This window comes from Anas acuta, chromosome 25 (genome assembly GCF_963932015.1).
Source record: "Anas acuta chromosome 25, bAnaAcu1.1, whole genome shotgun sequence".
Taxonomy (NCBI): Eukaryota; Metazoa; Chordata; class Aves; order Anseriformes; family Anatidae; genus Anas; species Anas acuta.
In genome coordinates this window covers 35436-312845 of record NC_089003.1, presented here as the reverse complement: position 1 = coordinate 312845, position 277410 = coordinate 35436, and the positions used below count along the sequence as shown (strand labels likewise).

The following is a 277410-nucleotide window of genomic DNA, read 5'->3' as shown; positions in this document are numbered from 1 at the left end:
GTTTGGTTTTTGAAGTCGATAAGGATAAGCTAGAGAGGATAAAAGCTGAGCGTGAACTTCATGGCTATAGAGAGTCTGGAGACCAGATTCAGAGGTTACCCAGCTTTCAAAGGGATGAGCGTTTATTTTAGGCCATAAAAATATTCAGTAATAATAATATTAATAATAACAACAACAACAACCTTTTAGAGCCAGGAAACAGAAATAAAAACTCTACATAAAGCAAATAATTTATGTATGATACTTTTACATGGGTCTAAGAGAAAGAAAGGTTAGTCACATACCCTTACAAACTCACGAGAGTGCAACAAGAAAATCTCTCTTGAACAGTAGAGCCTATAGCCTCAGGAAAAAATAAATAAATAAATAAATAAATAAATAAATAAGTGAAATAAGTTTCCGTAGCCTAAAAGCAGAAAGATCTACCTTTGCCATTTCCTGTGCTGGCTCTCAGTTTGAATGCTGCCGTCTGTTAAAAATCCGTAAAGGGAGCGTGTGTGTGTGTTGGGGGAGCGTCGAGAGGGGGGACGGAATTCCTTGTCTGAAGAGAAGCAAAAACAAGTTACACATGTTGGAAATTTTCCAAGACCCAAAAGTACACTCTGGCTAAAACACCATTTCAAATGAGGTTTGTAATCTCAGCAGTTAATAAAGCATTTAGATCCCCTGTAAAGTAAAAGCGTATGTGCTTTTGAAACGGGAAGGTGGAGGAAAGTTAAAATAAAGTTTGATTGTTGTTCGGGAACACACTTTCTGGCTACTAGAGTAACTCCCCCCCCCCTCCCCCCCCCCGCCTCCCTCATTGAAATAATATTCAACCCCCATAAAATAGCTGGACGCCTGCCTCGCTCCTGCTGCCGCACGTTTTACACCCCGGGAGCTGCTGGTGCAACTGCTGCTCATTCCCCTTCCCTGAGACCGGGATCTACTTTGGGGTCACCACAATATAACTGGAGCCCCCCGAAAAATCTTCCAAACTGCATTCATCTGGAAGGAAGGGAAATAACAGCCCATCGGGGTGAGATATCTGCCACTCCTACCTCAGGCGGGGGAGGAGGGTGTGAAAGTAGAAGTACAGGTACAAGAACTAAGTACTGATGGAAGAGTTCCAGTAAAATCCGTACCTTGAGCCTCAGGAAAATAAAAGGTGGAGTTTCTTATAGGTAGGCTCTTTTCACTACACTTTTGCCCATAATTAAAACTCATCCTGAGTCGGGTAATATCAGCCATACTGGACCTTGTCAGGAGAGCAATTTGGGGGAAATTTGTTACATTAAAGACAGTTACTCGTTGTCTCTCAGAGCAGAAATGTGTACCATGTCTCAAAAGAGACAATTAATACGCTGAGGATTTTTTTAGCTATCCCCACACATCTCATTCTCCAAGTAAGGTCGTTCTTATCTTTCTAATTCGGAAAAGAGAAACAAACCGCTCCAGAGGTAGCCTGTAGGACAAGCGGGACCAGCCTACCGCACCCTCCTCTCCCCAGTTCTTTCCCAAAGCCTGGGGAAATGAGTCCCAGTTCCCGATTTCAGGCAGTAATGCAGACCCCCCTGGGCCTGATTCTGATCTGTCCCAGCTCTGTGTCCCCATTCTCCTCCCTGGTCCTTGCTTCCTGTATTTACGTGGGTAGGAGGGAGATCAAAATCAGAAGCCCAGACATTTACAAGGCAGGTTAGTGGTTGCCTGTGGGGACATTATTACCGAATAGTTTATGATTAACTTTCCCAGATTGTCCTTTTCCGTTTAAGGGCTTTGAGTCAGGGCACAAGTAGCACGTTGTTTCCAAGGAAGTAGTCACAGGGCTGCTGAATTAGGTAAAAAACTCCGAGCTATTTTACGCTGTTTGATTTTCCCTCTCCTCCCCTTGGAGTGGCTGTTTGTTTAATAGGAGAGATAGGCAATATGCGCACTGCAATCACCAGCTTCGGGAATAAGCACACACCGGACTACAACCTATAGATTTTTTGTTTGTTTGTTTTCGTTGTGTCTTAACACTCAGAATGGGGAAAAAAAAAAAAAAAAAGGAGAGAGAGAGAGAGAAAAATTAAATTCCCAAGTAATCCATCGGCCATGGAATGTAGCAGCAGATGGTGGTTTAGACCATGGATATCGTTTCAAAGTTTAATTCTTCAAACCTCGAAGGGACATGCAATCGCAAGCTTATTTAGCCGTGGCCTGGACCATGTTAAACTTGTTTTTATGGATATTTTAAACACCAGTGCAAGGAAAATTGCTTCCACGAGCCGAGTGGTAACACACACACACGACTCTACGAGCTTCCAGTCTGTAGAAAGTAGATGGGTCCATAAGGAATGGTTAGACTTCATCCAACCACACAAGTTGACACGCAAAGCTCTCTGCACTCCCTTTTTCTCACATTCACACTGATTTTTTCTTTTGTTTGTTTGTTTGAAATAAAATACAATAAAATAAGCTTATTCCTACATGCAGCACTTTGAAATATGGAAGAAGGATGTGGAAAAAGTGTCGGTGGACATTTCTGATACCATCTGAGCCCTTTCATTAAGTGAATTTCACAGGCGTGCTTCTAGCTTAAGTTTGTCTAAAGATGGTGCGTTTGGGGCGCAGAGATGAGCTTTCAGAGCGCTTAGCGCTCAGCAGTGAGCAGTTGACACGCGCCTGTGCGCGGGTGCGCGCCTACAGACTGTGGCTTTATACACTTCGTCTCTGAAGACGTAGACATGTTTCCTGCGAGATGCAGGAGATCCTCAGGGACCAAATATGACATTGAATTCACTATCCAACAAGTACGGATAAGTCGTGTGTTTTTACCTCAATAGGAGAAGCCATAGAGACCTGCTCGCTGTCCTGATACCTATAGCATTGCAAGCGAAATGACAAAAGTGAAGCTCTACGGAGATGTGCAGCAGGGCCTTTAATAAACTTACTTTATCAATGGGGACAATTAAACTCATCAACTGGTCACAGTTCTTTGGCATTCCCTAAACCCACATTTTACCTTTTACACAGTGGTGTAAATCACAGCTACTAAAATAAGAAGCACTTAAATTACTTTACAACTGTGTGCATATTTTGCATATTTTATATGTATATGTTTTACATATACACACGTCATTGCACAGAGAGGTTTGATAACACAGGACTGCCTGCTTCTGGGGAGAGGGATTTGGGCCTAAGAGCGGTATCGTAGCCCAGTTAGACCCTTAGTAAGCTCTTTATTATTTGGGCCGTGGCTGCCCTGTCTCGCAAAAGGTCCCCGAAACGGGGATTCAAACAAAGAAACTAGCACCCCTGCCCGGTGGTGCCCGGTGCTGGGGCCCGGCAGCGGCGTGGTCTGCGCCAGGGACGGGGGGCGGAGGCTCCGCGCCCGGTGCCGCTGCGGTCCGGTCCGGGGCGGGGGGATAAAGCCGGCCCCCTCCCCGCACAGCTGCCCTCAGCCAACACACCGAGGAGGATAACTGGAGTAAATCAGGTAGTTTGATGTTCTTGTGTTTAAAACTAAAAGCCCAACAACATGAAACTACCTAATTCACAGAGCAGTTCTAGTTCATTCTTGGGTCAAAGGCTAAAATTACCAAGAAAGGCGCCTGGGCGGCCATTTTGTTTGACATCATCTGCAATCTGAACTTTTATAATAGAAAACAGTTGCTAGGAAACAAAAGCAACAAAAGGATCTTTTCAAAGACGAACCCCTACGATTTCACGAAATAACTATTCAAATGATTTTCTATGTACAGTGTCTACTGCAGATCCCTCCTGCAGGACTTTACAAATAGTTTACAAATAGACCAGAGGAAACAGTAAAATGCTATTGACTTTGAGAAACAAGCGATTATCGAGGCTATAAAAAAAGACTAAAAATTCCCAAAGTTCTTGCCCCACCTCCTCTGGAAATCTACTTTAGACGATCCTTTTCAATTTCAAGCTGATTCATCAAACCTTCACATTAAAACACTATGATGATAATATTATTATTTAATATAAAAGCATTAACGTTTGGAAAACTTTCCACGGGGAAGAAAATGAAGTCAAAGCCGTGAGTTTAATAATAATAATAATAATAATAATAATAATAATAATAATAATAATAATAATAATAATAATAATAATAATAATAATAATTCAGCTATTAATTCATATTCTCATCCCTTGAATGCATGTATAAGGTGATTCATTTAAAGAAAAAAGAAGCCAAGGACATATAAATCAAGTAAAATGAGAAAAAGCATAATTGTGACTATTTTATAGGTGCAAATAACAACTCCGAGAAACTTAACTTGTCCTTTCCTCCCTCCGACGTGCACCATGTGCTGGAAGAACATGTTATACAGTAATGACTTGGTGGTGATAGGAAAAAGAATTAAAGCCAAGGAGAGAAGATAGAAGGTGTGCAGGCCCCGAGGGCCTTGCTGAGCTCCAAGCAACCTCTGCGGTGGAATTTTGGCAGAAAGAACAGAAGTTCCCGTTTGGCAAAAATGGAACAAACATCCCCAGATTATCAGGTTAGGTCCCTTCGTGTCACAAATAAACACACACACAGATAAATATATAAAATCAAGTCAAAGTCTTACCTTGTAAAATCGGGTTTTGTCCTCAAGTGGATTAAATAACTAAACAGAAGGCAATAAGTCAGCCGTCCCGAAAGTGCATGTTTAGTGAAGCTTAAAAGTTCATTGAAGAAGCAAATTCACCGAGTTCAAGAGATGCACGCAGGAGCCAGAAACTTGTCTAAAACTTAACTCCATTTCATTTGAAAAGCCTTTAAAAGACTGGATAAGACGGTATATAAATCTATTGTACCGGAAATACAATAAAACTTAGCCGTGTTTTTGAACTTCAAACAGTTAACACCACATCGGGCGGGGAACAGAAAGACAGGGCAGAATAAGAAAACAAACAAACAAGCCCACAAAGAACAACTCTTCCCTCCCCCGCCCCCCCCCCCCCCCCCCCCCCGGCAAAACAAACAAACAAACAAACAAACAAACATTTAAAAGATAATAGAAAGGGGAAAAAATCTACTGGGCGAGAATGTTGTGCAGCTTGGGTTTTTACTTCTATATTGTTAGGTTAGAGGTCTCTAAATGCCCGAGGGGAGAAAAGATCGTCTGATTCCGTGTCTTGGTAAGGGGTACAGCTTAAAATGAATATAGATTTTTATATTACTTCACAAATCATCGTTTTTCTCTTTCTCACCATTCTGGTACACAAATATATGCAGGTTCAAGTTTAAATCAAATTCGTGGAGGGAATGCATTTTAAGTTTACTATTAAACTTCAGTTATATTTACATATTAAATTAGGAACCTATAGTACCACGTTCCTGTGGTCTGTAGATATGATGTGTTTGCAGGGATGTATATGTACAATCTAGTATACTTACATATATCGCATCTACAATATATTTACAATTTGTTAAATATTTTCTATTTCCTGCAAAGATGATTTAAAAACCTCACTAGGACACACTACTGTACTTTTTATACCAGTACTATCTGTAAACCAAAAGTCGTAGTCAGACTTGAACTCATACTAATAAAAGCTCTACTAAAAGCTCTTTCTTTCAGACAAATCAAACAGAAGGAATATATATATATAACAGAGCTTTCACTGTTGCAACTTGAAAAGGAAATGAAGCCCTCCCCCAGCTGCAAATGGAAATCATAAATAAGGAAAACCACTCAAGTTAAACATGAAAAACAAAACTGCATGTACCATTTAATTTCACGATCAGGTTTAAAATAAATAACAATTGATTTAAAAAAATGGAAGAAAAAAAAGGGGAAAAAAAACAAAGTAGGTGATGTATTAGCTTTAATTCTTTGGCTGGAATAATATTTTAAGGCAATGAGATCTTTTTTTCCCCCTTCTGGACGTTGCTAAAGTTTTAAAGACATTTTAAATTTAGACGTCAAAGGCAAGTTAGAGCTCTTAGACAGTAAATGGATGTCTTAGCTATAAGATAACTTCTGCTTGTCAGGGGAATAAGTGCTAAAATAATTAATAGGCTGGAATGGGAGGGATTTCAAGTGTTTGCGTGAGCATATATCAGTATATATATGTGTATATATCCATTACACACGCATACACCATTACATTATAGAAAAATCTATTAAAGATTATCTAAGTGAAATGGCATTGAATCTCAAGATATCATTACGGGATTCTTTGTGACTTACTTAGGTGCTCACAAAGCAATACTTTTATTAAAATGTGTTTATAGCAGCTGTTTTTCACAGTTTCTATTCATCAGCGTTAGCCTTTGGGAGTATTTGGTGTTTGCTCCTTAGGAATCATGCAGATATTCCCAAGAACACGTTACAAACGGGAAGCGCTTGTCGCAGTTGTAGGAAAAAGATTAAAAATTTGGCCTTAATCCCTCCTTCTGTCCTCCCTCTCCACCTCACTGGACTGCATGTGAATGGGAAACAGCTCGGTGTGGGCTCTTTCTCTCTTTTTTTCTTGCTATCCATCAGACCAAAAGATACAAAACAATTCGAGGAAAACTGCACTGTGATATTTCTTAACCACCCCTTGGGAAAAAAAAAAAAAAAAAAAAAAAAAGCTTGAATCATTATATTTCCGGTAAAAAAGCATAAACCATAAGCAATAAATAATAATCATTAAAAAGTTATCTCCCGTTCGCTGACTGAGGCTGTATTTAACCACTTGTCCACGGCAGAAACTAGCCGGGACTGCCTGCCGGCCACCCCCCGTTGGGCGTTTTGCCGCTCCGGGCGGCAGCGGAGCCGGCGGCTCGGTGGCCTCGGGGCGGCGCTCGCTGGCCGGGATCAGCCCGGGAGCCGCGCTGCCCCCGGCCCGGCCACCCTCCGCGCCAGCCAGCTGCCTAGAGGTGCAGCCTTTGTTTCCTCTGACAAATAGAACACAAACATTTTCACTTTATTTCTTCTTTCTTTCTTTACTTCCTTCCCTCCCTCTCTCCTTCTCTCTGCGAAAGAAAGGAAAAGCAAAGAGGTAAAGAGAGAAAATATTTTTGGGGGATAAAAATTAGTCATTCTGCCTTAAGGAAGGCTGCATTAAAGTCATTTTTCAGAAGCCCACTCCCCACGGCATGTTCCATGTTGGGGCAGAAGCCCGGTAGGGCTCTTGGGAGCCAGGTTTACACCGGTAATTCTGGGGCGGGGTGGGAGTGCGCGGGGCATCCAGGGTGCCACAGCCTCTAGCCAAGGTGACCGGGAGGGAGCCGACGGAGAGGAGCTGGTACGAGGAGGGCAGCGATCCCCCCCCCCGCCACCCTGCGGCGGCCCCGTGGTGTTGAGGGGACAGAAGTCCTGGGTCCTGCTCCAAAGTGAAGTGAGAGACTGAGCCGTGGGCCGCCTAAAACACGGCCAAAAACTGCAAAAACTCCGGTTTGTGCGGTTCTCCTCGCCGGGGTACGCGAGCTCAGCGATCTGCTCCGATGGGGAGAAGTCAAGTCCCGAGGGCAGCACCGCCCCGGATGCTTGCTGCAGAAAACTTTCCCTCCGGGCAAGGGAGACACGAGGTGGGGTAAAATAGGAGCCCCTCGGCCCGACCGCCGGCCCTCCCCGTCGGGACTGGGCTGGAGGTTTTGCTTTTTCGTTCTGTTTTGTCCCCTCCGGATATCAGTGTGAGTGGCCGTCCAGGCTCTTCTTGAGATCAAGGAGAGACGGAGACCGTCATTTTATAGACTAAACCCGCAATCAGACGGAGTCATTAGTCCAGGAAAACAACAACAACAAAAAAAAGGACTGGCACACGCGTGCCCCTGCAGCGCACCGGGAGCGTCTTTTCCTCTGTCTCTTGGCACCCACTTCCTGCGGAATTAAGGAAAGCAAACTATGCAAAGTCCCTGGAATAAAAACAGAATCCGGGCAACATAATGTCCCCTTCACTGCTGGAAGTTTTCAATTAATAGGAACAAAAAGATGGAGTGAGCTCGGTCACACCTTTCTCAATAACTATTTCTTTTCAGGGCGAACTGGAATTGTAGACTGTGTAGAGAAGCAAAACGAAAACACCTCTCCTCAGCGAGCAAAGACGTAAGCATTTTCTCCAAATTCTCGAACTTAATTTAGGGTGTCTGGAGATGCCGAAGCTGCCTTTGCAGGTTCACGGTTGAACTCAGCCCCATTCCAGGTGTTCTGCCCCTGCCGCGGATTCACAGCCCGGCCCGGCTGCAGGGTCCCGGACCCAAAACGGCATCGTTACCCTGGGACGGGGAACGGCAGGGGTGCTTCACTTTAAAAAAATAATAATTTTATTAGTGTCCACACATGCAGCAAACCTTCTAAGTTAATCAAATGAGACCTTAATTCACAATAGAAGCTTTGGGCAGAGTGGTTAAGGGCAGAACCCTAATAAGTAATCTAGCAGCAGGTACAAAAGAGTCAGAAACTTTATGTTGGCTGTCAACACAAAATATTTTGAACAAGCCTAGATTCAGATACAAAACCTATCGGTAAAGCGAATTTAATTTTCTGACATTGAACCTCTCGCTTTACCAAGTGGTCCAAAAATTCATGTGATAATTTATTTTTAAAAATATTCTCTTTTTTAATTGATATATGTCGGGGTATTTAGAATTATGCTTAACTCTTTGCAAAACTTACCCGTTGGAAAAAATTAAAGGGCAATCTTGATAAAAAGCTCTAGAAAGGAACAACAGAAATGTATCTAGCACTGGGTACTCTCTTCAACAATATACTGCATTTCTTCCTATTCTACCCATTTGTTATGAAACGTAATTAAGCCCGGTTACCTTCAATTACGTACGTAAGCCCTCTATCCCGGAGACTTAAAGAGATTTCTTTTCTGGTTTCCAACATTGTTATTAAAAATCCATAAAACATGGGAGGGACAGGAAATTAAATTTAAAGGTACCTCATTACGGCACAACTGCTTTCCTATCTCTGCATCTCTGCGGATGGACGCAAGTTTATGCACACGGAGAGAAACACATGGCAGCATAAAAAGCTGAGTCCTCCTCAGCAAGTGGCCTTGGCAATCTTGTCGAAACAGACTTCTAATTTCAAGTCTAGCAAGTAACCTTCCTTCTCATCCAAACGCTAGGCTCTAGGAATCATAAGAAAAAAAAAAAGCGGAAGGAGAAAGGACAACAGTGAAAATGGAAGAGTCATGCGAACAGGAAGCTGTGGGTTGCATTACTATTATTATATTTTAACTAGGTAGGCACTAGGCGAGGCAACCACTAATTTGGGGGGATTTATTCCAGAAGATTTTCCCAGCCTTGCGCCAAGTGCGATTTCTCTGCGGTGTGCTTGGAACTGCGACGCGGCTGCCTTTCATCTACAATCCATTCCCCGAGTCGATGGCGCAGGTTAGTGGTTTTAGCCAAATACATAACCAAATAAATGGTGCTAATGGTGAAGAGTTGAAACCGTGAGAAATAATAGTCAAAACTCCCAACAGAGATACAGACGCGTGGAGAAGGGGGAATACAAACAAAGCAGTTTTGCGTCTGATCTTTGTTTTAAAGGAGAGCCTGAACTTTTAGAAGACGGAGCATTAATTTATCATGAAAAACAAAGAAGAAGGAAAATAAGCAAGGCTGCTCGCCCGTCCCGAGAGCCGTGTAACAGTTTTCTATCCGGACTTCTGTAGTTGATGAGGAGGATAAACTATTCTGGGAATTTACGTGTGGGAAAGTATAAAAAGACCAACACGTTACGAAAAACATATCCCTCCCCAATCGCCCGGAGAAGTCGAATCCAGCCAAGACTTACCTGTTCAATTCTCTTAGTCTGCGTCTTCTCTTTTTACTTTTTTTTTTCTTTTTAAGTGCCCCCCCCCCCCCCCCACCCGAAAAACAAAACAGAAAACAACAACAAAAAACACACATATACGGGGAATGAATAAATAAAGGCAGCCTCTCTCCTTCGCAGAGGCATCCTTCCATCCTTCCACCACTTGTTACAACCTAGCAAACCTTCCCCAGCGTCTGCTTTTTTTTTTTTTTTTTTTTTTTTTTTTTTTTCCAGTTCTTTCCTAGAGACTCCTTCTGGTTGAACGTTAGTCTGGCTTGTGAGCGAGGGTGCTGTAAATTAATTTTTAACTAAAGGGCCATTGTGTTAACGAAGGAAAAAAAAAAAGCACTCTCCCTCCCCCTGTTTAGCAGTCTAGACGAAACCATTCTATTTTGACGGCAAACTGCAGGCTTTCCCTGTTCGTCGTTAATTCCTGATTGTTTGCCTTCATCCGCTATAAAACCTAGGGAGGGGAGTTTAATTTTTATGTATTTGTTCTACCCACCTTAGATTTCTTGTGATGTTTTAGCATCTTTAGACCTGTCTAAAGATGGAGCTTCCTGCCGCAAAAGGACATCTTCTTTTTTACTTTCCCCCGGTCCACAATCAGGGTCCAGCACAACGGGCACCTCAAAATCCCCACTTGCAGCGTGCGACCCAGCGGGTGCGAAGCCACCTTCCCAGAGACAGCCGCCTGCAGCTGGGGAACGTGCTCAAGCGGCTCCTGGGAACCTGCGGGCTCGGTGGGGAAAGCAGGGTGCGGGGAATCAGTCCCGGCTGATTTGCACCCCAAGGAAGGTGCAAGGGGAGGAACACACGCGCACACACACACCTCTTTGCAATGAGGAACCTTGAGCGGAGAGTAGAAGGCAGAGGAGGAAGAGGCAGCTGCCAGCACGGCTAGGGGAGAGGGCTCGGGCTTTGCAAAAAGGTATTTTGAGATAAGGTGGAGGGAAGAAGGGGGCAAGTCTCTGGCGACTTATCTGTTAAAAAATGCGTGTGCAAGAGGCTTCCGGAGGGCTCACCAATCCGAGGCGGACGAGACTGCTAAGACCATCCCCTGGTGTCAACTTTAATGGGAAACTTCACTGGTTTGCAGGGGGTGGATATGTATTTTTTAATTTGAGGACATGCGGCCGCAGCTAACGCCGACTCTCCTTTCGCTCCTCCCCACTCACTTGATTCCGACGCAGCTTGCTGACACCTCTATTTCCAGCTTCCCCATTTTTGGGGTGGTCGCTGTTCTCAGAAAGCTCTTGTGGAGATGAAGCGGAAGCCTGTGGTTGTGCCAAAGCACAAAAACCTATCCTGAAAAACAGAGAGGAGAAAATGTCCTTTTGCGAAAGTTGACCCCCAGCTGAGTGCATGTAACTCGGCGTTTGCAAGCCGGTCTCGAAGCTTTTGCCGTAGAGGAGCGCACAGCTCGGTCCTCACAGGCTCAAAGGACAAATCCTCACCTCCCTGCAGTGCACTTTCCTCACAGGCTGCACACATCTACGTGCGGTGGAGGAGGGAGACGGGAATATTGAATATTAGGTATTAAATGCAAAAAGACCGTAGCACTCTCAGGGAAGGAAAGATCACCTGGCCTCCGAGCTGGGGCTTCTCCCTCCCTTCTTGTGGCATGGAGCACCCGAAAGCCGGGAGATCCCAGGAAGAGACCCCCGCCCCACCTCACCCTTCCCAAACCGCGCCGCTCCTGGAAAAATCGCGGCCCGCGGCTCTGCACGGACACAGGGTGGGGAGGTGGGGGCAACAGCCCTTGCCCCTGCTCTCCTGCCCGTGCCCTACTTCCTTCGACTTAGCCCCCCCCCCCCTTTTATTTTTTTATTTTTATTTTCCCGCCCCTTCCGGCAGGAATTCAAGGTCTTGGTGAGCGTCTGGATGAGGACTCTAAGCCTTCCTAGCCGGGGCTGGGGGGACTCCATCCAATTTTGGGGTTTGCTTTAGGGCTTATCCAACAGACGGGGGAAACCCAGATTGCCTGGGAGGGCCGTGCCCAATCTGCTCCCTCTCTCTTCAATAAGGATTTATACACGGGATTAAATGCCTGGCCACGCAGGGCAATTTAACTATCACAGTGAATTAATTTTGACCCTGTCTTTAAGAAAAATGATGCTTTGTGGCACAATCCTCTGCAGAGCTGTAATTGCAAAGAAAAAAATCACTAACCACAACACCAGGTTTCCGATGGCTGAAGGCACTGTTTCCAAAACAACACGGACTGGGAGAATGAAGAAAAGGTAAAAAATGGTTCCTCATTAGAATCTATTTATCCAATTCCTTCACTTGCAACACACCTTCCCTTCTGGAAGTAAGCCTGCAGGGACAGGGTGTTGGTGGAAACATTAAAGCTCATTCTGGGAGGAGATAATTTACAGTCACATTTAGTTCTGAATTAACAACATGATCTCAAAAATAAAACTGTGCTGATTTTAGTGGATAGTAATGGACAAATCTTTTAAAGAGTTATGGAAGGGGAAGGATTTTACAGATTTTGGAAATTATAAACCAAAACCTCATGTAGAAAATAAAAAAAAAAGCCCTGAAAACCAAAACCAACCTCTGCTTTAAAACAACCATGGGAGAAAGAGAATGGCATTTTGGAAACACTTTGAGCCCTAGAGGGTTATTTGACCCTTTTTTGGTGGTCTCCAACACCAGTGCTCCTCTCCAGCAGTCAGGACTGACATGGAGCAGTGTGCAGGACCCAGCCCCCCACAGTTATCTGAGCTGCAGCTGTGAGCTATGAAGTTGGGGTGGTTTTCCCCATTTCAGCAGCTTTCTGCCTCCCATCTCCTCTTCCAAACAGTTTTGCATTTGTTCTCTCAATGGACCTTTGCACTGCACAGGGAATGTAGCCAAAAGTCCTTCACTAAAATGAAAAAAAAAAAAAAATCAGAGCTCCCCCAGGTTCTGATTCTGCACGGTGGTCCCTTGGGGGGGGGGGGGGGGGGGGCTTTTCCATTCACACTCTACCCTGTCCTTTCCCCGGGGACCAAAGTCCAGAGATGCTTTGCACACTGACTGCATGGTCCAAAGTGTCAGCCAGTGGTGCTTTCAGCCATCTGGGGACAAAAACAGAGTGGCCAAGGGAACTGACCGTTACAATCCCCACCTTACTGCCAGACTCTCTGCAGCCTTGGCCCTACTCCCCACACTTGCTCACTTGTCCTCAATGTTCCTCCATAACTAGGAGTCATTTGGGAGGGAACAAAAAACAAAACAAACCAAACAAACAAACAAACAAACAAAAAGGAGAAATGGGCACAGAACCTTTAAAGGAAAAGTCAGTGGTTGAGGTTTCAAGGTGTCTCAGATAGAAGAAATGAAGATTTTCCTTTTTTTTTTTTTTTAATATACATATATATATACAAATGGTGTTTTTTCAGAAATGAGTGACAGAAAAGGATCCTATAGGCTGCAGGGAACACCACCACCATACCTTCTCCTTGCTGATGGCTTTCCAGACCTTAGGATTTAGGAAACGTATTTTGCTGTAGTTTTTTTTTTTGCTTAAATCCTGCAGTAAAGAGTGTGTAGGGTTTTGGGGCACCTGCTGCCAAGGGCAGAGGAAACAAAGGGAATTTTGCCACATCATGTAAACAACCCCAAACTGCTACTTCTCGATGTTTGCTACCAGCAGGTACTAATGTTCTTTGCCACTGGCACTAGAGGTGACCAACTCTGGGATGAGCACCTCTGGTACTGTCCAGCCCGGCTCCAAAAAGTGTGGGGCTCCTCTGCATCCCTCGCCACAGCCCTTTTGCCCCCAGTTCAAAAAATAAACCTTCCTTGTAAAAGTCTCTTTACATGTACAGTGCCTGAGCCTGAACACTACCAGGTAACAACTTTTTACAACCTGACTCCCAGGACACAGTTTCATTTCATTCCTTAACTTAACCTGCATTTCCCCTCTCTCCAGGTTACATTTCCCAGGAAGAGATCCCTCCAGATTTAGCATGAATTTAAGCAGTCAAACCTTGCAATGAGAGCTGTTTCACGACTTGACCTTAAAACACAGGATTTTCAAACTGTTTGGAGCTGAATTCTGATTCCAGTCAGAGGCATTGTTGGCTTCTAAAACATCCATGGGATGCCCATGGTGGGGAGAACCTTTCCACATTTGACAGCTCCAGTCTCTGCTGGAAGGTGATGGGGTTTCTTTGTCCTGATCATTCCCATCCATGGGACATGGCAAGGGCTGCTCAGCTCCCCTGTAGGCCATCATCCACACAGAAAAATCCCAGCCCAACACCAGCCTGAAGTAAATGTAGAAACTCCACAGATATATCATTTTGTTGTTCCTGCTGCTTTTCTTCCTAATTAATCACATATTTTGGAATTCAAAGAGGGAGCTTGGTGGAGAAAGGAGGTGAAATAATGGGAAATAACTGGAAATCTAGGAAAGGAAAAAACACAAGAACAAATCCATGAGTTAGCTTCCTTTGGGAGGGAATAGAAGCACTCCTCTCCCTCTTGCTCACCTGGCCTCACAGGTTTACGGTTCTCCTTTGTGCAGTGTCAGTGTCTCACAGCTTTGAAAAAACAGCCTCCTCTTCTCCAGTCTTTCTGAAGATTTGGAACCCAAATAGGGCCAAAAAAATTACTTCTCCATCTCCATGGTTGTCCTGGTGCTTGGGCTGGGGGGTGGTCTTGCCCCTTAATCTGCCAGTTTTCTTTAGAAGATTTTTTTTTATTTTTTTTTCTTAAAAAGGCCCCAAAATCACATGGTAAGTCACAAGAACAAAGTGAGACCATGGATCCCAGCAAAAGAGCCCAGTGTATTTTCCCTCTGACAGAGCAAAGGCAAGTTGTAGCACCATCCTGAAACTATTTAGCTCACATCCATGGGTGATGTGGACCTTTTAAGGTCTCTTCTCCCTACCCCACCCCCAGAGTCACTACCCCTCATAAACTTGGAGAGAGAGAAATCCTCCTGTTGACTAGAGAGTTGTTATTCTTGGGATTAGAGATGTCTGACCTTAAAGGTCACACAGATCACGGTTCTTGAATAAGGAGCAGGAGTGCAAGGTTGGGATTGAAACTTGAGGTGCGTCTGCTGGAGATCACAGGGAAAAGTCTTCCAAACAAAGAAGAATGCCTCAGTCAGGGTGAGAAAGGACAAACTCCCAAAGAATTATGAACAACTGGATGGTTGCATACCTGCAGACTGCCCAAAGGATGCACAATGGCTGAAGCAGGGGATAAAGGAGAGGAGAAAGGAGGGGAAAGATTGCTGGAACCTGAAGACCCACATTATTTATTATTATTTATATTCTGGGCAGTCCCAGAGGCCCTGATGCTGGTAGTTTTATGGAGATAGATGCTGTGGGAAGCCAGAGAAGGAACATCCCCTCATCATGGCAGCCTGGAGGTGGAAGGAGCAAGAAGTCTGTACATCTTCGCAGGAAGGGAAGAAAGGAAGAGGTCCCCCCAAGGTCAAGGAAGTAACAGAGGGGCACTGGAGGAGATGACATCTCTAATCTGTGCCTAACACAATTATGAAAGCTTCCCTCTGTGAGATCCTGCAGAGCTCTGGGGAGTTGATCACAGCTGCATGCCTCATTTTCCCCACAGAAATACCAATAAGAGAAGCAAAGAGCACTTCAAGACTTATTTCAGGGTAGCAATTGATTACAGAAACCTAATTTCTCTAGTGGAATTCCTATCTAAATGAAGAAGTGAACATATTCTCTAGTTCAGAGCAATCTGGCTCGTGCCCATGGATGCTGCAGACAGGAGCCTGTGCTTGTGAGCTCCTGGGTACCTGTGCACAGGCAGTGCCTCTGCATTCTTCAGGGGATGAGGGTATGTGGGTGGTGTGAGCAGCATCATGGCACAGTCTTGATGTCCCCTGCTGAATGTCTCTACATCCCACCAAAACCAGCCTCCACCATAAACAGGTCCCTTTGGCTGTTAAACATGGTGTTCATGTCCACATACAAATACATAGCGGTGAAATCCACTGACACTGAGAGGAAGTAAGAATGCAGGAAAGTGTTTGAAGGTCCAGGACCTTCAAAACCACCACAGCCCACTGCACTGAAGCCCCAGATTTGAACAGACTCAGCTCCAGATCCTTCTCTGGTGTCACTATAGTCTAAAAGACCTCACAGTCTAAATGGTCTAGCTGTATTCCATCATTTTTTTTAAAGAGAACATTGAAGACCTCTCTGTGTCATTCATGCAAACCACACACGGAAAGCTCTTCAGTAAAACGACACAGGCCAGGTCCTGCTGTGCTGCTTAAGCTCATAGAGCCTTTTCCCTTTCCAGCCCAATGGTAGGGAAGAGAGGGAGGGAGGGCGGGGGTCGGGGCCGGGAGCAGAGCCCTCGCCCCCGGGAATGGCCCCGAGCGACGCTAGAGGGAGCCATGGGCTCAATTAATTAACGGGCGCGAATTAGCTGGGGAGGATAAAAACACTGGACCTAGGAGAGGAAGTGAGAATTGGGTTACTTGTGTTTTTAGGGAAGGAGGGGTTCAATCTGCATTTATGCCAAGTTACATCAAAAAGTGTAGCAGCAAGGCACCGCTAGGGCGAAATGCAGCATGGTGCTCTGTGCATTTGTGATTTGAGGCAATTTGGGCTCTAACTGATTTAAACGGCTGTCAGAGTACTGTTCTGTCTTCAGTCTAGATATGTATTCTTCACTTTTTAGCAGTTGAGGCAAAACAGAAGGGATCAATCTGTCTCAAAAAAGCTTTTTTTTTTTTTTTTTTTTTTTTTTTTTTTTTTTTTTAATGCGGGTATTGATTATTCAAGTGCCTCTGTAGGAAGGGGAAATTTAAGGGATAAATGTGAAAGAGTGAAACATCTCCTGTCTTTGCGAGCCACAAGCTTATGCACAGGGAGGCCAGAACAGAGCTGCTCCAGGGAGGTTCCCAGACCTGGTCCAGTCCCCAGGCCCCAGTCAGGCCACCATGGCATGGTGAATGGGAACTGTGTGTAGGATGAGATCTGGCTGGAGTTTTAGCAAAATTGAACCAAAAGGGAGTTCAGCAGAAACCAGGTCATAAAAACTGCTGTTGGGATTGTTTATTATTATTTAAATATTATTAGCATCCCATTCAGTGGCTTTTTGGAGAATAAAACAATGATGTTATGTATTTATCCTGACAGAAGCCAACCAACCTTAATAAAAATGAAGCACACAGTTGTCGTGGTTCCGCTCGAGTGGGCAGCTGAGCTCCACCACAGCTGCTCTCTCACTCCCCCTCCTCAAAGAGGAATGGGGAGAAAATATGTGAAAAGAGCTCAAAGGTTGAGATAAGGATGAGAAAATCATACAGTAATTATTGTAACAAAACAGACTCGGCATAAGGAGATAGTAAGATTTATTGCTTATTACTAACAAGCTAGAGAAATGAGAAACAAAGGAAAGAAACCAAAAGCACCTTCCCCCCCCATCCACCTTCTTCCACCTCCTCCCCCCGAGCGGCGCAGGGGAATGGGGGAATGGGGGTTATGGTCAGTCTACAGCGCTTCTTCTCTGCCGCTGCTTCTCGGTCACTCTCGTCCCCTGTGCTGTGGGGTCCCACCCACGGGATGCAGTCCTTGACGAACTGATCCGGCGTGGGCTTCCCACAGGCAGCAGCTCTTCCAGAACTGCTCCAGATATGTGTCCGTACCACGGGGTCCATCCCTCAGGAGAAAACTGCTCCCACCTGGCTCCCCTACGGGCAGCAGCTCCTGCCAGGTCACCTGCTCCTGCGTGGGCTCCTCTTCACGGGCTGCAGGTCGGGCCTGGAATCTGCTCCGGCAGGGGTCTTCCACAGGCGGCAGCCTCCATTGGTGCAGGGCCACCTGCTCCACCGTGGTCTCCTCCACGGGCTGCAGCGTGGAACCCTGCTCCACCATGGTACTCCATGGGCTGCAGGGGGACATCCTGCTTCACCATGGTCCTCACCACAGGCCGCAGGGGACTTCTGCTCCAGTGCCTGGAGCACCTCTCCCCCTCCTTCCTCACTGACCTTGGTGCCTGCAAGGCTGTTCCTCATTCCTCTCACTCTCCCAGCTGCTGTGTGTCGCAGCATTTTTTTTCCCTGTCTTAAATATGCTCTCACAGAGGCACAAAACAACATCGCTTATTGGCTTGGCTCTGGTCAGCAGTGGGGCCCTTACCAAACAGGGGGCAGCTTCTAGATCCTTCTCACAGAAACCACCCCTATGGCCCCCTGCTACCAAAACCTTGCCGTGTAAACCCATTACAACAGTAAAGAAAAAAAAAGGGGGGGGGGGGGGGGGGGGGAGAGTGGGCGATCAAGCCTTCTGAAGTTTTATATTGACTTTTTAATTAACTACTCTAATATTGTTGGAAGGGAGGGGGATGATTAGGAAGTAGCAGAGATTCTGTAAAAGGTTTCCTTTATCTGATGTCCTGAGTATAAACAATATTCCTGTTAATTTAAAACCAAGTCTGCCTATCTTTATGACTTCACTGCACTCACATTAGCTCTATCTTTATACAGTGTCATGGTTGCAAATCAATTGGGTTGAAAACTTCCCCTAGAGCCACTTTAAAGTGACTTCTAATCTTTCCCTTTAATGGTGTTCATTCAACTTCATAAGTGTTATTCTTCTGCCATTAGGCAGAGAAATGAGCTTTCTCTCCTGCTTATCTAAATAGCAACATTACAAAAAACAAACAAACAATCCCCCCCCTCCCCCAATCCCCATTTCATATTAGGCCAACTCTGGGACTCCAGAGGGCAGATGAAATAGGTGTAGGCTTCTTTTTTATGAGTCTTAAATACACAAAGGATGTATGCTTTGCATTTCTGTCTCACCGCCTGGTGAAAGTCTCCAAGCACCTTGGAAACTTCCTGGCTCACGTGATGCAAGAGGAGTGGCAGTAGATGCTGAAAATGGGGACAGAGAAAGACCTGGGAACACAACCACAGAGACAAAAGCATCTACACAAACTAAACTGACAGCCAGGGCATGGTGGCATGCCACTGGGATGGATTTTCACAGTGCTATATATTCCAGTTAGAAAAACGCTGAGGACAAGTGGACAACAAAGTGCTGGGAAGCACCATGTGCTTTGTGGTAGGCCATGGCCATGTCCATATGTCTGTCTGTCATCCCACAGGTGGGTGAAGGGGATGAGCCAAGGTCACAATATTACCTGTCATTAGTGGGAAAGCGGCTGGCCATTACCTAGAAACAGGTCTTACAAACCCTGTGCAACCCAGCAGCATTGATGCTGCTAGGTAGAACAAGATTTGTCACGTGTTGGCTGAGAGAGTTGTTGAGCCTCACATCCTGCTTCCAGCAGAGCTTGGGAGTAGATAAGTAGGGAAAAAGAAGTATGCATGGAGTGCAGCTTTTCAGCTTTGTCCCAGCCTCTGACAATCAACAGGGTAAGAAGCTTTCTGACCTGGTGTCTCTGCCTGTACTGTTGTGGTTGAAAGCCAAAGGTAGATGTGTCCCCCTTTTTGACTCTTGTTTACACATTTGGCTTCTGCAGCCTCCTGTAGCAATGAGTTCCACAGTTGAATCACACATTATGTGAGAAACAACCTGTCCATCCCCAGAAACAGTGTAAAAATATTCCCCGAACTCTTCCTTTTGCCTTCCAGGCTGGGACAGATCTCTATCATCCTCCGTCCTGGCTATCCTTCTATCTTTGGCAGCTTAGTCCCCAGTGGATGGTGTGGTTACCCACAGTTTTGGTGGCATTAATCTTACTTTACAGGACAGCTTGCCCTGGAAGAAGCTAATTGTCCCTTAGGTCTGGCGGGTGTATGGGTTACAGCCTAAAGGGAAGGATTCCAAGGTTGTGGGATTCGACTTCCTCCTGTCATCCAGGAGGGGGCAATCCCTGGCTAGAACTGAAATGAAAAACACCAGTTAAAATGAGATACTTCAGAGGATTTTTCCTCTTTCACTTCTCCTTTCAAGGAAAAGGTCAAATTACTGTGATGGAGGAAGGCTGTAAAATGGAAACACAGATGGGGGATCTTACAGGGACTGTGGGTTTCGGTAGCCCATGTTTCTTTACACAGTGGTATTCAATATTACAAACTGGGTCTAATTAAAAGGAAAAAAGCAGAGTTAACAATAAAGCGTGTTTTCTTTTAAGTCAGTCAAAACTTTATGCTGAATGATCCAATCATGAGCATAATTCACTGTTTATTTTCATTAGGCTTCTGTTTAATTAATCTTCTTTGATTTTCTGTCTTCTTAAAGACTCAGACAGAAGATGCAGATGTATCTTTGGTGAAACAAGCAGATTTTTATAGACTTTCTCTCAACCTCCACCGAATATTTGATTTCACAGACACAATTTTATTTATGCAATACACCCTCACACTAGCAAATACATTCTTGTTCTGCCCTGTGGAGACAGGCTTGTGAGTAACACACTGGCAATGTTTATTCCAAGGTATATTCTATAACATTGTGTGAAATAGATCAAGTAACTCCGTCTCTTCTCTGCTTGTTTCCTCATCTGCAAAATAAGGATCACAAAATTGGAAAATTATGCAGAATCTATGAATTAAAAAAAAAAAAAAGTTCATATCTCCTCTTCCCTAAGACAACGGTGAAGATCCAAGCTGATATTTGAAAAGTGCTTTATTATGAGTGCCACAGGTGTTACATATGTTTCAGTGAAACTGGTTTTGAGAATGATTATAATTTTGCACTTGAATGTGTCTAGGACCTGGCAGAAGGGGAAGATGAGAAGGGGAAAGGATTTCAAGATGCTTCTGAGTAAAAAAAGCACTCATTTGAGGAGAGCTGCTAAACACTTCAGTGACTTTCCAACTGCTTCCTGGGGGAAGGTGTGGAAAACCTAATGTATGAGCATTGGAACACACGTGGGCATCCCACTGGGCCACTTCATCCTGGTGAGGGTGTGTGGTCATGAAAAGAATGGGTGCTCAGATAAAGAATATCTGAAACATCTGGAAAAAAAAATGAAAAAAGCCTGTTTAAAAAGTCCTTTGTCCATCTTGTCTCTTGCTAACTGTTGACTACATAAAGAAATAAGAGATGAGGGGAAAAAAATCAACACAAGCCACTCAAGTCTGGGAGAACTGGAATGTGGAGCTTTTTGGCACAAGCTGAGCAGGAGAAGTTTCCAGAAGAAACAATATGAGTGAGAGTATTATTGCAAAAGGCCACAGTGTCAAGTCTGTGCTGTGAGTTAAAAGGAGCCCATAAAATCTACTCATGAGAAGTGGAGCCAGAACAAGGTCTGGAGTTAACTCCTTAAAGTCTTCAAAACAGTTGATAACCATCAGGAGTGACTTCCTTTCTGTGAGGTGCAGAGTCTGGGCAAAGTCCCCTCTTAGCCATCACCCAGAAAGCTATAAGAAGAAAAAGGCAGATCAAGCAAGCTGATGAGTGTTTTATGCAATGCAATAAATCCTTTTTCCAGATCAGCTTTTTAATTTAAACTTCAATTTCATATATATTTTTAATGTTTCTTTCAAAAATAAAGAATCATAACAATATAATCCACTTATATTGTAACAATACAATCCACACACATCTCATTCTACCATCATTGTTAACAAAAATTATTGCACTCCAGTAGCTGCATGAAGCCAAACCCTACCATGGACTTTCAAACTGATAACAAAGTAGGAAAAAATAAATTCCAATAGCTTTATAACTTTTTTTTTTCCATTCAAACACTTTGCAAACACTGAGCAGTGAATGCCTATGTTACACATCAATTTCTCCTCCTCTCTATAAATTTAATGAGTCCTTAAAGATATTTGAAGACTTACTAGTCTAAAGAAGTAAAGTAGAAAGAGAAATTTCAGACCATTGTCTAAATAATATATGAAAGTGGCTGCAAGACTAGTGTGTGTCATGTTTGTCACTTTCATGGCGGACAGGACATGTGATAATGGTTTAGATCACAACTAAGAAGATTTATATTACATGTTTTCAAAGACTTTTTATTTACAAGGAACAGAAAGCATGGATTTGGAGTCTAAAGGCAATGTGAGATCTCTGGCAGTAGGAGGATACATGTCATGGTGATAACAAGGTAAAATTGTCTGAGACCATGTAGAAAGCTGAGACGGGAACTAAGATCTTAGGCAGATTCTCATTCTCACAGTTCTCACCTTCTGCTTACCTTCCAGAGTGCCTTTTCTTTGCAGAGTGCCTCTGATCATGCAGACCAGGAGCAGCTGATGAGCAGGCTACAGACCAGCCCTGGCCTGTCCACACTTCCCCTTCTGTTTCTGTGTTTTGGACATCCCTGTTTGGATCACTGGTGTTGATAGATATTTGGGGAACAAGAAGAAAGAATATGGCAAAATTTGGAAAAGATTTTGGGTGCTTCCCCCAAATGGCAGGTGCTCAGCATCTTTTGAAAATCAATTTACTTAATGCTGACACCTAAACCAGAAAGTAATAGTAAATGAAATTAATCTTACTGTTACTTTTGCCTCATAACAACAGAAATAGCTGGTATTTAACACACACAAGAATAAATATCATATCTCCATCTCATAGGGGCAGAGCTTAAAGGGGCAATCAAACTGAAATGCATTGGAAAGGCAGAAAGAAGTGTAACACAGAAGCAAAGGCAAACTAATGAAAGTCAGAATGAATTTATGAGGCACCTTAGTGAAACAAGTGGTTATGCTGAAGATGAACCAATGGCATTTACTCTTTTAAGTCTGCATGTAGTACGGAACTCACATGATTCGAAAGGTAATAAATTTCATGGCAAATGGTCATGATTATATTTGCACAGAGAAAGCCTTTGCCCAAAGCAAGTGGGTGTGGTTAGTGAAAGATTCAATTAGGCTATTTAATGCTAGTTGCACAACTGTTTTGTTCAAAGACTCGTACTATGTTCTGTCAAAGGTTACACCCCTGAAATGGTGACAAAAATGAATTGAATTTGAGCAGCTTTTCTCTGCCCAACAGATGGATCTTGTTCTTTTAAAGAGTGATATCATACAGAAAATTATAAGCAAATGAAGTCCAATTCCATATGCATTGTGACAGAATATATATAATAAATGTACTTTTTACTTTATCACCCAGAAAATGCTCAGACAATACAGTCTCAAAACTTGACATGGAACCACTGAGCAGCGATCAGAAGTTATTAGCATTTATTAGTGGTCCTGCAGGAACACCTGTGCCTAGATGCAGCTCAGAAACCCCACCTCACTGTTAGGCAAACACGAAGCAATACTCCACCCCGGTGTCAACAGGAATTTACAGTCTTGGCATACCAAGCAGCCTTTGCAACAAAGCTGCGCAGCTCAGCCGCTGTCCAGGGCAGTGCTTGAACCCAGGGCCTGCAGCACCGTGGAGAGCTCCACACCCTACAGAGCAGCCCTGCCTCTGCCGGCCCGGAGGATCACTCATCCTGGTGGGAGATGACTGCGAGTTAGGTAGATGTCTGAAAGCCTCGTTCTGTCTGGGCATGACCAGCCACAGATTTTCTGTGACAGCACAGGCAGGTCGGACATGGCCATGCTGACTCTCAGCACAGCTCCACCTACACCATCAAGGTTCTTTTCCAACCCAATGCTCTTAGCAAAGGAAGAAGGGGAGTCCACAGTGACAGTCTGACCTCCCTTTCCTTGGAAGGCGATTAACAGTAATGATGGATATGATCAGATGTATTGGCTGTGAGTCCTCATCAGTCCACAACTGAGAAGGGTCCTCCATGCTCTGTGTGCACCCAGCATTGCTATTCACTTTCCTGAAGCAACACGGGTATTAAATACCTCCAGTTATTTGGGTTGGTGCTTTGCTTTTATTTCCTGCATTTATTAATTAGTAGTAGTGCATGAGGTCACTATGCAACAAGACAGGAGCATCACCAAATACATTAAGAAAGTAAAATAACACAAACAGCTTGAGTTACAGAAGTAAACTGTAAAAAATAAAGCAACAATACAAATTGAACTAGCTTACCTTAAGCGATGTTTTGATGTACTGAAAGAATGACTTCTAATTCTTCTTGAAGGGTTGGAAAAGTCTAGAAAATAAGTGGTAAAAAAAAAAAAAAAAAAAAAAAAAAGGTAACACAATGCTGCTGCAATTGTGCTTTCTAGAAGCTATTCAGATTCATCTGCAAATAGACAGAATGAGGGAGCTGTTGCTTGGAGAGATGCTGTGTTAGGGGCACAAGCAGCTTTGATTCCTTGTGTTGTGCATAGAATATAGTTTCTTGCAGCCAAGATATGAATGATTGCACGTGTCTTTGCGAGCCAAATACATGCACAAGGAAAATTACAAAATAAACTTTGGTTTTACATGGGGAAGAAATGACCTTCTTCGTTTTATTTTGTTTTCCACAGATACAATGCCAACTTTCTCCAAAATGAGAATTGAGGATGAAGCAAAGTGGCAACATGAGATATTACAGCATAATTTCAGATCTGCTTCACATTTCACTTACCATCCTTGTTTTTCCTTGTGAAACTTGGGGCTGCAGGACCTTCCCTACCATGAGTTATACCTTCCTATTGTTTTTTAACTGCATGTACCCCTTTACCTTTACTCTTCTTCAGTCAGACGGCAGGCAAAGGAAAGCCTTCCACACATGGAATCAGTATGGATAATTTAATTCACACTATAGGAAGTGTAACTGCAAATAGAGACAAGTAATTATCTGTAGCCTAAAAACTCTGTATCTAAGAAGAGGTTGATTACTGGTTCTGGAAGGAAAACATTGATGATTATGTGGGAATTAGTGCCACATTTTCTACAGAGTGAGTACGATTATTTTTATGGAAATATTTTCAAGGCTGAAATATAGGAGCGTTTTGTGAAATCATTACTACTGTGAGAAGGACACGTCTCCGAGCTTCCTTTGAAATGCCTCCTTATTATTTGTTATGTGTGCATGTTAAAAACAAACAAACAAACAAAAACAGAAATTGAGTTTTTTTTTTATTATTATTATTATTATTAGAGGATTTGCAACCGTGCACAAGAAGCAACCAACAATGTGCCGAAGCCACACTGCTGCTTTCCACTTCAGCCTACAGACAATTTTGGGATACAGATTTGAAGGGTATGTGAACAAAATGGCAGGATGGCAGGTGGGGCTTTAAATTGTGTTTTTCTGGGGCGGGGGTTACGCATTACACAGTTGCTATTTTCAGAAATTAAATTTAAACTGGCTCAATTTGCGAGTTTCTCTTTTATAATGAATCAGGGATTTTGCTGAAACTTGTTTGTTTTTGTTTGCCTTTATTCCTGTATTTCATTGGAAAAGAAAATGAAATCGTGTGATTTCTTTGCTTCTAAACGTTCACCAGGCTGTTTCGGAGGTGGGAGAAGACACACGTCTCCCGTGTGCTGAGTGACCTCCACCCAGCGCGCCGACAGATCCAAGGCAAACGCTTGTATTTACGGCGATGACTTTTATCGTCTCCGGAGAGGAAAACTACCGGGAGAAAAACGACGGGCTGGGGAAGACCTCGAGCTCCGTGTCGTTTATCGCCGTCTGCCGTCCGTGCTGCTGGAGGAAAAGCCAGAAAGAAAACCAGGCGGCCCAGTCCGGAGAACCCCAGCCCACCACCCGGCAGAGATTACACACTGCGCCTGCACCCAAACCTTTCCCGTTCATTCCTGGCCGGCTGCTGCCCTCAACCGCTTCTCCGAGGCTTTTTCAGGTCGTTTTGCCGGGGCCGCCGCTGCCCCCCGCCCGCCAGCCCTGGCTCGGTCGTCGGACGAAGCACGGGCCGGGGACTGCACCCATGGGGCTCGGACACGAGCATTATTTCCTTTATTAATCGGTCATATGCGGCACCTCCGCACACTTCCCCTCCTCCGGCTCCTTCCACGGCCAAAGCTCCCCCGGCTTTGCCTTTCCTCTTCTCCGAACGCGGCCGCGGACAGCAGAGCGGAGGGGGGTGGCGGCGGGGGAGCCGCTTGCCATCCTTTGGAAACCGAAATACCGGGCAGATTTACTGCAAAACGCTGCGGCGGCCTCTCCGGAAGGGACTTGAATCTGAGAATGTCGCTTAGCCAGAGGTTTTAGCCAAAAAATGGTGCTCTTGTTCAGGCAGCGATAAATTTCCCCTCTGGCACGCAGCAAATTGAACCGCGGCGGGGGGGAAAAGGGGGTCCGATTCGTGATGGGAAGGGCTCGCTTCTGAGGCCGGTTGTTTCTCGGCAGTTTTGTCCTTGCGGGTGGGACCCCGGCTCCCCCTGGAGCACACACACACACACCCCGGCAAAAGGGTTGCCCCGGTGCTGTCAACCCCCCCACTTCTGTCAATCCCTGCACACGCGGGCTCTCTGACGGGGAAAGGATCCTGATTTATACCCAAAGCATTATTGGATTGAATTACGCTTCCTGAGAGCACCACCGGCCTGGGAGGAAGCACGAGCCTTTGGAGCGGGTTTGGGAGAACTTGGCCCAGATCCACCCCTCCCTTTGGGGCTCTTATGGTATACCTGAGGCCCTTTTGCTCTCAATGGGTGATGAAGGGCTTGATGGTGAAGTGAGCAGCCAGTGTGAGAAGTGTCCCAGAGTGGTAGAGACTTACAGAAGTATGAAGGGAGAGAACAGAGAACTGGTGTCCACAAATTTCTTGAGAGAATTTTGACATCCGCTTATTCTCCCACCTGCATCTGACATTGCAGCAAAGGGAAGGAAAAAAAAAAAAAAAAGAGAGAGAGAGAAATAAGGAGGAAAAGGGGTAACTCCCTTTGGTTATTCTGTGTTTCTCTATTTTTCAACACCAAATAGGGAGATAAAAGGCAAAACAAAACGAAACAAATGAACAAAGAGTTCTGGCTAAGCAGAGATCTCTAATTAGATTCTCCCTCTTTTCATGCAAAGCTGCTCTTGGAGGTGGACAGATGCTTCAGTGGAGAACTGGAGCCCTGAAGAATGTGACAGACCTGTACTTGCCACCTCTGTACTGCTCAGCACCAGCAATGCAGCTCTGCTCAGAGCAAGGGCTGAAGGCAGCAAAGCAAGAAATGCTCCTGCCCAAATTTGTGTGGTAGAAGTATGAATAAACTGCTCTTTTCATAGAAACTTTCTAGAAATTCCACTTACTGAATCGGTCTTGTTCTTCTCTGGGATTTTGCTGAAGTCTGGGTTTGTTGTTCAGGTATCACTGACCTTGCCAGGCATGGCTGGCATATCCCCACTTTGACCTGGAGGAAAAAGAAGAGCCCTGTGTAATTGGCCTTTTCTTCTTGAAATCTGAGAGAGGAAGATTTGAGAAAAATGGATTTTGGGATTGCTTAAAGGTAACAATTAATGTTAATTAATTAATTAATTAGTTAATAAAGATTTATATTTTGGGAGTGTGCAGCCCTCTAAGGTGGATGACATTCAAGGCTCTTAGTGTCCTGGTTTGTTGTGCAGCCATTCTCCATGCTCCAGCCAGCATAACTGAAATGCTGCCTGTTCACACAGCATCTTTTCAGACTTTTTTATGAACTCTGCTGTCAGACAAACTGGAGGACCCTACAGGTTTGCCAAAGTTCATTGTGATTCTGGCCTGCTGCTGGCAGTCAAGATAGACACTGGGCAGATCTCGGAGGTCCTCTTTGCAACTTAGACTATAATAGATATTGACCCTTATATAGCTGAGTTCCATGGAGATCTCTGAGTATTTTACAATGGCTGTAAGAACTGGGAATAAATTTAGAGATCATGGTAAAGCCCAAAGTACAACTCAAATCTCTCAAGTAGCCAGGATAGTACCCCAACCACTGGCTTCTTGGGTCTTCAGAAATACATTAATTCCTTTCAAGCAAAAGCTGTAAACCAAATGCAAACCAAATCTTGGGATACATCTTTTAAGAGCACTCAGCCTTAGAGTTTGAATTCACGCTGAGAACAAAGACAGACTACATTTATTTTTGTCTTTGAGGAATCTCAGACCCTTTTCTTCTAAAACTTGGGTGGGGAAGGAGAAAGAACAAGCTTGATTTTGGGAAATATTTTGAAAAGAAAAAACAAAAACAAAACCAAAAACAGTTCAAGTACAAAAACCCCAACTACTACATTAAGATTTCTTAGCTCACCTACTTTACCTCTCTGTGATGTTTAAAGATACGTAACATAGAGGAAGGTGCTGGCATTGGTGGGTTCAAATACAAACAAAACAAAACAAACAAAACAAAACAAAACACAGTGTGTTTCCATTTCTGCTCTGTACATTTCACATTGTTTCATGCTTTTGTGTAACCTTAGGTTTAGTGGAATGTGTCTGAATGATGGTTGAGCACAGATGTAGGAAAAGACTGCCAAAAGCACTCCAAGAAAGGACATGGGATTGGCAATGAATAGAGCTGCATTAGCAGGAATGGAGCCTATGAGCCCTGGAATCTCACTCCAGATTTCACATCCTTTATGGAATGATGATGATGGGGAGCTTGGGAGAGAGACAGGAAATTAGGTGGCTGGTGTCCCAACATCAGCATCTCAGACATAAGCTCAGCATTAGATTTGTCAAGAAAAGCAGAGCAAGTGAGAAAACAGGAGTGAAAAATCTGAGGATAACTCAATGGTTTGAGTTAAAAAATACCATCTCCACAGATATACAATGATGGGGGCTTTGCTCAGTGCATGGACAACACCGTGCAGATGGGCTAGGACTACTGTGTTCCCCGGATGCCAGTTGTTCAAAATGTAGCCAAATTCAGACCGAAGGGGTAAAGCAGAATAAACACAGGTGTAAGGTAAAGTGCTCTGTGCATCCCTGTAGGAACAATCTTCGTCCTTTTTTCATTTGTACTGAACTGAGTCATTGCAGAGGATAAGCTTATTTGGTAACGAGAACAAAATTGTAAGACTGAGATCAGAATCTTTTTGATTGCCATCAAAAACAAGTACTAATTTCCTTGAGGTTCCTCTGAAAGTCCCCACAATTATTTCCACCCTGGGGGACTCATCAGTGCACTCCTCACCTGCTAATGGGGCAGAGGGCAGCAGTGTTCTTGGTCCAGCCATGCCCAGTCCATCTGGACAGACAAGTGTCTGGGTCTGTGCTCAGGTGCCATGGCCAGGCTTATGCTTCCCCCTAGAAGTGCAATAGGCTGTTCGTGAGAGCAGGATGCACATCAGTGACCCTAGCTTTGGATCACCTGGACAGCCTGTAGACAGAGCCATAAAGTATCATAAAGATTAAGGTGTGTGATTTTTATGTAAACATTTATTTAGATGCCAGTTCTGTGGTCTGTACAAGAGACTCTGTACCTGTGGCATGTTTGCTGCCGTGTACAAACTTTCATGTTTCTTTGAAAACCCTTGTAGGTTATGAGTTATTCAGGATTAAGGAGAAAGAGGTTTCATGAAAACTGGAAGAGAAAAACAGGAGGCCTTATCAGAGGTGGTAACATACTTTAACCAAGGATTGCCATAAAATCACTACTGACCTTCCTTTGCTTGCAAAAACCTTATGTCTGAGGAGCTGCAACACCACAGTGTTTGTTTCCCTGTTTACACTAACGCACTTTCTCTTTTAACTGTCATTCCTCCTCTCATGGAGGTGAAGGGACCAGGGCTGGGCAAACATGCTGCTGTGAAATGCTGGAGACTGGAAGTTTACTTCCTTGGGTTTTGGAAAAATATGCTGAAGCTATGTCAGTGCTAAATTCTGATGCTTGACTTCTTGGAGTGAGAACTTAGAACACAACAATTATTCAGAGTTTTATAAATAAGAATCAGATCTTTTTCAGGAAAATATTTTGAAAATTGGGATAAGCTGACAAAGAAAAGAAAAATGTCAGTAGTTGAAATATTTAAGAAATACGGAGATGTTAAGTACTGTTTTAAAATTGACTATTATAAAATCTATGCATAGATGGATGGATGTTGCAAGCAGGGTGATCCTTCAAATGACAGGAAACTCACCCTAACCTGCCATGTAATTCAAGAGAAGAATTTTAACAAGAAGCACCTGCCTGTCTCTTCTAACTCAGCACTAGCCTTTATGGCTTTACACACATTGTTAAATTTAATCAAGCACATCAGTTTACATATTGTTTCTAATGATTAAATTCCCTGTCGCTGCCTTTTTTTTTTTTTTTTTTTACATATAGGTGAAGGTACTGGTGGTGCATTAAATTCCAAAAAAATATCCATAAGCCAAAAACATTCAGGCTGTTTACATGCTGTGTTCTCAATCAGTAACTTGTATACTCTCAGCACAAGCATCCAAGATTTCACACAGACGCTTTAGGAATACTGTAGACCTGAAAACATGGGCCAGTAAATGCGTTTCACCCAACAGCTGATCTGCACTTTGTGTTTGTTTGACACCAGTAGAAGCAATAGCCCAGCAAATGGTCCTGGCGGCTAGCCCTGCTCAACTGCTTGTGCCACTGGATCCAGTAGACTGTGGATTGCAATCTGTTTGCTGTGAAGCCCTTCAAGTTCAGGTGGGGGAAGTTAGTGTTGGAGAGAGGAGGGGCAGGAAGGACAGTTACTGCTTGGAAACCCCCAGCACAAAAAGATCTTGTACCACACAGTATGTCTGAGGGTGCTGAACTGCTGCTTGTGTACTGTACAGACTGGCTCACAGGCAGTAGGCTCCTGCATGTTTTAAATACATCAGACTCCTTGACCTTCATGGAGTTCATCCTGTCTTATGTTCCTTTGTTCCATGTTTCTGAACATCCCAAAACCATGATCAAATTCCTCATTTTATACTAAGACAAATTTTCTTGGTGAATAAAAATACGAAGTCATGAATTTCCACCTCTTTCTCAACTGTCTGGCTCAGTCTCATCTTCACAGACCTTTGGGGATTGTTTCTGGGTGCACATATGGAAAAACACATGGGCATATGCTACTTTGGCTACTGCAGGTCACTAATCTCTTGTCCATCTGAAAGACATTGCCTTAACAGGCCACTGCTTGCACAGGACAGATGGAGAGAATAGAGACAGAAATTAATTGTAGGAGAAAATCTCTGTTGCATGAAAGAAGCACTTCTGTTTGCACTGAAAGAAGCACCAACTCCATCCTCAGTGGAGCTGCAGCATTATTAGGTCAGTGTTTCAGCAATGTAAACCAAGAGATATTGTGGACTGACAAATAGGAGAAGCTATCATAACTTTCATGCTGCGGAAAGGCTCTACTTCTTTGCTTGCAAATGTGCATGAAATCATGTTCCCAGTCTCCTCTGCACTAAACCTGGAGAGGTTGCTTTGAACTTAAACCGATGCAGGAGACTGCAGATTTTTTCATGTGAACTTCAGGATAATAGCTGGTTTTTTTCACATCAGCATAAGCCTGAAGCTTAAAGAGAGAGCTGGAGGGACATGCTGCACCAAGGCTACATGACAGAAAGAAAGGCTCACCCTTGACCTCATCAAGGCCAAATGAGCTTTACCTTTCACAACTCCTGGCTTTTTAGTGCATATTTAGACCTTCTAACTTGGACAAAGGATGGGCTGCTCCGAAATTTCATCCCAAACTGAGGTGCAATCTAGACTGATTGGAAATGGTAGGTGGGTAATAGTGACTCAGTCACTCAGTGTCTGCAGATCTCTGTCATGCCCTGTTCTGGTTGCATGTGTTGCTCTCAAAATATACCCCATTTTAAAGAACTTCTACTGCTGAAAGCTGTTGCTTCCAGAGTTCATCACTGAATGAGCCCCAGTGGTTTCAAACATTTCTCAGTACAGGAAAAATTATATTTAACATAATTTAATGACATTCTACTTCTCATCTTCCCTGTTTCATGTAAAAAAAAATGATGAAAAAAAAGTATTGTTTTTTGTTTTGTCTTTGGCATTCTTACTCTTTCTCTATTTTTTCTTAGGAAAATATGAAATGTTTTTGTTTCTGATAAACTTCATAAAAAATGGGTTCTGGGCTTAGTGTGCAGATGTGAATGTTTATGCAGGTACCTGACCTGACTGCTAAAGTCAAAGGAAATCTAAAGCACTTCACTAATTTGTTAGGGGTGGGGAAGGATGAAGGCATATAGCTATTTTTGTGGATTAAAGACAAGTTTTTTCAGTAGCAGATTTCTTCCAGGTAGACTTTTCCTACTGGAATTTTCCAAGCCAGAAATGCTATTCTCCTCTCTTTTGTCTGCCAACAGCACTTCAGGTGAGCAATGACTGTCTTAGCAGCCTTGGTTATTTACAGCCACGTTTACCATGACAATTGCAGCTGCATGGGTGCTGAAGGACAATGCTAGAAGCCCCATATCCCACAAGGTGTTTGAAAGCTGCCTGGTCTTATGCATGATTAATCTCCTGCATTTAATTTACCTGATAATAATGCAACAGATCCTTTCATTTGGTTGGTTTTTGCTTTGTGAAATTGAAGATAAGCACAGCCGGGATTTTCTTTTCCTTCTCCGTGCAAAACAACAACAACAAAAACTGCAGTCTCATACTAACCGATGCACTGATTTCTACATATTTTTCTTCATTAGTTATTACCCTTCTTGTGGCTGTGAAGAAAGGTTTTATTTCTTGCTAATAAAAATAAAAGCAAATGGGCATGTTCTCATATTAATTAATCAATAATAATAATAATCACAATAATCAAATCTCAGATAGCCTTGGAAGTTAAAGATTAAAATCAACCAAACGAAAACCTACAGATAATGGACAAAGTTGTTGAGCTGCAAATTGTTCAAAGGGACGGGAGACACGTGCAAGGTGAGCGCAGACACAGCTAGGGCTCTACTCTTTCTGTGTAAAATTCTGCTTCAAAAGTGATTTTTTCCAGCCTCGGGGCCGCTGCCGCTCCCGGCGATCTGGGATCCCACGTTCCCGTTAGATCGGAGAACACGTCTGCGGTACGAAAAGAATAAATCGGGCTTCTCGCCCTCGGCTCTCCGCCGGGCTCGGGTTTCTCCTCCCGCCCCGCAGGACGGCCGAGAGCAGCAGGAATCGCCTCTTTCTTGCGCTGCGGTCCCGCCTGCACCCAAACCGGGGGCGATTCGGTGAAGGCAGTGGTGCAGCCTGAGCGCGGAGCGGCCGCAGGCGCGGAGCCGCTTTCCCGAGCATGGTGCTTTACCTCGCGCTCTTCTGCGGACATGCGGCGAAATGCAAATAGGCAGTGGAGACAAGGTTTCCTGCTTGTACATCTCTCGCCCTTTACAGCAAAAAATGTGTTTAGCCATTATGCTGCAGAGCAGACGGAAATAAAGAAAAGGTTGTGCTTCAAAGGAATTGAAAAGAGCCCCCTTTTCTCCTCTTTTTTTATTGCAACAGAAAATCGTACATGGATCTATAATGCATATATTTCACAGTTCTAAAGTGTACATTAACATTCAGCACACGGCTCTCTTCGGTGGGAATGAAATGGTTTTGAGTACTATTTAACAAAAACCAATTCCAAAACCATGACTACATTGAATTTCAGCTTCGAAAATCGAAATATTTCTCACTTGGAAGCTGGCTTCTCTATATTAGAGCAAGAACTCTAACGAGAAGAGAGGTTTAGTAGCTGTTTAGGAAATATTTTATTGCAGTGGCTCTTCCACAGTGGCGTGAGACTCATCATTGTTGAGTTTGCTTGCAGACAATAAACCTGTTTCATCTTATTTTCTTTTATGTAAGGCAATTAAACCATCTAACAGAGAAGGATAAAGGCGATTCCAGTATAAACTTAATAATATTTTGCTTTTGTACAGAGTGTAACGGTATAATTTATCGAAATGGCATTTCCTGACACTGCTTTGTAATAACGAATTTTATCTTATTTTTATTGGGTGCAAGTACAATGAAAATTTTCCTGTTTTGTGTACAGATGTGAAAATGCATGATGGTGTACAGCGGCACACTCACTAGGAAGTCACATCGTCTTCGTGTTTGAAAAACAGTACAAAATAGGAAAGAGAGACAGAGAGATGGAGGAAAAAAGAGAGACTCAGAAATCCCGGAGATTCCTTTTACATTGTATTTTATTTTTAGACTCGGATTAGGAAAGAAAAGGAGTCAGGATGTAAAAATCGCACCTTTGATTCTGTCGTGAGGTTTAGATAGGATTCTCTTATGAGCTGCATAAAGGAAAATCAGGGAAATGCACAGAGCAGTCTGAGGTCCTTGTTAATGACATCTCATCAAGATGCTTGTAAGACCCAAGAATGTTTACAACGTGGGCTCAAGTTCAATGACAAAATCCTTTGAAGGGGAAAAAAAAAAAAAAAAAAAAAAAAAAAAGTCCAGACACTTTGTGCAATGGGAATGAACTTGAACAAAAGAGAGGAGTCAAAGGCTGGGGGAAAGAGGAGGAGGCACGAAGGAAGGACTTGGAAGACGCTTCCCCACTATTTCTATCTTTTGCTTGTTCATGGGTGTATCTGTGTTACATTTTAATGTGACTAAAAAAAAAAAAAAGAAAGAAAGAAAAAAAAAAAAAAAAAAAAGGAAGGGGAAGGGAAAGGGAAAAGGAAAGGGAAAGGGGAAACAGAAGGATGCCATACTCGCAGACCCTGCGGAACCGGGCTCGGCACAGCTCACCTGCTGAGAAGCACCTTGGAGCGGGCCGGTGGATGAGGGTGCTTCTCCAACAACCGTGTTTTAAAAACAGTGCTCCTACTAAAACCATACCTGTGGCCCCCGCCCACCCTGGACCTCCTAGGGCTGCTCTACCCCGATTTTGGGGTTGCTCTGCCCCAGGTTTTCTGATTTTCAAGTTCAATGGCAAAGGGAGGGGGCCGGGAGCCTTCACCTGGCCCCGGCAGCGGCTCCTTCCCGGAGTTTTACGAGAATGTCAAGACTTTCTTGCCTTTTGCTGAGGCCGCCGCGTAAAGGTTTTACAGCTCTCCCTGAGACTTCCCTCCTCCCCTTCCCATCTGCATTTTCCGCCTCGGATTCGGGGCCGGAGCGGAGGACAGGGATCGGGGAGGAGGGGATGGTATGTCTCCTGCTCTCAGCGCACTTCCCCAGGAGGAGGGGGAGGCAGCAATCCTAACAGGGCTGGAGGTGTCTGGGGTCCACCCACCACGTTCCAGTGCACGTTTTGGGACATCAGTGAAAGATTCCAGCTGTAAAAAAGAATGGGAAAAAGATACATGTCTGTAAAAGGATTAACCCTTAACTTGCAATAGAGGGGCGCTTTGAGAGGATAATCCATTTCCAAACCCTTGAGTAGACCTGGTTTCTTTTGAAGTCACTCGCAGGTACAGGCCGTTGGAGATCACAGATGGATTTCTTTTTTGTTTTATTGTATTACTTGTTTTTCTTTGGGGAACATCCGAGGGACTCCTTATCGGCTAAAGCCGCTTCTGCTCTACGGCCTCTACAGAGGCATGGAAATCAGGGCTAGAGATTCATTGCCGGTAATACAGGCTTAAAGAAAAATATACTTTTGAGATTCTCATCAACCATCATGTTCAGGAAAGCAGAACAAACCCTTCGAGACGCTTTCCAGAGTGTCGGGAACGGAGGGTGCAGCCGTGAGTCGGTGAACCTCCGACCCTCTTTCACAGCCAGAAACTGGAAAACAAAACTAAAAAATAAAAAATAAATTAAAAAAAAAAAAAAAACACACACACAACTGGTTCAAAACAGAGCAATTCGGAGCAGAATCTGGATGGGGAAGAACAAAGCGTAGTCGGTCTCCGCACGACAGCGCCTGCGCCCCTGTGCGAAGCCCGAGGAGCGTTACAGCCGAGTGCAGAAGACTTCGTGCATCCGCGGCGTTCCCTGAGCGTTTCTGCGCCCCCCCGTGCGTCTCACCCGTTTTGCTCCTTTTTCACCTTTATTTTGCGGTGCCAGAGCCGGGGCCGGGGCCGGGCTGCCCCGCGCGCCATTGGCTCCCCCTCCTCGCTCCCCGTGACGTCACGGCAGAGGGGCGCCCGTCCGTGTTCGCCTCCCCCCACCCCCCACTTTCCGGCGGGGCTCGGGGCGAAAACACCGGGGGGGAACGCGCAAAAACGGGGAGAGCGCGGCCGGCCCCGGCCTGCTCCCCGCCAGGGACCTGGTGGGAGCCAGCGCCTGCCTGCAGTATTTAATACACGTGTTATTGGAAACGGGCGAAATCGCTGCCTAAAATAGACATTAATTAAGGCACACGTAACGCTCCGAATCTGTGAAAGAAAAGGAAGGAAAATTTTAAAAAATAAAAATAAACGCGGGTTGTGGTAACGGTGTTTTGAAGTTTATTCGTCCTTTCAGAGGCTGTTTTGGGGTTTACAAGCAGACTTAAACAAGATGCTGCTGCGGGGACTCTCCAAGGCAGCACTCCGTTACCTTTAAACACCGAGATATTGAACAGATTCTGTACGTGGTTTGCAATCGTGCACCGAGCCCTTCCCCGAAGCCGTAAAATACAAGGGCAGAGAAGAGAGCATGTTTGAGTACTTCCACCCTATTTATGCTGTTGTAAACGATCACAGAGTTTCTTTATATTAAACGATATTATTTAGTAATATACGAAGGTTATCTCAGACATGCTATGAAACGTATCGCTATAATTCTGCATTATTAAGAGAAGGAAAATGTGGATACAAATATATGTATATATGCACAAACGAAATCATGTATGAAATTATACGAATTGCATTTACCTGTATCAAAATATATTCACGAACATACATGTAACTGTATGTATATATGTGCGTATACAAACACGTGTGTATATATATATATATATATATATCCACATAGCTGGTTACTATATTGCATGTATATACGTGCATACGTTTGGGTATCTGGGTATATATAAACACACGAACACCAATATCATATACGATAAAAGGTAAAATAAAGCATAATCCTAAATATGTGCATACCTATATGTATATTTTATATATAACAGCACAAAACGTATTACGTGCCTTCATAAATGTATGTATGTATGTGTACATGTTGTACACATGTACTGTGCATTCACGCAAAACCGCACGTTTATACCAATAAAAAAAAATCACGTGTGTTTCTATGTAACACACCTGGAGTATACACACACACCTGGAGTATACACACACATTTTGATACTTCTGCCTGTAGTTAAGGAAATTTTATTTTTATGCTCTAAGTACAGCTTTTCTTCTCTAAAGACCAAATTCCTTGTGAAATCCCCCACCCCTTCGCCCCCGGACAGCCCGCTCCTGCACGGAGGCGAGAGTTTGCGTGTTTGGGGTTAATTAAAGCAATTAATTTTTATTTTGTTTTGTTTTTTTTTTGAACGCCCAGACGATGCAGTTCAAACAAAAGCGGTGGGACATGGAGAGCACGGTATCTATAGCGACGTTGTAAGGCGAATGGGCCCTCTGCATGCAGACCGGGCAGGAACGTTGTATCTTCTTAAGTTGCCCTCATTGGAGGCTGGGTTTAACTCCTCGGGAACAGAGCCGAGCGGTGCCCAACGCCCCGAGCTGCACCGGGCGGCGGGGATGGTGCGGCCCGCCCCGGGCGCCGCTCGCTCTCGCCGCTGAAGGAGCCGGAGTCCCCTTGCAGACGGGGACTCTTCGGGGCTGCTGTGCGGGGTGGCTGTGTCCTCACGGAGTGCTGCTGCTTTTGATTTTGGCGACGACTTTCTTCTCTTTCACCCGCCTGTTCTGGAACCAGATGGTAATCTGTCTCTCCGTGAGGTTGGTGGCGGCGGCGATCTTCCTCCTTTTGTCACGAGTGATGAATTTGCTGCTGGCGTACTCCTTCTCCAGCTCCTTCAGCTGCCCCTTGCTGTACGGGACCCTCTTCTTGCGTCCCCGGCGGAAGGAGCAGCCGTCGGAGGGCAGCTGCGTAGTGGCGTCTGGGCGCAGGGAGAGACGGGTCTGAGCGATGCCAGGACCGGGGGTTGGGTGGGCGGGCATCCCCACCCCTTCGCCCCTGGCACCCTTCTCCCACCGGCTTTTCCTCACAGCAGCTGCACCTTTTCCCTGCCTCCCCATTTCTTCCCTCGAGCCTCCCTATCTCCTGACAATTTATTTCCTAATGGAAGTCAGCTTTTTTCTTCGCTAAATGTATTCATATCTGACTATTTTTTGGGGGGAGGGGGAAGGGGACACGACTTCATGTAACAGCAACCGACGTGAGAGAGCTGATGTGACGTGCACTGATTCAACGCGTGCTCGCTCCGCGGGTTCAGCGCGTAACGCGGGGCCGGTGAACGGCCGAGCAGGACCGGGGCAAGTTCACTCCCACCGCCGTGGCATGGGCAGCGGATGGGGGACATGGGCATGGCCCTCCTATTCTCAGAACCGCGTACACCCAGCCTTTAAACCAGCTCCGTTCCGTTGCTTGCGGACTGTGGCTGGCCCCCAGCTACCCGGATCGTTCCTGAACCCAGACGGTATCACCGATTGCCTCTGTTCTCAGAGGGCGATGAGTTGCAAAGAGCAGCAATCTAAATTGCTGGTTTTGAAGCCTACCTACCGACTAGAGTGGAATCGCTCACGAACAAGCTTTACTGGAGCTGCAGCAGCAGCTCCCCAGGAGGTTATCTGAAGCTGTGATCCTAGCTACCCGCACGCACGGCGAGCACCCCACACCTCCCCGCTCCCAGCCCTTCCGCAGCTCCAGCCCAGGGACTTTACCTGCAAAGGCAGATTTCAGGAGGTACCCGGCCTGGCCCTGCTCTTTGGGGCAGCACATCTGGCCGCTCCAGCTGCCGCCCAGAGCCCAAGGCTGGTGGTAACCGTCCACGGGCAGCAGCGTCTCATGCCGTGCCTCCCCGGGGCCGCCCAGCCCTGGCACCACCGACACGTCCAGGTACCCGGCCACAGGCTGGTAGGGGGCCCCGTAGCTGGGGTAGAAGGCGAACTCCGCGGGACGGCTCTGGAAGTCCTCGCTGCCCGCGGGGGGGTCCAGGTACTTCTCGGGGGGGAAGGGGCCCTGGGCCGGGCCAGTTTTGAGGGCGCTGCGGGCGACGCGGCAGGAATAGTAGCCGCTGCCGAAGTATCCGTAGGGCAAAGGGGCGGAGGCGGCGGGGCCCGGCGGGGCTGTGGGGCCCGGCGGGGCGGCCAGGCACGGCTTGGCCGGCTCCTCCGCCGGGTAGCTGGGGTTCATCCCGGGGGGAGGCGAAGGGCCGCCGAGAGCCGGGGCGGGGGGCAGGCCCCTGCCTTGGCCGCCTGCGAAGCCCCCGGCTGCCAGGAGCCCCTCGAGGCCCGAGGGGGCGCGGGGCTCCGGAGGCTGCATGCGGGGCGGCGCGGGGGCCGGGGCATGGGGAGAAGCTGCTCGACAGCACCCGGGCGCTGTCCGAGGGGGGTCCCCGGATCTTTTTAAAAGGCTGTGAGCTGCCGAGAGCTGCCCTTCCCCGCCGGGCTGTCCTGACGCAATGGCCAGGGCCTGCCTCATTGGCTGCTGCTCGGGGGGAAAAGGACGGAGAAGGAAGGAAAAAAAAACAAAACACCTCCCCCCCCCAATCCCTCCAGTCCTAATAAACCCTGGCTGCAGAAATAGCGAAAATACTTTTATTGCAATAGAAGGAGGCGGGAGGAACCCCCAAACACGTGACAGGTGGGTACACAGGAGGTGCCTCTTGCATCGTGCCCCCCCCTCCCCCCCAAAAAAAGTAGAGGGAGGAATTAAGGGGGGGGGGGGAGTGGGAGGATCAAAACCAGTGAGGGGGAGTAGTCCTGGTAAAAAAATACAGGCTTAGATTAAAGCCATCTATCAGCGAGGTGTACCCTTCTTCCCACACAGGTCCGAGAGTTTCTGCCCTTGCAAAAACTCCAGCCTGACTTGGAGATACCTGAGGACCCCTTTGGGCCCTCAGCTTTGCTCTTCGTGAGGCTGTGGAGAACCAGCACTGTCGTGGAACAAGGCTTCCCTTCTGCCCCTGCCTTGCTCTCCACTCATGCTCAGGGATTGTGTCCCATTGTCACACATATGCACCCCAATCTTTCCCATGCAGACAGAAAAAAAAAAAAAAAAACAGAAGAAGAAATAAAAATAACTGCAAAGAGTGAAAAGAAAAGAAAACAAAACAAAACTCTTTACACACAGCTATTGCCTCTTCGCACAGTGCTGGCGTGGAACTGGGCCTAGTCTGCAGGTCAGTGTGGATCCCAGCTAAGTAGCTCAAAGGGAAAGAGTTTTGAAAAGAGGGTGGAAAAATAATATAGAGACCCCTTTGGGCCCCAGAGTAACAGGCAGGTGGAGAGACAGGAAGAAGGGGTAAAGACAGATGGATGTAGAGGTGAGGGATTACATCAGCATGGAAAAGTTTGGAGTAAATACGATGAGGCCGGTGCATAAGTGCCTATTAATAAATCTTTGGGTACATGCATTTTTCATCACCTGTATTCACAGTACAAACACACACAGCCTCATTTCTCCCTCCTGTTTCTGTTTTTCTCCACAGTTACTCAAATAACAGTTGAGTTCATGCAGTGTTTCCGGATTATTTCCTTCTTGCAAAGAGATCAACTCAAGAAATCGGTATTTTCTCCTTGCTTATTAACAAATAATAGAAAATCTGCTCCTTCTGCCATGTCTTTAGGCCACCAAATCATGATCCTTCTTCCCGGAGGAGCTGCATCAGCCTTACACACGCAGAGACAGAAAAAAAGTGAGGAAATAGGGATTGTGATGCTGGGCCAGGCATATAGGAGCATTACTGGGCCCAAAATGCCTTCCCGGGGGGACCTCCCCAGGCTTGTGGGAAGTAAATCTTGCGCCGTGTCTGTTCCGGAGCTACTTGGTGGTGCCCAAATGGACACGATGGAAAAACACCGGCTTGACAAGCCCCTGGCTTCCTACCTGTGTATGTGTCTGGGGGCGCTGGGTGAGGGGCCCTCAGCCTGCCGGGGCCGGGCTGCGGCCCCGGGGGCAGCTCTCGCCGAGCCGAGGGGTAGGACTGGCTCGATCACTTCCAACCCGACGCGGAAAAGCCCCGTTCGCTGCGGCAGGCTGCCTCCCTCCTCCCATACCTCTCCTTTCAGCTCTGGAGATCTGCGAGAGGGGTTGTCCCGGTCTGTTTCTTCGAGATCCGCTCCCGCACCGCGTCCTTGCCCGCCGCGTTTCGCAGGAAAACAGCTGAACCACAGCGCAAAGCTGCGCCCCCAGCCTCGGCTCCTCGCTCGGCTCTTCTTGCTCTCTGTTAAAAATCTCGGAGTCTTGCTGAATCCGATGATTTTCTTTTCCAGAAGAAAAAAAAAAAAAAGAAAAAAAAAAACAGAGGAAAGAAAATAAAAAAAAAAAAACTCCTGTCTTTTTAGCCTTCACCTTTCCGATTTCAAAGCTCCTTTTTTCCCTTTCTGTAGTTTAACGACTGTACTCCTTCTTTGACGCTCTTTTTATGCTCTGCCCCTGCCCTCTCACCGTTTGCTTTGAACCAGCGCTCACAGCTCGGGCGCTGGGACAAGGCGGCCGCGACGGTCGGCTAAGTATTTGTCGACGGAGCCGCAGCTCCCCCGCGTCTCGCGGTGCTCCTTCACAGAAAGGTCGGGTTTAATCCGGAGGTCAAGGCCAAGTTGAAAGTTAAGGGCCTGTTTACTTCGGGGGCTTCTCTGCGGCGGGAGCTGCGGCCGCCGTCGGGGCTGCTTCGTGGGTCCCGGCGGCTGCGAGGAACGGACCCGCGCCGGCTTTGCGGGAGGAACCTCCGAGGTGGCCCGGACTGAAGGGGATCCGCGGACAAAGCGACTGGCTGCAGCTTTTCCTGCTAGTTTGCGTCATTTTATTTCTTTTTATTTATTGATTATTCAAAGCGCGGAAAGAAAGGAGTAGGATCCACCAGCAGAAGCACCCAGGCAGCCCGACGCGCACAGACACACTCATTAACAGAGGGAAAGGAAACGCTAATTTTCGGAAATGTGATTTCACTCCGTTTCACAGAAACCCTCGAGCGGGCCGGTGCGTGGCAGTTGGCAGCTGGCGGACCCTGCCGCGCTGCTCCAGCAGAAGCAGCCTCGCCTCTGCCTTCCGCGGGTGCGGCGGCCGCAGGAGCAGCGTCGGACTTTGACTTTCCACCTGGTTCCCCGAGAATTTGCATTTGAGCTAATTTATTTAGCGGCATTACCGATTTTCGAATTTATGTCATACCGCGTGCTTCTGAGATCTCAATTCCCGCCAGCTATTCTTCTTTATAACATGCTGCGAAAATTTTGAGCCCACTTTGCCGTGGAAATAGTTGAGTGTGGCTTCCAAACTGATACTAACATTTCCGTTCTTCGACGATTTTACGCAGAAAATTCAGTGTAATATTTTAAGTCACAATAAAGCAAAAGGAACGTTATTATTTTAAAAGAAAAGAGTGATTTATGTTACCAGTTCCTCTCTGCTCTCGACAATCGTGCTTAAAATTATTAAAAACTCTTATTAGTTTGCAACTATTCTGCTATTTTTTTCTCGATAGGATCCATTTAATATTTATGTCATCTGGAATCCGAAAAAGCTTTGAAATAACTCTTTACTGTCTGTGAATTTTTTAAGCAATTGAATTTGAAGTCGTTGTTACAAAATACGAGGGAAAAAAATCAAAACCAACCCAAACCCCCAAGCAGTTTGAAAGGGAAAAATTGGAACTACTTAAAGACTTAACGTTTGGAAATAATCAATTGTTGGAAAATTGAATTCTGGGTCTGGAAGGGAGCCCAGCTCTTTGGTTTTTGATTTTGGCAATATTTCTGGGAAGAAAAATTAAATAAAGGCAAACATTTTGATCTTTTTTTTTTTTTTTTTTTTTTTTTTTTCCTCCCTTCACTGCCGGCCCCTCCTTTCCCACCCCACAGGCATCCCCGGAAGCCCAGGGGTGGTAGGTGCGAATATTTCTCTCCCCGGTGACTGGAGGGCCAGAATCTGCACTTTATAGCACATTTATCTTGGATCCTTTGAACAAATCAGCTGGCATGGGAACAGAGAGCATGGCCTGACTCCTCTTTGCTTCTTTTATCCCTGTATATTGCTGCCACTCCACGCTGAAGCCCTGGCCGAGCCCCCGGCACCACAATCACTGCAGCACATTTTTGCACACATCCCCTTTTTTGGGGTGAAATATGAGGTGACTTTAAACTCGTGGCGTTTTGTTTAATCCGGTTCTCTCCATCCCTGAACTCTCCAGGTCTCTTCTCCCCTCCCCAGCCTTGACTGGAGGCTTCTTCCATGCCTTTTATTTTCCCTTTGAGAAACCTGGAAGGCTGAGTGCTGCTGTGCACCACTTGTGTCTTGCTCTTGGACTGTCAAACCTGAAATCTCCAGTTTGGGTCTATACCTCCCTTTTGCCAAAATATGAAAATGAAATCCTGGGTGGTTCCCTGAAAACTGCAGCTGTCAGTGCCCCAAACCCTGACGTTCCCTCAGAAAATTTCCCTTCCAACTTCCCCCTGCCCATCTCCTGCATCCTGTCCTGCAGCCCTGGCCTCTCCCACACCAAGCTCCTCAGGCAGGGAGGCTGAAACCTCAGAGGGGACCAACTCTGAACTCCTCCTCCCACTATGAGAGGAAGAAGCATAGATGGAGTCCACGATGACTTTTCCTGCAGGGCAGAAGCCCGAGGAAAGTGGAGGGGATGTGTCCTGGGCACAGCTTATGAGGCAAATGCTCCTGCCCTGGAGCAGAGATACAAAATATGAATGTGCATCTGCTGCTGCAAATAGAGATGTCTGAATATCCTCGACCTGGAAACAGCCTCATAAACATTCCCGCGTGTCCCTGCTTGTGTCAGCTCTATATACAATCCAGCTCTTCAAGTGCACTTCCTTTAAATATGGCAAAATGTGCATCTCTGCAAACCCCTTCACATACCCCTATGTGTGTGTACATGTACATGTACGTGCAGCATGCACTGTGGCTGTGCATCCTGTTGAGTGTCCCACCCAGATGGAGCAACTCTTTAGCCTGAGCATGTGTCCCTGCTTGGCACCGAGCCCAGCAATGTGCACCCACCACTGCACGCACCACAGCCCTGCTCATGTGGGGCCTCGCCCCAGGGACTAACTTGGTGTTCCTCAAGTCTCTGCTCAGCTAAAGCAATTTATTTCAGCTGTGGGATAAAAGGAGAATTATTTTGTGCATGGTGTTTAAGCCCTGCTTCTGATGTTCAATTCATTGCGAACTGTCATATTCCTTTGCACTTCCCTGCTGCTCTCTACTGCTGATGGGAGCCTGCAGCAGGGTGTGGGTTCTGCAGGCAGCCTGCAAAGGGGCACATATATGGAAGGGCTCACAATAAGGCAAATTTTGGGTGGAATCAGGAGTAGTTTGAGACTTGTTCTAAAAAATGTGCCCAAGACTGGGATCCCTCTGAGGAAGGTGAACCTAGGTGGTTATCCAGACACGTCAGGAGCAGCTCTCCGACACCAGGCATGCTGCTACCAGGGCAGCCTGGAGGCGGGAACCAGAGTAATCCCCTTCCCTATAGGCAAGTTTGTTGATGAGGAGGGCTGTGGGGCTGCAGTAGAGCTCTGACTGCAGAGATCTGCCCAAATTTACTGCAGCTGTTGAAGCTCTTTATGCCTTTGATTCCCAGGTGGGACCGTGTCTCCTCTCTATCCAGGCTCCATTGCAATTGATCACTTTCAATTCTAGCTTCTCTGATAATTCAGAGATTTCTTTCTAGGGCAGAAAGCTAAACATGGGACCTTTGTTTTTTGGATCAAGCCACCAACATGGTGATCTCCACCAATGGCCAGGCTCTAACTCATGTGCCAGGTATGATTCACGTCCTATATTCAGGAAAGTCTTACTGAGTTCAGTAGGATGGATCATAAATCAAGCAAGATAGGTGATGGCTGCTTCAGCCTCAGGCTGGACACAGAGGTGGTGATGGAAGCAGGATGGTGACTGAGGTCCTCAGACCCTGTAGTGCCCATAGCAATGGGAATTACACTTCCTGCTATTCATGGCAAAACTATCCAGGCCTTTGGGGCTATGGACTTCAGAGCAGAAAAAATATCGGGGGTATGAACCAGTGTACAGGTTGTGGCACTTCATAGTCAGTGGAAATCTGGGACTATATATATATATATATATATATATATATATTTTGGCTGAACTGTGTATGCTTTTTACCTGCACTGCTAGGAGAGATTTGTATATATCCAAAAAGTGGCCAGGTGATTGACTCAGGCTTACTCTGCCTTCCTGAGTTAGGTGGTGGATCGATAGTGCCTAAGGAGAGTTACCTATAAGCACAGGGGTGAACTCAGTGTCCCCTGGCTAGAGCAAAAACCACAACAAGTTTTTTGGGAGACATTTGTCTTAGTATATATCTACTTTCATTAGTAGATATTACTGCAGTCACAGGGAAGCAGGTTCTTGCACTGCCTTCACTGCTGTCATTGCCACTGCCAGGCCAGATCTGGGGAGGTCTCTCCTACCTTCCCTACCCACCCTGCGAAGTCTAGGTTGGAGAGTCAGACACATGCATTGTGGCATAAGGTGATTCCCAATGAGAATAGATGACTGTAGCATGAAAAGACCCCAGTCATCATGACTGGACTGGCTCCACTGCATCCCGGGCTGCAGCCTTGCGGGCAACACGGAGCGACATCCCCAGTGCCAGTGGGTTTCAGTGTATTTTTACTTATTCAGCAGATTAAGGATTGAGAGCAGGGTCTCCTCCCCTGTCTCCACCTCAGCTCTTGCGTATAGTTTGAGATCAGGTGTGAAGTGGGAATAGCGATAGGGAAGGACCAAGACTACAACGTGAGACGCGCATCGCTGTATACACTTTGAGGCCGGGCTGGGTCTGCAGAGCTCCCCTTCCCCGATGTTGCTCTGATTTCCCTCGCCTCTCTCGCCCCCCTTGCTGGGGGAGGAGGAGAGCCCCGCGGTTAAACCGGACGGGGCGGGCAGCGAAGCCTCCCCGCCCGATCAACCCCGGCGGCGGCCGCGCTTCACCCCGGGCTCCTCCTCCCACCGCTTCGCCCGCTCGTCCCTCGCGTCTCTCTCCTCTCCGCGGGCCCCGGGCCTGCCCCTGCCCCGGCTCTGCCCGCGGGACGCCCGGGTGCCGGAGGGAGCGGGGAGGTTTCAAAGGTCGCCCTCTCCCCCCGCTCCGCCCCCGTCCTTACCGGCCGGGCGGCCCAGCCCGGCCGCTGCCTTCAGCGGGGAGCAGGCGGGAGGAGGCAGCGGGGGAAGGACCAAAGCCGCCTCCTGCCCCGGGCTGCAGCCGGGCTCCGGGGGCGCTGAGGGTCCGGGACCTAAACAGCTTTAACCCTAAATGAAAGCCGAAATCCAAATCCACCTCCTGGCATTTTCAGCGACAAGTTCACTCGGACAAGGCTTCAGATGCTGCCGCTTAAACGCTGTGACACGTCCCGGCTGCTAGGACTATTCAGCTGATGTCCAACCAGTTTGGAGAATCAATGCGCTGCTATGAGTCAATTAAGCACCCAAATGATACTTACCAGAATGGTGGAAAATACGACGCCAAGTATCAGCCGATGGGTTAGTGATTTGTTTCTTTACAACTAGTGCCAGGCTACGTTAAGTTCCATGCTTGAATACAATGGAGGGATTATTGGTTTACAAGCCGCATAGGGTCGGATACTTTATATTACGCTTTGCAGAAACGCAATTCTATCCTTTTCCAAAGGGTAAAACGCAAGGAGATATCATTACCTGATACCGATGTTTGAAATCGCTTTTCTCCCCATCTTTTCTGTCTTGGGAGAGATGACGGGAGCTCCTGTCCCTAGTCCTGCTAGCTGTTGGCACCAGCGGAGATTTCTCAGGCAACTCTGGCCGTCTGAACTCAGTTCAAAGCCCCACAGGTTTCAGCGCACAACGAGGGAAGCTGGATCAGAAGCTCAGGTCAGAACGGCAGAGGAAGCAGTTCCTGTTGATTAAGGTGGTAGTTGCTTTAGGATTGAAGACATCACTCTGGAAAGTTTACCGCAGTGGCAGTTAATTAAAAATAAATAAATAATAACATTAGTTGACTCTTCCTATCTACGCATCTTACTCAGCTAAAGAAATCCGGTCACTGAATTAGTCAGTGGTGGTACAGGAACACACATCTCCATTGTCGCAGAGCAGGCTAAAGGTTTTAATAATCACTGCTCTTAACGTCCTTCTTCAATGCCGGAGACTTTTTAACTCGTTTTTCCAAAAGGCAAGGAAATTCCTTGCATTTTTCTTTCGCTGTTTCCCTGCAGAATCACATCTATGCGAGTTCTGTGGCAAACTGGCCGGAACAAGTGTTGCCACGGCCAACTCTCCACATATTTTATTTTTCCAGCCCAAGAGTTGACTGAATGATAGGACACTGGACTGTCTCACGCCGTCCCGGAGACCCCGTGAGCCCGTTCCCCACCCGGATTTCTCCTCCTGAACTTGCTGCTTTATCCCCTTGGTTGAGACACAGAGCACTGAGTGTCCCACGAGGGTAGAAACCACTGCATTCCTCTCTGACCAATGGAGATATAACAATTAAGACTCTCCAGTTAAAGACCCAATATCCCCTAACGAGCTTTCCTGAGAGGTTCGTGCAACTTAAACATTGTCATCAAGTATTAAATTAGTATGAAGTGTTAATATTGATACAATAATGGTAGTATTGAAAAATACTAAAATATTAATTATTAATGCATTTTATGTATTATTATTATAATTGCTAACAATTATAATTGCTAACATTTATTTAATACCTGTAACTCAGATGTGTACACCCGAAGTGTGTGCAAAGCTGCCGCGAGGGCAGCACAGCACTGCGTGGACCCAAAGTGCTGTGTGTGGCCGGGTGCGAGGCTGCGGCGAGGTGCCTTTGCCGACTTCGGAAAGAAAGCAAATTACCAGATTCACAAATAAGTATCTTCTCTATCAGTTAACAGAGCGGATAGGAAAGGTTTCTTTCTGTCTCTTCCCTTAGTTTATTCCTGCTTGCCAAACCGGAAAGAAAACCACCACCAGCAGCAACAAAAAAAACCAAAACAAACAAACACCAAAACAACAACACCCAAAACGAACAAAACAAAACAAAATCAAATCAAATCAAAACAAAAAATAATAAAGTACCGAGATATCACTGCAAAGCAGAGAAATCATTCTAAAATCGGTTAAGAAATGTTTTTACTTTTTTTTTTTTTTCCCACTTGCTTCCTGTGTTGCCCGAATTACACTAATTCCCCCCGAACGGGAGAGAAGGCTTTCCTCTCCTTCCTCTATCTTTTCAATATTTTAGCGCTACCTTTTTATTTATTTATTTATTTATTTATTTATTTATTTATTTTCTCAATCGTCTGGGGAAAAATGTTTTTTCTTCGCTCATTTTGGAGCCACCAACCTTGAGGCTCCCCTGAGCACCTGGCAGCCCCCGCTGGACTTCGAAGGGGGTACCTCCCCACCCCTAAATCCTCTCTCGAAGGGGGAAGGATCCTCAGAGGCAGGGAAGGCAGCACACACTTAACTGCCACTAATAACTAACTCCTCTCTCGTGGGCTGTTAAAGGGATCGAGTTCCCTTCTGCAAAGGTAAATGATTTGTTTTGTGTTAATTATTTGGATTATTAAAAATAAGCAGAAATTGAAGATGCTCCTTTATTCTGAGCGGAGCCAGAGAGAGCTACTATCGGACAGGGAAATTGCCTTCTCGCTATTTTCTCGTTGCCCGAGGAAGCCAAAGAAACAGATTTGTCACCGGCAGGTAACAACCCTTTTCCAGCCAGAAAAGTCAAGTCGTGGCTTTCTACCACACAGAGATCACCGATCGAGCAGGACCTGGGTCCTGGGAAAAAGGAGGATTTGGGTGATTTTGGGGTGTATTTGGAATCTGGCCGTCTCCAGGACGACATCACAGTCCTGGCGAGGAGCAGGGCAGGGTGCCCAAACCCAGCCCTCGCCTCCGACTTGGGAGGGAGCCCAGAAGAGCTCCGGTCTTTCCCCGTGCAGCCCCTTCCCCTGCTCTCCCCGGGGACTCTGGGGTTCGGGAAGTTCCCACAAGGTGCCAATGTAGCCATTCACTTAAGCAGAGGATGGCTTGTGAACTACTCAGATGGGAGCACCTCCACATCTAACTTGTGTTTTTTTTTTTGTTGTTGTTGTTTGTTTGTTTGTTTGTTTGTTTTTGGTGTTTTTTTTTTTTTTTTTCCTTTTTCTTCTTCCCAGTAATTTTATCATGGAGAAAACTATGGGGGTCTGGGTCCTTGAGATTCCAGGAGGTGAAGAAAGTGGAGATACCCTTTGGCCTGGTAGGAAGAACTCAAAACTTTCCCCATTGAATCATTCATGTCCTCAGGAAACCTTAATGGAAATGGAATAATGCATTTTTCAGCAACCTTTCCCAACACGATTTATATCCTTTCACATTCTATTTTGAGGTAGTCTCTACAGCTTCTTGTCCTTCAGCAAGGAAAATCAATCTTATTTCCTAATTATCAAACAATCAAGATATAAAAACTGAAGCAGGTTAAAGCACAATAAACAATAAAAAGTTAAAATATATGCATGCGCAGTATTAAAAAAAGTTATACACAAACTGGACATTTCTTCTACTGTTTATATCTGTCTGAACCAGTTACTTTTCCTTGTTTCTACTGACCAGTACATTTCTCTTACCCAGAAGCATTTCTCAGTGTCTTTGTGCTAGATGCTTATGTGCTGTCTGGAGTTGTCTACACAGTGTGATTCTTGCTCAAAAATTCCTCATTTTCAGAAATCTGTTTTTTTAGCTTGCATGATATTCTTAAAAGTCTGGACATTGAAAAACCCAGAGCACAGATTTTCAAAGCTGTAGTTTTAATATGCCCAGCTCTGGACATGCACACCCAAGCTGCCATCCACCTCCCTTCAGTGATATCCCACAGCCTTCCTGGGGAACATGTCTTGGACCATTTTAGTGGTCTCCAGCTATGTTCTTCCTTCTCATGTTAGTCCAGTCCTTGCTGCTGATAAATGCAATCAGGGAGTAACTCTGATTTATGAAGCATAGCATAGGGTGAAAAAAAAAGAAAAAAAGAAAAGAAAAAAAAAAAAGATTCACAAAGCCAGAGTTATTCACAATAGAAAGTTCTTTAAAAAAATGTTTAATTCATTCCCTTTGTCAAATCTCCTTCCAGCGTTGCCCAGAATAGTTTCTTTACAGCAGAAGAAGTAGACAATGAACATACAGTTGAGAACACGCAGTAGGAGACCGTACCTGGCTAGTCATTTTCTTCCCATTTCCAAGATAGCATAGACTTTTCAATACCTGAGACTAAATCATTTTATATTCACCAGATGGAGAGGCAGATCTGAGTTTTCTCCTTGTGTAGTATGTACACCACATCAGAGTACTCTTCTGACAGCTGGCTTGCAATTAATGTTGCCTTCCCACTGTCATTATGTACAACTTCTCCTGCTGACTAGTCACGTACTACAAAACATCAGGCAGAGCTGGATCATTTTATGAATGTCAGGACCAATAAATGCTGCTTTTTGGTACTCAGTGGTTGTTAGCAATGTTACCACCCATATGACTTAATGCAATAATAAATATCTGTATTCAGGCCCCAACTGTTAAAAACAGGGTGTTGTGATATTGCCACCAGTGGCTTCACAGTTTACATTCACTATTAAACTTGTCAGAAACACTACAGATTGTTATATAAGAAAATAGATTAAGAAGTAAATACTGTTTCCTCATGACTGGCTTACTGTAATAACCTCTTCTCTTGAGTTCACATATTTAACTACAAGTAGTAAAAAATATAAAATACTGAAATATAAAAAAATATAATTTACTTAAAATTATATAAGTATACTTAAAATATATAAAATACTTCTTCCTCATATCATAATATTGGTACCCAGATAAAGGGTTTTCATCTGTATTACCTCACCTTGGCCCCTACACTTTTCAGGTATAATATCCCAAGTATTTTAGACCGCGGCTGACACAATGCCTTTTCTGGCTATGCTGCAGGGAAGGAAATCTAGAATGGTTTCATCAGAAAAGAGTCAGAGCACTCCACAAGCTACATCCCTCCCTGTCTCTGCTAGAATATAAATCTTCAGTTATATGTTGTAATGAAACAAGCCGTCCCATATGCGCTGGAACTAATTAAACCTGAATCACATGTTCCCAACACAGGAGATGTGCCTTGGGAACAGCACAGCTCATTCATGCACACAAGCGGAGACCAGCACCTTCTTATACAGGCTACTATCTGGAATTACATGCCCCTGAAAAATGCTGAGCAAATGTTTTGGCTCCTGGCCTCTCTTATTCTGCTCTTATTCCTAATTATACTTGTTCTAAAGCTGGTGTGGGTTTGTCTTCTGGTGGTACACATACTTCCTTTTGTTAGGTGATCATGTCCCACCCTAAACCTGCAGTAGGTTGTCCATACTGCTTGTGCTGGACTGCAGCAACTTACAGTTTGGTATCTGGCACCAGGCAGGGTCACCCATGTTGATAGGATTGCATGAAAATTGTATTAACTGATTAGCTCCTAGTAGGATGGAGGAAGACTGACCTGCAGCAGCTTAGCCTTGGCAGAACAGCTGACTAAGGAGATGTCTGAACTCAACCTGAAAGGACCAAAATACCTTTAATGCACCAGTTCTTTCCGGGAAGCAGGAAAAATGGATGCTGAGGCTTGTTATGCCACTAGCTTTTGAATTGAGGCCACCAGAGGACAAATATTATCCACACTAGCTGAAAAGCAATATGAATAGAAACTGATGCAATTTTCACATGCAGATAATCACTTTAATCTCATTTTGCATGATTGTATTATTGTAAAGGGATTATACAGTATTGAAACTACAGCTATCCTCTAGCCTACCTCATTTCTCAGAAGCCTTTAGTTGACAGATTTGCTGTATATAATAATTACAGCTTATGATCATTTTACTTTGCCCATATGTTATTGATTTAACTCATCAGCCAGATGATGTTCTAAAAGCATACTGATAAACTGAAAACTGCATGCATACAAAATGTGACAGAGTGAAAAATAATAAACCTGTTACAGTGAATGATCATAACAAAGCGATAGTTACATACAGTGAGACATTAAAGCCTTCAAGAAAGAGAAATTTACTGGAATTGTTTCCAAAATGTACAACTGAAAGTGGGCAGAGCAACAGAAGCTTAGTTTATCTCAGCAAGAAGTCAATAAATACCAGAGAAATCAAGGAGATGCTATTTGATATTTTTACACAATAGGATATCCTAGCTATACAACTCACTTACATCTTAGTTCCTGGGGACAAATGGCACTAAAGGAGGGGTGAGAACCTCTCTGTGCTTTATAATCAATGAAGCTGCCTGCTTATTCTTGTGAGAATATTCCTTCAGCAATACCCTTTTCCCCATCTTTCCTGCAACTCCTCTTTGCTATCTCCCATTTCACAGGAATTAAAATAAAAAATGATATCAGCCTCCTTTTTCTGCAGATTTGATGTTTAAGTGGGAAGCACTCAAAGGACAGCACCCCTCCTCCTTGTCCCCCGTGAGTAGCAGCAAAGTTGCTCATGTACAAGTGCAGATATGGTAAAATACTACTTCACAGCCAAAGGCAACTGAACCTGTACTTGCCCTTAGCTGAAGGGCAGTGTCAAAACTTCATTTTCTTTTTGATTAACCCTCAGATTAAGTAATTTAAAGGGAATGAAAGAGATTCTGCTGAGTGACACTAATTTCAGTCTGATTCATTTTACAGTGTTGTAAAAACAATTATGTGCCTGGCACCCTCCAGAACATTGAACACTGTTCAATAACCATCAGATCTACTGAGATGAAACTGATACAGCTTGCTAGAGCATAAACTTATTGAAAATGTGCTTTGCAGCCAGATCAAGTGGACAGTGGCTTATTTTTGTAATATGAGCTTGGCTGGTTTTCTGCCAAGTGAAAAGGTGCAGTTGCTATAGTCTCTTTTGATCAGATATTTAAAGGATTATAATTCTCATTTGGACATTTTTATTTAACTGAAGCAATCTGACTTTTCAGAAATATTCACAACCTGGAGGACTATTTCTAAGGGGCTTTCAAAGGATTAAGCTTTTGCAACAGCTTGGACAGATTTTTAAGCATTTAGCAGTTATGTAGAAATGACCATTTCCCATTTAAACTCTTGTATAGCAAGTACATTGCCAATGCACCTGCTCTCAAGGATACGCCATCCTGTCCTAACTCAGTGGTCCATGTCCTGTATGGCACACTGAAGGTGTTTCAAAAATCCAGTTCTTCTGATAGTAACTGCTTTGATTTGCTGTTTCCTGACTATATTTACAAATCTGGCCATTATAATACCTAAGTGATACCACTGTTGAAGCAAAAAGGAAAGAAGTAGTTCTGTATCCCTTTGCTTTTTTCACAGTGGCACAAGACAATGAAGAACCATACAGCTTGTAAACAGACTTTTGTAGACACAGAACGTCTTATATTTGAAACAGATGACTCAGAAAAATAACTGTGTGGAACTCATTCTTCCAGAATTAAAAGGCAAGAGCTGACTTAGGGACTGAATGTATCCTACAACACTGTGGAGGTTCATTATCAACTCTGAATTGGTCAGAACAAGGCTGCAGAAATGAATGTTATGGGATTTCTCATTGCCTAAGAGTCAGTAAGAGCTAAAACCACTAAGGGGTATCTTTGCTATCTGATCCAAGCCTGTGCTGTTAAAAGCTGAAGCAGGAACCAAAAACAGGTTATTATCTACTCCATATTGGAGAGCATAAGAGACTTGGTTCTGTTCCTCACTTGGTGGATCACAGAGAAAGTTAGAGAGAGGTCCAACAACGTAGATAAGCACCTCTGCCAACTTGCATCAAACTCAGTGTCTCAGTTTTCCTACCCACAATACTGTCATAGCCATATTCTCCCAACCTATTGGTGATACTTTGTATAGTCAGTGTTTCTAATATGCCTTACTTTATTTCTGCATGGATATTTGGTTCCAGAACTGAAGGATACGAGGAAGACATACTAGCCTTGATCACTGCCCCTCAAGCCTGTTTTACACAGTTGTTGTTCAGAATGCCTTTAGTTATTATGTTGAATTAGTGCTTCTCCCTTCTCCTTTACACTTAAACGTTCTTCCAGTCTTTAGAAGGCTTCTGGAAAAAGCAGAATTTATCCTTCCACCTTTTCTGTAGGCAGATCTCATTTCAACTGAAAAATCCCTCTATCTTCCACTGCATGGGCACAGGACAGCGGATCATTGCACCAAGAATCTAGCTACTACAAAAAACACAGGGAGGCAACTCATGATTACTTTCCAGGCTCATACAACCACTTCTCTTCTCACAGTGAACTGATTAAATATGTACAAAGTATGTGGTAGTTTCCAATACATTGTACTGTATTTCTTTATTGGAAGTAGACCAGTTTTGGGATGGGTATCCTAATTTCTAGTAAAACTTCTATTAAAATATATTAAAAGATTAATATTTTAAAGACATCTTGCATTAGAATGGTCCTCCTTGAAACACAGACTCATCTGTCTCACAAAGCCAAATAACTTGCATAGGCTAAATTCTGTCTTGATAAAATGGAGAACATCCACTCAGTCTATGTTACAAACTTAGCTACTGTTAAAAAATTAAAAAAGTGAGGATGAGACACTGATTAGCTTTTAATTTTGTTTCATGTTAGAATTCTGCAGGGTAGAGCTAATGCTGAGGTTCTCCTTCCTTCCTCAGTCAGCTGCTTGCTCCCCACATTCCCTGAATGACTACCCACTGCGAATAAAAACAATTGAACAGTGAACAACTTAACATTGTCTGTAGTTACATCTAAAGGAGATCTGCAAAGTGCTATTGTTAAAAATCACAACCGAAAAAATAAAAAGCCCAGGTTATTTTTTCAGCATTTTTATAACATCATTACACAGATTAATTTTGTGGCATGAGTACTGAACACCAAACTGATACAATTAACAGAGCAGTAAACTCTGGACACAAGGATTAAGATCAGGTAGAATGAGACACTGGGTTATATTTGTTCAGTTGCTAGTAGAAGAAACATGAAGCCATAGCCTTAAGGCTTTCTCTTATTAGGGCAGATCTTGTAAGTACTTTGGACAAGGACAGTGCTTCCTCATCTGCTGAAAAGTGTGCATAAAATAAAATAAAAAATGATAAAACCAATTTGCTTGTTCTTGACCAATCACAAATATTTGAAACTTACAAGTGAGACAGAGTGACAGATCTATGCACAACCACAACAGACCTGTGTGTTATCTAATAAGCATTACTTACATTTCCTATATTTGAGCCCCAGCAGCAGCCATTCCATTACTCATCCACTCACCTTACCGCCATTTTCTGGATAACCAGAGGATCTGTAGTGAGTATTAATATGAATAATCAACATTTTTGTTAATACATAGTAAATGAAAGTATATTTACTGAAATTGAGCTTGAAAAAGAAATCACCCTATCAAATGAAGAGATATATGAGGTCTTTTTGCCTCTCATCAGATGAAAACTAGGCCAAGGAAGGGCTTATTTACAAGTAGTTGACTGCTCTCTTAACAGAGTTAAGTGCAAAATGAACAACCCCCAATGGAACAATATAAATAAGCCCTTTCATACCCCCATACTTACAGGATCACAGTTGTTCTTCATTTTGGCCTCTATCCTTTACTCTTTGTGAGCCTGAGAAGTGAAACCCTAATATACCACATTATTGTATTTGGTTTTATATTCTTTACAGTCTTATGAAGAATAATAGATGTATGTATTCTTTTTGTACATATCTTCCCTTGTAAATAGATTTTATTTTTTTCATATCTACACCGCAGACTGAAGCTTTAAACAACCTAACTCAGATTTAGGAAACAGTAAAGCCAGGACCAGCCATGCACATGCATGATCATTTGTCAGTGAAATAAATTAAAGATAGCTCAGCTATCACCACACGATGGGGTTCCTAAATTAGGTTGCTCCTCCATGCTATAAACCTCCATGCAAAGAAGTACTTCTTTATAATTTTAGTGGTACTTGCTTATCATCTTAAATTGCCTAGGTACTATATGTGCTCATAAAGACATTGCAGTTTGAGAATGACTACTCCATTTTACCCCTGTAAGACTGCGGAACAGATACATGCTTTGGAAGTGGACTAAAATCATTTGATGAAAGTCAAAAAACCCATTCCTGCTGGCTTGTGACACTTCTCCCGTGGATTCTATTAAACCTGTGCTTTGAGCTACTGAATAACTTGCATATGAACACAATCCATTCCTGATTCCAATTTACTGTAATACATAAAGCTGAATTTTAGACAGACATAATTTGCTTGATGATCTATTCAGTTGCCGATGATTTAAGGACAGCAAACTCTCGGGGAAGAGCATGGAAGACTGCTGGATTCAATACATTTCATCCATCCTGTTTTAACTTCCCTAGTTTGCTTAAGTTCAGATGCTACAGTATATTTGTCCTATACTGTCTCCAGTGACATGATGGTCAAAAAAAAAACAACATCAGAAGTTAGCACCTTCCTTGTCAAGGTTTTCCCTTCTAACTACAGCTTCTACCACATCAATGCATCATTTCTGAGACAGTTATCATATGCTGAATATTGCTGATTAATCATCTCATGCACAAATCAAAGCAGTTCCCCCTTAGCAGTGTTCAATCTTTCATTCCTAAACAATTTTTACATTAAAATTAGGAATTGTTTGCTCTTTTGACAGTTTGCCTTAGCATATGTAAATAGGCTACTAAGGATACAATATTGAACCAGAGGAAGAAAAATCACCTGCTAACTCACATTGTTCCTACAGTCTGAAGTCAAACCTAACAAGAGAACAGGACCACTGAAATGTGCTAGTCTTCAATGAATGCATTTCACTCCTGGATGGCTAGTGCCTATTATTTGCAGAATACTTATGGAAGGTGATAGTTCTTGGCTTCTTGGCCAGATGGATATTACCACATAGTTTCTCCTTCTCCTCTTTGTGGCTTCCACGGCTTGTAACTTAGTGCACACAATAACATTTTTTGCATCAAATAACTGGTATGCTGCTGTCACAAGTCATTTGGCATTTTCATAAGGAGATTAATGTTTTAGAGGACCAGGAAAAACAAAACAAAACACAACAAAACACTGTGAATATAGTTCTCTGAGTGTTTTTCACTTGCTAATCTGACTTCCTCATGTGCCTGTCTCAAACGGTATATAAATTAAATTCACATTTAATTAATTAAATTCATCTAGAACACAGTAGGTATGTTGTATTAGAAAGTTAGATGTTTTATAGGTGATAGAGTTGCATGGAGCCACGTTGGGAGATGTACTATGCTCGTCTGTCCCTGTATCTACAGGTCTGAGGTAACAGGAAAACTGTAGTTTTTCTGTTGGTTTCACCAAGGACTTTCAAACAAGTCACTTGAGCTGAAAAAGATGCCTTCTTATCCAGCATGTTCTTGACATTCCTCAAATCAACAACAACAAAAAGCAGTGAAACCATCTGTTTTTGTTTGCTTGTTTGTTTTATATATGGAAAAAAGGGAACTAAAGAGTGACACACACAGTTTGAAATTAAGGCCTGAGACTGAATGTAGAGTTCACAGAATCACAGAATCATCTAGGTTGGAAGAGACCTTCAAGATCACCTAGTCCAACCTCTGACCTAACACTAACCAGTCCTCCACTAAACCATATCACTAAGCTCTACACCTAAATGCCTTTTAAAGACCTCCAGGGATGGTGACTCAACCACTTACCTGGGCAGCCCATTCCAATGCCTAACAACCCTTTCCGTAAATAAGTTTTTCCTAATATCCAACCTAAATTGATGCCAATCTAGTATTTGCTAGGTGTAGAAGAGGATGAACTGTTATTATCTTACTGTCCTCTGAGAACCACAGGCTACACTCTCCATTAGCAGGTAAACTCCACACTGGGTAATGGCTAACTCTGAAATACTTCTGTATGCAAAGAACTTGAATGAAGCTGTCCACAACTGTGAGGACTCCTGCAGGCAAGAAATGTTCTATGCATGTGTCCTGGAGCACAATTCAAGCCGTTTTCACACTGATTCAGTGTAGTCTATCCCCCTCTGCCGGTCACCCAAGAGCCATTCTTCTCTGGTAACTGCAGGAGGTCCTAGAGGATAACCAAAACAATTCAAAACTGGTGTTAAAAGAGAGACTGATCACAGCAACCAACATGCTGAAAAAGAGACCAGTTAATACATGAACATATTTAGGTCAAGTAGACATTTTATCAGGGTTCTTACCTCAAGAAATTAGGGCTTGAATTTTTGAATCAAGATAACATAAAACCCCTGTATTTCAAATACAGGGGTTTTACACTACCCCAATGTAATTAGGGAGGCAGATGTGATAGTTGTATTTCATAATAGAATGTGCTGATCTCAATGTTTTAACAACAGTATCTGCTAATATCTGGCCATATCTGGTAGGTATCACAGCCACATTTCTGTACAGAGTTATTAAAAGTGGACAGTTTCCTAGAAATGGTGAAACACTGGAAACTTTGCTAACACAAATACAACTGAACTGGTGTATTTCTACCCTAACATTGCAATCAATCTGTATACAGTTTCTTTATACCACTAAAGCTGCATTCATGCCTTGAAACTTCCATTGCATGAACTATTACAGAGTGATAGCAATCTTGTTTCCTAGTGCAGAAAAGACTTTTGGGAAGCATTGAGTTGGACTCAATGATCTTTGTGGGTCCCTTCCAACTTGGGATATTCTAAGACTATAATTCTAAGGCAAATGGAAAGAAGAAACCTATACTCCTGGATTGTCTTACAACTGTTAAGCCTCACAAAATCACAGCACTGCAGCTGAGAAACTAGTACTGTTAAGAGTTTTGCTGCTATGAACAGATAACATTTAAATTTTGTTAGCAAAGGATGAGATGTTAAGCAGAACTAGACAAATGCAAGGGATTTCAGTATTTAGAAGGAAGGAAACAGAAGTAACATTTCAAGAGAAATGTGTACAACAGGAAAAATATTATGTCTAGGTAAACTAATGTAAAACTACCTATCACAGCGGACAATGATAACAAATACACTGAAGATGTGAAGATGTAGAGCTGTTGCAGCACAATGATCTAGGATTACAAGCAAAGTTTGGAAGGAATAGCAATATCTCATGATATAAATCCATAGCTAGGTAAGCATTTAGTCTTAAGAGAAAAACTGAAACAAATCCAGTGTTGCTGTCAAGTTTGAGTCCTAACTCCCCTTTGCAAGTTTTCCTCCCTGCTTTTGGTGTCCAATTCTGTAACTTATCTGAATTTCTTCACTTGATGAATTCAACAGCAAAAAATATGCTGCATTGGAGAAACATAAAGAAATACTTTGAAGACCTAAATCAAGCATATGAAGATGTACCAGAAAAAGTAAATACTACCCTCTCTGAGAGTAGCTTAGAAATGTTTTCTCCTTTTTACTTCTTACCACCAGCGTCTTCTTCTTTAGCAGAATTAACACTGTTCTTGTTAATGGAATAATTTGTCAGATGCAAGCAAACATTATCTATAAATGAATGAACAAGATACAGGGTTAGAAAGGTATTAGCCACCTCCCTTCTTTTCTACATGATCCTGGTCACACTAGGTAATATACAAAGCATCTTAATTAAGCACAAAAGATTTAATGGCACTGAGTATGATCAGCTCTATACTGATCCCATTACTCTAAAGAACACAATAAATGAGGCTCAACAGCTTCAATTTCACTACACTGCAATCTCATCAGCATTCCAATTCTATCACTTCTAAGAAATCAGCAGTTTCAATTGAAGATAACCCTCTTCCTCAGTCAGGTCCCATTCTAAAATTACTTATTAGTAGAGCTAATTCTGTGTTAGAATGATCCAGAACTACGTATCAGAACCTTTTCCAGACATCAACAAAACTATGATTTCATTTTATAACGAAAATATCGTTATAAAATATCATTTTATAACGAAAAAGAAAAAGAAAATATCATGTAGGCATTTTTTTTTTCCTTCCAGAGTTTAATGTCTTATTACTACCTTTTTTCCCCCACAATATTTCATAAAAAAGTACCAAAATTATGCAAAAAGTCAATTAGATATGTATTTATAGAAGTATTAACAGGCCTAAAACTTGTATTCAGCATGGATCTGGATAATATAACACATGCTGTATTCTACTAGAGAATCTGCTCAAATATTTCATGCATAATTTTATTTATGGTACTCCGATGCTACAAAGACAAGTCATGAGCATTTATAAAGTGCTTGGACATTCTCAAGAGAATGATATTTTGGAGTCAAACCATTATGGTTTCTCTATATTTCTGGTTGCAATGTATTGAACTGTCATTAACTTCTGCTAATAGGCTTGTTTACTTATGAAGCTATTATGCAAAGGGTCAGAGAATGCTGAAACAGCAAAATGTGTAAGTTCCTCATTAAAGGCAAACATCCTCAGAGTTTCACAGGACATCACCAGCATGTAAATCTTCAGATCAAACTTATATCTACCAATCATAAAAGTCTGGGAAGGAGAACATGAAACCAATTTGCTTCTAAAATTGCTTGAAACACATGAACAACACAGGTAACTAATTAACCACTGGAACAGAGGTTACAAAGCCTAGTTAAATGTCTCCCCTGAACTCTTTCCTATTCCGGATATGCTTCCAGCATGGTCTAGCCCAGCTAATACAGAGCTAGGAAAGATATTGTAAATGTCCATTACTGGGGCTTATGTCCCTAACGCTGACCAGACCAGAACTTGGGTCTGCACCATTGGAAGTGTTCTCACTTGATTTAAAGCCTTAGCTATTCTTCATTCAACTCACTATGTGTTTGAAATTCACTTCAAGCATGAATGTTTGAAGGAATGAAACACTAACAACATAAAAGGAGCCTATGGGTCAGTGTAGCCTATCTCCTGCTCAAGAGGATCTGATTTCCTACTTTCTCTTTCAACAAGCCAGAGACTCCATTTGCCCTCCCCTTTATTGCTGTTTTTCAGATTTCCATGGAGTTTCATTATTTTCTTGATACATTCCCTAAAAAACAATAAAGTCAATGCAAAGTCAAGCAAATTTAGCCCTTAAAATAAAGTGTGTCTAAATGTGAACAATAAACCAGAGTAAATTAAGGTTCTTCCTCTAAAATTATTAGAAGTTCAAACAACTTGAGGCTTCCTGAGGTTTGTATATTAGACTTCATTAGGAACATGACTTAAATATCAATTAAAAACACTTCGGTGAGAGAATGCTAGGAACTGCACAATAGGGCTTAACCAGACTCATGAAAAAGGAGTATTGCTTAAGTGCTCATTCACTCATGAGGGATAAACTTTTCCCTGCCCAATTTGTCTATCCTGAATAGCCTGAATTCTTGTCAAGGCGATTCCATCTCAAAATATTAGAAGCCATTCCTGAACAAGAGTTTACGCAGTAACATGTAAAGTAGACATTTTTGTTTTGACAGTGATGAATTCTTTTGACAGTGATGAATCTGAAGAAAATGACCAGTGAATACTATTGATGGCTGACTGACCACATCAAAGCAAGGCTAAACTGGATATTAAAACAGTAGCTCAGTGACAGAACAGCAATCTTGAAACATGGAATGGAGTGGTTACCCTTGAGATGTAGACCTGGCAGATCCTATCCTGCCCAGGTTTTGTCCGCAGTTTTGGTGACAAGTTGCTTCTCCACTGACAGCCAAAGTCTAGTTTGCAGATATGTCTGTATTTCCTTGCTATGCTATTGGGCTGCAAATTGTCGTAACTATGAGGAGGAAAACAGAATAGAGAGACTCTTTAAAAGTTATGAAATAATTGCATTAAAGCTGCTTTCTAAGGTAGATTTTCTAGACCTAGTTTTTCAATCTTTTGCAACTTACTGTAACAGCAAAATAGGATTGTAAGGCACTTATAATGGTGAAAAATCAGGACAACCTTCCCTCCACTCTCCACACTTAGAAAAGTTTTAAGTGACAATTGGGTATTTTTCCATATTTATTTTCCAGCACTAGTTTAACAGAAACAGAACGATGTGCTCTCCTCCAGCACAGAATATTAATCTTTGTCTAGTTCAGGAAAGGTTTCTACTGTTATGTTGGAAGTTCACAGAATCATAGAATAGCTTGGGTGGGAAGGGACCTTAAAGACCATCTAGTTCCAATCCTCCTGCCATGGACAGGGATGCAACGCACTAGATCAGGTTGCCCAGGGCCCCATCCAGCCTGGCCTTGAACAATTCCAGGGATTGGGCATCCACAACTTCACTGATCCAGTGCCTCACCACCCTCTGCGTGATGAATTCCCTCCTAACATCTAATCTAAATCACCCGTCTTTTAGTTTAAAACCATTCCCCCTTGTCCTATCATTGTCTGCCTTATCAAAAAGTTGCTCTCCATCTTTTTATAAGCTTCTTTTAAGTATTGAAAAAGCTGCAATGAGGTCACTGCGGAGGCTTCTCCAGGATGAACATCCCCAGCTCTCTCACCCTTTCTTCATAGGACTCCTACGAAGTTTCTTCATAGGAGTTCTAAGAAGTTTATTAAGTTAGCACTTAATAATATGCAAATAAGAAATTAAATCAGACAGGAAAAAATAATTGTGCCAAGAAAGTCAAGCTTTAGAAAGTATTTACTCTGCAGAAAGACACCTGCTTTACCACCCTGCTCTTGTTACTAGCCTGGAACTCTTTTCTACAGATCTCACTGCTTCTGTGAAAGCAGCTAATTTTCTGAGTAAAGAAACAAGGAAAAAAACAAACCAAACCAACAAACTAACCAAACAAACAAAAATAAAACAACAAACAACAATAAAAACAAATAAACAAAGAAAAACCACCTGAATCTTGATCTTTTTTTTTTTTTTTCCCAATCAAAAAGTGACCATCATACGTATAAAACACTGCTGGATACACACTATCCAGCTCACTCTCATAAAGACTTGATTATTTTTCATTTCCATTAACCAATCTGTTGAGATGGTATAGCCTGTTCAGTATGCTGTCCATTCCTCATTCTCTCTTGCTCCCTGAAAACCTTACCATCTAGCAGCTCCATGCACTACATCATAAAGCAGAAGCAGTTTCAAGAGAATGAATATTTGCAGTTTCAGACTTTGTCCTCTGAGGGAGATGTATCATCACCTTTCAGTTAGACCTTGGCAATAAATCAAGGTGGATTGCTTCTGTTTGCTGTGGATGTATTATTTACTAACTGCCTGTTTTAGATGTCAATCTGAGCAATTAGCCATAAATGACTACCAAGACAAACAATTTCTTGCAGTTTCAGAAGCCTCATAGTAGCCAGCAACAACTGCTAGGACAAACAGCTCCATTGATATTCCTGGTGAGTGGTAGAAAACAAAGATTCCTAGAATATGAGCCTGAATAACGCTTTATTTGAATTGGGAACAGAGCCATCTGTAGTGCTTCTTCGTGTTCTGCACTCAAGGCACGAGTCCGGACAGTGCTGGCACGAACTCACAGGCGTATTAAGTTTTGACTTCTTGCCTAGCTTCAGTCATTATGGGAGAAATATGTGTAACACTCACAAGCAAGTCCTTTAAAAGCATTAAGCGTTAGAGAGAGCGCACGCTTGCAAAGAGCAAGTGTCAGAACAACAGAGGACGCTCTGGGGGCAGTGAACATTTGGCTACCGAGCGGCTGCGTGCGGCGGCAGCGAGCTGCAGGAGGGGAGCTCTGAAGCGCTGCCGGACCCCGCCAGGCCACACGCAGGCTTTTGGCGAGCCGCGCGCCCCGCGGCCTTTGAACGCCGCTGCGCTGCTCCTCCAGGAACCGCCCGCAGCGCGACACAGGGGCCCCAGCGGCGCCTCCTCGGCACCGGCGCCCAGCCCGGCAGCCCCGCGGGGCCCTGCCCGGGGTACGGCCCGGCGGCAGCGGGCTGCCAGGAGCGCCTTCACGAGGGCCGCCGCTCCCCGAAGCCCCCCCAGCAGGCTCGGGGGCACCGGGAGGCGCTGGCACCCGGCAAACCCCGCAGGCGGCCGGGCCGGGCCGGGCCGCGCCGTGCCCGCGGGGCCTGCGGCAGCCCCCGCCCCTCCCCCCCGGCCCCGCCTCACGCGGCGGGGCGGAGCCGGAACCCACCCTGTTCCCCCCCCCGACGCCTTCTGATTGGGCAAATCGAGGGGCGTACCCTCCGCCCCGCCCCTTTATTAACATATTGCCGCTCCATTGGGCCGAGCGACCGGGAATGTCTGTGATTGGGCATACGTAGCAATGGGGAAGGCAACGAGACGACGTACTGGTATCACTGGCGTGCGCTAGGGGCTGCCCATGCGCATTCCGGCGCCCCCAAGTCCCGCCCCCGAACGAAGGGCTCGCTAACCGCCCCCCTGCCTTTGAACGGCCGCAGCCAATCACAGCCTCGAAGCCCGGGATTATTTGCATATTCATGAGGCGCCGGGGCTGCGAAGGGCGTCTGGGAGGGGCGGGCAGCGGCGCTGCTGCTTCACGGCCTCTGAGGCGGCCCCGCTGCGGCTGGGGCGGGGGGGAGGGGAGGGGAGGGGAAAACCGCGCCTCTGGCCCGCCTGGGGACCGCTGGGGGGAGGCCGGACGAGAGGCGTGAGGGGAAGCGAGTGCCCCGCGAGGCCCGGGCCGGCTTCGTGGAACGTGCGGGTGGCGGAGCCCCCGGCGGAGCCACAGCGCTGCTGGTCCCCTGCCCGTGAGGCCACGGCGCCGGGCCGGGCCTTCGGGACGCGGGTGTGAACAGAAGCTCGCGGGCTCGCCTCAAACATTGAAACGGGTACAAAAGCCACCCGAAAGAAGCGATATCGAACCCAAACGGCCAGCTTGGGGAAACGGCAATGAGGTGCTGAAATCCGCTGGAGCCGCTGACACAGCGGGCAGCGCCGCCCACGTCCAGAGTTTGCGGCTGTGTTAATTCTGTTGCCGTGGAAACGGACGGAGAGTGCTAAAAATGGAGCAGGTTGGTCTAAGCTAATTGTTAGACACACAAAAAAAACTTGGATTCCCCCCACCTTTTTTTTTTTTTTTTTTTTTTTCAAGATACCGATTCCTTTAAACTAACCTTCTCCATTTCCATGGCAGCCAGCAGCAGATTTACTAGAATTCATTTTAAATTTTACAATCCTGGTATGTGTCATGAGGTTAAGAGTTTTCCGACAGTTTCTGCAGAGTTAAAGATCCAGTGAGCTCCTTAGATTTATTTCAGCAATCTGTAGCATACCCAGTAAGATACATCCAAGTGATATATTGGTATAGAACTCCTACGTTAAAGCAGTGTGTTTTTCTCTTCTGCTGCTTATAAACACAAATGTTAGAGCCTTTATTGGGACTAGAGAAATTTTCATTCAGGATCTCACAGTGATGCATCAGATCTATATTCTGTCTCCTACTGGGCCACATGTTTTAGGATAAAATGCAAGAATCTCGTGTTTAGGCGTTGTCTTAGACAAGTGCTCTGAGAAATATAATTTAATACATCTTTCAAAGTTAATGTATTTTCCAAAATATATGCTAGCACTACAACTCTGAGTATTCTTATTAAAATTATTCTTTTAAGAACAGAGGGGTGTTCTAGTAGGTAGCTTGCAAGGAAGTTTGAGTGTCACCATTTTGACTGGTTCATTAAAAAACAAAAACAAGCACCCACAATACAGGTAATTAAAATTATTTTGTAATAACAGAGAAGAAACTTCTTGAAGGTGTAGAAAACACTGAGCTGCCTCAAAGAAGACGCTGATATTCTCTGGATGATTTAGTGAAGAGCCCTTCATCCAAATCTTTCCAACATTTTGTATCAGATCGATCCTCACAATCACACTCTTTAAGGAAGGATTGTCAAATTTAATGAATTCATTAAGACAAACATGGATTCATATACACTGCTACAACCATGCAATAACTTTCAGGATTAAAAATCCATCTGGCTCTCTCAGCTGTACTGTCTAACATGCAGTACCTGCTCTCAAAAATACGCTAATAACTGTTAATAAAAATAGAATTAACTATAATGCTTACAAAAATGCAGCTTACTATTATAGAAGCAGTTTTAGTGTAAAAATAATGTTCAGAATCTTCAGACACCATCTTTTTGTCTTTTTCTTTGTCATTATTTGTTTCTGGTTGCATTTAGATGCCATAATCATGACCAAGGCCCCACAGGGATACACACTATAAAAGCACATGCAATATTCTAGTCTCATCCTGTTACCGGGGAAGGGATGCAGGCAGAGTATGAGACATACAGATATAGGTGCCCCAGGGCTTGAGTTATCAACCCTCTCTCAAAGCAGCTGCTCCCACTGGCAAATCTCTTATGGCTCAGAGGAGAACTACAGGCTGATGAACCCCACCAGGTTTTTCAGACTGGGAAAACCATTGGGAAGGGTTAAAAACTCCCTGGGGTTTGAGGGACATCAATCCCTTTTGACAGGCATCCATTTTTTTCTCCATCCTGGCTCACTTCTTGTGCTGTGCAGCCTTTCTCAAAATGAATGTTAAATCTAGTGAGGGAGAGGGGGATTATGCCACAAATTTTCTGTGAGATTGGCTGAATTCCTTCATGTCTACATAGCTGTTTCCCTATCTATTACACAGAGTCAATATTTAATTGTGTTTATATATATATATGTATATAAATATATAAATGACCTACTTCTTCAGTGCTTGGGAGGTTCATAGAGTCATGGAACCATAGTAATGTGGAAGGAGCTATATTTTAGAGTAATTAATTTAGCATCTGTGTTGTTGATGGCTTTACAGTATTTTAGGCTCTCAGTACCAGATTAGTAATTATATAAAACTGTAAGCCTTGGGTACTCTGAAGCTAGTGGAAGCTTTGTCATCCATGTCATTTTTTTATTTCTGTTACATGGTAAGCCAAGGTGGAAACCTACATTTAAGCCTAAAGTGATCTTGCGTACAAATTTTAGTAAGTTCTGGAGCTTGAGAGGAGAGAGAGTCCATGTGATCTCTTAAACAGGGGACCATGCAGTGCCATCTACTTTGCAAGTGGGATGGGCACCAAGTATTCTTGATCCAAGCCAATCATATTATATCCCATAATGTCATACAGTCAACAGAGAATGGATGAGTGAGCTCAAGCTCCTTCCTAGAAAACTTTAGTGTTATATGCAGCAGGGTGCTATGATCTCTGCACACAGCTAAGCTGTATTTCAGGGTGGATGAAATTTGGGTCAAGGGACATCGTATTAACCCAGTTTCTGGCCAGGTTCAGAATCATAGAAGCATTGCTATTTGGATCAGGATGCAGTGTTAAATTTTCACTGAAGGCAGTTTGGTCTGGCTAGGAAGGTTAAAAATTTCATCTTGAAAAGAGTTCTCTCTTACTAACAGCAAGAGATTGTCTACGCAGTATCACTGCAGTAGCTCTACTGCTTAAATTGTGATGAAAAAATACCAAAACCCTGTATTTGCTGAGATTTACTACTTCACACACTAACAGAGCAAAATGTAAACTGCAACACAACCATCTTTATTCCACGAGCATCTCTGGTTCTGTTATTCCCCTTCTCAAGTCCCCCTGGGTGAATAGCCCTTCCCCCTCACCACACTGAATAGGCCAGGTGACTCCAAAACCAGCCACCCAGCAGATGCTTCCGCAGTACCAACTGTTCTGAATCCCCCAGCCCATCTCCAGCTTTTTTTTTTTTTTCCCTCCTTCCCCTGTGTCCTACCAATCTAGGCTGCCTGGCACATGCTGCAAGCTGCAGTCCCACTGGAGTGATATTGTGATGGAAATGAGGGAGGGGATCCAGGCAGAACTGCACAGATTTACAGCACTCTAAGGGTTTCCATTAAAAACCTTGACAACTTGTTATTTATGAGTAGACGAACAGCTCTTCTAATACCCAGGGCCTAGATCCCATTCACTTCAATAATGCTGGTTTGGAATAAATGAGCCAGAGGATGGAAACCAGTTCTGTTAGTATAATGGAGATGGCTAATAGCTGTTTAGAGAAAACAACTGATGTAATTCTGGGACCCAGCCCTTTCACCAACAAAACTATAAAGGTTTGGTTCTTCAGTGCATTTCACGTAGTGATTTAATTCAGTACAAAGAGAGTCATAAAGAGTAGTGTTCTGATTTCATGCCATTATATACCCACTTTGCACTGTCTATTTGTGCTAGTGCACTGGAGAAAAAGGGACTCATTGTACAAGCAAGAATGTCTCAGTTTGGATCTCTACAGCAAAACAAAGATAAATAATTTTCTCCTTACAAAAGAATATAAGCAAAAAAAGAGCTCTGCGTAAGTATAATATCTTCATTTTTGATCCTCACAGGGACATGGGAGCATTTCCTTTGCCAGATTTTTCTGAGTTGCCCCATCTAACCCAGCATGGCAGTCTACCGGTGTCATTTTAAAACCATTTTTTTTAAACCACGATTACATCCTCTATTCTCTTCCCTTTTCCATCATTGACTTGACAAATACAGAAGCAGTGCCACGTACTAAGCAGTACAGGCCCAATCCCTGAAATAAGGACTTTGATGATCAAAACACTTTAAATCCTAGGACGTGCATTGTGCTGCTGTAAAGAATTACCCATCTCTTCTGCAGAGTCTTAAAATCAGACACATTGATTAACAAGTGTAACCACTCAATTGCTGGCTTGGACACTGCTTTCCTTTTTCTCTATTGTTCACCTGTGTCTTGTCTATTTACATTCATTTTGTTGGGAATCTTTTTATTTCCTTTCTGTTTTCTGTGCTTTACATTAGAGCCTCAATAAGGTGAAGTGAAGAGAAGCAGCAGCAGTGCTGCCAGACTGTGTTCTTGCAGCACTGCCAGAATGGACTGGGCTCCATGCTTCCTGTGTTCTCCTGCACCCAGGATCTCAGCACTGTGATTTCAGGGGAGAAGGACAATGCTGAAGGGGCAACTTGTTCTGCAGGAAGAGGGGGGGAAGACATGGACAAATGAAGAGAAAACAGGAGGAGAAAGGGCGGAGGAAAGAGGTTGCTAAAGAGAGAAGGTGGCTGTAAGATTGTGAATATCACTTTGTGAAAGGAACAGAGACAGCAGCAAGTTATCTTAGCAGCCTTTCAGATACTCTGTCAAGGCTGAAAGAGTGTGAGACTCTGGAACCTGTAACTGTCTCTCCTGTGGCCAGTCTCTTTTTTTCTGCAGTGAAAATAACTTCTCAGGCAAACAATGGCCTTTCCTATGGAAAGAACTGACATCAGTTAGTATGTGATAACCTCTGTGGCCATAGTTGGTATCCACAGCATGCCTTTGCAGCTCGAAGATTTTATCATCTGGTTTGTATTTTACACACAAAAATACCTATCAAGTTAAAAATGATTTTACATGGAGAGAGATACTCAAAATGTACTCTATATGAGTGGGAGAGAGAAGCTCCAAAGGAAGAACCAACTTCTTGTAAAACATGGCCAAAAGAGCTGACAAAAAGTGAGGGAGAACCAAGCAAAGCAAGATGAATGTCTGAGTGGGTTTGCCTAGTTGGGGGAACAGAACACACCATGCTGTGCTGGGACAGTGGCTGCTCACAGAAACCAAACCTAAGCTGGACCAAACTGATAAGCCCTGTAAAGGTGTAAGGAGGTAGTAGAATTTATATCCTCAGGCATTTGGCCCACAAAGTATAGCTCCTTCCTTTTAGATACATTTATAATAAAAGACCATTCAGATTCTATGTGAGTTTGGGCATAAATTATGCCAAACCCCTACTGTCCCTTTTGAAAATTTATTTCAATGTCCTTATGCGCGATTTATGTCAATGTAAATTCGACCTCATCCAGAGTATAACTATACCTAATTATCAGCCATTTGAGCTACTTCTGTATTAAACTATTAAATTGAAGTAGGATTGAAGCCTCTTATGATTCCAAATGCTAAATACAGCATTAGCATAAATAAAACTGTAAAATACAAGCAAAATGAAGATTTACTTAGAAAATATATAATGTAATTTGTGCTTATGGGTAAATTGGTTCCTGGCTGCCCAGGATAGGGACGGTATGACCTGCATCAGGCTGAAGTATATGTCTTCGGAGTCTGAATCTGCATTATTACTACAGAAAACAAATGACATACCTTTAAACGTTTAAATTCAGCATCCTTATGAGATTTATTGCAGTCTGACCCCCTCTGCTGGCGACGTGTTTGCTGTCAGTGTACCAGAACCTGCACTCCAAAACAGGCTCTGTGATAGAGGTGATGGGTGCTGGCAAGCAGAAAATGATAGGTACCAGCATAGAAGGGATGGAGAGTTGGCAGTGCAGGGGCACTGACAGTTCAAGGACACAGACAACATCGTGGCATAACTCTAACCCCAAATTATTGGGTTTGGCTTTAGGATTTGAGCCACTAAAGCCAGTTCTAGCAGAAGCGTAGAAAGGCAATAGGTCTGGTAACTGGTATTAGGGTGAACTATCGGGGTTTTAATAAAGATTGCTTTTGTGACTCTCCACATTTGTTTTGCTTCTGTCAAGATGTAAAGCAGTAAAAGGCAAATGTAATTTGAAATAAGGACATACAGAAAAAAGTTGAAGAGGGGATTTTCTTGAAAAACAATGGGGCATTTCCTGAGGAAACAGGTGCTCAGTTAAAAATTGGCCTCATTATGATAGAATATTTGTCAAAATTGGGAAGAAGTCATGTCAGGAACGTTGATATATGCTACAGTAACCAATAATGTCAAAACATGCACAATACCAAGTATACGCACAATATAAAAAAAATATTTTAGTGTCTAGAGTGAGCATTTTTTCAACTTTTTCTTTTAGTCTATGGAAAAAATAAATGTTGATACACTGGATGTCCCTATGACATAGCAGAAATTCAGCCAGCTCTAGGCTTTTAGATCAGCAGTACTTGGAACTGATATGAACAAACAGATCCCATACAACTCATTCTACTTTCTGGATCTGTTCGTGCTACCTCATACTTCTTTGGCTTTCTTGATATATTCCCATGCTGTGAAGAACCAGTGAGGATCAGCCAGTTAAATACGTCTTGTTAAACAGAAGCAGTCCCACTAACCACAGAGATGCTATGTTACATGCTAAAAAATATTCAGAGATGTGATTGAGTGCTTTGTTCAAGAGAAGCTTCACAAAGTAATTAAAGACCCCATCAATTTCCCCAATTTATTTCAGAAAAATAGACAGTCATCTTTTTCAAGGATTTTCTCAGTACAGTTTTCATTTTTAACAACAACTATTTTCTGTTACATTTTCTTTTTAAAATAATGCTTTCCAGTATAGTACATCTTAAAGACAGAAATACTCTATTTAAACATAGGTTGATAAAAAATATGTATAAACAAAACAGTAAAACATTTTGAAGTCTTTCTTACTCTTAATAGTCTTAAAACTCTACGTAAACTATGTAAACATAGGATTTTCTATTGCTTCAGATATTCAGCAGGAAATCCAGTCTAATACAGCTGGATAATAAAATTTCACCCATTTATGTTTGCACAGACTAAATAACTGTTAATCATAACTTGAAAATCCCAAAGCAGAAATAAGAATAGTAACTGGATAATCTGTTTACAAAGTATTGTAATATTCCAAGGCACTTAGCAGTTTTGAATCAATGTTTTGGTTTCGGAATAAGCTCTTCTTTTTAAATCAATTAGGTTTAGAAACATTGAAGAGAAATAATCCAGATTCATCACTTCCTTTAAATGAGGATGCCCAGTTTCAAGACAAAGAGGCCATTTATCCTCACCACTGTTAAGAAAACTCAGTTACTGCTTTCCTATTGGCTCCATGCCATGCTGACCTTTCCTGTTTCAGAAGTTTCAGGGTTCCTTCATTATGAGATGGGTGCATGACAGTGTCAGATTGCACAAGCACAGTTTAAGTGTATCACCACTTTAAGTCTGGTCATATAGAGAAAAGGGAAAACAGTGAATGCACCTTGTTGTACAAGCTATATTGCCTACTTTGCTGTAAGAAGAGCCCTAGACCTTTAGATCTAGAAACAGGTATTTAGTCTCTTTATAAATATATTTCACTTGTTCTGTGATTGATGACAAAAGAAAGTAAAATGTATTTTCATTTAGAATTTATATTTATTAGCAATTAAATCAGTATTCCAGAAGCTGAGCTGGACTGAAGGTGTGATCCTAAAAGACTACGCAATGTTTCTTGTCTTTGGTTAGCAATCACAGTGCTATATTGAAGAATAAAATCGTTATAATAAAGATTTATCAGCCAAGTACAGAAAACTGTTGCATTACATCTATTATTTGGCCCTACCTAGATAAACAGCTACATAGACAATCCTGTTATGAAGAACTGGTACCACATTCAACTACATTACTAATGATAGGATTTGTGACTCATTTAAAAAGCACATACATTTGATCCAAGATGGAGGACTTAAGTTGATGACAATTCAATTTCAGGATATGGATATTTGACCCAATTATACACATACTGCATGGAACAGAAAGCTCAGAATCACAGCACTAGTAGCATATGCAGTTTTGTCAGGTTGCTCTTATTAGTATGAATCAAGTCTATAGAATACTTTTTCTCTATTCTATCCTGTGGCCTCTGCCACCTATTCTACAGAACAGATAGGAATTCAGAATTATTCCAGGTCATGGCAAAAAATATGGTCATCAAACACCTGCTGATTGGACTTTTCAAAGGTCTCATTGCAGAGTGGGCACTCCAGAAGATGGCTGTGCACATGGGCCTCATAGTCACTTGCTTCAATATCTTCAGGAAATATGTCATCACACATGGGGCATTTCCTTATAGAATCCTGAAGTACAAAGGAAGTGCAAATAAAGACAGTTTAAGATTTGTATTCACATTCAAAGAGAAGAAAAAGTTCATTAGTCAGACATTATCTGCTTTGGACAAGTCTTTCTTACTTGCAATACTCTCAAGTTTTCAAACGTTTTCAGGCTTCTGTAAATAGTACTTACAAGTCAAACTTCTAAGAGGTATTCTAACTTTCCATCCTAAATAACACATGTCCATGTCTGCAATATGAAATAAGGCATTTAGCAGCTGCATGCTTCTCATTCTGACACTAGATGCTGCCAAAAATTGTTCCTTAAAGATTAAGGTGAACAGAGCTTCCTTTCTCTTCCCTAACACCACCAACCGTTATTACAACAACTTAATCCTACAGGTTAAGCATCCATGATTCCATTTTGTTGTCCACTTTATTACCAGGACTAAAATGGTATGTAGACAACAGGCTACAGAGCTGAACATGTAGCTCCTCATTTCAAATTGTTAATTTCTGTCTGTAAACCACTAATTCATGTCCATTCACATCCACTTTACTTACTGTTCTGGCAGCTTTTGACTCCAGGTTTGCTTCTGCAGCTGGAAAAGAAAAGTTCATTTAGCCACTACAAATGATTAACAATGTAATGTGCTGATAAATAGTAATTCTTGAAACATGAGTATGTGGCCCTGGTCTAGACCTCTATACTTAGGACTATGAAAACTGGACATAAACCACAGAACCAGCTGTCTCACAGATTAATAAACTATCTAACAGTTGTTTCTCTTCATAGAAGATGAACAGACAACTGATAATTTAAATCAACTCTTAACACCTGGCAGCATTTTGCCAAGTCACCTGCACACATGCAAAACTATGCAGAGGTACTGCTAAGAATTTATTTTCCACAGCATCCAATTCAAGAGGGAGGACAACTTGTTGAGACTTTTACTACCATGGATTTGTGATTTCAGACAGACTGCCAAGTACTCTTACCGTAATATGGATTACCAAACACAAGGCATCCTGCTTCAGGAGCTGAAACTGGGGCCTGAGCTTGTGAAGCAGCAGAGAAAGAAGAAACATCTCTAGTCTGAGAGAGATGCCTCAGAAGGGTATCATTCTCTTCCCTCAGTTTCTGCAAAGGGACAGGAGGACAGAATCAATTTCCAGAAGCTCGGAAGACCATTTCAGAGAGAAGTTATACTTTGCACTAACATAGATCCTCTTAGACCAGAATCAAGATTGCTCTTCCTTTAGATAGTTCAGTCTTAGTCCTGCTTGACAGAATGGGAAAGTGAGGTAAGGAAGTGCAAGGATCTATTCTGTGACCTGCTCAGGAAGGCAGACAGGATGACTACAATACAGTAATACACTTTAAAAGACGGAAGACTATTCTGAAGTCATGCAGGTAATGGCAGAGTAAGGAACAACACCATAGAGTCACTTTCTAGACTGGATGAAAAAGCTACATTCATTTAAATGAGAAAGTCCATTCATTTCAGTGAAATAACAGGAGTTTTTGAAAATCCCCACACTATTATGGGTGAACTGGTCTCATCTGTGGTGGGGGAAAAGGGTGGAACTTTTCCTTCCTCTTAGGCTGTACAGAGGTAGCAGCAACAACAGACTGAGAGTGAGCACATGGTCATGCGGACTGTGTGAGCACTATGTGCATGCGGACAGCATGGCAGCCTTGTTTTAGGTGATAGTCCACGTACAGACACAGTTAGTGATCAGCGTGTAGAAGGTTTAATGGAACTGGATATTAGACTATGATATTTGTGTCAAACTCAATGCAGAAGAAAGGTGAGGGAGCTGTGCCAAGTTCTCACCTGGTTTTCCTCATCAGATTCATTCTTTTTTGCTTGCAACATCTGAAACAAATGCCTCTGCTCTTCAAGTTCTTTCATTAAGTCCCTGTTTTGTTGCTATAAAGGAAGAGGATTATTTGGTAAATTGTGGAAAACTAGCAAACAAAGATCTATGACAGCTCCAGTCATTTTTCACATATACAGGCCGCCTCTACCTGCATTTATTACCAACAAATAAACCTTTGCTTGCACCACAAGTCTTACCATTTCATAGTTTGTGACCTTGGATATCTCCGCATTACCAGCCACTTAATGTCTGCATTTTCAGTACAACATGAGAGATGACATGCGACCTCCAAAGAGGACATATGACAGGTCAAACAAACTGGGAGGTTAAAGAAAGGGAACTATGGCTGGTGAAAAATCTACACTGGCACATAAGAACTCTCCAAGTCTGCCAAATTCTCTGGTACTGTTGACACTTGCATTGACTGTGGATAGCTAGTACCTCCTTAGGAATTGGTGTTGTACCTAAATCTTGATTTAAATGAGTAAATCAGATAGGCTAGAGTACTTAGGGATTCAGCAGTCATTCTCAAAGTATCACTCTAAAAATCCTGAACATTTGGCATCACAATGGAGGTAATCACATAATGTATTTTAGGCATCTAACTTTCAATGTCAGAAATAGAGTAGAGCTTCCAAAAGTGTCCTGAGCAGCACACACAGAGAGAGGAGCACCTTTAGAAGGTCACTCAGGGCAACAGGCTTAAGAAGATGATGGGACAGCCTCAGACATCACCAGCGATAGTTCAGTAGAAAGAAAATGTCACTGCATGTTTCCCTTTTCTAACGTTCACAGTTCTTCATGTAGTGATTTTCAGTGCTGAGGTTTGTGGATTACTTGTCAAAGATCTGCAGAAGTTACCTAAGAAAAGCAAGCCTTTTGACCATAAATTTAAATTTGTTACACATATAGGCATCTCTAACATCTCAGGGAAATTCTGATTGTTCTGCAAATTGAAAATGGGTGGACAACGTTGCTTTAAGTAAATGTCAGCTTCCCTACACAAATACCAGCAGATTCTATACAATACAGCAGAGCTCTGTGCTCAGCTCTTTTGGAACCATCTCCCCAACTTCACCCCCAAAAATGCTGGGCACCTGCTCATTCTGCAGACGAAGTGACAAGTTGGCCTCTGTCCCTTTCAAGTTCTCCAAGCGATGTTCGAGCTCCTTCTTTTGCTCTTTCTGCACAGAAATCCCAGATTTTCAAAGGCAATGTCAAAGAAAAGAGGTGTCAGGTAAGGATGTGGGGCAGAGCATCAAACTATAGAATAGAAACTTTGTACTGTTTACAGCTTTTTGGGGGGCATTCTGACCATATTTCATCTTTTTATTTTATTGATTATTCAATGCTAAATCTATGATTGTAAAGATAATAAAGGGGCAAAAACATAATCAGACAGTAGACCACCATGGTTGCTGCCTCCCACCAGTTACTAGTAGCTTCCTGTTGGATGCAAAATTAATGGCATATAGTCTAAGCAGATTTAGGATAACTTGTCTTGTTTACACATAAGTCCCAGTCCTGAAACAGTTTTGCATATTTGCAACAATTTCCACTCAGCCAAATATCAGTTCTGAGTTCCCAATTACCTACTTCATCCCTTGAGCTGGCTCAAAAGAGATGAAGACAGAGACTGAATTTTCTCTCTAGAGAATCAGCATTACAAAATTTAGTTATACAGAGATGTTTCTTCAAAAACCACAACATATGTGTGTACCATAAGAATTTGTCAGATGGTTTGTTTGCAGAACCACCTATGTGGATTCCCATGCCACCATGGAGACTGTTTGTCAAGGAATCTCCCAGACTTTTCATAAGATTGAGCAATATTTGTGCCTGGTTACTGCCAAGAACACCTCTCAGCCTCTATTCCCTGGCTTCCCCAAGCACCTTGATATTCAGGGAAGGTTTTACCTGTTGAGTTACAGTCATGCATAACTGACGATTCTCTTCCTTTAATCTTTCAAGCTGCTCAGTCTTGTCATGGTCCATACGAACCAGGTTATCCATGTCTTTCTCATAATTCAACACCTGAGACTAGGGAGAAAGAAGAATGGGCAGAAAGTGAAAATTTAATAGCTATGAGTGAGACACACAGGCCCCTTTTGCTGCACAAAGAAAATCACCAGAACCCATGGCTACTTATTTTTTTTTCCATTAAAAAAACTTTGTAGAAAATGAGAATAGTTACATGGGGATATATCAGAGTTGATAAATGCACTAAAACTTGGTATTCACTCATATGTTAGTTGAGGAGCTTTCTACATTTTAAAATGTCACTTCTAGTCTTGGAATTCAGAGAGTAAAGAGAAAAATAGTGGCTGTTTAGCCAGATGGTTAGCCTATTATTCTGAGTTTCCCATATCCTACATATAACAAACAAGCTATTTTCAGTTTACCTTCTACCTTCACATACCTCCCAGATTTTGTCTTTTCACCCAATATTGAACATAATTTTAGAAAATTTTTCAAAACAGAAGTGTTTTCTGCCTGGATCCTTACCTAGCAGGAGGTGAACAATGGTATGATTTTGGTCAACTTAATAAGCATGCAAAGGGAACGTGTTTAGGGACTAAAATCCGTGTAATTTCTTTTAGCACATCCCACACTACCCTTCCTTCCATAATAGAGCTTTCTTGCGGTTTCCTGGACATAAACCGTATCAGAGGCTGACATTTTCCGAAAAAAAAATCCATATAACCAGAGAAGAAACTTATATATCACATATTTGCTCAAGATTGCACAGCTCTCTGTCAAACTGAGACCATCAGACCCAGTTCACAAAAGCAAAGGAGGGCAGCTATATGTTTTCTACCTGCAGCTGGTCCATGTGATCCAGGGTTGTTTTCAATCTGGTTTCCAAGTTTACCTTTTCAGAAGTCACATTCTGAATTTGCTCTTTGAATCTACTCAGAACAAATCAAAACACACCATACTTTCATAAATGGAAATTTAATCCACAAAGGTAAGGTGCTTAATGAAATACTGTTTTAAGAGATGCTGTAAATACACTTACTGGTGCAGTTCTGCCTCTCTGCACTCATCTAGCTCTTTTAGATGTTTATTTTCCTTTTTCAGGGAATTCAACTCCAGCTCCAGTTTTTCTGTGCTGCTCCTAAGAGACTCTAAACCATTCTGCAGCTTCTGAAAATCAAAGACAGGTCAACAGGAGGCAAAATGGGACCCAAGCAATAGTCCTGCTCTGAAGTGGAACTGCAAAATCCCTCTGATGCAATACTTGCAGGCTGCCCAGCTTAAGGAGAAAAATCTCTCCTTTGCATCTTTCAGACCCTGTTTTATTTATATTAAGTCCTGAGCTAAACTGAAGGAGGAAACAATAATGATGAAGAAACATTAGGAACACGGATGGCCTTTCAATTTTGGGACAGCCTACAGAAGAGTTCTGAAAACTCCCCTTCCCATATGTTCATAATCCATTTTTCTTGTGATGCCTCTTGTTCAGCATTATCATTCTTATTGTAGTAGAGGTATTGTAATATTTGGTAAATGATCAAATAAATAATACAGGGAGAAACTTCCTTAATTTTCTCCTGGAAGCATACAGTGGAGCAAGACCTGACTCAGTCTCTCTTCATCTTTCAGACTTAAAGCTTCTGACTTAACTTTTGTTGTACCTGTGTCTTCTTGAGCTCTTCTTGCAGTTCTGTGTTTTGTTTCTGGAGACTTGCGCAGGTTGCTTGCAGCTCCTCATTTTCTTTAAGCAAATTTTTGTTTTGTAGTTCAATCTCTTCCACTTCTCCCTGGCAAACAACAAATTTGTTTAGTCATCATGGAAACATCAAAAAGCTATCTTCAGAAGAGCACAATATGATGAGCTAAAAAAGACGAATTCTGCAAAAGGGAACATAATGTACCTCCTCATGTTTTCATTATTAGTTCAGACCAGACTGCTACTTCACTATCCATAGTCTGTCCAAACCTGACCATCAACACAGTCCTTGAATACCAAGCACACACTACCTCTGATCTTTTAAGATGCTCAATCTTAAAGCAGAGGCAGAAGTCTGCAATTTTTTTTGTAGTTTGTAAGATTAGGACCGTCAATTATTGTCCATGTGTATGTTCTTACTCCCATCTAATGGAAGGCTGTTTCTATGAACGTTACATTTCCACTAAAAATATTCAAAATACCCTGAACCACCACGTATTTAGTCACTCCCCATTGAGAAGAGCTCACAATCTAAGTAAACTAGTTTGATAAATGTCAATTAGAGAAAGGCTGCCCAAATCTGGGTGACAGATGAGTAGCAAAGCCAGGAATAGAATCCAGATCTGCTGAGTTCCAGATCAGCATCCGATTTACTGGATCCGTCCAACTTAGCAATGAGCAGATGCCAATAAAAGCAAAGGCAGGAAAAAGCAGGGGAAGAGACACACATACCTGTGTGGTTACCACCAGGATATCATCCTCAGTCTCTGCTCTGAACTGGAAAGGAACACTGGCTCCACGGACCATACCATCCTGGTCGATGTAGCAGAACTGGTAGTATTCATCATCCTTTGGTAGGTAGTAAGCTTCAGACAAACACAACAACCCTGTCATATGCTTGTAATTACTCAGGTCTCTTAACTACATAGCACAGAAAGTCAGCACCTAAGAAAACAGACATCTTACTTCAATATTGTTCCTCCACCACTAGTAAGTCTTTGTGCCAGTGATAAGAACACAGACAGTATCACTCAGTTAGGATGGCAGAATCCAGTAGATTTGATTTTTTGGCTGTAGTTATGGGACTTGAAGTTTACTATAGCATGTTACTACAGATTTTCTGTAATTCTGAATGTAATACTTACTAGTGGCAGTAGCGTGGGATTTTGTGTATGTGCTTGTGTGTACACATACACATATATTCCCTGAGTGACCCAACCTCCCAACCCACCTTTGAACTGGATTTGTTGCTGCACAGCGGTATCACCATGGACATCACTGGGCAGAGGAGCCCACATGAATGTGTAATATTCCCGGGTTGTTTTCCATCCCACCTGCAATAACAAAATTCTTAAAAGGGACCACATAGTTCACACTTATCCTATGGCAACTGGACTATATTTCCACATAGATCAGTTAATGGGAAGACTTTTGCATTGATATTCTGACTTCACAGAGTTGTGGTCTATGCATAAATCAAAGCTACTCGCTAGCATCTGCCTTATTCTGAGGTCTATATTAGGGGGGCGAGGGGAGCACTGAAGTAGGAAATGTGTTGCAAGGGATGGTGCCAACATGATCTTTAATGCAATTATTCTTTACTGATTCTGTGAATCACAGTCTGTTTAATTAGTCTTGAAGCTGGTCAAGTAAGAACGTGCCTGGCATTTTGTCTCAAGGCACAAGAAAAATGCTGTATTACACAAAGTTATTATTGAAAAAAAATCTCTTACCCTGTTCTACCAAAGCCCTAAGGCCTTTCTTAGAGATGAAGTATGAATTAAATGTCAAATTGTTTGTGACAGCTGCTGCCTTCTCATACTTGGCATATCTGGTTACACAGTATTCACTTACCCGGAAGATGCCCACCCAGTCCTTCCCACGAGGAACTATGTTGTGTGTGAGAGTATAATAACAGATTACATCTCCTCCAGGAACATAAAACTTCTCCACATTGTTAAAGACGACCTGGGAGAAGTGGCAGTTGTCTAAGAGGACAGCAGAAGTGGGAGGTTCGTCCGAAGTCTCATCCATCATGGAAGCCTACGAGAGAAAAGCTTAATGTCATTATCTCATCGTGGATGTTGCCAACATAGTTGTGTCCATGAAGGATATGAAGAGGTAACAGCTGATGAATGACATAGCTGTAAGGTCCTAACCCCCTGCAGACACACCAATTTTTCTCAGCAAGGCACCTGCACTCACTACTGCTGCGACGAGACTGCTCCTTACATCCATGGCAGGTTGCAGAGTCTCTTCAGCAGAGCGTAAGGCTGACCCCTGCTTCCTAGCCACAGTGCCTGGAGCAATAAGGCTGCCAGTGTGACACAGCAGCCTCTCTCCTGCATGGGACCCCATGAACCAGACTCTGTTGACCATCCTACAGATCTGCTACTCGAGAGAGGCAGTGGTACCTCGTAGCAGCAAGAGCACGCATGCCTACTGGTGTGATTCCCTGCTTGACAACCCAGCTGGAACACAAGCTGTCCCTATACCAGCCTTATACCATGTTTTTAATGTGATTTGACACTCCACACACATCTCCACTATATGTGGTTAACGTGGGGGTGCATCACCTCTTCTGAAATCTGGAAACTAGCATATTGATTGAGAAAAACAGAGGTTTTGCTGCATCAGTGAAGCGCTCCTGCAGATAGCAGTAATAGACAAAAATAGCAGCGTATGATCCAAGCTAGGAGCTCCAAGGTTGGTACAGTCCAAGCCCTGACACGCTTCACCTTCACTGTCTGACCACAGTGAGACACACGAGACACACTCATGCTGGTGATATGCAAACTCAACGGCCTGGCTGTTTTCTGCATTCAAATCCAACATGATTATTAGACCTCCAAATACAGCATCTTTCATCGTCAGCTTTTTTGCTCCAAGAAAAAGAGGCACCTTGCTAAGATCAACTCCCATGGAAAAGCACAGAGGAGGTCCAGGTTAGGCAGGTTGTTGTAGTTCTGTCTCACAAGCCCGTGTTATGAGGCCATAATAGCCTTGGTACTTGTGACTGTTACAGTGAAACTGCAAGATGATTCTCAGTATCAAAATGATTACCTTGCATGGCAGCAGGGTCAACAAATAGCATTGAAGCTCATGCATTAGTAATCTACACAGAAAGCTTTTCAGTGCATTGTGACACTACAAACGTGTTATGCACAACAACATAAACACGCAGCGTGTGCATCTACTGGATCTGAACTGCCAGATGTCCAGGCATGACTAGAAATGACACTCAATTACCCTCTTTGCCACTGTATCTTGCAGGCAACCAGACTTGAGCCCTGGCAATCTGTCAAGAGACAGATCACTGCTGAAAAAAACCTGCCTCCAATCCCTGACAATTCAGTTCCAGGAATTCAAAGCAGAACCCTCCCAGCCAATTTTAGTGACAGTAGTAGCAAATAGATATTGACCTCAGAAATGACAGGAAGTTCATCTTGAAAAACTATCCTGCTGGATGATTTAAGGTCATCTCCAATGCATGAAACCTTTCATTTTTTGTCATGACTGAGGACATCATCTGTATTGTGCCAAAAAACAGCCTGAAAATCAGGCAGAAGCGTAAATGGGCATTGTGGGGTTGTGTTCAAAACGGAAATGGTACCCGTGCACCAGGAAAGAGCACTAATTACAGCACTGATATATGCTGCTTTAGGAGCATGGCTAATTAATTCTTCCTGCCAGAAGCTGAAGGCATAGAAATGGGTGTGGCTCAAACCTCCAGGGAATCCAGGAGTGCAGTTTACATTTTAGTTAGTAAAGCATAGCAAATTATACGTGCCTTATCTCAGCCTCGGTCTTTATTTGGCTGACGTCAACCTCTCCTACCTTGACGTGACTTATGATGCACTCCCCTAATGCCCTGTGACCTCCTGACAGCCAGCAGACCAAAAAGAAAAAAAATAATAACTTAAGAATAGCTCCTTAATAGCTTCAGGATATGAGCTCTTGCTGCCATAAGACTTCAATGTAACTTGCAAAGAAAATGAAGCGTCAAAGCCTGGATGCAGCAAAACAATGCATTCTGCTGAAAACAAAGATGAAGAGTGTTGTTTTTTGTACAAATAATTGTGAACTTGAAGACAAGAAAACCCATTGGTCGTGCAGACTGTGTTGACAGCACACTATGCACTTCACTTCAAGGAAAAGACAGGAAGTAGGAAGATTTTATTAACATTCACATTTTTGTTCTATGAACAGTTTGTAGGTCATCAGTGCAGGAAGGAGAGGCCCTGTGAGGCTGCTGCTGCCCAAGGAGATGGGGAAAGCCACAGCTTCAGGGATGGAGGCGCAGCAGGCAGCCCCAGCCAGATAACGCGGTGTGACAGCACGCACGGAGCAGGGCACGACACGCACCTCTTCCTGTGATACTCACGGCCCAGCTTCTCTCTGCTTTTTGTTTGTTTGTTTTTTAGTGCTGCTGTTTTGTTTTCATTTGGCTGTTGCCGTTTTCTTCCTTTCGCGGACGGCAGCGTCCTGAGAACGCCGAGAGCCGCGGATTGCCCCTTCCCGAGCGAGAGCAACTCCCAGCTGGGCACCGGGACACCGCGGCCCCCGGCAGCACCCCCGTGCGCGGGGTCCCAGCGGAGGCCGGGCAGCGGCACGGGGCGCTCCCCGCGGCCGCACAACCTCAGCTCCGCCGCCAGGAACCGAAAGCGAAAGCGCCGCCGCCTCGCAGCGAGCGAGCCCCGAGCCCCGAACCTCGCCCCCCCCACACACCCACCCCAAGCCCCCAGCCCGGCCCCGGGGGCAGCGCGCGGCGAGGCCTCCGCGTCCCCACCCCGGCTCACTCACCGAGAGGCTCAGCCGCAAACCCCGGGGGCGGCGAGGCGTAGGACGAGGACGAGGCGGAGCCCCCCCGCGCCGCCCCGCCCCGCGCCCCGCCCAGGCGGCCCCGGCCGCGCTGCGGGACGCGCGGAGTCCCGGAGCCCAAAGTCCCAGGCACGGCCCGCGACGGCCCCGCCCCTCTCCGGCCGCTCCCCCCGGCGCCACCGCCCCACGGCGAGCCGGCCCCGGGACAGCTGCAGGGGGGCCAGGGGGGCCAGGGGGGCCAGGGGGGCCAGGGGGGCCAGGGGGGCCAGGGGGGCCAGGGGGGCCAGGGGGGCCAGGGGGGCCAGGGGGGCCAGGGGGGCCAGGGGGGCCAGGGGGGCCAGGGGGGCCAGGGGGGCCAGGGGGGCCAGGGGGGCCAGGGGGGCCAGGGGGGCCAGGGGGGCCAGGGGGGCCGCTACCGAACGCGGCGCGGGCACTGTCCGGAGCAGCCGCAGCCACACCGCGCCCGCCCTCACCCCCGCCGCGTCCGCGGCCGCTCTGCGGTTGAAGCAGCGGCCCCGCGCCTTATGAGCTTCTGGGAGAGAGTCCTCCACGCCGCCAGCCAATCAGAAAGCGCGCAGCGAGAACAGCTGACCAATGGAGACCCGCGTAGCCACACCGCTCTCCCGCCCTGTCCCGCTATCCCGGATGCTGGTGGGAGGGGACTTGCTCGGCCGCAACCAATGGGGATCACAAATAGAGTCCCAGAATGCCGCGCGCGGCGCGCGGCGACAGCCAATGGGCGTGGAGGACGCGCTGGGACACCGCAAGGTGAGCGGGGCGGGGGCGCGCGCTCCTCTCACAGCCGCCGCCAGCGGGAGCCGCGCAGGTGGGGCCGGGGCCGGGGCCGGGGCCGGGGCCGGGGCCGGGGGACGCGGGGCGCGGGGCGGGCGGCGGGGCCGCGTTCTGCTCCCGGGTTCACTCGCGGCGCTGTTTTGTCCCGTAGGGAAGCCACCATGCAGACCCCCGTGGCGCTCCTCGGCTCTCCGGCTCTGGTACGTGGCGTTCGCTCGGAGCGGGATAACGGCGCTTGGCGGGGATGTGCAGCCGCGGAGGCGCTCCCCGCGGTGCCGGGCTCAGGACGCTGCTTTGGGCAGCCTGAGCTGGGGCGGCGTCGCCTGGACTCGTTCCGCTGTGCGATGAACGGGGAGGGGAAACAAGGTGACCTCTGGTGACCAGAGCGTTACCTACGGCTTGAGGAGACGCGCGTCAGCCTGCGGGCCTGAGGTGTGCTTGAATTACAGGAGAACTGATTATCGCAGAGATACGCGGTCATCTTCTTGTCTCAAAGCGCCAACTAAGAATAAAACAAATGGAGTCGCAACGACTGCACCGTGCAGTAGCAGCAGTGATGCTCGCTGTACTGCAGTGCATGGTCTGTGGCAGTATTGCTCGTGGATTTCATCCAACTGGCTAAGCTAGAAATGCTCTGAATTAGTACATACAGTCATACAATCGTTAACGCATACAGCACATACAATCGTTAACACGATTGTTATCAGTCTTGTTTCATTCTTGAGATGTATTTAAAAAAAATAAAGCAAAACAAGATTGTTCTTCATAAAATATCTGTTTTGAGAATTAGCGTGGACGTGTCCAGCTATAAGCGTTAATTATCTGTGTTCTGCTTCAGTTCCGGTGCTGTTCCAGGGCTCTGGCCAGGCCTGTTCCAGTGTCTGTTTTCAGCAGGCCTGAGGTTCAGACTGTACAGGTAAGACTCTTATGTGGTACGTTGACTCCTTTATCTCTGTGCTTGTGGTCTGGGGTTCTTGATGGTTTCTCCTGAGGTGGAAGAATAAGTTTGTATATCAAGAGGATAGCTAGTAAGAAGACTTACCACTGATCTGGGCTAGAAGCTGGCTTAGCAAGTTTGGCTGTTTCCTACTCTCTTGAGTAGCTGATAAATAGTGATTAAGAATTTTATCAAAGGAAGTTTTTTATTTATGATTAAGTGTCATTATTAATATGTATCTTCTGTATCCTGCAGCCAGCCGGTGTTTCCTATCCACAGCTGTCCCGCCGTGAGTTCCAAACTAGTGTTGTCTCCAGGGATATTGACACTGCTGCTAAGTTCATTGGGGCAGGTGCTGCCACAGTTGGGGTGGCTGGTTCAGGAGCAGGTATTGGGACAGTGTTTGGCAGCTTGATCATTGGCTATGCCAGGTAAGTAAGGTGCTAGGCTGGCTTGAATTTATTCCTTTCTTATATCACTAAACTTGTTAGATGGATAGAGCTTTTCCTAGAATATATGTTCAACTCCACATGTGTAGTGTGTATAAGCAGATACTGTGTTTAAGTGAAGCGGTCCTTTCTCATTCCAGCCATTGGCTGCCTGCCATAAATCTGGTTTGTGCTCCAAAATTTTTTGACTGTATGGCATAATCCTGGCTTTTGGTGATATGAGGTCTGTTTGTTTTGTTTTCCACTCAGCGTGGATATATTTTTTCTTCACTTTTTTTTTTTTTCCCCCTTGTGTCCCATGCAGGAATCCATCTCTCAAGCAACAGCTTTTCTCCTACGCCATCCTGGGTTTTGCCCTGTCTGAAGCCATGGGTCTTTTCTGTTTGATGGTGGCATTCCTTATCCTCTTTGCTATGTGACAACTTCTGGCCCTGGCTGTGGCTTTCATCACTTTGTCCTCTGCAGTTCGAGTCTGCTTCCATCAGAGTGTTCGAGGCTGATAATTAAAGAAAAGATTTCTCTAAATAAACTGGTGGCTTTATTTTTTTCTCATGCTCTGGTCCATCAGTGCAGAAGCTCCTGGGGGTCATTTTCGTATAAGTTGAACAATGTCATATCCTAAGTATAGGGGTACCCACAGACAAAGCAGCAGGGAGAGTGAAATGGTGGTGAGAAGAAAGGATGATAATAAATACAAAGGCAGCCAGATAAGAGAGAATGTCCTTGAACAGCTCAAACAATGCATCAGATTTTCAGAAATCCCAAGAAGTTTTGCCCTAGTAAAGCAAATACTTATATGAACTGATAAAGCATTGTTTTCTCCACACGCTATTAATGAAAATGCTATATCCACTTTATTTTGTGAAGGAAATATTGAAAAGGTGATGGGTACAGATGAGTGTACTTAGAATTGTAGTGTATTAAGGGCAGTTGGAAAATTAAATAAACAGTAAATACACAAGGATTTACCATATCATCTGAATTTTCTTTCACAAAGAAGAGCTGGTTTCAAGGTCACACTATTCATAGGCTTCTTCAAAGCATCGGTTTAAGCAAAGGACCACAGCTGTGGTCTTCCCCAACAGTTTTATGCCTCAGTTGTTGTTGAGATTGGAGTACACTAGGCAGGAGAAGTTTTAAAATCTAACCTGAATCTTGGACCTTGCGGTAAGTCAGCTGTGCCTTTAAGGAAGGTAGGAAGGTGACTATTTGGGAAGCTTGTCTGGTTATCTGCTTTAGGTAATTGAATTAATGCAGCTGCTGTGTATACTAAAGCCTCTGAAGCATGGTTGTGACCTCCTTGGGGACGGGAGCGGGGTACAGTAACTGTCCTCCTTTGCAGGAGCTGCTTATGCCCTGTGAGGGTAAGGGGGTGAGACAAGGATTTTGACTTGTGCTTAAGAACAAACAGACAAAAACCGTCCTTGAGACTATTTGGAGAAGAGTGGCTCTGAAACCAAAAAGAGCCCAGAGGAGACTCCCTGGCTGAAGAAGGGGAGAGATTCTACGCAGTCAGATGGTCTGGCTGCTAGGGACAAACGCGTAATTGTGCAGCGGAGCAGTCTGTCCTCTCTGCCCTTTTGTCTACTCTGAGGCTCAGCTTTTGTCTTAACGCTGCCAAGCAGCATCCCGGGCTGCAGCAGCAGAAACCCCTCCTGGCACAGGGGGTGATCCACGAGCAGGGCGGCCCCGTCCCGGGGGAGTGCGGGAGCGGCCCGGGGCCGTGCCGGGCGTTCGCCCTGCCGGGGGCTCGGCCTGGCCCCGCGGCCTGAGGCGGGCGGGACGCGAGGCCGCCGCCCTTGGGAGCTCGCGGCCGCCGGGGGCGGTGCGGGGAGGCCGCCGCCGCCGCCCGCTAGGGGGCGCTGTGCCCTGCGAGGGGGAGGGGGGGAGGAGGCGTCTCCGCGGAAGGGCGGCTCTGGCGCCGGGGGGAGGCTCCGCGGTCGCTCGGGGGAGCTCGCGCCGGTAGCGGGAGGGGGCCCGGGGGAGGCGGCGCTCTGGCCGGCGAGCGGCGGAGGCGCGAGGGGGCGGCCCCTCCGGCCGGACGACTCGGTGGTGCCGAGGCCCGGAAGCGGCGTTCCCCGAGGCCGGGCGCGGAATGGCGGAGAGTCCGGCCGCCGAGGAGGCGGCCCCGGCCCCGGCTGCGGTGCTGGCGGCGGGCGGCGGCGGCGGTGCCTCGGCCGGCCCCGGCGGCAGCGCGGGGAGCCCCGGCGTCTTCATCCCCGCCGAGCTGTGGGCGGCCGCGGGCTTCGGCGCCGCTCCGGCCAGCGCCGGCGTCGCCCCGGGGAGCGGCGGAGCCCCCATCGCCGCCGCGGCCGCAGCCGCGGGCGCCGCGCTCCTCACGCACTCCGCCTTCTGGGACCCCACGGTCAGCGGCGACTGGGACAGCGAGCGGCCCAGCCCGGCCTGCCTCCTGCGGATCAAACGGTGAGAGCCGCCCCCGCCGCCCGGCGGCCGAGCCCCGGAACGCGGCGGAACCGTCGGGCTCGCGGCCGCTGCCCCGGGGCGCCGGTCACCGTGCCCCGGGCCTCGCCGCCCCCTCCCCGCTGGGCCCGGGGACGAGGCCCGGGGCTCGTCCTCCCGGGGCGCGGGGCGGCCCCTAGGCACCGCCGCGCCCCGGGGCTTTCCTGAGCGCGGGCCCCGGGCCTGGTCTCGCCCAGGCGTTCGGGTGAGGGCGGCTCCCGTGCCGCAGCCGCCCAGGAGCCGCAGAGCTCCGCGCCGCCACCCCGGGCAGCTTCCTTGGGCTGCTCTCGCAGGTGCCCGTGGCCGCTGAGCGCTGCCCAGATCCTGTCCCCGGGCTCGCCGCCTGCTGCTTCCAGACGCTGTTAAACGGGGAGGGGAGCGGGCTTCTCACCCGGCCCCCACCAGCAGCCTGGTGGAGGTTTGCAAGGCGTTTATCCTAAACTTGCCAGTAGTGAGCCTCTTTCCTGGTGGTGCCCACCTAGTTGTCTGCTCCCACTATGTAAATAACCATCTAGTTAAATCTGGTGTGTTGATAGCCTTTGATGTTATGAGCAACGTGGTCTTTTATTGTTAGAAATACTGGCAATGTTTCAACAAGCTCTTCCTCTTCCTTCAGAGCAAGTATTGCTGCCTGCTGGGCTCTTGCCCATCCTTGTCCTGTTGCCTATTCTAGAGCTTGTATAATGTCTTCCAAAGATGGCACCAGGTGTTTTGTCAGTTTCCAAACCAAATGCCAAAAACGCTAACTTCGTATTGTTAGGTGGGAAGGCAAAACTCTCCTGTTGCTCTCCCGCTTGTTTTTGTTCTTGCCCTAAACCTTTCTGAGCTGTGGTTGCTTCCTGAACGGGAAGGTCTAGTGATAGCTTGTCCTGGAGCTCTGTGCAGCCCTGATTATGGGGGGAACCTTTTGGCAGTAAAAGGTGGTGGGTATCAATCAGTCTATCTGTGAACTACACAGACCTGTATGGGATTTGTTATTTTTCAGTTAGTCCAGGAAACAAGGGCATTGTGATGAAGTTGCATGTATATACACATCCTCATAATGCTTGAACCTACTGTTCAATTAAAACCAAATCTGGCAGAGCAGTTATATTCTCAAAGACAGTTGAGTCACTGTATGTTTGGGGAAAACAAGTGACTGGGTATACAAAAGGGATCCTGTAGATAGTCTGAGTGGGGAGAGGGAAAACATGGGGGGGGGAAAGTTGACTGTTAAGCAACAAAATTCACCTGAGAGAAGTTTTATGTGCTTACCTTAGGAGAAGTTTATGGTTGGAGTTTTATATGCTGGAGTTGATCTGTGGTAAAACACGAGGCAGCAGGTAGTCAGGGTGCGCTTGGGCTGATGTCTTGCTTATCGACCAAGTGAATGCTCCGTGTACTCTTGAACAGCCTCAACTATTGTTTAGGATAAGTTAAGAGAGCTCAGCCAGAAAACAGACTAAAGAAAAAGAACATCTTTTACTCTGAGTTACAGGTTTCCATCTTTAAAATCTGTGCCTTTGCATCTGTACACAGATTTGTCATCTAGAACATTCCATGCATCAAGGGCTGATGAACGTCAAGGGAGATCCTGACTAATTTCTGTTTCCTTTGTTCAGGGATATCATGTCCATTTACAAGGAACCACCCCCAGGAATGTTTGTTGTGCCTGATCCCCATGACATGACCAAGGTAAGAGAAGATTGGGTACTGCTTCAGCTTCATGCTCTTCTGCATGTTGCTGTTGACAGCTGCTCTAAAGATTCTCCTGAGTATTTCCATAACATTTCGAGAGAAGTCAGGGGGAATCTTGTAAGAGCACAATGCACCTCTGGTTTTCTTGGTGATACTGAGATGGGCTGCATTTTAAATGGGAGGATGCTATCAAGGAAACTGGCTTTGTGGAGAGAGAACATCACAGCAATCTGAGGAGTTTCCACAGATAAAGCCAGCACTGTTTTGTGGCTGAATAAACTCTAGTGGAGTGCTGTCCCAGACTGTTTTATTCTACTGATGTTTGAAAACAGTCAATAGAGCAGCTCAAAGAAGATATCTGCTCTGTGGAAAGCTGTCAGCCATGGGGGATTTCTCGAGGAGTTGGAAATGAGAAGCACCTACCAGTTGTAGACAGTGCTGGAGTATCTGTAACCCACCTGTGCAAGGTGGAGGTGTTTAACTGTTGTGAACTGGTAGTGGGATTTGTCTCTGGGCCCAGATCCCGTCCTGCTGTGGAGCTGCCGGCCTGGTTCTCACCGGTACCAGGATCTTGTGCAAGTCCGATCTGCACAGCCACTTCCACCACAGTGTCTCTAGTGCACCTGTCCCTAGGGGCCGGCATGTCTATGGCCTCTCCTGCCCCAGTTCTTCCCCTCCTGGCTTCCTGGCTCTAGGGGGTTTCCAAAACTGGGAATTTCCAGTTATGTCTGAGGGAGTGCAGTGATCTGGGAGGGTGAGGATGCTCAGTGTTTGTGATCCAGTGCATTCCTTGTCTGGTGCTGCCCTTTTTCCAGCCAGTGTCACCTCATCTGGCTGTGCTGGTTTCTGAGAAAGTTGTGTGTGCGTGCGTGTGTGTGGGGTTGCTTTTGGTTTCTCTGTTGTGCACTTCTCCCACCCCCCTGACAAACTTGGCACGCCCAGTAGAAGCACCTCCAGGCTCAGGGCTCGTGGCCTGTTGGAGCTAGCACAGAGGAAGGGGCTTTGCACAGACAACTGCTGCCTGGGGCGTTTGGCTCAGTTCTGGCTTCCCTTGGCTTGGAAGCTGCAGGTGCCAAAATGCCCTTCAATTGAAATGCAGGTTTGTAGAACACCAGCCTTAGGGCTTTTAACTAAAATCCTAGGCTAAGTAAGAGGATCATTTAAGGAAGATTGCTTGGATCACTTTGGGAGGATGGAAAAGGAGAAAGTTTCCGTAAGAGCCCAGTGGGAGAAGATTTCCTGGTATACTATTGAGATTTTTGAGGGTAATTAGCATGGGGAGGATAGGGTCTTAACTTCACATCCTGGCAAAGAATTTGACTCGTTCAATACGACCAAATCAGCACAAGACCATAAAATTGAGGATTGTTCCAGTATTGGCAGAAATTCTGACATTTTCTTTCTAAAACTAGCTATATATTTTTTTTCATATGTGAAATCTTTTTTTTTTTTTTTTTTTTTTTTTTAAGCAGAGCTTACCAGCTGAACTATGATCTGCTCCATTTGGGCTGTATAGAGATGTATGGGAGGGGAGGCAGCTGTTGTGGACTCTGGCCAAACTTCACGTTGGAAGCACATTGAGTGTGGCAGAGGGGAGAGAAGTGCACAGCAGTGGCTCCCTCTAATGAGGGAAGGAGGGAGGGTTAAGTATGGCCCGTGAATGGTGTCTGCTTGTGGAAGATGCTGCATCCATACTGCTCCCTGGGTGGAGGTTTCTTGCCTTCTGTGGGCTTTGTTGAGGATTTGAGGGTGCTGCACAGTTTTGAAGTGGTGCGCAAGATGGGCTTTTGTTTTCCAGATTCATGCATTGATCACAGGCCCATTTGACACGCCTTATGAAGGGGGTTTCTTCTTGTTCCTGTTTCGCTGTCCTCCAGATTATCCTATCCACCCACCAAGGGTCAAACTGATGACAACAGGAAATAACACAGTGAGGTTTAACCCCAACTTCTACCGCAATGGGAAAGTCTGCCTGAGTATTCTAGGGTAAGAAGAGACTTTGGCTGTTTTGGTGGGAAACCAGGAGGTAGCTGCAGGTAGTGTTCTGCCTCATGCGTCTTTCTCAATGCACTGTGCCCTGATCTTGCGAACATGTCAGACATGTTCGATGCACGTTTATGCTTCTGTAAAATCATGTGCTAGACCAGAGTCATAAAGCAGCACAAGTTCGTCTGAAATAAGAATCTAATTTGTCTTTAAAAGAGCCTGAGAATGGAGCAAGGGAAGCACGGAGCTCAGCGGACACTGCTATTTTTCTTCTTCCCCTTGCAAAGTCTTGGCCTGAGCACTGTGTTTCTTCTGCTCTTGCACTTTGCAACCCGATCCTTAATGCTGTCTGTATGTAGGTTTTTGCGGTTTTAATTTCCTTTCTCCATGTGGCTTTAAAAATAAATAAATAAGATTAAAAGCCACTAAGAACTTCCTTGAGAGCCATTCAACTGCTCTGGGCTTCCACCTACATGTACGTGGGGCAGAGCGGTGGGTGTAATGACTTGCAAGCACTGCTCCCATGCTGCCTGTTCAAGCAGGCTCCACTGCTGCAGATGCTTGTTACTCACCTACTTGATTTTTAAACACGTGAACGTTCTGTTTGATCCAGTGGCTCTTAGGGTTCCACCAGAGGAACTGTGGCCATAGTGTGATATTCCTAATGCCAGCTGTGACAGTTTAATCTGCCAATAAAGAAAGATTTTTGCTGAGACTCTGGACTGGTGCAGCTGGGGTGTCAGTGTCACTTTCCCTTGGCTGCAGACAGATACAGGCAGGCAGGTGGCCAAGGTAGCTTGAATTGCTGTAGGAATTTTATCAAACAAAATCTGAGCGTTGATGCAGTTTATAACGTTGCCTTTGCTGGGATTGTTTCTGGAGTTCTCTGCATGTGCCCCTTAAACGAAAGCTGGTCCAAGTAGCTGCTACTTGTCAGCTGATAGTTAATGGTCCATGGCTGGGTGGGAGAGACAGTGTGCTGGGAAACGTCTCACTCTGTGAGGTTTGTGATCCAGTAAGCTGGATGCCAATGCCTGTGAAGCACTAAGGTGTGTTGGGCACATCCATACCTCGGGGGTCTGAAGGCCCAGCAACTTCCATGCAAGCTGCATTGTTGCTCATGCAGTGTAGCCCTGTCTTGAAGAGTGAATAAAGAGTCTCAGCCTTGGCAGAAATGGGAAGCTGTGAGTGAAGGGATTTAGGAAGAGGATATATGGGTCAGTACATCCTTGTTCAGCTCACTGGGAGACAAGTCTGTATCTGGAACTAGGATATTAAGGGCAAGCAGCAGAATGGCTTTTCCTGATCATGTTTGTCTATTCAGAGTTTTTTGCTACCTTGTATGTATTAAACGGGTACCTCGTTCTTACAGCAGAGCATCGATTAGTGTTTTTGGTGGCAGACTTTGTGCTGAATGTCTGCATTACAAACTGCAACAGTGATGGTCTTGTTCAAGTCTTCAGAGTTAGATTTCAGTTCTTAAGAGTTGCAGGCTTTGATTTATTGTAGTGCTGGTAGGATGTGTTGCTTCAGGGTGCTGTGTGAGATGATATCCATAGTTTTAAGGTGCCCTGTAAAGTGTTTGGAAATGTTACTTTTGCTCAGCTCATGTGTGGTGCCCTGTGTATGTTGGCAGCAAAGTTCACCAGCCTGCTGCATGGCTGAAGCTAGCATACTCATCTGGCTGAGAGAATAAACTGCCTTCAACCTGAAAACTTTCTTAGTGTCCAGTGCTTTGTATATCTGTAGCAGCTGTTGCTTTTTCTGTCATATTTCTGTAAGCTACGGAGATAGTTTCACAAGCTTTTTGATCTTTGGTAGTTGGAGGGATGGTGGTCACTTGGCTGGTCCTGTGTTGTTAATTGATGCTCTTCTGTTTTGATGCCTCAGCACTTGGACCGGGCCCGCATGGAGCCCAGCACAGAGTATCTCTTCGGTCCTCATCTCCATCCAATCTCTGATGACTGAGAACCCCTATCACAATGAACCCGGCTTTGAGCAGGTAAGACCTGAAGGTGGATCATCTCTGGTTCTGCAGCTATTTGTCTGTTCACTCTAAACCTTGCTCCTAGTGGCAAATTCTGCTCTGGAAATGGGGGAGAAAACCGGGCTATGTCATGTGGCTCCTTTACAGCTTGCTTTGCCTCTAGTCAGATCTTGAGGAGGAGTTGCAACCCAGCTCTGTACTGGAGGCTGCTTAGCTCTTGTATGTGTTAAGTAACAGAAGAACAAGAGGCATTCATGAAGTTGCTGAGGAGATGGGATGGTTTTTCATTTCTCTGCTATGTGACTCCTAATATGGCTTCCTTGAGATATAACGTCGTGCGGGAAACAAACTGCTCAGGTTTTTGTGTCTCCAGCATCCAAGAGAGGCAGGTTGCTGTGCTGACTTTATCAGCTGTCTGTCTCCACAGCTGTGTGAATCCAAGGCTCTTTAGACTTGGGAAATCTTGCCAGCTTTTCATTTGCAGTGTAAGTTAGCTCAGTGTACACAAAACAGACAATGCTGTAGTGGGTTCTTGCGTTAGTGAAATTCATCGGGCCCATGAGAGAGAGACAAAGAATGATTCCAGTCACATGGACTTACTGGCCCAAATTCTGTTTCCAGGAGAGGCACCCCGGGGACAGCAAGAACTATAATGAGTGTATTCGGCATGAGACCATCCGAGTAGCAGTGTGTGACATGCTGGAAGGAAAGTGTCCCTGTCCTGAGCCACTACGGTATGGAAAGGAGGCAGGGAGGGAACATAAGAAAGTGGGTGTGGGGAAGCAGGTTAAAGTTCTCTGGTTGCCCTTCCTGAGAACTGCTACAGGAAAGAGCAAGTCTTTAACTCATCCTGGTGCAGTGAAGAGTGGTTTTGTTTCTTTTGAAATGGGTGGCTGCATCTGTGTGGTGCCCAGGAGCTGTACATTGACAAAGGCTGTGATACTGTGCACACTGGCTGCATCCTGTGACTTTTTTGAGGATAAATGTGCCTTCTTTTAGAGGAAAAAAAATAAAAATCTGAGGGAGAGAAAAGCAAAGCTGTTGTGAAACCACATGCAGAATCTGTTCGGCTACAGTAGCAGTGCTGTACTTTGTTTTGTTCTGTGTCCTGCCTCGCTGTATCCAGCCAGTTGTCTGGGATGCCCTGTGTGGGTTGAGCTGTGCTGATTACATGGACTGCTGCTCAGTGGGGTGGTGCAGCCCTGAATGGTGTGACCATTGTAACACTGTCATTCTCTGACTGTTTGCTCTGATTGTGTTCAGGGGTGTAATGGAGAAATCCTTCATGGAATACTACGACTTCTATGAAGGGGTGTGCAAAGAGAGACTTTATCTCCAAGGTCAGACAATGCAGGTGGGTGGCAGACAACTTTCTTGTTGATTCAGAATTTTGATTCAAAATACCTGAAGTCACTTGTAGTTAGTGATAGACAATTGCAATAGGTGATGTGCAACAACTAAATGTATGTGGGGTGGATTTGGACCTTTTTCTATCAACTGTACGTTCCTGTGAATAAAAAGCTACCTCTCCCAAGTCCAGCATAGGCACACAGTGTTTTCAAGGCTGTTAGAGTTCTTTCAGTGCTGAACCTGGGTCACTCTCAAGGCAAGCAGGTGGTGCTTTGGGCAGTGGAATCAGTACAGTTTGTTTTCATGGGGATTTGGGGTTAAGCAGGGGAGGCACATGTAGGTTATCCAGTCCTGGTGACAAACTGAACTCTATTGCAGCGTCTTCCTGTTGAGACACCAGTGGGATTTCTTTTTCTGAGGTGTCATTGCTCATACAGTAGAGAGGAACTTTTCTCTGGCACTCCTTGTTCTCTCAGATGAGGTTGAAAGTGGCTGGCTGGCTGAGACTAAAAGTTCCTGGAGGAGGAAGGAGTGGGGGGAACAGTGACAATATGGCAGACACATATAGACAGGTTGAACAAAGGAGCTTATTTCTGCCGGGAAGTACAGTTTAAAGAATAGGTTGCCAAGCCATTTGCATATGAACATGTCTTCCTCCCTCATCAGGCACCTCTTATTTGACTCATTGAGAAATTACACTGTTAAGAAAAGATGGAGGTGATTGGTTTAACGATCTAGTGTCTCTAAAGATCCTTCTTTCCTGTGTACCATCATTGACTGTTTAATTCATAAAATGAAAGCACTCCTAAAACAGGAGAGTTCATGTTTGAAGTGAGAAATTCGCATAATCATGATCTGCGACAGACGTACCTACAGAGTGCTGAACAGAGAGGCTGCAGTTTGTTGAGGGTAGAGGATTGTAAGGTGTGGCCAACTCTTCTTTATTCTTCAAGGATACAGGGCTCAGTTGCTTTTTCCATGGGTTTATGAAGAACACTGTGACCTGGTACTGTGTTGTGCTCAGTTCCCAGAGATAGTGACTGCCTTGGTCTGTTTTCTGCTTGCTTGTAAATAGTAGTACAGGAAGTATGAACACAACATGCTGGAGAGATGCCATTGTTGTCTTTGTTACCCTATATTTAAAATGAAGTCACTCCATGTTCAGTATCAGTTTAGTGCTTGCCAAATGTGCTGCCTGGTTAACTCTGAGGCTGCGTGTTGGCTTGCACCAAAGAACTGCGTCTGATGGGACAGGGTAAATTCCACCACCACCACCTTGTATAGCTCTGGCAACGTGTCTTTAAGCAGGAGTAGGGTTAAAAGCAAAAAGTATTAAAGCAGCTGGGTGCCTTGATGAAATGACAATAGCAAGGCTTTAATTTGGAAAGGGTCTGTAGCACTAATATAAAGTGTGATCAAGTCTTTGGCCTCTGGATTTTAGAGGCTTTCATTTGTAATATTTTCCTGTCTCTTGGAAGTGAGCATGAGACCCGATCTTTGAAGTAGGTATGGTTTCAGAAAGGGTGAATTTTGCCTGACTGATCTGATGTCCTACAGTGAAATCACTGCATTGGTGGGTAAGGAAGAGTTAATGAGGTAATGTACTGTGACTTCTGTAAGGCCTTTGACATGGTCCCACACATCCTTGTCTCTCAGTTGGAGAGATGGATTTGGTGGATGGTCTATTCACTGGATAAAGAGTTGGCTGGATGGCTGCATACAAAGAGTTACAGTCAGCGGCTCAATGTCCGGATGGAAACCAGTGGTACGTGGTGGCTCTCAGGGCTCCATATTGGTACGGGTACTGTTAAATATCTTTATCAATGGCAGTGTGACTGAGCGCACCCTCAGCGAGTTTGCAGGTAACATAAGGGAGGCTGAGTGGTGCGGTTCATATGCTGGAGGAGAGGGATACCATCTAGAGGGACTTTGACAGGCTTGAGAGGTGGACCCATGTGAATCTCATAAGTTCAAGGCCATGTGCAAGGGTTGAGGCAATCACTAGTATCAGTACAGACTGGGTGGTGATAAATGGATTGAGCGGCCCAGTGGAGAAGGACAGGGATATTGGTGGATGAAAAATTGTACGTGAGCTGGCAATGTGTGCTTGCAGGCCAGAAGGCCAATTGTATCCTGAGCTACATAAAAAGAAGTGTGGCCAACAAGTTAAGGGAAGTGATTCTTGTCCTCTACTCTGCTCTCATGAGACCCCACCTGGAGTACTACATTCAGCTCTGGGGCCCCCAGCAGAAGAAAAATGTAGACTTGTTAGAGCAGATCCAGAGGAGAGCCACAAAAATGATCAGAGGGCTGGAACACTTCTCCCATGAAGAAAGGCTGAGTTGGGGTTGTTTAGCCTTGAAAAGTCTCAGGGGAGACCACTTTGTGACCTTTTAATACTTGAGGGGTTAGAAGAAAGATGTAGAGAGACTTTTTACCAGGGCTTGTAGTGGTAGCACAAGGGGTAATGGTTTTAAAATAAAAGAGGGTAGATTTAAATCAGGCATAAGGAAGAAATTCTTTACAATGAGGGTGGTGAGACACTGGAACGCATTGTCCGGAGCAATTGTGGGTGTTCCATCCTTGGAAGTGTTCAAGGCCAGGTTGGATGGTCTAATGAAAGATGTTGCTGCCCATGGCAGGGGGGTTGGAACTAGGTGATCTTTAAAAGTTACTTCCCATACAAACCATTTTATGATTCTATTAAATAGTTTGCTTCTTCAAGCCTGCTAGGAGAAATCCACTTCATATCTGCTTGGCCTTTTAGGTGCCTTTGAAGTTTGCTTGGGTGTGTAAGGTTTCCCAAAAGACTCCAAACAGAAAATACCTGCAGTCCTCGACCTCTACCATGACACTGTTTAGAGGCCTCTTGGTCACATGACAGGATTTAACCTTTAACTATTTGTTTGTTGCCCAGTTACTGTACAGCTTTCTTACTTTTACTTCTTGCCAGAATGATAAAGGTCTATATTAATATATTTATCTATGGCTTCCTTCCAGGATCCTTTTGGTGAAAAACGAGGCCACTTTGACTATCAATCCCTATTAGTCCGTTTGCAAGGAATTCGGCAGAAGGTGCAAGAGAAACATCAGCAGGCAAATACAGAAATAGACTCTGAGAGCAGCTCCTCTGAGACAGAGACAGACGCTCAAAGTTGCTCCAAAGCCTAGAGCTGCGTTACCAGTGGAGAGGCCAAGCTGTGGGAATGTTGTCTTCATGCTAGAGTACCCCTGACAGACTCAATAACCAAACCAATGCCAGAGTGGAGAAAACTACAGGATGTCTTCTTCTGTCTCCTTTTACTGCTCTGGTGGATAACGCTGAATGAGAAGACTTCATGCTAGACAAAGCCAAGCTTGTGACAGGCTACTCTTAAAAGGTACTTACTCTGATAGAAAGCCGGAGCATGTGGCATCAGGTTATTTTTTGAAAATATCTACACTGGTTATTTTTTTGTCTCCATTTGATTAAAGAATGAGATCTAGACTGCGACTCCTCTTTACAGCTTTTCTGTTCCTAGACAGTGAGCCCTTCCCTGGGGCCATGCTGAATACAGAGCTGTAGCGGTGGGAGCGCTCTGATGAGTCTGGGGTGTGACAGGGCCCAGGCACTATGTGCCTGGATGAAACCTTTTTCCGCAGGTTGGGAGAGATGGAGCCTCTGCTCTGTTGAGCCCATCTACCTAATGTCTTTCTTCTAGATGCTGTTCTAGACAGACCAAAGATAAAGAGCAGTGGTGGAATCTGGGCTCCTATCTGAAGGCTTTACACAAGCCCTGGGTGACTTTGTCCACTGAGACTTTAGGCACAAAGGGTAGGATGAAAAGTGGAAACTGCAAGAATCCATTAATTGAATGCAGATGTGTTCATCCTGGTGTTTTGAGAAAGGGAGAGTGAGAAAAACATTGGTTCAGAGATGGGGGGGGGCACTAAAAATAAATCTGCTTTGTCTAAATCTTTAAGGTTTTGATTTGAATTTAGTATTCTAGAAATACTTTATTCTGGCTGCTCTGTTTGGAGCTGTTCCTTAACTGAAGTAATTCTCACTTTCCACCTCTCTAGTCAATGTAATATTTTATTTTCCTCTCCCTTTCTTTACTACCACCTCATTCCCCACTGCTACCTTGATCCATCAGATTGAAATGCTAGAATAAGGGGCAAAATCTAGCTAAGGAAGCCACTGTTTCTGGGTGGAGCTTTTCAGAGGTGTACACCTAGTTACTGACTGAAATTCCTTTGCCAAACTTGGCTGAGTACAAGCTAGACAAGTGTTGTAAAGTTAACACTTCGGTGCTTTGAATGTTTTAGACAGCAGCTTTTTACTGCCAGGGGCAAGTGTGTCAGAGAAGTATCTGCTAGCTGCGAGTACAGTTACAGCAGAGATGTATTCAGTGCAAGTTGGTTGGAGAATAAATACAAACTTTCTTCAGGTAAAAGATCCTGGTGATGATTGATTGCAGTAGTAAAATGTTTCATTAATAAATAGCTTAATCTACTTTTTTTCATAGGAGCTTTGATAGAAAGCACAAAGTTGCACATTATCCTAGGCCCTCTCCTTAAACACCTTCCACCAGTGTGGCTCTATTTCAGGCTCCCAGTGGTGGTGGGAGAATGTCCAATGGTCATCCTTGTGTTTTGTTTTTTAAGAAAACACAACCATAGAAGGAAAGGTCAGAAAACCCCTGCCATGCAATGTACAAAAAGGCAATGTCCCATACATCACTGAATTATTTAATTATTTTCAGTCTCTGATTTATATCAACTCGTGTAGAAGTCTGAAGCCTGCACACTGCTCCTTAAGCAGCTCTGATAAGCTAAAAGGTGGAAACATTTCTGAACTGTAAGTGTGCCATTTAACAACTTGGGAACCTTTCCCTTTTAGCAAGCAACACCCCCAGGGTCTGTCATTGGTATGAGTCTGACTTAAACCCTGTCTTCCCTCAAGGGAAAGCTAAACTTACATAGGACTCACTCAACACATACACCAGGTGAGAGTTAATAAAGCTGTGTTCACCTTGAAATAAGGTCTCAGGAGGCAGCAGGATCTCCTGGGAAGTCATGAGCTGTATGCTACTCTTCCGCCTCTGTAATTCCATTGTAAATGTCACGTTGTTTGTCACCATTCAGTAGCATTGTGGATAGAGCTGTGACTCTGCTGCCTTCTAAAGGCAGAGCTGGTTCTGAAATCTGTTTGTGATGCATGTGGCGTTACCATCCACTGATACAACAAAACAAGAAAATGCCTTATTGTGGACACTATTCACATAACTAGCATGTGGCTGTAAAAGAGAAGTATTAGTTTTATAGCTCTAATGTTGTCTGTCCTACCATTTCTGAATGTTTCCATTTCAAAGTGACAATCCTCAAATGACTGCTCTAGGCAGAGATGTTTTAGCAACAGATTTTTAGACCTAATTGAGTTGAAATATATGCACAAGAGTCACTCTAAGATACCTTGTTTATATACTATTGTACATAAGATTTTTTTTTTGTGCAATAAAGTTTGTTTTGGCAGAATCTAGACTGTGGTACTCCTTAGTGAAACAAAGGCTCATTCACAGAGCAGAGGACTACCGAACAGTTTCTAAGATGCTTTGGAGATGTCACTGCTGGCTCTAAGATTCATTACACAGTCACATACACATCATCTGAGACTTCAGTTGCAATATCAGCTTATATATTTTTTCTCTTGCTGTGACAAGGTAATTAGTGTTTGTAACAGTAAGTGGTATTTCAATTCACAACAGAAGAGAAAATCTGAAGGTAAGCAAGTATGAATTAGTCCTATTAAACTTCTCAATCTAGACTTTTTAAAAAAAAATTTATTTCAAGTCCATTGTACCCGTGTTTTAGGTGATATGCAAGTAACCTCACAAGAAGAATTATATACATGCATGGAATACTTAAAAGTCAAGGTATTGCCTCCTTAGCTTCCTCTGGAGTGATCTCCTGAGAGTACAGTTCTGTAAAGAGTGCAGGCAGCCAGTACTGAGGTTCTCCAGCTGCCTGCGTATCCAGCCAGGCCATTCCTTCCTTCAGCAAGTGTTCCTGTTGAAACAGAGCAGAAACTGAGTAAAACTGAACTAAATGGCTGAGAAGCCATCAACAGGCCTCATCCCACTTTTATTGTAGGGTAATGGAGTGTGTAGAACTCAGTATTTTTACTTATCTTGAGCAGGGAAAGATACAGTTTGGATATCCAATCAAATCTACCCTGCTGTTTATGCAGGACCTGAGCTAACAAAATTCAAGTTTTAACCAAGACTAGTGAAGCCACAGGAATATCTACAACTCCTGAGACTCTACTGTCTTTAACCTATGTTTAAGTAGTATGTACCCTGCAGGTCTATCACCTGTGCATGCTATGGTAACACAACCTCACCGTAGTGTATGCAGCTGTGCTGCAGGAACAGCCACTCTACCCCCATCACTGAACTCCACTGTGCACAAGAGACCTTCATACGTACCAGTATTTGCTTTGCACGTTCCATCTCCCATTTCAGACTGGACCTGATCTCACTGACTGTTACATAGCCCTTTTTCTGAAATGAGAGAGAAAAATACTGTGTGCTTATAATCAAGTCCATAGCTGCACATGGACAATTTTGCCCACAGGTCTGATCTAATCATAGCACAAGTTCTAGATTCGTATCTGTGCTGGAATTTGCGCTTTCTACACCATGCTTTCCCTGTCATGGAAGTAATAAGATTCCTTCAGAGTGGTCGTACTTTAAAATAGCTTGGATCAGTACCTCTGCCAGCTGCAAGACGACTGTGTGATCCATGTTCAGTTCAGCTGGTACAGACTGGACCAGATATGTTCCACCAACAGGGATAATCCCAAAGCCATTTCCCAAGACCTTCAGTTTCTTGATTGCACGAAGGAGATCATCCCTGAAAAGCAAGGGTTAATGCAAGGCTTTAAACCAAGAGAGCCTCTCTCAAACTGCTTCTTTAATTCTGCAGCTGAGAAGAAGCTATAAGCTATAGCAAGTGGCTACTTGCTGCAATTTCAGGTAATCAACAGCCAAAAATTTCTTTTAGTGTTTATATCTTTGCCCATCTACAGAAGTGCAGAGTTTCATTAAAGACATTTGTAGCATCTAAGCTGCAAGTGCTAAATCTAAGATTCAGCCCAACTTACTAATTATGGTGAGTTGGGTCCTAACATTGATTTCTGTAAGGGCATGTATTGGTCCCTTCCTTACAGCTCAGACCACAACAGCTTCAGCAGACTGTCACAGTAAGAGAGCTGGATTTGCAAGGAATTCATCCTCTCCAGCTCAAGAGGACAGTTCTTCATGCTTTAGTGCTCACTCCTGCTTTTTGAAATATTTAAGTCATTAACTACAAAGCATGTGTAAGTGGCTCAATTGCTAGAATTTGGAGTCAAATTAACAACAGCAACTTCAAGCCTAGTTGAGATCAGTCACCCTCTTCTTCCACAAATTCTACTCGATTCCACCCTCTTGTAATATCCAGGCACTCACTGGCTTACTTCCTGAGCAAACTTCCCTCTTCCCTTCAGCACTTGTTGATGAAGTTCTTCTAGTGTTATCAGACCTAGAAGTCAACAAAAGGGGACAGGAAAACCTTACTGCACAGAAAGAGAACTACTCCAGCACAAGTAGTAAAGGCTCCTTTTTGTGTTTACCACTGAATCACCCCTGCCTTACATTATACAAGTGGGTTCTTCATTGTTCCCCATTTCAAGCCTTGGATGAGATAAGCATTTAGTCACTTCTGTTCCTACAATTAACATGCAGCACCCAGGTGCTGCCTTCTTCCACAAACTTGTCAGAGTTTCAACTGGACTTTGCTGTAGCCCACTCTTGGTCTCCGATTGCCCTTTTGGAGCGAACACCTAGTACATTTTCATTAGGCACTTACCACTAGTAATCAATGAATCATTAAGGTTGGAAAAGACCTCCAAGATCACCTGGTCCCCTACCACCAATGTCACCCACTAAACCATGTCCCTAAGTGTCACGTCCAACCTTTCCTTGAACACTCCCAGGGATGCTTACTCCACCACCACCCTGGAAAACCCATCCCACTGCCTGACCGCTCTTTCAGAGAAGAAATGTCCCTGAGTTTCCAACCTCAACCTCCCCTGATGTAACTTGAGGCCATTCCCTCTAGTCCTATCACTGGTTATCTGTGAGAAGAGGCTGACCTCCAGCTCCCCACACCGTCCTTTCAGGCAGTTGCAGCGAGCAATGAGGTCTCCCTGAGCCTCCTCTTCTGCAGGCTAAGCAATCCCAGTTCCCTCAGCCACTCCTCATAAGACTTGTATCCAGGCCCTTCACCAGCTTTGTAGCGCTTCTCTGGACATGCTCCAGGGCCTCGATGTCCTTCTGGTAGTGAGGGGCCCAAAGCTGAACACAGTACTCAGGTGCAGCCTCATCAGAATCAAGTACAGGGGGCCAATCACCTCCCTGGTCCTGATGGCTACACTACTCCTGATAGAAGCCAGGATGCCGTTGACCTGCTTGGCCACCTGTGCACACTGCTGGCTCATGTTCAGGCAAGCATCAACCAGCACCCCCAGGTCCTTTTTCTCTGCACAGCTTTCGAGCCACTCTGCCCCAGGCCTGTAGCGCTGCATGGGGTTGTTGGGGCCAAAGTGCAGGACCCAGCACTAAGCCATGTTACAACTCATCCCATCCTGTCCACGTTCCTCTGCAGGGCCTCCCTACCCTCCCACAGATCGACACTAACTCTTCTAGTTATTGCTGCAATCCTTTAGAGACAATCTTACTACCAGTCTCAAAGCAATAACTTAATGGTTTTGTACTCCTTCCAGACTGTCATTTATCACTGTTTCCCTTCCCACCGTACCAGGAGTTAGTTTTGTTATCTAGGAAGGGCAGAGTTGGTTGATTTCTGTAAAAATCAGTGAAGCTAGGTGATTACCAGTGGTACAGTGATAAAATGTTGTAGAAACAAAACAAGCGTTTTGGGGGGTGCAATGGAGACAGAACTGTCAGCTCCACATTCTGGGAAATCTAGTAAAGAATGCTATGCTGAGCGATGAGACTCATTTTTACGTGGACAAGGTATACTCCCATTCTCCTAGAAAACAGACACAGAGCTATTCTCACCTCCATTCCTGTGTTTCAGAGCCAGGCAAACTTCAATAATCTGCACGCCCAATTCATAGTAAAAGTCTCCAACTCCCAGCATTTCTGACCAGAATCCTTTACCAGCTGTGAAGCGAGAAAGGGGAAAGCGATTGGACCACTGCCAAAAACATCTTCCTTGACAGTTACTGGTACCAAGCAGCCTGCTCACAAACCTCACTGTGAGGACTCAGATGCCTCAGTGAAGAGTCTCCAATTTGGTCATCTCCACCTCTTTTGCTACCCGTTTAAGTAAATAGGGCCTACAGGCATATTATACCAATTCACAAACCCCAAGAATCAAAACGCCGTTAGCTTTCCTCAAGGACAACTTCCACCAGCTCCACTAAAAACTGTTTACAACAGGACAGTAAAGCAAATCTTTAGTCGTTGACCCCTGGTGCCTGCTCCTCACATGCCAGAGGATCCACTCCAATTGTTGCGCACATATCCTGGAACTGGACCCGGAATGCTGGGCTTTTACGGATCTCTTGCTTGTGTTTGCTGGCAAACTCCTCCAAGTTGGTTTTAAACATGTCCAGCTGCTTAGACATCTGGAAGAGAATTACAGAAAACTATTTCTGTCTTAACGCTTTTTTAACACATTTTTGGTGATCACAGCCCCCGTAACGCGCTAAGTGGACGCCGTCCTAAAGCAGCAGTCAAGATTCACCCTGTACAAATGGCACCGGTGGACTCAAAAAGCAGGAAGCAAGAAAGAAGCGCTCGGTAACAATTCACACACACGTGCTTTAACGCCGAACATAAACCAATACCGAACAGGGGCGAAGACAAGGCTATTGCGAACCCGCGGCTGGGCTCAGGACGGCACCGCGCTCTCTGCGCCCCGCAGGCCGGGGAGGCCGCGGAGCTGCCCGGCCGGGAGGCGGGACCCGAAGCGGGACGCGAAACGAAGCCGAGGGCGGCGGCCGGGCCCACCGCCACGGGGCACGGCGCGGCGGGGTCCTCCCACCTGGGCCAGCTGGTCTTCGGCCAGGACCGTCCCTCGCTCCTTGTACTTGGCCTGCGGGAAGAGAGGAGGCCGCTGGGGAGGGCGCCGGGCGGGCAAACCCCGCAGCGGAGGAGGTGCCGCTCCTCACGGACCCGCGGCCCCAGGCGAGCGAGGAAGCCACCGGGGGGCTCCCTGCGCGGCCCGGCCCGGCCGCAGGCCCCGCCGCCCCCTCACCTCCGCCAGCTTCTTCTTGGCGACGGCGCCCGCGCCCACGCCCCGCCGGTGCATCCCGGCCCCTCCGCCAGCCGCGCGCCTGCCGACGTCATCGCCTCGCGACGCGCGGCGCCGGCGCGGGGCGGGACCTGCGCGGCCCCGCCTCGCGGAGGGGCCGGGCCGGGCCGGGGGCGGGGGGGCTGCGGGGGCAGAGCCTCTGCGCCTGGGGCCGGGGCTGCGCTGCGGGAGGAGCCCGGGGGTGGTCGGGGTCGGGCCCCCGGCGGAGCCCCTGTGAGGGGGGTGCCCGCCCCGCGCGGGGCTCCGGCAGCCTCGGGCCGAGCTCAGCGACCCCCAGAACGCGGGGCGACCCTGAGGAGCCTTGCTCGGAACGACGCCTTTTGTAAAAAAAAAGTCCTTTGGTAACGTGTTCTAGCCCGTCCCCAAATGAAGCCTGAACTAAATCTCATTGCGGCTTCAGGATAACGTCTTTATTTCTCACATTGGCAAAGCGGACAATATGCACAGAGCAGAATGAACGCCGGGGGGCTTCCTCCGGGGGGAGTCCATCGACAGAGTGAAGGGAGAGCTCCGTGAGGGTCCTGGAGTTACACGGTCCTAACGAAGCAGAAGCGGGAGAGAAAAGCATAAATCCCTGTGGGGCCACACTTAATCCATTTTATTTTGGTTTCTACAGGAAACAAAGCATACGTTACTGGCTTCTTTACCCACCAGCCCCCTCTGATACCTTGGAAATCCGTTTTGATAGCAGGACAGACGTCTCAAAGTTAGTAAGTATCTAACAGCAAGTATCTACAGCTTTTGAGAGAAATCAGCAACTGGTTAGAGGAGAGAAATGCATTTTTTTTTTTTTTTTTTATTTTCCCCCTCCTCTGCGGGAAAGGCTGCAGGATGAGCTCAAGAGTTAATTGTTTTCTCTGGCTTGCTTGCTTGCTGGCCACTTAGTACACATTGTCTGACCAAGGGGCATGGAACTGGCTGTAGCACAGAGCTGCCTTTTATTTCCAGCCTATCTGTGGCCAGTTCACCCTTTTTCATTCTTGTCTAACTTTTGCCATTAGCATAAATAGCTGTTCTCTCTGTTTGTTTGTTTTAATAGATGGTGACTTTGTTTCTCTCAGTCTTCATTTTACTAGAGCCCCTAAGATGGGCTCTCCATTTCCTTGAGCCTTCTCAGGACCTTCCCCTGGACATTTTGCATCCCAATTTCTTGTTGTATTTCTTTCTGAATGTCTTTCATACTTAGGTATGTTGAGTAGAAAAATAAAACTATTTTCTGTAAGTGGTTAGATGAACATCTAATTTTCTCATAAAAATAGGGAAAAGAATTTACTAACCTGCCTTCTCTAGACAGTCATAACTTGAAATTTGTCCATCCCCCAGTTTATCATATCAATGATTTGAAGATCCTCTTGCAGAGCCAAACTCTGGCCAAAGCTCTTAACTCTCCAATGAAATTCATCTGAGCTACACCATGTGAGCACTCAACAGCTATGAAAAAATGAGCACTGCATCAAGGACCTTTGGGGCAAAACCTTTGTACAATGCTGGAATGGGATCTGAAGGGATGTTTTTAACAACAGGAACAGGTAGAACAACCACTCACGTTGGTCTGCAGAGGTCAATCGACATTAGCCATGTCAGAAACTCCTGGTTCAAAACATCCTTCAAATCTTCTGAACCTTCCAGAGAAGTAAAACTGCAAGAAATGTGCCATGCCATAAAGACAGAGGAAAGGAAACCATCCAAATGTGTATATAACAATCTTATCTCCATTGCATCAAGTTCACAGGTATATTTTATTTTCCTTGTCTTCTAATACCTTTGACTTAGTGCATTGCTTGCCACCTTGTCAATCCTACCAACGTTTCCGTTTTTCTTTCCCTGCTCTTGGGAAATGAGACTGTTCTGTACCATTAGCAGTGTCAGTGGGGAGGAACTGGGGGATGAGCTGACTCAAAGAAAGAAAGCCAGGAGGATTTCTTTCTCTCTTCCTGGGTTGAGCATGATTCAAACCTCAAGCTCTTGTCTCAGTTCATCTTTCTTCTTTGTTCACCACTTCCTATCTCCACAGCCAAGAGGATGCATTTTCTTCTTATTTTTCAGTACTGTGCAATTCTTAACTAAATTTATTTGTATATATAAAAAACTTTTAAAATCTTAAAAGGGAGCCTTTCCTCCCTCTATAAGCTGAAACAGCCACATACAAATCTCTGCCTAGATCAAGGATTAGTTAACTAAAAAGATCTGAATCCATATGACATTTTCTTCATCATCTTTTCCTCCAGGCACCAGTTAGATTTTTGACAAGGTTAGTCATTTGCTTCTTAAGAGAAGTCCCTCTGCTGCCTCCTGGGCAGTGCAGTAGAGCCATGGACTAGGAGAGACAGTTTGAAGGAAAGGACACTATGCTCTCAGTAACTGTTTTTCTGTTCTGTAAAATAGAAGTGCCAGTGAAGAAGAGTGAATAAAGGTACAATCTTCGTGGCTGGAGGTGTTCCCCTAAGTGTAGCAAAACAACAACACAACAGCAAAAACCAACAGAACCTATTTTTGACATGATGAGATCCTGCTACAGAACACTGCTTTGATCTTGGTCAGTCTGGGATATCTAGCACTGAATATGTCTGTCAGGCTTAGGAGAAGAGAAGGAACAGTCCTGTAACACCCTCCGCCCTCCCCCCCCCCATCCTCTCTTAAACCCAGCAGGCATCAAACCAAAGGCAGAATGAAGCAGCATCTATGCCCCAAGCTCACAAAGGGAAGCCTTTGTTTCTGAGAAGGACTTTTTCACCCCACATATTGTGGGTTTTTTTGTTTTTGTTTTTGTTTTTGTTTTATTATTATTTGCAATTAAGGAGATTAGGGGAAACACTGCATTTTTTTTAATATTATTATTAAATGACGCTAATCAAGCAGATTAATCTTTAGCACCAAAAGTGTGTGTCATTCCCCCTCCCTTTCCCTCCCCTCCACTCCTATGTGAGAACAGGTTAGAAAAATATCTGTCAGGAGTAGTTTAGAGCAAGCTGATCCTGTCTTCTAGGAGAGGTCAGACTAAATGACCTTTCGAGATACAACAAAGCCCTTGTTTCTTTGGTTCTGCATTTTCACTATGACTAGCAATTCTCAATGTCTGATTTTCTGGGTGCTTGGCCTTAACACCTCTGTGAAGCATAACAGTGCTCGTTTCCCCCAAGCCTGGGTCATCCCCCGCACCCTTGTTTCTAAAGCAGTTTTCATTCAAAGGCTGTAAAAGACAACAAATGCCCTGAGATTCTTGTTCTGAGTGACTGTCCCATGACTCCCTGTAAGTTAGAGGTTTCATTCTTTTATCAAAAGACGCTAGAATTGTGCCTGAAGGATGTGAGCTATGTGCAGTAAGTGCCTGTTTTCCTTCCTGACACAGTTTTGGTACTAAGCAGCAGCAACCTGTTAGGCTTTGTAAAATCCCCTTCATGTTAAAGAAAGGAAATGTTTCCATCATTTGTTGGCTTTAAAAAAAATAAATAAATAAAAATAGAAATTGCTTGAGAACAGATTTTTGTTTGAACTCAATTGTCTAATCTTTTTGAACATTTGCAACATGAGGTAAGATTGGGGGGCAGTGAAACACGCTATTGACAGGCTGTGGATATGCTGACACAGCACAAAGCTGTGCAGCACAGAGAAGGCACTCTCAGCCAGATGGCTTGGGAAATGAAGGCACTAGCTGGAACAAGAGAGAGCACCATATGGACTAAGTTACCTTCCTGAGAGGTACCTTTTAAGAATTAGATTGCATCTCCATCATTCCTGTAACCAGTGTAGATACATCCAAATAAAACTGCAATTGTCTCCAGTGACATAGATCGAAAACAAACTGGGGAATTCCTTGAGTCACTCGGGTATCTCTACTGCATAATTTCACATTTAGATCTCATGCTTTTCATAGTAAGAGTGTGTAGCAGTGATACAATGGCAGAACTCTTTTGTTTATTTTTGCCTTGTGGGACGATTTGATCAAAAATGTTTTGCAGGAATGTATCAGTTTCATCCCAGTTTTCACTGGAAAGTTTTCTTTTGATAGGGTTTTGAGTAGAATAGAATGGAATGGTTTTATTAGGTCAAAGCATTTCAATTTAACTTCTCCATTACTGTAGTGTTAGTATGTTGCAGGAATGGATGTGCTTCAGCCCTGTCAAAAGACAGCACTGACTTTTTTAAAGTGCTGGGTTTTGATGAGGCTGTTCTCATACTTCCAAAGGGGAAAAAAAAACAAAACAAAAAAAAAGCACTTTATATTTTTGAAGTGTGTGTTTTGTGAGAAATTGTAAAGTTTTAGAAGCTTTTTTGTCTTGGTTATTTTTGTCACTCATGAGACAATGGCAAAATATGGAATTCCCTTTTGAAACAAAAGTCTTTTTGTTTTCCTATGCTGACAGTGTTATCACCAATTCCTGCCCTAAAACATCCCTTCAAAAATTGAACATTTGGGACCTCATCCCTCCCTCGGGGATCAGACTTTGTATTTATTTCCTATTCTGCCAATCTCACCTCTGATTTTTCTTGTTTTTTAGAAGCCAAGCAAAGAAGTCTTTGGCTTCATGGTTGTGCAGGTCCAAGCTTTGGCCATTCACAGCTGATACTTGTGGCTCAACTTCTCTCTTGTATGTCTCAATGACGTTGCTGAAAAGGCAAAAATGGGAAGAAAGACATCAGCCTGAGATGCCACAAGAGGGTGCTGAAATGCTGCTTTTCCACAAAACCCAACTCCTTCCCACTCCATCTACCAAGCAGAGAAGAAGGCAATGTTGGATAGAGAGAAGGATAGTTGTTCTGTGTGCCGACAGACAAGAAACGCTTCAAGGAGTTAAGAAAAAAAGAAGAAAGTCCCCAGAGAATCACTGCTGCAGTCCAAGGAAAATATCCTCAGCTCTACGTTATTTTGTAGCCATCAGTTGCCTGACAACAGCTGCCAGTTCAAATCATGGGAGCGTTGAAACTCTGTGTACTTACTCGCTTTTCTTCTCTCGCCTGGCTAGCAACCATTCCACAAAGTTCTTCTTCAGCATGTTATCCATTGTGCGGCTGTAATCACTTGCCAGGGTGGCCTCAGAGTAGCGTTTTTGCACAGGTCTGGCACTGGGAGTCCTTATACTTATGCTACAGTAAGAGTACAGATAGAGTGAGTCCTGCTCAGACAAAGACCAAGCACTATGCAGTTTTGCTTGGGTTGCATGGGATTGCCCATGCATCCCCTAAGGTCAGCAAAGTTTTGTGATCACTTCTAATTCTTTTTTGGTACAGGTGATTGTTCCTGCACTGTGAAGTGAAGAGTTAACTGAGAAGCAGCTAGTGATCTCATCCATTTATCTGGCTGCTAACACATTTGCTGCTCACATTTGACATCTCAGGAGGAGATGAACTTGGGATATTTGCTGATGTCTGGAGTCAGAGTAGCTTTTCTGCCATAGCCTGATGGATATAGACTTTGACTAAGTGAGAAGACACTGAGTATACTCAGATTCCCTTCTCTAGTGAGCTGCACACACAGGGCCGAGGGAATCTTCCTGTGTCCTCAAGAGCCTGAGGGGTGGACAGCAGGAGACAAGGTCCAGAACTTGAAGCCAGTGCTGGTCTGACAGTGTAGACGTACTTGGTGGCTAGCTAAGTTAGCAAAAGATATCAAGACTGACCTTTTTTTTAGTGTTATTATCTGGAATTGCAGCAACTCTTGCTGCTCTAATAGGGTTTCTTTTAGATCTTCTCATGTGGTAGTTGGAAGAATCAGAGAAAGAGATGGAAAGTCTTTATGTACCTGCTTCACGTAACTGGCCACATTTTCAGAAGCTTTGAAATATCAGATGCCCCCTAGCCTTATTCATGGGAGACAATTACATTTTGTTTCTATTTCCCAGCCAACCTTCACTTCCTGGTTGACTTCCAGCTTGTTACTCCCAACCTGGAGCAATGTAGTTTTTAGGGAAAACTTGGGAGTTCTTGGCTCTGGCTCACAGGCTTTAATTTGAGACCTCTCTTATCATTTGCTCATCTCTGTATGCTTTGCTGTCTTTCTATTATCCAAGAGCTACCTCAGGACTTATGTTCTCATCTATTTACCAGGATGCCAAGGGAAATAGTCTACTTGCCTCCAGTAGGAAGCTGGAAAAGGCTCAAAATACATTGTGGGCTTTCCAAAACACTTACCCTGAGACGTTCTCTTCCATCAAAACAAAGCTCAAAGAAGCAAAAAGCAGAGAAAGAACTTTCAAAGACATCATTTTCTTGGCTGATTTCTCTGTTCAGAAGCAGAGGGCAATCCAGATGCCTGGCCCCTGGGATACATAAGTGAATGACAGTGAACCCAGAGAGCTGGGCAATGGTTAGGCATGTGCCTGTGCTTGTAAACATGTTTCTTTCCTTGTCCTTGTGCTCAGAACAGCCTTCTCCAACCTACAAAGCTCTCCTTTGCTATTCACAGTTAAGTTACTTTTTCAATAACAATGCTCTTTCACCACAGTGGTGTTTTTTAACGTCTGTGATTTGCACACTCGTGGAGGCGAGGACATTGTATTGTTCCACATTTACAAGCTGACCCTGTGGGTACCTCATTGTGCTTTAAGGGTCAATTCAGTCTTAAGTATGCGAACAAGAACACACATTGGATCAGGCAATTCAAGAGCAAACAGGAGTTACATCGCATCCTGCTTATCCCATACTGCAGTTCTGCAGGATTTAGCAGCCTGATCTAATTCCTGGGAAACTTTCTGTAGGGATGGATAATGCCTTATGTCAGGACTGATGCCAGAGTCAGTGAATATCTGTTATGAAAAAATATCTCAGGATAGTGACGAGATCAAATTCCAAGATTTATTAGTTTCAAGCTGTTCCTAGTCCTCATGTCCACAGTTCAGCTCGGTAGACCTTGGACATTTGAGGACAAATTGGACAAATAACTATTCCAGCTCTGCAAACTCTGTACAAAAATGGTTTTGATCAAGGCTCTCACCTCACTCTTTGTTATTAATATTTAGGGAATGTGCATTGCACTGGAGAACTACTGTTAACAGGCATAATATAGTAAAGAAGTCTAGATCAGGACTTAGATATCCTTCAAAAATTCATTCATACATTAGTGAAACTTTACTCATAAGTAGCAATTTGCATTCTTACAACTGCCCAATTATTATTCTGGAGAAAAGAATTTGTAAGTTTGGATGTTGTTCGTAACTGAGACTTTTCTGTTTGTTTGTTTCTGGGAAGACTGACTTTTTTTTTTTTTTTTACAAACATTTTGGCCTGATATAGGCTAAATACTAAATGTGTTACATTATCTCAGAGATATCAAATCGAGAGAAATACTTTTAAAATCAAAGGTGTTATATATTGAACAATGGCAAAACCCATGAAGTATTTACAGCTAAAGCAGTAAGAGGCAAATAGTTATAGAGTGTATTAATAGGAAAAGTAGGTTTCATTATACAAAAAGCCAAGGAGTATTTTAAATTAAAGTTGAGAAAAGTGTCATGATTAAATAAGAAGTTTTCCCTCTTATTTGCTATTCATTACATATATTACTATAGTTATGATGGTGAATCTGAAAATAGCTAAGTCATTCAAGAATATTGTTCTGCTTAAGATAATTATTTATGAAAATAGGAGAGGACATATACTGTAGCCTTAATTTTAAGAAAGGGTAGCACTTATTCTCTGCAGAATTTATCTAAGCAGCAAGGAAAAACAGTCTGCATTTCTGGAGATTGTAGAGAAACCATTCCTGAATTAATACAAGACCCCTTTGCCTGTATGATACTCAAATCAAGCTTAGTTAGTCCCACCTGGTGTGTCATTACTGCTAACTGTAGCTGTCGTTACACTGTTTTGATTTTCCAATTTGACTCCTTCACAAAAGGAAGAGTAATATCTACCTGTGGGATCTTTACTAGGGGAAGGTCTTCAAATCCCGTGTGCAATACTATCTGCTTTGAAAGAAGAGTTATCCCTGTTTTATTCATAGCTGGAAGGATACAAAAAGCAGCTAACAACCAATTTCTCATCATTTCCCTGTGTAGGATATGTTTAAAGGGGCAGATCCCAGCCTGAGGCTTGCCATGTACTGAATCCTCCTCTGAAATAACGGTCTTTCCCTTTACAACATGATGTGTACTGCTGTAGTTCTTTTCCACCAAACCTATCAAGGAAATTGCTAGTCGTACACCACTTTAGGAAAAACTCAGCCAAAGGTACAGCTTGTTCCTACTCTGCTATAGATACTGTCTGACACTGTCAAGCACTGCTCACTCTCATCTTAGGAAAAAGAATTAAAGAAAAAGAAAAAAGACTGATATAGAGCTTCTTACCTTTCTACTCCACTGAAGCTGCTCAGAAGATTTCAACCAGTTCTAGTGCTTAGAGGAGACCCTTCAGAGCCTTTATAAACATTAGCAGTGTGGGACCAAACCCACTTCCATGAGGAAAACAGGAAATCAAGCACCTAATCAAAGTAGCTCAAGCCCACTTAGATCTGCTTCATTAGGTCCATTGACCTGCAGAGCAGGAAAATAACCTTTAAAAATATATTTACATTAATGGCAATTACACATTAGTATATCACAAAATCAAGAATGAATGAATGTGTATTGTGGACATAATGCATATGGTATTGATCTAAACCTTAATTCCACATAACACCTCCTTCCGCAGCAAAAGTTTTATTAATATCCATCTCTTCTTTTGAGAAGCACGAGTATCATCTTAGAGAGATCCAGTTTGCTTCTTCTCTCTCTTAAAGTTCAAATAACTGTGCTAAAACCAAGAGCTTCGATTGTTATTTTTGTCATCATCAGCATTGAGTCTGGGCAACCTGACTGTGGTCTGCAATTGCCTTATGCAAACCTAGATACTGAAAGCAGTATCTACCCCCCAAAATCTGTAATCTAAGAGGACAAAATTTGGGATGGATAGCAGCAGGCAGGAAGCTATCAGGAAATAGTGAGGCAGCATTGGTTAACGAGATGGAGGGTGGTGGCACAGCAACAGCCTATATGGGATCAAGGATGGCAGCAAAGTTAACCTGAAGCACAGCAACTATTTTGACTCCTGTCCTGAAGAAGTGCTTTATTATGGTTCTGTAGCTGCTAGGGGTATGTGTCAGTAAGGTAACTGCTTCATCTTGCCCTTGTACAGCTGGATTTAGGAGAGCAGATGTACCCCAGATGTTAATTACACCATTAAAGTGTAAGGGGTTAAACCCCACTCCCACCAGTTCCGCTGCAATCCTATGCCTGGTAAGATGTTCTCTGTGGTGTCTGACCTGCCCTATCCAACCCAAGTCCTATCTGGGAGGAGAACTGGGCCTACTGCATTTTAGTATGTGAGTTCTGGTTGGGGGCTGCTCCAGGGGTGTCTCAGCTACTCCAGGATCCTTGTTGCACCCAGGTTTAATCTGTTGAAGGAACAGAGAAGGATTATTTTTGTGCTATTTTAACACACAAGCTAAGCTCTATTTGCATCTTTCCTGAAGCAGTGCCTGTGGCTGGTTGTGCTGACTTGTAAAACATAGTCCTGTCTGTGGCTTAGTTTCCCTAAGCTGCCTGGACTTTTACAGGAGGTTATCCAAGTTACAACCTTCCCCTCAGGTCTGCCAGCACTTGTTTATGGAGTTCAGCTGAGCTGCTTGGAGCAGTAACCCTGCACACCTGGATTTAGGAGGGATACGTGTGCCTATTCTCCTGGACTTGGGCTGGCTTAGCTACATCATGGATTTGTGCATGAAATAAGTAGACTTCCTTGTTGGGCTGTGCAAGAAGCAGGCCTTAGTGGAAATGCAGTAATAATGGCAAAATTGAAGTGTATCAATGATTTCAGTGTGGGAGAGGGTTTCACTGTGCTAGCACAGTGTCCATGACGTGACTTGTCCTGAACAAATGCAGAAATCCAGCATGATTGAGGTACGTGTCTCTGTGTAAAGCTTCCTACTTTGAAATTCCTTCCTGAAACATACTTTTTCTGCCCCCTACCCCCCCACTGCCCCTTTTTAAAATAAATAGAATCATAGAATACCCTGAGTTGGAAGGGGTCCATGAGAATCATGGAGTCCAGTTCCTAGGTCCTCAAAAGACCACCCAAAAAAATCAGACTATGTATCTGAGAGCATTGTCCAAACACTTCTTGAATTCTGTCAGGCTTGGTGCTGTGACAGCTTCCCTTTGGAAAAACTGAGAAATCTTGTTGAGAAATGCTGCTGTGACACACTATCAGGCATAGGTTTGCTTCAACCACCACCTGTCTTCCTACACCAGGAGTGCACAGAGTGCAGAATGAGCATGCATCCAGCTTACTGCAGCCCTCCTTGGCAGAGCAGAACTCTTGCTACTCTGTAGTTACACAGCTCCCTGGCACAACCAGCCTCTTGGGCAAAAAGTCTTGTGTCTCTATTACATTAAGATAAAGGATCAGAAGGATATTTTTAGGGTAGATTGAGATTTCAGTGCTATTAGGGAGTAATTATTATGTTCACAGGAACTACTTAACATTTACTTTAATCCTCTATTAGTACACAAGCATGCCAGTGTGTTCAAAAGCTTTTCATCCATGCAAAAACGTCATGCCTACTGTACTAAATGATGTACTGTAATAGTTACAAGTAATCAATTCACACTCCTATCACAGTTGCTAATCAATAAAGTGGAGTAGTTTAACCTGGCAGCTTTATTATATGTATTCTAGGTACTTCACTCCTAGCCAACTTGGATATCTTGTGTCTCCAAAGTATAACCTATTTGTTTTCCTCTCATTTACTGCCTCTGTATGATGTGAAGTTAATAGAGTGAAATAAATATCCAGCAACATTAAATGTTGACCCACTGTTCACAATTATGGTTATTTCAGAGCATCTGCTCATGATCCAGTTTGGACAGCAGCATCACTCTAAAGTTTCTCACAATCTTCCAGACAATAAATAAATCAAAACCAACCCAATCAAACAAACAAACAAAACAAAACAAAAAACAGGTATACAGATTCCTAAAGACAGCTAGGCACTATCTGCATTTCATTCCATCAGTGTGATATCCACTGATCAATGTGTAAAAGGATGAACCTTTGCCTGCCAGTTCAGCTCTGAAAAGTGCAGGGGCAAGGAGTGAATTGCAGGCATAGAAAAGGGCCATGTGCCCACATTTGCTTTTTTTCCTAACGTAACAGAGGGTTTAATTAAAGATGCAAACCTTGCTCCTCTCTAGCCTTAGCCCATCACAGCTATGATATGAGATGATAATGCTATCCATAGCATTACCTGTGATCTGCTACATTCTCTAATAACAACTGGTTTCGTGAGCTTCAGCTGGATCCTGGCTTGGAACAAAGAGCACTTCAGATTAGGTTTCATCCAGCTGGGGCAGTTGTCTACCTGCACATTAAGCAAGAGAGCTGGTGCTGCCCCATTTCACCATATTCTGCTGCAGAGCACTTAGTGAGTGTGACTTTGTTAGACAGAGTTCTTCTCTTGTCTGTGGCAGACCTGGCTTGAAAAGTTGTTTCAGGAGTTTGGGAGTGTTGGGAAGGTCACATCTGTGCTCCTGAAACACCCCTGCTCTGCTTTGAGACAATGGAACATCTCAAGGGCAACTTTGATTACAAAGTGTTTCAAGTATTAGATGTCCCCATAATCATGGAAAATAGGTCTTGAAGTGACCTTAAGAGGTCATCCATTCACTCCCCTGCTGCCAGATGGGGTCAACTCTGTTTAAACCATTCTGAATGGGTGAGAGTCTGATCTGTTCCCAAAAGTTTTCAGAAACAGAAATACTTTGAACTTCCCAATAATTTGCTTGCCGAGTTTAGCTGTAAGCTCATATTCAATAGCACAATTTACACCTGTCTTTTCCTAGTGGATATGATGAGTAAGGTTTTCCCTTTCCCTCTGGAGTAGTGCTGTTTAATTGCTGTCTTGTGTGGCACCAGTTAGGGGATCTCTTATGACAGAGAAAGATTTCAGGTGTTGCATGTGACACGTGAAAATAACACTTTCTGCTCCATTTTGTTTGCAAACATTGGGCTGATCTGAGATTCCTGGCTGTATCCAGCTATGATTGCTCAGTATTAGCATCTGCCCTACTCCTCAAATCACAGGGACAGAGAGGAAGGGAGGATTTTTAGTTGCTGTTTTCCCTCCACCCTCATCCTCTCACTGAAATCACAGACATTGGAACAGCTTTCAAACTCTGGTCCTCATTCAGGACTGTTTTTGTTCTTAAATTACCTTAGCTGCTGTCAGAGGCACAGAGGCTCGAGGCTTTTTTGTGGGGCTCATTTCTCTCCCTAAGATACCAGCTATGATGTTGTGCAGGGATGTAACTTTTACATGCTTTGGCTTTGCTCATCCTAATCCATCTTGGCAGACCACAAGGTCCTGAATATCAGCTTCTTTGTTCCAAGCCCTTATCCCACAGCACAGATCCATCTTTCCCCTCTCTCCTCCAAGGACTGCTTGGGCTCTCACTGCCTGCTCATAGCCTTGGCCAACATACATGGATCCTTTATATCAGAAGTAGCAAAGACTTCTGCCTGATCCCAGGTGCCAGAATTCTGTCAGAAGACTCATGTTTACCAAAATGCACCATAGAGGCAGCTTCAGCTCTAGCTGAAGGCAGCGAGCATTTGTCTGGTTCCTCATCTCATCTCTGGTGCTTAAACCTATCCAACATCCTCATTTAGCTGCATATGAGACATGAGTGATGTTCTGGTTAGAGTTACAGTGGATCTTTCAAGTGATGAGCATCATTTCATCCTCTCTTCTGGGTTCAAACCTGCCTTCCCTTCCTGGGCTTGCAGGAATAGATTTTTTAAATTTTTATTCTTTCACAATAGCAAAATACCAGATATGTTTTTAAATGCCAGTACTCCCTTTTAACTGAAAAACAAACAAACAAACAAAAAACTAGGGCCTTTTAAAGCTTTTAGTGTTTTCTTTATTAATTCAGCTTATTAGCATGGCTGTCTCTGATCCTTCATGACTGGTTTTTATTTTTATTTTATTATTATTTTTATTTTTTTTAAACAACCCCAAAACAACCAACCAACCAAACCAAAACAAAACAGAAACAAACAAACAAACAAAAACACTCAAAACCGGGAAACACAAAATATAGGAACTATGGACTTCTACATGTCCCCCTCTGCATCTATTTCTCTTTGCTTGAATGCTTACTTTACACACCAGGAACAGGGAGCTACAGCACAGTAACTAGTGTAGCAAAAAGCTCATGTAACATCAGTGCATGACAGATTTATTTGGACCACAAAGCTGTCTCTAGAGAAAAATCCAATGGCTGCACCTTTTACCACTGTGCAGCTGTGCACTGTCATTGCTTCAAATATGTGGAGAGGTGATCTGCACTTGCTATAGCATCAAAACTTGTCCTTTTAGTTCTTTACTTCGTGGCAGCTATTTTAATATTAAACATACTTTACTCCATCTTTAAGCAAAGACAGAGCCAGAACTAAGCAGCTGGAGAGACTAGAGCAGTGGAGCTCCAGGAAAGGAGAAGAAATAATCAGTCCTGATAAATCCCAAATACATACCAGCAGGACGAGAAATTAGACAACCCAGTCAATGGCAATGTGCCTGCCCAAGTGGCTGGTTCACTAGCATGAAATTATTTCCACCTTGTGCCTTTGCTATTCTCCTAACATCACCTTTCCAGCAGCCCAGAGGTACTGGTGTCCTGGCACAGGTGGTGGTGTATGGCTCAAGGTTTAGATTGTGAAATGACCTATACTTGTGACCCACAACAGAAACTGTTGCTGCAGAGTTACCCACCTCCCAGGATAAACTTGTTTTGGGTCTGAGGAATTACACAAAAATGAAATGGTATTAGTGGCTGAGCCTTTCGTTGCCTCCTGGACTTCAGGGACTTCCAGAAAGTGAAAGAGTGAAGAGCAGTGAGTGCTGCAGTGCCCTCATTTCTTCAGGGGATTTAAATGGTGACTCGAAATTAAAAGACCCCCAAATTTGTACTCATGTAGCATACATCTGATATAAATGTATTTCTTTCAAACTGGAGGAAATTTGATACACATGCCTACTGTTACAGAGAGGAAAGTGTTTAATCTGTGCTTTATAAATGCTGTGAATGTTTGGAGGGGGGTTCAAAAGATCAGCTCTTTCTTGAAATAAGGTCAGGAGGAGTTCAGCAACGGCAGAATTCATCCCCCACAATGCTTTCTGAACTACGTGAGTTTTGTTTATCATTATACCAAGACAAAAACTTTCCTCCACCTTTCTAGCCATCAGTAGGAGAAATGTCTGCTCCAGCTATCTGTCCAACTGCTCACAGTGATTTTGAGGAAGAAAAAAAAACAACAAATTGACATGTTAGAGAGGTCTGCTATAAAGAAGTGGTGGTATATTCAAAAGTAAAATTAAGGAGGGAAATGAAAAATTAAAGGGATTATTTGAACAAAAAATTTCAGGATTCATTCCAATATGTGTTTTATTTTCCTTGCATTTAGAGTTTACCGCTTAGCCAAAAAAAAAGACTGCAAAATCAAAACTGAACCAAATCGGTTCCATTGTGGAGAAAAAATACCTATGCAAAGCAAGTTTGTTTTGTTTAAGTTTGAACAATTATCTGAATGTTTGCAAGACCCAATGGAGAATTTAGGTTGCTGAGAGAGATGAGCACCCTGTCCTGAAGTGAACACAGAAGTAGCTAACAACCAGATGTAGAAAGGAGAAGAAAATAGTTTTTTTTTTTTTTTTGTGGTTTTCTTTTTTGTTTTAAAGGGACTCCATCTTTTAGTACCAGAACAAAAGGATTTTTTAGAATGTGAATTGATTTTTTGGAGCCTGAGTTTATTGCAGCATTTGCTCTGTTTTTAACTGAAGCACTAAAATGTGTAGGGAATATCCAGATCTTCAAACAAGTTGCAGGCTTAACCTATTGCATCTTCAGAACTGTTTCTTTTGAGCCTCCCATCTGAATAGCTCTTCCAGAGAGGAGAGGGTGTTTCCCATTGCTCAGCACCTTCCTTGGGGCTGAGGACACTCTTCTGCTCCTGAGCTTTTGCAAAACAACTTTTGAATGTCAAGATTGTGTTTCAAATTCACAGAGAATCAGGAGATTATTAATAAGCTACTTCAAACCTTAATTTTGTTTTAAATCAAACTAATAGTTTCATAGTAAGCTTGATTCTTCTCTAATTTGTCCACTCAAGTTTTAATCAACTGGATCAACTAGATTTTCTTAGATATGAGCTGCTTTTTCCAGTGAAGAATGTTTCCACATAACAAAAGCTGAACAGAAGTTGGTTTAAACTGTGATTCCACTTAAGTAAAAGGAAATGTTTCCAACTGCAACCCTCACACTTCTTATTCTGTTGAATTCTCACATACATTTTATGGACAGGCTTGCTCTATATTCAGATTATTTCTGTTAGCTGAGGTTTGTTTGAAACAGATTCTATGAAAATAAAATTATTTTTTCCCCTCTGTGACCTATGTGTTTTACTAAAAACTTTCAACTCATAAATATTTCAAAGTAACTAATACATACATTCAAACTTTTGAAAATGAAGGTTTTTCAAAGTTTCCAGGGTTTCCAACTATATCTTTACTCTTGTCCAAATTAAACATGAGTGATATCACCAGAAATTATAAACAAAACCAAACCAAACAAAACAACAAAATAACAACAACATTATTTAAAAACAAGTAACTGGCAGAAAAAATAACAATATATTCTGTTCTATTTTACCACTAATCTGTCATAAAGATTATTTCTATTTTAAATATTTTATTCCTCAGATCAATAACAATAACTCACCAGACTGCAGTAATTACACCCTTGCATTTGAAACCCACATTTCATTGAAATCCTAGTTGTATTATTTACCATCCAGTTTTAACCTTGTACCTTAAAAAAAATCCTGAAACTGCAAAGTGGCAACAGTGATTATTTGGACTTACAGATAAATTGTAAAAAATGATTAAGAACATTTCTTCATGACTCAAAGATTTAAATCTTAAAGCAAAACAAACAAACAAACAAACAAAAAACAAAACAAAACAAACAAAAAAACCCCTATACCCCAAATCTAACAACTTTTGCCCAAATTAGAATTTATGTATAAAATCATAAGCAGCATTATGTTGATACCGAGTGTGGCTATACAAATTTGAAAATGCTTGTAAATTTGCACAAAGGAATCAAGTACTCTGAGTGATTTTTACAACTGCAAGAAAATCCTGGGGGAGGAAAAAGGCCACACATGCTTTTAGAAGTGACTGTGCCTGGGTGAAAACTTGCTCAGCTCTTCCCTAGCTTCAGATATCCCACTGGATTTTTGTTGCAGTTCCTGGTAGCATTTAAATCTGCAAGAGAAGAAAGGTTTCTCTTTGGAGATGATTTTGCAGAGCTTGTTTTGCCCTATCTAAGCTGGGGCAGGGGTGAATGCAGTTTGGGTTGGAGGGCAGCATTCTCCCTCATCTCTTGCCCAGGGATGAATGCAGCTCTATTACCCCCAAGCAGATCAATGATTTAGTCTCTGCTGTTTGCATTCTCTAAATACCTTGCATCTGGAATGCTCTACCAAGGGGAAGGAGTTTGACTGATAGCCTTCTTTTTTCAAATCTAAATTGAAGACTTCCCTCTTTGTTTGGATTTTTTTTTTTTAAAGTTGGTTTCTTTCATTTCATTATTTGAAAGGATTATGTTACATGGGGAAGGTTCTCTGTAAACTAGTAAAAGCAACAACAAAAGTATTCTAGTCAAGATTATAAATAGATCTGAAGCAGATAGTGGATCATTTATTTTAGCTGTATTTGTTTGTGATGTAACTGTGGAAGAAAGTGAATATTCCAGGTTTTCAGTCAGGCATGGCTTGAAGTGCAGTTTCCAAGCTGCATGAAATTTATTTCCAAATTTAATTTCTATATTCTTTTTACCTATGAATTTTGAGCATGGATTATTCATTGGTAGCTTCAGAAGCATGCACATGGACATGGCAGTTCTACAAAAAATCTGGTGAGTTTGGTTTGGTACTTCCAGGAGAGCCAAGTAATGCAGCTGGAAGTATGGGAACCAAATTTCTCCTGGTGAGCAGCACCTACGTGTTTTTAAAGCAAAAATCCCAGCATAGTAGAATGGATCAGATACAGGAGGGAAAGCTAAGGACTCTTTGCTTTAAATTACTATTCCCCAGTTTTGTTTTTATTCATTTTATTGAGTTTCCTAACTCGCTGTAGGACAGAGCACAGAAACGTCCTTGGGTATGTGCATCTATTTTTTAAGGTTTACACAACTTCTGATTCTTGAATAACACCAAATTTATTTACTAACAAATTCTCCACGTGGCTCTTCCCCAGCACTGCCGTGGGTGGCATAAAAATAGTAATAATAAAAAGAAATGGTTAGAAATATAAAACAGCACAGCACATCTGCGTGGTACTGAGAGAACAACCAAAGAACACGGGCGTGCTGCTAGCGCCGGTCCCCCCCCCCCCCCCGCGGCCTGGCCCCTCCGCGCGGCCACCCCGAAAGGCGGCGGGGGCGGGGGGGGCGGGCGCGGGCGCAGTGCCCGCCGCGTGCCCGCGCAGAAGGCGCGGAGCCGCCCGAGATAAGCGCGCCCGGAAAGCCCTGAGCCGAGCGTTTCTATCGATACCCCAAAAACTCGTGCGTTCGGAAATCATTTGTCTGTGTTTGTTGTTTCTTTATCGGGGGGACGGGGAGCGCGGGACCTTCGTCCCGGCGGGCAAGGCAGGCAGGAGCGCGTCCTGCTCGGGAGCTTTGCGTTTAATTGCAGGCGCGGAGGGGCCGGCCCGTGCCTCTACTTGCAGCGCGGCGGGAGGGAGGCGCCCTCCCCGCCCGGCAGCATCCCGGGCAGAGCCCCCGGTGCACCGGGGGTCCCCCACCCGCCCCGTCGGGGAAGGCAGCGAGGCAGGAAGGCGGCCGGGTGGGTGAATGGGGGAGGGGGGCGTACTGCTATTTTCAACCCATCTCGAACCTAAATATAAAAAGTCTCCAGAAAAAAAAGCAGGCGGGGAGGGAAAGAGGCAGGGTCTCGGGAGGGGGGTGTGTGCTCCACATAGGTCACTTGGCCGACAGGGCGCGCCCCCCGCCCGGCCCGGCCTCGTCCCCGTCGGGGATCGGACCTTCTCCATCGTGGGGCCCTTTTGTGCCGGGAGGAGCCCGCCCCCCCCGAAGGCTTCCGCAGGGCTGCACATGAAGGGCTTAAAACAATACCGGGGACAATAGCCCCCCCCCGGGGGGCTCCCCTGTTCACCCGGCCGCGCCGGGCTGCCCCCGGGGGGCGGGAGGGCCATTCTTCCACAACCCCACTCCCCTGGCGCCAAGGGACCGCCCGGCCCCTTTGATGCCGAAGTTTTTTACACCCAGAAAAATCCCATTGAGGCACCGGAGAAGGCGTGGGGGAGGGGCGCGGTGGGGGAGGGGCGCGGTGGGGGCGGGGGGCTGTAGCAGATGGTAAAGTGCCTCCGACGGGACGGGCGGAGTTGGGGGGGACAAGGGGTGGATGCGCTCCTCATTCCTCTAAGGGTGTGTGTGCGTGGAGGTAAATAGCGTAGTATTTAAATTAAAATAAATAATTAAGTGGAGGCTGCCCCCTCCCCCCCGGCCCCTCCCCCCGGGGGCCGGGCCCTCCCGCATCACCACGTGGCTTCCTCCAGCAAACATTTTCACTCATTTTCCAGGTCGGTTTTATTTAGAGGCGGTGCCCGGCTGCTGAGAGGCGTCCGGTGACACTCTAGTGCCACTCCACCGACTTGGGGGCCCCCAGAGCCGACGCCACCGCCTCCCTGCGCTCCGCCACCGCCCGCCGGAGCCGCCCGCCCCGCCGCACCCTTCCCTGGGATCCCCCCAACAGTCGCCGCACCCCTCTCCAAAGACAAATCCGTCAAACCAACAAATCAAGCCGAACTAACAAAAACAAACAAACAAAACAAAAAAGGATAGAAAAAAAGGAGGGGGCTTAAAAAAAAAAATAAAAAGGACTCACCGAGCCTCCGCCCCTGCTGTGGGGTGGCAGAGCGCGGCCGGAGTCCGACGGTGCGGACGCACGGTGGAGCCCCCCCGGCAGCCGCGCTCCGAGCCCCGGCGCGCCGCCGCCCGCCCGCCGCCCCCAGCCGCCGCCGCCGCCCCGCCGGCAGCCACCATGAACAAGCTGTACATCGGGAACCTAAACGAGAACGTGACTCCGGCCGACTTGGAGAAAGTCTTCAACGACCACAAAATTTCCTTCACAGGGCAGTTCCTGGTCAAGTCCGGCTATGCCTTTGTGGACTGCCCCGACGAGCAGTGGGCCATGAAAGCCATCGAAACTTTTTCGGGTAAGCGGCGTTCTCTGGCCCTCTCTCCCCTCTCCGCTTTCACCTCCCCGGCGAACTGCGGGCACCCGCGGGGCTCAGCCCCCCGCCTGGGCCTCGCTCCCTGCGCAGCGCGGATTTGGGGGGGGCCTCGAGCCCTCGCGCCCCGTCGGGGCTTGCATCGCGGCGCGGCGGGGGCAGACCCCGCTTTCCCTCCCAGGCGCTAGCGACGAGCGGTGTGGGGGTGCGGAGCGGGGACCCCTGCAGCCTCCTGCCCCGCGCCGCCCTCCCCCCCCCCCGTCTCTGGGGGCGCCCCCCGGGGCAGCCGTGGCGGGGGCAGCGCGGCGCCTGCCCCGGCGGGGCTCGGCCTGGGGGTCCCGTCGCGACACGGGCGGTGGGCTGGGACTTTGGCCATTTTGATTTGAAACTGGGTTTCCTGGGGCATGTGATGCGTGGAATAGCGCGAAGGTCGCCATGCTGCTCGCAGACAGAAAAAATGCTCCCCGGGAAACAGATAATTTCTAAAATTTTTGAATGTTTCCCCATGCCCGGGGCTCCTCCCGCTAGGCTCTTCCCATCGCTGCTCCCCTCTTCCCCTCCCTACCCAAAAATAAATAAATAAACGAACAGCAAAGAAAACCACCCCGTTTTCAAAGAGAAATCCATTTCTGCCGTGGAGTTAACATTTCTAGCCTTTAAATGGGGAGGAAGATTTCTGCCTAGAGGAGTTCTGGAGGGATCAAACATACGGAATTAAATACAGGCGAAGATTATTTTCTCAAAATACTATTCTTCATTTTCGTTTGGTCAAAGCAGACCAGTATGAACTAAGGAATTAAATATTCCTAAGGAAGACTGTCCAGACAGCTAACTCACCACTCCCTCCCGCTGCTTCCCATTTGAAGCCAGTCTTGTATTTGATAAAATGCACTTGTGAAGAAATCAGAAAATGTATTTTTTTGTGCTTTGTGGTAATTCGAATTAAATCAAAAGTTTCACGTGATAGAATGTTATCCAAAGCTTTCTGACCCCTTCACCCAGATTATAAAAACCAGACACATTTTGTTTTTAGGGAAAGTGGAGCTTCATGGAAAACAGCTAGAGATTGAACATTCAGTACCTAAAAAGCAAAGGTAATACAGTGTTTTATTTTTTTTCTGTTGGGGGGGGAAGGGGGGAATTGTAAGATAAAGGAGGCAAAAAATATATATATATTCGAATATGTGCATGTGAAATTAGGTACGGTAGAGATTTTACTTTAGGTATGTCCCCAGTGAGATAAGAAGGCAGTTTTGACAATAAGCATTTGATTTCTTATATTTTTTTTAGCATTTGATTTCTTATCATTTTTTTTTTTTTTAAATAAAACTTTGCAATTAAGATTTTTTGTTTGTTTGTTTGTTTTAAAAAATGGTTAAACAATTATCCAGAAACTCACCCAAGGTGATGAGTGGCTGAGATGTTTTGGGTTGGGATTTTCAAACTTGTGGAACTGAAAGAATTTCCCAGCATTGCTCTTATCCTCCTCTGCAAAATGGGTGAAGTTTGTTGTTTTCAAACAGAATTGTAAAATTTTTGTTTGATTGTTTTTCGTTTTAAAGCAAAATTTGCTAGGATTGATGGTGAAGACTTGAAAAGAAAAAATATGGGGTTTAATGCTCTTTGCCATGCTGGGGAGGGATTTAAACCCTGGCAAGTGCAGGGTGCTGGCCTTAGCTTCTGGCTACTGTGAGCTTTTCTTTTTGGGGCTGGAGCTGCATTTCTTCACATTCTCGGTCTACCTGTGAAACGGCTTCACGGGCTGCTGGCCTTGCCTAGTCCAGTCTCTCCATGTTCTTGGCCCTTTGTTGCGTGCTCAGCTCATGTGCAGGATGCCAAGCCTTAGAGCAGCTCTGAAGAGCTCAGAAACTGAGCTGCTGAGTGCTGAGGGTGCTCAGAGTTCATGTTTTTGCAGGGGCCCCTCCATGGAGATGCTGCACCCCTCTCTGCTGGGTGAGTTTGTCCCAAACCCCAGTAGTCCACATCGGACCACGCAGCCTGATTCTCCCACGTGATGAGGCAGCTGCTTCAATGCCTGGGCACAGAAGGAGGTGGAAGAGCAAACTCTTCCTCCTGAAACTTGTGGGGCTCCCTCACCACTGAGAAACCCATCTTGGGACCCCATTTTAGGGCCCTGACCCCCTCAGGGGGCTGTGAAACTCTGCACTGATTCCTTCCTTGGAGGGGCCCCTCTGCCCCCCCTCAGTGGGACCATGAGTCCTGGAGGGCTGATCCCAAAGGCAAAAATCCATTTAATAATTTCCTATCCAAGGTTGTTGTTGTTTTTTTTTTTTTTTTTTTTTTTAAGCAAGACTCACCTCGTGGAAGGATGATCGATATTGCTCGTTACAGCACTCAGAGACTTGCTGCGGCTTAAATATCATTGAATGCAGGGGTGTTATTGGAAAGCCAATTACCCTATGAAGAGTAACATAATGACACTCAAAAAAGGGGGGAGGGGGCACACAGAGAGGGTCGCCTTCCCCCCCCCTTCGTCTCCTAGTGCTCTCCTAGTGGATAATCAATAGGTTGTGGGGAGTGGAGCAGATTTCAGGGTATTTCCCAGCTCCCTTCTTCCCCCTCTGACTCTTCCTAAGAGCACTCCGGGAGAAATTCAATGGAAATGTAAATATTTCTTTGGTGGCTGTAATTCAAAGAAATACTGGTTGAAACTTTACAATAGGTGGAAGCAAATGGAAGGTTAGTTAACACGGTTTAATGAGAACCAGGAGAAATGCAATTAATTATATTTTGTTGCTAAATCCTGGGGTGGGGGGTGGTGAGAGGGTGGCTTTTAATTTTAGCCCCATAGCCCTTGTCTGTTGCCTTTAAATATACAGGAGACATTTTTTGCTGTTGACTTTCCTCATGTGCTTTGCTTGAAATAACTTTGTTAGCCAAGATTTGGTTGTTCCTTGCTCAGTGATTGCCTGCTGCAATGGAGCAGTTGCTACAGTTACTTTGTCTTAGTTTTGGGAGGCAAGTTTGTATTTCTGGGACAGCAAAGGCAACTTTGGCAGCAGCTCCTAGACTTTGCTGGTTGTTTTCCCCCAGCTTCGGTGGTGTATTATGGTGTATTTTGTTATCCTTCCCCTCTGCTCCTCATTCTGAATGAAGGCTGAAATGATGGGATGGACTGCCTCTGTTTTGAAGTTGGTGGCTTCCGAACCCCCCCCCCCCCTTTTTTTTTAAGACTGGATTTTCCAGTTTAAAGGCACATACGATATGGTTAAAGTATGAGCAGTGAGGACAAAATCAGATGTTTTTGGTGTGATCTGAAAAACTGCCCCCCCATCCCCCAACCTGATCTTATTTTTTCAAGTGTAAAAACGTGGGAAAACAAGTCATGATCTATGGTATGCTTCCCAGATAATTTATAAAAGAAAAGCTTGTCTTTGTGGTTGTTTCTTTTATTTGAAACTGCAAATACAAATGTTCAGAAAAACTGATCTGGGTACTTTTATAAATAAATGTGTTCAGTGAAATTATATATTGTAAGGAAATCTTTCTTGCTGGTGTATTTCCTTCATTAAATTCTCTCCCGTCCTTAACTGTGTTGCAGAAATTGATTTAAAAATAGAGAATTTGTTAATATGGCATTAGAAAGAGTGACTGGTGCGTAACTGCTCCAAAACTTCCAGAAGAGTAAACTGATTTATAGCTGTTTAATTACAGTAAATTCTTCAAATAACACTTAGAGCTGCAAATTATCCTAATGATCATAGGAAACCATTTTGAAGAAATACTTTAAAAGTAGTACTGTAAAGGAGAGCCATTGATGATAAACATAACATTTGATTAAAACCCCTCCGTTTTAAAATTTGTTTAGACTTATTTTAACTATCTTGTTGTTTTGGAGTTATTTTTCTGTAACTTTGCTGATGGAAAAAGTTGGGGAAACCTAAGAATATTTTTTTTAACCTGAAAATTTCTATGTGCTTTATTCCTCAGAAGGTTAAACAATAAGAAGTTTTAAGGGGGAAAAAAGTTCAATTTTCCAACTCAAGATTAAAAATCAGTTTGGGGGGCTGGAGCTCCAAAACTGAAAAGACCTCAGTAGATAGCATTAGAAGGAATGAATGAAGGAAGGAAGGAGGAGGGGCAAGGGGGAAAAAAAGTGAATCCATCAAGCAGACATTCCAAATATGAGGAATGTGGAAGTGAGTCGACCAGAGAGAATGAAACCAAGTAATTGGGGGAAAGAGGGAGTTTGGTTGATAACAGGCAGTAGACTTAAAACTAGAAGTTTTTGTGCAAGGTATTTTTATGTAGAGGTCATTCATAAACAACTCTTATTTAGAAGGGTCAGTGAGTTCCTGAGCAGAGGTGGGAATTATTAAATGTTGTTAATGACATGAAGATACAGTGTAGCACATGGCATCAGATAGGGAAATTTTGAAATTGCTCGTTTTTAACTCTTTGTTTAAAATTAATGTTTTTGCACTGGAGAAATACTTTGTGTGTGCATAATCATACAATAAATTGTTTGTAATGAAATATTTTAATACTTGATAACAGCTACTATGTTTTCTTTGTTTATATTAATCAGAAAATGTGCCTTTTTCCCTCAGATCATTTGGATTCTGTGGACAAAATGAACTGAAAAAAGTTTGGTAGTTTTTTTTCATGTAAAATAAAGACTGTTTGAATACTGAGACAAAAAAATCCCCTTAGTCCATTTCTAAGGGCATTCTCTTCCCGTTACAACAGGTGTGCTTTACAAGTTATAGTATCATTACAAAATTAGCAACACAGCAGTGTTTGAAAATTGAAACACAGGATGAATGCTTTTTTCTGAGGATGTTTAATGTGATTTGGTTTGTTACTACTTTTCTTGATTACCAAAAAGGGTAATAATATTGAGTTTCTCTATTTGAGTACCCATCTTTGAGCTGAACTCTGCAATACTGAATTTACACTGCTCAGAGCTGTGATCATTTTGAAATTAATACATTTTAATATTTTCCAGCTATAAAAAAATAGACATAATTTGTCATTCAGTGATATATTAATAATTTGTAAGCAAATTTCATCAATTCAGTTTAAAACTGGGATAATTTGACTAATTTTAACAACTTGGGAGAATGACTGTATTTGACAATTTGCAGTTTGAAGTTAAAGAAATGCCTTTACATGTACTTCCCATTTTCCAAGTTGGACCAGTAACTGGGAAATAAGTACAAGAAACTGCAATATAACAATAAATTTTGTAGCCTCAAGTTTTGAACCAATGGAAGATGGATTTTGTCCTGTTCAGATGCCTGCTTCAGGTGTCTGATTTTTAAATTCAGAAGAAAATAATTAATTTGGTGGCAAAAATAAACTGACTGCTTTGGTGGCAATTGCTAGATCACAATCTGCTTCTCCAGTTTAATCTGCTTCTGTCTTTGTCTTTTAGGTTAAAAAACAAGCAAACAAACCACAGACATATGGATAAGGGAAGTGGGGTTAAAGTACTCACTTTGAAAATTGAGACCTTTCATAATTAAAAATGTAGAAGGTCTCTTCCCCCTCCCCCAACCCAAGCCCCTAGAAATGTTAATGTTTTCCAAAGTTACCAGTAGGGTTTGGGAGAGTTCAGGAGGCTCAAGAGGCTGCTCAGGATGGCACAAGATTAGCCCAGAAGTATGAAACTCCAGTCTGGGGCAGGAGGAAATGTCTTCAGAGCCTTTTCCTTCTGGAGATGGCATTATTGACTTGAGCACGTGCCTTTCCTCTTGTTTCTTGTTTCCAAATTTGCTGAATTTAGCAAATTTGGTATTTCTGCCTACTTCAATGCAGCCAGAAATGATTTTTCTTGCTTCTCTTAATGATGCTACTGGTTTACAGCTTTCATGGCAGCTATAATACTCTAGAAATGGGGCCATACCTGTATGGCACAGGGAGAAGTGGGGAGCTTAAAGAAATTGCACAGAGAAGCACCTGGGGGATGCCAGTGTCTACCCCTTCCCCAAAAGTGAGGAGGACAGCAGATGAGCAGGAGGAAACCCAAATAATTCAGGGGACCTAGAAATGGAGGTTGCAGGCTTCTTTTGAGGAAAAGGCATTTTCTAGAAGTTGCAGAGACATTTCTGGGGTTTTGATTCACCAGAGAGAGCACTTTCAGAAGTTTTAGGTGAAAACTCCTATTTTCAGCATGCCTGAAGGCATTTAGTAGGAGCTCAACCTTCACTTCAGCTAAATTGCCAAATCCTGAGCAGTGTTAATGCATGCGCCCAGCTGCATCTTTCAGTTTGTGTGTGAGGGGTTTCCCAGACACCGTACTGAGCTAAAATAAGGGATAGGGGGGTTGGGGGAGGAGGAGGAACAGCAGAATTATGAGTGCAAGATCCATCCATCCTCCTCACTGCAAGCTGATGGTGCTGAGCCTTTGTGCACCTTTAAATTCTTATTGTGGCCAGTGTGAAGTATTCAAATGTTGTGGAAGAATCCTTCAGTGAATACCTGCAGATATTTAAAAATGCACTTGCTCAGGGAAGGAAAACTACTACAATAATATGCAGGAAAACAACTAGCATGGGAGAAAAATGCCTCAGATGGGGGAAATGTCCTGCAGCATTCTGCCTCTGCTTGGGATTGCTTTCACCTGCTCCAAGAAGTGTTGCAGAGGCAGTTGTGGGATAGTCTGCTCACTGGGAAAGTTCTTCACTTTTTTTTTTTTTTAAAAAAAAAAAGTTAGAAGCACAGACCTGGGCCAGTGGTATGTTTCTCTCCTCTCCAGTAATCTGTATTTTGTTTTATCCTGACTGCATTCAACTGGTCATTACCAGCACGTGGGAATTTAGTTCAGAAATCTTTGCTGGACTTTACCTGACAATTGCCAGGTTATCTTACATGTTGTGGGGTTGGGAGAAATTACAGAGGCCTCCTCTTTTCTTTGTTTCTGTAAGTGGTGCTGCGGGTGTGCATATGCTTCTCTTCTCTGTTGCGTGTTTTTTGTGATGTGCAAGCCATTCTACCTGAGCAGCTTCGAAACCTTTTTATCTGCAGATGGGATGGCTGGGAGAAACACTGCGGTTGGCCTGGGGTAACTCCTGGGTCCCTTCCCACTCGAGTCATGCTGTGAACCAAGTGAAGATGTCTCAGACCAAAGCAGGCTGGAGGTTTTATACTGCTTGTGTATTGGTAATGCTCCTGGGAAACTGAAGTGCTTCTCTGTTGGAAAGTTAGTGTCAGGTGTTGTTTTAAGCTGTATTTCATAAAACCAGAGTGTGTATTCTTCTGACTGAATAGCTTACTGAACAGGAGTGGAAACCAATCTGCCATCTTTTTTATGTCCAGTGTCCATAGCACACTCTTGAAGATGCTGGAGAGGTCTTCATGATCCTAAGTATAAGGATTGAAAAGAAAAAATATGCTTTAATTGAAACCTGCTCAGTTTTCTCTTCTGGACGGAGGCAGCAATGAATGGGGCTTTCTGCAAAGGGTCTTGAAAGGGTTGCAGCCCTCTTCTGGCTTGATGCCACCATGCTGGCTCCTGCTGGCTCTTCCTGTAGGGGACAGTGCACAATCTTTCCATGTTTCCTGGGGGTTTGGCTTAATTTTGAATATTGTGCGTGACACTGGCATGGTCTTGGCTTGTGGATAGGAGGTTTTGCAGGGTGTGTGTGGTCTCTGTGGGTGGGTGCTGGCTCTCAGGAGCTGCAGGTTCTGTGCAGCAGCAGTTTCTGGAGCAGGATTCTACCAGACTGCATTTCTGTAGTACTGTGGCTTCAAGGTGCCTGGGGTTATTCCAGTGGTCTGTGTGTGCTGTGGAGGGCTTCTGTGCTACTTGTGGTGCCTTTGGGAAACCATCAGCTACCACTCACCCTTCCCTGAGCTATTGCCTCTGGTCAAACCTTCTACAGCCCCTGCACTGCAGCTGCTCCTCAACATGGCTAATAAACCTGAAGAGCAGAGGACATTTCATTCATTCTTGCTCAAAGTGTGCCAGGACCTGGCAGAGCCTTGGCAGAGGGAGGCATTACTGAGGACAGTGCAAGAACAGTCAGGAGGGCAGTAGCACAAGCACAAATGCACCCCCTAGCCTGCTCTGACCTCCTGATGCCAAAGAGCAGGGGAGTGCAACCTTCCCAGCAGAAAAAGAAATAATAAACAAACATAAAAATCTGTCCATCTGTTCCTCTCAGAGGAGCCCTTGTGATCTGTCAGGAAATGGGTCATTTGTTTTATTGTAACTGACACTTGGGAGCTCTGACATGGTCAGACCTGAAACTTCACACTTTTCTGGCTACCTTAATTGTCCGGTCCTTATGCAGGAAAACAGTTTAAAGATATAAAATGTAATCCACCTGCATCTGCAGCAGAACTGGGTCCGCACTTTTTCAAGAGTAATACACCACATTGAGTTTACCGTGCTATGAGCACAGTATGACTATAATAAAAGTAGCAGCAATCTCATGCACCAGGAACCACTCTGAGCTGACAAGGCTCCATGCAGAGCACAGCAAGATGCAAATCCTGCACCATCCGGGGGTAACTGTGAAGTGTAAACAGCACTTGAGGTTACAGTGAAACTGATGTGCACAAAAAGGAGAAAGTTTGATTCTGATGCAGGTCCCGTAGCAGGTTCCTTTCATAAAGTAGAAAGTATAGCTCTTAAGGGAACAAACTCTCATACTGGAGTATAAAATGGGGGAATGAGGATCGTGAACCAAATAAAAGGAGATGGGGAAAAAATGTACTCAGAGCCAGATTTTTCAAGTTGTACATAATCATCTAAATAAAAGCAATGTTTTCAGATGTGATTAGCACCTGATATGCTGAGTACTCTTGAAAAATCTGACTGGTGTGGTTTCTTCTTATTTTATTATTGAGATTATGATCCCCTAGCTCTGCCAGATGATGCCTGGGATGTTTAAGCAGTGACTGTCCCACCAGGTCTTGTGTCTTCAGCCCCTGGTGCTGCCCCAAAGCATCTGAGGTGGGGGATGAATGCCATCCATGCAGGCTGTCAAATCCGGAAGTTACTTGTCCCCATGCTTTTGTGCTTCTAGCTGTGTTGAGAACCATTACATATAGTGCTTGTGCTGAAAAGCTTGTCAAACTGGGAATTTCAGTAGCATGGTTCCTTCTGGTGAATGTGCATTGAAAAGAAATCTGGATTTGTGGATTAAATGCAAAATAAGGGACACTAAGTTGTTGCACAGGGAGGTGGGGATGATTGTCCCTTCTAGCTCTCAATTTTCTCTGACGTGTCACCTGCAAAGCGTTGCCTTTCCTTAAACTCTTTCATGAATCAAGGCTGTGGGATCAAACATCCTGAATAGGTTGCATACAGAGAACTACCTGCAGGTAAATGATACCTATATTGTAATATCACAAACAATAAGCAGCTTTTACCTGAGATGTTGGGAAACACTGTATCCTCAAGAGGAAAGCTAATGGGGTGGGATGACCTCTGCTGTTCTGCCTTATATCCAGGACTGTCAATCTTATCCAAATTATTCCTTGTTTAATATTGGTCATGTCCAAGCAGGCTTGATCACCGGAGTGGGTAGTAGTCATGTATACAAGTGTTTATATAAATATATGTGAGAATGTATGTTTTCTTTGCTATGAAGATGCTAGCTTGTGTTTTGTGATCTCCTGTCATTCAAGCCTCTGGCATAAAAGTGTATACAAATTGGTCAAATGAGCATAGAATAAAAGAAATTTGTTATCTCCACTATACGGAAGAAGATGTGGCTTCTATACTCTTTTTATGGAGTTGTTTGTTAGGGTGTAATTTCATGGAAAGCCATGAACCTCACATAAATTTTATGCTTTTAGGCTCTTACTCACAAGTCTCCTAAGGACATGCTTTTTAAAAGGGAAGTCATCCTTTTGAAGTTAATGGCACTGCCTCAATGTTAAAATGAGGCACATGCTGAATTTGAGCCTAAGTATACAACTTTATATAGTCATTGTTTAGCATTCAGTTACAGCTGAACTAATAACAAATTTCTCTGACATCTGTAGCCTATTCTTGATTATGGCAAAGATGCAAAGTAGCTGTGACTTTTGTATTTGATACTTGTTGTGGAGAGTGAATTTCTGCAATTTCTTTAAAACTATGGCTTAAATGAAGACTTTGCATCAATGAGTTTTTATCTCTCCTGTGATATTGTTTCTATGCCTTACTGGTTGCACATGCCTGCATGCCTGGCATGAATATTTGCACAGTGCAAATATTTAGTTTATTTGGGGAAACTTTAGTTACCCCAAAGTTGTTCATGCAACTTCAAAAGCTACTCTCTGCTGCTGTTTGTACCAGTAAAACCTGGCTTGTGAATGTTTATGGAAGGCAGACAGTAGAGAGGGCATGAACATGTCTGTAGGGAATTCACTTAGGAAAAAATCCAGATCAGATATTCAGACAGCTTTGTGCTGGATTCCCCTAATTGTGCAATGAATTTATTTGGTGTAGGTGTCAGTTTGGCTTTTAATGGTGTCTATGCCAAAGTAGTACTGGTGGGCTTTAAATGGCTTTGCTTAGGCACCCCTGTAATAAGATGAATAGCAATCAAGTAGAATAGCTTTATTTTTGCTGTTTTCAGCTCCTGCTCTGTCCTACCCAAGCTTCAGATTTTTCCTTTTCTCCTCTTAATCCTGACACTCTTGCTGTAAAAACAAAAACAAAAAAAAACCAACAAAAACAAACAAGCAAACAAAAACAAAACAACAACAAAAAACAAACAAACAAAAAACAACAGGACTAACAAATATAAGATGTAAACTTTCCAGATAGGGAAAGCCATTTCTTCTGCTGAAGAAGTTCTTCTTCCAGCTTTGGGAGAAGTAAGAAGCCAGAGTGGTTTAACCATCCTGTTGTGTAACCTTCTCCCAAACCATTTAGATACCTAAGGAGTAGCCACAGCAAGAAACCAGAACATGGCCACATCCATGCAGACTCTGTGGGTGACTCTGGCTTCTCTGTGAGTTTATTGGCATCTTTTCTCCTGCTCCCAAAGGGTGATTTTTGTGGGCTCTGCATGGGAAATCCTGTTTTTTAGTGAGAACCCTAGATCATGTTTTCTTGGAAAAGTTTTGCTTTGCTCTCACCTTCTTTCTGAAGAGGAAATACAAGAGAAAGGGAGTCTGGCTTTAACCAGATTTGGTGAAGAATTCTCCTGTTTAAAATTTATGTTGGAAATACAGGAAAAGAAGTCCCACTTTTACTTTTTCATGTCAGTTTGTTTCTTCTCTTTACCTTCCCTTAGAAAGAACAGAAGCATTTTGCTTTCACTTGTCAGTGGAAAAAAGTTACGCTTTTAACCCAGCTCATGATCAACCATAGTCTCAACCTGCTCTCACATTTCTGTTTTCCTTGCTTGTCTGATCCCTGTACACAGACCCGTGAAAGCTCGAAGGGGCTTTGGGAACTTCTCACCGGTCCGTGTCAAACTTCATGTCTGATGTGATGGGGGATGTGATAAGGGATGCTCACAGCTGTTTTGCCCTCTACAGGCTGTTGGAGGTCTGAAAAAAAAAAAAAACAACAACACCTCATCAGCCAAACTGGGAAGACTGGCAGGCCTGAGTATGGCATCACAGGTTTTAACTTGAGTTTTGGTAAAAGATTCTCCACCCTTGAGTTAAGTTCGTAAGATAGTATAATCTGTGTTGTAACTTCTGGATTCTCACTAGACTCCCTTGACAAGTTCACTTTGATCTTTGAGAGCTTGTCTGCATGCAGTCATTACACTAGTTTAACCTGATTTAGCTTGAAAACAGATTCAGTGCCATTGGCACAGAGCCATGCATGGAGACTCTTATTGATTTTTGTTGCAGCTTTCTCTGACAGATCTGTACCTGCTAGCATGAGAGATACAGAGCTGTGCCCCCCTCAGGGAGTATGGTGAAGTGAAACATCAACTCCTGCTGTACTGCCACAACCCTCAAACCTGCACACCCCTGTGCTGCTTTTTCTGCCTTCCTCATCTTCCTTGTGGCACAGACCTACATCAGAAATACCCCAAGTGCAATTTTGCTTCTTCTTCCTTTCTTGCATGCTACTGGTGTGTGCTTAAGCATCTGAAGTTGTGAGGAGCCTGGATCTTTGCAGCTCCCCTTAGTTGCAAAAAAATAGCTCAAAGTACTCTGAGCCTGCAGTGTTTGTAAGATCTCTCCAGTAACAGACCAATACCCCACTGTCCTTGGTGGACTGGAAGCAAAGGAAAAAAAAAGTTGGCCCTGGCCACTTCCTCTGAGCAAAACTACATGAAACAGGAGTGACAACTGTCAATCACCTGGTAAAGATGCTTAAATATAAAGAAATTAAAATGCATGGGGGCTGCACTTGGCTGCATTGCAATGTTTGTACTCAAAGTGAAGCAGCCTCAAGTCCACAGCACCATTAGAGCCAATGGAAACCAGTTAGGCAGCATGTCCTGTTCAGTTTTGGAGCTGGGTTGCCAGTTGTGGGCACTTACCAAATTTAGCTGGGCTTGGCTTTGGGTCATGTTCATAGCATCAGAAATAGCTTTTCAAAAAATGGCAACTTGCCAGCAAATTAGAATTGGAAGATAATGGATGCATTGTATAAAACTCATCCATCTTTTCTCTCTATTACTTACTGTTAAACTTGTCCTGTCTGCAGATACTTGATGTATTAATTTGGCAAGGACTAACCCCAGAAGTCTGGGGGACGATTAGAATCTTCCTCTGGGTGTGTAGAATATAAAGGTTTTTGAGATTTCTTGCATCTTTTGAAGCATGAGGTGTTGACTCCTCTCAAAGGTTGACACTTAGTTGGGTGGACATGGCATGTGCTTCATGCCAACACCATCTACCTGGGATCAGTGGGGAAAATGGAAAGGTAGCACAGCAACTTTGTAGAGGAGGGAATTTTAGTGTGTGTGTGTGTGTGTTTTTTTTTTTTTTTTTTTTTCTTTCAGCACTGGTCATCAAGCAGTTCTTCCCCTGCCTGAGATTCAGCAGTTCTTTTAAAAAAAAAAAAAAAGGAATGAGTTCTTTTGGTCTTTCAGAGGCATGTTTGTGGACAACTTCTCATTCTTAGCAGCTCTCTGAAAAATCATGTAAATTATTAGGTATGATTCTCTGTGTACAAAGCAGTTCCAAAAAAGAGCTAATGGGGAGAAACCAATTAAACAGATTTATTAGTCCAGGATCAAATTCTGTTTGCCAAGATGATTGATGGAAAGGTTTATCATGTTCTGCTTGCTTGTCAGAGATAACTACCAGCCAGGGCAAGTTGGTCTGTATGATATTTGTGCATGGAGGATGCATATGAATTTCTCCAAAATCCCATGGCAGGTTCACTTCTGTGTTTCTACAAGAAGCTGAATGCCTTTGTTGACTTCCCAAAAACACGATCTCAGAGAGGCATTTTGTATCATTTCTCTTGGCCTCATTAGCAAATCTTTAAGGGATGAGCCAGGCTTTCTCTCTGCCTTTTATTATTTTTTGTTGCTGCTGTTTTAATGTTGTCATATGTATTTGTATATTTCTTTCTCGACCTCCTCTTCCTCTTATTCCATCCCCAAATCTCTCTCTAGTTAGCCACCCTGCAGCTCTGGCTTTGCTCTTGCACACACAGCTGGAACTCTCATCTCTTGCCTTAGCTGGGATCCCCAGCTAACAGCAACCGCTGGCCTCAGAGTTTTTGCCACCATGTGGTTTATGGATATGTTATTGCTTTGTGAGGTTTTAGGATATGAGGACAAGCAAGTCACTGGAGTTGGAAAGAAGCAAGATAGTGGCTCAAAATAACACAAGATGGTTTTAGAAAAAAGGGTGTGTTAAGAGAGGTGTGTATTGTGATGAGGGATGTTGCAGTAATTTTGCTTCAATGATTACATTAAATTAAGGTCTGGGAGAAGGTGTTGCAGGCATAGAGATGGTACTCCTTTTGCTCTGTGGGTGTGTGTATGACTGTGCCTCACCTGTCCCACTTCACAGTCCAGGTCATGGTCCAAGTCCACCTCAGTTAGCAACTCCAGCAGTGAAGCCAGGCTTTGAAGCAAGGGGCACAAATGTGTATACGGGAACCCTAGCGATGCTGCTACTGGGAGATCCGTGGTGGAGAGCAGCACAGCCAGGAGAGGGCAGTGATGACCTTAACTCTGGCAGAAAAAATCAACATTGTGGAAAAAATGCCCTTAATTTGGGGATCTCCCAACACTCCCTTCCTGTAGCCAATATCACACAGAAGCCATGTCTGTTGCATGTGCAGCTCTGGTGTGTCTGCGTAGCTTGACCCACCGTTACTGGCACTGTGATACAGACAGAGGGTGGAGAGAGCATCAGGTACTGTGGCAGGGGGGTGAGAACTAGATGATCTTCACGGTCCCTTCCAACCTAAACAATTCTATGGAAAGCAGCTTTCCTGGGTGTTCACTGCCACACTGGTCAGGTGCCGCCTCCGAGTGCTTGTCCCAAGACAGCCCTGTGCTTCAGTGTGACCTGCCACAGACCCTGCACTGGCACCCACCTCGTCGGTGCATGGCATCAGCATGATAGGGCTCCTCCATACACTCCCCACACCAAACCCTCCAGTTGCCTCCTGCAATGCTCAGGGCTAAATCACATTGGAAAACAACCCAAATCCCTCGGTAGTGTCCCTGTCTGCATCATGAAGGTCCATGTGCTGTGAGGGGGGAAAGGTGCGTCTGCAGGTTCAGGTGGGGAGATGAGAATTTTATTCTAACTCCTGCTGCTCACCTGCTGTGTGAGTGCAATGATGCTCCTCTCCAAACATCCATCTCTTCCCCTTTTGAGGGAGAGACTGTCTGCCTCATCTTGGTTGGAGCATGTGGTCAAAAGTTTATTGGGAGGAGGCGGAAGCAAGTGTCACTGCATCTCCTTGCTGAAAATACATGCACCTGTGCTGGCAATGCAGCAAGGAGCAGCTCTGTCCCTGAAAGCATCCTCATGAAAATACCACACAATGCTCATGCAAAAGCGAAGGGAAACTTTGAGCAAGAAAAGGTTGTACCAATTCTGCTTTGCCATCGTTTGCAGCAGCCAGCCCCATCCTCCTGCTGGCGCCCAGCCAGGCTGCCTGCTTGTAACTAGCTAGTGCCCTTTTCTTGGGTCACTGCCACTATTGCTGTGCCAGTCCACTCCAGGGGAATTGCAAGCAAATTCTTAATTAAGTGGGAGGCTCTGGCCACCCTCTTGAATGCCAAGGGAGATCCCGACAGCTGAATCTGCACTGGGATATTTCCCAGTGAAATTTAAAAACAAACAAACCCATCTAATTTTGGATTGTTAACAATGATTCTGCCTGTGGTGTGATCAGGGTTTTCTGTGAAGGATGCAGTGGATACCAGCACTGTGTGCTGAGTGGGATGTGCTGCCCGTAGTAGAGATGCTGTGCAACACAAGAGTGCAGCTGCTGCTGTGGCACTGACAGCCAGCAACAGTGTGAGTAGGAGGGCTTTGGGTGTGTTAAAAACAGAGCATGGTTTCCACCTGGTTTCAGGGCTGTCAGAGAACAGCAGTGGGTATTTTCTGAATGAACAGAGCTCTTGTTTTGCTGCCACTTCTTCAAAAAAAAAAAAAAAAATATCCGCATTAGTTTGTCCATTCTGGAAAAGAGGTTGCTGCTGATCCACTTGTTCTTGAACCATGCAGTCTGTCCAGGTGCTGTATTGATAGGCACATTATGAGAGGGCAAAAAATCTCTGTGGTACTGGATATTTCAGGATAGTCCATACCTTTTCTGGACACTGCAGGTTGCTTCGTGGCACTTTGCTCCATCTCTTCACTTTTGTCCCCCTGTGAGGTTTAATCTGGTAGCGTGTTCTGCTCTTTAAAGAGAAACAGTTGAAGGAAAAACCCAGGGAAGACTTTGACAGAGTACATCATGATGTTCAGGAGTCACAAATACTAACCCAACTCCATAATAAGGAACCATCTTAGCCTCCTGTTACAGTCTGGTTTTATCAGGATGGGTTTTTATTTTTCTAGTGAGCCCTGTCCACAGCTCAGAAGGATTTGTGGAAAGCATCAAGCTTTTCTGTTTGTGATTTCAAAGGTCTTGATCTGCCTCCTGATTCCTCAAGAGAGCTAGGACATCTGTACTGGGCTGCCAGGCAGCTTTGCAGGTTTTTGAGGGCTGAAGAACTGACATAGTTGAATGCTAAAATCCCATTATCACAAATAGCAATATAGGCATGAAGCAGGAGGACGGTGACACTAGGATCCCTTCCTGGGACTCACATTTCCTCTCCCCTTAGAGCCCTACAGCGAGCCCTACAGCTCTTCACCCTCATCTTTCCTTCCCCCATTTTTTCCCTTTTCCTCTTTTATTTAATTATTATTTTTGTTATCTAAAAAGCTACCAGCGCACGGACAGGAACTGGCCAGACTTGCAAATAGACATTTTTACCAGGTGGTTTGCTCTGCATCAGATCACCCCAAGGATTTGGGATGTTCCTGCTTTTGGCATAAGGCAAGCAGCACAGTTGGAGGCCGTGGGGACCTCCTGCTGTCTCATGCCAGGTTTATCGGGTGATTCCTGCCTGAGGGATGCAAGCACAGGTGGTGCTACATCTTTGTGTTGTACAGAGCCCCTGAGCTAGTCCCAGCTTGCAGCTGAGGTCGTGTATACTGAGTTAGATAGCTGTGCAGAGGGAGGAGCTCCCTGGGTTTGGCACATTATGAATAAAAAGCTGGGAATCACCGACAAGCAGAGTTATTTATTTGGAGTAAAGCTTAGCACCGGGCAGAGGTTGTAGGGAGCAGAACCAGGTGTCGCATTCAATGATCTGAAGAGTGACATTCACAACAAGGTTCAACATACAGTGGGACCTGCTTATAGTAAAGCAAATAAGATGGGTTTATTTATTCATGACTTCCTCTGTAATTCTAACCACAGATACTGCTAAGGGCTTGGAAGGAGCCAAATCCGAGCAGGGGCAGCTCTTCAGATGGGGTGATTTCCACGTGCTGCAGGGAGAGTCCATATCGAGCCAGAACCTCAGATCTTAGTGAGAGGCAGATGGCTGCAGTCCCATTTCCACCTGCCTCAGCACAGAATGGGCACTGCAGCACTGATGCCACAAATATTCAGGGTGCTGGCTCCCTGGATGGACTTCTCTGCAGTTTTCAGTGCAGGAGGGCATTTGGGCTCACAGGAACCTGTTTTGTGTTTTGCAGCTCTGTCAGTTGGGCTGATAAAATTCATCTCTCTAGCCAAGCATGGCCTTGCTGGAATTTAATATTTGTATATTATTATATATTTATTTGTATTATATACTTATATACATATAAAATAATAGCAGTATATAATATATACAATCGTATGTTATATAATTGCATAATATGTGTATAATATTTAATAATTAATAAATAAATATTTTCTTTCCATGGTGCATTTGGTTCTGGTCACAAATGTGAAGAACACATGCTCTGCCTGTGCAAATGCTTGTAGGTAGCTAGGTGGAGATGTTTCTGTGGCAGGGGTGGATGGTTGGAAATCTAGTTTCTCTGTCAGTTCAAATCCTTTTGTCCCTCACTGGACTGTGACATTCTTTGCTTTCTGAATTTCTTAATCTCTCTCCTATTCATTTTGGGATGTAGATGAGCATGTAAACAAAAGATCTGGTTTCTTAGTGTCTCTACTCTTCTCTTTCTTCCTGCACCCCTCTGCTATACCTTGAATTTTAAGGGTTTGGGTTATCTGTCTGTGCCCCTCCCCTCCCTCCCCCTGCAAGTTTGCATCCATAGTAGCAACAAAATTTGGTGTTTCAGAGCCTTGCTGATGTTTGAGCTGATGAGAGTGCTGACTACTTACGTATTTATTTCTGTGCTTCTTTAGGGCTTTCAGATGGCAGAGCAATCCCACATCTTTCTGGATATTCCATCCCTCCAGTATAAATTTAAATGACTTTGGGAAACATCCAAAGTTGATTTGTTTGAAACCAACCAAACCAGCCCTTTCAGGCATTTTTATATGTGAATTTGAATCTGCAGTGTAGATCAGAGGATGAGCTCAAGATAGATGCTTTTAACTGACAGGATAAAGGTGCTTATGAGGAGTCTTTACCTGCGTGTCTAAATAATACTGATTGCTTTTGACCTTTTCATGCTGAGACCAATTTCTTCTTCTCATTGACAAATGAGCTGGGCCACCCTCTGAAGTTGTGTAATTAGAACAACAACAACAACAAAACTAGAATCGAATTTTCTCTCCTTTTTTAGACTACTTAACGTATCCACAAATAATTTGGGTTTGAAGTTCGGATCCGTGATGAGCTTGTCCAAGTGTATTTACCCCAAAACAGTGCTGCCAGCGCTGAGCTGCCTGTGGTGGTCATGCCATTTCATCTCCCTTTTCTTTAGGGATCTTAAAGTCTCATGTTCTGCTGAGCAGCTTGACTGGGTATAGGGGTAGAGACTGTCTCCCACTGCACTTAGACACTCATTTCAGATTGGGCCTTAAAATTAGATGCTGAACTTTTTGAGGGCTAAAAAGTCAATCCCACGGGGTGTTTTGCAGCAGACATTTGCACCCTTAACTCAACTCTTCTTGGACCAAAGCTAGCCGCATCTGTGCATTTGCCCTCACAAGGTTTCATCCTCCAAGGGTGTTAGCAGCATTGGGAACCTAAGGGTGTTACTGCTGTGAGATGAATGTCTCACTGGGTGTTGTGAATTAGGAAATTGAGGAGGCTCATCTGAGTGCTCTCCACTTCCCTTTGCTTGTGCACAATGTGTTTTCTTCTCCTGTGGGCTACCAAAACTGCAGAAGGTGGCAAAACCATATGGTGGAAATATCACAATGGTGAGGGGGGAAAAAAAAAAAAACAAACACATTTCCTGGCATTTACTGTTGGCAAGGGCTCTTGGGGTACCACCAGCAGCAGTTTGTGTGCTGGGGCTGGAGTGTCCAGAAGGGCTCACAGCTGCCCACAGCTGTCTGTGGCAGCTGCTGGGCGAGGAGTGGCTGGCAGGCAGCAGCACCTCCAGGGTAAATTTGACATCAGAATTAAAAAACAAACAAGCAAACAAAGTTTCTGCTTTGGAAAAAGTTAGGTTAGGAAGAGCCAAAAATTTGAGTGGAGAAGTGGCCTGAGACTAACTCAGATGCTGGAGCTGAGTTTCCAGATGTCATGGCCATGCCCTGTAAGCTCCCTGCCAGCATTTTTGACATCCCCAGACTCTCCCCTTCACGGCCTGGGTTTGTCTCCAGTGTGGGGGGCAGGTTAAATGAATGCTAGTTCCCCTTTTGGTTTCTAATCATTGTAATGAATCTGTCAAAACTCTGCATCTTTAGCTATGCCCTTGCTACAGCTATAGTCAGTGCAGAAGGGTTGGGTGGATTTTGGCATCTTGTTCTCAGTGAAGCTCACAGCATATATCTAGCACCTACCAGGCAATAAAGCAAGGTGTAATTAACCAAATGCCATCAGAAACCCTGGAAGCATGTGGGAATGCAAAGCTTGATTAGATACATCAATGAGGAACAGTTCAATGTGAGATGAATGAATTTCTGACACCAAATCTGGTTTTAATTGCTTTTCATTTATTTCAGGAGCCGGAAAATTCAAATCAGAAACATCCCACCCCAGTTGCGATGGGAGGTAAGAGGGGCAAGCAGGGAGAACAGCACAAGGACTTGCCATGAAGAATTTTAGAGCAAATTTAAGGCGTAATTCCCCCGCAGGTTTCTGTACTTGGGATTAAAACTGATTCATCCTTTTCTTTGTTTTTGTGTGGGTCTAATTATACTGGATCCTTGTGTCCATATCACTTGTTCCTCTTCTGCTACAAGAGTAAATTCAACTGGTATAAGCAATGTAAGCTACATCAACAAAATCCCCAGTTATAATAGTGTTATTTGATTTATCTATTGTAGGAAAAATGGACCCTTTCTTCCAGCCAGCTGCTGGGACTTTTCCCTGGCTCTTTTCTACCTCTCTGCTCCCCACAGCTGGCTCTGAAGCTCATTCACCCATTATCCTGGGGCAGACAGGACCTTTGTTTCTCAAATTGCTTATACTATCTTAATGTCTAGAACTCTATCTTTATTGATTGACTGTATTTTCTGGGTCTGTCCTGACTGTCCCCATGTAATGTGATTTTTTTTTCTCTGTTTTCCAGGTCCTAGATGGTTTGCTAGCTCAGTATGGCACTGTAGAAAACTGTGAGCAAGGTAATGCTGAAAAAAGAAGCCAACTTGCTGTTACTTAGATATATTCTGTCCTGCCTGTTTGGGGCGGGAGGATGGAGAGGACAGACACATGTTTTTTGTTTGTCAGCTGTGTCCCTGGCTAAAGGTGTCAGGAGGTCTCAGCCTGGTCACTGGGTCCTTTTGTTGTTATCACTCTCAACCACTAAAAGGCAAGTCCAGCAGAGGCTGTGGGTAGTGCACATGGGTCTCCCTCACAGGTTACTGGCCAGCATCATTCTGCACCCTTGGGTCCCCCTTCAGTGAGCCATAAAGGCCACACAAATGTGGCTCACCAACAGCTCCTCCAGGGAAGGTTCAGGATCCTCTGGAGGCTGGTGAGGGACTACTGTCTCTGCTTAGCAGATCTTATCTCAGTCTCTAGTGGCATTCAGTTGAGACAGGAGCTTAAATATTGCCCCAGGGATGCCCAATGTGTGTAGAGTTACCATAACTGTCCTCGATGTAGAAAGGAGGGCTGGGGGGTGCAGCTCAGACCATCCCTGGGCTCCAGCAAGGGGTGGCAGGAGAATGGATGGAGCTGGCTTTGACATCTTTGCTTCTTCAGTGCAGAGAGCAAGGGCAGCCTGAAAAAGAGGAGGCTGCTGAGGGGAGGCCTCATCACAGTCTGCAGCTTCCTCATGAGGGGGAGTGGAGGGGCAAGTGCCGATCTGTTCTCTTTAGTCACCATTGATAGGACCTGTGGGAACTGTGCCAAGCTGCGACAGGGGAGGTTCAGGCTGGATATCAGGAAGAGGTTCTTCACCAAGAGGGTGGTCGTGCGCTGGAACAAGCTCCCCAAGGATGCAGTCATAGCACCAAGCCTGTCGGGAGTTTAAGAAACATTTGGACTGTGCTCTTAGTCATATGGTCTGAATTTCTGGGTAGACCTGTGTGGAGCCAGGAGTTGGACTTAATGATCCTTGTGGGTCCCTTCCAACTTGGGATATTCTACAATTATATGACATAGTGGTATCCTTTTAATAGAGCAGGAGGGGCTGTGCTGTCTGGGAAAGTGTCCGTGGACATTGTCAGTAGTACCAGTATGGTGCAAACCCTTGGACGATCTTCTCCTTTGTAGTAGAAAAACTTGTACACATCCCTCACTGGGCTGGGACAGGACAGACCCTGGCCATCCTGAACATGGACTCTGCTTTACAGGTGTGCTTGGCCTGAGATGCTCGCATTGGCTCTAATTTCTGCCTTTTTTACTTGCAGTAAACACAGACAGCGAAACCGCCGTTGTTAACGTCACTTATGCAAACCGGGAGCAGACCAGGCAGTAAGTGCCCTGTAGCCCACGCAAGCAGCACAGGGCTGCCCTTACATGGCATGCTGCAGTGGCTTTGTACCCCTTACTATGTGCAGAAAATAGGATTTTCAGTGCTGGGAGTCACGTTAACCCAGAATTCATAAATTTGGGGTAAAAATATGGCAAATCTTTGAGAAACACTCTGTTCCCTCTGCTGATTTCTTTTTATTTGCCTTCAGATTAAAGCCCCTCAGAAGACATCCAGGTTGTTAGGCTTTTTCTTTTTTTTTTTCTTTCTGCAGTTCAGAGTAAAAACAAACAACTTTTTTCAAGGAAAACACCGATTTTCTTGTATTCAAATGATCTAAGGAATTGTGGCTCCAGAAAATAGTAATATTGAGGCCAAATATCATAGAAACTGGTAGGTTCTTGGGTGTGAGGTAACACACGTCCTCTCTGGCTACTGGTTGTGTCACTAGGAGACTTACAACTCCAATCCTTATCCTGCCTGGGGAAGATCAGACTTTACACTAAATGCAAATGGAAAATTAGTTGGGTTTTCACCACTGTGTTTATTTCACTTTCCTCTTGCTCTGATGAAGGGCTCTGGAAAGCTGTAAAAGTGATGGAATCAGCACTTTCCTTGGAGGACAGCCAGGAGGAGCTAATTGATAGATTTTTATCCAGGAAGGTTTACGTCAGTGAGTTGGGCATGTCTCAATTGTGGCCACTGTGGCCACGCCACAGTCCCCAGGGACGTTGTGTGTGGTCATCCCATGAAAGCATCTTCCAAATCACTGCCTGGTCTATAATGTTTCAAATGTCAAAGCTGTAGCCACCATGAACTTGCTGTGGTTGTATGTGTGGCCGCACCAAAGCTTCACTGGAGAATCACCCTTCAGTTGTACTTTCTGTAATAGCATGGGACAGAGTCCAGCACCACAGAGTGCATGGAGCACAGCAAAGGGATTGCTCCCATGCATAACCAGTTTGTCCTGTCCAGTGTCAGTCTGCACTGGCCCTGTGCTTTGCACTTGGAAATGTTTTGGATTTCCCTCGTTAGGAAGCCTGTAGCAAAAAAGCTCATTGTGAGTAGTTTTGCTCTCAGGTCTGCAGCCTTTGTCCCCTGCGATTTTTTTTTTTTTTTTTTTTTTTTTTGTGGATGCATACAGTTTATCAAGTGTTTTCCTCTGGAGCCCCCTCCCCCCCCCCCCCCCATGCTGCAGGGATGGGGCTACTAGTCTCTGTTCAGCCAGTTGCAGGGCTTTGCTTAGCACTACCACCACGAGTTGAGTCACTGAGCAATTTCTGGAAACTTGCAGTTTGGATTGTCTCTGTAGAAACCTTGGGAGGTTAGAAGGAGAGCTGTGCAGAAGAACTGTGACGAGCAGTCACTTTGCTCTTGCTGCTAGCCCCATCTATCGACAGTTTATCGTTCTTGCAGCCAGTACTCAAAATCCCCACTAGGAGATAGGTTTGAAATGTTGACCAAAAAAAACCCAAAAAAAACTGTAAGGCAGAGGAGACCTGGAAATCACTTCCTGCACCTTTCTGTCCTGTACCCATTACTCTAGTCCCCTGACCCAGGGTTGGGTGTTCAGAGAGAGCCACCTTAAAACATTTTTCCCTATCCCGGCTGGGTGGAAAGTCCTTCCATGTCTTTGTGGCATTGATGGCTTTTCCATGCACCATTCTCAATGCTTCCTCAATGGACATTTGGTGCCAGGGAGGGTATGACCTGTTTTGGGTGGTGCTGATACGCTGCTGCTTGGGGAGGGACATCCACCACCCCAACCCCTTCTCTCCTTGCTTGTCTTCCAGAGCCATCATGAAGCTGAATGGGCACCAGTTGGAGAACCATGCTCTGAAGGTCTCCTACATCCCTGATGAGCAGTCCATGCAAGGACCAGAGAATGGGCGGCGGGGTGGGTTTGGGGCACGTGGTGTCCCCAGGCAGGGTTCGCCTGTCACCACAGGGGCACCGGTCAAACAGCAGCCAGTTGACATTCCCCTCCGTCTCCTGGTGCCCACACAGTATGTGGGTGCTATCATCGGCAAGGAAGGGGCCACCATCAGGAACATCACCAAGCAGACACAGTCCAAGTGAGTCTGTACTCCTCCCCTTCCCCTGTGAGCTGGTTTGCACCTTAATTAGTGGACTGATCTGCAGTGATTTTTGAGGCTGGATTTCTTTGTGGAGCATGGGCTGTGGGAGGATGCTCTGGCACTCCTGCTGTACAAGGTGGTATGTCCAAGAGCCACATTCCCCTGCTGTTCCTCAGCTCTGCCTTCTGGTTCCCCACGTGTCTCCCTTTGCCAGGACAGCCCTGTCTGGATCAGGGCCCACAGGCTCCTCAGTGCTGGGCAGCAGAGCAACTTCAGGGAGTGCGTGGGGAAGTCACTAGTTCAGTTGGTCTCGTTTAGCACAAGCCTGCTGAGCTTCACTCGCCTGCATTTGGCCTACAATCTTATGTTGACTATTGCTCTTCTCCAAGGAAGGCTTTTTCTAAGACATGAAGTAATGGACAATGCATCCCATCTCCCAGGAACATGCTTGTTCTGCCACTTAATGACTCCTGTTAAGTAATATAAATAGATATTGCCGCTTTATTTGGATTTCTATGTTTTGAACTTATAGCTATGGTGTCCATGTCAAGTATTGAGCCCAGAATTAACTCCCCTTGCCTCTCCTGTGTGCATATAACACAATGCTTGATCTTAGGGCAGTCTGCAGCGATGCTGGGGGAGTAGAGCAGCCAGCACTAACTCAGCTGGAAAACCACAGAGCCTCTCCGCTGTGCCCCACCCCAGCATTGATCCTGTGCTTGCAGGATTGATGTGCACCGAAAAGAGAATGCAGGAGCTGCAGAAAAAGCTATCAGCATCCACTCCACCCCTGAGGGCTGCTCTGCTGCCTGCAAAATGATTTTGGAGATCATGCAGAAGGAGGCAAAGGACACCAAGACGTAAGGTTTCCCCCTTCCGTTCTGTGCATGCATATCCTATCCACAGCTCTTTGCTGGGCTGTATTACTGTCTTAACACCTGGACCTGTGTGGCACTCCAAACTGCATCTGGGAGCCATGCCTTGGGAGAGCTGGAGTACTTTGAGCAAGGAAACATGAATTTACCCTGTCACTCTGTAGTCAATCTCTCTTCTTCTGGCAGTAGGGCAGTAGTAATCTTTTTATCTTTTTTTTTTCTTTTTTTTCTTTTTCATTCCTCTCTCAAGAGCTGATGAAGTGCCTCTGAAAATCTTGGCCCATAACAACTTTGTGGGGCGCCTGATTGGCAAAGAAGGGCGAAACTTGAAGAAAGTGGAGCAGGACACAGAGACAAAAATCACCATCTCATCGTAAGGCTCCTTGCTGTCTTTGGGAAAACCAGGGCAGACCTTTTCCAGCGTGGGGTGGATGGGAAGGATGAGGAAGAGATGGATAAAAGTAGGTGAAGATGCCTGTCCATCACATGGGAAACCAACCTATGGCATGGGTACTTTGGTTCCCAAAGCTGTCTTGAAAAATCCTGGTATTATGTTTTCTTTAATCACTTCCTCTTCCTCTCTGTGCTGCAGTGGCCCACAGGGCTGGCTGGGTTTTATAGCCAATGAAAATTGTTTTTTTTTCCTCTTAAATTGTGTTTTTGGGGAAGGCTGGATGGATTTCCCAATGCAAACCATTATTTTGATCCCTGCTCTGACTGGCACCAGGGCAGGTGCTGCCTGTGCAGTGCCTGCTGTGATGATAGCAGCTAATCTTTCATGAGAAGGAAGGGAGGATACACACACTACTGGGAAGGCATGGCAGGGAGATGGTGCTGCTGCTTCACCAGGGTAACACTAACCCCCCCCCGTCAGATTGCAGGACCTGACTCTGTACAACCCTGAAAGGACGATCACGGTGAAAGGCTCCATTGAGAACTGCTGCAAAGCAGAGCAGGAGATCATGAAGAAAGTGAGGGAAGCCTACGAGAACGATGTAGCAGCCATGAGCGTGAGTGCAGCTTGGCTCAGGGACGGCAGCTTTTCCGGGCACGGTTCCTGCCCTACCTCTCATCTGATGTGTGCTCTCTAAGAGGATTCCTTGGTAAAAGCAATGAACATTTATCTCCTCTCACCCTCAGCTGCAATCTCACCTCATCCCTGGCCTTAACCTGGCTGCTGTTGGCCTCTTCCCTGCCTCCTCCAATGCAGTACCTCCTCCTCCTAGCAGTGTCTCTGGAGCCGCGCCGTACAGCTCCTTCATGGTAGGTGAACACCTGGCAGCTAAAATCGCTCTTGTTTCCATCTCAGAGATCTCCTCTGCATTGGGAAGATCCTTGCAATGAATGGGGCTGTGACTTTAACATCTTTTGCTGTCACCTGGTGGGTCAGGTCCAGTGTGGGTGCAGAATCTGGACCTATAACTTATTGCAAATACAGCAGATAAAGTACTCACCCAGCACCATCAGGAGAGGCATAGCTGTCACTTGGGCTAGCAGAGGTGGGGGGGCCTCTACTGCCCAGATCCTCGTGATGGCATCTGAGCCTGAGCAGTAACACTGTACCTGCAGCCTCCGGAGCAAGAGACGGTGCATGTCTTCATCCCTGCGCAGGCGGTTGGTGCGATCATTGGCAAGAAGGGCCAGCACATCAAGCAGCTCTCCCGGTTTGCAAGTGCCTCTATTAAGGTAGTGTCTCCCTGTCAAGGAGCTCTGTCCTGCCAGCACCTCTCACCAAGTGGGTGCCTTTCTGGTGGTGAAAAACACCTTAAAAGCCCAGGTGATGTGTCTGGGTGCCCAATCCTGCACTGCAGGGGAGGAGGGCATGGCCATAATCCTGCCTGTGCAACTCCCTGCTGCGGTGACCGTCTCTCTCCTCCCCTCCAGATTGCACCCCCGGAGACGCCGGACTCCAAAGTGCGCATGGTCATCATCACGGGCCCTCCAGAAGCTCAGTTCAAGGTCCCTCCCTTTGCTGCCATCGCTGGGAGGGGGGGTGGGGGAAGGGGTCTCCCAGTGCCCTCCTCCACTATCCCCTTCCCTGCAAAGCTGGATGGGGAGGAACAGAACGGCCACCTCTTCTTAGTGTGCACTTTTGAGGCTCCCCTGGACTGTGGCTTTTTTTAACACAGCACCAGCCCTCCTGGGGGCTGAGCTGATTTAAAATCCTGAGGAACTGGGATTTGACTGCGATCTGGCATATGTCCCTGGTCCGCAGGATGGATACCTGCCAAGCTGGGTGAACTGAGGGGGCATGTGGGGATAGGACATCTTAAGCTGCACCTGATGCCTCATTCCTTCCCCTCTACAGGCACAAGGCAGGATTTATGGGAAGCTGAAGGAGGAAAACTTTTTTGGACCAAAGGAAGAAGTAAAGCTGGAGACACACATCCGGGTCCCTGCCTCATCTGCGGGGAGGGTCATTGGCAAAGGAGGCAAAACTGTAAGCAGAAGTGACATTTGGGAGGGGATGAGAGCATCGTGGGGTTGCGATGTCTCTGAGAGCGCACCCACTTTGTGCTGGCACCCAGGGGAATCCCAGTGACAGATTTCTCAGTGGGATGGCTTGGGGGACATGAATGTTCTTCCCACACCATGCAACAGGTTGGTCTCTATGCTTCCGTGCAGGTCAATGAGCTGCAGAACCTGACAGCAGCAGAGGTGGTGGTACCACGGGATCAGACCCCTGATGAGAACGAGCAAGTCATTGTGAAGATCATTGGGCACTTCTATGCCAGCCAGGTATGGTCCTGGCAGCTCAGTGCTGGTAGATCCCCTAATGGCTCATAAGGGATAGTGTTCACCTGTATGTCCTCCTATAGAAGTTTTTTCTGCACTTAACTGTGGGCTTATGTGTACATGCATTCAGAGAGTGTGATGTCCCAAAATCAACTTTTTGAGAAAACCATAGTAAAATAGGAGAGGAAGAGACCTCCAGGAGTTACCTAGCCCATCTGTGCCACCATGAACAATTCCTGCCAGTATTTGATCTCACATGGTCTTGAAACTAACCAGTGACAGAGATTCCTCTTTCCCATCCCACTTTGCAGCCATTGTTGGATGAAAAAATGTCCTGAACTTTTCCAGTGACAGACTTACCTGTGCTGCCTACATCAACATCTGTCGTGACATGCAGTGCCATTTCCCTGCAGTTTAACAGGACCTGCTGGGCAGGGGGAGAGCTAGGGAGCGGTACTCTGACACCACCAGCACAGGGGCCCCAGTTCTCCTCTTTGCTCTTCTTGTCCACAGATGGCACAGCGCAAGATCAGAGACATTCTGGCCCAGGTGAAACAGCAACATCAGAAGGGACAGAGCGGCCAGCTGCAAGCAAGGAGGAAATAAGAGCAGCAATGACACCAATGTGAAAAGTGGAACAAGCCAATGCTGGGCTTAAGAGTGGCTGGGAATCAGTTACCATAGACAGATGCAATTTTTTCAATGACTGGTTGACATTAAAAGGCAGTTTGGTTTCCAAGTTAGAGGGCTAGGTTAAGAATCAGACCACGTAATTTGATCCATTTTTAGGTCCCCATGCCAGAACAGCTACTTAAATGAACTGAGAGGTGCTGCGGTGCACTGGGAGAACCAGCTGTGCTGCTGAGGCTGGAGCACTGCAGGGTGCCAAGGATGGGCAGTGCAGCAAACCTGCAACTGCCACAGCACTCAGCCCCTCTTCTGGGTGCAATATTTGCCTTCTCATTTAAGTAGCTTTTGGAAATACCACCCCATCCATCTCTGGCTCCCACCAGGGCTTCCCTGCAGTTGAATCTCCCTGTACCTCCCTCCCTCTCCTGCCTTGGCAGCATAGCTGATGGATATTTCCAGAGAGCTATTAAACCTTTTGGAGCATTTGATTTTTTTTTTTTTTTTTTTTTTTAAGAAACCATAGCAAACTCACCAACTCCTGTTGGTAACAAGTTCCATTGCGTGGGGGGATATTAAAAAAAAAAAAAAAAAAAAGGCTAAGTGCCAAATGGATTAGGATCCCTTGGGAGCTCTGAACCTATTGAATCTTAGGAACACCCAAGGGCAAGCTGGAGAAGTTCCCTCTCACCTGTGCTGTGTGCAGTGCCTTAGAAGCCAGGACAGCACCTCTATTTTCCAGGATAACTATTTGTTTCATTTGTTTTAATGTTTGTTTTCATTTTAGGTTAGTTTACTTTAAAGAAGTTTCATTTGAAGCCTTTGAAATAATAGCAGAAGTGGCATGTACAGCTATAGCAGTGACCATTTTCTCAGTGATCTTAGCTGTGTAGGTGCCAACCTGTTCCAGAGATGACGCAAATTGCATGGGGAAGGGAAGGGGTGAGGGAAGTGCTTTGGTTTTCCCTCCTTCCTTCAAGCAAAAGCAATAAAACAACAATAACAAAAGCAAAACAAAAACAAAAAAAAAAACCCTGCTTGGTAGGAAGTATGAATTAATCTGCATCTCTTTAGTAATCAGATTATGTGAACTAAATGCATGCAGAGCAGTTCTGGAGTTCAGGAGAAAGCCAAAGGGATTTGGGGGTGTAAAAGAGGACAGATATTTAAGGCTCTGGATATATCAGGCATTGAAAAAGAGCCTTGGCAGACTTGGCTCTTCAGTCCAGTTTTGCTGCTGAACCAGGGCGTGCTTTTGCCCCGACATCTCTGGCATTTGGCGCAAGGAGGGGCAGCAGCTCCTTTGCAAAGTCCTCTGCAGGTGGCTGGGGATGTGAACTCAGCCTCAGTTTCCCTACCTGGAGCAAGAGACTTGTGCCCTGAAATCCTGCTGGTGTCTCTAGGGCTCAGCCACAGGTGGGTGTGTGGCAACACAACTTCTTTGGTTTTGCTTTAAAAAAAAAAAAAAAAAAAAAAAAACACAAACAAGGGGAATATTGTTAACAAACTTGGGATAGGCAAGTTTGTTTTAACTCTCCTGGGGTTATTTGATGTTCCCCTCCACCCAAATCTCTCTAGGTGGAGAAAAATATTCTTGAAATGTGGCACATTAAAAGATTTTTTTTTCCCTTATTTCAAAAACAAAACAACGCAACCACCACCACCCTTCTTTCTGTGGTAAGAATAACTGTTCTCATGAGACAGTACCAAATATATACGTCAAACACATGTAAGATGGTTACTGATTCCCGTCACTCTTATGAGGATTTTATATTTTAGATATATTTTAATGGTTTGTTTTTAATTCTGAGTATTTGGAAGGGACAGTAACTGCTGTGATTGCCTCTTCCATGCGGTGTAAGGTCTTGTCTCTACACAGGGGCTGGGGCAGGGCTTGGTGTGCATTCCTTGCTGTGGCAGAGGGGCCCTGGTCCTTTGCAGCCCCTGGCCGTGGTTCTGACTGGAGCAGGGGGAGCTGCATGCCAGTTAAAGCCCGTGCCATGTTTCTCTGTAATCCAGCCCAAATGTTGGTTGATGCTAGTTTTCCTTCAAATTGGGGTGGGGGTTAGAAAAGCAAAATTATTTCTGGCTCTGGGGGAAGGTGGCGCAGCCTGGAGCCTGCAGTGTGCTGTGCGGAGAGGGGCAAAGCAGGCACCCCAGGAGGCAGGAGGAGACGTGGGAGTGGCCTTGGGTGAGCTGATTCAAGGCTTAAAAAGAGGGAATTGGAAATAAACCTTGCACTGATGCTTTTACCATTTCTTTCTGAAATGGAGACCAGACCTCCCATCTGAGCAGACGTTTTCCTGGGTGCATCCTCCAAAGCGAGAACTGGCTTTGAATTTGGATCATGCAGCATCAGGAAGGCGGGTGGTTTATTGATAAGGGAACACGGCAGCAGTTACTGTCCTTTTAGACATTGCAACAACAACAAGGTGTAGAGGAAGGCCAGATATTGCTGTGTGTTTGAGCAACAAGAAAAAAAAAATAAGAGGGGAAAAAAAAAAGCTACCTCAAGGTATGAAGTTACCTCAGCAATTTTTTTTGGGGGGGTGGGCTTGCTGATATTTTATATAAAAGCTGATAGTCTTGAATATTTTATTTTTTTAATGAAAAGAGAAGTTAAGTTTCATAATTTCTTATGAGCCAGGAGTTATGTGCAGGTAACCAAGTGTTATGAGCTCTCTATGGAGAACGACAGAAACTTCAGACATAGTGGAAAAGATGGCAGCAGCATATTATTTTGGCCTTTTAAAGCCAGAAATGAATTTTAGCATGACACAAGAGCTGTCAGATGTCGCGACTCTTTGAGAACTTGGACAAATTGGAGCCCACCAACTTTTTCAGTTGGAAAGACTTTTTTTTTTTTTTTTTTTTTCCTCAATATAAAAACAAATGAAAAAGCCACTGGATGAAAGGCCTTTGTCCATCCAACTCCATCAGGAAACCAAATTGTTAAAGCGCCTGGAATCAGAAATCTTTTACTAAAGGCAATATGAGGATAGACTTACCATCAAGCACCATTCCTAGGCATCAAGCTGGCTATGCTAAGTGGGGTGCATGGGGTTTGCTGATATTTAAACTGTGCCAGCTTGGGCAATTTTACAAACAGTTGTAAGCCGTATCTTTCAAAATGCGAACAAATTGGTTTCTGTGTTGACGCAGAGGAAGTCTCAAACCATCTTCTCCACTATGATGCTGTTAAATATTTTACAGAGATTTACCTCAGTTTTACTGAGGACAATCAATCAAAAAAAAAAAAAAAAGAGAACAACAGAAATAAATGGGAGCCACCTTTTTTATACAAACACACGCTGAGGAGAGAGAAAAAGTGAACAACCCTAATGAATGATAGGTGTGAACCTCTCCCTGTCTGCTTGAGGAGGTTCATGTGCTTTTTTTCTTTAAAAAAAAAAAAAAAAAAAAAAAGAAAGAAAAAAGTCCCATCTTGTTATTTTTTCATTATACCTGCAGGAAAACAACCCTTCCTTGAGTATTAATTGGAAATATATCGTTGGTGTTAAAGTCAATTCGTAAATGGCCAGCTGGCTCCCCAGCCTCACTCCTCTCTTCCGCTCCTAAACCCCACAGAAATTTTGGGTGCATGAGGAACACAGGATCAGGCTCACCTGTAGTGATGGAGAAGTGCTGGCCCTTTTCCAAAGAGATGGGAACAAAGGAGCAAAGCTAGGCAGTGGCAGCAGAAGGAAACCCCTGCCCACCTGTGCAGCACCTTCACTGGTACCCCTCCACAAGAAGGTGCTTCTGCCTGTTTTTCCTTCTCTTCCAGAGACTGGCATTTGTCCTAGGAAAAACGGTTTCTTATTTAAATCTCTGGCTCTCTACTTTTTACAGCCTTGCATAAATCAGTGTATTCAGACATCGGTGATTATATTTGTATTTTCCAACGGCAAGTGTTTTTGATAACTGGTGCGAACTATCATTGAGGGGAAAAAAAAAAAAAGAAAAAAAAACACAATACTGATAATCAGATTGTTGCAGTGAGAAGATCTTGACACATACCTGAAGTCTGATGATTCAGGGACACCTTTGATGCTTTTCACCAGCAAAGGGCTGCAGGCACAAAGACACCTCAAGGCTGATCCCTTTGCCACCATTGCCTGAGGCTGTCTTTGTGGCAGCTGAGACATCACTGGTGCTGTCACATAAGAGTGAGCGGTTCTTTTGGGAATATCATTGTTTCCCTGAGGGAAGGCAGCATCAGCTGTGGTTTCATAAGGCAGACCTAGTTGCCGGGAAAAGGCAAGTCTGCTGCTGGCCGTTTCTCTTCTCCCCAGGTTGGGGAAGCACTTAAATACCTGCTTAAATTCCTACTGACATCCCATTGAGTTCAACAGGACTTCTGGAAAGCAACTTTGCTTTATAAAGTTATTCGCAGTAAGGAAGATACCTCTAAGCACCTCTGTATTTCTCCAGAGCCAACCTGAGCTGGGAACAGCTAAACCAGCATAAACCAGGATCCCCATCCAGACTAGTCATGAGGGCCAGGGGAAGGAGATGCAAGCAAGCTTTGAATTAGGCTTGGAGTGAAAAGCAGGAAACAAATCCCTAGTAAAACCTGAAAGCAAGCAGAAAGGAGGATAACTCCTCTTCAGTACCTCCTTCCTGACAGCTACTCTCTTTGCACTGGAAAAATAGGCAATCTGGAGGGAACCTCCCATAGGAGCCCTTCAATAGCAAGAAAATCAACCCACATCCACTGTGCTACATCTGATGAAGCCAGACTAGGACACAGCAGGGACCCAGGGCAGATGCTTGCTTGTGGCTTCATCTTCACTGAGGACCAGGGTGGTGAGCAGCACCAATTGCTCCTCTCCTGAGCTGCTGCCTCACTTTTGTACTATAAGATTTTTTTCTGCCTCATTTTATCCTCTTCCCCACTCCCCTCCCTTCCCCCCCCGCCCCCCAGGAGGTAGCAAACCCAGCCCTGCTCATCCTAGGTGCTGGAAGGGGTGGGTGCATGGCAGGGCAGTTTGTTTCTTGAAATTGTCCTTTCCTGTCAGATTAGAAAGTTTTTAATCTGAAGCAGGGGCAGGCATGTATGGAGCCTCTGGGATAGGAGAGGGGGAGTTTCTGGTTGCTGTCCTGGGGCTCATCAGATTGTGCCAGGGTGGGAGCTTCAGGCAGGAAGCGGTGCATGGGTAGAGCAGGGAGTTTGTTTCCCAGCTGTGCCACTGGCTGGCTCTGAGGTCGTAGGGCAAAACAGAAAGAAAGCAAATAAATAAATCTCTGTGCATCAGTTTCTCCCCAGTGGGAGTAATACTTCTTACCTACCTCACAGGCACGTTGTGAGGATTAACAAATTAATGTCTCTGAAGCACTTTGTGATCCTCAGTTCCATATACTAGGCAAAATATTGTTGCCAGGACTATCAACCATGGTGCTATGTGGATTTTTGGAGGTTCATCTCATTTTAATGCTATCATAATCTTGTTTTGTCCTTCAGCTAGGGAAAAAGAGAAAACAAACAACAACAAAATAAAAAGCCAAGCAAACAAACAACAAAACCCAACACTTGTTTTTCTCTTCCAAGTTCTGACCACTTTCTCATCCCCAAAGTGCAACTGAGGTAGGGAAGTGAGTTGGGGTTCAGCAGCAACAACTGAGCCATGCTCCCTCCTGGCAGTCATGATTGCAGTCTGACTGCACTGACAGGCTTGAAAGAGTTTTACAGAGTCAAAAAAGATGAAAATCCATTGTAAATACTGAAAAGAAACTGCTTCTAACATACACGTCATGTTTCCTGGGCATTACATTTTGGTTGTGTTTTAAGTTTTGAGTGGGGGAAAGAAAAATCAGTATAAGTTAGTCAGTTCCTCAGTGCCAGAATAAAATTCTCTTTTAATTTCTAGCTCCAAATATTGTGTTTTCTAGCTTCTGAAAAAAATAGTTCAGAAATGCAGACTTGCTGTAAAACAGTTGAAGATGTAAATTTAATTTCTTTGTTTTTAATGTAGTTCTTCCCTATCTGTCCCCTGGTGGTTCACAGAAAAGGCTTTTAATATTTTTGGAACTTTTTTTTTTATTTATTTTTATTTCCCCCCCCCAAAAAATAGTAACTGAGATTTTGGGATGTGTGGGATTTTTTTTTCTTTCTTTCCCCCATTGTGGCTTTTGTTTTGTTTGGATGAAATCAGCGTGAGCCTGTGAAAAGTGCAGGTCCCTGAGAGGGCATAAGAATATTTAAACATCTTAATTATGTGCTTGGTTCTGAAGGCAGCTCGGGCAGAGCAAATGGCTGGGATGTGCTGTGCCCAGCCTGGCCCTGGGCTTTGCTGGAGGTGAAGAACACAGATTTGCTATGAGAGAAGGGCATGGTGACTGGCAGCGTGAATTAGTGCATGGAAGTTTCAATTCCATTTCAATTAAGCCTGACTGTTGAAAGTGGGTGGAAAAGTGCCCAGTGCTTAGGAAACTGCCTCCAAGCAGGTGCTTGCAAATAAACATGTTCAAGGCTCAAATGAATTCGGGATGTCAGATGGGCAGACCTGTGCAGCAGCTCACTGGGAGCAGAGCACCACAACAGGATAATTATTGTTAGGCAAAATGAGGATCTAAAGTTGCAAAACTCTCTTGAAGGAGTTAGCTGCTGTGGTACAGTGTGTAGGAGATGCACGTAGGAGATGCACATCAATGATGCGTAGGGAGGGAAAAATGAATCCCAACTCAGCCTTGAATAAGCCTTTCTTACTAGTTTTGGTGTTTATTTTTTGTTTGTTTGTTTATTTTTAATAATTTGTGATTGTGGGTAAGATCTGGAGCAGAGCAAAACCACCCAGAGGCTCTTAAATTGCGATTTTCGGAGAACATGCAGATGCAAGCTGGAAATGTACACCTGTGAACTGTCTCAAGGCTGACCCAATTGACACACAGGGAGGGTCTGGCACCACTGCCACATGGGAACTGCCTTGGTACAGTCTTCAAACACATCAGAAGACACATCCTCCCAGGTAGTGGAGAGGCAGGTTTGGTACCCTGTCCTTCCACCCCACAGTTAGGGAGCGTTGCAGTATAGAAGAGGAAAGAGATCTTATGAGGAAGGCTCCTGGGACCATTGGTTTGGGAGAGTTGCTGGTCAGGATGGGTGGTAAATTGGACTCCTTGAAAGTCATTGCTGACTTTAGTGTGCATTTGAACCCTGCTGCTTTACTGTACCTTAATGATTTTTTTTTTTAAATTTTCTTGAAGACAAATACCTCTCCGAGTTGTGGCAGGGCATGCCAGGATGCTTTGCCTGGTCTGCAGTGGCAGCCTGTCCCTGCTATTGTGGCAGAGCAGTGGATTATGAACTGTAGAAAGTATTTGTGAGCTGCATTAGCAAAGTATCAACATGACCTAAAGATTAAAGGAATTTTTTTTGCTAAAACAAAGCAAACAAACAAACAAACAAAAAACAACAAATTAAGACCCCAGAGTCAGCTGTATGACAGAATTGAAGCCATTTTTTGACCGGTTTGGGTAAATGTTTTTGAAAAGCAACACTAAGTCCAGCAGGACATAGTTGGTAAATGTTTTCCATAGGGATACAGCAGCATGGAGTGGGGAAGGGCTCACTGAGAGCTGCTGGCAGCACAGGAGCACAGCAGGTGCTGTATCCTGGAGGAGGTGGAGAGCAGCACTGGGTGCATCCAGCTCCTGTTGCTGTTCGTGGATTGTACCAGAAAATTGGTGGGACTGGCTGGAATCAGTGCAGAAGCTAACTGTCAAAATCACCGTAATGTGTTTAAGTGTTCGTTACCAAGCAATTAAGCATATTGTTTCATTTGAAATGTATCTGGATTCATCATGAGATCAGATTTGTTGACTTCAGGAGGAAATCTGGCCCTAAAATATGACACGTACTGCCCCCCCCCCCCAACATTGCTTCTTTAACCAGCTCTGTTAGGCTGAATTGAAAACTGACAAATTTTAGGGTCACTCCAGGTGAGGCAAAACCCCAGATGAAACCCTAGAGTTTCCTGAAAGCCCCAAATGGCTGGTGCCTGTGGAGTTTGCCAGCTTCACTGCATGTCAAACACAGGGGCATGACCTTATATATAACCAAGTCATTTTTGTTTATCTACCTCTTAGCAACAATAGATTAAAACTAGATAGTGGCAACTCCACATGCTGTAGTGTAGGGAAAAAAAACAAAAAAAAACAAAAAAAAAAACACACACACAAAAAAAAAAAAACAAAACACAAAACAAAACAAAAAACTCTTTTTTCCAAAGAAAAATGTTCTTTAAAAATAGAATTTATGGGCTTTCGTTTCACTTTAAAGTGGTCGTTAGTTGAAAAAGCTCCAGACCTCAGCAGTCCAAACTGTTTAGTTGTGACTGATTTTTTTTTTTAATGCTCAGTCTTCCATTACTTTTCCTTTTGAACTTTGATATTTACTTCTGTCAGCAGTAGAACTTCCATCCTCCTCAGTTCCCCAGTGTAGTGGGGCTGAACCCCATCTTGCATGGGTAGGAGATGCTAGAGAAATCGTGGTCAGTGTTTTTTTCCCAGTGGCCATGTGTTTCTGCATCTCTTTTCGTGGAGGTTGATGGCAGTGCAAGGGGTGTCCTGAGCAGCACATCAGCCGTGCAAAGCAATCCAATGAATTGCAATGGAGCCAAATATGAGGTCCTGTTTTACTCCACGTCCTGACACCAGGAGCATCCAGCAGCGCTTTGTCCATGGGACAGGTGCATCCAAAAGTGCTCATCAACCCACTGAGCAAAGCCACGTCTCTTTCCAGCAGCTGCTCCAATGCAATTTCGAACTATTCCTCAAAAAAAATTTGTACTTCATTGTAATGATACTGGTTTTCCTCCCTTCAGCTGAACATTTCTTTCCACCTTCCCCCTTTCTCTCCTACTTGCCTCATCTAATTCGTGTTCTACCCTTGTACTCTGGTGTGAGGCGTTTTGTTGGTTTGGATGTGGAGTTGGAATTATGGGCTCCATTTCTCTTCCAGCGAGGTTTTGCCACAAACCGCTTTACTCCGTTTTTTTGGTTGTTTTTATTTTTTATTTTAATAAAGAAGACAACAAACAAACAAACCAACCTAACACTGTTCCTGTGTGTTTTTCATCGAGTCGTGGGGAAGGAAGAAACCAAGGTGCTGGTGGGGAAACGGGTGGCCGAGGATGCGCGTGTGGGCGGCAGCAGCAGCGCCCAGGGAAACCTCGGAGGTTGCCGCCTGTTCTTCACGGGCGGCGGGGCGCAGCCCCGGTCTGTTGCACGACCGGGGTTTGTCGGAGCGTGCGGGATCCTCTCCTGGAACCTCTGCGGGGCGCTGGGCACGGGGCTCAGGCCCTTCGCAAAGCCCAATGCCCCCCTCCCCTTCGTTTCGGGCCACGGCGGCTGCCGCGGGCACCGGCGCCACCAGCCCGCAGGTTTCGTCGGGTTTGGCGGCGCTGCGGAACCCCGGCCCCCTCCCGGGGCTGCGGAGCGGCGCCGGCGGCCCCCGAAGGAGGCCCCGGGCCGGCCGCGGAGGCGAGGCCCGAGCGAGCACCCGGAGCGGCGGGGACGAGAGTCAAGACGCAGCGGCCAAGGGGCTCTGTAGCGGTCCCATGGTGTAATGGTTAGCACTCTGGACTTTGAATCCAGCGATCCGAGTTCAAATCTCGGTGGGACCTCGCGCCATTTTTGTCTCCGCCGTCCCGATAATTCAGCGGGAGGCGGTCGCGAAGCGGGGCGGGAGAGCCGGCACCGGGCCTGCCCCGAAAGCCCTCCCGTCCTCCCCTGTAGCCGGGCACCCGCACGCCTCCATTTCGTGCGGGGGCGCCGGCGCTCAGGAGCGCATGCGCGCGAGCACAGACAGGGCGGGGCTGAGGAGGGCGCTGCTCGGCTGCTGGCGCAGGTCGCGCGCGTGGCGTGACGCAGCCACCTCCCCGCGCTGCTATTGGCTGGCGGCGCCCCCGCCTCGGGGGGTTCCCTAAGGCGGGCTGCGGAGCGCTTCTCCGGGCGGCACCATAAATCCTGGCGGCGGGGGGGGAGGGGAGGGGAGGGAGTCCAGCTGCGGCCCCTGCGTGGGGTCGACAGTAGAGACACGCTCCCTACCCCCCCCCCGGGGGGCAGCGCGTGGATCAGCCCGCCGCGGAGGGCGGGCCGGGGCGAGCTGGCGCTGCCGCAGGGCCCGGGGGGCTCAGCCGGGATTAACCCGGCCCGGGGCCGCCTGAGGCCTCCGCAGGGATTAGCGGCAGGGACGGGCAGCAAAGCTCTGTTCTGGCACAGGAGCTGCCTTTATTTATTTATTTACTATTTATTTATTTATTATTTTGTCTGGTCTTCACAGAGCAGGGGGATGCCTGAGGGTGCTCGTCGCTGGGTTTGAGCAGTTCCGAGCTCGTCCTGTCCAGACAGAAGAGACAGAGGCTGCGCTTCGAATGCACAGGGAGTGGGTTTATTTAGTGTAGGCAAGAGAAAGAACAAAACCTTTATTGATTCAGGTACTCGTGGCTAGGCAGGTACACAACACCAGACGCGGAGGATCTGTGTGGGTTCCCTCTGCGCTGCGCTCAGGTGGGGGCAGGCTCTGGGTGGCTGAGGCCCTCCAGTCCCACGGCCTCCTGCAGGGAAGCGCCAAGCATGGCCAGCAGTGGCCCAGCGGCCAGGAAAGCACCGCAGCTCCAGATGGGTTCAGGAGCGATTTCCCTGTGGGTGCAGCATTTAAAGTCGTCCCAAGCCCACCTCCATGCTCTTCTGGAGCCCCATCCGTGGCTGCTTTCTCCACCAGCATCATGAGAGACAAAGGCTATACAATTCTGCGCTATCAACTCTTCCCAAACAGTGACGTCCCATGTGGTGGGAGAGGTTTGTTCCTGCCTTCAATTTGTAGCAATTATCATTGCTGTGTTTAAGTCTGACCTGGTGCATGCACCATCTCTGAGCAGAGGCTGTCTGGGCTGCCAGCTCCAAGTCATCCCTGCCACCGAGACATTGGGGGACAAGACTTTGCAGCACCACTACCTGTATGGAATTGGTCCATCCTCCCCACTTGCCCACAGCACAGCCTCAGCAGCAGAGGAGAGCAGATGGTAAAGCCAAGGCAGTGTGTGGAGCTGCCATAGCTGCAGGAAGGCCCTGACAGCTTGCTCTCCTGTGGCTGCTGGAGGGTTTTCCAGGGAGGAAGCAAGACCAAGAGGCAGGGTTAAGCTTTTGAACAAGCTGCCTGGAGCCTTGCACCTTCCTGTGTCTCATAATATGTTGGTTGAAGTCCCCAGACATACTCTGACCATCCCATGGCTCTAGATGCATTGTGGGTATGAGCTGTGGTCTGTAGGGGCGCTAGCATTAATGGGCTGGGGGTATACATCGTACTAAAGAGAATAAAGCTTCAGACCTCTGGAAGCCTCAAACTAGCAACAGTATATTGTCTGCCTGTGCCAGATGGGGAAACAGGGTAATAACTCAAGTGAGATCCCACTGGGAGCATTCTTCTGCAGTGAGTGGGAAGAGAGGGGCTCAGCTCGGGGCTTTGGAGCCTATACTGGTGTTGGTCTGCTTGGAGAAGTCTGAGACAAGGAACAGCCCTACGGTTTCATTAAAGCCCAGTTTGCTGCTGCCTGCTAAAAATACAGAAGTTTTGCTTGGCGGAAACCAAATGTAAATCAGTTACATGAGCATAAAAACACACTCTGCTCTGACTGCTGAACCTCATCTCCGGTGTTGGGGGGGAGGGGATAGCTTTTTTTTTTTCCTCTTTCTCTCTTTTTTTTTTTTCCCCTCTTTCTCTCTCTCTCTTTTTTTTTTTTTTTTTGCTACTTTAGATGCAACTATATATTGGTTCAGGACTCCCCAGTGCCAAGGTCAGACTACAGGAAAAGCAGGTTTCTTACAGTCTTGCCTCCTGCATGAAACAGCCCAGTTCCTGGCCAGGGCAGGGAGGGAGGAGAAAGGGTGTCAGCTTATTGTACAGCCACCCTTTTCCTTAAATGGGTTCTTGTCCTCAGGGACACCTTTCAACAGTGGGTCCTCTCCTGCCATGGATTCGACGTACTCCTTGATCTCTTTGCCGGTCTTGGAGACCTGCAAGGAAGGAAGGAGATGCCCCACATGGGTTACAGGAACAAGCCCTCACTGCAGACCTGTACTCTTGCTCGTCATCTGCCTACAAACCCAGTTGCTCCTTTGGGAGAGGAGAACTGTGGAGCTACCCATGGCTGTGGTATCCCCAAGAACATCCCCATGGGGCTGCAGCTACAGGACTGTGAGACATGAGGCTAAACCCCAAGAGGAAGCTTGTCTTGAGGCAATAGGTTTGAACTCACATGCTTGTGCCTGTATATGAGGTTTAATTTTAGGGGGTTGTGGTTTGTTTTCCCTTCATAGCACAATCAGGTCAGAACATTACCCCAGGGAAAGCCCATTTCCATTTTGGATGAAATACTCACCATTTGCCTCTCATTCTTCACCTCCTTTTTCAGCTGATCCAGTTCCATCTTCAACAGTTCCTTCTCTGTCATATCCTGAGCCATTTTGCCCTGTAACCACACATAAATGGCATTTGCTTAAATTATAGATGGGCTTAGCCTAGGGCACATTAGGACTATTACTTTGGCCGTAACACTATTGCAAATGCTGGTAACATCTCAACTACTCTCATGTTGAGAGAGGGGCTGAAGCTTTAGAAGCACAACAAAACAAAACAGAAAACACAACACACATTTCAAAACACTTTGTATTAACATCTGCAGTAGGCAGATTTTTGTTTGCTTGTTCTCACTAGACAAATCAAGCAAAAGGTGCAGTTTGAGGGCAGCTGAGGAGGATCTAGCCTAGTTCTTAAAGAGGTTTTTGCCTACCACAGAGGCTGTTTCCCAACAGCATGAGGAGACCAGTTCAGTGGGGCCAGCTGAGCCCAGAGAAAAACTAAGGCTGTTGGATTAGCAGCGCCTTAGGAGGACACAGATGGGAATGCATCAAATTTCTCAGTGCCTCCTGAACAAGCAGAGCAGCATAAATGCAAACTAGATTTATCTAGTGCGTCCTTTGCTTGGGCAGGAGCAGCTTTGCAGGTTTTCTGAGGAACTGCCAACTCATGAAGATAGAGGCGCCTACAATAGTGTTTGTACCTGGAGGAAGCAAAGCCACTTACCTACAGGGACAAGGAGCTGCCCCCTCTCAGTGGTGGAGCTGTTCAGAAACCCATATGTGCCGACAAGGTGCCGTCCTTTGCACCCTCACTGTCCTGCTGTGGGCTTGAAGACTCCTTTGTATCTCCCAGCCAGTAGCAGGGAGCAGATGTCTTTGGTCCTTAAGCTGATAATAGACTCAGGCAAATAAGCTGGTCAGGTGTTGAGTATTAGCCTCAAAGCCCAGGGTAATCAGTGGTAGGGCTGCAGGGGAGGGTTGGGAGAGGGTGAGGGAAGGGAAGGGAAGGGAAGGGAAGGGAAGGGAAGGGAAGGGAAGGGAAGGGAAGGGAAGGGAAGGGAAGGGAAGGGAAGGGAAGGGAAGGGAAGGGAAGGGAAGGGAAGGGAAGGGAAGGGAAGGGAAGGGAAGGGAAGGGAAGGGAAGGATGGAGAAGTGCTTTGCGAAGCTGATGGCTAAGGTACTTGTAAAGCCCCTGATTCCAACTGTGGATGTCTGAGTCTGTGTGGCAGTTAGATCCTGACCTGCCTGGCAGACATGGAGTAATGGGAACATCCCCTGTGCATGTTGGAGCAGGCGTCACCTGTTTCAGAAGGGATGAAGAGGAGGGGAGCTGGGGCAAGAAAACCATGAGGGGTTAGGGAGAAGCTTGGGTAGCTCTTGGCCCTTGAGGGTGTGAGAAGCAGAGCCAGTGCTGGAGGAAATTCATCATTTCCCTCATCCTTGTACTCATATGTGAGGAGGGAGGCAAGCACTCATGGGTCTGTGGGCTCAGTATGGGTGTTTTGCTGCCATCTGTCCCATGCAAAATTGCTGAGGCTGTGAACAGAGCTCAGGAGGCCCTGAGGAAGTGCCTGCAGGCCACTCTTGTCCACTGCTCCAGTGGGATGGCTGTCAACTGTGACACAGGGCTCCCCTTCTAGCCCACCTCCCCATAGGCGAGTAGAGCTGGGGAAACACTCGCTTCCTCTCCTGGTGTTCCCCTGCGTCTCCCTGGCTTTCCCAGCGCCAATGCCTGAAGATGGCTGGAGAGGTCATATGCCTGTGGGGCATCCCTGTGGGGGCTGGGACATTGAGGGACCCGCAGGCCCTGCGTCAGCAGTGCTGCGAGCTTCAAAACCCGGCGCCGAGGAGGCTGGGGAGGAAGTGGGCGCTCGAGCTCAGCACCATGTCGGAGCTGCAGCAGCTGCAGCAGTGTGACATCCCCGCAGCCAGGCAGGTCCTGCGTGACAACCACTGCAATCTCCACCAGGTCGCTGACTACTGCGAGAGCAACTATGTGCAGGTGAGGGCGTTGAGGGACAACATGGGGTGAACTGTGATGTCGGAGTCAGCTAGGAGCCTTATCAAGCTTCTTATTGAGATGGTGGTACTTGTGGATGAGGGTGGGGGGTGGGAAGGGTGGTGTGATGGTGAAGACTCTTGGTGATGGCAGCTCAAGCCTCTCCACTCACTTCCTACCCAGCGGTGAAAGCTCTCAGGGTTTATCTTGTGCTTTGGTTTCTCGTAATGCTCCACAGATGCTTCTCTGCTCAGCTCTCAGAATTAGGACTGGGACAAAGGGAAAGTCCTCCAAGGGTTTTTGCCATCAGAGATAACCAGGGAGGGGACCATGAACACCAGCTCAAGCTGTCCCTGGGGTTGTGGAGGTGTCTCCTCACAGGACAGAGGCAAGCTGGGTATCTGCATAGGGCTCGCCCCCACCACATGTCTTGATGTAGAGTGGGCACAAAGCTCTGCTGCCATCGGCTTCCCTCCTCCTCCTCCCTGCCTTGATACCCTTGTGACCAGCTGAAGGAAAGGTGGGGCAGGGGCTTTTGGGATACAGTAGAAGGGAAAAGGGTTGCTTTGGCCCTGTGTGCTGAGGAGAGTGTCTTGACAATGGGGTCCCCTTGTGCTTTAAAGGATCCTCTCTTGGTGGCATCACTCACGCATGGCAGAACCCTGCATTGTGCCACTGCACCAGGACGGTGCTGTCCCTGTCCAGGGAGGAGTCACCGTCATCTCAGTGCCAGAAAAGTTGAGCACTGCTGACTGTCTGGTGTTTGAGTCCTGCTGGCTGAGCTGGAGGAACTGTGATGCATTTGGAAAGAAGAAGCATCTTCACTCCCATATGACCCCAGCATGCAGATGGTGGCAGGGGGGTGAATGTGACGTGGTGGTATCAGCTGTCTCAGCTTGGCTCACCAGGTGTGTTTTGCCCTCCAGGCGAGTGATAAGCAGAAGGCGCTGGAGGAGACAATGGCATTTAGCACCCAGTCCCTGGCCAGTGTAGCGTACCAGGTCAGCAGCCTGGCCACCACTTTGCTTCAGCTGCTAGACCTGCAGGTGGCCGAGCTGCGGAAGGTGGAGGCCAACATCAGCTGCGTGGCTCAGGTGTGTCTGTTCTCCAACCACTGACATTTCATGTTGGGTCCATGTTGCTGTGAGATTTGGGCCCTGAAAAGGGTGGGGTGGTCTCCAGAAAAAGGGACTGTTATTGAGAATATTTGGACAGCTTAAAAGGACTGGAGACCATCCTTCAACATGGTTTCAAGAGCCCATCAGAGTATCTTGCAGTGCTTGATCTCTCACCCCAGGGTGATGGTGGTCACCCAACAGGTTGTTGAAGGACAAGTCCACCTGGGGCTCAGAAACCGTTGTCTTCTGGGGGGTGGGAGGGAGCAGGCACTGTCTCAGTGTGGGTGTTTGCAAGTAATGGTGAAGGGAACCATGGGAGCCACCTGTAAAGCCACCTGCAGCGTGAAGCAGTCGTGTTGCTTTACCTGCTTTCTCCCCTCAAGGGAAACTGGTGTTATCCTCTTGGAGCCTGAGGGCACTGGTGCAGAGCTCTGCAACCACCCACCTTCTTCCCGACACTTGAAAGTTGCCTGGAGCTTTTACTGCCATGGAAGGGACCTGGCAGTCACTCTGGAAGCAGCAGGAAGGTGGCCGAGACTTGCAAATTCCTCACCATTGTCTAATGCCTTTGCTCTTCCGTTTTAGGAAAGGCCAAATCCACTGCAGGTGGATATGGTGGCATCAATGGCATTGCTTGCCTCAATGAGATGTAGAATAGCTGGTTCTGACCCCATGACTTCTATGGGGCTCCACACAGGCCAGCGGGATCAGGCTGAAGCTTGAATTAGGCCTGATCTCTGGCTTATTTTATAGGCAGGGAGAGGGAGATGTGGGGAGGTCTGTGAAGGGCTGGTGGGACTTGGAGGGGGCAGCAGAGGTGGGGAGAACCCAGGAGGGGATGGTCTTGATAATGCCATCTCCACAGAGGATTGACATGCACAAGGAGAAAGTTTCTCGACGGGAGATTGGGTCATTGACCATCAGCAAGAGGTTTCCAGCCCACGAGAAGATCATGTCACCTCCCAGCCCACCCTGCCTGGAGCCCTACTACAGGAAACCCCTCAACTTTAGCATCCTGGATGACATTGGTCATGGCATAAAGGTCAGCATGGTGATGGGGTCAGCATGAGGAGGATGTCCCATGGAAAGGTGGAGGCTCAGATGGGCTTTCTCAGTCCCCAGTGACCTGGGGTTATGCTGGTGGGTGCACAGATGGGCTCAAACCCCTCCTGGATGGAGAAGTGTGTGCGTGGGGGGGTCTGTCTGTACTCTCCCCCAGCCCATCCCAGAACTCATCCCACTGGGGCTCAGTGGTCCTATCTTGGGGCAGGAGGAGAATAGGACATGGTAAAATGCAGCCAGAAAGACACAGAATGCTGGAGTTGCTTGGCCAAGGCTGGCAGCAATGCTGGGGCCAGGGCTGAGCCGCTGTGCTCTCACTCCCACAGTGCTTTTCCAGCACCGAAACTGCTCTCATCAGCTGCCCTTGCCAGAAGGTGCTGGGGGGGAAGGGTGGTGGCGGTGTTCAGCGGAATCACAAGTACATGAACAGTGTGAAACCACCACGGGGCTGGAGGGGAAGTGGCGGTGCTGGAGCTGCTGTTCCCACGGTGGCAACACAGCACTGCAGCACCAGCACTTTCTGCTGCTTGGCTGTTTCCGTCAGCTTGGGCAGCTCCCAGCTCCCTGGACCACCTGGCAGCATCCCTTGGGGAAGGGTGGAGCAAAGAGCACAGGGATGCTGCTGCCCACAGGGACATCGGGGTGCAGTGTGCTTGTCATGTGTCCGTGTTTCCTTCTGCCTGCAGGACCACAGCACCCAGCTCTCCCGCACAGGCACCCTGGCTCGGAAAGGGATTAAGTCAGCCACACAGTCTGCAGGCACCCTGGGGTGAGGCTTCCAGGGGCAGGGGGAAGGGGGTGCAGCAGTGGGGACTTTATCTTTCTGGACCAGCTGTGACCGTCAGGGCCAACACAATGCTGGTGTCACTGAGCAGGTGGTAATGGTGGTTACACAGCCACAAAGTGCACTACAGGTTCATGTGATGCTGCTGTCATTGGTGTCCTGTCCCTAACCCCATGCCAAGGCACTTTCTGTAAAGGAGGTGCAGTGGGAGGAGGAAGGGGGCTCAGTGGCTGCTCTGTTTTCAGGAGGAGCACCCGTGTCCCTGAGCCCATACAGCCACCTGTGGTTCCTCTGGGAAAGCTCTCCACAGCCTCGTCCACCTCCTCTCTGACATCAGTCAGGTACAGGCACAGTTCTGAAAGGCCCAGGGGTCAGTGGGCCTGGGGCAGCCATGGTCACCCTGCTGCTCTGGGGAGCTTCCACTTGCAGAGAGGTTTTGGTTTTATATATATATATGTGTGTGTGTGTGTGTGTGTATATATATATGTATATATATATATGTATATATATATACACATATGGTTTTGGGGAGTTTGAGATTCACCGCTCTAGTCAGTGCTCATCTCTAGAACAAAAATACCTTTAAAGAGAGGGTACATAATGGGGAAACTGACGCATGGAGTGAGGAAATGGTTTGCACAGGGTTAGCACACAGATGCTGAGGTCCCTGACCATGGTGACCACAGTGGGTGTCACCCAGTGCTGGCATGGGGCAGGTGTCTGTGTTCAAAGACAAGGGGCTGAGCCACAGATCTGGCCTGGCTCCTCTGACCTGGCATTGCCTCTGAACCCCCAGCTCAACTGGAGCCCTGGGAGACACTGGTGAAGGCATCCCTGCAGCACCAGCGCTCCTGTCCCTCCCAGGGCCACCTCCCCTGGCTGCAGCCACTGTTCTGCCACCTTCACCTCTCCCCACAGACCTTCCCCCCCCACCGCTGGGGGACCTGGCCTTACCTCCACTGGACATCATCCCCCCAGGTGAGTGCTGAGGTGGTCCAGGGGTGCTCATCATGGGGGAAACAGGGATACAACTGTTGCATGCGGCCCCTGTTCCATGTGGAGCCCTTTTTCCCCCATTGTTTTTTTGGGGGGAAATTTGCAGTTTCTGATGACCTCGAGCCACCGCTGCTGCCACCACCGGCTTTGCCTGACTTTGAAGATTTCAGCCCACCACTGCCACCAGATGTGGAGGAGCCCCCCTGGGTCCCAGCAAGCTACCTGGAGAAAGGTACAGCAGCTCTAGGTTCAGGTCCACCAGGATCCACCAGATTTCTTTGCCCCGTTGAGCCCCTGACCTCATCCACAGCACCAAGGGAGCAACTCTGCTCCCCCTAGAGGACAGCATGGAGGGGTTCACACCTTCTCTCCTGCCCTCCCTGGTGGTGAGTTGTCCTGGAGCTGGCCTTGTCCTGCTCCATGGTATTTCTCTCCCTCTTCTCACAGTGGTCACCCTCTATCCCTATGCACAGCAGAAGGACAACGAGCTCTCCTTCCAGCCCGGGGCCCTCATCTACGTCACACGGAGGTACTCGGATGGATGGTGTGAGGGCGTCATGGGCGAGGAAGTAGGTTTCTTCCCTGGCAATTATGTGGAGCCCTTCTGAGTGCCAGGGGTAGGCACCCTCTGCACCCCCAACCCCTGATCACCCACCTGGCTCAGCTGCATCCACTCATGCTCAGGCTGCAGGAGGTATGGAGGGCTCTGCTATGCACTGAATTTTGGCTTTGCACAGATGGTGTTCTGCACAGCTCAAAGCTTTTGCTGCAGCATGGCGAGGGCAGCCATGCTGGGGCTCCATCTCAGATGCTGCGACCCTCACTGCTGCACCCTGGCAGCCTCCAGCACCAAGCGCATCCCCACCGCCTGCTCCCTGCACCTCTCTCACCCATGTTTTATTTTTTAATTACACCAGAAATCACTGCTGATAATGTGGTAAAGGTTCAGCACTAGGGCAACTCAGCTCTCCCTTATGCTGCCTGAAACGTGGAGGGCAGCAAGCCTGAAATCCCTTGGACTAGCCCTGGTGATGCTCTCTGGGAGGCCCCAGGGTACAGCAGAACCAAAGCTCAGAAATCATGAATGATCATGGGTGCAAGGAGGACAGAAGCACTCTAGCAGTAACCCCAAAGAAAATGCTTGTTGTGCCCAGATGCTTGAGTAATGGGGAGAGGGTGGGTGGGGTGGGGGGAGAAGCCGAGCCAAAAGACGCTGCAGAACACTCTTTGTATAATTGTAACCCAGCCCCATTCCCTGTGCCCTCCCCTCCCCCCCCGTCTGCCTCCTTCAGCAGTCCAAGGAAGAGAAATGCCATGTACATGCACCTCACAGCCATTTCAGCCATTTCACACCCAGGTTTATGTTCTGGATAAAAATAAACTGTGTATCTGTAATATATAGATATATATCTATATACATATATATGTATTTTTTTAATACCATGGCTTTGAGTTCCACACAGTTGAACAGGGTCCAGAAGAGGAAGAACAAAGAGAGAGAAAAATTAAATAAATGAGGAACAACTCAGGGCTGCTTTGGTTATTTCCTTACCGCTCAGATTTGTTGCCAGGATTTCTATGCTTTGAAGTAGTTACAAATCACCCTCTGGGGCCATTAAGGCTGTGGATAAATCCAGGAAAAGCCAACACCAGAGAGCAACAAATGCTGCAGGTCCCCCCTGCAGAGTGCAATTAGAAGGGGCAATTAATACTGCAGTGGGGCAGGAGGGCACAGAAGGTTTAGCCTCCAGGGATCCAGTACCAGAAGAAATGCCAAAGCACCACACCTCCCTCTCCAGCTGGTGGGTAGTTTCAGCACCTCTTGACCAGGTCACACCTGAAGTCACAGGGGAGTCAATACGATTCAGCAAACACAAGTAGACAGCTGGTAAGACTGTCTCAATGTGGAGGAACCTGTCTGCATCAAGAATGCAGGGGACCTTCTGCCCTGGAAGTGAAAGCAGCGGGTGGAAGAAGAAAGTGAAGTCAGGTCCTCTTCCCTGTAGTGGGACATGGCCTTTGTGCCCATACCCTGGGAAAGTGGGGTGGGGGCAATGGGAGCTAAAGAATCATAGAATGGCTTGGGTTGGAAGGGACTTTAAAGATTATCCAGTTCCAACCTCCCTGCCATGGGCAGGGATGCCACCCACCAGATCAGGTTGCTCAGGGCCTCATCCAATCTGGTCTTGAACACCTCCAGGGATGGGGCATCCACGACCTCTCTGGGCAACCTGTACCAGTGCCTCACCAGCCTTTGAATGAAGAATTTCCTCCTAACACCGATTCTAAATCTCCCTCTCTTTTATTTCTTTTTTAGTTTAAAACCATTCTCCCTTGTCCTGTCATTATCTGACTCAGCAAAAAGTTGCTCTCTGTCTTCTTTATAAGTCCCTTTTAAGTACTGAAAAGTTGCAGTAAGGTCACCCCGGAGCCTTCTCTTCTTTAGGCTGAAGAGCCCCAGCTCTCTCAGCCTTTCTTCATAGGAGATATATATATATACATACATATATATATATATATATATATTTTTTTTTTTTTTTGCAAGGTACCACCTTTCCAAAAGGCTTTCTGCAACTCTTCTTCCCCACCCCCACCCCACCCCAGAAAATAAAGTCTTAAGCAACAATTAACTCCAGCAAAAGGCTCACCAGCTGAGCAGGGAGGTGTGAAGTGTATGGCAAGCTGTGGAGCCTGGGACAGCACAAATTTCATGGATTAAATTTCTAATAGCTTCCTGAAGAGGCAAGGAGCCCTCATAGCATCAGGTTGAAGGTGACAGCACGCAGTTTCTGCGTGGCAAGCAAAGATGAGCAGGAGGAGAGCAGGGTAAAGTCAAGAGGAAGCATGTGCAGGGCTCAGCCTTCAAGAAAGCTGGCTTCTGGATTTTAAAGAATTGCTCGTGAAGTTAAAAGGGAAAAACAAAAAACACACTGTTAGTGTTGTCAAGCACCGACACTGGAGTTGATGTCCAAGCTGCATAGAGAAGGCGTCATCTCAACATGGCAATGGAAAAGGGAAAGGCTGGGGTGAGGGGTGGGTAGAGAAAGTGCTTTTACTACTGGGGAGAAAGGAGCGTGGAGAGGAAGGCAGGAAAGCAGCCCAGGAATCAGAGTCCCAGTGAGTAGTGCCAGATGATCATGGAGTACAGGACCTGACCCTCCAGGACTCTCCTCTCCCAGATGCTTATGGTAAACAAGCCTCTTCTGAGCTATCTTCAACACTTCTTGAGGACATCCTGGAGATAGCGGGTGACCTCTGTAGCTGACTCCCAGGGAACAACAGTGGCCTGGAAAGCTCCAGGTTGCTTATTCTCCATCTCTTGCATCATCCGGTGCATGGGGTAGCCCTTCCGTGGGAAAGCAATATCAGCTGAAGTCAAAGTCACAGAAGGGCAGAAGTCATTGGCACCATCTCCCACATAAAAGACCCTCTCAAACTCCACCTCTTCCTGGGCTCTCTCTGCCAGATACTCTGTTAGGATTTTGCGTTTGCACATGTTGGCTGGGCAGTCAAGGCACTTGTGGCTGTGGTAGGGCCCCAAGGTGAAGTACCCTCTTTTGTCAAAGCTGGATGGGTTGCTGAAGATTTTGCGGAAGAGAGAGTAGAAACCAGCTGCCCTCAGATTGCATTCAATGCCAAACATGTTGGCATCGGAGATGAGGATGATCTCAAAAACTTCATGGTTCTTGGAGAGGAACTGGAAGAGGTCAGGCATGCCAGGGGACAGGGGAATGTTCTCATATACAGTCTTGAAGTCCCCCATCTTGACACCTTGGTCTCCCATGTACGTCAGGACACGCTGCATGTACTCGTTGTAGAAGCCCTCACAGAAGGTCTGCCGGATGTGCTCTGGAAGTGCCTGCCCTGGTGCTGCCCTGATGATGGAGTCATCACTGTTCTCATTGATGATGGTCTCATCAAAGTCGAAGATGAGGAGGTACTTTGGAGGCTGGGAGCTGGCCATACCAACACCCTGTGAGGTGGAAGAGTAAAGCCCAACAGTTAGTCCAAGGCGCTTTGCTTTGGACCCAGCACAATGAGGGCAATAAACACAATAGCAAGAGGCTGCCAACTCCACAGAGCACTGTTTCTTAGCTAAGTTATCATTGCCTGTCTTTTGCCATGTCGCTTGTTAACCCCGCTGAGGGTTGGGGGGGGGGTAGTCCACTGCTGACATACCTTAGCCCTAACTCTAAGGTGTTTATTCTTCCTACAGAGAGATCATTTTGCTACTGCTAATTCCTTTACTGCAGTCAAGGTGGTTGGTGTGCTAAGCTACCACCATACATGTCCTTCCAAAGGACATGGACAGCATTAGCCTTGGGGAGTTTATGTGCAGCAAGGGTCCTGTGGAGGGGACGGAGCAGTTTGCTCCCCACCCCACCCCTGTCACACCTGCAAAATGGGATTTGTGTCCCTGTAAACCCCTCTTGCTGCTCCTTCTTGTAGGCTCACCTGTTCAAGGACAAGTCTGGCTCTTCCTAAGAGGAAAAGACTTTGCAGGTTAATTTTTGCTCTGTCACCTGGATGTGGTTTGCCTCTGGGTTGGGCTCTGCAGGCACCATGGGCTCCCAAGAGGCCCAGGGTAACTCAGAGCTGGGGCCTGCCTGTCTCTAAAAACAAAGTAAAACCACGTTGCTGACAATGTGTGAAGCCAGAGAGCCCCAGCCTCTCAGTGTTGAACCCAGCAGCATCTGCTGACTGCCCCCAGCTGGTCTCTGTGCACATCTCATGTGTGTCAAGAGATGTGCAGGACAGATACTTTACTTCTGCTCCCTGACCCTGAGAAGAGACAGAGAGGTCAAAACAGATGAGAATCACACTGACCTTAAACAGGCATGGCAGCCCAACACCCTCACAGCACCTTTTCATTTTAAGACCATCACTCTCCAAGCACCGCTTTGATGAAGGTCCTGTTTAGGGCTCTCTGTGCTGGTCTCCTCACTGCAAACCACAAGGGTGATGTTGGTTAATCACTTTGTTTTCCCTGTCTGTCACCTTTGGATACTGTGTCAGAAGTCACAATGCACTCAGAAACATGTGGCTCCAGCTTGCCAATGTGGAGTGGTGCACTGAGTTGTCTATGTCCTGCAGTGAGCTTCCAAGCTCGCAACCTTTTATACCAGGAAATAAACAATTAAATGCCTCTGTAGAGAGCAAGGTGAGTGGGCATGCACCTGAGCCCCCTTAATACTCCCAAGTGCTCAGGCTTTGTCACATATTAAACATACCGCTCAGCAATATACCCTGCCAACATGTCCTATTCCGTGATTGTCCTGATTTTCTTCCAGTATAGTTTGGGTCGTTTTTAATTTAAAAAATATATATATTTTTTTATTATTTTTTTTTATTTTTAAAGGGAGTAATTATCTTGGAATGAAAAAAGGGCTCAGGCAGCTCCAGTAAAGACATGCCAGTCTGCCACCCCAGAGCAAAGTCAGGCCCCAGACTACTTCCCCTGAATTGTGCCGACCTCTTGTGGTCCATAGTGATAAAAACAGAGTGACAGAAAAGCTCAGAATGCTAAACCTCACAGATCAACCTCTCTGGGAACTTTGTCAGACAGTCAGAATAAGGAAAAACATACTGGGAAGTGGGAAATTTCAATTGTTTGCTAGTACCGCATCTTAGCTGAAGCTAGGAGGATTTCAATGGTTTTTTTTTTGACATTAGCATCACAATAGGAAGTTTGTTATCTGAAGGTGATTTATTCAGGATGTGTCTAGTTTTAATTCTAGCATCAGGCTATTTTGGCCACAGTTGCTGAATCCACTAAAACAAAACATAACTGCAAAGCAAATATAGCATACTGCAAAAGAAAGTGGTCACTCAAAATTAAACCCCAGTTTAAAATTTTGTAAAAGCAACTTTTTATGAAACCTTCAAACCAAAATCTAGTTACTCAGATTCATAGAATGGTTTGGGTTGGAAGGAACCTTAAAAATCATCCAGTTCCAGCCCACCCACAATGGGCAGGGATGCCTTCCACTAGGTCAGGTTGCCCAAACTAACTTCTGTGTTAAAATTTTCCATCAGAAGATGATGCTTATTAACAGACACGACTTGAAACAAAATGAAGTTACAGACAGCCTGGAGGTAAAATTAGGCATTGTGATTTTCAAGTCCAAATCAAAAGAAACAAGAAAAAAAATATTAAATGTGTGTGGAAGAGTAATTGCATTTTTTTCCTTTTAATTCTAAAGTGGCGTCAACAGTGAAAAAATAATTTTGGTTCAAACCATAAGGATGCATTATGGTAGCAAGTCACAGGCACATGGAAAGAGCCCTGGAACAGCTGGTTAGAGCCCCCATGGATGACAGCAGTTACAGGCAGCTATAAGAGATAATGTGGCTATAACAAGCTTATCTGACTCCTGAAAGAGCTTTCTTGGGTCTAAGATTTTTGTATTTTGCAAACAGAAAACAGAACAGATTTCAACAGATTCCACACATGGGCAGATGAGGTTGAACATAGATATTAACAGAAATCTTATAGTAGTTTATAGTCCCTTTAGCGTTTGTCATCTGAGGTTCCCCAATCCCCTTATATGTAGTCATCTCTCCCAAATTAAAGTTTTGTTATAAATATTTGAAAACAAAACAAAAACAAACAAACACAAATCTATGAGCTGGAGAAAAGCCAGGTTGGTTCATTTTAGCTTGGCATCCTTTTAGAGCTGACCAGCATGAGGTCTGAAGGACCATTAGCCACCCAGGTCTCATGTGAATTTACCCCATTGCAAGCTCCTCCCTTCAGTGACATCACTTTACTCTCACTGAAGTGCCATGGACATCAATAGCCCCATTGGGGATAAATCTAGCTGTGCCCATCAGCTGGAAAACAAAATCAGTTGCTCCACCAGGCTCATTGCTCCCAGTGTTGCCAGCACTGACACTGCAGTGACGTCCCTGTTACCCTGAAGAGCCTCAGACCAGCCCCAGGGGTTTGAGGTGAGTGCTCAGGCAGCGGCATCCTCCATCCAGGTCCCTCCAACCCACTCGAGCACCCACAGACATGTTCAGAGATGAAATCTGGTAGACAGGAAAATGAAGCATCTGGGGACAATGAAATATCCCACCCCTTGCTCTGAGCAGATACTCTCCTTTCCTGGACCGTCCAAGGTTGTGGCAGAAGCATGAGACCACTGGACCATTTTCAGTGTCAACTTGGATTCTTGCTGCCCCATCCAGTGGCAGGAGATATGAGTGTCCCTGCCATGCTTCAGCAAGAGGCCTCTTCCAATCTCAGCCCTCCTTGACACCACTATTGATTGCATCAATACGTGCATTACTTGTATGAGAGGAAGAAATAAAATCTAAGACAGTGTTATTTTGTGAATAAAGATCCAGGATGGGACTTTTCACTGCTGGCCTTCAGGGTAAGGCTGGACAAATCATGTTTTTCCCGTGTGCTGTTTTCTCCTTACGATTTGGAAACATGAGATATCAGAATTAAATCTTCTTAAGAAATTGATGCTCTTTCTCTCCATCTAAAGATAACCAGGCTGAACTGTAGCTACATTCCAAGATTTGGCAACAGCCACATTAAACCCAGACTCTGCCACAAGGTGGAAGGCAGTAGAGACAAGACAAAATACTCAACAAACATCCCAGCTCTGAAGTACTCTGACAAATACAGCCAGGAGCATGGGGAAGCTGTGGTGCTAGCAGGCAGGGTGGGCACAGCTGACTCTGTATGGGCTGGGGGGGAGCCCAGGCTTCCCTTGTGGTGGTGCGTATGACCAAATCCCTCCACAACTTTGCACCTCACGGCTCCATGAAGCAGCAAGCCATGGTACCGCTCCCACCAGAGCTATTTATACACAGAGATGACTCACCAAGCAACTGCTTCCTGGAAGTGTCCTTCCACCTTCTGTAAAAAAGAAGTCCTTCCAAAATAAAATAAAAGTGGCCGTGCTTCCTAACATTATTCAAAGCCTGAATGTTGAAACAGAAAATGAAACACAAAGGGTTAAACAAGCAATTCAGGATGAGGGTCAAAATACGCCTGATAAAAGCAGTGAGCTGTTGGTGTCACGGACAGAAGAATTTCCCAGGGTAGTTTATCCCTAAAATCTTGATGTTTTCTGTCCCTCCAGTCATTCTCAGGCATCTTTCTGCCTCACAGAGGCCCAGAGTGGAAAGGCTGGAAACCAGGAGTATTTGCCTCCCTTGTTATCTCCACAGTTACTGCTGTGCATCCCAGGGGAACTCCACCCTGCCATGGGATTTAGGGCTTAATCCAGTAACGGGTTCAATGCAGGACAAGTTGCAGGGAGAAGAGCAGCACTATGCTGCACGCTCACCCTCTGCTGCAGGATCAGGCCCTGCGCAAATGCAGACAGGGATCAGCACCTGGTTTCGGAGCTGGCTACTTCTGAGCTTTGAAAGCAAATGGGGCACTGGGGCATTTCCCTGTTGTAAGAACAGTCCCTCAAGCAGATTTTAATCACCCTGCTTACTCTACTCATTTGCTCGTATGTTTTTGATGTTTTTAAGCTTATCAAACCATTTGATGTTTCTGGAGCGTACAACCTTTTTTTAAAATTCAAAATCCAACCATTGACCTTTGGAAGACTTGTTTGACCACCCACTAGAATAGTATGAAAGTAAAAACAAGAGTCCTGTTGCCCCATAAGTAAAGGAGAGGAAAATATTCCTCTCTAGCACAGACACCAGCACCACTGGACAGTTTTGCTGCTCCTGGAATTAAACCAGACCTGCTTGTGTCCCTGGCTCGGCCCATTTGTCAAACAGCTCCTGAACCAGAAGCTAATGAGCAAACCAGTAACAAATAACCAAACACTGGAGCTCAGAGCAGCACATCTCAGCCAGCCCTCACCCCATCTGCACGGTGTGGTGCCTAATTCCTGCCCTCCCCTCCACAGCGTCCTGTACCCCATAGCTCTCACTGCTCCCCGAATTCCTTTTGCAAAAGCAAATTAAAACACCTTCCCCGCAGCCACTGAGGCCAGGACTTGTCCTCCCAGCTCCCTTCCCATGCGTTCGGATGGGGCATTGCAGACACTCCAGTCACTCTGGGTGATGGGATGTTCCTTTCTTCCCCTGCTCTGTCTAGCAGAAAGCAAAACACAGCGTGCTCCCAGCCAAAGGCTCCCGAAACAAGCGTCAGGGCCAAAGCACCGCTCTCTGACACCACGACTCTGAAAAAAAAAAAAAAAAAGCCGAAGCAGGTTGTTTTGGCCCTGAGACGCTGCACTTGGGAGGTGACGAATGCCGGATCCAGACGGATGGTGGCTGCTTTGCAGAGTCCAAAATCAGCTCCCAGAGCCCGGCCCGGCGCCGCCGCTGCCGCCGGGCACACGCGTCCCCGGGGGCCGGCGGGCACCGACAGCGGCCGCTGCGCCGAGTCCGAGACCGACGCGTCCCGAACCGCTGCCCGCCGCCAAGGAGAATGGCAGGTGCCGGTGCCAGCTCCCTTGTGGCCGCTCCTCGGGACCCGCCGGTACCGGCGACAGCCGCGGCAGGGCTGCCTCACGCGTGATCGGTGCCTGGAGGCTCCTGCCGGGTACCGGCACCTCCCGGGAGCGGCACCAGCCTCAGCGCTCCTCGGGTAGCCCCGCCGGATCGGTGCCTTCCAGGACCGGCACCGGCCGCCGGAGACTCCTCCCGAGCGGGCACCTCTCGGCACCGGCACCGGTCCCGGCAGATCGGCGCCCCCCGGAGCAGGCACCCGGCTCCCCCGCGCACCGCTCGGAGTCTTCGACCGGGGTCGCCACCTCCCGGTCCCGGCGCCAGCCGTTCCGGTGCCGACTCACGCCCGCTCAGCCCCCAGACCTTCCTTACCGGCTCGAAACCTCCCCGGCGCGCCCGGGTCCCGCCGGTGCCCGTAGGCGCGCTCCCAGACCCGCGCACCCGCCGCGATCGGAGCCGGGCACCGGCGGCTCGGGAGCGCCTCGGGGCCAGCGCCGACGCCGGGGCTGCCGCGAGCGCGGCCCCTTTAAAGCGACGCAGCGGAGGCCCCGCGCCGCTCCACGGGACAACCGCAGTCCTGCAACGTCACCGCCCGCACAGCCAATCGCGGCCACGCCGGCGCACACCAAAGGAGGCGGTGCCCGCCACAGCCTCGCCCCTACCGGCGCCCTCCCGCAGACGGGGGCGCCGGCAGCCCGGCCTTCCCCCCCCCCCCCCGCGGGCCGGGCTTCGGCCCCCCCCGCGCCGCCCCGGCACAGCGCCGCCTGGCCCGGGGCGCGGCCGGCCGCAGGACCGCAGGGAGCACGGCGGCCACGTCCTCGCCCCGAGCCGCCCCCCGCTCCCGGGCGGCGCGGTCCCTGGGGGTTCGCAGCCCGCGCCATGTGTACGGGAGGCACCGGCGATGCCAGGGGGCGCGGAGCCGAGCTCGGCCACAGGCTGCAAGCGGAGGGCGTGGGCAGGGAGGGGCCGTCACAGCGCGGCCTTCGCAAACGTGTACTTAGCGGGCTGCCTGAGGTGGGGTTTGTGCCTCGCTTTTTAATTAACGACGTCTAAAAAAAGGACGCAAACCTCAAGAGAGCTGCAAACAGCGCGGCCTTCTGTACCCGGGCTGGGTGAGGACCGCTGAGCCTCCCCACCCCGCTGCCAGCTGCTCTGGGGAGAGCCACGTTGCCCAAGTGCTCAAGCTGTCCTTAGACCTTCAACATTTCCCCCTCTCTCCAAAATTCGGTTCCAGCTCCAACCGACCAGAGCACTAAAGCAGCCCAACTAGACCTCTCCTCATGGACTTCGCTCCCAGCTGTTAAAGGTTAGCGTCCTGTAAGCAGTGATAACTGCCAGCAGTCGCTGTCCTTACAAAAGAACTCTACTGATCAAGTAAATATTTTATCATATATTCAGTTAAAGACATTTTGCCTTTTTGATGTAGAGCACACACTGTTTCTTCTGTACAGTGTGGGTTTTGATGCTTTTCTTTTTGCATTAGCTCCCCCTTGGAGTTAAACCAGCTTCTATGAACACGCAAGTCTGTACTCAAAGTGATTTGTCAGTGGATCTAAGGCAAGTGGGAAACTCAACAAGGGAAAATTCTCCCTGCTTTCTGTTGCTTTCCTACTGAAAGGCACCAGGGCAAAGATCATTCCAGAAACATCACAGGCAGAGGAGTTTGGCAAGGGTGATCCAGTCTCCCAGTGATTTTCCACTGCTAAGAACTCTGGAGAGCAAGTGAGGACAGCATTCCCTGCATTGGGCTGACTTGGCTCCTGGCAACCCCTGAACAGACAGGCAACCCTCTCATGAGCACACAAATTTCCCTGCAGTGGGTGTAACATCCCCATGCTGCAGGAAATTCACTGATGTACGCTTCTCTCCATGTTTGTCCTCCTGTTTTCTAACCCACAAGTAGATTGCATCAGCCCTTAAGTAACTGTAGGCTTACAAAATCCACGTAGTTGTTGTGTCTGCCCCCCCAACTTCCCTCTTGTGACACAAAAAAGTTAGGTTAGTCTTAGTCCAGTAGATGCCATTAAATCCATCCAGCCACCTGCTTCACATAGGGTCCAACCCTTATTGCACTACATATTTCAGGGAACCTCAGAGTAAATTTGGGGAACCTCAGAGTAAAACTAAAGCTTTCCTTTATTCACAGGGGGGAGACCACCTCTACAGCTGTCTTTATGGCACATGGACAAGGAACCTTCAATTGCAGCTAGTCACCTCGTGCCATCTTCTCAACACAGTATTATCTTACACATTATTTCTAACAACATATTTTTGGTGGCCAAATAATATATGTATTTTTTTCTGATACTGAGCATACAATAACAAAATCCCTACCCTCAAAAAACAAACAAAACCCAACAAACTGTACACTCCTTTTGTTTCATTTCACTACTTGGGGTGGCCTTCCCATGCATCTATTTCTGCAGTCTCTCACAGTGCAGCAGTTGGAACACTGGACACAAAGTGGCCAGCTTCACTCAGTTCAAGGCTAATTCAGTCAAAACTCAGCTCTCCCAAGGTTTCTCCAACTTGGGCTTCAGTTTTGTGCTTTGTAATGATAAGAATCAAGACAGACAGACTCCCCAGAGTGGCTAGGTTCACCCAGCAGTGGACAGGAACCCCAGATTTTCTGTTTTGTAAATGTTTTTATGAAAATGAATTATTAAATGGGGTTCAGACAGTTATACTCTGTAGCACTCCAGTCACCTTTCTTGTACTCATGTGGTCAGGGGAAAGGGTATGACTCCAATTTCTTCTTAAACAAAATTTTTTATCAAATATGTAACTTAAATCCTGGGCAAGTTCTTTATCCTCTGGCTTACAGACACCCTGGGAAATATGGATTCCCCCTCCCCAACAGGACTGCCATCTAGTTCTGACAAACTGAAAGACTCCCCCCTGTGGTAACTTGTTCACCAAAAGCTCCTGTCTCTCTAGTTAAGTATCTTGAGGGAGAAGCCTTATATTAAAAATTATAGTTAAGAAAACATTTACAAGACTAATTACCACTAAGGATTCATATAACAAACAGCTATGATATAAAATCACTACAAGGGATTAAAAGAAGCCAAACTGGAATTATGCAGCTCTATATAAAACAGATTACTTCATATGTTCGGGTCTATAAAACATATAGAAGTCAGGAAACAGGCAACAAGATAGGGCTTTTATGAGGTGGGCTGACTTAAGAGTACTTAGTGTCCCTAATTAGGAAAATTCAATTTAAACAACATGAAAATCTGGGGGATCTGAGACATTAGCAGTTAATTAGAAACCAGCTTCAAAATTGGAGAAAAATTCCTAATTCAGCAAATTACTTCATGCAAAGATTCCAACATTGTTATGACTAGAGGAGCATGCTGCTGACTTCCTACATCTACTTCATTTGCTTCTTTGAGTGGCTGTCAGTGATCTGCTTCACTGTCATCTTGTGGCTAATCCTCCACAAAATTTTCCTCCTGCAGTTCTCCTCAACAGAAAGGAAACAGACTAAATTCCAGCCTTCTGGGGAACAATTTCTTTGTGGGGTGGGAAAAGTCTTAAGATCACAGAACACTCTGAGTTGGAAGGGACCCATGAGGATTATTGACTCCAACTGACTCCACACAGAACCTAGGAGATAAACCAAGTATCTAAGAGACTGGTCCAAATGCTTCTTGCAACACTAACAGGTTTGGGGCCATCACCACTTCTCTGGGGAGCTTGTTAGTGCTTGACCACCCCTTCAATGAAGAATTTTTTCCTAATACCCGATCTGAACTTCCCATGACACAGCTTTAAGTCATTCTCTTGCATCCTCTCTCCAGTCAAGAGGTGAGCACCTCCTTTTCTACTCCTCAGGATGAAGCTGCAGACAACAATGAAGTCAACCCTCAGTCTCCTCTTCTTTAAGCTGAACAAACCAAGTATTCCTCATAAGTCATGTCCTCTAGTCCTTTCACCATCCTTGTTGCCCTCATTTGGAAGCATTCTAATATTTGCATATCCTTCTTATATTGTGGAGCCCCAGACTGCACACAGTACTCAAGGTGAGTCAGCACCAATGCTGAGTATAGTAGGACTGTCACGTCTTTTGATCAGTTAGCAGTACTGTGCTTGATGCACCCCAGGATATGGTGGACCCTTCTGGCCAACAGGGAACACTGTCAATTCATATTGAGCATCAACCAACCGTCCCAGAGAACTTTCTGAAGGGCTGCACTCCAGCCATTTGTCCCCCAGACTATACGTACCACCAGGAATACACTGTCTCAGGTGCAGAATTTGGTATTTGCTCGTTAAATTTCATACAGACGGTGATTGACCAGTGCTCTAACCTATCAAGATCTCTCTGTAAGGCCTCTCTGCTCTTAAGGCAATCAAGGGCTCTTCCAAATTTACTATCATCTGCAACCTTACTAAGTCCAGGTTGTTGATAAAAACACTGAAGAGAAATGGCCCTAAAATTAAGCCCTGAGGAACACAACTAATGGCTAGCTGCCAGCCTGATGTTACCCAATTTACTATAACTTTTTGGGCTTGACCCTTCAGCCATATGTTCACCCACAGTATTATGTACATATCTCGCTGTAGGCTGGACATTTTGTTCAGGATACTGTGAGAGACAGTACCAAAAGCTCTGCTAAAATAATAAAAAATATAAAATAATAAAATACATATAAAATAATAAAATCAAACATATCTACTGCCTTCCCCTTGTCTACCAGGCAGTCTAAAAATGGTGAAGAAGGCATTAAATATCCCTGCTTTAACTTCACCCGTTAGCATAACAGACTTATGTTCTCTTTAGTCCTTCTATAACCATTAACATACTTAAAAAACCCTCTGTTATCTGCCACAGTACCGGCCAGCTTTGACTCCAATTGATCTTTGGCTGTAAGAGTTTTCTCCCTACAGTGACAGTTGGCATTTCTCTAGTCCCTTGGCGTACCCTGACCTTGTTTCCGAAGTCAGGACATATTTTTTTTCTACCTAAGTTTCAGGAGACATCTGTTCAGCCAAACCATCCTTCTGCCTTGCTTGCTTGACTTCCAACACATTCAAATTGCTTGTTCCTTCACTCTTAAAAGATGTCTCTTAAAAAGTAACCAGTATTTATGGACCCAAACACCCTCACAAGCAGATTTCCAGGGTACCTTACTATTTTCTTGAGCAGCCTGAAGTCTGCTCTCTCAAAATCCATGGCAGTAGCTCTGCTGACAGCTTTTTATCACAAAAGATTTTAAACTCAACCATTTCATGATTGCTGTGGCCAAGACAGCCACCACCATCTTCACACACAAGACCATCTTTATTTACAAACAACAGATCTGGGAGAACATCCTTCCTAGTCGGCTCCTTTAGTACCTATGTAAAAAAAAAGGTTATTTCATGTTTTTGGAATTTCCTGGACCTGTTTGTGTCTGCTGTATGATAGTCCCTGTTAACACTGGGGAAGCTGAAGTTGTCCATAAGGACAAAGGCAATTGATCTAGACATTTCCCTTAACTCCTTATAGAATAAAACATTGGTGTCATCACTCAGGCTTGGTGATCTATAGTACACTCCCACAACAGCATCCACATTAGCTTTTCTTTTAATCTTTACCCAGAGGCTTTCAACCACATCATCCTTAAGTGCAAGTGCTGCACAGTCCAACCCCTGCTTTACATGCAATGCTACCCCTCCTCCTCACCTGCTCTGGCTCTCTCTCCTGATGGGCCTTTAAGTGCCCATCACAACAACTCCAGTCACAGGACTCTTCCCACCGAGTCTCACTTATGCCAATGATGTTGTACCTCTGCGACTGAGGCAAAGGTTCTAGTTCCTCTTGTTTATTTCTCAAATGGTGTGTCTTGGTCTATAAATCTTTCAAATGCACTGCAGTGTACTCAGTACCTCGTGGAGCAGAGTGAAAGTCCTCACCAGCACACCATCCCTCAAACATTGTCCTGCTGTTACAAACCTTATCACTAAAAATCCTGATATTATCCATTTCCCCTTTTGAACCTATGATAGAAACGTGAGGTACCATGAGTTATGTTAACTTAAACATCTGAATTTATCTTCTGTGACAATCTAACATTATTTGCCTTTTTTTTTTTAAACAGGAGGCAGAGTGGATGGATTACTGTAAACAATGAAAATGTCTAAAAGGAATAAATGAAAATCTGAGAGTATGTAACAGAATACAGTTGTCTTCCAGTAATAACAAAAAAATCTTACATTTTCAGACAACATTTCAGCCAAGTGTTTTCCTACGAACTAACAACCTTAAATTAGCAAACATATGATTTCTAAAAGAATCAGAGAATGGTTTTGTGTTGGAAGCGACCTTAATGCTTATCCAATTTCAACCCCCTTGCCATGGGCAGAAACACTTTCCACCAGACCAGACTACCCAAAGCCCCATCAAACTTGTCCTTCGACGCTTCCAGGGATGGGGCATCCACAGCTTCTCTGGGCTTCTTTGGGCAGCCTGTTCCAATGCCTCATCATCCTCTGAGTAACGAATTTCTTTGTAACATCTAATGTAAATCTACCCTCTTTTAGTTTAAAACCACTACCCCTTGTCCTGTCACTATACTCCCTAACAAAAAGTCCCTCTCTGGCTTTCTTGTAGAACACCACTCAGGGGGCCTAAACTCTATGTAAACTAGTATATTCTGACACGTTCAGTTTCCTTGGTAGTGGCTGTTGAATAATTTTTCCATTACAGACCTGCAACTAGAATGGACAGACTTCCTTAACACCTTCTTCCCTCAATGCACTGATTCTCTTTCTACCCCCTGGGAATGAGGTCATCTTGCAACTAATATCACATTCAACCTCTCTGTTGACATACAATAAATTTTATTTTAGCACCCTGCAGAAACTGTTCTGTGAAAGTAGAATACCTGTTGAAATCACAGATGTTACAGAAGAATCTGAACAGTTACCAAACTAGAATTTGAAGAGGACACAGTCATTATTTTAAGTGTCATAAGACCTTCAGACTATTAAGGATATCTAAGGTTGAACAGCAAGCTGATACCTTCATGCTTTGGCTGACCTGGAAGGTATCATTTTTCAGTCTAATTTTGTTTATCATTTTTCTGAGACCTCTCCAATGGAAACATAGGCTATGTTCTTTTCCTCGTTTAGCTTCAGTGATCAGAAGTGATCACATTGTGAGATGAGTAAGACTTCTGAGCTATTTTTCCTGTTCTTTTTTTTTTGGGCCAGTATATAGTACCTTTGGTATAACCACAAAGGGGCTGGCTCATTCTCATCTCCTTTATTGCAATATACTCTATCCACTGCCTGAAAAAAACTTACAGAGGAAATTAGGCAGAAAATCAAAAAAGAACTGAAAGGGGAAATGGTGATCCTATGGTTATGGCATTAATCTGGATCAGAAATAACTCAGAACTCTGTCCCCAGCTGCCACTTGCTTACATAATATGTCAGCGTCTCAGTTCCACATCTGCAAAACATGGATATTTATTTATTCATCTGACACATCATACACTAAATTTAATCACACAGGCTGCTCAAGTAGACACAATAGTAAGCAACACTGGAAACCCTTAAATAAGTTCTCTTCTACAACAGTTCTCTTTGAATAAACTTACTAATTTTATCATAGCTTACGGACAAAGTTGTATTCCCAGTAAAGGAATTAAGAAATTCTCACAGCGCAGGAGAGAGAAATTGCAAAATTAAGTGTGTAAACAGAAACAGCACTTCTAACATTCAGTTTTCTTCAGGTCACACAAGCAAGAAGTCTAGTATAACCAACACCCATCCTTACTGTTTTTTTCACGCCAAGGTTGCTGAAGGCAGGATTGTCAGTAATTTGGCTACTTGGTGTATATGCTGTAGCTTTCTCCTGACTTGGTCTCCTGACTTCAATGACCCTTTAGGAAACCAGACACCTAGTTCAAGAAAATTTATATGTGTAGTTTATTGAAAAGACATCCTCTACTGATCATCATCAGTGTTATTACAAATTTTATCTTTGTGCAAAATCAAAATTAAAAAAGAAAACCAAAACAAAACAAAAACAGGGAACCATGCTATTGCTGTATAGGTTGACTAAGAATAAAAAGTAACATTGTTCAGAGTTCTTTAAGCAAAAGATAATAATTAACATTAATAGATCACTTCCACAGGGGACTTCCGGTCTGCTATCACACTCTGCCCAAGAGTTTTTGGCAGGTTTTTCAGGGAGGGAATTCAGACAATATAAACAAAAGCAGTATTTCCTTGTTGGTGGAAGCTACGTAATTTCTCAATTTCAAATGCGTTTGAACTACATATTATAAGGCTCTTTTGCCACGGTACATGGTGAAGAGCCATAGATCATGGAAAATGGCATAAGAATTAGAAATGCAAGCACATATCACACAAATCTATTTTCATCCTAAATTAAAGGTATCAGCGAGGCATGGATGAAAGAAATAATTAGCAATATAATGAAGTAAGAGACTGTAAACTTTTAGACCAACTGGTGCTCTCAGGGAGCTTTACTTGACTACAGTGTTTGTGTAACGTAAATTCTCAGTACAGAGAGGCCTACATTGCTATTTGTAAGTACACAGGCCACGACTCAGTACAAAGGCAGCTATTCCCAATATTCAAAGCAATTTCACCAGAAGGTATTTGATAATTTCAATCTGTAAAAGCAGCAACGGATCAAGAAAATATGAGGATTTACTTGCAAAAATACAGAGAGTGGTGAATTTTTAAAATGGAATAAAAAAAGCCATAAAAATCCCTCTCAAATCTTTATCTTCATTTGAATAGGCACAGCTAACAACACAGAAGAATGCAACTCTGTCTGAAAAAGCACTCATTACTTCCGAAAGCAGAAGGTACCCCCTGCAATCCACAATAAACTTTCTTAGGCACCAGGATAAATTTGAATAGGTTGACTCAGTCCAAAATTATACTGGAGAATTGGGAAGTAATTATGAAAATAATCATAGAATCATAGAATATCCTGTGTTGGAAGGGACCCATAAGGATCATAAAGTCCAACTCCTATGCGTTTCTCATTTCTTATTCAGAATTATATTAAAAGCTTAAAACCTGCAAAATTATCCTGTTGCTGCCAGGATGAAAGTCTTTATTATGAACATCTGTGAACCCTAAGACTTTTTTTCTAGTGCCTATAAGGAAACAGAAGTGCTTGCCTTCTTTTTGAACTTCTCCTTCCATAAGGGTGGATTTATTTTTTTCTGCTACATCTTTAATACACATGTAATATACCATGCAACTTTTTTTCAGCACTTTCAATGGGCTTAAATCCAAAAACTAAGTAATTTATACCTCCCAAGGCCAGCCAAACACTACTACTTATTAGTGTCAGATTACTTCAAAACTGCCTTCTATTTCTATCTGCTAAAACAATGAAAGTTGTTAATTTAAGTCCAGTTTTGTACACCCCTAAATCTTCAAAGAAAATTACTGTGTTTCATTCACATGCACACAAACTCTGGGAAATAGTGCATAATATCTATAATTACTCTGCAAAATATCTAGTGCCAGTCTCACTTTCTTTAACACACATATATAATCCTTTAAAGACATGTGGCTATCGGTTATATCAAGTACACATACCTCCGTTCTACGCTTTTCTAACCAAGATGCACAAGATCACATCCAGGCTCGAACTTTACATGAGTCTTCTGCTCAGCAATAAAAATTACACCAAACAAAAGAATAAAAAATTATATACCCATTAAAAAAAAAAAAAAAGAGAGATGAGACTGTAAGGACAGAGACCTGAAGAACTTTCATACTCACTCCTGAAAAACAGTAGAGCTCAATGTTCAGAAGCGGGAAAACTATAAGAATAAAGTCATGTTCTCCATTAAGAATCACTCATACCTTAATCACAGTTTAGTACATAATAGGCTGGAAAAACTGTCCATTCATTTCTGCATGAAAATGGGCAAACTGTTTACTTAATACACCTCCATCATCTCTCAAAGATGCCACGTCTCCCCAGTTTTAAGAGCAAAGGCAACTTTAAGAACAGAAACTTGATCCAACTTCTATTTATAAGTGAGATGTTCCTCATTGGTGGGTGTAAATAAATTGTGGAGACATACATTACTGCTTGTTTTAATATTGTTAATTAAAATAAATATGAAACCACAAAATAACCATTTAAACATTTTACAACCCTGAGCTCAGTTCCTAAGAGTACAAATTTGACATTATTTAGTGTTCTTGAGTGCCTTATTTGCACACTGCGTATTGTTTTTAGCATTTTCTCAAAGGCCTACATACTGCACAGTAATAATCAGACCAGAAGTGTCAATGCAACACTATCTTTGTAAGCATAGAAACAGCTCTGCACAGCAGTCTCTCTCTCAAATGGTACTCAGTCCCACTGATGCTGACACCACTGTATACACTATAATGCAAAGAAATAGGCAACAAGTTAAACAAAATTACAAAAATACTACTCTTCTCAGCTCAGAGGTGAACTTGGTCTTTCACTTACTTGGCTAAAACAGACTAAAACTGTCAAAGGGAAGCACTATCTTTTAAACTGCATGTTTGTGATTTTTACCTTCTTTCCAATAAACTGTAAATTGCTATTACATGCTCAAGAGATGCAACTGGGCAAAGACAAAAACATCCAGATGGACTGCACTGTTAAGATATGAACTAATCTCCCAGTGAAAAGAGCCTAAATTCAGCTTAAAGCACTCTTTCAAAAGCCCATAATTAAAGATGTAGTTATCACCCATACAAGGTGGGTGACAGTGCTTTTAACGTGCAACAGCAATACAAATTAGGTCATCTAAGAAGCATCTTAGCTGTGTAAAAAGGAGAGTCAATAGTTCAGACAGGCATGACAATACAAAACAGGTAATCACACTTTTATCCAAAAAGCTAAATTTATCTTAGATAATACACTGATTAAACAACCTCGCACAGCCCATGCCTTTATTAAGGATAAGGCACTGTCCAAAGGACTAGTGGTTTAAATTTCTCTAGAAAAGATACTGCCCTTTAAACTGCTCATCTTGGAATGCCTATATCCCAATGATAGTGTTAATTCTGGTGAATTCTCTTTCTTAATCTCATTTTAAAGATTTAGTAAAACTTTGCTTTAGGCTGTAGGATGCTTTGGGGAAAAAAAAAAAAAAAAAAAGAGATGTTAGTCCCGCTTTCCAGAAATATTCAAACCAAACCCAAAGTTTGTGTAATTTGTCCTTGCTCTTCTTGAGGGAAGCATTTCAGCAACACAAACCAATCCCTTCATTTAACAAACCAACCCCATAATGTACTAACTAAATATAGTAAAGCTAATATAAAACATTATTGTTAGCTTATCAACATATGCAAGAAGTAGTAAATGCACTTGAATACATTCCTTAGTGTTGCACAAACCCTGTAGGTGTGCATACTTACGCAAATTTAAGTCGAAGTGAAATGCCACAGCAAATCTTAACCTTTAATTTTGTGACTTCTGTAACATCTATTTTTCTTTTCTGCTAGAATATGTACTTTATAAACTGCCACATGTAACACTTTTAGATCAGTCTATGAGCTTTCAGTATGTTTATCACAGATGCCTAGTTAAACAGGTTAAACAGTTTAATCTTCCACAGAAAGAATTCCTAAGTACCTAAGTCTTGGAAGGAAAAATTATAAAGTATACCATTGCTATGAACTAAAGAGAGAAACAAACAAACAAACAAAACCCCAAGAAAGAAAGAAACAAAACCCCACCCCAGATCTTGGAATTCTGAATAGCGGCCTAATACTGTAAAATTATTGAGAAGAAACCCATTTTGCAAAAATGGAATACAACTGATTTACCAAGTTTTTTTTTTTTTTTTTTTTTTTTTTTAGCATTTAAAAATCATTTAATAATGGGCCTGACCATAAAATGGTGGAACAATAGAAAATGTAGGTTGCAAATGTGACATGGAATGCATAGAACCTCTGGGGCGGACCAGCCACAGTAAATACAACAGTCATAATCACGAGTGTAAATTCACCTTCATAACTGTCTTTTTTGTCTAGAAGATAAGAGAGTGTACATAAATATTATAGAGAAAACATTTAAAAAACACATTGTTTTAATTTTCAGAAATGCTGGCAGGGGCTTCATCTCAAAACTGAATAGGCTTGTTGGGCCAAAATTGCCCGTCCTGTTTCCTAGTTTCCTATGCTTGTCACGAAAAAAAACAAAACAAAACAACATTAATGATTAGATGGTAGAAAATCATGAAAAGTATGAACTAAGGAGCTAATTCCCAACAGACAAAGGACATAGTGTTTTAAAAACATACAGCTTAACAGCAGTAACTTTGAGGAAGCAATGGTAGGAAGAATTTCCACCATTTCTGCTACCTTGAAAATGAAAAAAAAATTAATCCCATTAGCCACAGAAACCCAGTTCATTAGTAAGCAGAATAGTAAGTTAGACATCTGCCTATGAGAATGTCTGGATGTATAGTTTGGTGGGATTTAATTTAAAAAGCAGCTCAGAAGAGTACAAATTTAAAAAGCAGCACAGAAGAGTATGAATTTTAAGGAAAAGAGGACTTACAGTACGTTGCCTTGGGCCTCTGTCTTCATTGAAGGTAGCAACAATTTACTAGATTGCATAATGCTGCTATGTTTAGTTTTAGTTGAAGAGACATACAAACCTGAAAAAATAACTGCTACACGAGGGTTAAAACAGATACATTTGGCATTCCAGCCCACAATTCCCACACTAAACTTGTCATTTCCTCCTCATAGCCTCACAAGATTATGAAACAGTGACATGCCTATAAGTAAGTTTCCTATTCTACAACTGTAAAACGTAGATCTGCCAAACGTATTACTACAACCCCTAGAAATCATCCCATAATTTTATGCATATTACATTTATGGGATAGAGCTTCCCATGGTACATACACTACCAGCATTTTCTTAACAAAGCAACTGAAACACCACTGTCTCATTCAAACTTCTCTTCTCACTCTTACAATCAGTCAGAAACACCACATTTATGATTTCACTTAATTCCCTTCTCTTAAAAACTCCAGGAATTTCAACACACAATCTGAAGAGCAGCATTTTATATGATTCCCCTGCTTAAAACCATACCATGAAAAGCCATTAAAACTCACTCTCCCACATAAAGAGAAAAGATGTTTGGCTGACTTGAGATACTCTCTCTCTAACCCATTTCATACCTGACTCTGACTGAACTAAACAATAACCAGTGCACAAAGAATATGGTATCTCAACATCCTTGTCCAAAAATGAATCTTAAGAGAAACTCTGAAAAGGGAAACTTAAAGCAAAGAACCCCCCCAAACATTCCCGCCTCCCCTCCCCCTCTAAAAAAAAAACACAAAACAAAAGCCAACAAAACACGCCCCCCCCCCAAAACAAACAAACAAACAAACAAAAAAAACCAAAAAAACCTAACCCACCAATCTACTAAAATAAATTACGTATAGTTCTGAAATCAACATCACTTTTGAGGCAACATTTCCAGAGACCTCTTGGATTGCTTTCTTCTATGAAGCACCTTTTGCTGCTGTAAGTTGTATAGTTGTAAGAATAACTTTAACTATAGAAGCTATAATGCATCTTTTAAGAATCACATTTCAATGATTATAAAAATTTATCTATTATACAACATAGGTCCAGCTACACTGAAAAAATTACACCGCTTATTGAAATACATTTCATTTTAGAAACAGACTACTAAATAGGTCTATACAAAAAACTCTAAAATAATTTCTGTAGTAAAATAAAGAGTGTGTTAGGAGAGCTACAGAAACAAGATTTTTTTTTTGTCTTTCTTTATAATGCTCAAATATACTGTGATACGTGGCTGGCTCACTCCATAGCCGGCACCAAAAGCTGAAAAGAATCCATTACAATACACAGTGATACAATTAATGCTCTGTATTAATCTCACAGCCTTTCTGATTAGTACAAAGAAAACCTGGGCTTTCTCCTCTTTGAGGAGAAGTCCAGGATATAAAAGCAAGCATACCTCATCAGCTGATATGAAATTATAAAATTCCACAAGTTTCAGTATCTGAAATTTATAAAAGTCACCAGTAAAACACAAGCAAATTGGGGTTGAGTCCTGTTGATTCCCAGGTTCAAATGAGCACTGCTGATCCAAACCAGGATTTCCTCATTTGCTAACCAATTCAAAGGAAAAACGAGGATCATCTGCTGGGGCTAAGAGATGGACAAAAGTCTTCATCAGCTCACCCTCTGTACTTCTACTTCCATGAGGGCATGTCTTCATGTGCATAAAATGGGAAAATGACTGACAGGAAGCCAAGATGTTAGTGGTGCTGTGCTGAACTGTTTTTTTCTGCCAAGTGTCGCAGAAAGTTGTCCTCACTCTGACCTCTGTGATTTAAAGGCTCACTCTTAAAAAGAGCTGGAGGAGGAGGTAAATGGGGAACAGGGGGGACTGGAAGATGATGTGGATGGTGAGGATGAGGATGTAGGTGAAGGTGTGAGTATGGATGGGGAATGGGGCGTGGAGGAAGTGTGTTTACTGGGTTCAGGTTCATAGGTGGAGTTGGGGTGGTGGGTGTGTTTACTACAGCAGGGACTGTGGTGGCAGAAGCAGCTGTGGACAGCGGAATCTGGACTGCAGATGACACATTCACAGGGCTGGTGACACGGAAGCACTTCTCCTTGTGTGCCTTGAGCATGTTGGAGAAGCGAAATCGCTGGCCACACACATCACATGGGTAGGGCTTCTCCCCTGTATGAGTTCGGCGATGTCTCTTCATGTTTGGGCGGCTGGTGAAGCTTTTCCCACAGATTTCACAGATAAAGGGCTTTTCTCCTATTGAGCACAGATATGGCAACTGGTTAGGCACAAAACATCTTCTAAGACTTCCTTTAGCATGCTTACATGAACTGTGTATTACAAAATCTATTCTGACTGCTATGTTCAGCAGAGACAGCTGCTCTACAGAAGTCCTCAGTCTTTATGAAATCCTCTTTTTTGGATTTTGATGCAAGAAAACCTTCTATAAGGCCTAAACTCTCATTTCCCCCAGCAGTGAATCACAGGACTATAAACAGTTCTTTAGATTTAACATAAGTTAACATACTAATCTCTCCTTTCTGATTTTCTAGGCTGGATAACGGCTTTGATCCTAAGTTCCAAGGGATGGAATACAGATGGAAGAGTAGAAATGTTTTTGTCCTGGAAGTACCTGTACTTTTCTTTGCTAAGTTCTTACCAGTGTGCGTTTTCATGTGCTCATCAAAGTACTGTTTCATGTTGAAGTCTTTACCACACCACTGGCACATGAACTGTTTGTGCCCGATGTGTATGCTCATGTGGGAACGCAGCTGGTACTTGTACTGAAACCTCTCATCACAGTTCTGCAACAGAAGAACAGCAACCATGATATTCAAGCATCACAGATCAGAAAGCAAGGCAGTCACAGGACAGCATTGAAATGTAGAAAGTGAAGGAATACAGAATACCTGAACTTCCCTGAACTAGGGAAACGTCACTCCCATTTTTAAAAAGGGTATTAAGGAGGATCTGGGAAACTACACACCAGTGAGCCTCACCTCTGTGCCTGGGAGGATCGTGGAAAAAATCCTCCTGGAAGCAATGTCAAGGGACGTGCAAGACGAAGAAGTGATCCGAGAGAGCCAGCATGGCTTCACCAAGGGCAAATCATGCCTGGCCAATCTGGTGGCCTTCTATGATGGAGTGACTGAATCAGTTGACAAGGGAAGACCAACTGATGTAATCCATGTGGACTTCTGTAAAGCCTTTGACATGGTCCCACATGATATTCTGATCTCCAAACTGGAGAGGTATGCATTTGATGGGTGGACCATTCAGTGGATAAAGAGCTGGCCTGAAGGTCGCACCCAGAGAGTGCTGGTTTATGGCTCTGTGTGCAGGTGGAAGCTGGTGATGAGTGGTGTCCCTCAGGGGTCTGTCCTGGGACTGGTACCATTTATTACCTTCATCAATGACATTGACAGTGGGATTGAAAGCACCCTCAGAAAGTTTGCAGATGACATCAAGCTTAGTGGTGCAGTCGATACAGCAGAAGGAAGGGATGCCATCTAAGGGGATCTGGACAGGCTTGAGAAGTGGCCTCATGCAAACCTAATGAGGTTCAACAAATCTAAGTGCAAGGTGCTGCACCTGAGTAGGGGCAATCCCATACATGAGTACAGGCTGGGAGAAGAACTCACTGAGAGTAGCCCTGCAGAGAAGAACTTGGGGGTTCTGGTGGACAAAAAGCTCAACATGAGCCAGCAGTTCGCGCTTGCAGCGCAGAAGGCCAACTGGGCTGCATCAACAGAGGAGTGGCCAGCAGGTGGAAGGAGGGGATCGTTCCCCTTCTGAGGCCCCACTTGGAGTACTGAGTCCAGGTCTTGGGCCCCAGCACAAGGATGTTGATCTCAGAGTGGCTCCAGAGGAGGGCCATGAGGATGATCAGAGGGCTGGAGCACCTCTCCTGTGAAGGGAGGCTGAGAGAACTGGGGATGTTCAGCCTGAAGAGAAGGCTCTGGGGAGACTTCATTGCACCTTGTCAATACTTAAAGGGGGCTTATAAAACAGATGGAGCACAACTTTTTGCTCAATCAGATAATGACAGGACAAGGGGGAATGGTTTTAAACTAAAAGAGGGGAGATTTAGATTAGAGGTTAGGAGGAAATTGTTTACGCTGTTCCAGTGCCTCACCTCACCCTCAAATTGCTCAGAGAAGCTGTGGATGCCCTATCCCTGGAGGTGTTCAAGACCAGGCTAGATGAGGCCCTGGGCAACCTGATCTGGTGGGTGGCATCCCTGCCCATGGCAGGGGGGTTGGAACTGGATGATCTTTAAGGTCCCTTTCAACCTGAACCATTTTATGATTCTATGAGATCAGCATGCACACAGACCCTCACACTCTATGAATGCAGGATTTAAGTTACTCAATGGGAATAGAATTTGACCTGTGCTAAAAGGTCTGCTGCCACAACAGCCTTGACAAGAAGCATGGAACAGTCATAGCCTTTAGTTGATGTAGCTGTTGGCAAAGCTGAGGGAGGGACACAGTTACGCTAACAGAAAAGTTCACTCTCTGATCTCTCTGCTGGATTACGGCATGCCTCCACTAGAGGACTCTGCTCACACAGGAAAACCAACAGCAGCTCTGTAAAGCAGCCTTGTGTTTCAAAAAAGCAGACAGTTCTCCAGCTTTAATTAATTGGCATGAGGTAATTTCTTTCCTTACAAGTTCATCAAGGCTACTATGGCTGCAATACCACCATTACTACTCCATATCACGCTGGAGTTGTGCTCCACTTTGTGGACAGGGTGAGCCACCCAACCCAACCTGGAAACAGGAAGGGCTCTAAATCAGGGCCTGCCTCCCTCATGTGATGCCCACAAGCATCCCCATCACATGACCAAGACATTATTTGCCCTAGACATATGACTGGCTAAGTCTATCCCATACAGATTTCCTTCCCAAGGGCAGGCGCAAAATTACAAATCACAAATACACATGAATGCACTAAGCAAGATACTTCCCCCTTCCAACACATACACTCAGTTTAGGAAATGCCAATTTAGACTACAGTCCTGTATCTCAAGGAGGTAAACAGTTTGCAGTGATGCTGATAGTTTTTCCTCACAAGTGAAAATCAAGCAGCAATTTATTTTCACTGTTGCCACCTCTGTCTGTTTCAAGTCCTGGGCAGGATGAACAAAATTACCATAATTTACATCATGATACTGCTTTACTATGAACACTGAGGGAAAACTGGCATTCAAATCTTGCTGTAGCGTATACTAACTGAGAAAAACATGACAGCCAACAGTAAAAGCAAACCAAATACATCTCAGTTCGAATTGCTGTTAGACGCACTCCTGCTGCGCTCCCCAAACAGAATAATTTTCCCCAGATTTTTATGGAACTGTTCCTCATCTACAAGTCAGTCAATTCAGTTTCCACCCATATGCCCTACTGACAGGGTTATTAATTTTATGTCTTATATCTAATATCTAAACGTAAGAATGTTAAACAAAATAAATATCTTATATCTTTATATCTAAACAGATTAACAGTTGCTGCCTCACCTCACATCTGAAAGGTTTCTCTCCAGAATGCTGTAGGGAATGTACTTTGAGAGACATACTGCGTTTGAATGATTTTCCACAGGTTTCACATGTAAATGGCATGTCCTTTGTGTGTGCTGCAACACAACAGTACGTTAGAGATGGCCACTACCACACAAATGTTTTAGCTCTTGAACAAAATTTCTTCTCCAGTACAGAGAAGGAAAATGATTATTAGTATTGTACAGCTTTTAAGTATATATGTTTGTACACAGGTATGTATATACATACTTTGCTTGCAGTCAGTACCACAGATTGGAACATTTAAGCTAAGGATATACTGAATTTGCCTTTTTTTTCCCCCTCAAAACCAGCAATTCTAAGTGAAGAACCACAAACACACGTTTGAGGCAGAAACAACAGAAGCACTGATCAATAACTCACCAACCATATGTTTTCGCACATGGGCCATAGTGTAGAACTTCTTTTCACAGATCTCACAAGAGAATTTCTTTTCTGCATATCCGTGGACAATCTTGATATGTTCGTGAAGGGACCAGAGCTTCTTGAATGATTTATTACAGGAAACGCACTGAATGAATGGGATAAATACAAGGAAGTTTAAATTAGAAAGATGCAGTGATTCAGGTTTGCAGAGTTAAGCCATATGTCCTACTCTTGCATTACGAAAAGCAACCCAAACCAATACAAAATGCTGTATATTGTCTCAGACTGTGCTACAGCCTAGTTTTACTGTTTCACAGTTGAAACAAATACACTAAGGAAAGCTGGAAATTCTGATCAAGCACAATTAGAAATGGTGTTAACACACTGCATCTTGACGCCACCCAAAGAGCACCACAGCCACTGTGCTAACTTATTTCCAGGACACAACAGGATACATAGCTGGATGCAGCCTCCAAGGAACCGAGCGAGTCCTAACACAAAAACGATGACTTCACAGGCACCGATGCTGCTGGTAATCTAAACCATGGTGTGGGAAGAAGCCAACAAAGGTGGAGGAGGGTAACACCACCTAGTTGTTAACCCCCATTTGCCCGTCCAGCCCTGTCTTTTTCAGGAGCACTCTGAACCTTTTGTAACCATTTTAGTTCTGTACAGAGGACAGCTTCTATCTTGCAGCTGTTGACCATGCAGAGAGTCTGTACACACAGTCAGTACAGCAAAGCAAGCTGATGCCTTCATCTTTTATGTTGCCGCCTTCATCTCTTATGTTCTAACTCTTCATTTATACTTATCAGTAGCATTGAAGGTCTAAAATGACTGCACACAAATGTTTTGATCTCTTCGCACAACTACTGTGAAACATTCAGAAAATCAGTGATGAGCAGGATCCACAGGCTTTCACACACCTCCTTTTTCAGAGTTCTTGCTAAAGACTTGTAAAAATGCTTGTGCAATTTTGAAAATTCCAGAATAATCCAAGTATAAACTTGATAGCAGCCATACGTGTGAGGATACAGAAGAAGGAATTGTGGCTTGTTGGTTTTTGTTAGCTGTTGGGGCATTTGGTGTTTTTTGGTACATCTCCATTTTTCTGCCTGTCAGTTACTCTCCTCCCCCAAGTAAAAACGGCTGTTTGCTGCTCACTGAAGAACTAGCAAATACTATGCCTTCTGACAACTTGGGTTGTTTCTTCTCTGCACAGGCAAGTTATGCTGCTTCCACAGTGCTCAAGTCTCTGCAGGCCTGGAAAATCTGGTACACCACTCACCATGCTGACTCTAAGGAGATCATTTACCTCTGAAAGCACCTACTTGGAGGCAAGTCAGGATCAAACTGTAGTCCGGGGTGGGGGACAGGGACGTGAGGCGGAACAGGACTCTATAGAGCAAAGTAATACTAAGAAATGATCAAAAATCATTTAAGGTTTGGTGAGACCTTGACACTGTCAATCTACAATTTCACTGATGATCGCAGCAAGTAATTTAGATTATTAACATCTACCACATGGAATCTAAGATGACAACAGAAATTCTGTGAGGGTGCTAATTTTGAAAGGATAAAAACCAGAAGTTACCTAGAAAAACAGACATATTACATCACTTCATTGAAAAATACAAAGAGACAGCCATGTTTATCAGTTCAACTACCACTTACATAATGAAGCCATGTTTCTAGATGAAGCTCTGTATCTCCCTTTACATATTAAACCCTGTATTAATGTAACACTTTCCTATCCCAGTACTCTTTTTGCCAAGTGCAATAGAAAATTTGCAGGCAGCTGTGAAACATATTCCAAATGTTACAACAGACAAAAATAATTGCTGAATACATAACTTATACTGAGAACTTGAAGACAACTCTTGGTGCTTCTACCACCTGTGAATATAGGGAAAAAATCTGGACCTGATTCTTCTGGTATAGGATATAAAACAATTTCTACAACTTCTTCTTTCCTTATTCCTTTGGAGAAATGAATGTAACCCCTTAGAAACACATGGGTGCATGGATTACAAGACGCTTCTCCATTCTATGGCACACATTCAAACTATTCATAAATTCTTGTTCAAATCAAAAGATTTAATGCTGTGAATGAGCCATCTGGATGACAGAGCATCCCTGAAATTTACATTAAAATGTTCTCTGCCACAAAAAACTTCATAACAGTTTATTTCAAAAATCGCAAGGACCTACTGAAATGTTTATGTATTTTACTATGTTCAAGACTCATTATCTTATATTATATTCCTTCCTGCAGTCTTCCTCCTATGAGCTGAAACATAAGGAAAAATAGCATAGCGTTATATAGAGCTGCATCTGAGTCTTACAGCAAAGAAATTACAACAAACATTTCAACCATCTCCCACACAGTGGGAATTGAATACAAATTCAATTTAGCATTTAAGCAAACAACAACAAAAAGTCTTACATGTTTCTGGGAAAACTCACTGGACAGACAAAAAAAAAAAAAAAACAAACAAAAACTTGTTGCCCTACGAACTAGGAAGTCCTAGTTCAGCTGCACAGAAATTAAACCCAATCTGCTTCATCCTAGCAGTGGGAGTATTTCTGAAGTAGGTGGTAACACTGTGCCTAGTTTAACAAGGCAAAAAAAGCTTGTTAAAATCGCCGTATAAAACAACATTGCCTCCAGTTACAGGAGAACATAGATGCCCACGAGCAGAGAACAAACCACAGATGAATGAGAACTTCTGAAACTCTTTCCACAACTGTAACTTTAAAATAGTTCTATTACAACACGAGTTTCCATTGTTGTATACAATTAAAAGCTGCAAATCCTCTGGCAAGAAAGACCAGACATCTTTTTATGATCAGTGAGATTTACTGAACTTTTTGCACTGGAAAAAGGGCAGGCTCACAAACAGATTCAGTCACTGAATTTATATACTTCCCTATACATACATGAACTATAAGCAATGCTGTACATTACTTATGATTATTTTCAGTAGGACTAAATAAAGTTACTTTTTAACACAAAACCAAATCCTAACTTCACTAGCTTCATTCTCACCTGCTTGCCTCTCCAGTATTGTAACAATTTCTAATACAATACCATGTACACATCATAATTTTGTTCTCCCTTGAAATGTTATCTGGATATAATATGTAACTGAGTATCAGGACACTGAAACTTGAAAGCTAGTGATAGCTGCAGGTGCTCAGCACCTGAAGTATTTTTTTTTTCTGTCATGTGCACTTGTTTTCAGGCCAGTTACTCTAGAGTTTGACACGTGTTAAAGTAGCTTTGTGTTTTCCCCAACATGTAGTTAAATACTAGAGTAACTCTGCTAAACCAGACAACACTTGCATACTCTGTTCCCTACAATTTACTTCTTTCGGGAGACACCAAAAAGTGCTGATAGGTAGAGACAAGGTCTTGGTCAGAATCTGGTCTGCACAAGAGATTTCCCCCTCTGAAGTGTCCACTAGCTGTATCTAGGGCACAACAGAAGGTATGGAAATCTGGCAAGCAGGTGAGCAAACCTACCTGGATATTTTTTTCACAGTCTGTCTGCTGGTGAAGGGACAGCTCACTTTCTAGAACAAATTTCTTCCCACATTTGTCGCAGATCTGCATGCGCCTGTGAGTGACGTTCATGTGCTTCTCCAGGTACCAGCGTGTGTTAAACACCCTGGGGCACTTCTCACAGGTTAAAGTCTCCTTCTCTTCACACTTTGATTTCTGCACAGGTGCCTTGGGCTCCTTTGCAGCTTTCTTCTTACGCTTGGGGGGCTCCACACTTTTTCTACGACCCCTTGTAGTTCTGGGTGATGGGGAAGTTGTGGCTGCTGCAGCAGATGCAGCTCTCCTTGTTCTCCTTTGTGCAACACTAACTTTTTCCACTCTTTTCTCTTTTTTCTTCTGCCTCTCATTTTCCTCCTCATCATTACTTTCTTCAGTGGCCTCTTCCCCACTGTCACCCTCCTCTTCCTCACTGCTGGTCTTAAGAACAGCAGTCTCTTTGGACTGGGAGGGGACACCCTTCTCCCCTTTTGATACATTTAATGTTTGGTTGTTAAGGTTTACCTCTACTATAATCTGCTCCCTTTTGTAAGTCACTTCATCTTCCTCCTCTTCCTCCTCCTCAGAGTCGTCAGAGTTTTCTCTATCTTCTTTCACAGCCCGGACTTCTCCTACTGATCTGTTCTCCCTGAAATATGGCTGCTCTTCTCTTTCATGGAGATGTGGTTTGCTCATTTTGCTGTCCACCAACACCGAGTAAGGACTTCCTGACTCTCTCTTGTATACTTTGGTGGATAGATCAAGTTCCTGGCTGGCACCATGATAAAATGTGGGTGGCACTTGACCACGGTGACTGTCGTCTTGCGCCATACCTGCTACATGCACTGCACAGTTTTCAACCAACTGTTGACAAGAATTGGTTGTCTGACTCATGGGGGGGGATGGGACAGGGCACTCTGATTCAATGAACACCTTCAATCCCAGAAAACCAAGCAAGCAGCTTTAAATCGGGATGGGTTCTCATGACCGATGCCTGTTTCATCTACACAGAATAGGATTCTCTGCTGATGTTTAGCACTGATACGTAGGTCACAGAACTCTGATATTATGCCAAGAGCAGAGCAGTAGCAATTATTCTTCTGACGAAAGTTGTCAATGAACTGTTGAACATTTTATCTATAAAAGACAACAGAGAAAACATGATCAATTACAAAAAAAAAAAAAAAACAAAAAAAAAACACCCTAAAATCTTTACAAATTTCTTCTGGGTTTGTACAAGTAAGGTAAAAAACAAGGTATATACCATCCATGAGCTGTATCTGCCATGGGTGGATTGTCCTATAGCATTATCTCAAGCAAAACTGGGAGCTAGGTACAAATACATGCACCTTTAAAGTGGGCCAGAACTAGTACTAGAACCCTCAAGGAGAAATCATGGCATGCTATTAATTTCAAAATGAATACTCTGCACCTGTCAAAGATCACCACCTTCTAACTGAAAACTGGGCCAATATGCTGATCTCTGTTTCTCCTGGAGCACTGATGGCCCCAAGACTCCGCTCAACTCCCACATGCCTCTTCATCAAACAAGGTGTATACATGTATACCTATGCAGAAATATCTCTTCTTCTGTAACTTCCAGAGAAAGCACATCCTTACCCCTAAATAGGGCATATTAAGAACTTTTATATCAAACAACGTTCCATTAACGCAGATATGCACAAACAATTTCAATGGAAACATTTTCAACTGGCAGCACTAAATCAGGTTAAGAACAGTGTGTCCCCCATCTTGTTTCCACATCAGACATCCCTCAGAGCCTCTTGATTTAAGGCATCTCAGTCTTTTCTTCTCATTCTCTTTTCCCCCACCTATTTATTCCTCACTGCAATAGCCAAACGATTTGCCCATCTAAGTTTCATTTGCAGTTATCCAAGCTGGAATTTGGCCAAGACACTGTACTTTTTGCAAAAGGTAGTAGTAATGTGATCCCTAACGAATACAGGTAATCAAGCTCTGGCATTTATTTTTTACCCTGTCAATTACATTTTAGTAGCACAGTATTACAATACCAATTGGTCAGAGCCAAACTTGCAACTATAGGGTGCAGACAAAAGAGATTCATTATAGAGAGTCTGAGGGAGATCCCATGACCAGATGATAGAGAAGACCCCTGAGAGAAAATGGAAAGATTGAGTTGCTGAGTATGAAGAACACTGGATCCCTACTATCGGTGTCTGAAAAATTCCTCGACTTTGAGGTTATAAACTTGGGAAAAGTCCAGCAGACAGGTATAAAACATTTGAACTTTGCAGAATCAAACCCTGATTTTTATGTTCATTGTGTTTTTTTTTTTTTTTTTTAATTGTTGCTCTGATAATAATCTGAAGCAGTAATACAAACAGGATTTTTACAATAATTTTTTGTCCACTTTGTTCTAAGTTAAAATGCTCTCTGCTCTACAAATGCAATAACTTCCTTGCACACACATTTTGACACAATTTTTATATAGTGTAGTTTCAATCTTACTGGTCCACGAGAAATTTCCCCCTTTGAAATGAATTTAATTGAAGAGGTGATGAACCTACTAATGCTCTCAGTGTTTTGAATAACAGAAGACCAAACCTTGCCCTACAATCTTTGTGAAGTAACATACTAGTGAAAGTGACTTACCAATAAGCAGTTGTCTGATTACCAGTCTGAAGTTAATTAAACAGATTCTTGAACAGTTCTCCAGTATTTCCAAATGCACTCAGCAAGCACCCTGCAGACAGAGTAACCTAGACTCACTACACCAGGGTCTGCCCCCACTGCTGCATATCCCTCAGCAGGGCCTCAGGTCCTAGCTTCTGATCTCCAGAGGTGAGAGGCAGAAGGGAGAGTGTCAAGACCCAGCTGGGCCAGGAAATACATGGAGATAGGGCTGTTAACATTGACTTGTGATACCAAGTAATATTCAGATGGAAAGACTAGAAAATAATAAACTGGTTGTGACTGCAAGCCAAAATTAACAACCCTATACTGAGTTAAGAAAGCAGTGGGCATAATGAAATCCAGTTTAACTTTTTCCTTGAAAAAATCTAATAAATTATTTAGATGTCCAAAAATCACTCATGTTGAAATTCTTTCCTCAGCATATTTAGTATTTTTCAAAACTGCATAAGTAATTCAGGAAGGCTGCCAGAATTCTGCAGCTAGATAACCAGGAAAAGCAAAAAACTTGTCATGAAAAGGAAGCGTTACCTCTCCCCTCCCCCCATTTACTGAATGCTGAAACAGAATGACAAAACGTATAGAATTTATTGCATGTATCAGTACAGGTTGGGGGATGACCTGCTGGAGAGGAACTCTGAGGTGAAGGACCTGGGGGTCCTGGTGGACAACAGGTTGACCATGAGCGAGCAGTGTGCCTTTGTGGCCAAGAGGTCCAATGGGATCCTGGCGTGCATTAAAAGAAATGTGGCCAGCAGGTCAAGGGAGGTGATCCTCCCCCTCTACTCTGCCCTGGTCAGGCCTCACCTGGAGTACTGTGTCCAGTTCTGGGCTCCCCGGAACAAAAAAGACAGGGATCTCCTGGAAAGAGTCCAGCAGGGGGCCACACAGATGATACAGGGCCTGGAGCATCTTCCCTGTGAGGAAAGGCTGAGAGACCTGCATCTGTTCAACCTGAAGAAGAGAAGCCTGAGAGGGGATCTCATCAATGTGTATAAATACCTGAGGTGTGGGAGACAGAGGGATTTGGCCAACTACTTTTCAGTGGTTTGCAGGGACAGGACAAGAGGCAAATAGCCAAAAAATGGAGCCCAGGAAGTTCTGCACCAACATGCGAAAGAAATTTCTTCACAGTGAGGGTGATGGAGCACTGGGACAGGCTGCCCAGGGAGGCTGTGGAGTCTCCTTCTCTGGAGACATTCAAGACCCATCTGGATGCCTACCTGGGCAACCTGCTCTAGGGAACCTGCTTTGGCAGGGGGGTTGGACTGGATTATCTCTTGAGGCCCCTTCCAACCCCTACAATTCTGTGAATATCCTACACTGGGAGGGACCCACCAGAATCAGCAAGTTCAACTCACAGCTCCACACAAGACCACCCAAAAATCAAACCGTATGTCTGAGAGTGTTGTCCAAATGCCTCTTGAAGCATTTGAAATATTCTCTTTACATATCCTGCCATCATTTAATCTCTGCTCATTTACAGAATATTCAGTATAATAAACCACTTTGTATGAACATATTACCACTTCAAAAAATGGTTAAAAAAAAAAAAGGGCATGTTCTGAATTATCAAAGCTACTGGGTCTTAAAACCACTTCAGTCTGCAGAAACAGTAACCTACTTTCACTTTGAATACATTGCTTGCTACCCTCAAGGGACCCACAACTTTCGAACATTACCTAGCAGTCAACCAGATGGTAAAGCAAAGTCCTCCTTATATACTTGAGATAAACAACTTGCTGTTAGACAACTGACAGTTCTGAGAGACAGTACGTTAAATACTGTGAAAAATCTTTTAACAGAACAGTTTTTCCTAAATTTTCTGATCCCAAACATAAGAAAGCACTCCCTCCTCCCTCCCCTTTAATAAATGTAAATCCATTTTTTTCAAAGCTGCTGAACAGCTTGGGCTCACAGAATGAATTTCAGCCATACTAAAAATGGAAGCAATAAAACACCTGATTAAAACATAAACAGTAGTTTACACTCTGTTTCAAAAGCAGTTTCAAAGTTGTATCTGAGGAACCCTATCAAGACATGAAACTGAGGAATAACTACTACGAGTACAGAATGCATTTAAGGTACATACAACATTTGGTAATCAAAGATCGTATGGGAAAGGTTTGCAAGCCTACAAATATTAAAGGCTCACACCCAGGAAAAGAAAAAGTAGAAACAACTTGCAGGCAAATACGTAGGTGGAGGAAGCATGTGTATGCGGGACTAACACTTTGTATAATGCTTTCGCTGCTTCTGAAGAAAAACCACATTTCTTCATGCTATTTGTACCAAAAATAGAACAATTTATAACAGAGACACAAGTACAGATAGTTACCTGCCTCAACTCTGACTCAGTAGATACCTTGAAATCACTACAGACCAACTTTGACAGACTCAACAGTTAATGGCTTCAAATTACATGTCCTTGGTTGGGCTCAGAAAGGGACCAGCTTGAAAGTCTGGACATCTTGTATTTTAGACCAACCTGTGCCAAGGACATACGATTTCTGCACTGGCAAGCATCCACCACAAGTAAAGAAAAATACTGCTTCTTTTACCCTGGCTAGTAAGCGAAGCGGTTGTTACACGGTCATTTCTGCATATCGAGGCCCTGTAAGCTACTGACCCCCTACATGGCCTACAGCTGTTTGCTTGCTATCATACTTTGGCTGCCAGCTCCACAGATATACACTTAACTATTCATTCTTTCTGCCTGGACTGTTTCTTGACTCCCAGAAAAGGGATGAAATGGCACTTCAGGGCACCAACTAACGATGACCCTGTCACTCATGGACAATGTGAGAGTGACCTAATTTAATTATTTTTAAAACCAGTTTAATTGTTGCCCACATTAAGTTATCAATATTATATCTGAAAATTGTCAGACATTGGTATAATTCACTTTGCTACAGGTTGGCAAGTCTAGGAAAAGTACTGCAGGCACAAGGATGATTTGTATAGAGACACAAAGATGGCACTGTATAGATTTATTACTTAGTTAACATCTGGAGGTTCCCTAACTCTTTCCAGCCAGCTATAAGGGCTGGAAAATTACATTAAAAATAAAATAAAAATCTGAATTTGCAAATCACTGTCATTTGGATAAGTTTTACACACACCATAAGGAAAAAGAGAAGGAAGGATGTGGGGTTTTCCTGAAGCTCACCTATACCTTGCATGAAAAGTGCATACTGTGAAAAAAGATATTGCAATAGTCAGTGTCCAAGATTAAAAATACATTAGTTTATTGGTCATCTTTTTTTTTCCCCCTGTAATACACCCTTTCAAGACAGATACAGACTACATACACATATTCATATGATTATACATATATAATATCTGTACCTGTCTTGAAAAAAAATATGTTTTTGTCTATGAGCTACTTGTACTAGATTTCTCTTCCAACTTTGCACAGTAAGAAGGGCTCTCAACTTTAATATTGCTCACAAGACACCCTGACAAAATTATTCTTCCACCAAGCATACAGATCTTGTCCTGTGAATGCATCTGAGCCAGATAACACTGTAGCACCAAAATAACAAACACCTTATATAAGCTTTACAAATTATTTACACAATTCCTTTCCATAACACAAGTCCTGTAACTGCACAAGATCTAAGTTTCACACACATCCTGCTGCTTCAGTTTAAGAGCAGAGAAATCTCTTTCGCAGCAACTTTTTACAATCAAGAAGCACTGCATGATGTGAATAGATTTTCCACTCTGCCACTTACAGACCAGTATATAGACTACTATATATTAAACCAAGTTCAAAAAGAAAGCTTGAGTATCTTGACGTTTGAAATTTTCTTTTCCATAAAATTAGACCTCTCAAAATACTGTTAGAAAAAGCAAAAGTTAAGGGAAAAACATAACTGTGTTATAATTAAAGGCAATGCCATTTTGTGCATGTATTAACAATGTGAAGGTGTCAAGGATCCTGAATGTCTTTTGGATGGAAGCTACAATCCAGCAGCTCCACTACAGCCCAAGGCAACTAGAGTTGCATTCAGTTTACAAGCAGTGAAACAACCATGTGTATTAATAAATCATTTACATTATTTAAGATAATGAACTAATTTCAAACTAGTGAAGTATTTGTTGATGAAACTTTACTCTGAACAAATGTAAGACAGTGGTTGCAGGCTGTGGGATTAATTAAACACAGCCCCAACATTATGCCATACCTGGGACATGTGACAGTCTGACCACCACCCAAATTTTAAACCGAAACTGGAAGGCCAGCTTCTCTGCTTCCTGAAGCTGGGTCAAAGTTCATTCAACGGGAAGAAATTTCTTGTACAGCTAAAAACTGTATGAAATCAGAATACAATAGGATAGCTCACCCTTTCAAAACAGCAGAATCATTTTATGTAAAAAATTTTCACGCCTATTAATGACCTCATGTGGGTACAGGAAGAGTATTAGGGCTATGTTAAGACAGCACAACTGTGTTTATTTTGAAAGGCTGCAATGTGAAAAAATAGTGTTTGACTAAATTGTTCCAATCGTGTACATTTCAATACATCAGCGATATTTCAGAGCAGATGAAAAAGTGTTTCAATATACTTGCACAATCTGAAGAACAGGTGCGTGAACCAGGACAGCAGCCATAGCAATTCTGTTAGTGGGAAAACACACCTGGTACAAGTTACATCACGTCAGTAGATAGTAATCAGGACTAAAGACAGAAGGGAATCATTTATATCATCATGAAATCACTCCCTTCTTGTGCATCTCAGACACTTTATGTGAAAAATAAATAAATAAATAAATAAATTTTCTTAAATTCTAAGTTCTATCTCAACATAAAGGCACAGTCAGAACATCTTCACAGACTTTGCATTCTTATGGAGATGTACTCAAACCTGCCTTTGCCCACCTAACTACAGAACAAAAAGACTAAATGTGACCAACAGCATATTTTGTCATATTTAATACCCATCTAAGGGATAGTATCTGTAATAGGTTCAACACTTAGGATTACTCTTTTCTACTTTTCTGGTGAGAGAACATTCAGAAGCAGTGTTCACAAAGGAGTTCCTGAAACTGTACTGTGAAAACAGAAAAATCACAACCATCTTCTTTTCACTGCAAGCCCAGAAATCTGCACTTGAGGCAGATTTTCCCATCAACTTACATAAAAGATCAGATATAGAAGTGTGGCACCGTGGCTTGTATTTTGATGAAATTAAAGCTATTTGGGCATTATAAAAAACAATAACAACAACCGACCAAACAAAAAACCAACACCACAGCACTGGCAGTAACTGAAGATACTGCAGTCAGTCTTGGGAAGGAAACAAAAGACTGGAGACTGAATCAATACTGTCCAGCTCTCTAAGTAAAGGTTGGCAGAAATATGATAGGGAAGTATACAAAGGGCTGAAGATGCAGTACAGCATTCAGACTGTCCCATCTTCCAGTTATTTTTTTCAGCCTCTCCTAAAATAATCTATGACAGGTATCCTACTAACTCAGCAGACAGCATTTTCATTGTAAGGAGCAACTTGACTCTAAATATTTATCAGTCTAATGGAAAATGAAGCAGAACACATTTCCAATTTCAGAAAAATGCCCTATGTAACATCTTGCAGCTAAAACATAATACTAGGATACAAAACCTCCAGATTTTTTCCATTTCTTAGGATGAATTATTTGTTTGTATCTAGAAATGTGGTTTGTGGGATAGAGGTTTTCAAACCAGTGATTTCCAGAACTGTGGATCTGGAATTTTTTCAAGCATTATCTCCACAGAAAATAGTTTAAGGTTACCATTTCAGAATTCAGCAGCATTAGAATTCCTCAGTTCATGAAATAAGCTTAAGGCTTCTTTCTGTTGGCTAGGAACTAGTTTTAGGTATGACAGCCATGGACCCCAACAGTTTTCTTTTTCAAGGCAAAACACTCTTGAAAAATGTCCTAGTAAAGCTCAACATACATTCAAAAAAGTCTTCGTACTTCCTGCTACCTTAAACGTGTCAAAGTTAAGCACTGCGACTGGATTAAGAACTTCCTTGCATTCAAAACTATTCTGACTCTTTCAATGTCAAAAAAGAGAAAGCAAGATTAAAACAACACCAGGTAGTTATCACTCAACAGCAGTCACCCACACATACACATGTAGCTTTCACACAAATCACTCTTCTGTAATAACTTATTACAGAAAGATTTTCTGTCCCTTTAAATGTACATATTCCTAAAAATATACGCCAGAAGTTCACAAAACTACCTACTGCCATGATACTGAAAGGCAACTGTTTCACCTATTAGTCTACCCCTTGTTCCAAAGCACTTTTTTGGCCTGGTTTTCATCTCATTTAGTAGCTAGATTCCTCTCTGCTTTAAAAGCTCTTCCTTTCCTCATAATCTGTTTGCATATTTTGAAAACTAGTAAAAATTCTGCTAATGTTTTAAACTGTTCATTTATTTTCATGGATGCCCAGTGATGACACTTATTAAACATCACTAGCAAGGCTGCAAGTGATTGCACTAACAACACAGGCTACACACAAAGCCATACGAAGACAAAAAGGAAATCTGTCATCAAGATCTGTACTTCTTTTTTCCAAAATTAACATTTTTCCTCCTACAGCGTGAGTTGTGACAAAAGTGGCAGTAGATGTGTAGCTATGTCTTTGAATATAGAGATCAGTGGATCGTATTTTTATTAAAGAAATTAAATGGTCTGTCCACAAAGTAAAGTTGACAAGTATTAACTTCCATCTGGACATTCATTCCTCATTTTTTTTTCCTCAGTTTAAGCTAACAGAACTATCTTGGTAGGAAAAATGTATGGAATACCCGCAGTCAGAATTATACCCAGAATAGAATGAGCTCTTCTCCTTGTGGGCCCTAAAGGAGACCTTTGCAATATTTAGAACGGAGAAGACATTTTGTTTTGTACTTTTTACAAGAGTTCAGTTTTGAAAGCTCACATACAGGTTCTGTAACACTCTGCTTACAGATTTGATCAACCTGTACTACACCTCAGAGCATGTAATGTGCTCCTGTATCATTTACCTTTTAAACTGTAATAATGGAATGTTTAAAATAATCCTGTATGAGCTGAGAGCACGATGTTACAGCCACACATTTTACAGAGTCCCTCTGTTTAATGTAGTTTAAAAAACAATACTGATTTACTTCCACTCAGCAAAATCTTTGGCTTCATGGAAATGTGAATTTGATTTCTCTAAAATAAAGTTTGTTCTTCTCACATCACTGGAATGTGAGAAAAGGTTTGAAATCCTCCTGATTTAAAATCTAGAACTCTTTACACACTAGTTAACTTTTGACTTTGGAATCAGCAACAAGTTTGTAAAAACCTCCCGAAACGCTTGCAGCAGCTGCACAACTGTCCTCTGCATAGTGGCAGACACACTGGTTAGGAGGTCAGGAACCTGACTCAACAGTCTTTCTCATGCTGGTAAATGATGCACTCACTAAGAACTATCACAAGGAGCTGCTTCTTACCTGGACTTTTCTTACTATCTCCTCTTTTCAAACTGCCCGCAAAAATATGTATGTCTGCATTTGCCTGCAGAGTTCCGGTTTTATAACTTCTAGCAGCATTTTAACTACCGAATTGCCAAACACTACTCAAACCAACTCCATTTAACCTTGTGGTTTTTAGTACAAAGATGAGATGTGTGTTCACACAAGGACAAATCACCAATGGAACTGATGCCCTGGAACGATACCTGAGACATGTAGGTAAGATAGTGTTGATAAACTCTAAATGTGCCAATACTAAAACTATACTACTCCATGTGTTTCTCTTTGCACAATGTCAAAATGCTCCTGTAAACCCTGAATAATCATTCAATACATTTGAGCTACTTAATCTCTTCGAACACTGCACGCAGAGTTTGTTTTAGATGCACAATGTAAACTTCTGGAAAAACATGAAGTCTTGCTTTCATAGTATTTACATATTTTTAAAAAGCACATTTAATAACACACAAATTTATCAGCTGTCAAGAAATGTTAACCAAGTAACAATACTTCAAGAGAAACTCCTATTTCCAAAAGTTCTACTTTTGCAAGTAGAAACTACATTAAGTACTCTCACTAGTTACCAGAGTTAGGCACGGAGATAGAAAGCCATTCAGCCAGTCTATATTCACCTGAACGTATGATCAAAACACGCAGTGTACCATGGCAGCAGTTCATCTCATGCTTCACATTTGTCCGGTGCAATTCTCAAGCATAACTACTCTCCTCACTGATACAATAGATGTGATTCCCAGTTTTAACTCTACATCATCAGGCAACTACAGACATCTTGCCTCTACTTTAAATTTCCCTCTAGGTGAAGTGAGGGCAATAAACAGGTAAGGCAGAAGTTATTTGTTCATTTTAATCTGATCTAAGTCTGCGTGATGGCCAAAGAGGCAGTATACTCTTTGCCTATTCATGCGCCAGCACTAACATTCTTATGGTTGCGGGGACAGCTGCCTTGTGAAAACAATCCAAAAAACAGTAATTCCTTGGGATTTGTTTTCAGCTGGATCGGTTCTCTGAACCAGCGCACCAAGCAGCTTGATGAATACTAGCATCCATTACAAGATTTTGCTTCCTGAAACAACCTGTTTGGTCTACAGGTGCAATCTGGCTTCCAACTTCCATAAAATAACAAGGTAAGAAAACCAGAAGCACAACAAATTTGCAGAATAAATCCAAGGATGATGCTAAAGACTTGATCTTGAAAAAATAATGTATTTTCAAGAGCCTGTAGCAAACTGGAAATTTTCTTCAAGCATTCATTTAAAAATGTGTTCCATGGCCTAATGATTATGAGCTCTCTATTCTTACTAATATGTTACAATCTAAAACCACAGATGTATCTTAGAGTCGTAGGCTTCACGTCAAATTCACATCTTTTCAAAGGTCTGAACTATCACAGAAACCACCTCAGTACCTACTCCATAGCACAAGAATTCCAAGTTACAGTAACAGTGACAGACCTTAGAGCAGCCAGCAAGTCTCTGGGTGAGAATGAGAACACTTGGGGAAAAAAAACTTCTGAATTTACATCTATATGCCACAACTTGTGAACTTGTGTTTTCATAATGTTGAGACTCCTGATGTCACAGTGCATGTTACACCTATCCCAAATTAAATTCCTTGAAGTGGCATGCAGTTGCAATCTAAGTGTAGTACATTATGTTTAACAGTGAATTCACAGAACTTACTACAATGAGAAAGCATACAAAACAGAGGAAGAACAATACATCTGACCCTATAATTTCTATGAGAAATACCTCAAATTTGCTAACCTAGAAAAAAAAAAAAAGTTACAGGAATCGGTGAAAGAGCTCCCATTATTGTATGAAACAGTATAGTTTGTTAGAAAGGACAGAACAGGAAAAGCTATAGAAGTGTGGCCAGGAAGGAGAGCTGCTTCTGTAAAATATATAACAGCAATCAGGCTTTTAGTTAGAAAAAACGTGCTTTCTATCACTAAAATTCACAGTTGCCATCATATGTCATTTGCCTTCAGACAGAACTATTAAGAAACATTCCATAATTTCCCTTTCATTACATAAGCATCAAAAAGGTTTAAATGGGTATGACTTGCAAACAACTACAACAACTACGGAGTTCAGAACAGATTTTCACCATTTTCCATGAGACTAGTCATCCATAGGAAAAGCAAAGTTCTAGTCATCTTTCTGCACCTGCAAGATACAGCTAGGCTCCAACTCAAATATTTGCAACTTTTTGTGTACCAAATTCCCATAAAAGTAAGTACATGAATCAAAGGATGCTTGCCCATCCATTTTCAACTATAAAACTTTCTACAAAAAGCATGTGGGTGGGGTTGGGGGCAAGTACAGAGAAGAAAACCTTACCAAGCCATCTGTCTTCACAGTGGTACCACAAATATTCCTCCAAAACTCCAGCTGAAAAAAGTTTGCTTGTATTTAGTACCAGGGCCAGAATGAAATTTGCTTAACAAATTTTGTCTCAAATTTCTCAATACAGATCCTAATTCCAGTAACCTATCTTTAAGCAGGCCCAGCCTCTATTAGACTAGCCTTTCACAACATTTCTAAAATCACTGTTCCATGGCATCAAGTTTCCAAACTTAAAAAAATACATTAACAAGAACACTACAGCATGTAAGTGCTGTTAGATGTTTAGCATAGCTAAATGTTTCTCTTCAGTGAAAACTCCTAGTCTGAAACCTCCTGAGGGGAGGGTGTCTGAAAGTGGCAAGGAAACTAATGCAAGCTGTTTGTGTTAATGCGTTTAAGATGCTGGCACCAGAGCTACCACCAGTGTTTCACTACCCATGCAATTGTTTTTTTGGGAGGGAGGAGCAATTAAAAAAAATCATCAATTTGAAAACACTCAGAAAACTAAGCATCTGCAAAACTAATTTGAAATTAGGTACTAGAAGTTTAAGTTATAATGTATGTTTCAACTGAATTAGTAAAGTCAGTCTCTACACAGATATCACAACCAGTAAAAGCATGACTTTTACTTATAAGCAAATCCCACCCACTTTTCAAAATACTGAAAATGAAAATCCTTTAAAGACCTGAGATAGTATATAATTTTACTCATACAGGTGCCTAAACAGAGCTTGCAACTTCAAGGCCAAATAACGTTTTTATGAAACTGTTCTTAAAATAATTAAATTTCTAACTTGTAGACAAAATACATTTTTATATTAATAGAGAATAGTAATTTAGGCTTTTGATACAAAATAAAGGAGTTATTGCAAAGGCTTTAAAATTTGTAAGTCTAGCATTTGCTAGGAAATATTTACTAGTGGAAATATTTGGAAGCTAGGCATTTCAATCCACAAAAAGAATAGGTTAAAAACTACAGATCCTCATGGAAAACAATGAAACAATTCAGCCATGCTTACTCAGCTTGAAAAGGCTCAAAATATTATAGGATGTCAACTGCAGACAGCACCAGGTACATTGATTACATCAATATTTAAAGCGCATAACTTCATGATAATACAACGATCTCCGCATAAGAACCCGCAATTTTTCTAACTACTGTGGGGGACACATCCACCCCCGAACTATATGATTCCAAGAAGAAAATTAGCAAAGACTTAACAAAATGTAAATGAATGATTTCTAAAGAAAACGTGTGCTATTAAAATGTACGTAATCTTCAGTTTAGAAGACGAGATCTGGCTCTTGCAGGGAGGGGGCTGTTTTACAGCAGAATACATTAGAAGATTAGCTGTTCTGCGCTACAGGAATTTAACCAAGTGAAAGAATGATTAAAAATAGTGTAATATGATAATAATCCACAGAATCAGGTTGTTACGAGAACATATCAATCTTCTAATTTGGTTGGCACTCTCTCTCAATTATATCTGTCTTTTTTGTGGAGTTAGAAAGAGGTTTATGGTTTCATAAGGCATATTATAGTGTGCCACAGAAATAGGTCAGGGACAACACACAGTGTTGTAATCACCTTAAATATACGTATGCCTATCTCAGATACACTATTGGTATCTGATATGGTATGGTGTACCACTCTTCCATTAGGCAATGGTATGGCACATGATATAAAGAATGGAAGATGGGATCTTGTTTACTAAAAATATAAATTTAATGCAGTTGTACACATTCAAAGGATTCTTTCCAAGTAGCTCTTCCAAGTACATCTTATGCTCCATGTGGGATTGCACTAGACAAAGTATTTCCAACCTATAAACAATTTCTTGTGCATATAAAGACTTCCCATCTTTAGACAAAATTGCATTTCTCAGTATGAAAGCTTCAGAGTCTATGACTCTAGCAACGAGAGCAAAAACATCCCCGTACCTTGCACTTGCAACGAGCCTCACAGACTTTTTAATTTAGCTCCTGTATACACCTAAACATTCATACAAAACCACTGAAGAATTTAGTCTCCCGAGAACATCAGCAAAAGGCTTTCTGCATCAGCATTAAACATGAAATAATAATATAATCAATGAAGTTCTTTAAAACAAATTAACAAGTCTAATGACAAAAAGTCTCTTCTGATCATGCAAATATTTTGAACTTAAAAAAAAAATATATTATAAATGCTAAGCCACAAAACATTTACCGATCTTACCAAATACAATTGCTCTGTTATTGCAAATAAATACTGAAGTACCCATGAATACTAGGCTTACCAAATACTAGATATAATTTATAAATACGATCTTTAGTCTCTGATATCCCGCTACATACAATTGCTTGGTTAGAAAAATAAAAAAGCCTTTATGATTTCACACTCTTCTTTTAAACACTCTGAAAATGCTTTCAAAATCCCTATCCCTTGACTACACATTTACATTGTTAGCTTATATCTCAACTTTATTATCAACATCTGATTGTTGTGCCTGGGGCAAGAACTTAACTCACATAGCGCAACAATTATATTGCATATACTTGATTAATCTCTAAAAAGCACAAAAAAATGTATCGTATATGCTGGGAGAACAACAGAGAAAGGGACATCAAATATGTACCGGTGATAACAGCAGACCCATATAAAGGAAGTAAATCATTTGCAACGATAAAGTATTAGTTCCTTTTTATATGAGATTTTGAAACTCCACAGTGTTTTTTAACAGGTTTTCTCTAGTCCTGTCTATAGTCCTACAATATGCATTTTGTTAATACACACCAACTACCTCCACGGGAAGAGTGCCTAACTTGTACACATGAACAATCAAGCTGCAATCAGCATGGTGACAGATCAAGGTGCATCAGACCATGCTTCACAAATCATTGCTCACACATTACATCTCCTTTATTCAGTTTGCATACATAACCCACCCTCATTCTCTCGATTCACCACATACACTGCTGCCAACAAAGCACGTGCCAGTTGCCATTCCCAGAACAATACAGCTCACGGCATCCCCTGAAAGATAAAAATGCACATTCCTCGCATCTTTTATGCTAATGCTACTTCCCTCTCTTTGCCTTAAATCACTTCTGGTGCACGAGATGCCAAAACTCTGTGATGACTGAAGAAAGTACTTATACAATACTATTAAAAACAGAAAGAGAAACATTTACTGAAAGCGTTAACTTCTCATTCTAACGATGCCTGTACCAAAACATTCTCAGAACTGCAAGTGGATGCAAGACAGTTAAAAATCAAAACAAAAATCAAAACCCTGGGACACACACCCTACACCGCACACCTTGAGAGCCACGAGAAGAGGAAGATACCTAAGCAAACAACTGAGGAAGAGAAAAAACATCTGTTATTTTCCTACACATACCTAGATCCAGAAACAGCCACTGGAGAAGGCTACGTTTCAGCTCCTCGCCTACCCAAGGCCAACTCTAGTCCCAGAAGCCGGTGCATTTAGTAACAACGCTTCCTCCTAACAATCACGGACCGCACACCGCTGGGGGGGGGGGCGCACAATCAGGCAGGCGAGCGGCAAGAAGGATGTCAAGGGCTGCCGGCGGCTCCCCCACCTCCGCGCTACCGCTCCACGAGAGGAGGCTGGAAAGCAGCGGCACGAAGCGAGCCGTGCGGAAAGGCGGTCCACGCATCCCGGCGCAGCGCGGTTATTTCTTCCGCTCACTTCGTGCAACTCGCCCGGCGCTGCCCTCACCTCCCAGCAGGTGGGCCGGCCCCCTCCCCGCGGGGCGCCGTGCCCGGGCAGACCCCGCGCCTCCAGGAGCGCCTCCCCCGCTCGCCGGGGGCTGCCCCGGCTGCGCCCCCGCCCCCGGGGGTTGCCCTGGGCCGCACCGCGCTGCCCCCGGCGGGCCCCGGGCCGGGCACGACGCGGCCCCCCCGCCCCCCCCCTCCCGCTCCCTTCCGGGCCGGGCGGCGGCCCTGCCCCGCTCCCTCCGCCGCCCACCCCCGGCTGGGCCTAGCGCTGCTCGGCTGCCGCCGCCAGGCCCGCGGAGAGGGGGGAAGGGGATCCCCAGCCGGGCGGGGGGCCCCCCACTCACCCAGGCCGATCCCCTCAGGGCCGCCCCCGCCGCCTTCCATGCCGGGCGGCGCGGGGCGGGGGGCGCAGCAGGGGCGGCGGCGGCGGGCGGGCGGAGGAGGCGAGGCGGGCGGGCGGGCGGAGGGCAGGGCGGCCGGGGCCCTCCCTCCCCGCCTGCCTCCGCTCGGCCCCCCTCGGCCGCCGCCGCGGCGCTCGAGCAGCCTCCGCCTCGGGGTCGGGGGCGAGCTCGGGGGCAGGCCCAGGCCCGGGCCCCGCCACCGCCGGCGGACGCGGCTCCCGCCCGGGCTCCCGCTGCCCTCGGCCGCCGCCGCAGCGCTACGTGGCCGCCGCAGCCCAGTCTCGCGACTCCGCCGCGCGCACGCGCGCGGGAGCGCGCCGAGGAGGTGGCTGCCGCGAGCGGGGCGGGGGGGGGGGGGGGGCGCGCGCGAACGCGCTGGGCATGGGGGGAAACACCCATAGGCCGAGGGGAGCGCGAGCCAGGGGCGCATGCGCCGTCGGGCGGCCGCCGGTTCCCCGCCTGCCCGCGATTCACCTCGGGCCGCGGCGGAGCCGGAGGGGAGCGCGGCGCGCAGGTGAGGCCCGGGGGCGGGGGGCGCGCATGCGCGGGGTCCAGCGCCCCGCGGGGCTCAGGTGAGGGGGGAGGAGCAGGGCGCTGGCTCCTCTTCGCCGCGCTCCCCCGGCGGGGCCGGCCGTTGCTCCGTGAGGTAGTTCTCGAGGCCGCCCTACTTGCAGTCAGCTGAGCCGGGCGAGCCGCGGCGAGCGCTTCGCCGCGCTGTGGCTGACCCTGGCCCGCGCCTCCCTCCGCGGCTCTGGCGAAGGCCCCGGTCGCAGCGTTGCCGCCGGCAGCCTGGGGAATAACGGCCGGAACGAGAGGCGGGCCGGTGCCGGGCCTCGGGGCCCTGCTTCGCCGGGATCAATGTGGGTAAGGCCTCACGGAGTGGCCGCCGTGCAGGGGCGGTGGTGGCGGGCTCGGGCTGGGAGGTGCCTTGGAAGGTGACTTGCCGTGTAGGGTGTCACGGAGCTGCGCCCAAGAGCCAGGTAAGACCTTAAAAAGGGCCTTATTAGCGAGGCCCAATTTGACTCGATGGAAGAGCCTATTGCTTCGGTTATGCCAGACCCCAGGTAGCCACTTGCTCCAACCTTTCTCTCCCATTACAATACTAATAAATACTTAACTCTACCTTGTGGTTTCTTGATTGCACCCACCTACAGGGCCTAAGTGTGACATATGAGAGAGAAATGTGACGAGTTAAAAATGTTTATTTGCCGGTAGAACTCACTGTGCCAGGTATGGGGTTCATAACAGGATATGGAGTGGGTCAGAGCTGCTTCTTTCCAGGCTGGCACAGCGTTTCGCAGCAGTACAACCTCTGCCAGGAAGCTGCAAAGCCTAGCTCCATAGTCTTGAAAACCACTTATGAGCACTGTGTAGGAGGGAAGAGCTCTGCTGTGGTTTAGGTTTAGCAGCAGCAAAAGAATTAGCAGAAGAAGCAGAAACCGGAAAAGGGTGAAAGGCACCAGTGGTTTTGGTAGTTAGCTGCATCCCAGGGACTTCAGGAATCTCATGTCATGTACTTTGACTCCCTCCTGCCCACTTTCAGACTCATGTCCCTGCCATAGCATCCGCTTTTTTTTTTATCTTTTAGTCTACAACCCTTTCTTTACCTGTGGTTTGTTGTCTTATCTGCTGTTTGCTGCAAATACTCCCACAACAGCATAGAGCACTTGATTTGAGGTTCTGTAAAAAAACAAAACAAACAAAAAACATCTGTCCTCTGAAATGCTTCCTGCTAGTATATTTGATCTTTTCTTGATTACTGAACTTAAAATCCAGGTTTGAGCTCCCTGTGCAGAGCAGGGGTTGGGACTCTCAAAATGCATGATCAAACAGGGGCAGTATATGCTGGAGAAGCCCTGTGGTGGATCAGAATGATGTTGCCATCTTTCTTCTTTGCCCGAACAACCCTTACTGTGGGGGCATGGGAAAGGAGCAGAGCACAAGCACTTTGCTAAGACCAGCCCCTTCTCTTTCTGAGAAGACACACACAACTTTCTCTGGCAAGTATTTTAATGCTGCAGGAATCTTGGTTCTGAGGGGCAACTCTTCGGGGACAGAGCAAGGACAGGTGTTTTCAGCATGATTTTACAGGGCCGTGTGTATTAAGAGTTTAAACTCAGCCTGGCTAAGGCAGCTGCAACAGATGGCTGCTGTAGCTGAACCAATAACTGTGACGATGCTTTCTTCAAGCGGGACAGGTCCCCTTGGTGTTTCCCTAGCTTCTCTAGTTCCTTTCCTTTCTGGGGAAGAGCTCAGCAAGAAATGGATGGCTGCTCTACCGCAGGTCCTTTGCCCATAAATTTATTTTTTTATTACTTTCTATGGGTGGGGAAGGTGAACCCACCATGGTTATGGTGAGCACATGGTTAAAAGAAGTATCCACTGTATTTCTTCTGAGACATCAGATATGTCACCTTCTCTGGAGTTTGTTCTGCATCCCCTTAGCTAGAGTACACTGTCCTCCATCACTGATATTTCTCATTAGGTGTGACTCTCACCTTATGCTTCACCAAGCAGAAAAACAAAGCACAGGGAGTTGTCATCTCTAAGTAAACCTGACCCACCTCTGAGATTTACTTACACTTGTGTATGTCAGGATGGACTTGCTGGACTGAAATCAGCTTAATTCTGCTGGTGGGAAACAGGCATATGAGGAACATCTCTGCCCTCTGTGCTACCTAGTGCCAGGTGAGGAATAATTAAACTAAATTTGGTCCTAAGAATTGATCCCCATCGTCCATCTGAGCTCTAGCCTGGAATAGGCAATTATTTACTTCCTACCTCCTACCTTGAGTGTTTCTGCCCCATCCTCTGCATTTTAGGACAGAGGCATTTTCTGCTTGATCCGTGTGGATATAAACAGCACAAAGGGAGCTACAAGGAAACTCCTCGCTATTCCTCATTCTAACTGCTGCCAGCTTGCTACAGGGTACAAATCATTACAAGCTTGGGTAGCTTCCCTACCTGGAGAGGCGTCAGCAGCTCTGGTGCATCAGTAACTATCAGGAAGTAGATGCCCATTCCTATGCAACAGCCATTCTGCAAATTACAACTGCTCCAGAGTGTCTGTCCATGTGGTTGCTTTTGGTTGTCTCCTTGCAAGTCAGATAGGCTGGTTATCTGTTAAATAGGAAGAGAGAGGGTGAACAGAGGAAATCAGGCAGTTTCCTCTTTATCATGAACAAAAGTTTGTTTGGCTGGTCTGAACATTGCTAGCAGACTGGCCTATCTGCAAAAACTGAGCTCTTTCACTAGCATGAAAGGAAAGAGAAGTAAAACCAAATCTCCTGGGGGGAAAGTAGAAAAGAAAAAAACACTCAGACCACCTCTTTGGAAGTTTGCAGCCAAGGCAGAGTGGGGCGGACAGGGAGATTTCACTATGGATTGTAGGGCATTGATGTGCGAAGGTGGCAACCAGCTGCTGCTCTTCAGTCTCAAGTGGGAGATGTATTCTATCAACTTTCTGCCAGCACAGAGGGTTGCTCTCCCCCTCATACAGGGCCCTGCAGCAGCCCCAGCAGGTCTCTCGTTGCCTATAAACAGAAGATCTTGCCTCAAACTGGGTCTGCATAGCTGAGTTTTTGGGCTGTATTCACAGAAATACAAGCAACAAGTCTGTGTTGCCATTACTGTAATTGCTCTGGTGCCAACTAAATACAGGACTTCAGATTAAAAAACTGCCAAGTTTTTACCAACACTAGGTCTTCCGATATGAAATCATCATACTAATGGTCTGGATCCAAAGACTCAATGCAGTTTTCTAATATCAAGCTAAATGAGCTTGTGCCACTGAAGTTACTCTAGATGTTTCTGTTACTTCTGTTCACCGTGAATTAGTATTGAGCTAGGGAAGGCCTTTGGGGGTTAGGAAAAGGACACAGTAAGAACACTGAAAGGGCTACAAAGAGACGCTGTAAAGCCAAGCCACCGTGGGACCAATGTTAGAAAAGGAGACAGAAATTTGCACACTTCAGTGTGTTACTGTGGGTTAAAGCCTGGAGAAGGATCAGAAACGCTCAATACAGAGTCAAATGGGTATTAGAGGCTTACCAGCACAGCCTGGTACAGGGAGTAAATGTTTGTGCCTACCTGCTGTCACAGCACTGCCTGTCAGAAAGCTCGTATGGCAGCTTGTGCTCCCCCCATCCCCAAACACTGTGTCCTCTTGTGTGTGCCCTTGTCCAGGTCCACTGCGTGCATCCTCAGCTCAGGGCAAGGTGACCTGCTCACATGTCCGGACATGGAGGCAGAGGCACACGCACCTTTGTCCCTACCACTCCTGCCATGCAAAGAGCAGAATTGCTGCTGCCATCTGGTGGGAGAGCAGCCTGGCTGCCGGCCTCATCCACTCCAGTTTGTATTCATTTTGCCTTCTAAAAGAGGTGAACTCTTCTCGAGTGTTCTTTAGAGTTTATGCAGCCTGTTATAGAACCACAGAATCATAGAGTGGTTTGGGTTGAAAGGGACCTTCAACAGCATCTAATTCCAACCCCCTGCCATGGTCAGGGAAACCTCCCACTAGACCAGGTTGTTCCAAGTCCCATCCAATCTGGCCTCAAACAATTCCAGGAATAGTACAGCCACAACTTCTCTGGGCAACCTTTTCCAGTGTCTCACCACCCCTCACAGTAAAGAATTTATTCCTAATATCTAATCTTTCTTTTTTTTTTTTTTTTGGTTTGAAACTATTATTCCTTGTCCTGTCACTACAGTCTCTGACAGAGTCCTTCCACAGATTTCCTGTAGCCCCCTTTAGGTAGTGGAAGGCTGCTATAAGGTCTCCCTGAAGAGCAAGGCCTGAGCATTCCTATTCCATAGTCCAAGACCTGTAACTATGGGACAACCTCTGTTCAGCCAACCTAAACATTCTGAACATCACTGTGATACCTGATACAAGCACTCATGTTCTGGGAGGCTTCTGGGCTACTTGTTCATGCCAGGAGCAAACATGAAAACTGCTCCTGTTGCACAGACTGCATGAGAAGGTGCAGTTCTCGAACCTAGCTTAGCAGTCAGTGGAGCCACTACTCTGACCATACATGGAAGGAACACCGGTTTGTTCTGAAGAGTATTCAGTTTTATTTAAGAATTCAAAATCAATTGTATTTTAATTTTCTCTGCTTTTAGGCAACCAGGAAATTACAAAGATTCTTTTGCAAAGGGCTGATCTGGTAGATAAAGGTGATCAGGCTACCTACAGCTGCAAAGACAGGTTCACTGTGGCAGCTGGAGGAGCACAGACTGTCCGGAAGGCAGGTAGGTGATGTTGCGGGACCGTGAGAGCTGATAAGCAATGTCTTCAGCTGCCTCCAGCTTGCGTAGTTCAATCAATCCATCACCTGCAGTGGCCAGTGAATTGGCAATCAGCTCAGCTGCTTTTGAGTCTCCCTCAGCAGAGATGACAGCTGCTTTCTTCTGCTGCTCAGCCTGAGAGGGAACAAATGAGAAGGAAAATGAAACACAGAAAACAAGAGCAAAAGGTAAGGAAAATGCTACTGTCCTGTTTAAAGTAGCAATTCCTATTTCACCACCCTACTGCTCTTTCCCCAATTAGGATACTTAAGAGAGATAAAACAGAAGGTGGTTTTATTTTAAAGTTGTATTTTGACTTCTTTTTTTTTTGTCTACTGTGGAAAAAAGGTTTAAAAATCTTTTTGAGATTGTCTTAATCTCATGGAACATCAACCCACCTAAGGGTACTCCTAGTAGAAAGTTATCTAAAAAAGACTTGAGATCTTTGCCAGTGGAGCTAAATAAACTCTTGTGCTGTTTAAGTATCCTGTCTGATTACATGCATCTTACTACATCCACTGGATGAATTCTGGGTGTAGCTTCATGTTCTTGCAATCTTAACAGGTGTTTAGCAGGTTCTCAGCTCTATCAGGGTAGTTTTACATGAAATTATTTCTGTGGGTGTTCAGGCTCCTCACTGACATCCTGGGTTGATGTGAGATTACATAGTCTCCCATGCAATTAATAACACTCCTATGACACAGGCGTCATGCCCATGATACCAAACATGACGGAAAACTTCAGCCACCTCTCAAAATTCACAAGCAGCAGGATCACTCAGGTTGATCTCAACCTTTAAAGGTAAATCTCAACCTTTATCCCCACTTATAAGTAACATTTTCCCTTGAGAGTATTCTCTCTTCCCATCCTTGCAGGCACTTCTGTCCTGAAGTCTTACAAGATTATGACATGAAATAAAAAAGGAAAAAGAAAAATGAACAGAACATTAGGCTTTACCTATCCAACAATGATGGGCCAGAGCTGAGAGCTGTATAAGCATTATGACCCTCTGACATCTCTCATTCACCTGTCCAGTACCCTGAACAGGAGGATGTTCACTACAAGCTGGATTGGCAAAGAGATACCAGGAACTGTTTCCAAGCGAAAGTTCCTCTGAAGGATAGCGTACCTTTTCCACAATAAATCTGGCTCGTTCTGCTTCCTGCTGGGCCACTTGCTTCATTTCAACCGCCTCAGTGAACTCCTTGCCAAAGGTCAGATGTGTCTGGAGGACAGAAATCACAATACACAACAATGACAATTTACTGCAGCACTGCTATAAACAGCACACCTCTGAGGTAGAAGGCAGCCTGCCTGTATCTGTGAAGAAGGAAAACCAGTATCTCTAAAAGAACTGCAAAGTAACAGGAACTATACCAAGCAGGCCTTCTCAACTTGTTTGGAAGAGTCAAGAGAAAAACCGTAAGCACAAGCCTGCAGTCTGCCAAACAGCCATGAACTTCTCATGCTCAATTATTCAGTGGCATGCTCTGCCTGCGCTGCTGTAGATGCATACAGATCACTGGGATATTACAGGGGAAAGGGGAGTTTCCTTAAGTGGTATATTCAGAAAAAAATTTAAAAAATAATTAGAAAGCCACCTTCCTGTGAAAACTTCCTATATGTTCAAAGCTAAATGAGAGTTACTTACTTTAGGCAGATTTTGTGAAGGAAATCTCAGAAGAGAGATATGCACATTTAAGTCAGACTGCACAAGGTTTCATTTTCAAAGCTTATAAGGAGGTAGAGGGAAGGATGGGAGAGCTCCCTCCCTCGAATAGCCTTAGAAGACATTACAACCAGGAGAAAGTAGCATACATAGTAGAAAAAAAAAATGCTATCAAAAGTATACATTTTCACTGCCTCCTTATGCCTAAGACTTTCCCCTGTGTCTCAGGGTGCCTGTGGAACAGCAGCCTTTCTTTATAGCAAACTGCAGACTGATCTATCACCCACAAAATCATTTTCTTCTCATTTTTAACTATAAAAGCCCTACAGTAGTGGAGTCTGTTGATAAGCCAGTGCATTGGAGCCTGCAAGAGCTTGTTCAAGGTCACAGAAGGCCAGTGACAATACTAGAGGTACTGATTTGAACTGTAACCACTACACCACATGCAACTGCAGACAAACAAACATAGTCTAAACTTCCAGGCCCCTTCTTTGGTCATCCATTGATTCTCTTCCCTACTGCTCTTATTTGGGCAAAGAGAAAAACTGAAAAGGAAGAACCCTTACCAAGGATACATCATCCAGAATGAGGCCAAAAGTTGCTGCTCTCTCTGTGAGGTCTTCACTCACTTGCCTGGAGACCAGCTCTCTCTGAGTGATCAATTCTCCAGCATCAAAGCGAGCCTGAAGTCAGGGTGAACAACAGTGAGAAAATGGCTCCTATAAATGATTCTCCATGCCTGCTCATCTTTGCACCCATAAGCCCCAGAGTTAATCCAATTCATCTCCCAAAGCTTGCAAACACTGAGCTACCCATGCATTTCAGCATTGAACAGGCTGCCCAGAGATGTGGTAGAGTCACCATCCCTGGTGGTATACAAGAAATGTGTGGATGTAGTATTTAGGGACATGGTTTAGTGATGGACTTGGTAGCATTTGGTGATGGTGGGACTTGATGATCTTAATCATCTTTTCTAACCTAAATGATTCTATTTGAATTAAGAGAAGGATTGGGAACTGCTGTCCAACTGAGCACCTCACATAGAAGTATACAAACTGTACTACAGATGGTTAGAGCTTATTCAGTAGTCCCCTAGGGATGCTTCCAAAACCAGAAAACTTCAGAAAGCTGAAATGTAAGAATAAATGAGAAGCGAGAATCCAAGTCTTCTGACTCAGACTCCCACTCTGAAAGGCAGCACTAACAGCAAGTCGTGAAGAAGCCTCCTTCCATCCAGACATCATTCCACTTGAGTGAAGGCCAAGCAGTTAGAATGACAGAGGAACACAAAATTGTAGCATAGCTACAATTAGCTCTTCTGGATTGCCCATTACAGCTGGAGGTGGAAAGAGATTTCTTAGTTTGGAGCACTACATCTTACATCTTCTACGCTCTATCTGGTCCCTTGGATACTAAAAAGAAGAAAGGTGACAGGTGGAGCTCAGCAGTTTTCACTCCATTCTTACCACAACAGACTTCAGGATTTCAGTTGTGATTGACGGCAGAACACGCTCATCATAGTCCTCTCCAATACTTGTGAAAATCCGGGGTAACTGGGCAGTCACTGGTCTAAACAGAATACGTAATGTGATGTTCACATTCTGCAGATCTGGAGAAATACAGCCAGAAGTTTAGCTGCAAACCACAGCAACAGGAAATATTTTGAAGTTGTCCTCTCTAGAGTAACTAAATGAGAAAGGATAAACACTCGGACTTCTTTTTGCCAACCAAAATGAGTAACTTAATATTCCTTCCATCTAGGGATCCAAATCTTCCTTACAGATAGGATTTAAGCTTCAGCTTCCAATGCAGGAAATTACTGGCCCTACTGTACACATAGAGCTTTTATGTTTAAGGGAAGATTTACAGAACTGAAGGAAGGATCCCTTAATCCATTCTGTAACTGGAAGACAGATCAAACCATTACTGATGCTGTGCCAAACTGGACTCAGCATATATGGAAACCCCGTGTCCAGAAGAGAAAACCCTCACGCAAATATTCCTTTTCTGCAGGCTAGAGATCATAGAAGTCATGACTGTGATAAAGTTTTTTCTCATGCCTCTGTCCATCTAGCTGCTAATTAAGCAGTGAACTCATACAGCTGTCTGGTTCAAATACTCACCTTTGCTGCCAGTGATGACAGGTATGTTACGAGGGCGAGAACGGCAATCAAAAATGATTGGTTTCTGTACCCAGGGGATGAGGAAGTGGGTACCTTCTCCTACTACTGTGTCCTGGACCCCACGGAATCGGTCAAAGATAACGGCTCTGTGGCCTGCATCAACTGTGGAAGCAATAGTGGTTTAACTATTATCACCAGCTTAAAGTACACACCATCAGAACCTTCTCTGTAGAAACAATCTACTGAGATGAGTTAAGATTGTTTGCTATAGGAAACTGGTGACATTAATTATACTGTCAGGAATAACAAAGGAAATGAAAAGTCTCAGCCATAACTGGTGACCCCTCAGGCTGCTCACAAGAGCAGCATCTAATTTGACAGCTTTCTTGAGAAAGGACTCTGCAATCCTCTTGCCTATGGAACATATAAGGCATAAAACAGCTCAGCAGGGCTTCATGACTGTTTTCCCCAGATGCCGTTAGCAATAAAAGCACAAAGCAACCAAAATGCTGACAAAAAGAATATAAAGTGATATCCTTTATGAAGTAAAAGACATACTGCCACTCACCATTGTAAAGAGCAGAATTAACTACTCCACCTGCAACAGCCAATCCCAGGCCAAATTTCCCAAGGCTTTCAAACACTTTTGCAGCCATTTCACATGTGAAGTTCTAGCCCCTTTAAGAAGCCCCTCCTGCAAAAACACACAACTTTGCATGCACTTGCCCACAGATTTGAGAATTAATCCTTCTCCAAAAATCCCAACCTGCGACGTCAGCGTTCACCCCAGCAGCTCCTTTTCTCCCCCTCAACGGCCACTTCAGCCACACCGGCACCCTCCACCCCGAGCTATTTCTCCCTGCAGCTCTAAGCCCAAGGTCCTCGCGGACGCCCGCGCCCCGGGGCCTCCTCCCCGCCGCAGCACCACCCCGCAGGCCCGAGCCGCCCGCCCCTAGGCCGCGGCTCTGCCCCCCCCCCCCGCCCCGCGCTGCCCCGATCCCCGCTCTCCTCTACGCTGCCCCCCCCCCCCCCCCTTCCTCCTGCTCCATGGCCGCTCACCCCTAGGCCGGGCGCCTCGCGAGCCCACGTCCTGCTGCCTCCCGCGGCCCAGCCCGGCCCAACCCCGCTCCCACGCAGCAGCCCGGGCCCCAGAGCCGCCCCCGCTTCTCGCTTCTCTCCCCCCTCCTCCCTCCTCCTGCAGCGCCCCTGACCTCCACATGAATCCACGACCGCCAGCCACACTGCGTCTGCGCACTATGCCAAGACGCCCGCTCCTTATTGGCCCACGCTTCTTCGTGGCGTTCTGGGAAGTGTAGTTCTCCGCCTTGCCGGGCAGTGTACGATTCCAGGCGAGCCCAGCGGCGGCCCCCTGGTTGAGCAAGACCACTCGCCATTGGCTGCGTCTCTCCCGCTGCAGTTTGTCCTGGGAACTGTAGTCCTGGTGGACTGAAGACAGGCAGGGGCTGCCCTGGTGCGGTGTCCAGGACAGGGGAACGCTGAGACTTGCGAGGGTTCTGAGTTGTTACCTAAATGCTCAGACGGGGTGGAGCAGCGTGTGCCCACTCCTTTCCAACCACAGGAGAAAACGTGGCTGGAAGTGGCCTTTCCCAGTATTTCCTGGGCAGAGGAGCAGTGGGTTCCGGGGTTGTGGGGGGCCATGGCTGCCCCTGGCAGTGCACAGAGGGCTGTCAGACAGCCCAGTGAGTGTCCAGAGCTGAAGGGCACCATAAATGGTTTTCTGAGAAGTGGCAGTGATGACAAAAGCAGGGACCCCAGAAGCCTAGTCACATCCCCTGCAACATTCCCAGCTAGGTCCTGCAGCCAACTGCTATGCACATAGTCATCCCTTTGGTGTGAGAAACCAGACAGCCCCAGAGTCACCCTGGCTCCTGCTGTGAGCACAGGTGCTGGCAGGGGACAAAGGCCCCTTATTCCATTACCATGAGCCTACCATTTGGCCCAGCAACCCCCACAAGCAGGAAGACCAGTGCTGCTGAAAGGAAGCTTTGCCATTGCCTCCATGACTCCTGACTAAAAGGGAAACAACAGGAGAAACAAACAAACAAATGAACAAAAAACAAACATGACACTGCCCAGGGAGACTCCAGAAAATGCCCTTCTTGCACAGAGGCATCCACGTTCACTGTGCACCCACTGTGGCACCTTCCCTGGTGTTTTCCCTCCAATGCGACACTTCTGAGTACAGGGGACTTCATTACCTCCCAGACCAGGCCCACTCCTGACCGTGTAGCAGGGAGAAAATGATGATAAACCCTCTCTTTTAAGGTCCAGCAGATCCCAGGAGCAATTAGGGAACATTGTGTCCTCTCCGTGACCTCAGAGGAGGGCCCCTTTCCTATCTGCTCTGTTCAGGGTGGGGAAACCTAGGTGCAGAGTTACTCTGCAACCCAGAAACAGCAGCTCTGGTGCCAAAACCTCCCTGGCTGCATCCACTGTCCTTTGAGTGGGGTGATAGATGGGGGCTTTAAAAGTGAGCGTGGGTCCTGGAGGATGTCCGCAACCCAGCTCTTGCCTGCGTGTGCCTGCAACTCAGCATGCACAGCCGGTGGCAGATCCTGCCTGGGAAAGTCACAGCAAACGCTCAAATGTCAGGATGCCCCCATGCTTTGTCCCCTCTCGGCTCCCCTGTGCCATGCCAGGCTCACGCAGGGCCGTGACAGCAGCTGTGTATTTTCTGTGAAGCACTAGCTAGAGTATGAACCTGGGTTGCACAGTTGATGGAGAAACAGGGAAGGGTCCTGGTCCTTGGGAGCAAAAAAAAAAGTGTATAAACTGTGTATGGAATTAGTAGGCACCCTCCTGCTTGCGGGATACCCGCCATTGTAATCTCAAATAAAAATGCTACTGTACTGAGATCCTCTCCTGAGTCTATGTTACTGGCTACAGATTGATTCACGGTTTTAAGGTTTCAGGGATAGGGCACTAGGGTTGGGTTTCAGGGTAAGTGTTCTCAGGGTTTATGTTTAGGATTTTAAGGTTTTTAGGGTTGGAGTTTTAACGGTTAGGTTTTTAGGGATGTGGGGGTTAGGGTTTTAAGGGTTTCAGGATTAGCATGTTAGGGTTTTAGAGTTTTTTGTGTTGTAGTGTTGATATTTTTTTTAGGGTTAGGGTCTTAGGGTTTTATTTTTGGCCAGTTATTTAGGGTTAGGGTTTTAAGATCTTGATTTTTTTTTTCAGGTTAGGTTCTCCAGGGTTAGGGTTTTGAGTGTCCTAATGTTTTGGGTTAGGGTTTGGAGCATCCTAATATTTTGGGTTAGTGTTTGGAGCGTCCTCATTTTTTGGGTTTGGGTTTTGAGGGTCCTATTTTTTTGGGTTTGGGATTTGAGAGTCTTAATTTTGTGGGTTTGTGGATTTTTAGGGTTAGGGCTTGAGGCTTTTTTAGGTAAGGGGGGTAAGGGCTAAGGTTCTCTTGATTGGCCATGCCGGCTGTACAGGGAATGCTGGTAGTTGTAGTTTTCCGGCACCAGGCCTCCGGGAGGCCATGTTGGGTGCCCAGAGCATGCCGGGAAATGAAGTTCTCGGACAACGGACTTCCGGGATGCCATGTTGGGAGCCCAGAGCATACCGGGAAATGAAGTTCTGGGACTCCGGACTTCCGGGAGGCCATGTTGGGTGCGCAGAGCATACCGGGAAATGTAGTTCTGGGACTCCAGACTTCCGGGAGGCCATGTTGGGTGCCCAGAGCATTCCGGGAAATGTAGTTCTGGGACTCCGGACTTCCGGGATGCCATGTTGGGTGCCCAGAGCATATCGGGAAGTGTAGTTCTCGGGAATTAGAGTTAGGGTTGGAGGTTGCGGTAGGGGTTGGGGGATGGGGTTAGGGTTAGTGTAAGGGTTAGGGTTAGAGGGTTAGGGTTAGAGGGTTAGGGTTAGGGCCTTAGGGTTAGGGGTTAGGGTTAGGGCTAGGGTTAGGGGTTAGGGTTAGTGTTAGGGTTAGAGGGTTGGGGTTAGGGTTAGGGGTTAGGGTTTTTTGGGGATGGAGTGTTGCTATGTTTTTTAGGGTTAGGGGCCTAGGGTTTTATTTTTGTCAGTTATTTAGGGTTAGTGTGTTAAGATCCTTTTTTTTTTTTTTTTTTTTTTTTTCAGGTTAGGTTCTCCAAGGTTAGGGTTATGAGTGTCCTAATTGTTTGGGTTATGGTGTTGAGCATCCTAATGTTTTGTGCTAGGGCTTTGGGTTTTAAGCATCTTAATTTTTGGGTTAGAGTTTTGTGTGTCTTAATGTTTTCAGTTTGTGCTTAGAGCGTCGTAAAGTTTTGGGTTTTGGTTTGTGTTTTGAGCGTCCTAATGTTTTGAGTTAGGGTTTTGAGCATCCTACTGTTTTGGGTTGGCTTTGTGTTTTGATCATCTTAATTTTGGGGTTAGGGCTTCAAGCGTTCCAATTTTGTTGTTTAGGGCTTTGAGAATCCTAATGTTTTGGGTTTGGGTTTTGAGAGTTCTAAGTTTTTGGGTTAGGGCTTTTCGGCATAGGACTTCAGGGGTTTAGTGTGGTAAATAGTTTGGGTTAGGCCTGTAGGGGTTTCAAAGTTTTTTAGTGTTAGGGCTTGAGGCTTTTTTGTGTAAGGGCGGTAAGGGCTAGGGTTCCAGTGAGTGCTGGTAAATGTATTTCTAGAACACTCGGCCTGTGATTGGTCAAGCCACCTGCCTGGGGAATGCTGGTAGGTGTAGTTTTCCGGCACCGGGCTTCCGGGAGGCCATGTTGGGTACCAAAAGCATGCCGGGAGATGTAGTTCTGTGACTCCGAACTTCCGGGAGGCCATGTTGGGTGCCCAGAGCATAATGGGAGATGTAGTTCTGGGACTCCGAACTTCCGGGAGGCCATGTTGTGTGCCCAGACCATGCCGGGAAATGTAGTTCTCGGACTCCGGACTTCCGGGAGGCCATGTTTGGTGCCCAGAGCATGCCGGGAGATTTAGTTCTAAGACTCCGGACTTCCGGTTGGCCATGTTGGGTGCCCAGAGCATGCCGGGAGATGTCGTTCTCGGACTCCTGACTTCTGGGAGGCCATATTGAGTGCCCAAAGCATGGTGGGAGGTGTAGTTCTTGGACTCTGAACTTCCGAGAGGCCATGTTTGGTGCTCTGAGCATGCCGGGAGATATACTTCTCAGACTCTGGACTTCGGGGAGGACATGTTGGGTGCCCAGAGCATACCGGGAAATTTAGTTCTCGAGAACTAGGGTTATGGTTAGTGTTAATGGTTAAGGCTGTTGGTTAGGGTTGTTGGTTAGGGTTAGGGTTAGGGTTAGGGGTTAGGGTTAGGGTTAGGGTTAGGGGTTAGGGTTAGGGTTAGGGTTAGGGCGGGTTAGGGTTAGGGCGGGTTAGGGTTAGGGTTAGGGTTAGGGTTAGGGTTAGGGTTAGGGTTCGTGTAAGAGTACGGGTTCGGGTTCAGGTTAGGGTTTGGTTTTGGGTTCGTGTTCAGGTTCGTGTTTGGGTTAGTGTTAGGGTTCGGGTTAGGGTTAGGGTTTGGGTTCGAGTTAGGGTTAGGGATCGGGTTAGGGTGGGATCTGTGGGGCTGGGGGGGGTCTCTATGGGGCCGGGGGGGTTTTGGGGGGGTTGTGACCCTATGGGGTGCCCCCCCAAGAGCCCCAACCTGCGGCTGACCTAGCATTTTAGCGTGGCCGCCGTCCACCGGCAGCTTCATGCCCGTCTTCCGCTCCCAGTGGCCCGCGGGGCGCCCGGTGGCCCTACCGGCGTCACCAGCGGCCACCTTGGGGTCAACGGTGGCGGTTTTGGGGTCAACGGCAGCGGTTTTGGGGTTTCGGTCTGGGGGGTGCTGACATGCCCCTCCCCGCACCCCCCCAGGCATCCTGGCCCTGCAGCTGCCCCCGGGGGGGCTCGACGCCGAGTCCTACAGGTGAGAACCAGTCCCCTCCGCCCCCTAAATGCGCCCCCAACCCCCAAAATGCCCCCAGACCCCCCGAAATTGACCCCCCCAATTTATTCCCCCCCCTCCAGCGCTTGCCTCCACCTGGCCGAGATGCAGCATCGGGTGCGGAAGGCGCTGGCAGAGTGCGAGCGGCTGCTGCGGGCACGGGTAGGACGGGGGGGGGAGACAAAATGGGGGGGGGGCACCAAGGGGGGGGGGTCCATGGGGCTAGGGGGGACCCCAAGGATGGGGCGGGGGGGGGAACCAAAATGAGGCGGGAACCAAGTGTGCGGGGTGCTGTTTCCGGGGGAACACATTTGTGGGGCGCACCAGGGGGGGAGAACCAAAATGAGGGGGGGGGGAACCAAAATGAGAATGGGGGTCCATGGGGTTAGGGTTAGGGTTAGGGTTAGATCCGTTAGGGTTAGGGGGTTAGGGTTGGGGTTTGGGGGTTAGGGTTGGGGGTTTAGGGTTGGGGGTTAGGGGGTTGGGGGATTAGGGGGTTTGGGGGTTGGGGTTGGGTACTTGGGGGGTTAGGGTTAGAGTGTTAGGGTTAGATCTGTTAGGGTTGGGGGGTCGGGGTTTAGGGTTGGGGGTTTAGGGTTGGGGGTTAGGGGGTTGGGGGGTTAGGGTTAGGGGGTTTGGGGGTTGGGGTTGGGTACTTGGGGGGTTAGGTGTTGGGGGGTTAGGGTTAGAGGATTAGGGTTAGGGTTAGATCTATTAGGGTTGGGGGGTTAGGGTTAGATCCGTTAGGGTTAGGGGGTTAGTGTTGGGGGGTTAGGGGGTTGGGGGGTTAGGGTTAGAGGGTTAGGGTTAGATCCGTTAGGGTTAGGGGGTTAGGGTTGGGGGGTTAGGGGGTTGGGGGGTTAGGGTTAGAGGGTTAGGGTTAGGGTTAGATGCGTTAGGGTTAGGGGGTTATGGTTGGGGAGTCGGGGGTTAGGGTTGGGGGGTTAGGGTTAGGCTTAGATCTGTTAGGGTTAGGGGGTTAGGGGGTTTGGGCGTTAGGGTTAGAGGATTAGGGTTAGATCCGTTAGGGTTCGGGGGTTAGGGGGTTGGGGGGGTTAGGGTTAGAGGGTTAGGGTTAGGCTTAGATCTGTTAGGGTTAGGGGGTTAGGGGGTTTGGGCGTTAGGGTTAGAGAATTAGGGTTAGATCCGTTAGGGTTAGGGGGTTAGGGTTGGGGGTTTAGGGTGTGGGGTTAGGGGGTTGGGGGGTTAGGGTTAGGGGGTTTGGGGATTGGGGTTGGGTACTTGGGGGGTTAGGATGGGGGGTTAGGGTTAGAGGATTAGGGTTAGGGTTAGATCTGTTAGGGTTGGGGGGTTAGGGTTAGATCCGTTAGGGTTAGGGTTGGGGGGTCGGGGGTTAGGGTTGGGGGGTTAGGGTTAGAGGGTTAGGGTTAGGGTTAGATCTGTTAGGGTTGGGGGGTTAGGGTTAGATCCGTTAGGGTTAGGGTTGGGGGGTCGGGGGTTAGGGTTGGGGGGTTAGGGTTAGAGGGTTAGGGTTAGGGTTAGATCGGTTGGGGGGTCGGGGGTTAGGGTTGGGGGGTTAGGGGGTTGGGGGGTTAGGGTTAGAGGGTTAGGGTTAGGGTTAGATCCGTTAGGGTTAGGGGGTTATGGTTGGGGGGTCGGGGGTTAGGGTTGGGGGGTTAGGGTTAGGGGGTTTGGAGGTTGGGGTTGGGTACTTGTGGCCCGCGGGGCGCCCCGTGGCCCTACCGGCGTCACCAGCGGCCACCTTGGGGTCAACGGCGGCGGTTTTGGGGTCAACGGCAGCGGTTTTGGGGTTTCGGTCTGGGGGGTGCTGACATGCCCCTCCCCGCACACCCCAGGCATCCTGGCCCTGCAGCTGCCCCCGGGGGGGCTCGACGCCGAGTCCTACAGGTGAGAACCAGTCCCCTCCGCCCCCTAAATGCGCCCCCAACCCCCAAAATGCCCCCAGACCCCCCCCAAATTGACCCCCCCCAATTTATTCCCCCCCCTCCAGCGCTTGCCTCCACCTGGCCGAGATGCAGCATCGGGTGCGGAAGGCGCTGGCAGAGTGCGAGCGGCTGCTGCGGGCAGGGGTAGGACGGGGGGGGAGACAAAATGGGGGGGGGCACCAAGGGGGGGGTGGGTCCATGGGGCTAGGGGGGACCCCAAGGATGGGGCGGGGGGGGGGGGAACCAAAATGAGGGGGGAACCAAGTGTGCGGGGTGCTGTTTCCGGGGGGACCCATTTGTGGGGCGCACCGGGGGGGGGGGGAACCAAAATGAGGGGGGAACCAAGTGTGCGGGGTTTTGTTTCCGGGGGGACCCATTTGTGGGGCGCACCTGGGGGGGGGGGAACCAAAATGAGGGGGGAACCAAGTGTGCGGGGTTTTGTTTCCGGGCGGACCCATTTGTGGGGCGCACCGGGGGGGGGAACCAAAATGAGGGGGGAACCAAGTGTGCGGGGTTTTGTTTCCGGGGGGACCCATTTGTGGGGCGCACCGGGGGGGAACCAAAATGAGGGGGGAACCAAGTGTGCGGGGTTTTGTTTCCGGGGGGACCAATTTGTGGGGCGCACCGGGGGGGAACCAAAATGAGGGGGGAACCAAGTGTGCGGGGTTTTGTTTCCGGGGGGACCCATTTGTGGGGCGCACCGGGGGGGGAACCAAAATGAGGGGGGGGGAACCAAAATGAGAATGGGGGTCCATGGGTTTAGGGTTAGGGTTAGGGTTAGATCCGTTAGGGTTAGGGGGTTAGGGTTGGGGTTTGGGGGTTAGGGTTGGGGGTTTAGGGTTGGGGGTTAGGGGGTTGGGGGATTAGGGGGTTTGGGGGTTGGGGTTGGGTACTTGGGGGGTTAGGGTTAGAGTGTTAGGGTTAGATCTGTTAGGGTTGGGGGGTCGGGGTTTAGGGTTGGGGGTTTAGGGTTGGGGGTTAGGGGGTTGGGGGGTTAGGGTTAGGGGGTTTGGGGGTTGGGGTTGGGTACTTGGGGGGTTAGGTGTTGGGGGGTTAGGGTTAGAGGGTTAGGGTTAGGGTTAGATCTATTAGGGTTGGGGGGTTAGGGTTAGATCCGTTAGGGTTAGGGGGTTAGGGTTGGGGGGTTAGGGGGTTGGGGGGTTAGGGTTAGAGGGTTAGGGTTAGATCCGTTAGGGTTAGGGGGTTAGGGTTGGGGGGTTAGGGGGTTGGGGGGTTAGGGTTAGAGGGTTAGGGTTAGATCCGTTAGGGTTAGGGGGTTAGGGTTGGGGGGTTAGGGGGTTGGGGGGTTAGGGTTAGAGGGTTAGGGTTAGATCCGTTAGGGTTAGGGGGTTAGGGTTGGGGGGTTAGGGGGTTGGGGGGTTAGGGTTAGAGGGTTAGGGTTAGGGTTAGATGCGTTAGGGTTAGGGGGTTATGGTTGGGGAGTCGGGGGTTAGGGTTGGGGGGTTAGGGTTAGGCTTAGATCTGTTAGGGTTAGGGGGTTAGGGGGTTTGGGCGTTAGGGTTAGAGGATTAGGGTTAGATCCGTTAGGGTTCGGGGGTTAGGGGGTTGGGGGGGTTAGGGTTAGAGGGTTAGGGTTAGGCTTAGATCTGTTAGGGTTAGGGGGTTAGGGGGTTTGGGCGTTAGGGTTAGAGAATTAGGGTTAGATCCGTTAGGGTTAGGGGGTTAGGGTTGGGGGTTTAGGGTGTGGGGTTAGGGGGTTGGGGGGTTAGGGTTAGGGGGTTTGGGGATTGGGGTTGGGTACTTGGGGGGTTAGGATGGGGGGTTAGGGTTAGAGGATTAGGGTTAGGGTTAGATCTGTTAGGGTTGGGGGGTTAGGGTTAGATCCGTTAGGGTTAGGGTTGGGGGGTCGGGGGTTAGGGTTGGGGGGTTAGGGTTAGAGGGTTAGGGTTAGGGTTAGATCTGTTAGGGTTGGGGGGTTAGGGTTAGATCCGTTAGGGTTAGGGTTGGGGGGTCGGGGGTTAGGGTTGGGGGGTTAGGGTTAGAGGGTTAGGGTTAGGGTTAGATCGGTTGGGGGGTCGGGGGTTAGGGTTGGGGGGTTAGGGGGTTGGGGGGTTAGGGTTAGAGGGTTAGGGTTAGGGTTAGATCCGTTAGGGTTAGGGGGTTATGGTTGGGGGGTCGGGGGTTAGGGTTGGGGGGTTAGGGTTAGGGGGTTTGGAGGTTGGGGTTGGGTACTTGTGGCCCGCGGGGCGCCCCGTGGCCCTACCGGCGTCACCAGCGGCCACCTTGGGGTCAACGGCGGCGGTTTTGGGGTCAACGGCAGCGGTTTTGGGGTTTCGGTCTGGGGGGTGCTGACATGCCCCTCCCCGCACACCCCAGGCATCCTGGCCCTGCAGCTGCCCCCGGGGGGGCTCGACGCCGAGTCCTACAGGTGAGAACCAGTCCCCTCCGCCCCCTAAATGCGCCCCCAACCCCCAAAATGCCCCCAGACCCCCCCCAAATTGACCCCCCCCAATTTATTCCCCCCCCTCCAGCGCTTGCCTCCACCTGGCCGAGATGCAGCATCGGGTGCGGAAGGCGCTGGCAGAGTGCGAGCGGCTGCTGCGGGCAGGGGTAGGACGGGGGGGGAGACAAAATGGGGGGGGGGCACCAAGGGGGGGGTGGGTCCATGGGGCTAGGGGGGACCCCAAGGATGGGGCGGGGGGGGGGGGAACCAAAATGAGGCGGGAACCAAGTGTGCGGGGTGCTGTTTCCGGGGGGACCCATTTGTGGGGCGCACCGGGGGGGGGGAACCAAAATGAGGGGGGAACCAAGTGTGCGGGGTTTTGTTTCCGGGGGGACCCATTTGTGGGGCGCACCTGGGGGGGGGGAACCAAAATGAGGGGGGAACCAAGTGTGCGGGGTTTTGTTTCCGGGGGGACCCATTTGTGGGGCGCACCGGGGGGGGGAACCAAAATGAGGGGGGAACCAAGTGTGCGGGGTTTTGTTTCCGGGGGGACCCATTTGTGGGGCGCACCGGGGGGGGAACCAAAATGAGGGGGGAACCAAGTGTGCGGGGTTTTGTTTCCGGGGGGACCAATTTGTGGGGCGCACCGGGGGGGAACCAAAATGAGGGGGGAACCAAGTGTGCGGGGTTTTGTTTCCGGGGGGACCCATTTGTGGGGCGCACCGGGGGGGGAACCAAAATGAGGGGGGGGGAACCAAAATGAGAATGGGGGTCCATGGGTTTAGGGTTAGGGTTAGGGTTAGATCCGTTAGGGTTAGGGGGTTAGGGTTGGGGTTTGGGGGTTAGGGTTGGGGGTTTAGGGTTGGGGGTTAGGGGGTTGGGGGATTAGGGGGTTTGGGGGTTGGGGTTGGGTACTTGGGGGGTTAGGGTTAGAGTGTTAGGGTTAGATCTGTTAGGGTTGGGGGGTCGGGGTTTAGGGTTGGGGGTTTAGGGTTGGGGGTTAGGGGGTTGGGGGGTTAGGGTTAGGGGGTTTGGGGGTTGGGGTTGGGTACTTGGGGGGTTAGGTGTTGGGGGGTTAGGGTTAGAGGGTTAGGGTTAGGGTTAGATCTATTAGGGTTGGGGGGTTAGGGTTAGATCCGTTAGGGTTAGGGGGTTAGGGTTGGGGGGTTAGGGGGTTGGGGGGTTAGGGTTAGAGGGTTAGGGTTAGATCCGTTAGGGTTAGGGGGTTAGGGTTGGGGGGTTAGGGGGTTGGGGGGTTAGGGTTAGAGGGTTAGGGTTAGGGTTAGATGCGTTAGGGTTAGGGGGTTATGGTTGGGGAGTCGGGGGTTAGGGTTGGGGGGTTAGGGTTAGGCTTAGATCTGTTAGGGTTAGGGGGTTAGGGGGTTTGGGCGTTAGGGTTAGAGGATTAGGGTTAGATCCGTTAGGGTTAGGGGGTTAGGGGGTTGGGGGGGTTAGGGTTAGAGGGTTAGGGTTAGGCTTAGATCTGTTAGGGTTGGGGGGTTAGGGGGTTTGGGCGTTAGGGTTAGAGAATTAGGGTTAGATCCGTTAGGGTTAGGGGGTTAGGGTTGGGGGTTTAGGGTGTGGGGTTAGGGGGTTGGGGGGTTAGGGTTAGGGGGTTTGGGGATTGGGGTTGGGTACTTGGGGGGTTAGGATGGGGGGTTAGGGTTAGAGGATTAGGGTTAGGGTTAGATCTGTTAGGGTTGGGGGGTTAGGGTTAGATCCGTTAGGGTTAGGGTTGGGGGGTCGGGGGTTAGGGTTGGGGGGTTAGGGTTAGAGGGTTAGGGTTAGGGTTAGATCTGTTAGGGTTGGGGGGTTAGGGTTAGATCCGTTAGGGTTAGGGTTGGGGGGTCGGGGGTTAGGGTTGGGGGGTTAGGGTTAGAGGGTTAGGGTTAGGGTTAGATCGGTTGGGGGGTCGGGGGTTAGGGTTGGGGGGTTAGGGGGTTGGGGGGTTAGGGTTAGAGGGTTAGGGTTAGGGTTAGATCCGTTAGGGTTAGGGGGTTATGGTTGGGGGGTCGGGGGTTAGGGTTGGGGGGTTAGGGTTAGGGGGTTTGGAGGTTGGGGTTGGGTACTTGTGGCCCGCGGGGCGCCCCGTGGCCCTACCGGCGTCACCAGCGGCCACCTTGGGGTCAACGGCGGCGGTTTTGGGGTCAACGGCAGCGGTTTTGGGGTTTCGGTCTGGGGGGTGCTGACATGCCCCTCCCCGCACACCCCAGGCATCCTGGCCCTGCAGCTGCCCCCGGGGGGGCTCGACGCCGAGTCCTACAGGTGAGAACCAGTCCCCTCCGCCCCCTAAATGCGCCCCCAACCCCCAAAATGCCCCCAGACCCCCCCCAAATTGACCCCCCCCAATTTATTCCCCCCCCTCCAGCGCTTGCCTCCACCTGGCCGAGATGCAGCATCGGGTGCGGAAGGCGCTGGCAGAGTGCGAGCGGCTGCTGCGGGCAGGGGTAGGACGGGGGGGGAGACAAAATGGGGGGGGGGCACCAAGGGGGGGGTGGGTCCATGGGGCTAGGGGGGACCCCAAGGATGGGGCGGGGGGGGGGGGGGAACCAGAATGAGGCGGGAACCAAGTGTGCGGGGTGCTGTTTCCGGGGGGACCCATTTGTGGGGCGCACCGGGGGGGGGGAACCAAAATGAGGGGGGAACCAAGTGTGCGGGGTTTTGTTTCCGGGGGGACCCATTTGTGGGGCGCACCTGGGGGGGGGGAACCAAAATGAGGGGGGAACCAAGTGTGCGGGGTTTTGTTTCCGGGGGGACCCATTTGTGGGGCGCACCGGGGGGGGGGGGAACCAAAATGAGGGGGGAACCAAGTGTGCGGGGTTTTGTTTCCGGGGGGACCCATTTGTGGGGCGCACCGGGGGGGGAACCAAAATGAGGGGGGGAACCAAGTGTGCGGGGTTTTGTTTCCGGGGGGACCCATTTGTGGGGCGCACCGGGGGGGGGAACCAAAATGAGGGGGGAACCAAGTGTGCGGGGTTTTGTTTCCGGGGGGACCCATTTGTGGGGCGCACCGGGGGGGGGAACCAAAATGAGGGGGGGGGGAACCAAAATGAGAATGGGGGTCCATGGGGTTAGGGTTAGGGTTAGGGTTAGATCCGTTAGGGTTAGGGGGTTAGGGTTGGGGTTTGGGGGTTAGGGTTGGGGGTTTAGGGTTGGGGGTTAGGGGGTTGGGGGATTAGGGGGTTTGGGGGTTGGGGTTGGGTACTTGGGGGGTTAGGGTTAGAGTGTTAGGGTTAGATCTGTTAGGGTTGGGGGGTCGGTGTTTATGGTTGGGGGTTTAGGGTTGGGGGTTAGGGGGTTGGGGGGTTAGGGTTAGGGGGTTTGGGGGTTGGGGTTGGGTACTTGGGGGGTTAGGTGTTGGGGGGTTAGGGTTAGAGGATTAGGGTTAGGGTTAGATCTATTAGGGTTGGGGGGTTAGGGTTAGATCCGTTAGGGTTAGGGGGTTAGTGTTGGGGGGTTAGGGGGTTGGGGGGTTAGGGTTAGAGGGTTAGGGTTAGGGTTAGATGCGTTAGGGTTAGGGGGTTATGGTTGGGGAGTCAGGGGTTAGGGTTGGGGGGTTAGGGTTAGGCTTAGATCTGTTAGGGTTAGGGGGTTAGGGGGTTTGGGCGTTAGGGTTAGAGGATTAGGGTTAGATCCGTTAGGGTTCGGGGGTTAGGGGGTTGGGGGGGTTAGGGTTAGAGGGTTAGGGTTAGGCTTAGATCTGTTAGGGTTAGGGGGTTAGGGGGTTTGGGCGTTAGGGTTAGAGAATTAGGGTTAGATCCGTTAGGGTTAGGGGGTTAGGGTTGGGGGTTTAGGGTGTGGGGTTAGGGGGTTGGGGGGTTAGGGTTAGGGGGTTTGGGGATTGGGGTTGGGTACTTGGGGGGTTAGGATGGGGGGTTAGGGTTAGAGGATTAGGGTTAGGGTTAGATCTGTTAGGGTTGGGGGGTTAGGGTTAGATCCGTTAGGGTTAGGGTTGGGGGGTCGGGGGTTAGGGTTGGGGGGTTAGGGTTAGAGGGTTAGGGTTAGGGTTAGATCTGTTAGGGTTGGGGGGTTAGGGTTAGATCCGTTAGGGTTAGGGTTGGGGGGTTAGGGTTAGAGGGTTAGGGTTAGGGTTAGATCGGTTGGGGGGTCGGGGGTTAGGGTTGGGGGGTTAGGGGGTTGGGGGGTTAGGGTTAGAGGGTTAGGGTTAGGGTTAGATCCGTTAGGGTTAGGGGGTTATGGTTGGGGGGTCGGGGGTTAGGGTTGGGGGGTTAGGGTTAGGGGGTTTGGAGGTTGGGGTTGGGTACTTGTGGCCCGCGGGGCGCCCCGTGGCCCTACCGGCGTCACCAGCGGCCACCTTGGGGTCAACGGCGGCGGTTTTGGGGTCAACGGCAGCGGTTTTGGGGTTTCGGTCTGGGGGGTGCTGACATGCCCCTCCCCGCACACCCCAGGCATCCTGGCCCTGCAGCTGCCCCCGGGGGGGCTCGACGCCGAGTCCTACAGGTGAGAACCAGTCCCCTCCGCCCCCTAAATGCGCCCTCAACCCCCAAAATGCCCCCAGACCCCCCCCAAATTGACCCCCTCCAATTTATTCCCCCCCCTCCAGCGCTTGCCTCCACCTGGCCGAGATGCAGCATCGGGTGCGGAAGGCGCTGGCAGAGTGCGAGCGGCTGCTGCGGGCAGGGGTAGGACGGGGGGGGAGACAAAATGGGGGTGGGGCACCAAGGGGGGGGTGGGTCCATGGGGCTAGGGGGGACCCCAAGGATGGGGCGCGGAGGGGGGGAACCAAAATGAGGCGGGAACCAAGTGTGCGGGGTGCTGTTTCCGGGGGGACCCATTTGTGGGGCGCACCGGGGGGGGGAACCAAAATGAGGGTGGAACCAAGTGTGCGGGGTTTTGTTTCCGGGGGGACCCATTTGTGGGGCGCACCTGGGGGGGGAACCAAAATGAGGGGGGAACCAAGTGTGCGGGTTTTTGTTTCCGGGGGGACCCATTTGTGGGGCGCACCGGGGGGGGGGGACCAAAATGAGGGGGGAACCAAGTGTGCGGGGTTTTGTTTCCGGGGGGACCCATTTGTGGGGCGCACCGGGGGGGGGGAACCAAAATGAGGGGGGGGGAACCAAAATGAGAATGGGGGTCCATGGGGTTAGGGTTAGGGTTAGGGTTAGATCCGTTAGGGTTAGGGGGTTAGGGTTGGGGTTTGGGGGTTAGGGTTGGGGGTTTAGGGTTGGGGGTTAGGGGGTTGGGGGATTAGGGGGTTTGGGGGTTGGGGTTGGGTACTTGGGGGGTTAGGGTTAGAGTGTTAGGGTTAGATCTGTTAGGGTTGGGGGGTCGGGGTTTAGGGTTGGGGGTTTAGGGTTGGGGGTTAGGGGGTTGGGGGGTTAGGGTTAGGGGGTTTGGGGGTTGGGGTTGGGTACTTGGGGGGTTAGGTGTTGGGGGGTTAGGGTTAGAGGATTAGGGTTAGGGTTAGATCTATTAGGGTTGGGGGGTTAGGGTTAGATCCGTTAGGGTTAGGGGGTTAGGGTTGGGGGGGTTAGGGGGTTGGGGGGTTAGGGTTAGAGGGTTAGGGTTAGATCCGTTAGGGTTAGGGGGTTAGGGTTGGGGGGTTAGGGGGTTGGGGGGTTAGGGTTAGAGGGTTAGGGTTAGGGTTAGATGCGTTAGGGTTAGGGGGTTATGGTTGGGGAGTCGGGGGTTAGGGTTGGGGGGTTAGGGTTAGGCTTAGATCTGTTAGGGTTAGGGGGTTAGGGGGTTTGGGCGTTAGGGTTAGAGGATTAGGGTTAGATCCGTTAGGGTTCGGGGGTTAGGGGGTTGGGGGGGTTAGGGTTAGAGGGTTAGGGTTAGGCTTAGATCTGTTAGGGTTAGGGGGTTAGGGGGTTTGGGCGTTAGGGTTAGAGAATTAGGGTTAGATCCGTTAGGGTTAGGGGGTTAGGTTTGGGGGTTTAGGGTGTGGGGTTAGGGGGTTGGGGGGTTAGGGTTAGGGGGTTTGGGGATTGGGGTTGGGTACTTGGGGGGTTAGGATGGGGGGTTAGGGTTAGAGGATTAGGGTTAGGGTTAGATCTGTTAGGGTTGGGGGGTTAGGGTTAGATCCGTTAGGGTTAGGGTTGGGGGGTCGGGGGTTAGGGTTGGGGGGTTAGGGTTAGAGGGTTAGGGTTAGGGTTAGATCTGTTAGGGTTGGGGGGTTAGGGTTAGAGGGTTAGGGGGTTGGGGGGTTAGGGTTAGAGGGTTAGGGTTAGGGTTAGATCCGTTAGGGTTAGGGGGTTATGGTTGGGGGGTCGGGGGTTAGGGTTGGGGGGTTAGGGTTAGGGGGTTTGGAGGTTGGGGTTGGGTACTTGTGGCCCGCGGGGCGCCCCGTGGCCCTACCGGCGTCACCAGCGGCCACCTTGGGGTCAACGGCGGCGGTTTTGGGGTCAACGGCAGCGGTTTTGGGGTTTCGGTCTGGGGGGTGCTGACATGCCCCTCCCCGCACACCCCAGGCATCCTGGCCCTGCAGCTGCCCCCGGGGGGGCTCGACGCCGAGTCCTACAGGTGAGAACCAGTCCCCTCCGCCCCCTAAATGCGCCCCCAACCCCCAAAATGCCCCCAGACCCCCCCCAAATTGACCCCCCCCAATTTATTCCCCCCCCTCCAGCGCTTGCCTCCACCTGGCCGAGATGCAGCATCGGGTGCGGAAGGCGCTGGCAGAGTGCGAGCGGCTGCTGCGGGCAGGGGTAGGACGGGGGGGGAGACAAAATGGGGGGGGGGGCACCAAGGGGGGGGTGGGTCCATGGGGCTAGGGGGGACCCCAAGGATGGGGCGGGGGGGGGGGGAACCAAAATGAGGCGGGAACCAAGTGTGCGGGGTGCTGTTTCCGGGGGGACCCATTTGTGGGGCGCACCGGGGGGGAACCAAAATGAGGGGGGAACCAAGTGTGCGGGGTTTTGTTTCCGGGGGGACCCATTTGTGGGGCGCACCTGGGGGGGGGAACCAAAATGAGGGGGGAACCAAGTGTGCGGGGTTTTGTTTCCGGGGGGACCCATTTGTGGGGCGCACCGGGGGGGGAACCAAAATGAGGGGGGAACCAAATGTGCGGGGTTTTGTTTCCGGGGGGACCCATTTGTGGGGCGCACCGGGGGGGGGAACCAAAATGAGGGGGGAACCAAGTGTGCGGGGTTTTGTTTCCGGGGGGACCCATTTGTGGGGCGCACCGGGGGGGGAACCAAAATGAGGGGGGAACCAAGTGTGCGGGGTTTTGTTTCCGGGGGGACCCATTTGTGGGGCGCACCGGGGGGGGGAACCAAAATGAGGGGGGGGGAACCAAAATGAGAATGGGGGTCCATGGGGTTAGGGTTAGGGTTAGATCCGTTAGGGTTAGGGGGTTAGGGTTGGGGTTTGGGGGTTAGGGTTGGGGGTTTAGGGTTGGGGGTTAGGGGGTTGGGGGATTAGGGGGTTTGGGGGTTGGGGTTGGGTACTTGGGGGGTTAGGGTTAGAGTGTTAGGGTTAGATCTGTTAGGGTTGGGGGGTCGGGGTTTAGGGTTGGGGGTTTAGGGTTGGGGGTTAGGGGGTTGGGGGGTTAGGGTTAGGGGGTTTGGGGGTTGGGGTTGGGTACTTGGGGGGTTAGGTGTTGGGGGGTTAGGGTTAGAGGATTAGGGTTAGGGTTAGATCTATTAGGGTTGGGGGGTTAGGGTTAGATCCGTTAGGGTTAGGGGGTTAGGGTTGGGGGGTTAGGGGGTTGGGGGGTTAGGGTTAGAGGGTTAGGGTTAGATCCGTTAGGGTTAGGGGGTTAGGGTTGGGGGGTTAGGGGGTTGGGGGGTTAGGGTTAGAGGGTTAGGGTTAGGGTTAGATGCGTTAGGGTTAGGGGGTTATGGTTGGGGAGTCGGGGGTTAGGGTTGGGGGGTTAGGGTTAGGCTTAGATCTGTTAGGGTTAGGGGGTTAGGGGGTTTGGGCGTTAGGGTTAGAGGATTAGGGTTAGATCCGTTAGGGTTCGGGGGTTAGGGGGTTGGGGGGGTTAGGGTTAGAGGGTTAGGGTTAGGCTTAGATCTGTTAGGGTTAGGGGGTTAGGGGGTTTGGGCGTTAGGGTTAGAGAATTAGGGTTAGATCCGTTAGGGTTAGGGGGTTAGGGTTGGGGGTTTAGGGTGTGGGGTTAGGGGGTTGGGGGGTTGGGGGGTTAGGGTTAGGGGGTTTGGGGATTGGGGTTGGGTACTTGGGGGGTTAGGATGGGGGGTTAGGGTTAGAGGATTAGGGTTAGGGTTAGATCTGTTAGGGTTGGGGGGTTAGGGTTAGATCCGTTAGGGTTAGGGTTGGGGGTTTAGGGTTAGAGGGTTAGGGTTAGGGTTAGATCTGTTAGGGTTGGGGGGTTAGGGTTAGATCCGTTAGGGTTAGGGTTGGGGGGTCGGGGGTTAGGGTTGGGGGGTTAGGGTTGGGGGGTTAGGGTTAGGGTTAGATCGGTTGGGGGTTCGGGGGTTAGGGTTGGGGGGTTAGGGGGTTGGGGGGTTAGGGTTAGAGGGTTAGGGTTAGGGTTAGATCTGTTAGGGTTAGGGGGTTATGGTTGGGGGGTCGGGGGTTAGGGTTGGGGGGTTAGGGTTAGGGGGTTTGGAGGTTGGGGTTGGGTACTTGTGGCCCGCGGGGCGCCCCGTGGCCCTACCGGCGTCACCAGCGGCCACCTTGGGGTCAACGGCGGCGGTTTTGGGGTCAACGGCAGCGGTTTTGGGGTTTCGGTCTGGGGGGTGCTGACATGCCCCTCCCCGCACACCCCAGGCATCCTGGCCCTGCAGCTGCCCCCGGGGGGGCTCGACGCCGAGTCCTACAGGTGAGAACCAGTCCCCTCCGCCCCCTAAATGCGCCCCCAACCCCCAAAATGCCCCCAGACCCCCCCCAAATTGACCCCCCCCAATTTATTCCCCCCCCTCCAGCGCTTGCCTTCACCTGGCCGAGATGCAGCATCGGGTGCGGAAGGCGCTGGCAGAGTGCGAGCGGCTGCTGCGGGCAGGGGTAGGACGGGGGGGGAGACAAAATGGGGGGGGGGCACCAAGGGGGGGGTGGGTCCATGGGGCTAGGGGGGACCCCAAGGATGGGGCGGGGGGGGGGGAACCAAAATGAGGCGGGAACCAAGTGTGCGGGGTGCTGTTTCCGGGGGGACCCATTTGTGGGGCGCACCGGGGGGGGGAACCAAAATGAGGGGGGAACCAAGTGTGCGGGGTTTTGTTTCCGGGGGGACCCATTTGTGGGGCGCACCGGGGGGGGGGAACCAAAATGAGGGGGGAACCAAGTGTGCGGGGTTTTGTTTCCGGGGGGACCCATTTGTGGGGCGCACCGGGGGGGGGGAACCAAAATGAGGGGGGGGGAACCAAAATGAGAATGGGGGTCCATGGGGTTAGGGTTAGGGTTAGATCCGTTAGGGTTAGGGGGTTAGGGTTGGGGTTTGGGGGTTAGGGTTGGGGGTTTAGGGTTGGGGGTTAGGGGGTTGGGGGATTAGGGGGTTTGGGGGTTGGGGTTGGGTACTTGGGGGGTTAGGGTTAGAGTGTTAGGGTTAGATCTGTTAGGGTTGGGGGGTCGGGGTTTAGGGTTGGGGGTTAGGGGGTTGGGGGGTTAGGGTTAGGGGGTTTGGGGGTTGGGGTTGGGTACTTGGGGGGTTAGGTGTTGGGGGGTTAGGGTTAGAGGATTAGGGTTAGGGTTAGATCTATTAGGGTTGGGGGGTTAGGGTTAGATCCGTTAGGGTTAGGGGGTTAGTGTTGGGGGGTTAGGGGGTTGGGGGGTTAGGGTTAGAGGGTTAGGGTTAGATCCGTTAGGGTTAGGGGGTTAGGGTTGGGGGGTTAGGGGGTTGGGGGGTTAGGGTTAGAGGGTTAGGGTTAGGGTTAGATGCGTTAGGGTTAGGGGGTTATGGTTGGGGAGTCGGGGGTTAGGGTTGGGGGGTTAGGGTTAGGCTTAGATCTGTTAGGGTTAGGGGGTTAGGGGGTTTGGGCGTTAGGGTTAGAGGATTAGGGTTAGATCCGTTAGGGTTCGGGGGTTAGGGGGTTGGGGGGGTTAGGGTTAGAGGGTTAGGGTTAGGCTTAGATCTGTTAGGGTTAGGGGGTTAGGGGGTTTGGGCATTAGGGTTAGAGAATTAGGGTTAGATCCGTTAGGGTTAGGGGGTTAGGGTTGGGGGTTTAGGGTGTGGGGTTAGGGGGTTGGGGGGTTAGGGTTAGGGGGTTTGGGGATTGGGGTTGGGTACTTGGGGGGTTAGGATGGGGGGTTAGGGTTAGAGGATTAGGGTTAGGGTTAGATCTGTTAGGGTTGGGGGGTTAGGGTTAGATCCGTTAGGGTTAGGGTTGGGGGGTCGGGGGTTAGGGTTGGGGGGTTAGGGTTAGAGGGTTAGGGTTAGGGTTAGATCTGTTAGGGTTGGGGGGTTAGGGTTAGATCCGTTAGGGTTAGGGTTGGGGGGTCGGGGGTTAGGGTTGGGGGGTTAGGGTTAGAGGGTTAGGGTTAGGGTTAGATCGGTTGGGGGGTCGGGGGTTAGGGTTGGGGGGTTAGGGGGTTGGGGGGTAAGGGTTAGAGGGTTAGGGTTAGGGTTAGATCCGTTAGGGTTAGGGGGTTATGGTTGGGGGGTCGGGGGTTAGGGTTGGGGGGTTAGGGTTAGGGGGTTTGGAGGTTGGGGTTGGGTACTTGTGGCCCGCGGGGCGCCCCGTGGCCCTACCGGCGTCACCAGCGGCCACCTTGGGGTCAACGGCGGCGGTTTTGGGGTCAACGGCAGCGGTTTTGGGGTTTCGGTCTGGGGGGTGCTGACATGCCCCTCCCCGCACACCCCAGGCATCCTGGCCCTGCAGCTGCCCCCGGGGGGGCTCGACGCCGAGTCCTACAGGTGAGAACCAGTCCCCTCCGCCCCCTAAATGCGCCCCCAACCCCCAAAATGCCCCCAGACCCCCCCCAAATTGACCCCCCCCAATTTATTCCCCCCCCTCCAGCGCTTGCCTCCACCTGGCCGAGATGCAGCATCGGGTGCGGAAGGCGCTGGCAGAGTGCGAGCGGCTGCTGCGGGCAGGGGTAGGACGGGGGGGGAGACAAAATGGGGGGGGGGCACCAAGGGGGGGGTGGGTCCATGGGGCTAGGGGGGACCCCAAGGATGGGGCGGGGGGGGGGGAACCAAAATGAGGCGGGAACCAAGTGTGCGGGGTGCTGTTTCCGGGGGGACCCATTTGTGGGGCGCACCGGGGGGGGGGAACCAAAATGAGGGGGGAACCAAGTGTGCGGGGTTTTGTTTCCGGGGGGACCCATTTGTGGGGCGCACCTGGGGGGGGGGAACCAAAATGAGGGGGGAACCAAGTGTGCGGGGTTTTGTTTCCGGGGGGACCCATTTGTGGGGCGCACCGGGGGGTGAAACAAAATGAGGGGGGAACCAAGTGTGCGGGGTTTTGTTTCCGGGGGGACCCATTTGTGGGGCGCACCGGGGGGGGAACCAAAATGAGGGGGGAACCAAGTGTGCGGGGTTTTGTTTCCGGGGGGACCCATTTGTGGGGCGCACCGGGGGGGAACCAAAACGAGGGGGGAACCAAGTGTGCGGGTTTTTGTTTCCGGGGGGACCCATTTGTGGGGCGCACCGGGGGGGGGAACCAAAATGAGGGGGGGGAACCAAAATGAGAATGGGGGTCCATGGGGTTAGGGTTAGGGTTAGGGTTAGATCCGTTAGGGTTAGGGGGTTAGGGTTGGGGTTTGGGGGTTAGGGTTGGGGGTTTAGGGTTGGGGGTTAGGGGGTTGGGGGATTAGGGGGTTTGGGGGTTGGGGTTGGGTACTTGGGGGGTTAGGGTTAGAGTGTTAGGGTTAGATCTGTTAGGGTTGGGGGGTCGGGGTTTAGGGTTGGGGGTTTAGGGTTGGGGGTTAGGGGGTTGGGGGGTTAGGGTTAGGGGGTTTGGGGGTTGGGGTTGGGTACTTGGGGGGTTAGGTGTTGGGGGGTTAGGGTTAGAGGATTAGGGTTAGGGTTAGATCTGTTAGGGTTGGGGGGTTAGGGTTAGATCCGTTAGGGTTAGGGTTGGGGGGTCGGGGGTTAGGGTTGGGGGGTTAGGGTTAGAGGGTTAGGGTTAGGGTTAGATCTGTTAGGGTTGGGGGGTTAGGGTTGGGGGGTCGGGGGTTAGGGTTGGGGGGTTAGGGTTAGAGGGTTAGGGTTAGGGTTAGATCGGTTGGGGGGTCGGGGGTTAGGGTTGGGGGGTTAGGGGGTTGGGGGGTTAGGGTTAGAGGGTTAGGGTTAGGGTTAGATCCGTTAGGGTTAGGGGGTTATGGTTGGGGGGTCGGGGGTTAGGGTTGGGGGGTTAGGGTTAGGGGGTTTGGAGGTTGGGGTTGGGTACTTGTGGCCCGCGGGGCGCCCCGTGGCCCTACCGGCGTCACCAGCGGCCACCTTGGGGTCAACGGCGGCGGTTTTGGGGTCAACGGCAGCGGTTTTGGGGTTTCGGTCTGGGGGGTGCTGACATGCCCCTCCCCGCACACCCCAGGCATCCTGGCCCTGCAGCTGCCCCCGGGGGGGCTCGACGCCGAGTCCTACAGGTGAGAACCAGTCCCCTCCGCCCCCTAAATGCGCCCCCAACCCCCAAAATGCCCCCAGACCCCCCCCAAATTGACCCCCCCCAATTTATTCCCCCCCCTCCAGCGCTTGCCTCCACCTGGCCGAGATGCAGCATCGGGTGCGGAAGGCGCTGGCAGAGTGCGAGCGGCTGCTGCGGGCAGGGGTAGGACGGGGGGGGAGACAAAATGGGGGGGGGGCACCAAGGGGGGGGTGGGTCCATGGGGCTAGGGGGGACCCCAAGGATGGGGCGGGGGGGGGGGGAACCAAAATGAGGCGGGAACCAAGTGTGCGGGGTGCTGTTTCCGGGGGGACCCATTTGTGGGGCGCACCGGGGGGGGGAACCAAAATGAGGGGGGAACCAAGTGTGCGGGGTTTTGTTTCCGGGGGGACCCATTTGTGGGGCGCACCTGGGGGGGGGGAACCAAAATGAGGGGGGAACCAAGTGTGCGGGGTTTTGTTTCCGGGGGGACCCATTTGTGGGGCGCACCGGCGGGGGAACCAAAATGAGGGGGGAACCAAGTGTGCGGGGTTTTGTTTCCGGGGGGACCCATTTGTGGGGCGCACCGGGGGGGGGGGGAACCAAAATGAGGGGGGAACCAAGTGTGCGGGGTTTTGTTTCCGGGGGGACCCATTTGTGGGGCGCACCGGGGGGGGGAACCAAAATGAGGGGGGAACCAAAATGAGAATGGGGGTCCATGGGGTTAGGGTTAGGGTTAGGGTTAGATCCGTTAGGGTTAGGGGGTTAGGGTTGGGGTTTGGGGGTTAGGGTTGGGGGTTTAGGGTTGGGGGTTAGGGGGTTGGGGGATTAGGGGGTTTGGGGGTTGGGGTTGGGTACTTGGGGGGTTAGGGTTAGAGTGTTAGGGTTAGATCTGTTAGGGTTGGGGGGTCGGGGTTTAGGGTTGGGGGTTTAGGGTTGGGGGTTAGGGGGTTGGGGGGTTAGGGTTAGGGGGTTTGGGGGTTGGGGTTGGGTACTTGGGGGGTTAGGTGTTGGGGGGTTAGGGTTAGAGGATTAGGGTTAGGGTTAGATCTATTAGGGTTGGGGGGTTAGGGTTAGATCCGTTAGGGTTAGGGGGTTAGGGTTGGGGGGTTAGGGGGTTGGGGGGTTAGGGTTAGAGGGTTAGGGTTAGATCCGTTAGGGTTAGGGGGTTAGGGTTGGGGGGTTAGGGGGTTGGGGGGTTAGGGTTAGAGGGTTAGGGTTAGGGTTAGATGCGTTAGGGTTAGGGGGTTATGGTTGGGGAGTCGGGGGTTAGGGTTGGGGGGTTAGGGTTAGGCTTAGATCTGTTAGGGTTAGGGGGTTAGGGGGTTTGGGCGTTAGGGTTAGAGGATTAGGGTTAGATCCGTTAGGGTTCAGGGGTTAGGGGGTTGGGGGGGTTAGGGTTAGAGGGTTAGGGTTAGGCTCAGATCTGTTAGGGTTAGGGGGTTAGGGGGTTTGGGCGTTAGGGTTAGAGAATTAGGGTTAGATCCGTTAGGGTTAGGGGGTTAGGGTTGGGGGTTTAGGGTGTGGGGTTAGGGGGTTGGGGGGTTAGGGTTAGGGGGTTTGGGGATTGGGGTTGGGTACTTGGGGGGTTAGGATGGGGGGTTAGGGTTAGAGGATTAGGGTTAGGGTTAGATCTGTTAGGGTTGGGGGGTTAGGGTTAGATCCGTTAGGGTTAGGGTTGGGGGGTCGGGGGTTAGGGTTGGGGGGTTAGGGTTAGAGGGTTAGGGTTAGGGTTAGATCTGTTAGGGTTGGGGGGTTAGGGTTAGATCCGTTAGGGTTAGGGTTGGGGGGTCGGGGGTTAGGGTTGGGGGGTTAGGGTTAGAGGGTTAGGGTTAGGGTTAGATCGGTTGGGGGGTCGGGGGTTAGGGTTGGGGGGTTAGGGGGTTGGGGGGTTAGGGTTAGAGGGTTAGGGTTAGGGTTAGATCCGTTAGGGTTAGGGGGTTATGGTTGGGGGGTCGGGGGTTAGGGTTGGGGGGTTAGGGTTAGGGGGTTTGGAGGTTGGGGTTGGGTACTTGTGGCCCGCGGGGCGCCCCGTGGCCCTACCGGCGTCACCAGCGGCCACCTTGGGGTCAACGGCGGCGGTTTTGGGGTCAACGGCAGCGGTTTTGGGGTTTCGGTCTGGGGGGTGCTGACATGCCCCTCCCCGCACACCCCAGGCATCCTGGCCCTGCAGCTGCCCCCGGGGGGGCTCGACGCCGAGTCCTACAGGTGAGAACCAGTCCCCTCCGCCCCCTAAATGCGCCCCCAACCCCCAAAATGCCCCCAGACCCCCCCCAAATTGACCCCCCCCAATTTATTCCCCCCCCTCCAGCGCTTGCCTCCACCTGGCCGAGATGCAGCATCGGGTGCGGAAGGCGCTGGCAGAGTGCGAGCGGCTGCTGCGGGCAGGGGTAGGACGGGGGGGGAGACAAAATGGGGGGGGGGCACCAAGGGGGGGGTGGGTCCATGGGGCTAGGGGGGACCCCAAGGATGGGGCGGGGGGGGGGGGGAACCAAAATGAGGCGGGAACCAAGTGTGCGGGGTGCTGTTTCCGGGGGGACCCATTTGTGGGGCGCACCGGAGGGGGGAACCAAAATGAGGGGGGAACCAAGTGTGCGGGGTTTTGTTTCCGGGGGGACCCATTTGTGGGGCGCACCTGGGGGGGGGGGGAACCAAAATGAGGGGGGAACCAAGTGTGCGGGGTTTTGTTTCCGGGGGGACCCATTTGTGGGGCGCACCGGGGGGGGGAACCAAAATGAGGGGGGAACCAAGTGTGCGGGGTTTTGTTTCCGGGGGGACCCATTTGTGGGGCGCACCGGGGGGGGGGAACCAAAATGAGGGGGGAACCAAGTGTGCGGGGTTTTGTTTCCGGGGGGACCCATTTGTGGGGCGCACCGGGGGGGGGACCAAAATGAGGGGGGGGGAACCAAAATGCGAATGGGGGTCCATGGGGTTAGGGTTAGGGTTAGGGTTAGATCCGTTAGGGTTAGGGGGTTAGGGTTGGGGTTTGGGGGTTAGGGTTGGGGGTTTAGGGTTGGGGGTTAGGGGGTTGGGGGATTAGGGGGTTTGGGGGTTGGGGTTGGGTACTTGGGGGGTTAGGGTTAGAGTGTTAGGGTTAGATCTGTTAGGGTTGGGGGGTCGGGGTTTAGGGTTGGGGGTTTAGGGTTGGGGGTTAGGGGGTTGGGGGGTTAGGGTTAGGGGGTTTGGGGGTTGGGGTTGGGTACTTGGGGGGTTAGGATGGGGGGTTAGGGTTAGAGGATTAGGGTTAGGGTTAGATCTGTTAGGGTTGGGGGGTTAGGGTTAGATCCGTTAGGGTTAGGGTTGGGGGGTCGGGGGTTAGGGTTGGGGGGTTAGGGTTAGAGGGTTAGGGTTAGGGTTAGATCTGTTAGGGTTGGGGGGTTAGGGTTAGATCCGTTAGGGTTAGGGTTGGGGGGTCGGGGGTTAGGGTTGGGGGGTTAGGGTTAGAGGGTTAGGGTTAGGGTTAGATCGGTTGGGGGGTCGGGGGTTAGGGTTGGGGGGTTAGGGGGTTGGGGGGTTAGGGTTAGAGGGTTAGGGTTAGGGTTAGATCCGTTAGGGTTAGGGGGTTATGGTTGGGGGGTCGGGGGTTAGGGTTGGGGGGTTAGGGTTAGGGGGTTTGGAGGTTGGGGTTGGGTACTTGTGGCCCGCGGGGCGCCCCGTGGCCCTACCGGCGTCACCAGCGGCCACCTTGGGGTCAACGGCGGCGGTTTTGGGGTCAACGGCAGCGGTTTTGGGGTTTCGGTCTGGGGGGTGCTGACATGCCCCTCCCCGCACACCCCAGGCATCCTGGCCCTGCAGCTGCCCCCGGGGGGGCTCGACGCCGAGTCCTACAGGTGAGAACCAGTCCCCTCCGCCCCCTAAATGCGCCCCCAACCCCCAAAATGCCCCCAGACCCCCCCCAAATTGACCCCCCCCAATTTATTCCCCCCCCTCCAGCGCTTGCCTCCACCTGGCCGAGATGCAGCATCGGGTGCGGAAGGCGCTGGCAGAGTGCGAGCGGCTGCTGCGGGCAGGGGTAGGACGGGGGGGGAGACAAAATGGGGGGGGGGCACCAAGGGGGGGGTGGGTCCATGGGGCTAGGGGGGACCCCAAGGATGGGGCGGGGGGGGGGGGGAACCAAAATGAGGCGGGAACCAAGTGTGCGGGGTGCTGTTTCCGGGGGGACCCATTTGTGGGGCGCACCGGGGGGGGGAACCAAAATGAGGGGGGAACCAAGTGTGCGGGGTTTTGTTTCCGGGGGGACCCATTTGTGGGGCGCACCTGGGGGGGGGGAACCAAAATGAGGGGGGAACCAAGTGTGCGGGGTTTTGTTTCCGGGGGGACCCATTTGTGGGGCGCACCGGGGGGGGGAACCAAAATGAGGGGGGAACCAAGTGTGCGGGGTTTTGTTTCCGGGGGGACCCATTTGTGGGGCGCACCGGGGGGGGGAACCAAAATGAGGGGGGAACCAAGTGTGCGGGGTTTTGTTTCCGGGGGGACCCATTTGTGGGGCGCACCGGGGGGGAACCAAAATGAGGGGGGAACCAAGTGTGCGGGGTTTTGTTTCCGGGGGGACCCATTTGTGGGGCGCACCGGGGGGGGGACCAAAATGAGGGGGGGGGAACCAAAATGCGAATGGGGGTCCATGGGGTTAGGGTTAGGGTTAGGGTTAGATCCGTTAGGGTTAGGGGGTTAGGGTTGGGGTTTGGGGGTTAGGGTTGGGGGTTTAGGGTTGGGGGTTAGGGGGTTGGGGGATTAGGGGGTTTGGGGGTTGGGGTTGGGTACTTGGGGGGTTAGGGTTAGAGTGTTAGGGTTAGATCTGTTAGGGTTGGGGGGTCGGGGTTTAGGGTTGGGGGTTTAGGGTTGGGGGTTAGGGGGTTGGGGGGTTAGGGTTAGGGGGTTTGGGGGTTGGGGTTGGGTACTTGGGGGGTTAGGATGGGGGGTTAGGGTTAGAGGATTAGGGTTAGGGTTAGATCTGTTAGGGTTGGGGGGTTAGGGTTAGATCCGTTAGGGTTAGGGTTGGGGGGTCGGGGGTTAGGGTTGGGGGGTTAGGGTTAGAGGGTTAGGGTTAGGGTTAGATCTGTTAGGGTTGGGGGGTTAGGGTTAGATCCGTTAGGGTTAGGGTTGGGGGGTCGGGGGTTAGGGTTGGGGGGTTAGGGTTAGAGGGTTAGGGTTAGGGTTAGATCGGTTGGGGGGTCGGGGGTTAGGGTTGGGGGGTTAGGGGGTTGGGGGGTTAGGGTTAGAGGGTTAGGGTTAGGGTTAGATCCGTTAGGGTTAGGGGGTTATGGTTGGGGGGTCGGGGGTTAGGGTTGGGGGGTTAGGGTTAGGGGGTTTGGAGGTTGGGGTTGGGTACTTGTGGCCCGCGGGGCGCCCCGTGGCCCTACCGGCGTCACCAGCGGCCACCTTGGGGTCAACGGCGGCGGTTTTGGGGTCAACGGCAGCGGTTTTGGGGTTTCGGTCTGGGGGGTGCTGACATGCCCCTCCCCGCACACCCCAGGCATCCTGGCCCTGCAGCTGCCCCCGGGGGGGCTCGACGCCGAGTCCTACAGGTGAGAACCAGTCCCCTCCGCCCCCTAAATGCGCCCTCAACCCCCAAAATGCCCCCAGACCCCCCCCAAATTGACCCCCCCCAATTTATTCCCCCCCCTCCAGCGCTTGCCTCCACCTGGCCGAGATGCAGCATCGGGTGCGGAAGGCGCTGGCAGAGTGCGAGCGGCTGCTGCGGGCAGGGGTAGGACGGGGGGGGAGACAAAATGGGGGGGGGGCACCAAGGGGGGGGTGGGTCCATGGGGCTAGGGGGGACCCCAAGGATGGGGCGGGGGGGGGGGGGAACCAAAATGAGGCGGGAACCAAGTGTGCGGGGTGCTGTTTCCGGGGGGACCCATTTGTGGGGCGCACCGGGGGGGGAACCAAAATGAGGGGGGAACCAAGTGTGCGGGGTTTTGTTTCCGGGGGGACCCATTTGTGGGGCGCACCTGGGGGGGGGGGACCAAAATGAGGGGGGAACCAAGTGTGCGGGGTTTTGTTTCCGGGGGGACCCATTTGTGGGGCGCACCGGGGGGGGGAACCAAAATGAGGGGGGAACCAAGTGTGCGGGGTTTTGTTTCCGGGGGGACCCATTTGTGGGGCGCACCGGGGGGGGGAACCAAAATGAGGGGGGAACCAAGTGTGCGGGGTTTTGTTTCCGGGGGGACCCATTTGTGGGGCGCACCGGGGGGGGAACCAAAATGAGGGGGGAACCAAGTGTGCGGGGTTTTGTTTCCGGGGGGACCCATTTGTGGGGCGCACCGGGGGGGGAACCAAAATGAGGGGGGGGGAACCAAAATGCGAATGGGGGTCCATGGGGTTAGGGTTAGGGTTAGGGTTAGATCCGTTAGGGTTAGGGGGTTAGGGTTGGGGTTTGGGGGTTAGGGTTGGGGGTTTAGGGTTGGGGGTTAGGGGGTTGGGGGATTAGGGGGTTTGGGGGTTGGGGTTGGGTACTTGGGGGGTTAGGGTTAGAGTGTTAGGGTTAGATCTGTTAGGGTTGGGGGGTCGGGGTTTAGGGTTGGGGGTTTAGGGTTGGGGGTTAGGGGGTTGGGGGGTTAGGGTTAGGGGGTTTGGGGGTTGGGGTTGGGTACTTGGGGGGTTAGGTGTTGGGGGGTTAGGGTTAGAGGATTAGGGTTAGGGTTAGATCTGTTAGGGTTGGGGGGTTAGGGTTAGATCCGTTAGGGTTAGGGTTGGGGGGTCGGGGGTTAGGGTTGGGGGGTTAGGGTTAGAGGGTTAGGGTTAGGGTTAGATCTGTTAGGGTTGGGGGGTTAGGGTTAGATCCGTTAGGGTTAGGGTTGGGGGGTCGGGGGTTAGGGTTGGGGGGTTAGGGTTAGAGGGTTAGGGTTAGGGTTAGATCGGTTGGGGGGTCGGGGGTTAGGGTTGGGGGGTTAGGGGGTTGGGGGGTTAGGGTTAGAGGGTTAGGGTTAGGGTTAGATCCGTTAGGGTTAGGGGGTTATGGTTGGGGGGTCGGGGGTTAGGGTTGGGGGGTTAGGGTTAGGGGGTTTGGAGGTTGGGGTTGGGTACTTGTGGCCCGCGGGGCGCCCCGTGGCCCTACCGGCGTCACCAGCGGCCACCTTGGGGTCAACGGCGGCGGTTTTGGGGTCAACGGCAGCGGTTTTGGGGTTTCGGTCTGGGGGGTGCTGACATGCCCCTCCCCGCACACCCCAGGCATCCTGGCCCTGCAGCTGCCCCCGGGGGGGCTCGACGCCGAGTCCTACAGGTGAGAACCAGTCCCCTCCGCCCCCTAAATGCGCCCCCAACCCCCAAAATGCCCCCAGACCCCCCCCAAATTGACCCCCCCCAATTTATTCCCCCCCCTCCAGCGCTTGCCTCCACCTGGCCGAGATGCAGCATCGGGTGCGGAAGGCGCTGGCAGAGTGCGAGCGGCTGCTGCGGGCAGGGGTAGGACGGGGGGGGAGACAAAATGGGGGGGGGGGCACCAAGGGGGGGGTGGGTCCATGGGGCTAGGGGGGACCCCAAGGATGGGGCGGGGGGGGGGGGGAACCAAAATGAGGCGGGAACCAAGTGTGCGGGGTGCTGATTCCGGGGGGACCCATTTGTGGGGCGCACCGGAGGGGGGAACCAAAATGAGGGGGGAACCAAGTATGCGGGGTTTTGTTTCCGGGGGGACCCATTTGTGGGGCGCACCTGGGGGGGGGAACCAAAATGAGGGGGGAACCAAGTGTGCGGGGTTTTGTTTCCGGGGGGACCCATTTGTGGGGCGCACCGGGGGGGGAACCAAAATGAGGGGGGAACCAAGTGTGCGGGGTTTTGTTTCCGGGGGGACCCATTTGTGGGGCGCACCGGGGGGGGGAACCAAAATGAGGGGGGAACCAAGTGTGCGGGGTTTTGTTTCCGGGGGGACCCATTTGTGGGGCGCACCGGGGGGGAACCAAAATGAGGGGGGAACCAAGTGTGCGGGGTTTTGTTTCCGGGGGGACCCATTTGTGGGGCGCACCGGGGGGGGAACCAAAATGAGGGGGGGGGAACCAAAATGCGAATGGGGGTCCATGGGGTTAGGGTTAGGGTTAGGGTTAGATCCGTTAGGGTTAGGGGGTTAGGGTTGGGGTTTGGGGGTTAGGGTTGGGGGTTTAGGGTTGGGGGTTAGGGGGTTGGGGGATTAGGGGGTTTGGGGGTTGGGGTTGGGTACTTGGGGGGTTAGGGTTAGAGTGTTAGGGTTAGATCTGTTAGGGTTGGGGGGTCGGGGTTTAGGGTTGGGGGTTTAGGGTTGGGGGTTAGGGGGTTGGGGGGTTAGGGTTAGGGGGTTTGGGGGTTGGGGTTGGGTACTTGGGGGGTTAGGATGGGGGGTTAGGGTTAGAGGATTAGGGTTAGGGTTAGATCTGTTAGGGTTGGGGGGTTAGGGTTAGATCCGTTAGGGTTAGGGTTGGGGGGTCGGGGGTTAGGGTTGGGGGGTTAGGGTTAGAGGGTTAGGGTTAGGGTTAGATCTGTTAGGGTTGGGGGGTTAGGGTTAGATCCGTTAGGGTTAGGGTTGGGGGGTCGGGGGTTAGGGTTGGGGGGTTAGGGTTAGAGGGTTAGGGTTAGGGTTAGATCGGTTGGGGGGTCGGGGGTTAGGGTTGGGGGGTTAGGGGGTTGGGGGGTTAGGGTTAGAGGGTTAGGGTTAGGGTTAGATCCGTTAGGGTTAGGGGGTTATGGTTGGGGGGTCGGGGGTTAGGGTTGGGGGGTTAGGGTTAGGGGGTTTGGAGGTTGGGGTTGGGTACTTGTGGCCCGCGGGGCGCCCCGTGGCCCTACCGGCGTCACCAGCGGCCACCTTGGGGTCAACGGCGGCGGTTTTGGGGTCAACGGCAGCGGTTTTGGGGTTTCGGTCTGGGGGGTGCTGACATGCCCCTCCCCGCACACCCCAGGCATCCTGGCCCTGCAGCTGCCCCCGGGGGGGCTCGACGCCGAGTCCTACAGGTGAGAACCAGTCCCCTCCGCCCCCTAAATGCGCCCCCAACCCCCAAAATGCCCCCAGACCCCCCCCAAATTGACCCCCCCCAATTTATTCCCCCCCCTCCAGCGCTTGCCTCCACCTGGCCGAGATGCAGCATCGGGTGCGGAAGGCGCTGGCAGAGTGCGAGCGGCTGCTGCGGGCAGGGGTAGGACGGGGGGGGAGACAAAATGGGGGGGGGGCACCAAGGGGGTGGTGGGTCCATGGGGCTAGGGGGGACCCCAAGGATGGGGCGGGGGGGGGGGGGGAACCAAAATGAGGCGGGAACCAAGTGTGCGGGGTGCTGTTTCCGGGGGGACCCATTTGTGGGGCGCACCGGAGGGGGGAACCAAAATGAGGGGGGAACCAAGTGTGCGGGGTTTTGTTTCCGGGGGGACCCATTTGTGGGGCGCACCTGGGGGGGGGAACCAAAATGAGGGGGGAACCAAGTGTGCGGGGTTTTGTTTCCGGGGGGACCCATTTGTGGGGCGCACCGGGGGGGGGAACCAAAATGAGGGGGGAACCAAGTGTGCGGGGTTTTGTTTCCGGGGGGACCCATTTGTGGGGCGCACCGGGGGGGGGAACCAAAATGAGGGGGGAACCAAGTGTGCGGGGTTTTGTTTCCGGGGGGACCCATTTGTGGGGCGCACCGGGGGGGAACCAAAATGAGGGGGGAACCAAGTGTGCGGGGTTTTGTTTCCGGGGGGACCCATTTGTGGGGCGCACCGGGGGGGGGACCAAAATGAGGGGGGGGGAACCAAAATGCGAATGGGGGTCCATGGGGTTAGGGTTAGGGTTAGGGTTAGATCCGTTAGGGTTAGGGGGTTAGGGTTGGGGTTTGGGGGTTAGGGTTGGGGGTTTAGGGTTGGGGGTTAGGGGGTTGGGGGATTAGGGGGTTTGGGGGTTGGGGTTGGGTACTTGGGGGGTTAGGGTTAGAGTGTTAGGGTTAGATCTGTTAGGGTTGGGGGGTCGGGGTTTAGGGTTGGGGGTTTAGGGTTGGGGGTTAGGGGGTTGGGGGGTTAGGGTTAGGGGGTTTGGGGGTTGGGGTTGGGTACTTGGGGGGTTAGGATGGGGGGTTAGGGTTAGAGGATTAGGGTTAGGGTTAGATCTGTTAGGGTTGGGGGGTTAGGGTTAGATCCGTTAGGGTTAGGGTTGGGGGGTCGGGGGTTAGGGTTGGGGGGTTAGGGTTAGAGGGTTAGGGTTAGGGTTAGATCTGTTAGGGTTGGGGGGTTAGGGTTAGATCCGTTAGGGTTAGGGTTGGGGGGTCGGGGGTTAGGGTTGGGGGGTTAGGGTTAGAGGGTTAGGGTTAGGGTTAGATCGGTTGGGGGGTCGGGGGTTAGGGTTGGGGGGTTAGGGGGTTGGGGGGTTAGGGTTAGAGGGTTAGGGTTAGGGTTAGATCCGTTAGGGTTAGGGGGTTATGGTTGGGGGGTCGGGGGTTAGGGTTGGGGGGTTAGGGTTAGGGGGTTTGGAGGTTGGGGTTGGGTACTTGTGGCCCGCGGGGCGCCCCGTGGCCCTACCGGCGTCACCAGCGGCCACCTTGGGGTCAACGGCGGCGGTTTTGGGGTCAACGGCAGCGGTTTTGGGGTTTCGGTCTGGGGGGTGCTGACATGCCCCTCCCCGCACACCCCAGGCATCCTGGCCCTGCAGCTGCCCCCGGGGGGGCTCGACGCCGAGTCCTACAGGTGAGAACCAGTCCCCTCCGCCCCCTAAATGCGCCCCCAACCCCCAAAATGCCCCCAGACCCCCCCCAAATTGACCCCCCCCAATTTATTCCCCCCCCTCCAGCGCTTGCCTCCACCTGGCCGAGATGCAGCATCGGGTGCGGAAGGTGCTGGCAGAGTGCGAGCGGCTGCTGCGGGCAGGGGTAGGACGGGGGGGGAGACAAAATGGGGGGGGGGCACCAAGGGGGGGGTGGGTCCATGGGGCTAGGGGGGACCCCAAGGATGGGGCGGGGGGGGGGGGGAACCAAAATGAGGCGGGAACCAAGTGTGCGGGGTGCTGTTTCCGGGGGGACCCATTTGTGGGGCGCACCGGGGGGGGGGGGAACCAAAATGAGGGGGGAACCAAGTGTGCGGGGTTTTGTTTCCGGGGGGACCCATTTGTGGGCGCACCTGGGGGGGGGGGAACCAAAATGAGGGGGGAACCAAGTGTGCGGGGTTTTGTTTCCGGGGGGACCCATTTGTGGGGCGCACCGAGGGGGGAACCAAAATGAGGGGGGAACCAAGTGTGCGGGGTTTTGTTTCCGGGGGGACCTATTTGTGGGGCGCACCGGGGGGGGGAACCAAAATGAGGGGGGAACCAAGTGTGCGGGGTTTTGTTTCCGGGGGGACCCATTTGTGGGGCGCACCGGGGGGGGAACCAAAATGAGGGGGGGGGGGACCAAAATGAGAATGGGGGTCCATGGGGTTAGGGTTAGGGTTAGGGTTAGATCCGTTAGGGTTAGGGGGTTAGGGTTGGGGTTTGGGGGTTAGGGTTGGGGGTTTAGGGTTGGGGGTTAGGGGGTTGGGGGATTAGGGGGTTTGGGGGTTGGGGTTGGGTACTTGGGGGGTTAGGGTTAGAGTGTTAGGGTTAGATCTGTTAGGGTTGGGGGGTCGGGGTTTAGGGTTGGGGGTTTAGGGTTGGGGGTTAGGGGGTTGGGGGGTTAGGGTTAGGGGGTTTGGGGATTGGGGTTGGGTACTTGGGGGGTTAGGATGGGGGGTTAGGGTTAGAGGATTAGGGTTAGGGTTAGATCTGTTAGGGTTGGGGGGTTAGGGTTAGATCCGTTAGGGTTAGGGTTGGGGGGTCGGGGGTTAGGGTTGGGGGGTTAGGGTTAGAGGGTTAGGGTTAGGGTTAGATCTGTTAGGGTTGGGGGGTTAGGGTTAGATCCGTTAGGGTTAGGGTTGGGGGGTCGGGGGTTAGGGTTGGGGGGTTAGGGTTAGAGGGTTAGGGTTAGGGTTAGATCGGTTGGGGGGTCGGGGGTTAGGGTTGGGGGGTTAGGGGGTTGGGGGGTTAGGGTTAGAGGGTTAGGGTTAGGGTTAGATCCGTTAGGGTTAGGGGGTTATGGTTGGGGGGTCGGGGGTTAGGGTTGGGGGGTTAGGGTTAGGGGGTTTGGAGGTTGGGGTTGGGTACTTGTGGCCCGCGGGGCGCCCCGTGGCCCTACCGGCGTCACCAGCGGCCACCTTGGGGTCAACGGCGGCGGTTTTGGGGTCAACGGCAGCGGTTTTGGGGTTTCGGTCTGGGGGGTGCTGACATGCCCCTCCCCGCACACCCCAGGCATCCTGGCCCTGCAGCTGCCCCCGGGGGGGCTCGACGCCGAGTCCTACAGGTGAGAACCAGTCCCCTCCGCCCCCTAAATGCGCCCCCAACCCCCAAAATGCCCCCAGACCCCCCCCAAATTGACCCCCCCCAATTTATTCCCCCCCCTCCAGCGCTTGCCTCCACCTGGCCGAGATGCAGCATCGGGTGCGGAAGGCGCTGGCAGAGTGCGAGCGGCTGCTGCGGGCAGGGGTAGGACGGGGGGGGAGACAAAATGGGGGGGGGGGCACCAAGGGGGGGGTGGGTCCATGGGGCTAGGGGGGACCCCAAGGATGGGGCGGGGGGGGGGGGGGAACCAAAATGAGGCGGGAACCAAGTGTGCGGGGTGCTGTTTCCGGGGGGACCCATTTGTGGGGCGCACCGGGGGGGAACCAAAATGAGGGGGGAACCAAGTGTGCGGGGTTTTGTTTCCGGGGGGACCCATTTGTGGGGCGCACCTGGGGGGGGGGACCAAAATGAGGGGGGAACCAAGTGTGCGGGGTTTTGTTTCCGGGGGGACCCATTTGTGGGGCGCACCGGGGGGGGAACCAAAATGAGGGGGGAACCAAGTGTGCGGGGTTTTGTTTCCGGGGGGACCCATTTGTGGGGCGCACCGGGGGGGGGAACCAAAATGAGGGGGGAACCAAGTGTGCGGGGTTTTGTTTCCGGGGGGACCCATTTGTGGGGCGCACCGGGGGGGGAACCAAAATGAGGGGGGAACCAAGTGTGCGGGGTTTTGTTTCCGGGGGGACCCATTTGTGGGGCGCACCGGGGGGGGGAACCAAAATGAGGGGGGGGGAACCAAAATGCGAATGGGGGTCCATGGGGTTAGGGTTAGGGTTAGGGTTAGATCCGTTAGGGTTAGGGGGTTAGGGTTGGGGTTTGGGGGTTAGGGTTGGGGGTTTAGGGTTGGGGGTTAGGGGGTTGGGGGATTAGGGGGTTTGGGGGTTGGGGTTGGGTACTTGGGGGGTTAGGGTTAGAGTGTTAGGGTTAGATCTGTTAGGGTTGGGGGGTCGGGGTTTAGGGTTGGGGGTTTAGGGTTGGGGGTTAGGGGGTTGGGGGGTTAGGGTTAGGGGGTTTGGGGGTTGGGGTTGGGTACTTGGGGGGTTAGGATGGGGGGTTAGGGTTAGAGGATTAGGGTTAGGGTTAGATCTGTTAGGGTTGGGGGGTTAGGGTTAGATCCGTTAGGGTTAGGGTTGGGGGGTCGGGGGTTAGGGTTGGGGGGTTAGGGTTAGAGGGTTAGGGTTAGGGTTAGATCTGTTAGGGTTGGGGGGTTAGGGTTAGATCCGTTAGGGTTAGGGTTGGGGGGTCGGGGGTTAGGGTTGGGGGGTTAGGGTTAGAGGGTTAGGGTTAGGGTTAGATCGGTTGGGGGGTCGGGGGTTAGGGTTGGGGGGTTAGGGGGTTGGGGGGTTAGGGTTAGAGGGTTAGGGTTAGGGTTAGATCCGTTAGGGTTAGGGGGTTATGGTTGGGGGGTCGGGGGTTAGGGTTGGGGGGTTAGGGTTAGGGGGTTTGGAGGTTGGGGTTGGGTACTTGTGGCCCGCGGGGCGCCCCGTGGCCCTACCGGCGTCACCAGCGGCCACCTTGGGGTCAACGGCGGCGGTTTTGGGGTCAACGGCAGCGGTTTTGGGGTTTCGGTCTGGGGGGTGCTGACATGCCCCTCCCCGCACACCCCAGGCATCCTGGCCCTGCAGCTGCCCCCGGGGGGGCTCGACGCCGAGTCCTACAGGTGAGAACCAGTCCCCTCCGCCCCCTAAATGCGCCCCCAACCCCCAAAATGCCCCCAGACCCCCCCCAAATTGACCCCCCCCAATTTATTCCCCCCCCTCCAGCGCTTGCCTCCACCTGGCCGAGATGCAGCATCGGGTGCGGAAGGCGCTGGCAGAGTGCGAGCGGCTGCTGCGGGCAGGGGTAGGACGGGGGGGGAGACAAAATGGGGGGGGGGCACCAAGGGGGGGGTGGGTCCATGGGGCTAGGGGGGACCCCAAGGATGGGGCGGGGGGGGGGGGAACCAAAATGAGGCGGGAACCAAGTGTGCGGGGTGCTGTTTCCGGGGGGACCCATTTGTGGGGCGCACCGGGGGGGGGAACCAAAATGAGGGGGGAACCAAGTGTGCGGGGTTTTGTTTCCGGGGGGACCCATTTGTGGGGCGCACCTGGGGGGGGGGGGAACCAAAATGAGGGGGGAACCAAGTGTGCGGGGTTTTGTTTCCGGGGGGACCCATTTGTGGGGCGCACCGGGGGGGGAACCAAAATGAGGGGGGAACCAAGTGTGCGGGGTTTTGTTTCCGGGGGGACCTATTTGTGGGGCGCACCGGGGGGGGGGAACCAAAATGAGGGGGGAACCAAGTGTGCGGGGTTTTGTTTCCGGGGGGACCCATTTGTGGGGCGCACCGGGGGGGGAACCAAAATGAGGGGGGGGGGGGACAAAAATGAGAATGGGGGTCCATGGGGTTAGGGTTAGGGTTAGGGTTAGATCCGTTAGTGTTAGGGGGTTAGGGTTGGGGTTTGGGGGTTAGGGTTGGGGGTTTAGGGTTGGGGGTTAGGGGGTTGGGGGATTAGGGGGTTTGGGGGTTGGGGTTGGGTACTTGGGGGGTTAGGGTTAGAGTGTTAGGGTTAGATCTGTTAGGGTTGGGGGGTCGGGGTTTAGGGTTGGGGGTTTAGGGTTGGGGGTTAGGGGGTTGGGGGGTTAGGGTTAGGGGGTTTGGGGGTTGGGGTTGGGTACTTGGGGGGTTAGGTGTTGGGGGGTTAGGGTTAGAGGATTAGGGTTAGGGTTAGATCTATTAGGGTTGGGGGGTTAGGGTTAGATCCGTTAGGGTTAGGGGGTTAGGGTTGGGGGGTTAGGGGGTTGGGGGGTTAGGGTTAGAGGGTTAGGGTTAGATCCGTTAGGGTTAGGGGGTTAGGGTTGGGGGGTTAGGGGGTTGGGGGGTTAGGGTTAGAGGGTTAGGGTTAGGGTTAGATGCGTTAGGGTTAGGGGGTTATGGTTGGGGAGTCGGGGGTTAGGGTTGGGGGGTTAGGGTTAGGCTTAGATCTGTTAGGGTTAGGGGGTTAGGGGGTTTGGGCGTTAGGGTTAGAGGATTAGGGTTAGATCCGTTAGGGTTCGGGGGTTAGGGGGTTGGGGGGGTTAGGGTTAGAGGGTTAGGGTTAGGCTCAGATCTGTTAGGGTTAGGGGGTTAGGGGGTTTGGGCGTTAGGGTTAGAGAATTAGGGTTAGATCCGTTAGGGTTAGGGGGTTAGGGTTGGGGGTTTAGGGTGTGGGGTTAGGGGGTTGGGGGGTTAGGGTTAGGGGGTTTGGGGATTGGGGTTGGGTACTTGGGGGGTTAGGATGGGGGGTTAGGGTTAGAGGATTAGGGTTAGGGTTAGATCTGTTAGGGTTGGGGGGTTAGGGTTAGATCCGTTAGGGTTAGGGTTGGGGGGTCGGGGGTTAGGGTTGGGGGGTTAGGGTTAGAGGGTTAGGGTTAGGGTTAGATCTGTTAGGGTTGGGGGGTTAGGGTTAGATCCGTTAGGGTTAGGGTTGGGGGGTCGGGGGTTAGGGTTGGGGGGTTAGGGTTAGAGGGTTAGGGTTAGGGTTAGATCGGTTGGGGGGTCGGGGGTTAGGGTTGGGGGGTTAGGGGGTTGGGGGGTTAGGGTTAGAGGGTTAGGGTTAGGGTTAGATCCGTTAGGGTTAGGGGGTTATGGTTGGGGGGTCGGGGGTTAGGGTTGGGGGGTTAGGGTTAGGGGGTTTGGAGGTTGGGGTTGGGTACTTGTGGCCCGCGGGGCGCCCCGTGGCCCTACCGGCGTCACCAGCGGCCACCTTGGGGTCAACGGCGGCGGTTTTGGGGTCAACGGCAGCGGTTTTGGGGTTTCGGTCTGGGGGGTGCTGACATGCCCCTCCCCGCACACCCCAGGCATCCTGGCCCTGCAGCTGCCCCCGGGGGGGCTCGACGCCGAGTCCTACAGGTGAGAACCAGTCCCCTCCGCCCCCTAAATGCGCCCCCAACCCCCAAAATGCCCCCAGACCCCCCCCAAATTGACCCCCCCCAATTTATTCCCCCCCCTCCAGCGCTTGCCTCCACCTGGCCGAGATGCAGCATCGGGTGCGGAAGGCGCTGGCAGAGTGCGAGCGGCTGCTGCGGGCAGGGGTAGGACGGGGGGGGAGACAAAATGGGGGGGGGGGCACCAAGGGGGGGGTGGGTCCATGGGGCTAGGGGGGACCCCAAGGATGGGGCGGGGGGGGGGGGGAACCAAAATGAGGCGGGAACCAAGTGTGCGGGGTGCTGTTTCCGGGGGGACCCATTTGTGGGGCGCACCGGGGGGGGGGAACCGGGGGGGAACCAAGTGTGCGGGGTTTTGTTTCCGGGGGGGACCCATTTGTGGGGCGCACCTGGGGGGGGGGAACCAAAATGAGGGGGGAACCAAGTGTGCGGGGTTTTGTTTCCGGGGGGACCCATTTGTGGGGCGCACCGGGGGGGGAACCAAAATGAGGGGGGAACCAAGTGTGCGGGGTTTTGTTTCCGGGGGGACCCATTTGTGGGGCGCACCGGGGGGGGGAACCAAAATGAGGGGGGAACCAAGTGTGCGGGGTTTTGTTTCCGGGGGGACCCATTTGTGGGGCGCACCGGGGGGGGGGAACCAAAATGAGGGGGGGGGAACCAAAATGAGAATGGGGGTCCATGGGGTTAGGGTTAGGGTTAGATCCGTTAGTGTTAGGGGGTTAGGGTTGGGGTTTGGGGGTTAGGGTTGGGGTTTAGGGTTGGGGGTTAGGGGGTTGGGGGATTAGGGGGTTTGGGGTTGGGGTTGGGTACTTGGGGGGTTAGGGTTAGAGTGTTAGGGTTAGATCTGTTAGGGTTGGGGGGTCGGGGTTTAGGGTTGGGGGTTTAGGGTTGGGGGTTAGGGGGTTGGGGGGTTAGGGTTAGGGGGTTTGGGGATTGGGGTTGGGTACTTGGGGGGTTAGGATGGGGGGTTAGGGTTAGAGGATTAGGGTTAGGGTTAGATCTGTTAGGGTTGGGGGGTTAGGGTTAGATCCGTTAGGGTTAGGGTTGGGGGGTCGGGGGTTAGGGTTGGGGGGTTAGGGTTAGAGGGTTAGGGTTAGGGTTAGATCTGTTAGGGTTGGGGGGTTAGGGTTAGATCCGTTAGGGTTAGGGTTGGGGGGTCGGGGGTTAGGGTTGGGGGGTTAGGGTTAGAGGGTTAGGGTTAGGGTTAGATCGGTTGGGGGGTCGGGGGTTAGGGTTGGGGGGTTAGGGGGTTGGGGGGTTAGGGTTAGAGGGTTAGGGTTAGGGTTAGATCCGTTAGGGTTAGGGGGTTATGGTTGGGGGGTCGGGGGTTAGGGTTGGGGGGTTAGGGTTAGGGGGTTTGGAGGTTGGGGTTGGGTACTTGTGGCCCGCGGGGCGCCCCGTGGCCCTACCGGCGTCACCAGCGGCCACCTTGGGGTCAACGGCGGCGGTTTTGGGGTCAACGGCAGCGGTTTTGGGGTTTCGGTCTGGGGGGTGCTGACATGCCCCTCCCCGCACACCCCAGGCATCCTGGCCCTGCAGCTGCCCCCGGGGGGGCTCGACGCCGAGTCCTACAGGTGAGAACCAGTCCCCTCCGCCCCCTAATGCGCCCCCAACCCCCAAAATGCCCCCAGACCCCCCCCAAATTGACCCCCCCCAATTTATTCCCCCCCCTCCAGCGCTTGCCTCCACCTGGCCGAGATGCAGCATCGGGTGCGGAAGGCGCTGGCAGAGTGCGAGCGGCTGCTGCGGGCAGGGGTAGGATGGGGGGGGAGACAAAATGGGGGGGGGGCACCAAGGGGGGGGTGGGTCCATGGGGCTAGGGGGGACCCCAAGGATGGGGCGGGGGGGGGGGGGAACCAAAATGAGGCGGGAACCAAGTGTGCGGGGTGCTGTTTCCGGGGGGACCCATTTGTGGGGCGCACCGGGGGGGGGAACCAAAATGAGGGGGGAACCAAGTGTGCGGGGTTTTGTTTCCGGGGGGACCCATTTGTGGGGCGCACCTGGGGGGGGGGAACCAAAATGAGGGGGGAACCAAGTGTGCGGGGTTTTGTTTCCGGGGGGACCCATTTGTGGGGCGCACCGGGGGGGGAACCAAAATGAGGGGGGAACCAAGTGTGCGGGGTTTTGTTTCCGGGGGGACCTATTTGTGGGGCGCACCGGGGGGGGGGGAACCAAAATGAGGGGGGAACCAAGTGTGCGGGGTTTTGTTTCCGGGGGACCCATTTGTGGGGCGCACCGGGGGGGGAACCAAAATGAGGGGGGGGGGGGACCAAAATGAGAATGGGGGTCCATGGGGTTAGGGTTAGGGTTAGGGTTAGATCCGTTAGGGTTAGGGGGTTAGGGTTGGGGTTTGGGGGTTAGGGTTGGGGGTTTAGGGTTGGGGGTTAGGGGGTTGGGGGATTAGGGGGTTTGGGGGTTGGGGTTGGGTACTTGGGGGGTTAGGGTTAGAGTGTTAGGGTTAGATCTGTTAGGGTTGGGGGGTCGGGGTTTAGGGTTGGGGGTTTAGGGTTGGGGGTTAGGGGGTTGGGAGGTTAGGGTTAGGGGGTTTGGGGGTTGGGGTTGGGTACTTGGGGGGTTAGGTGTTGGGGGGTTAGGGTTAGAGGATTAGGGTTAGGGTTAGATCTATTAGGGTTGGGGGGTTAGGGTTAGATCCGTTAGGGTTAGGGGGTTAGGGTTGGGGGGTTAGGGGGTTGGGGGGTTAGGGTTAGAGGGTTAGGGTTAGATCCGTTAGGGTTAGGGGGTTAGGGTTGGGGGGTTAGGGGGTTGGGGGGTTAGGGTTAGAGGGTTAGGGTTAGGGTTAGATGCGTTAGGGTTAGGGGGTTATGGTTGGGGAGTCGGGGGTTAGGGTTGGGGGGTTAGGGTTAGGCTTAGATCTGTTAGGGTTAGGGGGTTAGGGGGTTTGGGCGTTAGGGTTAGAGGATTAGGGTTAGATCCGTTAGGGTTCGGGGGTTAGGGGGTTGGGGGGGTTAGGGTTAGAGGGTTAGGGTTAGGCTCAGATCTGTTAGGGTTAGGGGGTTAGGGGGTTTGGGCGTTAGGGTTAGAGAATTAGGGTTAGATCCGTTAGGGTTAGGGGGTTAGGGTTGGGGGTTTAGGGTGTGGGGTTAGGGGGTTGGGGGTTAGGGTTAGGGGGTTTGGGGATTGGGGTTGGGTACTTGGGGGGTTAGGATGGGGGGTTAGGGTTAGAGGATTAGGGTTAGGGTTAGATCTGTTAGGGTTGGGGGGTTAGGGTTAGATCCGTTAGGGTTAGGGTTGGGGGGTCGGGGGTTAGGGTTGGGGGGTTAGGGTTAGAGGGTTAGGGTTAGGGTTAGATCTGTTAGGGTTGGGGGTTAGGGTTAGATCCGTTAGGGTTAGGGTTGGGGGGTCGGGGGTTAGGGTTGGGGGGTTAGGGTTAGAGGGTTAGGGTTAGGGTTAGATCGGTTGGGGGGTCGGGGGTTAGGGTTGGGGGGTTAGGGGGTTGGGGGGTTAGGGTTAGAGGTTAGGGTTAGGGTTAGATCCGTTAGGGTTAGGGGGTTATGGTTGGGGGGTCGGGGGTTAGGGTTGGGGGTTAGGGTTAGGGGGTTTGGAGGTTGGGGTTGGGTACTTGTGGCCCGCGGGGCGCCCCGTGGCCCTACCGGCGTCACCAGCGGCCACCTTGGGGTCAACGGCGGCGGTTTTGGGGTCAACGGCAGCGGTTTTGGGGTTTCGGTCTGGGGGGTGCTGACATGCCCCTCCCCGCACACCCCAGGCATCCTGGCCCTGCAGCTGCCCCCGGGGGGGCTCGACGCCGAGTCCTACAGGTGAGAACCAGTCCCCTCCGCCCCCTAAATGCGCCCCCAACCCCCAAAATGCCCCCAGACCCCCCCCAAATTGACCCCCCCCCAATTTATTCCCCCCCCTCCAGCGCTTGCCTCCACCTGGCCGAGATGCAGCATCGGGTGCGGAAGGCGCTGGCAGAGTGCGAGCGGCTGCTGCGGGCAGGGGTAGGATGGGGGGGGGAGACAAAATGGGGGGGGGGCACCAAGGGGGGGGTGGGTCCATGGGGCTAGGGGGGACCCCAAGGATGGGGCGGGGGGGGGGGAACCAAAATGAGGCGGGAACCAAGTGTGCGGGGTGCTGTTTCCGGGGGGACCCATTTGTGGGGCGCACCGGGGGGGGGAACCAAAATGAGGGGGGAACCAAGTGTGCGGGGTTTTGTTTCCGGGGGGACCATTTGTGGGGCGCACCTGGGGGGGGGGGAACCAAAATGAGGGGGGAACCAAGTGTGCGGGGTTTTGTTTCCGGGGGGACCCATTTGTGGGGCGCACCGGGGGGGAACCAAAATGAGGGGGGAACCAAGTGTGCGGGGTTTTGTTTCCGGGGGGACCTATTTGTGGGGCGCACCGGGGGGGGGGGGAACCAAAATGAGGGGGGAACCAAGTGTGCGGGGTTTTGTTTCCGGGGGACCCATTTGTGGGGCGCACCGGGGGGGGAACCAAAATGAGGGGGGGGGGGACCAAAATGAGAATGGGGGTCCATGGGGTTAGGGTTAGGGTTAGGGTTAGATCCGTTAGGGTTAGGGGGTTAGGGTTGGGGTTTGGGGGTTAGGGTTGGGGGTTTAGGGTTGGGGGTTAGGGGGTTGGGGGATTAGGGGGTTTGGGGGTTGGGGTTGGGTACTTGGGGGGTTAGGGTTAGAGTGTTAGGGTTAGATCTGTTAGGGTTGGGGGGTCGGGGTTTAGGGTTGGGGGTTTAGGGTTGGGGGTTAGGGGGTTGGGAGGTTAGGGTTAGGGGGTTTGGGGGTTGGGGTTGGGTACTTGGGGGGTTAGGTGTTGGGGGGTTAGGGTTAGAGGATTAGGGTTAGGGTTAGATCTATTAGGGTTGGGGGGTTAGGGTTAGATCCGTTAGGGTTAGGGGGTTAGGGTTGGGGGGTTAGGGGGTTGGGGGGTTAGGGTTAGAGGGTTAGGGTTAGATCCGTTAGGGTTAGGGGGTTAGGGTTGGGGGGTTAGGGGGTTGGGGGGTTAGGGTTAGAGGGTTAGGGTTAGGGTTAGATGCGTTAGGGTTAGGGGGTTATGGTTGGGGAGTCGGGGGTTAGGGTTGGGGGGTTAGGGTTAGGCTTAGATCTGTTAGGGTTAGGGGGTTAGGGGGTTTGGGCGTTAGGGTTAGAGGATTAGGGTTAGATCCGTTAGGGTTCGGGGGTTAGGGGGTTGGGGGGGTTAGGGTTAGAGGGTTAGGGTTAGGCTCAGATCTGTTAGGGTTAGGGGGTTAGGGGGTTTGGGCGTTAGGGTTAGAGAATTAGGGTTAGATCCGTTAGGGTTAGGGGGTTAGGGTTGGGGGTTTAGGGTGTGGGGTTAGGGGGTTGGGGGGTTAGGGTTAGGGGGTTTGGGGATTGGGGTTGGGTACTTGGGGGGTTAGGATGGGGGGTTAGGGTTAGAGGATTAGGGTTAGGGTTAGATCTGTTAGGGTTGGGGGGTTAGGGTTAGATCCGTTAGGGTTAGGGTTGGGGGGTCGGGGGTTAGGGTTGGGGGGTTAGGGTTAGAGGGTTAGGGTTAGGGTTAGATCTGTTAGGGTTGGGGGGTTAGGGTTAGATCCGTTAGGGTTAGGGTTGGGGGGTCGGGGGTTAGGGTTGGGGGGTTAGGGTTAGAGGGTTAGGGTTAGGGTTAGATCGGTTGGGGGGTCGGGGGTTAGGGTTGGGGGGTTAGGGGGTTGGGGGGTTAGGGTTAGAGGGTTAGGGTTAGGGTTAGATCCGTTAGGGTTAGGGGGTTATGGTTGGGGGGTCGGGGGTTAGGGTTGGGGGGTTAGGGTTAGGGGGTTTGGAGGTTGGGGTTGGGTACTTGTGGCCCGCGGGGCGCCCCGTGGCCCTACCGGCGTCACCAGCGGCCACCTTGGGGTCAACGGCGGCGGTTTTGGGGTCAACGGCAGCGGTTTTGGGGTTTCGGTCTGGGGGTGCTGACATGCCCCTCCCCGCACACCCCAGGCATCCTGGCCTGCAGCTGCCCCCGGGGGGGCTCGACGCCGAGTCCTACAGGTGAGAACCAGTCCCCTCCGCCCCCTAAATGCGCCCCCAACCCCCAAAATGCCCCCAGACCCCCCCCAAATTGACCCCCCCCAATTTATTCCCCCCCCTCCAGCGCTTGCCTCCACCTGGCCGAGATGCAGCATCGGGTGCGGAAGGCGCTGGCAGAGTGCGAGCGGCTGCTGCGGGCAGGGGTAGGACGGGGGGGGAGACAAAATGGGGGGGGGTCACCAAGGGGGGGGTGGGTCCATGGGGCTAGGGGGACCCCAAGGATGGGGCGGGGGGGGGGGGAACCAAAATGAGGCGGGAACCAAGTGTGCGGGGTGCTGTTTCCGGGGGGACCCATTTGTGGGGCGCACCGGGGGGGGGGGAACCAAAATGAGGGGGGAACCAAGTGTGCGGGGTTTTGTTTCCGGGGGGACCCATTTGTGGGGCGCACCTGGGGGGGAACCAAAATGAGGGGGGAACCAAGTGTGCGGGGTTTTGTTTCCGGGGGGACCCATTTGTGGGGCGCACCGGGGGGGGGGACCAAAATGAGGGGGGAACCAAGTGTGCGGGGTTTTGTTTCCGGGGGGACCCATTTGTGGGGCGCACCGGGGGGGGAACCAAAATGAGGGGGGAACCAAGTGTGCGGGGTTTTGTTTCCGGGGGGACCCATTTGTGGGGCGCACCGGGGGGGAACCAAAATGAGGGGGGGGGAACCAAAATGAGAATGGGGGTCCATGGGGTTAGGGTTAGGGTTAGGGTTAGATCCGTTAGTGTTAGGGGGTTAGGGTTGGGGTTTGGGGGTTAGGGTTGGGGGTTTAGGGTTGGGGGTTAGGGGGTTGGGGGATTAGGGGGTTTGGGGGTTGGGGTTGGGTACTTGGGGGGTTAGGGTTAGAGTGTTAGGGTTAGATCTGTTAGGGTTGGGGGGTCGGGGTTTAGGGTTGGGGGTTTAGGGTTGGGGGTTAGGGGGTTGGGGGGTTAGGGTTAGGGGGTTTGGGGGTTGGGGTTGGGTACTTGGGGGGTTAGGTGTTGGGGGGTTAGGGTTAGAGGATTAGGGTTAGGGTTAGATCTATTAGGGTTGGGGGGTTAGGGTTAGATCCGTTAGGGTTAGGGGGTTAGGGTTGGGGGGTTAGGGGGTTGGGGGGTTAGGGTTAGAGGGTTAGGGTTAGATCCGTTAGGGTTAGGGGGTTAGGGTTGGGGGGTTAGGGGGTTGGGGGGTTAGGGTTAGAGGGTTAGGGTTAGGGTTAGATCCGTTAGGGTTAGGGGGTTATGGTTGGGGGGTCGGGGGTTAGGGTTGGGGGGTTAGGGTTAGGGGGTTTGGAGGTTGGGGTTGGGTACTTGTGGCCCGCGGGGCGCCCCGTGGCCCTACCGGCGTCACCAGCGGCCACCTTGGGGTCAACGGCGGCGGTTTTGGGGTCAACGGCAGCGGTTTTGGGGTTTCGGTCTGGGGGGTGCTGACATGCCCCTCCCCGCACACCCCAGGCATCCTGGCCCTGCAGCTGCCCCCGGGGGGGCTCGACGCCGAGTCCTACAGGTGAGAACCAGTCCCCTCCGCCCCCTAAATGCGCCCCCAACCCCCAAAATGCCCCCAGACCCCCCCCAAATTGACCCCCCCCAATTTATTCCCCCCCCTCCAGCGCTTGCCTCCACCTGGCCGAGATGCAGCATCGGGTGCGGAAGGCGCTGGCAGAGTGCGAGCGGCTGCTGCGGGCAGGGGTAGGACGGGGGGGGAGACAAAATGGGGGGGGGTCACCAAGGGGGGGGTGGGTCCATGGGGCTAGGGGGGACCCCAAGGATGGGGCGGGGGGGGGGGGAACCAAAATGAGGCGGGAACCAAGTGTGCGGGGTGCTGTTTCCGGGGGGACCCATTTGTGGGGCGCACCGGGGGGGGGGGAACCAAAATGAGGGGGGAACCAAGTGTGCGGGGTTTTGTTTCCGGGGGGACCCATTTGTGGGGCGCACCTGGGGGGGAACCAAAATGAGGGGGGAACCAAGTGTGCGGGGTTTTGTTTCCGGGGGGACCCATTTGTGGGGCGCACCGGGGGGGGGACCAAAATGAGGGGGGAACCAAGTGTGCGGGGTTTTGTTTCCGGGGGGACCCATTTGTGGGGCGCACCGGGGGGGGAACCAAAATGAGGGGGGAACCAAGTGTGCGGGGTTTTGTTTCCGGGGGGACCCATTTGTGGGGCGCACCGGGGGGGGGAACCAAAATGAGGGGGGGGGAACCAAAATGAGAATGGGGGTCCATGGGGTTAGGGTTAGGGTTAGGGTTAGATCCGTTAGTGTTAGGGGGTTAGGGTTGGGGTTTGGGGGTTAGGGTTGGGGGTTTAGGGTTGGGGGTTAGGGGGTTGGGGGATTAGGGGGTTTGGGGGTTGGGGTTGGGTACTTGGGGGGTTAGGGTTAGAGTGTTAGGGTTAGATCTGTTAGGGTTGGGGGGTCGGGGTTTAGGGTTGGGGGTTTAGGGTTGGGGGTTAGGGGGTTGGGGGGTTAGGGTTAGGGGGTTTGGGGGTTGGGGTTGGGTACTTGGGGGGTTAGGTGTTGGGGGGTTAGGGTTAGAGGATTAGGGTTAGGGTTAGATCTATTAGGGTTGGGGGGTTAGGGTTAGATCCGTTAGGGTTAGGGGGTTAGGGTTGGGGGGTTAGGGGGTTGGGGGGTTAGGGTTAGAGGGTTAGGGTTAGATCCGTTAGGGTTAGGGGGTTAGGGTTGGGGGGTTAGGGGGTTGGGGGGTTAGGGTTAGAGGGTTAGGGTTAGGGTTAGATGCGTTAGGGTTAGGGGGTTATGGTTGGGGAGTCGGGGGTTAGGGTTGGGGGGTTAGGGTTAGGCTTAGATCTGTTAGGGTTAGGGGGTTAGGGGGTTTGGGCGTTAGGGTTAGAGGATTAGGGTTAGATCCGTTAGGGTTCGGGGGTTAGGGGGTTGGGGGGGTTAGGGTTAGAGGGTTAGGGTTAGGCTCAGATCTGTTAGGGTTAGGGGGTTAGGGGGTTTGGGCGTTAGGGTTAGAGAATTAGGGTTAGATCCGTTAGGGTTAGGGGGTTAGGGTTGGGGGTTTAGGGTGTGGGGTTAGGGGGTTGGGGGGTTAGGGTTAGGGGGTTTGGGGATTGGGGTTGGGTACTTGGGGGGTTAGGATGGGGGGTTAGGGTTAGAGGATTAGGGTTAGGGTTAGATCTGTTAGGGTTGGGGGGTTAGGGTTAGATCCGTTAGGGTTAGGGTTGGGGGGTCGGGGGTTAGGGTTGGGGGGTTAGGGTTAGAGGGTTAGGGTTAGGGTTAGATCTGTTAGGGTTGGGGGGTTAGGGTTAGATCCGTTAGGGTTAGGGTTGGGGGGTCGGGGGTTAGGGTTGGGGGGTTAGGGTTAGAGGGTTAGGGTTAGGGTTAGATCGGTTGGGGGGTCGGGGGTTAGGGTTGGGGGGTTAGGGGGTTGGGGGGTTAGGGTTAGAGGGTTAGGGTTAGGGTTAGATCCGTTAGGGTTAGGGGGTTATGGTTGGGGGGTCGGGGGTTAGGGTTGGGGGGTTAGGGTTAGGGGGTTTGGAGGTTGGGGTTGGGTACTTGTGGCCCGCGGGGCGCCCCGTGGCCCTACCGGCGTCACCAGCGGCCACCTTGGGGTCAACGGCGGCGGTTTTGGGGTCAACGGCAGCGGTTTTGGGGTTTCGGTCTGGGGGGTGCTGACATGCCCCTCCCCGCACACCCCAGGCATCCTGGCCCTGCAGCTGCCCCCGGGGGGGCTCGACGCCGAGTCCTACAGGTGAGAACCAGTCCCCTCCGCCCCCTAAATGCGCCCCCAACCCCCAAAATGCCCCCAGACCCCCCCCAGACCCCCCCCAAATTGACCCCCCCCAATTTATTCCCCCCCCTCCAGCGCTTGCCTCCACCTGGCCGAGATGCAGCATCGGGTGCGGAAGGCGCTGGCAGAGTGCGAGCGGCTGCTGCGGGCAGGGGTAGGACGGGGGGGGAGACAAAATGGGGGGGGGTCACCAAGGGGGGGGTGGGTCCATGGGGCTAGGGGGGACCCCAAGGATGGGGCGGGGGGGGGGGGAACCAAAATGAGGCGGGAACCAAGTGTGCGGGGTGCTGTTTCCGGGGGGACCCATTTGTGGGGCGCACCGGGGGGGGGGGAACCAAAATGAGGGGGGAACCAAGTGTGCGGGGTTTTGTTTCCGGGGGGACCCATTTGTGGGGCGCACCTGGGGGGGAACCAAAATGAGGGGGGAACCAAGTGTGCGGGGTTTTGTTTCCGGGGGGACCCATTTGTGGGGCGCACCGGGGGGGGGACCAAAATGAGGGGGGAACCAAGTGTGCGGGGTTTTGTTTCCGGGGGGACCCATTTGTGGGGCGCACCGGGGGGGGAACCAAAATGAGGGGGGAACCAAGTGTGCGGGGTTTTGTTTCCGGGGGGACCCATTTGTGGGGCGCACCGGGGGGGGAACCAAAATGAGGGGGGGGGAACCAAAATGAGAATGGGGGGTCCATGGGGTTAGGGTTAGGGTTAGGGTTAGATCCGTTAGTGTTAGGGGGTTAGGGTTGGGGTTTGGGGGTTAGGGTTGGGGGTTTAGGGTTGGGGGTTAGGGGGTTGGGGGATTAGGGGGTTTGGGGGTTGGGGTTGGGTACTTGGGGGGTTAGGGTTAGAGTGTTAGGGTTAGATCTGTTAGGGTTGGGGGGTCGGGGTTTAGGGTTGGGGGTTTAGGGTTGGGGGTTAGGGGGTTGGGGGGTTAGGGTTAGGGGGTTTGGGGGTTGGGGTTGGGTACTTGGGGGGTTAGGTGTTGGGGGGTTAGGGTTAGAGGATTAGGGTTAGGGTTAGATCTATTAGGGTTGGGGGGTTAGGGTTAGATCCGTTAGGGTTAGGGGGTTAGGGTTGGGGGGTTAGGGGGTTGGGGGGTTAGGGTTAGAGGGTTAGGGTTAGATCCGTTAGGGTTAGGGGGTTAGGGTTGGGGGGTTAGGGGGTTGGGGGGTTAGGGTTAGAGGGTTAGGGTTAGGGTTAGATGCGTTAGGGTTAGGGGGTTATGGTTGGGGAGTCGGGGGTTAGGGTTGGGGGGTTAGGGTTAGGCTTAGATCTGTTAGGGTTAGGGGGTTAGGGGGTTTGGGCGTTAGGGTTAGAGGATTAGGGTTAGATCCGTTAGGGTTCGGGGGTTAGGGGGTTGGGGGGGTTAGGGTTAGAGGGTTAGGGTTAGGCTCAGATCTGTTAGGGTTAGGGGGTTAGGGGGTTTGGGCGTTAGGGTTAGAGAATTAGGGTTAGATCCGTTAGGGTTAGGGGGTTAGGGTTGGGGGTTTAGGGTGTGGGGTTAGGGGGTTGGGGGGTTAGGGTTAGGGGGTTTGGGGATTGGGGTTGGGTACTTGGGGGGTTAGGATGGGGGGTTAGGGTTAGAGGATTAGGGTTAGGGTTAGATCTGTTAGGGTTGGGGGGTTAGGGTTAGATCCGTTAGGGTTAGGGTTGGGGGGTCGGGGGTTAGGGTTGGGGGGTTAGGGTTAGAGGGTTAGGGTTAGGGTTAGATCTGTTAGGGTTGGGGGGTTAGGGTTAGATCCGTTAGGGTTAGGGTTGGGGGGTCGGGGGTTAGGGTTGGGGGGTTAGGGTTAGAGGGTTAGGGT

General features: G+C 47.6%; 13 protein-coding genes, 5 long non-coding RNA genes and 1 other non-coding gene across 50 annotated transcripts in view; 9 read left to right on the top strand and 10 right to left on the bottom strand.

The window, feature by feature from the left end:
- Positions 1 to 16760, bottom strand: part of HOXB9 (homeobox B9) — a 25579-nt gene extending 8819 nt beyond the window's left edge. For 2 of the 15 annotated variants that reach the window (XR_011089959.1, XR_011089963.1), the window contains exons 1-4: positions 10237 to 12618; positions 8848 to 9039; positions 4557 to 8205; positions 427 to 541 (exon numbers count right to left, since the gene is read on the bottom strand). The gene's annotated coding sequence lies outside the window, so the exon portion shown is untranslated. The other 13 variants (XR_011089964.1, XR_011089962.1, XR_011089961.1 and 10 more) reach the window with 13 other exon arrangements.
- LOC137844641 (uncharacterized) overlaps positions 1 to 28210 on the top strand; it is a 34424-nt gene extending 6214 nt beyond the window's left edge. Inside the window, exons 3-6 of one of the 2 annotated variants that reach the window (XR_011089977.1) lie at positions 7940 to 8006; positions 9203 to 9304; positions 20400 to 24746; positions 24994 to 28210. This is a non-coding gene — a long non-coding RNA (uncharacterized lncRNA). Of the gene's footprint in view, positions 1 to 7939; positions 8007 to 9199; positions 9305 to 20399; positions 24747 to 24993 lie in introns of both variants that reach the window. The other variant, XR_011089976.1, reaches the window with a different exon arrangement.
- Positions 28211 to 36291: 8081 nt separating this feature from the next.
- On the bottom strand, positions 36292 to 38867 carry HOXB13 (homeobox B13). Its single transcript, XM_068661097.1, has 2 exons — positions 38158 to 38867; positions 36292 to 37373 (listed from the first exon to the last, which is right to left on the bottom strand). Exons 1-2 carry the CDS (start codon positions 38756 to 38758, stop codon positions 37120 to 37122), a joined length of 855 nt encoding a protein of 284 aa, XP_068517198.1. The 5' UTR covers positions 38759 to 38867; the 3' UTR covers positions 36292 to 37119.
- Positions 38868 to 44063: 5196 nt separating this feature from the next.
- LOC137844623 (uncharacterized) lies at positions 44064 to 46734 on the top strand. Its single transcript, XR_011089957.1, has 2 exons — positions 44064 to 44212; positions 45763 to 46734. It is a non-coding gene; the product is annotated as an uncharacterized lncRNA (long non-coding RNA).
- Positions 46735 to 63885: 17151 nt separating this feature from the next.
- Positions 63886 to 71476, top strand: LOC137844403 (uncharacterized). The gene is made up of 2 exons (XR_011089892.1): positions 63886 to 64369; positions 68153 to 71476. It is a non-coding gene; the product is annotated as an uncharacterized lncRNA (long non-coding RNA).
- On the bottom strand, positions 70530 to 82644 carry CALCOCO2 (calcium binding and coiled-coil domain 2). Its single transcript, XM_068660762.1, has 13 exons — positions 82510 to 82644; positions 79561 to 79749; positions 78938 to 79040; positions 78439 to 78572; positions 77672 to 77797; positions 77053 to 77180; positions 76852 to 76942; positions 75951 to 76073; positions 75131 to 75217; positions 73988 to 74083; positions 73149 to 73290; positions 72714 to 72751; positions 70530 to 72176 (listed from the first exon to the last, which is right to left on the bottom strand). The coding sequence occupies exons 2-13, from the start codon at positions 79741 to 79743 to the stop codon at positions 72000 to 72002; spliced, it is 1428 nt and encodes a 475-aa protein (XP_068516863.1). The 5' UTR covers positions 79744 to 79749; positions 82510 to 82644; the 3' UTR covers positions 70530 to 71999.
- A 316-nt stretch (positions 82645 to 82960) lies between these two features.
- On the top strand, positions 82961 to 85234 carry ATP5MC1 (ATP synthase membrane subunit c locus 1). Of its 2 annotated transcripts, none has more exons than XM_068660763.1 (5): positions 82961 to 83353; positions 83471 to 83519; positions 84158 to 84235; positions 84512 to 84687; positions 85010 to 85234. In XM_068660763.1, the coding sequence occupies exons 1-5, from the start codon at positions 83052 to 83054 to the stop codon at positions 85122 to 85124; spliced, it is 720 nt and encodes a 239-aa protein (XP_068516864.1). In that variant the 5' UTR covers positions 82961 to 83051; the 3' UTR covers positions 85125 to 85234. The 2 variants fall into 2 exon arrangements, with proteins under 2 accessions (XP_068516864.1, XP_068516865.1); XM_068660764.1 differs by having other exon boundaries at positions 83147 to 83295.
- A 1362-nt stretch (positions 85235 to 86596) lies between these two features.
- On the top strand, positions 86597 to 99682 carry UBE2Z (ubiquitin conjugating enzyme E2 Z). Of its 2 annotated transcripts, XM_068660523.1 has the most exons (7): positions 86600 to 87129; positions 88767 to 88839; positions 90641 to 90828; positions 92719 to 92830; positions 93437 to 93549; positions 94079 to 94169; positions 97166 to 99682. In XM_068660523.1, the coding sequence occupies exons 1-7, from the start codon at positions 86801 to 86803 to the stop codon at positions 97334 to 97336; spliced, it is 1077 nt and encodes a 358-aa protein (XP_068516624.1). In that variant the 5' UTR covers positions 86600 to 86800; the 3' UTR covers positions 97337 to 99682. The 2 variants fall into 2 exon arrangements, with proteins under 2 accessions (XP_068516625.1, XP_068516624.1); XM_068660524.1 differs by lacking the exons at positions 93437 to 93549; positions 94079 to 94169 and having other exon boundaries at positions 86597 to 87129.
- Positions 99683 to 99967: 285 nt separating this feature from the next.
- Positions 99968 to 104611, bottom strand: SNF8 (SNF8 subunit of ESCRT-II). Of its 3 annotated transcripts, XM_068660533.1 has the most exons (8): positions 104474 to 104611; positions 104261 to 104311; positions 103703 to 103841; positions 103270 to 103374; positions 101656 to 101728; positions 100918 to 101059; positions 100633 to 100707; positions 99968 to 100213 (listed from the first exon to the last, which is right to left on the bottom strand). In XM_068660533.1, the coding sequence occupies exons 1-8, from the start codon at positions 104525 to 104527 to the stop codon at positions 100076 to 100078; spliced, it is 777 nt and encodes a 258-aa protein (XP_068516634.1). In that variant the 5' UTR covers positions 104528 to 104611; the 3' UTR covers positions 99968 to 100075. The 3 variants fall into 3 exon arrangements, with proteins under 3 accessions (XP_068516634.1, XP_068516636.1, XP_068516635.1); XM_068660535.1 differs by lacking the exon at positions 103703 to 103841 and having other exon boundaries at positions 104474 to 104551; XM_068660534.1 differs by lacking the exons at positions 104261 to 104311; positions 104474 to 104611 and adding an exon at positions 104064 to 104245.
- A 245-nt stretch (positions 104612 to 104856) lies between these two features.
- GIP (gastric inhibitory polypeptide) lies at positions 104857 to 113380 on the bottom strand. 2 transcript variants are annotated; one of them, XM_068660537.1, is made up of 6 exons: positions 112813 to 113368; positions 110660 to 110787; positions 109469 to 109615; positions 109007 to 109138; positions 106077 to 106169; positions 104857 to 105067 (listed from the first exon to the last, which is right to left on the bottom strand). In XM_068660537.1, the coding sequence occupies exons 2-6, from the start codon at positions 110731 to 110733 to the stop codon at positions 105058 to 105060; spliced, it is 456 nt and encodes a 151-aa protein (XP_068516638.1). In that variant the 5' UTR covers positions 110734 to 110787; positions 112813 to 113368; the 3' UTR covers positions 104857 to 105057. The 2 variants fall into 2 exon arrangements, with proteins under 2 accessions (XP_068516638.1, XP_068516637.1); XM_068660536.1 differs by lacking the exon at positions 104857 to 105067 and adding an exon at positions 105223 to 105268 and having other exon boundaries at positions 112813 to 113380.
- A 9773-nt stretch (positions 113381 to 123153) lies between these two features.
- IGF2BP1 (insulin like growth factor 2 mRNA binding protein 1) lies at positions 123154 to 157019 on the top strand. 2 transcript variants are annotated; one of them, XM_068660519.1, is made up of 15 exons: positions 123154 to 123800; positions 124849 to 124909; positions 143299 to 143347; positions 143868 to 143919; positions 145153 to 145216; positions 147008 to 147289; positions 148018 to 148152; positions 148418 to 148540; positions 149042 to 149177; positions 149308 to 149430; positions 149737 to 149853; positions 150052 to 150126; positions 150476 to 150607; positions 150793 to 150906; positions 151417 to 157019. In XM_068660519.1, the coding sequence occupies exons 1-15, from the start codon at positions 123626 to 123628 to the stop codon at positions 151507 to 151509; spliced, it is 1731 nt and encodes a 576-aa protein (XP_068516620.1). In that variant the 5' UTR covers positions 123154 to 123625; the 3' UTR covers positions 151510 to 157019. The 2 variants fall into 2 exon arrangements, with proteins under 2 accessions (XP_068516620.1, XP_068516621.1); XM_068660520.1 differs by lacking the exons at positions 123154 to 123800; positions 124849 to 124909 and adding an exon at positions 134673 to 134731.
- Positions 157020 to 161084: 4065 nt separating this feature from the next.
- Positions 161085 to 161156, top strand: TRNAQ-UUG (transfer RNA glutamine (anticodon UUG)). The gene has a single exon. It is a non-coding gene; the product is annotated as a tRNA-Gln (tRNA).
- Positions 161157 to 161901: 745 nt separating this feature from the next.
- On the bottom strand, positions 161902 to 164925 carry GNGT2 (G protein subunit gamma transducin 2). The gene is made up of 3 exons (XM_068660538.1): positions 164618 to 164925; positions 163914 to 164003; positions 161902 to 163548 (listed from the first exon to the last, which is right to left on the bottom strand). The coding sequence occupies exons 2-3, from the start codon at positions 163995 to 163997 to the stop codon at positions 163423 to 163425; spliced, it is 210 nt and encodes a 69-aa protein (XP_068516639.1). The 5' UTR covers positions 163998 to 164003; positions 164618 to 164925; the 3' UTR covers positions 161902 to 163422.
- A 156-nt stretch (positions 164926 to 165081) lies between these two features.
- ABI3 (ABI family member 3) lies at positions 165082 to 171249 on the top strand. Of its 2 annotated transcripts, XM_068660521.1 has the most exons (8): positions 165108 to 165895; positions 166819 to 166986; positions 167876 to 168052; positions 168759 to 168841; positions 169102 to 169197; positions 169653 to 169834; positions 169959 to 170084; positions 170300 to 171249. In XM_068660521.1, the coding sequence occupies exons 1-8, from the start codon at positions 165632 to 165634 to the stop codon at positions 170458 to 170460; spliced, it is 1257 nt and encodes a 418-aa protein (XP_068516622.1). In that variant the 5' UTR covers positions 165108 to 165631; the 3' UTR covers positions 170461 to 171249. The 2 variants fall into 2 exon arrangements, with proteins under 2 accessions (XP_068516623.1, XP_068516622.1); XM_068660522.1 differs by lacking the exon at positions 166819 to 166986 and having other exon boundaries at positions 165082 to 165895.
- An 18-nt stretch (positions 171250 to 171267) lies between these two features.
- PHOSPHO1 (phosphoethanolamine/phosphocholine phosphatase 1) lies at positions 171268 to 179965 on the bottom strand. Of its 5 annotated transcripts, XM_068660528.1 has the most exons (5): positions 179660 to 179944; positions 178804 to 179016; positions 177691 to 177790; positions 174680 to 174796; positions 171268 to 173825 (listed from the first exon to the last, which is right to left on the bottom strand). In XM_068660528.1, the coding sequence occupies exons 4-5, from the start codon at positions 174722 to 174724 to the stop codon at positions 173067 to 173069; spliced, it is 804 nt and encodes a 267-aa protein (XP_068516629.1). In that variant the 5' UTR covers positions 174725 to 174796; positions 177691 to 177790; positions 178804 to 179016; positions 179660 to 179944; the 3' UTR covers positions 171268 to 173066. The 5 variants fall into 5 exon arrangements, with proteins under 5 accessions (XP_068516629.1, XP_068516627.1, XP_068516628.1 ...); XM_068660526.1 differs by lacking the exon at positions 174680 to 174796 and having other exon boundaries at positions 179660 to 179961; XM_068660527.1 differs by lacking the exons at positions 174680 to 174796; positions 178804 to 179016 and having other exon boundaries at positions 179660 to 179965.
- A 7221-nt stretch (positions 179966 to 187186) lies between these two features.
- ZNF652 (zinc finger protein 652) lies at positions 187187 to 218295 on the bottom strand. 5 transcript variants are annotated; one of them, XM_068660513.1, is made up of 7 exons: positions 204803 to 207737; positions 203957 to 204047; positions 201308 to 202459; positions 197779 to 197926; positions 197356 to 197471; positions 194497 to 194641; positions 187187 to 194093 (listed from the first exon to the last, which is right to left on the bottom strand). In XM_068660513.1, the coding sequence occupies exons 3-7, from the start codon at positions 202214 to 202216 to the stop codon at positions 193579 to 193581; spliced, it is 1833 nt and encodes a 610-aa protein (XP_068516614.1). In that variant the 5' UTR covers positions 202217 to 202459; positions 203957 to 204047; positions 204803 to 207737; the 3' UTR covers positions 187187 to 193578. The 5 variants fall into 5 exon arrangements, with proteins under 5 accessions (XP_068516614.1, XP_068516615.1, XP_068516619.1 ...); XM_068660514.1 differs by lacking the exons at positions 203957 to 204047; positions 204803 to 207737 and adding an exon at positions 217930 to 218295; XM_068660518.1 differs by lacking the exons at positions 203957 to 204047; positions 204803 to 207737 and adding an exon at positions 217245 to 217789.
- Positions 218296 to 219176: 881 nt separating this feature from the next.
- LOC137844302 (uncharacterized) lies at positions 219177 to 222216 on the bottom strand. The gene is made up of 3 exons (XR_011089866.1): positions 222076 to 222216; positions 220951 to 221106; positions 219177 to 219666 (listed from the first exon to the last, which is right to left on the bottom strand). It is a non-coding gene; the product is annotated as an uncharacterized lncRNA (long non-coding RNA).
- An 825-nt stretch (positions 222217 to 223041) lies between these two features.
- PHB1 (prohibitin 1) lies at positions 223042 to 228433 on the bottom strand. Of its 2 annotated transcripts, none has more exons than XM_068660531.1 (7): positions 228282 to 228433; positions 227639 to 227764; positions 227071 to 227232; positions 226414 to 226556; positions 225514 to 225630; positions 224408 to 224503; positions 223042 to 223413 (listed from the first exon to the last, which is right to left on the bottom strand). In XM_068660531.1, the coding sequence occupies exons 2-7, from the start codon at positions 227724 to 227726 to the stop codon at positions 223201 to 223203; spliced, it is 819 nt and encodes a 272-aa protein (XP_068516632.1). In that variant the 5' UTR covers positions 227727 to 227764; positions 228282 to 228433; the 3' UTR covers positions 223042 to 223200. The 2 variants fall into 2 exon arrangements, with proteins under 2 accessions (XP_068516632.1, XP_068516633.1); XM_068660532.1 differs by lacking the exon at positions 228282 to 228433 and adding an exon at positions 228130 to 228275.
- LOC137844301 (uncharacterized) lies at positions 223327 to 224441 on the top strand. The gene is made up of 2 exons (XR_011089865.1): positions 223327 to 223466; positions 223983 to 224441. It is a non-coding gene; the product is annotated as an uncharacterized lncRNA (long non-coding RNA).
- Positions 228434 to 277410: the final 48977 nt, after the last annotated feature.

Bases quoted from the DNA above. Each gene is read 5' to 3' on its own strand.
- HOXB13 (XM_068661097.1), bottom strand. From the start codon at position 38,758: ATGCAGCCTCCGGAGCCCCGCGCCCCCTCGGGCCTCGAGGGGCTCCTG. The intron at 37,374-38,157 runs GTAAAGTCCCTG...CCCTGCGCCCAG, and splicing joins CCTGAAATCTGCCTTTGCAG to ACGCCACTACGCAGCTGCCC.
- CALCOCO2 (XM_068660762.1), bottom strand. From the start codon at position 79,743: ATGATGGATGAGACTTCGGACGAACCTCCCACTTCTGCTGTCCTCTTA. The intron at 78,573-78,937 runs GTGGGTTGGGAG...GTTTGTCTGAAG, and splicing joins GCAACAAATCCAGTTCAAAG to CTTACTACCTACCAAAGGAT. The intron at 72,177-72,713 runs GTAAGTAAAGTG...TTTGTACTTCAG, and splicing joins AGTCAAAAGCTGCCAGAACA to GATTCTATAAGGAAATGCCC.
- ATP5MC1 (XM_068660763.1), top strand. From the start codon at position 83,052: ATGAGCTTCTGGGAGAGAGTCCTCCACGCCGCCAGCCAATCAGAAAGC. The intron at 83,354-83,470 runs GTGGGGCCGGGG...TTTGTCCCGTAG, and splicing joins CGCCAGCGGGAGCCGCGCAG to GGAAGCCACCATGCAGACCC. The intron at 84,236-84,511 runs GTAAGACTCTTA...TGTATCCTGCAG, and splicing joins CTGAGGTTCAGACTGTACAG to CCAGCCGGTGTTTCCTATCC.
- UBE2Z (XM_068660523.1), top strand. From the start codon at position 86,801: ATGGCGGAGAGTCCGGCCGCCGAGGAGGCGGCCCCGGCCCCGGCTGCG. The intron at 87,130-88,766 runs GTGAGAGCCGCC...TCCTTTGTTCAG, and splicing joins TGCCTCCTGCGGATCAAACG to GGATATCATGTCCATTTACA. The intron at 94,170-97,165 runs GTGGGTGGCAGA...GCTTCCTTCCAG, and splicing joins TCCAAGGTCAGACAATGCAG to GATCCTTTTGGTGAAAAACG.
- SNF8 (XM_068660533.1), bottom strand. From the start codon at position 104,527: ATGCACCGGCGGGGCGTGGGCGCGGGCGCCGTCGCCAAGAAGAAGCTG. The intron at 100,708-100,917 runs GTACTGATCCAA...CTCTCATTTCAG, and splicing joins TCGTCTTGCAGCTGGCAGAG to AAAAAGGGCTATGTAACAGT. The intron at 100,214-100,632 runs GTACGTATGAAG...CTGTTTCAACAG, and splicing joins AACGTGCAAAGCAAATACTG to GAACACTTGCTGAAGGAAGG.
- GIP (XM_068660536.1), bottom strand. From the start codon at position 110,733: ATGATGTCTTTGAAAGTTCTTTCTCTGCTTTTTGCTTCTTTGAGCTTT. The intron at 109,616-110,659 runs GTAAGTGTTTTG...CTCTTACTGTAG, and splicing joins ATGGAAGAGAACGTCTCAGG to CATAAGTATAAGGACTCCCA. The intron at 105,269-106,076 runs GTGAGTGGTTGT...TTCTCTCAAAAG, and splicing joins ATTGACCTCTGCAGACCAAC to CTGTAGATACTTGCTGTTAG.
- IGF2BP1 (XM_068660519.1), top strand. From the start codon at position 123,626: ATGAACAAGCTGTACATCGGGAACCTAAACGAGAACGTGACTCCGGCC. The intron at 143,920-145,152 runs GTAATGCTGAAA...TTTTACTTGCAG, and splicing joins TGTAGAAAACTGTGAGCAAG to TAAACACAGACAGCGAAACC. The intron at 150,127-150,475 runs GTCCCTCCCTTT...TCCCCTCTACAG, and splicing joins CTCCAGAAGCTCAGTTCAAG to GCACAAGGCAGGATTTATGG.
- GNGT2 (XM_068660538.1), bottom strand. From the start codon at position 163,997: ATGGCTCAGGATATGACAGAGAAGGAACTGTTGAAGATGGAACTGGAT. The intron at 163,549-163,913 runs GTGAGTATTTCA...CCTTCCTTGCAG, and splicing joins TGAAGAATGAGAGGCAAATG to GTCTCCAAGACCGGCAAAGA.
- ABI3 (XM_068660521.1), top strand. From the start codon at position 165,632: ATGGCTGGAGAGGTCATATGCCTGTGGGGCATCCCTGTGGGGGCTGGG. The intron at 168,053-168,758 runs GTCAGCATGGTG...TTCTGCCTGCAG, and splicing joins ACATTGGTCATGGCATAAAG to GACCACAGCACCCAGCTCTC. The intron at 169,198-169,652 runs GTACAGGCACAG...CTGAACCCCCAG, and splicing joins TCCTCTCTGACATCAGTCAG to CTCAACTGGAGCCCTGGGAG.
- PHOSPHO1 (XM_068660527.1), bottom strand. From the start codon at position 177,780: ATGTTAGGAAGCACGGCCACTTTTATTTTATTTTGGAAGGACTTCTTT. The intron at 173,826-177,690 runs GTGAGTCATCTC...TCCACCTCACAG, and splicing joins TTCCAGGAAGCAGTTGCTTG to GGTGTTGGTATGGCCAGCTC.
- ZNF652 (XM_068660514.1), bottom strand. From the start codon at position 202,216: ATGAGTCAGACAACCAATTCTTGTCAACAGTTGGTTGAAAACTGTGCA. The intron at 194,642-197,355 runs GTGAGGCAGCAA...CTTCTGTTGCAG, and splicing joins AGAAACCTTTCAGATGTGAG to AACTGTGATGAGAGGTTTCA. The intron at 194,094-194,496 runs GTAAGAACTTAG...TGTGCTCAATAG, and splicing joins GCACATGAAAACGCACACTG to GAGAAAAGCCCTTTATCTGT.
- PHB1 (XM_068660531.1), bottom strand. From the start codon at position 227,726: ATGGCTGCAAAAGTGTTTGAAAGCCTTGGGAAATTTGGCCTGGGATTG. The intron at 227,233-227,638 runs GTGAGTGGCAGT...TTGCTTCCACAG, and splicing joins TAATTCTGCTCTTTACAATG to TTGATGCAGGCCACAGAGCC. The intron at 223,414-224,407 runs GTACGCTATCCT...GTTCCCTCTCAG, and splicing joins CCAGATTTATTGTGGAAAAG to GCTGAGCAGCAGAAGAAAGC.